The 288,358-nt window shown below is 39.5% G+C and overlaps 2 protein-coding genes across 5 annotated transcripts; one reads left to right on the top strand and one right to left on the bottom strand.

Moving 5' to 3' along the window:
• The first annotated feature begins 10,771 nt into the window (after positions 1–10,771).
• PRDM1 (PR/SET domain 1) lies at positions 10,772–33,941 on the top strand. Of its 4 annotated transcripts, none has more exons than XM_042986894.1 (7): positions 10,772–11,152; positions 12,789–13,028; positions 19,473–19,592; positions 23,195–23,447; positions 28,883–29,982; positions 30,451–30,579; positions 30,955–33,941. In XM_042986894.1, exons 1-7 carry the CDS (start codon positions 11,111–11,113, stop codon positions 31,525–31,527), a joined length of 2,457 nt encoding a protein of 818 aa, XP_042842828.1. In that variant the 5' UTR covers positions 10,772–11,110; the 3' UTR covers positions 31,528–33,941. The 4 variants fall into 4 exon arrangements, with proteins under 4 accessions (XP_042842828.1, XP_042842829.1, XP_042842832.1 ...); XM_042986895.1 differs by lacking the exon at positions 10,772–11,152 and adding an exon at positions 12,490–12,503; XM_042986898.1 differs by lacking the exons at positions 10,772–11,152; positions 12,789–13,028; positions 19,473–19,592 and adding an exon at positions 20,933–22,088.
• Positions 33,942–104,003: 70,062 nt separating this feature from the next.
• Positions 104,004–232,602, bottom strand: ATG5 (autophagy related 5). The gene is made up of 8 exons (XM_007085492.3): positions 232,323–232,602; positions 223,621–223,786; positions 211,719–211,846; positions 202,656–202,734; positions 181,013–181,175; positions 157,623–157,717; positions 123,220–123,337; positions 104,004–104,780 (listed from the first exon to the last, which is right to left on the bottom strand). Exons 2-8 carry the CDS (start codon positions 223,726–223,728, stop codon positions 104,644–104,646), a joined length of 828 nt encoding a protein of 275 aa, XP_007085554.1. The 5' UTR covers positions 223,729–223,786; positions 232,323–232,602; the 3' UTR covers positions 104,004–104,643.
• Between the last annotated feature and the right edge of the window lie 55,756 nt (positions 232,603–288,358).

The following is a 288,358-nucleotide window of genomic DNA, read 5'->3' on the forward strand; positions in this document are numbered from 1 at the left end:
AGTATTTACCATTTTCATGAGTCTTATTTAACCGTATAATTTTTATTTTTTATTTATTTATTTTTATTTTGGAGAGTGAGCAAGCAGGGGAAAGGGGCAGAAGGAGAGAGAGAGAAAGAGACTCTCAAGCAGTCTCCATGCTCCAGTGTAGAGCCCAACCAGGGGCTTGATCCTGGATCATGACCTGAACTGAAATCAAGAGTTGGGACGCTCAACTGACTGAGCCACCCAGGTGCCCTCTGTTTGTATAATTTTAAAAATTTGGTTTCAATTGCATTGAATAAGAGAGCATCATCTGTATTGATTATTGACCAAATTGGGGGGGGGGGGTAATTTTGACCTTAACAAGCTAATTTTGATCATAACAGAACTTGGTTTGTATCATTAAAATTTCTTAATGTATCAACATAGAAATTTTCTCCAAAACCAAATTTTTATAAATTGAGCTATTTAAAAAAAATTTTTAAAGCAAAGACAGTTTGTTATTTAAAGGAATCCTTCAGTGGCTTCATTTTTAAAGCAAACAATTTTCAATACCACTCATTTCCTATACTAGATTAGATTTCTAGAAATTAAAGTAATACTCTAGCCATGGTTTTCACTCTGGTTTTTCACCAGCTTTCTATATTTTGAGACAATTGGATTTTTATTTCCAGTGAACTCTGTCATTGAGAATAAAGACATAATACTAAGCAACAGTGACAAGCTTAATACAGCCTTATTCTATTAACCATTACCTGTCCCTGGATCTGATGAGCCTTTTCTCTGACCCTCAGGAACTATTGTGTTTGTTTTCCTGTGGATTATCCCAGTTTTAAGAACACTGAGAATCTTATTACTGTCAGATGCAGATTAGAATTTATAGAAGTGGAAAGGAGATCGTACATTTTAGATTGAATGTAGGCTTTCCCTTTTCAGGTGTAGTCGGAGGAAACTTGTTTTTCCTTCATTACCATGTTCTTATTCCACAAGTCAAGGGAGTTGGTATAAGACCATCATAAAAATCACTACAGGTAAACCAAAGTATATAAAAAGCCAAATATATGCTAGAAATTTTATGTGGCAGTAGTTTTAAATAATTAGCAAAACATTGGAATTGTGCTACATTTTTGGGGTGTACCGAAAATATAATTTACAGTGATAGTGACTATGTACAAATTAGACTTGAAATCACAATATTTTTCTAGAAGGCATTCAGGAAATCAGGTGGTATTGATTATGTTTTACAACAATCTTCCATTTAAAAAACACTGAAGAGATATTTACTTATTAGTAGAAAAATGAAGCACTTCTCTCTGAATCATTTAAAAGTCTTAACACTGGAAAAACAATCCAAATTTGATTCATTAGATCTAAATTAATAGTATATGAAGGGTGCTGGGTGGCCCAGTCAGTTAAGCATCTGACTCTTGATTTCAGCTCAGGTCATGATCTCATGGTTCATGAGATCGAACCTTGTGTCTGCCTCCACACTGACAGTGCAGAGCCTGCTTGGGATTCTCTCTTTCTCTCTCTCTCTCTCTCTCTCTCTCTCTCTCTCTCCCCCCCAACCCCTGCTCTCTCTCTCACTCTCAAAATAAATAACTTTTTTAAAAAAATAGTATATGAAGAAGGCATTATGCTTAGCGAAATGTAGCTGAAATGGTAATTTTAGACTGCATTATTTAAGACATGAAACTGTGTTTCCCAGACACAAATGGATTATATGCAAATGGTTGCATAACGTATTTATCTTTGTTTTCAACTGCTTTGCACATCCTAAAACAATTTTGCAATCAGAATTATCAGCCCACGAAGCAGCATGGCGTTTGTTTTGTTAATTGCTCTTGTTAAATTTAATTACTATGGGGTGGAGTGTCTGTGTAGGGGAGGAAGGCCCAAAGATTGGCCCAAAGATGGGCAGGGAAAATTTTAGGAAGACGTCCAGTACTGGGACGTGCATATGTATGAGAGTGGGCGCAGGCGGACCCCACAAGAACAATGTCAATCACTTATGCTTGGAAAACTGTTATGTTTCTTTTCAGTGGGCGAACTTCTTTTCAAGTGCTACTGTCAGAGGTAGGTTCCTCCTTTCCCACAAAAATATGTACATTTTTATGACTGTGACTTCTACCTGGGAACAGTTTTCTGTTTTTTTCTTTTTTTTTTTTAATTCCTTGAGCAAGTGTTGAGCAGCAGTATACACTTTCTCTAGAAGAAAAGAAAGTTATCTCCAGAGCCTATGTGATGCCTCATTCACAGGTGGGACCTAAGAACCATTTCTAATCTGTTCATTCACCGCACATTAATCAACCATCCAATACAAGCCAGGCACTGCACTGAGTGCTGGGTTTTCAAAGTTGCCTGGAATTGTTCACAGGCCACTAGCAGACCACAGAGACAGGTCCTCATTGGGTGCATGGGTTCATTAGTAGAGCTTGAGGAAAAAGGGATACACACCAGCAAATAGAGCCCAGAGATACATCCCGGACTGCAAGCCAGGTGTCTGTGGCCATGCCTACCACAGTGACCGTCTTCCAGCATCTAGCAAAGCATGTACTTTAATAACCCGATGTTGTATATTGACCATCATGCTGGTCTTTGCTGGTCGGACTTCTGAAATTAAGAATGTCTCAAAGAAGGCTCCAAATCGTGTGAATGAATGTGTACACTTAATATGTATGACCCTCTGAGGCATAATTTCTCACACTGTGGTTTCGTTCACAATAGGATTTTGGAAAACATTCTCTCTTAAGAAATAGAAGAACAGTATCTTTTGAGAAAAACTTTCCTTCAATCGCACAGAATCTTTTCATGTTAATGTAAACTAGTTGTTAATGAAATAGAAGTCTGTAGGGAAATAAAACTTTGATTTGTTTAAATATATTCTGGGTAGAGCATCAAGATGAATTGATGTCACTTGTCTGATGAGTGAAGAGCATTGGGTTTTGAACATCGAGTTAAGCAGTGAGGTACCTGTGATTAGTCCTTTCTTGCTGGGTAAATGTGTTTACTTTTTTCCACTGGTATTTATACCGGTTAATGTGTTGCACCAGATCAATCTCCTTCCTGAGTCCAGCTTTCAGCTTGTTCTCCTCTCTTTGGAGCTGACAAATGGTTGGAGTTTGACACAGTTTATCAGTTAAGCAGCCCTGCTGGGTGCCGCCAGCTGCTTGCTTGGACTACTGCAGAGGAAAAGGGAGTTATCTGCAATATTTTGATCATACTCCCTCCATCTAGAGGAGGATGTTTTGCTCAGGGACCAGTTCAGATGTCTGTAAGGAGTTTTACCTCCTGCAACACATATGTTTTCCACCCAAGACGGACTCCTAGTCATTTCCTGGTATAGTCACTGTAAAATTTTATCAAATGAGACACAATTTTCAATTTTATGAAACTGGCAAAATTAAACCTATTTGGTGCCCATTGTCATGCCACTTATGCTACTGAAAAAACATGTCCCCTAAAATGAGTGTGATCCCAGAGATTGCTTCTTTTGACGAGGCAGGACCGGAGGCAGGTGCCATCTTCATTATATACCAATGCTTCTCAATTTAACATTTATTCACACTAATGAAAAGTGGTAAGTTTGAGTTTCGCAGCATGAGAAGCTTGAGTGGGTCAGGCAGAACTTAATGTTGTATTTTTTAACCTTTTTATTAGAAAATGTTTTTAATACTAAGGGCAATGGTATAATGCACCTTTATGACCCACTTCAACAATTATCAACTAAAGAACTGGGTTTTCATCTCTACCCCAACTTCCCTCCGCATGATTTTGAAGTAAATCCCAGAAAGTGTATAATTTCACCCGTAAATATTTCAGTATGTATATTTGAAATGTAGGGATTTCTTTTAAAAGCTACCAACAACACATTATTGTTGATTGTTGAAATTACCGTTAATTCCAAAGCTGTACTGCTTTTAAGGATAGTTTACTATATACCCTTTAGGCTACTGAGTGGGGAAGGGTTTGGAGAGGTGGCTTTATAAAGATTTTTCAACATTAAAAAGTATACCCTAGGGGCGCCTGGGTGGCTCAGTCTGTTAAGCTTCAGACTTCGGCTGAGGTCATGATTTCATGGTTCTTGAGTTCGAGCCCCGCGTTGGGCTCTGTGCTGACAGCTCAGACCCTGGAGCCTGCTTCGGATTCTGTGTCTCCCTCTCTCTGCCCCTACCCTGTTCGCGTGCTCTCTCTCTCTCTTTCTCTCAAAAATAAATAAACACTAAAAAAAAAATTTTTTTTTAAAGTATTCTCTAGAGGCCAAAATTGACTTGCAAAGATAATTTTGCTCCTTTTGTAGATTCTGGAAAGAGATTCTGCAAGGAGAGCACACACATGCAGGCAGGCACCAAACTGTCATTTAGAGCTCTGTTGTTTAGATAGAATTATATGCTTTGGGAGAATGAATGCTTTGCTCTGAGTAGCTGGTGGTGGCAGCATAATTAGTGAGACAGCTTCAAATAGAATCACTGAGGCATATACTCCGCGCGCGCATAAGCACATGCAGATTTGGCAGCTAGCACTGATATGACAGTTGGATCCACGTGTGCCCCTTGCCACTTGTGGAGCCTAATGCAAGGTGCAGGTGAGTCACGGGCGTGCCAGTGAGCACGATTAGCTGTTCCCAATTAGTAAACTGTCTGAGGCCCCAGAGTTAATACCTCAGATGCAGCCTTCTGTTCCAAACCCACCTCCCCCTCCACACCAACACCCTTCCTGCTCCTCCCCTCGTGCTGTAAGGAAGAAGGGAAAAGTAGAAGAGGAAAGGGGGTCCAGATGGGAAGAAAAGAGTGCTGAAAAGATCCTGTAGGAAGTAGGTCAGGTATTTTGGAGATTAGAGTAGCGTGCTTCATCCCTGAATGCAGGAGCCAGGGACAAGTAGCATACAATTAGGAGGAATTAGAACAGCAACAAGTAGCTTGCATTTATCAGCTTTAATTGTCTATTGTCAGGACAGAGCTCTCCCCAGAGGATCATGGTGGCAGTCTACATCCTAATACTTTTAATGGACCTCCATTGTAGGATTATCTCTCCTAAAGACAGTGCCTGTTCTTTTAAAAGGAACTGTAGGAAAGCCAGCCCGAACAACCCCTGAGCCGGTGCTTTCTCTGTGATTGGTCCTATTCTAGGGTAATGCAGTGTTGCCCTTCTGTCCCCAGGGGCACACCTTCGGGGGAAGATACCTATTGAACATTAAACCTTTCTGCTCCAGCTTCCTGTGGGCCTGCAGGAAACAATAGGCCGTAGATGGAGCCCAGATAAGCCAGGGCTGGTGGCTTCAGAATCTCCAGACTATCTTCTGGTTATAAGACGTTTCCTGGCTTCTTCCAAGTCAACATTAGAGAGGTTTTGAAAAGATAAAGTGCCTATTAAATGAGGTCTGTCATTGTATTACCAGTGCCTTCTCTTTCTTCCATTGCCTCTCAGCTCCTCAGATGGAGAAAAAGAGCATTTATGAGACCGAGTCACCATCCTCCGAACCCATGCACTGAGTTAGGTTGGTTTAATTTTATTAACGCCCCACCAGTTTAGCATTTAAAAGATTCTACAACAGGTGCATCCCTTCCTCCCACGCCCACCCCCACTTTCTTGGCCGACTGTACCTTTACGCCCAGTAGGTCCTTACTAATATTTGAGGAGTCACGATAGACCTCTGGCCTCCTGGCTGGAAGCCCCGAGAGCCAAGTCTGGTTTTGCCCTCTGCCTGAGCAGAGCGTGTCTATGGGCTGGCATCTACCAGGTTCCCAGTTGAACGTAAAATCCAAGTAGCAAAAGGAGGGCTAAGAGAGGTGACCTTTCTGCTTCCTGACCTCTGGCCCTCAGTTTCCTCAGCAGGAAATGAGGTGTTGGCTGGATCTGTGGTCCTCAAGTCCAGCCACCTACTAAATTCCCTTTGGAACTGAACTAGAGCGTGGGGGGCATCTTTCTATCTTTTTTTTTTTTTTTAATTTTTTTTTTAACGTTTATTTATTTTTGAGACAGAGAGAGACAGAGCATGAATGGGGGAGGGACAGAGAGAGGGAGACACAGAATCCGAAACAGGCTCCAGGCTCTGAGCTGCCAGCACAGAGCCCGATGCGGGACTCGAACTCACAGACCGCGAGATCATGACCTGAGCCGAAGCCGGCCGCTCAACCGACTGAGCCACCCAGGCGCCCCGCATCTTTCTATCTTTAAACAAATTACAAAGGTCCTACCTTTCTTTTTCTTTATTCTTTTTTCTCTTTGGTTGGGAGTTCAAATGATTTCACTACTAACCTTTATAAGTTTCTCTCTTCTCTTATAACTCACCCTGGAACATAAAAATCAAGCCTCTCCAGTCTTGAATCTTTCCTTAGAAAGGATGAGAAGAAATTGTCAGTCCCATTTTTAATAAGAAGTCCTTCTTCCTCGACCCTTTGCTTAACTTTGCGTGGCTTTGGAGAAGCACACAGTGGCAGACCCAGCCATGGGGGCACTTTTCCTGTTCCGTGGGGACTGCCCTGCCTGGCTGGCATTGCAGTTCCTTCACCTCACTCCCTCCTCCTCCCTCCTCCTCTAGAAAACCATTCCTATCTACAACCTTTCCTTTTATTTTCACCAGGGGCCCTCCCTTTTCCAGCCACTATGAGGGCAGAGAAGCAAACTTTTGCCCGTGGTCTTCCTTCTCTTGTGTGAAAACTACTCTTCCTTTAACCTAAGCGAAGAGAAGGGTCAGAGAAACCCGAGTTTCAGACTGTACACCTTCCCTGTTGTTCTCTCCCTAATTTTACAGTTATATTTTGCCTTCTGTTAGTTTCATTCTATTCCTTTTCCCCACCAAAATGCAAGATTCCGAAACGTTTTCTGGGTTCAGAGAGGATCTTTTCAGTTTCCTTCCTCCTAGCCTTTTCAGAAATTTAAGTCCCTTTCTTGTCTGAATATTCACTAAAATAAAAACATAATTAGGAATAAAAACTAATATTGGAAAGCTACATTGGATTCCATGCATCATATGGAAAAGATAACTGCTTATTTATTAAGTTGGTGGATGTCGAACTCAATGGGTAACTTAAAAATAGATGAATGTTTCGATAAGAACACAACTGTCTGCCTGAAAGGAGTGCTGAAGAGACGCTTAGGTGGAATGATCCATAGGTGGTTTTGTGAATACTGAGACCTCAGACACCGTGCAGGTTTTATAAGGTCCTCTGGGTAGCGCTTACCAGATTTTTATTCCTAGTGAGGGCAGGGAGCTCGACTCTGGTTTTTCAGTTTACTTAATTTTTGTTTCCTTTATTTAGGAAGTCAAAACACTGACCTCATTTCAAAACATCCACGGCCTCCTAGGATCACCATCCCAAGGTTTAGGCCCTGAGTATGTTTGTCCAAAGTGCTGGGGCAGTGAGCCGTGTCATAAGAAGGAAGGCTTGTGCTATTTTTAAACTGATGCAACACATCATTGAAACATATCATACACATATCATACCAATGACACACAGGCCGCATTGTAACATAGCATGTGTCATACATACATTCTCTCTCACTCATACACATACTTGCTCTTCTTGTCCGGCTTTAAAAAAGGAAGGCAGCCAGAAAGCTGAGCCCAGTGAGTTGAGTTTGAAAAGGCTGTTAAAGTTTAAAAGCCAAGTGTCCCTCTAGTTCTTAGCCTGGCTTCGAGACATGTGGGAGGGCTTCAAAGCCGTGGCGCCCCTCTTTTAGAGCTCAGGCTTGCAGTTGGTCCCCAAATGTTTACCAGCATGAAGATGCCTAACTTACAGGAAGCGGGAAATGGGTGTGGGGGGTGAGGGTGGGTGGGTGGGTAGGGAGTGGGGAGAAGAGGGTGGGGGGTGTTCTCTTGATGTGGTTAGTCTGTCATTGACCTTGTTTGGGTATAGCAGGAGTTGAATTAGAAAATGAAAACATGTTTCATCTTGGGCACATTTCATCCCGTTTTTTACTTTCTTTAGGAAAAAAATCTTTTTTTTTCCCCCAAGTGGAGTCAGGTCTCCAGATTTGGTACTCAGTTTCCCTTCATTCTATCACACCTTCCTCCCCAGACAGTCATCTGGCCACCTACATTGCAATTCCTAACTCCTCAGGGACTAGGCCTGGCCCAGTAGCTCAGACTGAAAGACGCGGGCTTGTTGAGCGGTTGTGATGAGACCATCAAAGGGAATAGAGGGGGGTTTCCGAGAGCAGAGCTATCTGGATCATTTATAATTGGCCGCCATTGTGAGCACTCTTAACGAGGGAATTCTGCCTGGCAAATGCTGACAAATAAAGGTAACTGAGGTTTGTTTGTTTGTTTTTGTTTTTGGCGTTCTAACAGAGAGAGAAATAATACAGTGACTAAAAATGCATCAAGTTGCTATTTAGAAACAAACATTCGAGACTTAAAATTCTAGACAGTGGCAGCCTTAGATATAGCTGTCTGTGCTCAGCTCTCTACCATCTCCCTGTTTTAGTCAGTATTCCAAATGTGATACTTGGGCCTTCTACAAGGGGTGAGTGGAGCTCAGAAATTCACCCCTCTTCCTCCCCACCCCCCACTGTAACATCTTTGTGCTGGACCATACCTAAATATGACTATATGAAATGCTTGTTCTTATGGGGCATGCTTCCTTTATTCCTTCTTTCTTTTTTGCATCTTTGATTTTAAATTATATTTTTGTCTCTCCCTGACGGCTATCATCGCAATAAAAATGGTTTGATGGGGGTGGAGGGTGGGGTACTATTTGAGACCAGACACAAACAGTTGAAGGATTTTCTAGCCCAACACTGTGTTTCAGAATGTACTTTCCTTCAAGTTCCACTCGTGGTCTTCTCCAGTCCGGCTGGAGCACCTGGAACCAATTTTAGGGTTGCCTGGCTAAGCAGCACACTGGTATTTGAAGTTTGAGTCCTCCCCTAGACTCAAGCCCATTTCACCACCTCTGAAGGTGAGTGCAGGCTGATATTAATTAACAGTGAGTTGATTCACTGGCATCTTCCAGTCATTAAAGTAAATATTTGGCTTCAAATCGCCTCTTCCCACCTCAAACATCCAACTTTTTGCCTGTTCCCTTACTCCACCGTGGTTGACTCACCAGCACTTGCATGGTGTATGTGGCCCAAGAACAGAGTTGGACTCTAAAAGGGAAGTGAAATACTCTTTAACATCTGCAGGCGAGACTGCTTGAACAGCAGGCCAGCCTTCAGTATGACTACATTGTTTTTCTGTCCATTGTGGCGCTGACTCAGCATCAGTTAATAAACCCTCTCGAGAAGGCTGGATTTCTCTTGTTTAATTATCATCTTAGAGCTTTCTGAGAACTCTTAGGAATTGTTCATTCAGTTTTATACCCTTAGCACATCTGCCGATTAAAAGCCCTGTTTCCTCTTGGTGCTAGCGTCCCCTCTGGCGTAACATGCAATAACAGTCCCCGGGCAGTCAAGCAGGGAGTGTGTGTTACTTATGTCCCCTAGTGGGAATGTAATTGTTCTGTACTACAGAGATTGTACAAGGACTTTAGACACAAAAAGCATTTCCTGGCAAATAATCTTTGCCTCCCACCTACCCACCACCCCCCCCAAAAGAAATTCTAGAAAAGTTTCCTGAAGAGAGAAAAGAAATGTTAAAGATAAAGACATATTTTGATGATTGAGTTGGGCTTTTGTTTTGCTTTGTTTCTTCCCGTAAACAAATACTCAAATGTCCACTTCATTGTGTGACTAAGTTGGTATCATTAAGTTGGGACTGGGTGTGTATATGTGGGTGTGTGTGTGTTGGGACGTGGGTGTGTATGCACACGTGTATTTAAAATGTTAGAAAAGACATTGCAGCCTAAGGTTGAAGGAGAGATGATTTCAGAAACAACCACCTATATGAGGCAAGCAGGAAAAGTGGGAGACTTGTGTTTCAGTGATCTAAACAGTAATTGTAATGGGGTGCTTGCTATAAATGGACCCTTTGCATCATTGTTTCTCTGAATTAGAGGATTCCTTGCTGAAGGCACAAGACCATTGAAGGAAGTAAAGCATCTGGTTTGTTTTGTAATGAGAAGCAGGAATGCAAGGTCCACGCTCTTAATAATAAACAAACAGGACATTGTATGCCATCATCACAGGATGTCCTTCCTTCAACAGAGGACTGACTGGGGCTGGAGGAAAAGCCGGACAGGGAGTAGAACGAGCCCCACTAATTACTGCCTCCGTCTGCCCTCCACTTGCAGTGATCAGTTCAACATTCTCTTGAACTGTGAAAAGATTAATGCTCTACACTTTGCTTACACGCGCCCCTCAGAGTTTGGTTGTGGGTTTGGGGAGGAGTGCAAAGGCAAAGAAATTTTCATCTGTAGGATTATAAATTTTCCCTATTTCCCTATTTACTAAAGAGTTGAAAGAGGGAAGTTAGTTCTGCCTAATGTGGATGTATTTCAGTTAGCAGGAGAAATGGAAGCTGACGAGTTTTGGAGGGGAAATGTGCATTTCACGGGCCAGAGCCGGAGGACTAGTCAGCTTCATTTTATTACATCACATGGAAAAATAGTTTCGCATGCTCTTTTCAGGTAAATGGTGTACGTTCGTTAAAGTGTGGATTCGAGCCGAGGAACTACAAAAATTTTAGGTAATTTTTAGGTTTCCCTAATTTAAGGAATGTGCGCCCCCTTAGAAAGTCTCGGCAGGAAGGAGGGCGGGCTGAGTATTTAGAATACAATACAGCCCGAGCGAACGTTGAGGTTAAGTGCTTTCAAAGGGAAGTGAGAAGATTCCAAGTAAATGTTGAAATTCACATGCGAAGAGAGGAAGCTCGGGGCTGCTGGCGATCCGGGGGGAAAGCCCTGGGCCGAGCTCTGCGCGGCTCCGGCGAGTTCAGGTATGGCCACGCCCCCCTTCAGCAGCTGGTGGGAGTGAATCAGACGAATGGGAAATCTGCTGCAGGGAGGGGAAAGGAGCCTCCGGTCTGGTTAACACAGACTGAAAGTGCTGCAGTGACACTCAGCCCTCCAGTGCTGCGGAGAGGCAGAGCAGCGCGCGGCACCTGTCCGCGGCCGAGAGAGCCGGGACGCGGGCGCCGGGGCGGCCGTACAAAAGGAGGGATCGCCGAGGTGCGCGTCAGTCCTCAGCCCGCCAGGGGACGCGGAGGAAATGTGGACTGTGTAGAGATGAGCGACACTTATCTCCGATGTTGGATATTTGCTTGGAAAAACGTGTGGGTACGACCTTGGTAAGGAACTTGATCTTGTTTTTCATCCTGAAATTGATTAGAAATTGTTGTTGTTGTTGTTGTTGTTGTTGTTGTTGCTGTTGCTGTTGGCGTAGTCGCAGTAGAAACCAGAACTGCTTCTGCTTTAGGGCGCTTAGAACTGTCAAACATTTATAAGACTTTTTCCTTATGAATCATTAACCCCTTCAGTTCTAGGCATAATTGTCAATTCATTGAAACTTCGGTAGTGGCTCCTGCCCACCCCCGTCAAAATAACTCCTTCGGGTTGGCTTTATTTTTAAACTTCGCTAGATTTTAACATTTATTTACCATCATGACTGTCCATGTGGGAACTAAATGAAAACAAGCAAGTTTGCTTAAGTCGTAACAGGGGAAAGACAACTTTGCATCTGACTTCTTTTTAAAAGAGCATCATGTTTAGGGAAGAAATAGAAGAATGTAAAAGAAAGCCACCTTGAAGGACTTCCGCCGAGCGCTGTGTTTACATTCTAAGGAGGACACGTTCTTACATGGAAATGATACCCGCGTTCCTACTTTTTTTTTTTTTTTTTAATCAAGCCTTGTCTATATGGGAAAACATTCCAGAAGTTGTTTACCTTTTTTCCTCTCTCTCTCTCTGGAAAGCACTTTTCCTGAGTGCAAGGGGGGATTTGCGGGAATATCCTTATCAGTTTACAAATGGAAGCAGTGCCTGTCCTCGGAGCCTTCTATATTTGTTATAACTTTAGTTACAGTAAACTGAAGCACATCAGTGACTTCTGGGAATTCGTACACTTTCAGATTTAAATGGAAAGTGCTATTTGTAGCTGAGGGCTCCTGAAGGAATTCTCTCCAGGGAATGCTATTGAAGAGTTTTTATGCTTTGTTGTTTTGCTTTTTCAAAATTTGGCGTGAGATGCCCACCAGTCAGAGGAAACTGCCAGGAGTTTTCCCCTTTCGCCCATTTCTCCTCCTCTTTTTCCTGTGCTCCAAATCATTTCTGAAAAGCTGCAGCTCAGGGATGCTGGCAGGATGCAACCCTTCCAGTCTCCCGTGTGAGAGGATGAAAGGGAGCGCTGCAGCAGAGGAGGGGGGGCGGCGAGTTGTTTTGAAAGTTGTTTTGCGTTGGGAGCTGGTGGGAAAGTTCAGTCTTCCCCATTTGGAAAAGGCCGGCTGGGTTCCGCTCCTGCCCCACACGCGCTTTCCATTTTTAGCTTCATTCAGAGGCAGACAGAGCTCCTTCCTCTTCCTCTCCTTGTTTGTGACACTTTTCTGAGGCAGCTTTTCCACAGCGCGGAGGGTCTGGCGGCCATGACCCCAGGCGTTCTGGGACATAGGACCCAGCGCCCACAGCATTTTTCTGCTGTGAGAGGTAAAGCAGGGATTGTTTGGAGGTGTTTCTTTTCTTTTTTCCACCCCCCTCCCCAATGAGGTTGCCACAGTCTGTCTTTCTTTTTTTAAAAAACTAAGTAAGAGTGGCATTTTAAAACCTCGCTTCTTCAAGGCAGTCTTCTTTATACGGCTTTTTGGCTCTTACTCAACTGTACCAAGCACTCTTGCATCTGCTTTTAAAGTCTTCAGACTACTGTATTAGTCATAGCCTCTCACAGGGAGCCACAGGACAATGGGGATTAAAGGCCTTTCCCTTCTCTTCCAGGCTGCCCCGAAGTGTAGCTCCAGTGCTGTGAGGTTTCGAGGGGTGACCGCCGGGACCATGAAAATGGACATGGAGGACGCAGACATGACTCTGTGGACAGAGGCTGACTTTGAAGAGAAGTGTACATACATTGTGAACGACCACCCCTGGGACTGTGGGGCCGACGGAGGGACCTCAGTTCAGGCAGAGGCGTCTCTACCAAGGAATCTGCTTTTCAAATATGCCACGAACAGCAAAGAGGTAAGCCTCTGGTTTGTTGCTGGAGAAGATTGGCACCTGACGCCAAATCTCCCTACTTGCCCTTGTGGCCTCGTATATCCGTGAGAATCTGTAAGTATCAATACTTAATCGATCCCTTAATTCCCTTCTTTCATTGCTTTCTCTTTCCCCAAGTCTGTCCTCCTCATTTCCTGCAGCTCTCAGCTGCTCCCTACTAATTAGTAAACAGTTCAGTCTTTTGGTGAGTTGACACATCTTGGGAAAGCTGCATTGCAGAAGGAGGTGGGCGAAATTGACAGTGACCTTGGAGAAAGCCACTGTCCACCCCCGGACTCCCTGACCCCTGGTCCTCCAATTGTACGGTAGCTTCTGAGGGAGAAAACTTTTTCTTAGGGGAAAAAAAAAAAAAGTTTTTCATGTTTCTTTTGTCTCCTTTTGGTCATGAGATGGCTTTATTCTTTTTAATGAGCCAGCTTTATTAGCTGGGTTTCTAAAATTATTCTCAAAACCTTGACGTGTTTATGAACTGAAGTGATGGTGTAGACCAAGAAGAGGTTCGTGTAAAAGTGTCCTCTGTCCGGATGACTTCAGAGCTAACCACTGTGTTTATCTGCGGCAACTCCTTTGCTCTGGCTGGGCTGGCAGGCCGATTCCTTACTGGCCTCTGAAGTGGGTACACCCTTTGTTGTTTCAAAGGGGCTGGAAACCCAAACTTGGAATGAGCAAAGGATTTGTGTTTACCCTTTTATATAACGATTATAGTGAGGCGTGATGTTTAGCTGTGAAATAACTTGCAGAACCACCTCTGGTTTTGAGAATTCAGCTACTGCAGTTAGTTGTTCTTACTAGTCCATAAGCTGAGCTGGCTTGAGGGAATCAGCCCCCCAACAGACTTCCCACCACCACTACTCCCATAGGTTACTGTCACTTCCGTCACTGTCTTCAGAAAGAAGTGATTCCTTGCTGTAGGAATCCATAATTTGATACTGGGACAATTCATTAGAGCCATGTCAGATCACTTTCCTCCTTCCCCAAGGAACAGTATTTGAAGGAGTCGGGGAGCCTGTTTGGGAAATACTTTGTCTCTTTCCTGTTTGTGTCTGAGTTCAGTGTTTTCGGTGAGGGGGAGACACAGCTGTCTAAAATTAAATAGAGCAACTCTGCTTTGAGTTTCATTAAAGCTTAACCTTTTTTTTTCCCCCTGCTGGAAGAATGGAGGCAGATTTTTTTTTAAAGCAAAATTTAAATTGTAGTTGTACATGAATGTTACCAAAAATTTAACCCCCAGAGGTCAGCCTTAATTATACCTCTTTCTGAAAGCAACCCTCTTCTCATTGAAAGTCTCATAAGATGTGGCCCATGGAATCAATGTAGGATTTGTTTGGCTACCTAAGGTTTGACTGTGGTTTTAAAAGGTGTAGTGTGTTTTTTCCCATATCACATTTGACCAAATATTGGTCCGTTCTCAGGGTTCATTTTTGTGCTGTGTTGCCCTGTCCTGCCCATTGTTTTGAAATAAAGACCTCTATTCTGTGGTTCATCTTTGGCTTTTAATTCTATAATGTTCTTATCGTCAGTTCAGCTCTTAGCTTGTTTTTCAATTTCCATCATTCTGCTTAAAATCATAGCTCAATAAAGGAATGCCCTCAGATTATTAGTCCAAGGTTCAGAACGATAGTCACTTACCTAAGATGTATTGTGAGAAGCGTGAGCCAGGACTAGGAGCAAAGTTCTCTTGACTTCCCCAGCCACTGCTTCTTGATTATGCTACACTGGCCCCTCTTGGTGTCACTGTGGTTTTATTTATCGTCTTTACATCTTTCAGCCCAATCCTTTATTAAGCTTCTTTGGTGTTCTTTTTTTTTTTTTTTTTTTTTTTTTGGTCTGAACGTATAACTTCCCATTTCAGTATGTTCATGCAGTATCTGTATCCCTAAAGAGGGTCTTTTCAAAACTAACCTAATGAGAGATCAGGGCCTTCTATTCTATTTTCCCACATCCGTTCCTAATCATAAAAGCAACCAGGAAGCCAACTTAAATGTAATACTGTCTTACACTCACTCTGGAATTTGTACCTGTTTTTCTGTTTCTTTCTTCCTTTTTGCCCTTTTGGGAGAGGACAGTTTCCTTAAGGTGGTGAAAGAAGCCTGGGGAATTGAGCCATTGAGGGTGTGATACCTGCAGACAGTTCTAGAACAGAAACCTTCAGGATTGATGAAATGTTTACATTATCATTATTCAGTTAGTTCTTTCAGTCCCACTAGCCATGGAAAGAGGAAAAAAAAAAAGCTTTCTACGTGGGGTTTTTATCTCACTGATTTATCTTGCCCTTCTTTACATGTTTTCATTTAAATAGCAGAAGATGTTACATTATGTACTGTTGTGCTGACATACTGGGGGATTTTTTTTTAACAAGACCATTTTTCATTATGAATTTGTGCTATGTGTCAGCACCTTTTTTTTCTTTGGGTTTAAAAACAAAACATACAAACCATATTTCTGATCTTGACCCTCATTTTTAGATTTGGTTTAGAATCATTCTGCACCTTTAATGAGGCTGTTCTTACTTCCTATTTCCAGAACTGAAGCCAAATATAGACCTACTATTCAAAACTTTTAGAACTTTTTTTAACTGATGGGTTATTCTTTTAGTGGGATTTTCCCCTTGTCCTCCTGAAATAATCTTTTGTGAATACTTGAATACAGCAAGATCAATTTAAGCATTTATATTTTAGAAGCGGTAGCCTGTGTTGAGTTTGCTTGTATTCAAGAGGCACAGTGGCTCTGAGTCTGACCTCCCAGAGTCATGCGGTGATAAACATCAGGCCATGATGGGGACTCGCTGAATGTCTGTTTTGATTGAAGTCCATTATTAACTCAAGCCATCTGTAAAAAGTATCTCTCCATAACATGCAATTCCCTCTTCTTCATAGTGCCTTTTATTTGTGAGACAATGTACCATGTTTCCTTTAATACAAAGATAATTATGGAGGAAACCTTCCAAAAACATCTCCCATCCATTCCACCCCCTTTTTAAAAAAATGAAGTGAATTGCAAGCTGAAGTCCTAGTCCACTACAGAGTTCTAGTTATCTCAATGCGAATATCCTTGTCTTCAAAATAGAATTTTAATCGAAGAAATCATTTTTATAGGGGCAAATCTGGGGAGGGGGAGAGATAGCTAGTAATTTAAATCATCTTAATGTAATTTGGGGTGATGATGCTCATACCACATTTAAACTTGAATAAGGTTTCTGCTTAAAGCCCGCTGCTATGAGTGTGTATCTGTATATTCCTTAAAGGAGGAATTGCTTAAAAAAAAAAAAAAAAAAAAAACACCAAGTTTATATTCTCCTTGATATCAGACTTTGATTTAGCAACCCCCATCTTAAGTTGTGAAATCTTCATTTTGTATGATGAAAAACAAGCCCTTTTTTTTTTTGTCTGGAAGCCTCAGACATCAGGGTGTGTCCTGTAACCGAGGCCACTGACAGAGACAGATCTGCCCAAATGGTGGAAGGATTGGACCCCAACATAATGCATGGTATGGAAGAGCTTGGCCGGAGGCAAGAGAGGGGCAAGGACATGTAGAGGCCAGGGTCTTGTCCCTGATAGGTTAATGGGAGGCACACAGCAGCCTGCCCCTAGTAGTAATTCTTTAGGACCCTGGTCAGTTCCTGTGAAGTTTCCTTCTTGAGATAGGTGAACACATTCTTAATTAGTCTTTTTAGCACTGTGAAATCCAAGGCACACACCAGGTTCCTCTGTATCATGTGCTTGCTCCAAGGATAGAATGTTGTTGGCTCAGGTTCACAGCTGGATCTTTCTAGGGCCAGAGGGAGAATATGACTAGGTCTTCCACTTCCCATTAAAAATGACCTTGGTTTCTGTTGCCCCTCCACAGTTACCTAGCCGAGTACTGTAATCTTAAAATTGCAGCTTGTATGTCCTCTTTGAATAATGTCTCAGACACAGATTTCAGATGAAGGTATTTATCCCGTATGAAAATGCTGGACTGGGAATGGATATAGATGGCATATAAGCCATACAATTCTTTCCAACCTTTGAAATTCTATGATTTTGTGTCTCTGTTTATCCACTTTTGTGTTTATATATTTCCTATAGCTCTTGTATAATAGGAACTTAAAATAATACGGTTCTGTCTCACTTGTAAAGATAATCCAATATTGAAGGCTCTTTGGCTCTTTTTTAAATCAGAAAACTTTCATAGACCTCTCTTCTTCCACAGACCCTCCTCTTTTTAATTGTTCTCCTCTCTCCTCTCCTGCTTAATTGCATTTGTAAAGTTATAAATGGCAAATACTGTCTTATAGTGTCCTCTTGACTTTCTTATACTTGTACTCAAGTAAGTGCTGGGTGGCTATGTCTTCTGAAAATTCTTTTGTGGGAACATGATTCTGTCGAGTTTTTTGGCCATAAGAAAACTGTGTGTGTTTTCTTAGTATAAGATTGATAGATGAGAAGCAAGAGACCTCATTGCTTAAAAAAAGAGCAATTCAGAAGAAAAAACCTGACCTCAATATAATGCTACTTGTTGGTAATCAAGCTCTGACTCCCAAGACACTGTCTTCAAGAGACTATAATTTAAAACAAAGTTGATGAACCAGTTGAGTACCTTTCTTTAAATGACTGCTTTAAAGTGGATATGTTGAAAATATCAACTACTAATTATTGGCTCACCAACAAATGACATTATTTGTTTTTCCTGTTTGTCATTTTAATATTATGGAATAATCACTCAAATGTGAATGCCAAATGATTTGCGTGTCATAGAAGTCAATTCCATGAATTTTTCAAATTAATTAGGTGCAATAATGTAAATAATGAGCCTCTGAATAAGTAAGTCTTCTTCAGCTTTAGTACAAATTTTTATCTCAAGACTGTTCTGAGGCACTCCTGTCCCCAGTCATTTTACTGCCAACAAATACCAATAACGATGAACTGTATTGAAAGGGCACATAGATGTAAATGAAGGCAGAGGAGGAGGATGAAATGAACATCTGCTTTTTTCAGCTCTCTGCCAGAAATTCATAAAGTACCAAAAATAACACTTTAGCTCACAACCTTGTTTCAACTTGTGTTAGGTGTAGGAAATTTTCTTTCTATCTTTCTTTTTCCTGTCTTTTCAGTCTGGGTACGCTCCATTGAGGCTTGTATATTGAATACCAAATTGTTAAAAAAAAAAAATCATTGACTGATGAGAAATGTACATGAGAAAGATTGGACTTTACAACCATGTAGATGTGCTTATTCCATATCCATTTAAACAGATTTAAATTCTTGATGGAGATTTATTGAGGTATCCACGTACATCACAACCAAAATCTGAGAATCCCCTGTGAACATTCACTGATACATATATATTGGGACCTACCATTGCGGGTACACAATTACACAGGAGCCACCGGGCTTCATAAAACCTGGAAATAAATATTCTCTTTTACCTCCCCTCTTGGTCCATGTCAGTAAGGTATTCAGTAAGTAAAAAGTATTCAGTTTTGGACAAGAAAAAAATAAAAATGGGAAAGTGACTGAATAAAAACCAAAACAAAACTGTAACTGCAAAATGTTGCAGAGGACCACTTACAGAATTCTTTTGAATAGTGATGAATTGCTTCCTGATTCGTGGTTGGTGATTTTTTTTTCACTCCCTTAAAGAAATTTACGATCAAGGAGGAACTGGCATAGTTAACATGTTTCTTTAGCAAGGCTCTGGTGTGATACATCCAGTCTGAGAAGGTCATTTCCTCAGATCTTAGAACCCACAGCTTTCCTCGGTATAAATTCCATTTCAAAGGATGACTTTTGACCACTGTTGAGTAGAAGATGCTAGAGGAGAACAAAGTTACTTGACGATCTTTCTTCTATTAAGGAGAACTTACAAGCTATGAAAAAAAAGAAAAACCTCATCTGGAATGAAAAAACATATAATGTGTTTTGCTTCTGGTTCCTTAGGTCTTTGTGGAACAACCAAAGGGCATTATTTTGGTTTCTGAGGTTAAAACTATTTTATTCCCCTCAAGCATGCTATGTTTATAGTTTGAGGGAGAAGGAGAAATAAGAAACTAGGAGCAGGCTGAAGTAGTTTACTCTTGACAGTCTAATTCTGCAATATCTGATTCTAAAATCAGGTAAAACAATGGTTATCTTCTCTGTTTTTCTAGCATGAAAAGTAATAATAAAAATAAAGGACCTTCAGTCACCAGAGAATAATCCTTTACATGATTTTCACACTTCGTTGGGTATTTGCTTACGATCTGGGAGTTTGAAGGATGGCCTCCCCCTAAGATGAAGCTTGTTATTAAAATTATGTAGGCACCATTAATATCTGCTCTCCATATCATAATTTTGTCATTGTTCATTGTACTACCACTTGACAATTCAATGAAAAAGTTAGTTAATATTTTACAGTTGAAGTAATTATCTCATATTTTACCCCCTATAGGTTATTGGAGTAGTGAGTAAAGAATACATACCAAAGGGAACACGTTTTGGACCTCTAATAGGCGAAATCTACACCAATGATACTGTTCCTAAGAACGCCAACAGGAAATATTTTTGGCGGGTAAGTAGAGAAAATTGTTTCAGACTCTTTAAGAATTAAGGGAAAAAAATGGAGCTAGAATTGCTGGGTCACTTCCTTTTTCAACCTATACTAGGGCTCACCACAACATTGGGGCCCCTGTGGACGCAGGGCATTGTAAGCAAATGCGATTGAAACTGGTTAAATATGTGGCTCTAGAAAAAGCAGCCTGTAGGTGATTAGGGATAGAGATATGGACTGTATGTGAATCTTAATTTTTGCAATTCATTAGAGCTTTGTGATGAAAGGAAACAGTTTGCTGCTTGCTTCAAGGGTAGGTTCATTTGCATTTCTCTGCAAGGAAGTAGTAATGAGTCACCAAGCCTTAGATTTCACCCCTTCTTGATTTCTTGCTGAGTTAACTTTAATTGAATGGAAGAGTAATCGTAAATGAATTAGCTTGAAAATACACGTAGTTAAGGAAGGATGCGTGGAAGATGCCACTAGGGGAATGGAGATGACTAGGACTAGTCATGCATCTACACGTAAAACTGTTGGATGTGACTGGATGCGCATTGCTCCCATAACATAAGGGAAATGCTTACAATCATGGGAGAGCATAAAGGTCTGGCCCATACAATTTCCTTTGGAATATCAAGATTAGAAAGGACTTCAAAGATAAACTAATTAGATGGATTTTTGAGTAAAAGGCTCTGAATTAGAAGGGAACAGAGAAAAAAATTGGACTGCTTTCCATCTTCCCGTAGATTTCTAGGATATTCAGTTTTCTCAATTAGAAAATGAGAATATGCTTATTAAATTTAAAAGTAATTTTTTTTATACATACTTGCATAAAATGATCCTGACTACTGGGGAACCATGGTTTGAATTCTTTTATGAAACAGCTGCATGATAACAACAAAAACTGGATTATACTTATTTTGGCCAGTATTTACCGAGGATGCCTATATCTTTTGGACAAGTGTCTTTATAAAAGGCTTCCATTTGGGGATCAGTCAGAAGCTGTTCCATAGAAACAGGATTTTTTTTTTTTTAATTCAGGAAGTTTTGTGTTTTTAGAAATTTATTTTGCTATTTTCCAAACGTGAGAAAATGCTAAGAATTGTGTGCTCACAATTTTTATTTAATATTTACACATGCTTGGGGCACCTGGGTGGCTCAGTCATTAGAGGGACTGACTTTTGATTTCAGCTTAGGTCATGATCTCACAGTTCGAGAGATTGAACCCCACATTGGGCTCTGCACTGACAGTGCAGAGCCTGCTTGGGATTCTCGCTCTCCTTCTCTTTCTGCCCCTCCCCCACTCATTCACAAGCGTGAGCTCTCATTGTGTCTGTCTGTCTGTCTGTCTCTCAAATAAACTTAAAAAAAATCTTTAAAAAAATAATTACACATGCTTCAAATATATTTACTTCATCTTCTAATGGGCAAAATGTCAGTGAGTGCATTTTTGCCTTTCTTGCCGATAAAATTTTCTCAGAAATGAGCCACAGAAGTGTGTAATTCTTGGAGTCAAAGGTCTGAATTAACACATGCCAGCATAAGACTTAATGATGTGTGGTCATTTTTTTAAAAAGGCAAGAAATACCTAAGAACCTCCTGTCTCTGTCCCAATTCTCTGGTTCATTAAAGGCTCACTATAAGTAACTGAAATGCTTTCTTTGGGAGGATTTATTTGAATCAGTCTTTCACATACAAAGGATATTGTAGGAGAAAACTCCCCACATGTTGTTAAAAGCATCCTGATTTTGCTGGCAGGAATATGAACATCTGTTGTAAGGAAAGAAAAACTTCCATCCAGATTACACAGGCAAAGAAGAGTAGGGATGTTCAAGTTGAGAAACCAGTGAGTGACATTTCTTGTAACTGTACTATGAGTCAGCACATTTTTAATCTTCCTGATAATATATGGCAATGTAGTGAGGTAAGAGAGAGCAGTGTTCATTTGACGTATGCATTATTTTATTTTCGAGTGTGTGTGTGCATGACTTCATGGCATTGACATTTCTGTCTTTTAAATGAGGATAACAGTAAATTGTAGTCCATGGATGGCTGACTGGAATCTCATACCCGTAGCTTTAGAAAGCAGTCTCCGCCCAGCGAAGAGTGCAGAGCGATGGAACCCCATGTTCCTGGAAGTTTGCACATCAGAGTAAACAAACTTGAAAACCCCTCTTGATAGCAGAATTCACCCAGCCTTGTTCCATTTTCTCTTAACAAAACACACCGCAAAAGCTCTCACAAGCTGCTTTGATGAAGCCACATGTATTTCCCCCTTCACAATTTACAGGAAGTTACTCTTAAAAGAAAGTGATTCTGGTGTTTACTGCCTGTGTTAAAGGGACAGAGTTCCTTTTTGTTTCTGATAACGTTTGAGTGAAATACAGAAACGATTTATAGACTATCATAGTCAGTATGTGACTAGGAACAAAGCAATAACCTGCTGTCCGGTTAGAGCAAAATTTCTGCTATGAACAGTGCCCTACTACGCGAGGACTACAAGTTGCAGATAACCAGGTATTGATTATAGATGTATAAGGAAATTTCTTAAGACTGAAGAAAAAATGGTCCATCTTGAAAAGAGGGAGAGAAAAGCTTTCTGTGGAAGGGGAAGGAGTTTGTTTATAAAGTAGTTTCAGCAAGACTGTAGGTTTTAATTTTTCCTCTTACCTCTGCCTTTTCACTGAGGAGCCTGAGTGCGTGTGTTAACCAGAAAGGAGTGGTACTATGGGGCAAACTTTGAATTCTTCGTTATGCGTTGCCTTTCAAGAACAACATAGCTTATTCCTGTTCTTTTTTGAAAAACGTGTGCCTGTGGCCCTGTGGGTGGTGTTTTAGCCAACCACCCTTCAGATAAGAGGGTTCCCTCTCCTCTCCTTTGGCTTGAGAGACAAGCGCAAGGCCGAACATGTTTATCAAGAGGAAAAGTGACTTCTCAGTAGACTGTCAAATTCTGGCTTCTGTCCCGGTGCTCACTTTGTTATGGCAGGTGAAGTTCACCTTTGCCCCACCCAGTGTTTCCACAAAAAGGCAAGGTTCCAAGTATTCATATGAACAAGTGTTACTTCTGGACTTGGAGGCTTGGGGGTGGAGGATGTTTGCATAGTTTAAGCCTTGGGCGGGGGTGTAGGAAACGGCAAGTACAGAGGCCATAGAAAAAGCTGAGAGACTCAGTTTGACGTATTCAGTTGACTTGGTCTTCTACCCAGTGACTCAAAGCATTAAAAGTCAGCATAATCGGAACTAAAGTTAGTAGCATCGCCCATTTGCCATTCACGGCTGTAGCAAAAGTAATACTCTCTGGCGGTTTGGTCCGCCTGAGGCGGCTCCTTAAATGAAATGTTGTGTTTCATTCTTCTGTTGTTTTTCCCCAAACATGAAAAGACGATAAAACTGAAATGGAAAAGGTAACTGACAAAGTGTGCCTTACCGGTTTCTGCCCTTACTTATGCTGATTCAAGACTACTCTGGCTAAACCGATTTCGTTCTTTTTTCTAACTGGGCCACAGGGAACGAGAAAGCACACTCCGTACTTGCTGTGTTTGTTCTTCAGGGTGCCGGGGAAGCTTTCCATTGCTTTGGGGCTGACTTTCTTTCACACGTCTGTCTTTTCATTTGGACAGATCTATTCCAGAGGGGAGCTTCACCACTTCATCGATGGCTTCAATGAGGAGAAAAGCAACTGGATGCGCTATGTGAATCCGGCGCACTCTGCCCGGGAGCAAAATCTGGCTGCGTGTCAGAACGGGATGAACATCTACTTCTACACCATTAAGCCCATCCCTGCCAACCAGGAGCTTCTTGTGTGGTATTGTCGGGACTTTGCAGAAAGGCTTCACTACCCTTATCCCGGAGAGCTGACAATGATGAATCTCAGTAAGTGGATTATAGAACAAAAAAATAAAGTAAAATAAAAAATGCCGGTAATGTCAGTTCTGCCCCTATGAGCTAATAACATGTTGTTTAATTATATGGCTTCATTTGTTGGGCCAAGTAGGTGGCTTAAACAAGGGACTAGGAAAAGGGAAAACAATTTTTTTTGAGTCCCTATTCTCCATTATGAAACTCGACCATGTAAACTATTAAAAGCTATTTTGAGTGTTTAATTCAGAAAATTGGAGGAAGAAATATATATCCAATTCTAATCCTTCCAAAAGGGGGCAGGTAGTAGTATAAAAGGGATTGGTCCTGACATGCCTAGTCTTTAAGGGATAGCCCTTGTTTGTGGTGATTTGTTGGTGCCTAAAATGTGTGTTGAAATATTATAGAGATGCACATTTGGTTATCAACTCACGGTCTGATGTAGAACATCCAGGATTGTCTCTGGAAAAACTCACAGCTACAATTTTAAAAATATTCTTCTAAATGGATAACTCTAAATATTTTATATCATACCTTCCTTCCTTATGGCAGAAACCTAATCCTAATTATCTAATCTCCTGATCCGTATTACAGTAGCCACCTATCACTTTATTTTTAATTTTTTTTAAACCTTTTAAATTTATTTTAAAGTTTACTTATTTATTTTGAAAGAGAGAGAAAAGGCACAAATGGGGGAGGGGCAGGGAGAGAACCCCAAGCAGGCTCCACACTGTCAGTACAGAGCCTGACTCGGGGCTCAAACCCACAAATTATGAGATCATGACCTGAGCCGGACATTCAGCTGACTACGCCACCCAGGCACCCCTATCACTTTATTTTAACAAATTCTCAGTTCCTTAGGTTTATAAGCTTTTACTTTTTTATTTGACTATAGTTAATGTCCTAACCTCTCTGGAAAGGGCTACCTCATTTTAGTCATTCTCAAGTGATCTCTAGGAACAATTTAAGAATTGCCATAAAACTCCAATCTGTTGTAATTATGGTTGTATGTTCTCAGTCAGACTGCTAAGTTTTAAGGAAGTTTTTAACATTAAATCCTTCTGGATTAAAGTTTTGGCATCTAAATTCTGAAATTTTTGTAACTATTTGATTTGATATTATTTCAAACTTACAGAAGAGTTACAAGAATAGTACAAAGCATTCCCCAGATATACCAACTATTGATAATGAGGTCTCAGTTGCTTTATCTGAAGGCTGAATTACTTTAGTTCACGTTTTCACCTTTGAAACATTTGGAATTAATGTTAATTTTAACATAAATTAGAATTTTGAATTTTGACTTTAATTTTGGGACCTGTTAACAAACCAATTACCTATCCTAGTCAGGTGCAAGACAATTCTATAGCTATTTGGTGCTCATCCCACACTGCCTAGTTTACTTGATCTCCCTAGGATCTCAATACTGTGTTTGTCACTTTCTGAAAAGGTGGGGCTGTAAAAACTGACCAACCTCCCTCATAGGATCACCTTTTAGGTTTGCATTCGTGGTCCCAAACCGCCCCCCCCTCCCCCATACACACACACACACACACACACACACACACACACACAATCATTGCACCCTTGAGCTTCAGGAAAAGGTCTTGGACTCATTGGAAACAAGATGGCTTCCAACCTGAGCATGAGGGGGGAATCAGGTCCTGATGAAAGGTGTCCGTTCTTTTCCCTCATGTCTCTTCAGAGCTCCCAAGAGTCTGTCACATGTGCTGAGCACCCCAGGAGCCATTCAGCTGTTTGGGCCACTCCCCACGGCCTGGTGGTAAAAGACAACTTCTATTCTAGCAGCTTCTCTTCACTAGAGAAGATGTGAGGAAGGTGTGCTGCTTACTCTTGACTTTCTCAGCATGGCAAGTCACTTCTTGATGGTCTCCTTATACTCCTTGATCTTAATCATTCATGGATTCAGAGAAAGACCTTGGTGGTTGTTTTTTTTTTTCTTCTTCTTCTTTTTCTTAAACAGTAACTCTGTTTGAAGTGACCCACCCCAGTGACTTTGCCCCCACCATGAAGAAGCTTTCTCACATACATCCTTCACCCTGTGTGGTTGCAAAGGCCCTGCATTTTTATTCCCTGATGAAAGGCTTTTCACAGTATCTAAAATTCAAGTGCTTAACTCTTTGTGTACAGAGCAACTTGTGTGTATACCGCGAAATGACACTTTCATTCCCACAAATGTCCCTTTTCATCTGTGCAGAAATTTTTCTAAATGGAGGTTTAACATTTTCAGATACCCTTTCCTTGTCCAGGATTCCTAGTCAAGAATGAGAGTGAACAATAACCAGTCACATTAAGCCAAGACTCCTGCTGCAGATTGTGAAACCAGTTGTCCTAGGTGTGGTGTAGCTGATGATTGAGCCTCTGATCAGGAAAATTTCCACTATTTCATCAGGCCTAATAGGTAGATTGTGTCTTCAAGTGAGTTGTGTTGGGTTTCCATGCTTCAAGCACAATAAGAGGTCTGTGCCAAAATCTCCGTGAGGACTTTAAATGGCAGTGATGGTTCCAATGGGAGAATTTTGAGAAGAGATTCTAATTAAACGGAGGTAAAAAAAAATAATAAGTAGCCAGAAATCACAAATTGGCATTTTTTAAAACTAAAAGAGTAGAAACTATTAAATTTAACTCTTAACCCCTCCCAAGTTTTTTGGTATTTTTTTCCTATGTATCTAACCAACCCATCTAGAAAACAGTTGACCAAATTATAGACTTCTAAATGTTAATCTGCTTTCTCAGTTTCAGTTGAAAACAGACTTTGTTTTGCCTACTGCAGAACTTCTAGGTTCTTTCTTGTAGTCTTGGGGGTTCTTATTATAGATCGAAAATGTGAGTCGGCATAATTAAGCCATTCAGAGCCTTCAGAAGCAGTTCACTCTTGAAATGACTCCGTCCGCCTACAGCCATTTAAGATTTAAGAACAAAAACAGATCTTGATTTTCTTCTTCATGTTAACTCAAGCTGCTGCTGAGTGGGAGAGTCAGAAATGACACCAGCTCTACTGATTACTCAGCTGCTGAAGGATGATTTTTTAAAATGTACCTTCACAGAGATATGCTCCATGACTTCCACCTTAGAACATCTTAGGGGACTAACATTTCCCTCTGGATATTGTTTTGGAAGAAGATACAAATTGATTTCTATAAAGGCAGACATCTACTGTGATTTTACTCTAGGCCAGGCCCTGTGCTAATAAGTATTTTGCATAGAAAATGATAAATTCTGATTTTCCTATCATTTGGCCTAATCATTAGCTCTGTTTTCAGTTTATTTATTTATTTATTAAAAAAAAATTTTTTTAATGTTTATTTATTTTTGAGACAGAGAGAGACAGAGCATGAACGGGGGAGGGTCAGAGAGAGAGGGAGACACAGAATCTGAAACAGGCGCCAGGCTCTGAGCTGTCAGCACAGAGCCCGACACGGGGCTCGAACTCACGGACTGTGAGATAATGACCCGAGCTGAAGTCGGACGCTCAACCGACTGAGCCACCCAGGCGCCCCTCTGTTTTCAGTTTAATAACTGAATTATCGGGGTGGCTAGTGAGAACACCTGACTAAATATACGAGGACAGTGCTACTGATGGACTCCCGCTTCTTGCTTATGGTTTTAATTTGTTGAATTTTAGAACCAAGAGAGTATTGAAGCCACCGGAAACATTATGAGACTCAGGTGTAATGTGCCACATAAAAATGGCAGAAACAGGACGGTGACGTTTCTGTATGTTCATTTTAGTAGGGTGACATCTTTTTTTAAATGTGGTCCTACGTGGGTGCCTTCAAATTGTTCTTTTTCACCTCCATAAAATTCCTTCCTGTGGCTGTGAGATGCCTCGCCTATCAGTTTTCCAACTTCGTTGTCTCTCTTCCTTTACCATTTCAGCTTTAAAAAACAAAAGTGACAATTTGAACTTCCTGCCTGCTGGGCCTCACTGAAAGACTGATATTGGCCCGATAAGGGGTTATTTATTTTGGTTTAGTGGCTTCAGAAATCCCTCTCCCTCAACAAGCTCTCCATCACTGCCCCCATCAGCATCTTCCCTGATAGTGTCCTGGCTGTGTTTATTCTGGGGCTGCTGGCTCACCCTGGAGTAACTGATAACAGCTAGCAGGAGATAACATTCTCCGAGGGCCTCTCACACTGGAATCGAATCCCTCAAGTCTGTCAGCCCAGAGAATGGATTTGAAAAGTTCAGAGTCTGGACTTCCACAGAGTTCATTTCTAGACCTATCAGATATCAGGCCTGGAGTGCTTTCTCAGTGAAATCAAACGGAAACTTTTTTTTTTTTTAAGGCGATGACGAATGATACTTTTACAGAGGCTTCCGCATGGTCCCCCAAACCTGTCCTCTTAGGATGCAGAGGCCAAGAGCTCTCCTGCCTCCCAGAGCATCCTCACACATGGGAGGGTTCATGCCTTCAACCTACTCCTACTCATGGGGCAGCTATTCGGTTGGAATGATCGCCCCTCTGATAACCAGAGCTCCAGCGAAGGAGCGTTAAGTTTTACTTTTGATTTCCAGGGAAGGCTGAACGGGTTGTTTTTGGTGTTCCCTGCTCTCACTGGTGTTTTCCCAAAGGCATCGTTTGTTCAGTGTATTCGGAGGGGCAGGGCTGGCGATGGCCCGAAGAGTCTGGAACTGTCCTCATTGCTGCTGTTCCTAAGTAGTGTATTTACCGAGTAATAATATAGAATAAATGCTTTCATCTTAGCTGCCTGTTTTCTTTGGTGCTCTAAGTAATTGAACTGGCTCGGGAAGTGCCTGTTGTGGTTTGGCAGAGAAGAGTAGGTCACGCCTTGTGATTCCAGGGGACAGCACTGCTGGGAGCCTGGTTAGACCAGACAGAACCTTGGTGCAGTTCCTGTGCGGTCAGCAAATCGGAGGGGAAAGGGTGGCATCCACATTGCTAATCTATTTGGCACAGGCAGTTTGAACAGGGTTTTATCAAATTCGTATTAAACAAGAATCGAGGCGAAAACTGATGACTGCTTGTTACTTGAAATGAGTCTTAATCTTTCACATCTAGTTCGCAGGGTGTGCTGATTTCCTTTCCGTATACTGTGAACATCAGAATGACTTTTATTAGCCTCTGACACCCCCACCCCAGGATTTTTCCACCCCCATTTTAATGGAAGCTCTCCTATTCTAGCTTGAACAGCACTTTGCCATCATACGGTTTTTACTAGTAGAAACAGAAAAATCCAGACGGTGCTCTTCATTTGAGATGCTGCCACTGTCCCCACTCTGCCGAGAAGGAAACCGAGTGGTGTGTGTAAGCAAGTGGCCCCGGGCCCTCTAGAATGAAAGGGCGTTGAGAAGCCAGGTGTCTCTCGCTTGTGGCCAGCTGGCACTCAGGTTTTCTCCAGGGAGAGCGCAGCTTTGGAAATTCACTTCAGTTCTAACCTTGTGAGTAACCGTCGGTTCTTTATTTCAGCACAAACACAGAGCCATCCAAAGCAGCCGAGCACCGAGAAAAGTGAACTGTGCCCCAAGAATGTCCCAAAGAGAGAGTACAGCGTGAAGGAGATCCTGAAACTGGACTCGAACCCCTCCAAAGGAAAGGACTGCTACCGCTCCAACATTTCCCCCCTCGCCCCAGAAAAGGACGCGGACGACTTCCGAAAAAACGGGAGCCCCGAAATGCCCTTCTACCCTCGGGTCGTTTACCCGCTCCGGGCCCCTCTGCCGGAGAACTTTTTGAAAGCCTATGGGATGGAGAGGCCGACCTACATCACTCACTCCCCCATCCCGTCCTCCACGACCCCGAGCCCCTCGGCGAGAAGCAGCCCCGACCAAAGCCTCAAAAGCTGCAGCCCGCACAGCAGCCCGGGGAACACGGTGTCGCCCCTGGCGCCCTGCCCTCCGGAACACCGGGACTCGTACGCCTACTTGAACGCCCCCTACGGCCCGGAAGGCTTGGGCTCCTACCCGGGGTACGCGCCGGCCCCGCACCTGCCCCCGGCCTTCATCCCCTCCTACAACGCCCACTACTCCAAGTACCTTCTGCCCCCCTACGGCGTGAATTGCAACGGCCTGGGCGCCATGGGCAACATGGGCGGCGTGGGCAACCTGGGCCTCTTCCCCCGGCTCTACCCCGTCTACAGCAGCCTCCTGGGCGGCGGCAGCCTGCCGCACCCCCTGCTCAGCCCGGCCTCCCTGCCCAGCTCGCTGCCCTCGGACGGAGCCCGCAGGCCGCTGCAGCCCGACCACGCGCGCGAGGTGCTCGTCCCGGCGCCGCACAGTGCCTTCTCCCTCCCCGGGGCGGCCGCCAGCATGAAGGACAGGGCGAGCAGCCCCACCAGCGGGTCGCCCACGGCGGGCACGGCCGCCTCGGCGGAGCACGTGGTGCAGCCCAAAGCTACCTCAGCGGCGCTGGCGGCCCCCGGCAGTGACGAAGCCATGAATCTCATTAAAAACAAAAGAAATATGACGGGCTACAAGACGCTGCCCTACCCCCTTAAAAAGCAGAACGGCAAGATTAAATATGAATGCAACGTTTGCGCCAAGACGTTCGGCCAGCTCTCCAACCTGAAGGTAGGCCTTGCGGCGTCGGGCTGCCCGCTAGTGCGCCTGCGCCGTCCCGGTGCGCCCGCCTGCGCCCCCGCGCCCCTGTCCTTTGCTCGCTTTGCGTTTTCAACAGTTGGAGACCCGGGCCGGGAATAGCCCGTGGGGCGGGGGATGGTTTAGTTTGCTTTTGCCATCGCTGGCTGTGTGGCTTTGACCTGGTTACATCTCTTCGGCTGACTTTCCTCAGAATAATGAGACCGTGGGGTTTGGGCTGGAAGATCAGTTTATAGAGCCCTGCTGGCCCGTGACTTTTGTTCCTTTCGTTCAAACAAAACAGAGCGTTCAGAAAACCTCGGGGCTCTGCTTGTTGGGCTTAAGCTTTATCCTGATGGTTTTCTTAAGATGTTTGCATCATAAATGCCCGAGTCCTTGAGCAGACATGTGAGGTCTTCTGGCCAATGCAGAGCACGGCTAACCCACGTGGCTTCTTTCCAGGTCCACCTCAGAGTGCACAGCGGAGAACGGCCTTTCAAATGCCAGACTTGCAACAAGGGCTTTACTCAGCTGGCCCACCTGCAGAAACACTACCTGGTACACACGGGAGAGAAGCCACACGAATGCCAGGTGGGCAGTGTCTCTTGGTAGAAGCATTAAGCTCTGTAGGAGGTGTCTGAGGCGTGCCCACCCTTTGTCATATAGCCCGCAGTTTAAAGCAACACGAGAATTCTGCCTTGCCACCGGCCTACAGCCTTGCATCTGCTGATGAGCCGAGATGGTGACACAGCCAGCTTCCAGTGGGTGGAAAATGGCAGGGGAGTCAACGCCTCCTGGTGTGCAGTGTGCCCACATCTCCCTGTTTGCTTAATGCCACACCGTAGGTGCCACAGGGAGGCTTCTCGCCTCACAGGTTGCTGGGCGTTGGTATGTGAGCTTGCCCTTCCCATTGGCAGCTCTTAATCTTCTGGTCTTCCCGTCTCTGCCCTCTTCCCCACACTGTAGGTTTGCCACAAGCGATTTAGCAGCACCAGCAATCTCAAGACCCACCTGCGACTCCACTCTGGAGAGAAGCCGTACCAGTGCAAGGTGTGCCCTGCCAAGTTCACCCAGTTTGTGCACCTGAAACTCCACAAGCGCCTACACACCCGGGAGCGGCCCCACAAGTGTGCCCACTGCCACAAGAGCTACATCCATCTCTGCAGCCTCAAGGTCCACCTGAAGGGGAACTGTCCTGTGGCCCCGGCCACGGGGATTCCTTTGGAGGACCTGACCCGGATCAACGAAGAAATCGAGAAGTTTGACATCAGTGACAATGCCGACCGGCTCGAGGACGTGGAGGACAACATCGATGTGACCTCTGTGGTGGAGAAAGAAATTCTGGCCATGGTCAGGAAAGAGAAAGAAGAGACTGGCCTGAAAGTGTCTTTGCAAAGAAACATGGGGAATGGACTCCTCTCAGGGTGTAGCCTTTATGAGTCATCAGACCCGTCCCTCATGAAGTTGGCTCACAGCAACCCACTACCTCTGGGGCCTGTAAAGGTCAAACAGGAAACAGTAGAACCAATGGATCCTTAAGATTTTCAGAAAACAACAAGTGTTTTGTTTTGTTTCGTAACTTATGACTTGGCAAGTCAGGGTGCCTGTAGCAGATGCTTGTACATAATTCCAGTGCTGCAAAGCTCTCCTGACAGCAGATGGTTTCCCCTCACCTCTCTGGAATAAAAGAAGGAACTCCAAAGTTATGGAAATCTCAGGGCATAAATGAGGCAAAGACAATATATATATACATATTATATATACTTATTTACACCCCATCTATATATTTGAACCTGTGTATTTTGACTGTGTGGATATGTTTGCATAGCCTTCCCATTGCTAAGACTATTGCCTAGCCATAATTATTTTTTCAATGATAATCCTTCATAATTTATTATACAGTTTATCGTTCAAAAAGCAATAATTAAAAAAGTTTACAATGACTGGAAAAATTCCTTGTAATTTGAGTTATAAATGTTAGAGTTTTGTCTTGTGGCCATTCTTTGTAGATAATTTCTGCACATCCGTCTAAGTACTTAAGATTTGGTAAAGAAATACATTACTTCAGTTGACCTCCCTTTGTGATAACAGTTTGAAAACGAGGTTTGGTATTGCCAAAGTTAGACAGTTGATGTGTTAATTCATAAGATCTGTCATTTGAACAGCATTGTATACCTTGGGGGGAACGTGTGCAGAATTACCCAACAATAACTTAGAAGAAACAAGAAAGGGAATCTTGTGTGCTTCCGTAGGTAGTTCAGATTTTTTTTTTCTTCCCTAGCCAGGGATTTACCAGAAAGGAGACAAGGCTTTGCCAACCCGTCTCCCTCTCCAAAATGCAGGGACACCCCACCCCAAAGTCATGTGACCATTCAGAGTGGTCACATGACTTCTGCATCCCAGTGTATTATCTGAAAATGTGAAGAAGACAAAATGCCATGTTTCAAACCACTGCAAAATGTTCCCAAAGCACAGGTGGTTTCGTATGTTTGAGGTTTGGGGGCTTGAGTCTGGGTGTTGTTACTGGGTTTTTTGTTGTTATGTCAAAATTGCACAAACATGGTGCTCTACCAGGAAGGATTTGAGGTAGATAGGCTCAGGCCACACTTAAAAAACAAAAACCGAAAAACGGGTATTCTTGTTGTCTTAGGGTAAAAGCAGGCAATGCATGTTCCTAGTCCCAACACATCAATTGTATTTTTTTTTCTGTAAAACTCAGATTTTCCTCAGTATTTGTCTTTTTACATTTTATGGTTAATTTAAGATGAAAGGGCATTGCAAAGTTGTTCACAACAATTACCTCATTGAGTGTGTCCAGTAGTGCAGGAAAGGATGTCTTATCTAATGATTTGCTACTCTAGAGGAGAAACTAAGTGTGCTCCAGAAAGATAGAATGTGTGCCATTCTGTCTTTTACTCTGCTAAGCCCAAAGATTACATGTCAGCATTCAAGGTGTAGCAAAGAATGATGTATATTTATAAATCTATTTATACCACTATACCATGTGTATATATAATATATTTATAACCACTTAAATTGTGAGCCAAACCATGTAAAAGAACCTACGCTTCCTAAGGGCAAAAAAGAAAAAAAAAAAAAAACACAAAACAATCCTTTCTAAGATTTTGCTTCACACATGACCTCACAATCACATTGGTGAGCTTGGGCACCCCCTCGCCATTGGAAGAGACCTGAAAACCTTGGTGCAAAGGCGGGGGACTGCATAACAACCGAGGAGAGAGAGTCCTCATTTTTCACCAATAAGGACAATCTAAGATGGCTTTATTTTTGTTTGGCCACGTTATGAGTCCGGTCACACCCAAGTCACAGAAATAGTCCCATTACTCCCTTTACCACTGTTAACTTTTCTTTCATTTCCTTCCTTCCTAAATAACTGATGCATCACTAATCAACCTGGTTTATATATTCAGCCTTTTATTGATGGCAACTAATGACAACCTGCAGAAAAGAACAACAAATTTAGGATAATCCAGGGAAACCTAAGAGCCTTACTGATCTGTTCCTGTAAGTAGCAAAACTGACAATTTCTTTATGGATCAGGGTTTGACAAACACAGTCCTTAACTGTAGGTAAACCAAAGCATCACACTCTGACATTGACACCAAATACTTCCTATTCTGCTCCTTTGTTCTTTTCCCTTTTGTGCTTTCTTATTTGTGGGAATTTTTACCAAGACCTGTGTGGCTTGCGACTTCTTGATTCTCTTTACCATTTGACTTTCCCTCGTAGGCCTCTTACATGTGAATGTTGAGCCCACAATCAACAGTGGTTTTATTTTTTTTCCTCTAATCAAAGTTAAAACTGACCAAAGTTATTGGCTTTTTACTTTGCTAGAACAACCAACTATCTTATGTTTACGTACTGGTTTACATTGTTATTTATGTGCAAATTGTCAAAATGTAAATTAAATATAAATGTTCATGCTTTACCGATATTTGTGTAGTGTCTTCAGTGAAGGGCCAGTGAAGCGACATCTTGACCGTACTGTAAGGGAACACATTTGAACATGACACGGTTTGCCTCTCTCCTGCCCTGTCCACCCTCCCTGCTAGCAAATGATTCCTTCATCTCCCACCTCCATCTGAGACCACACTTGTGAGTGATTGCAGTGTTGATCTGTCTTCTCTCATAAGTGTAAGATTTTTCAATTATGAGCTATGAAAGTGTTCTCCAAGGAAAGCATTTCAAACATTAGCCAGTAAATGGGGGAAGATTTATTTGCTTTTGTTGGGTTTTGTCTGTTTTACTTTCTTGATGGGGATGGGGTGGTGGGGAGGTAAGGAAGGCTTAGATCAATTCCGGAAATGCCTTCCTAGCCTCATGCCAATGTGTGTGTGTGTGTGTGTGCGCGCGTGTGTGTGTGTGAACCCAACCCACTCACGGGTAAGGGGCCCTTAGGGAAGCCCTGGAAACCAGGTTGAGGAATAACACTTTGCCCAGTCACGTTTTTGCTTCAGTAGCGAGCACTGAGCATGCCACAGGGAATAAGTTCTTTTGTGCTTCTGCATAGTCTTCCTGCCCTACATCCTGTGGTATTTTTTTGTCCTTTCACATTTAGCCCAGAAAGTAGATCTGCCACTTGTTCATTGAAAACAAATTTCAAGAAAGCTGTTTTACCAGAATCTGGCCATTGTTCGGATGAAACCCAGGGACATGGTGATTTGGCCATGCAGTCCCAGTGGTCATGTGGTGGGAATGGGTCTATTTGCTTGTCCATCGATGTTCTAAAAACTAACTTGTCTCCAGGCACAAATAAATTTGAGTTTTATTTGGCAGATATGAATAGGAGGTGCTTTGAGACAACTGTTAGTGTCCTCAGTGAAAAAAACCTAAAAGTCTTTTGCAAATAGTGCTCATGCTTGCCATGTCATCTATTACCAAGTTCATGGTCCCATGTCCATGCTAACCGCATGTTAGGAATAATGCTCCTTACATTTGGATACTCAAAACTGCCCAATGTTCTTTTTTATGTTTCTTCTTTATATTCACTTAAACATCTGTGCCAAGAATTTGAAATGCTGCCAACATGTAACTGTGGAGTTAAGAAAACCAGAACCCTATTGTCATAAACGTGCCAAATGGTGCTGGTTGCACTACTAAATTCTACAGAACCATTGTGTTAATAATTTTTCAAAACAAAGCCCAATAAGATTCAGAGTGTAACAGTTACTGCCATAAATCATAGTTCTTTACTTGGCAAAGCATACCTTTTTTTTTTTTTTTCTTGAGAGTTATATGTCTTGGGAACTCTTGTGGACTTAGCTGTTTAATGAAACATTACATGAAAAGATAATATTCACTAGGAGCTCAAGTCCACCCAGCTGACATCCACACAGTTGGATCAAGGCTTCATGCAGCTGTTTTCAGGGCAAGACAAGAGTGAAGAAGTCATCTTTTTCTGAGTCTTTCCTTAAAATAAAAGCTCTGTTCAGAAATGATAGATTCAATTCCCCACCATGAGGGAATATACAGAATGTATGGTTCCATGGGAGTTTATGGGCACATTTCTAGATTATTTTTTCCCTCGAGGGACAGGCAATCTATTTAGGACCCATAAACTTGTATAAGTGAGCTCATTCCTCCGTGTGTGTGTGTGTGTGTGTGTGTGTGTGTGAAGTCTTCTTTCAAAGGAGATAATGAGAAAAGCCCAGAGTAGAGAAATGAAAGTAATCAGAGGCACATGGTGGAAGACTTCTAATGTAAAACCAGGCCTCAACGATAATCTGGTCTAGAAAGGAAGGGTGTACCACAGAGAGCAGTAGCTTACAAAATTAATGAATAGGAGAGAGGTTACATAGAATGTGATCCTTGCACCAAACCGGAAGACACTTCATTTCCTTTAGGAGATCATGAGGACTTTGTCCATAACATGTCCATTTCATTGTCAACTTCTGGCCAGAAGAAATCAGATCGTTCTGAGCACTGGCTACCTCTCTGGAGTCCACTTCTGGGTGTACGGCAGCTGCAAGAAATGTTTCAGGACTCACAGATAATTCTCCCATCACTTTCTTTTCCAAACTTCAAGTCCTCAGAACCCCCCAGTCCATTTGCTCAAAACGCTGCTGACAGCTGCTGCTTAAATGAGAAGTGATTTTAATCTCAATACAGCCTTAATTATGTAATTTAGGCATTTAGGCAGAAAAAGAAAAAAAACACAGCAAGATTCCAAAAAGTTATTTTTAACCTGATTTATGCAAATACTCTCCATGCCCAGTTTCACAAAATACTGTAAACTAACAAACCCTCTCCTAGTTTGCTCCTCTTTCCAGGTTTGACAAGTAGTGAACCAGTTGGCCACATGTAGATTTCCCTCTCTCTGGATTTAAGATAAAAGCTTTTATTTAGTATAAACATAGTCACCTGATCATCTTCTGCCTCCATTAAGAAACAGGAAGCGACAGGTAAGTGCCAATGGGTAATTTTGATAAGAAATTCTTCAGTGTATTAAAAAAAGGTGGTTGTTTCCATGGAATTGTGGCAAAACTCCCCATCTTTAGGGATCTGAAGAACTCACCTGTACATGAAAGCAATCAGCTCTTCTCCACTGCAAGCGAGGAGCAGAGCAAAGGCGATGAAATTAAACCATAGCAGAGGAGGACTTGGGTTTAAATCACAGGGACTAACACTTATCTTTAGGGCTGGTATCACAAAGGTTCCTTTCCAATGGGGGGAAGAGGGAGTAAGATCTCCTTCCTGGGAGGACTTAGAAATCAACTTGTTTGAAAGTGCAAGATGTATGAGATACTCTGGCAAACCCTTCCTACGTCTATAATTCAAAGATTTCTATTGACCTTCCGAACGATCGAAGGGCTGGGGACAAGATAGATAGAAGGCTTTAGTAGAGAACTTAAGTTTCTATATATATAAATGGAAGGCAGATCTGGAGAGCTTGCCCAATTCTGAGGAAGAATCCATGATACCATGAAACGAAGTCTTCTGAATATTTTGTAACTACTTGAAAATACATTCCACCCTTGAGTTCTTCTCAGGGATTCTGAAAGGGGAGGGAAGACAAAACATAGTGCCACTCTCACCTGGCACTCTGCAAAGCAACTGCAGTGCAGTTATTCCTTCCCCACTCCTCTGGTCAGTTGGCTTCCCTTGATTACCGTTTTTCACCCAGGTGCGGCAAAGGAGGTGGGGCACACCCTTCCATTTAACTCTTTCTTGACCCCCAAGTTAGTACAAGTAACCTGGTAGTGACTTGCTGTGAGACCAACCAAGGATGATTAATGGGGTGATTTGACTCCTCCTTCCGTGGTTCCCTAGGCCAGAATTTAAAAATATACCCAAACTGAGATTATGAGTGCCTACTCTGGTGGACAGAGCAGTGAACCAGGGCCCAGAGACGCTGTATTTTACCCCAGGTTCAGCCCCTAATTAACCATGTGCTCTCAACAGAGTCCTGGAGCTTCTCTGGGCCTCAGTTTCCTGACCCACACAATGAAGGGGTGAGTCCTAGGTTGTCTCTGCCCTCTTTCAGAAATATTGTATCTCTTTGTATGCTAAAACTCCATCGTTTTCTCCTATTTCCTTTTGGTTTGTTTTCCTTGGAACTCTGATTGTTGCTATAGGCAGATATTTGTAATTTAGAGAGCAGATGTCAGAGAAAATGGAAATGAGGTGAAGGCTTGTATGGAAACAACTGTTGTGGCTTCTTTTGGCAAAAAGATTGGGCTCGCAAAGGTCCTGCTAATTTGTGAGAACCATGAACTTTCCCCAGGAATTAATATGCTCATCTGAAAGGAATCAAGATTCTTTTAATGGAAATAATGGTCTGTGCTTAAATCAAACCTCTACTAAAGCACCAGGAATTCTAGGATGTTTAGTTTCGTGGGTTTTTGTTTGTTTTCATCCTTTTTTTTTTTTTTAAACCAAAGGCATACGTGTAAGAAGACTGGGAAAGATTTAAGTTCATTGCCGCTAGAAGGAAAGAAGGACAAAAATACTGGTGGCTAAAAAAGAAGATGAGAACCTAATAAAGAGAACCCAGGAAGACGTTGAAAAGGAAACATTTTGGTTAGCAGGGCGATCGAGGCCTCAATACTGTTTTAACGGTTCAAGGTTTAAAAAAGGGAATAAAGCAAAATGAAGCAGAAAGAAGGAGGAGGAGAGAGGGAAAGGTTAAACCAAGACAGAAACTGTGAGTAGATAGATGTGAAAGGGGCTGAAAATAAGTGAAAAGTGAAAAATTGCTTTATGAATAAACCGTTAAAAAATAGTGAGTGAAAAAGCAATTGTGCTTCCAGTTATTACTGAATCACGAGCTCGTGGAAGCCAGAGGCTGACCTGAGCAGTGACTGGGAGGCTAGCCTACACACAGCAGTTGGTGCAGGGCAGTTCCTGTGGGCGGACACCGTTTTCTACTTGAGTGTCAGTTTCGTTGTGATTACCCTCCCGCATAGACACATGTGGGCCATTTTACCGCCCTGAACACAGAAAACTCAACTTGGTCATCTCTCCAACCTGCTGATGCTACGAGGCAGGTGATATCCTCCAGAGGACATATAGGACACAGGCAAGCCATGGAGGGGGGGCCTGTGGAAGGTGAGCAAATCTGAGGGAAGGAGAAGCCAGGATGTTCCTGGAGGCCTGCAGCTTCCGCCTGCCTCTGCCCTTTGCTGACAATCAGAACGTGATTTCCTACTCTGTGCTTCTTGCCATTCCTGGTGGTATGTTCCCACAGGGACACGGTGGTCCTCCCACAAATGTCTTCTGGGGCAAGAGCCAACAGAATACCCTTCTCAGGAGCACATCTGGGCTCAAGGCTAACATATGAAATGCCAATCATGACAGGACTGCCCCCTCCCCCTGGACCCCTGAGGAAGCGCCAGGAGCCTCAGGAAGTGAACCAGTTCTCCCAGTGTGACCGTGTCCTCAGATCCTCCAGGAAGAGGGGAAGAAGGGAAGTGATGGGGCACCACCAGAAGGTAGATCAGGCATCATGAGGAACAGCTGGTATAAATGGAACGAGCCATTTCCAAAGCTGCAGGGCCGCCCCTCCTGCTCATTCCAAGTGTAGAACACGTTTCTATTTCAGAGCCACCTGCATGCAGCCAACTTTTGATTATCTGTTCCATCAGAAAGGAAGTGGAAAATGGGGGGGTGGGTCACAAATTCCAAGAAAATCTGTGTGGCAGTGCTACATCGGGCGACACTCACCCCGTCTGAGCACACCCTCATCTCTGGCAGACTCCGGGGAGGCAGGTCGCTTGGCAGTGTTCGGGGGGCTGAGGTAAGGCAGTCCAGAAGGACATTTGACCCAAGAGACCCATGGAGCAGTTAGCCCATGCGCACAGCCGCCTGCACAATCAAAGAATGAGGTCCAATTTTAATGAATCTGTTTCATTCTTAATAACCAGGGTAAGACTGTAGTTCTGTACATCTGGCCAATGGGACTGAGGTTTTCCTCAAAGCCCCACACAGATCTTGGTATTCACTCTTGCTGTTACTGCAAAAGGGACCTGGTCTTGTGCCAGTGGAAAGTTTAAGGCAACCTTCTTTCCTCTTTGAGTGTGTTCATGAAGGAGGTAGGTAGGGTTGGCCTTTGAGTATCTCCATCCTAGAAATGAGAATATCAAAGCATGGGAGGTCGACACCCAAGCTGCCTGACAAGTTCCTGCTGGCTCTGGAAACCAAATCCCAGCTTCCTGACTCTGCTTCCTACGTTAGCAGATTAGTCAGTGCTGCTACTGCCGAGTTGGGCAGGGCCCACAGGAGTCACTGATGTCGCTTAAACTTAGGGCAGGCCTGCCAAAACAACAGAGCTTTATAGCATTAAATTACTGTCTTCTGCCTTGTCAGGAGCTTGACTCTTAACGAGTTCTGCAGACATTTCAGGAAAGAAAGGAGGGGATAGGGAGTTTGGGAGAACCATGCCTACAAATGGCCCGATGTTATTCTGCACCCATCCCACTTCAAACTCCACAAGACCATTCAGTCTCCGAAGGCAAGCTTCTTCTAGATGCCCCCTTACTGAATGGTTCCCATCACTCTGGGGGTGGCCATTTTCCCTGCAAAGGGCCAGATTGAGTTGACATTTCCTTGTGTGTTATCAAAACGGTGGGTGTCAGACTTCAGCAGTTCTGTGTCAGCCTCAGGCTAACAGTGTTCCAAAGAGGAAACTGAGGGACAGAGCTGATCCCACTCATCACAGCATGCCTCAGAGAGACCTGGCAACTGCAGCTGAAGGGCACAGTGATCCTCAGATGGAAGGTATTGGGCAGTTGCAAAAATTCAGATGTTGTTTGGGATAAAGTGGCTTTAAGTTCATCCCACTTCAAAATACAGAGAATGTGTTTTCTACAAGAAAGGAAACCTACAAATGAACATATTTTCTGCTTCAAGTGCACATGAGAAGTGTGTTGCTTCTGAGTTTACAGAGGTATGTTCTCTGTTTTAAATATCACCAGTACATTGTTAACCAACGTTCCTGAAGGCGGAGATGAAAGTTGAGAGAGAGCAGCCTGCACCACCTCTCTGTTCCCAGGCAATGTAATCCCCAAAGGCCCGATTCCTCTAGGAACTCTCTGAAGAGTTACAGTATGCCCACCTGTTGGACAGCTTTTGCAACCAACAGAAACCCTACAAGATTTATAGTCACACTGCTCCAAATTGGTAGTTTTTGTCTTCTCTCGTTTTGACCTACACGTGGATTCCAGACTGAAAACCGCATTATCTGAAGCAAACCATTCAGCCCATTTTAGATAGATTACAGCTGTTTCAACCCTCCCTCCAACTTCAGTGTAAGAACATAATATATTATGGTTCATCTATAGCCTGAAGAATTATATGCTCTTAAGAGGATTGGCTGAGAAAAAAAAATAAGAGAGAAAAGGAAGGAAGGAATCTTTTAAAACTAGCTATATAACTTACAAATGAGAGAAGCATCTCTCGAGTCCAGGTCCAAATCTTTTTCACGTCAGAGAAATGAGGGTTTGAAGTGGAGAGAGTGGAGATGGGCATTTTCTGGGAGAGACCTCCAGCCCTAGCTCTCTGGGAGTCCTGCTGAGGGTCATTGGGCATGTGGTAGGCTGCTCCAAAAGAGAGGCATATATTTCTGAACGACAGAAGAAGAGGAAGAAGAAGAAAAAAGAAGGAGAAGGAGAAGGAGGAGGAGAAGAAGGAGGAGGAGGAGGATAGGGAGGGGAAGAAAAAGGAGAGGAAGAAGAAGAAGGAGGAGGAGGAGGAGAGGAAGAGGGAAGAGGAGAGGGAGGGAGAGGGAGAAGAAGGAGAAGAAGAAGAAGAGGAAGGAGAAGAGGAAGGAGGAGGGGAAGAAGGGTAAAGCCTGTGTTGAAGGTGCACAGACTTCCTTCCGTACTTGGGTTTTTCTCCCTTCAGAGGGGTGTTTGAAAGTTTTTCCTGTGCTTCTAACTGAGTAGAAACCACATCACGTCTTTTGTCATCTTCTTTGCTCACCACTGGAGACCCTGGTGGTTAGAGAGGGAAAGTCCCTTTCATTGGTGCATGTGGGGGTAGAAGGTGTTGGGGGCCAGGCAGGGGGGGGGGTGGTGGGGAGAGGGGAGAAGAGGAGAGATCATTAATGTTTCCTTTCTGGCCTAGACAGGGTACCCACCCTGGCTGGGCTCTCCAATCCTCAGAGCAGCAAAGCATGTCTTTAATGCCACTGATCATCTTGGGTGATGAGGGAAGAGATCATTAGACTCAGGAAAGAGTATTCACTTTAAGAGCTCCGTGGTTTAGGATGCCCGAAGAGTGGCCACAGTGACCTCTGTGTAGTCTGAGACTAGCTTGTACCTGTCTCCTTAGTACTTGTCCCGATGGACTGGAAGGGTAAGAGGAGAGGTGAGGTGAGAGGTGAGCTCTATATTTGGTTTGAGCTGTTTTAGGGCAGTCTCTGTGGTGACATTTCTTTTCCTTTTTAATTGTGGTAAAAAAAAATAACATAAAATTTATCATCTTAGCCATTTTTAAGTTGCAGTTCAGTAGTATTAACTATATACACTTTGTTGTACAGCCAATACCTAGAGCTTTTTCATCTTACAAAATTGAAACAATACCCGCTGAACAACTCCCCTTTCCGTGTTCCCCCTCAGCCCCTGAGTAGTGACATTTCTTGATCATGTTACAATCACGAGTGCTTTTCTTTGGTTAAATCTGTAACCTTGATTTCCATACCAAGACCTGTCTCGAGTCCACACACCAGCCAACTTGTTTGGGGAGCAGTTCAGATTCACTCTGCCATGAATATTCATCACTGGCCATGGATCACATTCACAAATGCATGTCCTCAGCACTCCTGCGGGGCTTCAGCAGTTTATGGAGCTGTTATTTGCATCACCAAACCAGTCGGGAATGAAAATAACAATCAACTCCTTAAATGTTTACAAGCCTCCTGGGCTATTGCACATGTAATTTAGAGCCGCCATCTTGTCTCCTTCTCTCTCTCTCTCAGTGGAATGGAATGTCCTCTCTAGCAACGTGATGGCTGTAGGAACATGAGGAGAAGGCCTCTCACCTCCCATCTTCTAATGGAGCCTGGGTTGCAGTCATCTTTGGTAGCAGGGTGTTTGGGTTCTCATTGCTGAGACACTTCCTCATACAAGTTACTTCTAAACAAATCCTCCCTATGAGCTGTCCTTGGAGCTGGAGCAGGAGGCTGGTAAGAACTCTCACCCAATCGGCACAATCGATTTGTCATTCCCTGAAAATAGAGTTGTCCCTCCAGTCTGTCCAGTTCCTGCCCCCAGAGCCTGGTGGTGGGGATGGGGAGCAAGGCCACATTCCAGGGGGAGTGGTTCCTCTGCATTCACTGCACTGGGAGGGCCCTGCTTGCTGTGCCTCTTTGCCTGCAGCCACCCTTGAAGTGTTGTGTTACACAACAGTCATGAACTCTGGAATGTCTCTGGTCATTTACAGCGTGACTGTGTCACTCCATAAATGACACTGTCAAGCTTCAAGGCCCAGAATGAGGTTGGCTTGTTTTTCAATAGACCATTTTCTCCCGCCCAGAACAAAGCTTCCAGGCTTTTACGATGTACTTCTTACTCTGAGACTCCTGAGAGCATAGAAATTCAGGGGAAGACAATACAGGGGAGGATTACAAATCATACCCTGATACGCAGATGCTTTAAAACGCACTGAACAATTTGACCACGCCATTTGCTGATCAGAAGCTTTCTAGAAATTAGCTGGTCACTTCTTAGAGTACCTTTTTGTCTCCTCTCACTCTTACCTTGACTTTTTCCTTCTTTGGTTCATTTCCTTCATGAGATAAATGAAGAAAGCAACAGATTAAGGTTCCAAAGAACATATGATTCATGAGTCATGTCTATTTTTTTCTACAGTACTCATTTTAATGGCATTGTTCCAGCAGAAGAAACAGAAAGTAAAAATACACCCTAAATACTAACTTAGGTGCTTCTGTAACACAACCATAATTATGAAAATAATGCCTTGCATTTGATCTATACTGTATAGGTTATGATGCTCTGCTGGGGTCATTTACTCATTTTGTCCTCACAAATACCCTTTGAGGTAGGTCCACTATCTCTGTTTTACATACAAGGAAGAAGAGACCCAGGGAGATCAAATAAACTAGATGATGCAGGAAAATACTTTCACCCACTGCACACAGAAATTCTTCCCAAATAGCTACTATTCGTAACTAACTTGCTTAATGTCACTCAACTAGTAACTATGACCTGAACCTTCTTAAACCACTGCTGATAACTTCTCTCTGCACCTCAGCATAAGTAGCCTTAGTCCACAAGATACAAGAGATACAGTTTTCAACATGATCTGGAAACTGCACTTTGTCATCTACTAGCTACAGAATTAGGGGCTCGCCAAAGACTCACTAGATGTAATTCATACAGTCTCGTGTATTTGCGACCCATTTTCCTCCAAGAAACAATGCTTAGAAAATCCTCCCTACTGTTCCTCTTGTTTTTAAATCCATTCATCAGGTGATCCCATAGACAAATCCTGAGCTTGTCTCAAATTGTGGGGTTTTTATCCTAACGATAAGAGATAAATCCAGCCTTTTTACTCATGCATTCACTCATTTATTCATTCTTAGAACATGTATTGCCTACCTTCTGTATCTCAAATATTGGGCCAAGCTGAGGGTGATGTTCAGGTATAAATAAGACCAAGAAGCTGTGTTAAAAAGTTACTTGCCTCCAGAGAGAGAGCGAGAGCCATGTACAATTTGATTGCTGTTACTGACCTCTTTTAAATAAATTACTTCTATTATTATCTACTAAGAGGGATCAAATTGAATTAGAAACAATCATTCCTAGTTTTCATTTTGTAGCATTTAATTTTATAGGTATTTTAGGTATCTTCTGCATTTAATGCACCTTTGGCTCAAAAAGATTATTTTAAGTAAGAACAGTGTACAATTCTGACTATCTTTGGGTTTAGATGTCCAATAGAAAATTCTAAAATTGGAATTGCCAATTCCATGGAATTGCCCCCCAGGGGGCAATGATAAAATGCAATATCAACAAAACGCATTGCTAAGTTTGGCTATGCCTGCAAGGAAATTTAAAAAATAATAATAATATTCTTTTTTTAAGTTTATTTATTTGGGGAGAGCGAGCTTAAGCAGGGAGGGGCAGCAAGAGAGAGAGAGGGAGAGAGAGAATTCTAAGCTGTCAGCACAGAGTCCAATGTGGGGCTCGATTTCACAAACTGTGAGATCATGACCTGAACCGAAATCAAGAGTCAGAGGCTCAACCAACTGAGCCAGCCAGGTGCCCCTAAATTTTTATTGTAAATTGGTAATAATTTATTACTTGGTGGTCAGATCCTTGAAATAAGACTACAGTATCATTTCAATATGGGTCTTCAGAAATGTGAGTTTCTGGATAAAATCATAAACAAGAAGAACTCTAAGTCATGGGTTAAAAAAGAAATTATATAAAGCACTCTATGCTGACATGCCCTGGGTATTTTCTTCAACCATCCAAGCATCTTAAAAGGATTCACAAAATCATATCAGAACATTATTTCAGAAGAATTTACTCCTAGAACAATAACAATAATGGGGGTGGGGAGGGTTGTTGGTGTCATGAAATGGCAAGAGTACTCTACCAGAAGCAGGTAGACAGGGGACAGGTCATTGAGAGACCTGGGTTTATTCCTGGTTTGGCCAGCTGGGTGACTTTAGCAAGAGGTGCAACCTCTCTAGGTCTGTTTCCACATCTGTAAAACACAGTGGTTAAGCCAGATGCCCTCTAAATCCATTTCTACAAATCAACGAATATAAAAGTGTGTTGCTTATTTTAATAAAGCTGTATTAACATTAAGGGTTTTCTTGAAACCTTCTAGCCACTCTGCCCAGCACAGTGTTTTGGTCAGGGTGGCCAAGGAAAACAGGGTGGTGTTGCCCTGCAGCTCTTGGCCCAGAGCTTTGGGAAATATTTATTGATGACTCGGCACGTGGCTGTCTGCCTGTGGGTCAGGGCTCCAGGTGCCCAAGTGGGCCTTGTTATGAGCGAGCTGCCAGCACTTTGGGGTGAGGCAGGAACTTGAAATGTAGACCATTCATAACCACTCAGATTCCAGGACACTTTACTCAAGCTTAGGAGTGTCAACTTCCATGCCTTCACCAAAGTGCCACCTTGGATAATTGATGCTCCTCAAATGATTCTGGCATCTCAGTGCCATGTGACATCCATCCTTCTTATCCCCTGGTGTTGTGTAGTTTGCTTGTTGTCATCCAACCCATAAACCCGATGACAAGGCTTTTATCGGTTGGGGGTGGGAATGAGGGCGAATTTGGATATTCTTCCTAGACCCAACGAGTTTGTTCTTTCAGGTCACTAAAGATAGAAAGAGAGAAAGGGCAAAGAAAATAAGCACTCCAGCACTCTTCCCATTTTGATGGCAAAGAAAACTTCCTACCTCAAAGCACTGATGTCAACACTAGAGTTGCTCTAGGTAGTTGGGGGTCTTAGAAATCCTGGGAAAGTTTCATAAAGAGTAATATAACGCTCACCTGCATGGAAAACTTTTTGTTTTTAGGGGGTAATAAGTTGTGAAACTACAAAGCTGTATAATCTTTAAGTTATGAGATGTCGACATAATTGTTTTGAGATAACCAATCAGACCACACATTTTGTACTACCAGCTTATAATGAGTGTTCATTAAACATCATGATAAACACGCCCTCCTTGTTTGCTAACAAAGGGGCATTCTCTTCATGTATCACTGATGACAGCTGGTGCTGCACAATTAAAGTCATCTACTCATTCTCTCCTTTTTCCTGATTTTTTTCCAGAGCTGTCATATGGTCAGAGAACAATTTTCCTCCCCCTGATTTTTTTTCCCCTTCTTTTCTTCCTTCTCCTTTTTTTTTTTTTTTTTTTTTAAATCTTCCTCCGGGCTGAGCTAGATTTCCTCATGTAAGGAAATGTCTCCCTACTGGCCAGTCAGGCACTTTGGGTGATGCTGAACTTTTCCAGGTCACTGGGACACCATTTGATGAACTGGAGTCAACATTTACCAAGCAGAATTCTACTAGTTGGAGATGCCTGCCTCTCAAGATGACCAGGTTTTCCAGAGGAGTTATTTATTCACCTTGCAGAGGTAGCCAATGGAGTTATCTCTTCCAGGTGTGCATCTAAATTTAGAACAATATTGAATTTTGGAATATATTGTAAATATCTAAAATATTATTTCCATCTATTTTATTTTATTTTGTTTTATTTTATTTTATTTTATTTTACTGGTGTTTCCTCTGATGGTCTCTGTGATTTTAGGCAAGTCATTTAAGCTCTGAATTATTACCATTTACTTCTTTCCTGAAGTATCATTGGCACAACTGAGGAGCTTTAATTCATTCATCCAATATTCATGAAACCAAACTATGTGCAATGATGCTGCACTTGGTGTTTTTGGAGTTGCAGGATAGCCCAATGCCTGCTCCTCTTCTGTAGGAACTTACCATCTAATCGAAATGTGCTCACATTTACACGTGAAAAGAAAAGTAACAGCACAAGGCAATATGTGATAATGCCCAACGAGACCGTGTGTGTACAAGAATATTCACCGCATCATTGTTTGTTATAACAATATTTTGGAAAATGTCTAAATATCCAGGAATAGAAACCTAGTTAAACAAATTATGATCATCCATACAACGGAATACTATGCAGCTACTAAAAAAGAATGAGGTGGCTCTACAGGTACTGAAATGGAAGAGCTCTAAACTACAGCTTTAAGGGAAAAAAGAAAGTGTGTGAATGTGTTCTGTATCCTTAGTGAAAAGAAAACACAGGAATATGTCTGCAAAGTCCAACACATGTGTTGAATACCTTTGAGCATATACATAAGAATCTGGAAAAAGTAATTGCCTCTAGAGAAGATATGGAAGGCCAAGGAATGGGGTAGGAGGAAGACTTGGTGGAATATCTTCTTGTCTCTTTTGAATTTTGCACCAGATACACATATTACCAAATTTTTAAATAAAAAATAATAATATTTAAGATGTGCCTTTACTGGGGCACCGGGGTGGCTCCGTCGGTTAAGCATCCGACTTCAGGTCAGGTCATGATCTCAGGGTTCATGGGTTTGAGCTCAGTGTCGGACTTTGTGCTGACAGCTCAGAGCCTGGAGCCTGCTTCGGATTCTGTGTCTCCCTCTCTCTCTGCCCATCCCCCACTCATACTCTGTCTCTCTGTCTCTCTCAAAAAGGAATAAACATTAAAAAAATTTTTTTTAATGTGCCTTTATCTCTACAGTGAGGGCTGGTAAACATTAAATGAGGGACAAATAGAGATCTTTTTTCATAGAGGTCTGAAAATGAAGTAAATTCTCTGCAAGGAGTATTGAAAGAGTTCTACTGGAAGTTCTACAGCGCCATCCCTTTCAAATCAGTTCCAATCTGTTGTTTCTGACACATGGAATAGAACAGAAGAATAGGGTTTGTACATCCTAACAGTACATGAAACTTGGAGTTATAGGTCATCGTTTCAACATGATTATTCAGAAAGACGTGGAAGGGAGGACATTTGGGGAACACAGGAGAGCAAGCTGCAAGTGCTGTGAGCAGTTCCTTCCCTGAAAACTTCTGCTGGCTCTGTCACACTCGTGGGTGTCCTCCGTCACCTGGACACATGTGCTCACAAAAGGGACTGGCAGCCCTAGCTCCTGTTGTGTGGGGGGCGGGGTTCATTTTTTTTTTTTTTTTTGGTTCTAAGCTCTTCCTAGCACATTCCCAGAGGGTACGGCAGCTTGTCAGACCCTTGCCACCATCGATGATGGCACCGCATAGACTAGGAGCACCTGAGAGAGGGGAAGGACTGTGGAAATTATCCCCAACTCCCTCATCTTACAGTCAGTCCATGAAGAAGAGTGACCCACCCATGCACACATCAGGCATCGGGTGCAAAGCTGGAACGATACCCTCGGTCTTCTCACTCTGAGTCCAGTGCTCTTTTTATGAGCCTTCATATGGTCTCAGTCCTCTTGGGTTTTCAGCTGGGGCAATGCTAAGGCCATGACAGCTATTCCGCCCAAACTGATCAAAAACTGAAGGCAAACTCAATAAGTCAGGCTCAGGGATTCCCTAAGTCCAGGCTGCTGAGACAACTTTTGGGGGTAGGAGTGGGGAGACCAGGAGGTTCCCTCTTCTTGCCAGAGAGAAGGCGAGTAATCACACAGACCTCCCAGCACACAGCCAGGACATGTACGCTTCGGGATACCCAAATCCTCCCACAGTGAATCAAGTCCAACCTAGAAGTTTCCAGCATCAAAAATCTCCACCCCAAAATGGATACTATTTTGATTTTTATCAGTGATGGGTTATATAAAATCTCCTACAGTCTCAGACCTGGAAATCATATACTGCAGGACCAAAGCTCTAAGGAAAATAGACAACTTGTGTTCCCTTTTTCTGCAGAAAAATAAAGAAAGAAATAAAACCTCAATAATTGAACTAACTTTAAACAATGTAATAAGGGCCAAATGTCCTCCTCAGTTTGATACCATTTCTCTGTTTGCTATTCCTGTGCCCATAATCTGTGGGATCGGGAATCCGGGCATCAGAGTTCACTGGGTGGGGTGTGAATGCATATCACGCCGGGGCTCATCACCTCAAACCCTACTGACAGTCTCACCCATGGGGCTCTGACGCTTTTTACTTTCTATTGGCTAAAATAAATATCCTCTTTTATAATGACTTCAGAAAATGGACTCTGGACTTGGAGTTTATAAGGAAAAGAAGCAGCTTATCTTCATCCTGGCCATGAGTCACTGCCTCTTCCCACCCATTTCCACAGACACCTGAGTTAGTTTAGTCTCATCTAATTCCTCTGCTGTTTGCCGTGGGACTTCTGCCACCGAGGCAGCATGAGTCAAAATGGGTCATCCTCCTCATCGGACTGCTTAACTAACTGAGGTGTTTGTTTGGAACTGAATGTTTACAATGAAAAACACCAACCATCTTGTTTTTGCATGTTATGACAGCCTGGAAACTGAGAAGCAGGGAGAGGGCCTCCATTTGTGTCTAGAAGGCAGCGGTCTTCTTATTTCTTGACTTTCCTTGACTATTATTATTTTATTTCATTGAAAGCTTTGAAAGTTCTACCCTATGTCTAGTGTCCCAGGTTTTGCTGAATAAAAAAGCATCCGTACCTAAGCTAATCATTCTTCATTTCCAGCCACAGCTCAAGGGTTTTGCTGTCTATCTTTGGAAATGACTCAACTACCAGATGGGGGGAAAAGTGCACCACTAAATTAATTATGCCACATCTTTAGGCTTTGTGCTTTTCTAAAGGAAACTGAATCGGTGTTTAATTAACAACTCAAGACGGCACTTCCTTGCAGATGAGTTTGCATTTCATGAGATCATAAAATTAAAGAAAAAGTCTGCCAAGCTCACGGCTCCCCAGCCCCTGTCCCTGGCCTGACCCTGATTACTTTCATGTCTGACTCCTTTTCTCTCTGACTTCCCTCCAGACACTAGGAAAGGATCCCAGAAGTCAGGAGCTCTCACTGCTACACGGGTCCTGTGGGGTATTTGCCCCCTTGCTTCTGTTGCTCTATTTTCACGGTCTTCTCACTCTACCTTTGTCATTTCTACAGGTTATTTGCCAGATATTGGTGGACCAGTGAGTCAGCATTTCCATTATATTTCTGTTCAGGCAACGGTCACTTCACAGACACGAAGAGTCACAAAGTGCCTCCATGGTTTCTTACCTTCGTCTCCATTTTCACTATCCTCTTTTTTTCTCTTTTCTCTCTTTTCTCCTTCCCTGTAGCAGGATGAAGCGGGCAAATTTACTCTTGTTCTGATCTAGAATCAGTCTTCAGTCTTGGTTCATTCTGTTCCCTGCCTGAAAAGAAGAGTTAATGTTCACCAAATGCTTTACAAATACCAACTCACATGGCACCCAACTACCTAGGTGCTGCCTCATCACCTCTTGGGCAATTAAAACACACACACACACACACACACACACACCCTTAAATTTAAAAAATAATTTATTTGATGTGATTTGGATCCATGGTTATTAATTCCCTTCAGTAAGTTGACATCTTTGAGTCTGGGCATTGTCTACTGTGGTGAAGTCTGGTGTGGATAACACTACATTGTTGATAAATGAGAAAAGGCAACATAGAGCCTAAAATTTGACACAGAAATGTTATGCTTACTAAAACCATAGAAGTGATTTTGATGGTAGGACCCTATTCATTCAGTAAACTAGCCTCTGATCCACCACAAAGTGTTTCATAGAAGTTCACTGCTAAAACCGAGTACTTGGCTTATTAGTCAAGCCCCTCGCTCAGGGTCATTGAGATATTATTTACTCCTAGTTTTTCCACAATTCTAAAAGGGCTGGGGATCTTCTTTCTGGTCAATAGAAGGCCAGAAACAACAAATGAAAAGGCAGAGCCCAGAGAGAAAGATCCTAGAATGGGTAGAAGAGGGAGCTGATGCCTGAATAGACAGAAGAGCTCTACAAAGGCGTAAATGTAAGATCATTTAGTGCAGGTAGGACACGATAGCCCATCCACAGCCTCCTTGACATTGAGAAATGCAGTAACGGTGTTCATCACCACATCCCTAAGTTACCAGCACAAGGACAGACCATGATCAACCATAACATGATGAAGAGGTTCACAACTTTCCCAAGGAATTCCTATACATAATGGTTAAACTTTTCTCTTTACCGGAAGGATATCAGCCTCACCAAAATAGCAAAAATGACTCATTCCCCAAGATTTCAGGATAATCAAGTTTTACTTTGTATATCTATAATGCAAGTTATCCCAGAGATAAGCCGCACTGTCACTATTAAACTAGTTTCTGATGACCATAATTTTATATCATCCAGTGACAAGTTCTCAGATTATGAAACAATAATTAGCCTTAACTTCATGAGTCTCTAAAGGATAAATGATTATTTCAGAAGATCCTGCATTTCTGCTAGTCCAGGTTTCATAAATGACTGTGACAAGAGTTGGAGTCAGCCTGGAACTGTGGTGATTTTTCATACGTGAAAAGTCTGGTAATCTTTTTGGAGGGCCTGTACTGCGTGTATAGATCCCTCCCTCTTTGCATAATGGTACTTTACTTCCTGGACTGTATACATATTATTTTACTAAAGAGACAGGAACTGGATTGGTGGCATACCTGTGTGCAATGATTTAACTTAATTCCTCAGGTTCAAAGTGAGTTTGTCAGTTATGAACTAACTAAATGAAATGATATATTTCACTCTTTTTTCAAATCTTTCTGTTCACTCTTCCAAACTGCACACAGTCAAAAGCCCAACATAACCACCAAGCTAGTTTTGGGTTAAAGAACATTTTAAAAACTTTCTATTATGGAAATTTTCAAGCATCCACAAAAGTAGAGACAACAGTGTAATGAACCTCCATGTACTCATCATCCAGCTTCGACTGTTATCAATACTTTGTCAGTCTTGAACAGTCTGCATCAGCATGCCTACATACAACTCCCTCTGTTTCAATTTTCCAGTAGGCAGAAATATCTGGGGCCTAGCCTCCAGCAAAGCAGAGCAACCAGGCGTCCAAACAACCACAAAGTGTGATTGAAAGGATGTCAAAGGCTCTTCACCCCACAGATGATGAATGCCATCATTAGTGATTCATTCTTGATGCTAACCATTATACTCTCTCTGTCTCTCTGTCTCTCTCCAACCCTGTGTCTTGGTCTCTGTCTCTGTCTCTCCCTCTCATTCTCTAAAAATGCCCTTCTGCCGGGAAAGTCCCAAAATCTTTTAGTGGTTGGTTTTGTTAGAGTAAGCTGGTTTTTATGAAATTGTATTTTCTAGAACAGAAGACTTGGCAGAGACAGTCTACCATCCCTATAGTCTAGGGGATAGACAGGCCCTAAAACAGAGAAGGGAAATAAAATAATGTCAGGTAAGATAACCAGATTTACAGATTAGCCCTGGTAGTATTTCCTTTAAGAGGCTGCCTTGGAAAAAGAAAAATTATAATGCAAACTTTTTTATTATCAACAGTCAGTATTTGGGAATGGTAAAAAGGATAAAGTTGAAAGTCCTTTTATCACTAAAAAAAATGTTTAAATCCACATCATTTTAATTTTTTTTTTTTAACGTTTATTTATTTTTGAGACAGAGAGAGACAGAGCATGAACAGGGGAGGGGCAGAGAGAGAGAGGGAGACACAGAATCTGAAACAGGCTCCAGGCTCTGAGCTGTCAGCACAGAGCCCGACACGGGGCTCGAACTCACGGACCGCGAGATCGTGACCTGAGCCGAAGTCGGCCGCTTAACCGACTGAGCCACCCAGGCGCCCCATAAATCCACATCATTTTAAATACATTCCAAGGTAATATGACATTCAAAAGTGTCCAGCCCTCTATCTTGACCAGCTGTCAACGGGTCGGTCACCTTAGGAAGAATCATTTCAAGGGTCCTTTCCACTTATGTTCCATAAGAAGGGGTTAGTAGGGCATTTGAATGGAGGGGGCCCCTCTCCATACGTTTTAGGACATTCCTGTAGCAGGGAGTGGAAGCATCATCAGAACTGCCAAAGAAGAAAGAGATTCAGTTATTGGATGTTATTCTTTCAGGTCCAATATTGTAAGAACATCTCTGATGGACTAATGTAGGTCTGACTGGCTTCCTAGGGGTGTTACAGAATCCTCCAGCCTCAGAGTGCATGTCTCAGCTCCAGTTCCAGCAGGGAAATAGAGGCCACCTTTTAAAACCGAGGGGACACGGGGTGCCTGGGTGGCTCAGTCGGTCGAGCGTCTGGCTTCGGCTCAGGTCATGATCTCATGGTTTGCGAGTTCAAGCCCCGCGTGGGGCTCTGCGCTGACAGCTCAGAGCCTGGAGCCTGCTTCAGATTCTGTGTCTCCTTCTCTCTCTGCTCCTCCCACGCTGGTGCTCTGTCTCTCTCTCAAAAATAAATAAACATTAGGGGCGCCTGGGTGGCTCAGTCGGTTGAGCGTCCGACTTCGGCTCAGGTCACGATCTCACAGTCCGTGAGTTCGAGCCCCGCATCAGGCTCTGGGCTGATGGCTCAGAGCCTGGAGCCTGCTTCCAATTCTGTGTCTCCCTCTCTCTCTGCCCCTCCCCCATTCATGCTCTGTCTCTCTCTGTCTCAAAAATAAATAAATGTTAAAAAATAAAAAAATAAAAAAAAATAAATAAACATTAAAAAAATTTTTTTTTAAACCAAGGGGACTGCAGGCAGCAACAATACCTCCCAACAGCTTGGCATGAAGGAAAAAGACCAGAACAATAGCACTGAGTAAGTGTCTTGGTTCTTAAAATGATCATAGGAAGCAACAGACGTGTAGGCAGGATGGGGCCCAAATCTGGTTAATTTTAATGTTAAAAGAGCTGTGATTATTTTGTAGTTTGAACTGGTAAGACAGAACATAACGGTCACAAATACATGAAAAAGAAAAAAAAAGATTCTGGGTGTTTCTCCATATGTTAATTATTACATCTATAGCGTGAGTTTGTGGGAGGTTTTTGTTTTCTTCCTTATTCTTTTTTGGGCCTTTTAAATTCACCTTTTCTACAATACAAATGCATTGTTTTCTATTCAGGAAATACAAGGACAACAGGATTTTTGTGTTTTTAACCGAAGCATTCTATTACAGTGGAACCCACCTCTCCCATCATGGCACCTGTACCCTCCCTCTCCAAGGCCATAGCAGAGCCCAGCCCCCACTAGAGTGGGCACTCCCCACCAACAAGCAACTCTAACGACTCTTGAAAGTTCCGGGTGACAACAGGGTGGGCAGTTTTGTTAGCAGACCATAAGCTCTGGCTAACAAGCAAAGCAAAACCCCATCTCCAGGGCAGATCAGGAGGCAGGGCTGACAGCACCGGAAGGAGAGGGAGGAATCCCAGGCAAGTCGGGGCTGCGCATGCTCAGCAGCGGTTCTGAACCCTGGCTGAGTTTGCGTGAGTGCCCTGGGGCGCGTAGGCAGCGTGCAGGTTTTGGGTTTCACCCCAGACCTAGTTTGGAAGATTTGGGGTGAGGCACAGGAATCCCCAGATGATTCTGGCCTGAAAGTAGCCTGAGGGCCTCTCTTTAAAACCTGCTGCACAGCCCGGTGAGTACAGTAGGAAGAAGAAAACGCAAGTTATGATTTCATAAGCTCGTGTTCACTTTAACCCATGAAACGCCTCACAGCAGCTAGCAGGAAACTCACCCCTTCTTCTGGTTACACAGAAACTCCTCGTGGATTTGCATGACGTAATGCTGTGTCTCGACGGGCGATGGTGTCACGTTGGTTCCTGCTCCACATGCTCCAGGGTTGACAACCCAGGGCGGGACACCGTGACTTTGACAGGTATCACCCGCCATACTCCCCTGGTGATATGCTCACCGTCAGGACACCTTCTGGGTGGTGTCTGAGTCCCTCAAAGGAGAGGAGCCATCATTTCCCTTTCAGGGCCCTCCCTCTGGAAGGAGGGTCTTGCTAGAAGATCTAACACAGGTTTGTAGGGGCGCTTCGGTGACCCAGTGGGCTAAGCATCCGACTTCAGCTCAGGTCATGATCTCACAGTTTGCCAGTTCGAGACCCGCATCAGGCTCTGCCCTGACAGAAGGAAGCCTGGAGCCTGCTTGGGATTCTATGTCTCTGTCTCTCTCTGCCCCTCCCCTGCCCCCCACGTGTTCTCTCTCTCTCTCTCTCTCTCTCTCTCTCAAATAATAAATAAACACACAAAAAAATTAAAACATGTTTTTAAATATGTTGCTCTCAAAGAACTCTACTGAGTATACTCGTCTCTCCAGTACTGGGTGGAATTCTTAGGAAAGCTACTGCCATGGAATGCCTTGCACAAAGCCTGCCTGGGTGTGCCACATCCCGCACCCTGACTCTGTGCTGCTGCTCTGAGGGTCACTTCTGAGTCCTGAACTACTGAGTATAGACATGCAAAACCAGTGACTAGGTGACTTGGAAGAGCCCACCCGCTTCCAATGTTTAGTCACCAATAATCTCTGCCTGCAATTCACCGAGCACCTACCACATGCTGAGCAACGTGATAGGTCCTCTTGGGGAGGTAAAGACGTGACTCTCATCAAGGAGTGTCCACCCGAGGTGGAGGACAAGGGTTTAAGGAGAGCAAAGTTATGCTTCTCTAGCCCCTGTTCTTCTTCCTCACAGCAGCTTCCAAGAAAACAATTATTTGTATAATTATGTCCTCACTAGACAGTAGACTCCAGTGGGTAGGAATGGGATCTGTTTGTGTCTCCAAAGTCTGGTAAGGTGCAAGACACCTCCTCAGCCTTCAAGCCATGTCTGTGGAATTGAATGAATGACCAGCCCTCCAACTGGGTTCGACTGTGTGTGGAGCGGTTGGAAAAAAAAAAAGTGAGAGAAGGATCTGGGGATCAGAGTCATGAGGTCCTTGAGTCCTATGGAGTTTGGGATTTATCCTTTGGACAGCAAAAACTCATTGAAAGTTTCTTAGCAAGGGAGCCACGCGGGGCCTTCTGCTGTTCAGGAAGGTGAACGTGCAATGAGGCTGAGAGATGGAAGAAAGGAGGGTCTGCAGACTTGCAACAGTGGGTGTGTGTGTGTGGGGTGGGGGGGCTACTCCAGGAGGAAAGCCTCAAGAGGAACTCCTGCCCAACCTCCCCAGGACCTGTGGTAGAGTTGTGAGCCACAGAGGCAGGTTTTCAGCCACTTCTGCATTAGAAGGGATGTTACTACTGGAGCTACTTAAAAAAAAAATTTTTTTTTAATGTTTATTTTTTGAGAGAGAGATGGTGAGTGAGCACAAGTCAGGGAAGGGCAGAGAGAGAGGGAGACAGAATCCAAAGCAGGCTCCAGGCTCTGAGGTGTCAGGGTAGAGCCCCACGTGGGGCTCGAACTCATGAACCATGAGATCATGACCTGAGCCGAAGTCGGATGCTCAACCGACTGAGCCACCCAGGTGCCCGTACTGGAGCTACTTTTGATACAACAAATAAATGGGTTGCGTAGACACATTTATAGCAATTTTAACATCCACGCATGTGTGCCTATGCACATCCACCTGGAGTTAAGGATAACATTGCTGGCGGTACACTCCTTCCACATGGACTCTTTCCAACTTCAAGGTATCATTTGGTTCCTAGAAGCCCTAATGTTCCACACACACACTCCAGTGCCCTGAGTTAATGGGTGCACATCTCACTCTCATGGAATATTTTACTCACTCCGGATCAACAGATGATTATTATCACTATTATTAATATTGGGTCTAATAATATCCACGGTAATTAACATGTTTCTTGGGGGCCACCACACTGATAGAATTAAAGCTTAAGAAAACATAGTCCCCAGGGACCCATAACATAAGCTAATCAGGCAGTTAGGAAGGATTTTTTTTTTTAAAAACTTTCCCCCTTAATCCAATCTTCACTGTGTGGGTGGAAATCACCACTTGAAGACTTAACCTTAAGGCCCTGTTCTGGAACTATTTCAAAAGGGCTAGGGTGTGGCATTGTGGTCCTAGGAGCCCTGCGAAGTCTCACCCTAGATCAGTACTGTCCAAAAGAAATATAATACAAACCACACATGTAATTGTCAATTTTCTAGTAGCCACATTTAAATAAGTAAAAAGAAACAGGTGAAGTGATCCTAATATTGTATTTAACCTGATATGTCCAAAATATCATCTCAACATATAAGCAACATAAAATTGATCGATGAGACATTTGGGATTCTTCGGCTGTGGTGGTTCTAAGTCATGGAAATCTGCTACATATTTTATACTTATAGCACCTTTCTCCTTGAACTGGCCACTTTGCAAGTGTGGCTACAGCTGCTGGAGTGGACGGTGCCGTCCGAGCCCCTCCGGGAAGATGCTGCTGTGTCACTCAGCCGGGAACATCGCGGACCAGCTACTTGAGGAGGCCCCTTTCCGGTACCAACCACAGGAGTTTAGTACTGGGAAGCAAAGTAGGGAAAAAAGGTCCAGTGCTTGTCCGTGCTGGTGCCAGCTGAGCAGAATGAATGCTCTTCCAGTACAGAAGGGTCACCAATGGAAGAAGTGTTGGGGCAGAGAGAGGACAGAAAAGGAGTGAGCGCCCTTTACCGGTTCAGAGATCCTGAGATTTTGCAAATCTAAGTCACGCTGTTAGGACTCTGGGCAGTCAGGGAGGAGGATGACAGGCCCAGGCAGAACCAAGAGAGGAAGAGGAAATGAGGCAGGCGACAGGGGATTTGCTACACCCGAAAGCGGTAGGGAGGCATTACTGACTTCAGGGCGTCCTTAGAGATGAGCCTGCCCCCTGGGGCTCACAAAGCATGACAAGGAAGGAAGAAGCCACCAACTGCACCGGAGAGACACTCATCTGAGGGCTGAGAAGAATGCCAGAATGCCACTGAACAACCCGAGGGAAAGGGCTGACTCGGGGGAGCAGGTGAAGCCAGCTGACCAGTGGCCAAAGCTCCCAGTGCCCTGTCTGTCAGGTCGAGGCCGTGGCGTCAGGTCTGGTCTCCCCTGCAGCTTTCATAAATAACATTTGAAAATAATGCATTGTAAAACAATCCAAATTATGTCAGATGATTGTAAGTGATTAAATGTGACAAAGAGGTGTGTAACAGAGAGTGGCTGCCTGATTCTCCCATTCTCTGTGTCACCGGAGTGAATCAGCTCTGAGACTCTGAGTAACGCAGGGCAGGGCCCCCACACGTGGGCCGCCGTTTCCCTCAGTGAACAGGGATCCTTCCCAAATTTCACGGGCTCACCCCGAGGACCTCCGCACAGGTAAGAGAGCCACACCGTGCCCTGCAACCACAAGATTTGCCTTCTGCTGCTTGGGTGGAACTTCCCTGTCAAAGGCCACAAATGTGGAGCAGTGCTTTAGAAGTGTGCCTGTTAAAATGAAAGTAGAGTTCCAGGGTCACAAAGCTTTGACCATGGGGACAGAGAGACTTCAGGTCAAATGTTAGCCCATAAACTGGGGAGCGGACACATGGTGCGAGCCTGGCAGGGAGGACGTGACTCATTTGGCTCCCCCAGTGCCAGCGGGGGCACCGGTACTTTCGGACGGGAGGGACATTCACGTAGCTGTTTTCAGGTCATTTTCTGAAGAAATGTCACATTTCTGGGCCCTGGGGGTTGGCAAATGTCCACGTGACCGACTTCCTGAGAGCCCAAAGGAGACTCTCCCGTCTCGCAGTGCTGGGGGTCTCACACAGAGGCCCACCCGGGCCATGTTAGCGATGCATCCATTCCAGGCCAGATTTCTCGGAAGCCACACATATGGTAAACAAACAGGAGGGAAATGTGTTCATCCTGGCTCTGCCCCTCGTTCCTCTCCCACAGAGGAAATGGCCCACTCCTGGAGTTCAAAGCTACCAGACTGCTCGGAAGCTGGGACAATATGTATCAGCTTAATGGGCTCTCTCTGCTCTGAATCTGAACGCCTGCGCGCTGAGGGCCGGTCACTCCTAAGGGAGCTGGCAACCAAGAAGCAGGGCAGAAGAAGGCTTGCTCCAGGGAGCCTGGCTGACCCGACAATTATTTTTTATGACACGGCATGCATTATGTTGATGGTTTCATTTCTGGTTATTACCTTCTATTAAAAGGCATCTTGAGTAAGATGATTATGGGGGCACCTTATTCCCGCCTCAGGAATCTACTCTCAAATTTTCAGTGCACTATTGTTTTTCCTGGACATATTATTATTATTGTTCTTGTTATGGTTGTGATTATGTAAACTGCTAGTTGTCAGATAGCGCTTTTTATTAGCTATTGCTCACAACCCCATCGCTTTGAGGTAAACAGATACGGGGTGATGCCCAGACAGGGCACAGAGAGGTCAAGCACCCCAGAAAGTTCTCTCCTGGCAAGAGCTCATCTAGACTAGAGCACGATGATTTCGCCAGGGGCCACCGATGCCACAGGCATTCTCCTCTTCCCCATACCCACCTTGCTGGGACCAGTCTTGGGAACATGAGCAAACGAAGCAGCACAGTATGCCCAGAGCTGTGTGGGTGCCCTCGTTCCAGCTGCAGCCCTGGGCCCGTGCACTCAGTCTCCCGTGCTCTTGGTTTGAGGGACCTGCCTGGTGGGGACCATCTAGTGGCACACGAGATGGCCTGGATGGGCTCCCTCCCAAAATGAAGAGGCAGAGCCCAGAACCACGAATGTGGTTGGAACTCAGTTGCAACTAAAACACTATAGGCCTCTGTGGTATGGCTCTCCTGGAGCGCCTCACTCGGCCTGCCCAAGTCGAATGGATTTTTGCTTCTGAACCAAAACAGCATCTACTACTGAATTTTGTCAGGAGAAAGGAGAAAAACACTTAGAATTATTTTAAAATAATTTAAAATTTTTAATTAAAAAATTATTTGCTCATTATAAAAAAGAAATGTACAGAAGCTTGTAAAGTAATAAGTAAAAATGTGCCTTCCCCAATTCTCCATCCCACCCCTCAGAAGTAACACTGTTAATAGTTTAGTATCATTCTAGACTTTTCTCTGTGCAACCAAGACCTAGTTTCTTTTGTTGTGGTTATCTTTGACCCTAACTTTGCCTTCCTTCTAATATCTATAAGTCATGAACTCTGACTAATTTTTCCTTTATGTTTCTCACATCTGTCCATCTTTCCACCCAAATTTCTATTGTCTTACACTTAGAATATCAGCGTTACATAGTGAAATGAGCAAGGGCTTTGTATCTGAATCACTTAGGTTCAAATCTTGGTTTCTTCACTTGGGCCAATGACTTCCCTTCTTTGCACCTCAGTTTCTTTATTTGCTTAAAGGAGATAATATAACATATAATATATATAATAATATATAATATTATGTAATAATATAATACCTTTGATGTTGATGAAAATGTATAAGGTTGTAAAGTACTAGAACATAGTAGGTGCTCAATAAATGTCCACAATTAATAGATTAGGTTAATCTTTCTTAAAACACTTATCTTAATCGTTTCTTGCTCAAAACCTTAAAACGGCTTCTCATTTTTTATTGTATGAGTGGCAAATAGTATGAATGGCATATCAACTCCAACTGATCAGTATCGGTTTGAGAGGTTGCCCCTGGGCCTGGTAGAGGAGTGCTGGGTTCGATTAGCAATGTCTGTTATGGGAGCATAAGTAGAGTAGCAGCATCTCTGACCTACAGAATAAAGTCCAGCATTACTTCATGCCTCCTACCTCCATAGGTCTCCCTCCTCACAGGTGTCTTTCTCTTCCTCTGGAATGGTCTCCTGATCTGCCACACATACCATAGATGGTTTGCCCCTAAATATGCTGCAGCTGGCTTACCTGCCATCATCCAGTGCTCAAGTGCTAGGTCCCCAAAGAGACCACACACTCTTTATCACATTGCTGTCTGTTTTCTTCATAGCACTTCATCTCTGTCTAGAGTGGTCCCATTTATGTATTTGTTTTCATGTTTGTTGGCATCTCTCCCCCAAGAAGATGATCACCTGAAGACAGGGGGACTGTCTCTTATTCACCAGTGTGTCTCCAGAGCCTAGACTATGGTCTGGCACCAGAAGGGGCTCAGCGTTGTGCACCCATTGAGAACAAGGCTTCTCTGATGACTGAATCCTATCTTCCCAAGGGGACTTGGGCACCAGGCCAAGGATGGGGTCTGATTTTTCAGGTACCCGCCACATATAGTCCAGCCTGGCATATAAAGTGGGCTCATTAAAACCTGGATTGGCTGATTGCTATGACCTTCAAGAGGAATCGTACTAAGGCATTTGGGCGCATGGAATGCATCAGATTTGGTGCTCAAAGGCTTTGGGGTCACCTCCAGCCAATCTGCCTCATTATAGGCCACTTTGTGCCCCTGTTGGCCTTCTCCTTGAGAGTTTTCACCAAATCACACATTGCTGAGTTTCCTGTTTCCCGGAGACACTGATGATGAGCTGGTTACTTGTGCTGTTTACTACTCTCTGTTAGGGTTATAGGGTTTTCCACTCTCTGTCTTAACACTATGCGTCTGCAGGAATGAAAGCATATAAAGGGCTTAGAATGTTACAATCCATCTTGTAGAGGAATAGCATAGCCCTCAGAGAATCCTGAAGAACAGAAATGATGGGTAAGATGGAGTCTTTTCTTGCTAATGTGGGCAAACTTCCAAGAGAGAAATGATGAAAGATTATTAAGTCCCTTGTGTTTAAATATATTTTCATTGGTCATTTTCTACTCACAGACATATTGTCTTAATTGAAGGTTTTTCTTAAGTTTATTTATGTCTGAGACCACATAACATCAACATTGAAGAGCACATTATGAAGGAAAAAATGTTTTTATACTCTGCCACCCCAACAACTGTTTTCATTTTTTCATGTTTCTTTCCAATCTTCCTGCCTATGCATATTTTTTCACATAGTTATAATCAGACTTGTTTGAGAAAGATAAACATTTTACTGCTAAGGCCAATAACAATGGATGTAAGAAAACATCAAATATATATTCTTAGTTTTTACAATAATATGCTCATTTTCCCCAAATGCCTAGGTTTTAAATTGCTGGGCCTTGAACAAAGTCCAGTGGTATACAATATCAAGGAAGATAAGAATGGAAGTACCTGGGTAAAGGATACCCATACATTATAGAAAGATATTTTACTTGTTCCTATTGTAGACAAGTTCCTGTGGGTTGCAAAAGATAAAACACTCCATTCTGCCCCAATTCCCATTGGATTGGGTTCCATGGGCTTTAAATGCCCAGAAACTATATACAGTCAATCCTCACTTTTTGCAGATTCTGTATTTACAAATTTGTCTACTTGCTAAAATGTATTTGTAACCCCCAAGTCAATATTCACGGCACTTTTGCAGTCATTTGCGGGCATGGACTCTTGCAGAACAACGAAAACTTTGAGTCACCTGATATGTGCATTCCCAGCTGAGGTTGAATGAAGCAACGCTCTGCGTTCTTGGTCCAGCCCTCATACTATAAACAACCGACTTTCCACAATCTGCTTAATGCCATGTTATTTGCCTCTTTGTGTTTTTTGTTTGTGATTTCTTTGTTTAAAATGGAGCCAAGAGTAGTGCTGAAGTGCTTACTGTCTAGTATTCCTGAGAAGGCTGTGATGCCTTAGAGAGAAAATATGTGTGTTAGATAAGCTTCCATCAGGCATGAATTAGAGTTGCTTTTGGCTGTGAGTTCCATGTTAATGAATTAACAATATATATTAAATAAGGTGTCTCTAAATAGAAACACACATAAAACCGTTGCATATTGACCAGATGATGAAAATGTTGTAACCAGAGGCTTGCAGGAACATAACTCTGTATTTTCTGTAGGCGCAATGGCTCACTATTCTCACATTCAGTGCCCTTGGCAACTTTATAAAACATAACCACCACCAAAAAAATGAGAATTGACTGTATAAACTTTGTGTACATGTGATAGGGAGGGAACTATGACTTATCAAATTCTTAAGGGAGCAGTGAAAAAGGGCCAGTCTTGCTTCAGACCCTCTATTAAAAGACAAATAATGCTGATCCTCTTGAAAATCCAAGGGATAGAATCAGAGACTAGATGGCTCAGCCCTAAGACCACACTGGCTGGCATCTCAATCTGTGCTTATCCTACAAAAAAATTTTAAAAAGGGAGGGGGGAGGGGACCTTCTAGACCAAGCCAAATCAGTCATGTGTAATAAACTTGGAGGGCATGCTAAACCAGATTGCAGGAATGGTGTGTTTTAGAACTCTAAGGAAAGAAACACATTGTTCCAGTCATCACTCCATTCATTTAGAAGAGTATCCTTTTAGTAAGGAAAAACCAATATGCAAGATTTAGCCACATGATAATAGATGCTGTTCATTGAATGCTTATTAGGAACTAGTGTTATCACACATAACTCTTACTTGTTTTTAAAGATTTTATTTTTAGGGGTGCCTGTGGGACTCAGCTGGTTGAGCACCAACTTTGGCTCAGGTCATGATCTCACAGTTCATGGGTTCAAGGCCCGCACTGGGCTCTGTGCTGACAGCTCAGAGCTTGGAGCCTGCTTCGGATTCTGGGTCTCTCTCTCTCTGCCCCTCTCCCGCTTGTGCTCTGTCTCTCTGTCTCTCAAAAATAAATAAACATTAAAAACCAAAAGATTTTATTTTTAAGTAATCTCTACACCCAACATGGGGCTTGAACTCACAACCCTGTGATCAAGAGTCACATGCTCTACTGACCGAGCCAGCCAGACACCCCAGAAAGAAGGAAGGGAGCAACTAGCTCTAATTAACAAATGAGGATACTGAGGCTCAAGGAGGTCAAGCCCAGGTGACACAGGTGAGAAGTGGGGCCAGACTGGAGCTCGGCCCTGCAGGACTTCAAAGCCTACACTCCTGACCACTAGGCCAAGTGTGAGCTTCATAGGTGGGGTGATGGCTGTTTGCCTTGATTTTCTATGCAAGTCCTTAACCGTTACAAGTTCCAGTGTGTTCAAGGTGCGATTCCCTTTACTAACATCTGTTCTACATACACTTCTCAGAAGCCCATCAGCCCAGGTGGAGAGAAGTGTGACAGTGCACTCCGGGGTGATGAACTGTAATTCTTTGGTGCTTCTCATGTCCTCATATCTTGTTGAGGTGGCAAATTCTAGGAGCTTCTAAAAATAGGTGGCAAATTCTAGGAGTTTCTAAAAATAGCATTGGGACTTCTGCTTTGCTAGAGAAGGGATTATTCTGACCTTTTGCCTACAAGGCCCACCTCCTGAGGGTGACAATTTCACTGCTTTACATGACATTTGGTTTCCCTCACATGTGGCCGGTAGGATCGTACTTACAGGAAGTCAGAGAGAACCTCTAACCTCCTTCTGTGCTATTTATTGCTTGTCATTCTCTTTCTCTTCTGCTCCTCGCCACACACACACCTCCTTTGGTTTCTTGAGTCTTTGAGACTCTTCTTAAAACCCCCCCTCCCAGCTAGTAGCCACATTTAGTATGCACAGGGGAACATGTGTAACCAACCAGGAGGGAAAGGTAGCCAGGTGACAAGGGCCTGACTGCCACTCACTGGGCCTGGCATTACTCTGTTACCACCCCACTTCAGAGGCAGAACTGCCCCATGATCTAGTCCCGGCTCTTCGGGGAGGTGCCCCCCGAAAAAAAAAGTCATTTATCAGCACCGTGCGCCTCCACACCCCAATCTATAAAAACGAGATAATCACACTTACCCTCCGAGTGCAGGTGTTGTGAGGAGTAATTACTGCCCATGAGGGCTTTGAGATGGTCAGATGAAAGGCCTCAGAAGGTAAGCCTTGTAATGAGCATGGTTCTTCTTTTGGGCTCTCAGCTTCCCAGCTAGTGACATCCACCAAAGTCACTCTCCAGGGGAAAGGAGGTGTTATCGTGTTGATAAGGTAGATGTGAAATAAGACCAATATTCAGGGCAGGGTCCAAAATTCTTAATGCACTTGTGCAGCCTTTTCCACTGATAGAATGTGCATGGTAACTGAGTCGTTGGGTGGGAGTCAGCTGGTGGAGGCACAGCCAGGTAAAGTCAAACAGGAGCACCACAGCCTGCATAAAACCTTTCAAATGTGGGGGTATCGTTGCAGAAATCCCTTTTTCCCAGGATCTTTCTATGCCTTTCTTCTTGTACAGTTAGGCTGATTAAAGCTGTGTCCATAAGTGGATTTTGATGGGAATGGAAATCATACCGAGGTTTTCAAATCACGGGCAGCTGAAGCTGTTCTCAACTAGTCTTTCGACTTGCTGGAAAAGCCTGGCTTTCTCTGTCCCACATGTGGGGGTTCCACACAGATACACAGACACCCACCTGGATCCTGCTCTTCTAGCAGCAGAGTCCCTGGATGTACTTCCTTCTTTCACCAAGAGCACGGTCCCTGGCAAGAAAGCCCCTATCAGGTGACCCAACAACCAGCCTGTTTGCTAACCTCTCTGGGGCCATTCTTGCAGGATTATGAGAGATCTTGGAATATTTTCGCATTCAATCAACCCTTAGACTGAGAGGGCTTCTGTAATTACAGAGCTTCTGACGGGATTACGGTGTCTAAATACCAAAAAGATGAAGAGTGTGGGCTTTGGAGATAAGAGGACGCAACTCGAAAGCACAGCTTTCCACACTGGCTTGTGTCCCTGGACAAGCCCTGACCTCTGTGCCTTACTCTTCCCCCTCTGTGAAACTGAGCTACAAGGGTTATGAGACACTCTGCGTAATGGTGCCTGGCCCGTTGTAAGTGCTCAATCCCTGTTAGCCCTGCAGAGAAAGAAAGTGTGGAATGGCTATGATTCTAGCTTTGAGAAGCTAATTTTCTTCTTTTTTTTTTTAATGTTTATTTTTGAGAGAGAGAGCACGCACTTGTGCATGTGAGTGGGGGAGGGGCAGAGAGAAAAGGAGACAGGATCCGATCGGAAGCAGGCCCTGAGCTGTCAGCACAGAGCCCGATGAGGGGCTTGAACTCACAAACCACGAGATCGTGACCTGAGCAGAAGTCGGCTGCTTAACCGACTGAACCCCCCAGCCGCCCAAGCTAATTTCCTTTTTTATCACTTGCCATGTGAGTTGTGCTAGGCTTATGCCAGAAAATGCCAAAGGGGGTGTTGGTTTGTCTGGGACACGCTTGCCTTACTTCCACGTGACCAGTGCGTCTGCTGCCTCGTACGGACTGGGTCAGCCTCGCTGGTCAGTGGTGTTTCTCCCCTTTCAGACAGACACTTCAGAACTCTTCAGGGTAAAGGACCTGCTCAAAAGCCAGTGAAGAGAATCAACTCTGCTGGCAGCACCCACCTCACTCACCCATCCCTGTGAACAAGGCCGTGGCCCCAGTGGCAGCAGCTGTAAACTGAGGAGGGGGCAAGGGCGGCTTGGCACAGGGCTGCTCTGCTTTCGAGCTCCAATCCAGGCCAGTGCTGCGCTCTTGATGCACATTTGAACTTTGGTGTGTTTTGAAGCTGCAGTTTTTTAAAACTTAGCTACATACTAAGCTCAGTACTTAAAAAAAGAAATCCCACAGCACCTTCGGCCACAGCGCTAGGCCACAGGTCTTGGTCGGAAGCCTGTACCGCGTACGGGGTTAGCTGGATCCCATGGTCATGGAGGAGCCTTTGAAATGATTTCTGAGGCAGCTGTGATCACAGCAGAAGGGTTCCTGCCAGGAGAGGCTGCTCGCCCAGGTTGTAGCTCACATTAGCCACCCCTGCCACCCCCAGACCCCACAGCCGTGTCTTTGATGGCTTAGAGCTAGAGCCAAGCTGGACATCTGTTGAAATGCCTGCTTTTGAGGAACTAAAATGAGAGAAGATAACCAGTGTGATGGTTTGAATGCCTGTGTGCCCAGATATTCATTTGTGGAAATCCTAATGCCCAACGTGTTCCCATTAGGATGGTCCTGGGAGATGCTTAGGTCACGAGCGGAGCCCTACTTGGATGGGATTAATGCTCTTATAAAAGGGACCCCACAGGTCTCCCTTGCCCCTCCCCTTGCCACAATAGGAAATGACAAGTCTGCAGATTGCAAGAGGGCCCGCCCTTGACCATGCTGGCACCCTGCCCTTGGACTTCCAGACCCCAGCACTGTGTTATTTCTGTTGGTTAGAAGCCACCCACACCAGGCTGTTTTGTTACAGCTGCTGGAACTGTTAAGACAACCAGCAACGTAGGGACTCTCACATGAGCCTCTGTGGAGAGAATATCTGTCAATACAAGGAAGAAGTATGTGTTTGGGGAAGAAGAATGCAGTACTCCACACTTGCATCCATACTCACATTTGTACACGTATGACACATCTTTTGTTTTCTGATTACTTTTATCATTTGTTTCAAAATGAAATTTTGGAAAAGTACAAAGAGCATGAAGCCACCTGAAGCTTCACCGCCCAGCCTTAGAGGATGAGTGCTGGATGATTGTGGTATGTGGGAAAGTATGCCTCAGTCCTCTCTCCTGAACTGGCTACGCCATCTTGGACGAGTAATTGGACTTCTCTGGACCATAGTTGCATCATGTGTGAAGGGAGGGAGGGATGCTGAGGTCTTTCTGGTCTTCACATTTTACAAGATGTCAGATTCTAGGATCGCAGACCTCAGGTAGGGAATGGAGAACTCCTCCATGTTAGCCAGTGGCTGTTTAGGTCAGACAACTGTGCAGAAACCAGGTGCTTCTGAGAGTGTTTGCTTCACTTGAACATAGTGGCCTCGTTAACATTTCCTTGCACATCCTGTCAGGTGTCTGAAGTCTGGCACAATCACCTCATGTGTCGGAGGGCATCACTCAGCCTGGGGCTCTGGAGAGCTGGGGTGAACTTTGGCCCTGTCCCCAGATTCCAGATGCCCGGGGGCCTTTATGCAAGGCCTTTAACATCCCTGAGCCTCAGATTTCTCATCTGTAAAATGGGGATGATAACGTCTTCCTTCCCTAGCCAAGAGAGTTACTCTACCAAATCAGCAGTTGTGCACAAAAGCATTTAGGAGAAAAAAAAAAATACAGCCCTAAAAAACATGTGAAAGAGATACGATCAGGTGTGTGAGTGAGTCCGTCCGCTAAATGGAAAGTGGGGCTCCACTCTGGGTTCCATCCTGTGCTCAGATAGGGACAGCCTAATCACCACAATCAAGAACTCAAACATCAGCGAACTTACTAAACAGGTGAATGGGAAATAGAGAGGCAGTTTCAGACCCTGGCTTTCGGTAAATGCTAGCATTACAGCCGCAAAGCAGGCAGTGCTTCGAGAGCAGGTGGGAGATGAGGAGAGGTTTCCTGGCCCCTGCCCTTCACCTTGGTCACTGACTCAGTGTGAAACAGCGCCTGCAGGGAGGAGGAGACTTCTCATCCTAGTTCACAGATCAGCCTGCGGCCACAGTGGGGGCAGTGAGCTGAGTTCACGGCAAAGGATGACTAAACAGCCTCCTCATCATTAATAACAATAATACTTGGCATTTATCTAGTTCTTTATGTTTTCAAAGTGCTTTACAATCATTAATTAGTTAACTAGCACTCACTACCACTCCACTGTCTGCCGCTGTGCTGAGCAGACAAAAGAGGCTGGCAGGACCTGCCAGTTTACCAGGGGACGGCAGAGCTGGGGAAAGTGAGGGCCGGGGCATGCGAGGTGAAGAGTGGGGGTGGAGGGGTATGAACATCAAAGACTAAATCTGGAAGGAGATGGGAAACATCAGTGCAAGTAGATGTGGGTATACTCCTTGATAAGTATGCCAGGCACAAAGGCAGGGACAGGATCAGCCCTCGAACAACTGGCTTCGGTCCTGGGTGGGTACGGATGGGGCCTCACAGGGGGCTGAGGATCTCCCTAAAAGCAGATCACTCCTGCCCCTGTCGAGTGAGCCGGTACAGGAAATAGGTGGCACCCGGGCCCTGGACAGTCAGTGTCAATCCTTCCACAGAACACAGATTCCCTCGCTCCTCAGAACGTTAGTGAATTGGGGAGTTGTCGTTCTCAGGTCCGGGGTTCTGTGTGCAGCCGAGATCCAAACCCACTGGAACTGTTCATCCAACTTGCCCTGGATACATAGAGATGAAGGTAAGCTTTCTCCCCGTCATCTGTCTCCCGGGCTTCAAATGAAGCTGGGGCAAAAATGCAGAACCGTGGATGGGAGGGAAGTGGCAGAAGCCACAAGTGTATTCAGTAGAGCTGGAGGGCCAATTGTCAGCCACCTGCTTACATGGAAATCTGATAACTATTGTACTTAGAGAGTAGAAACCAAAGTCATAAGCCAAACGAGTGACCAGAAGAAAGCGGTTAGTCATCTTTCTTCATGAGTGATCGCAATACTCCCGAAGCTTCTCCACCTGTAACTTGCAATTTGGGGCCTTGTCTAATGACAGGGTGAGCTCCCCTTATTGATCTTCAGACTTCTTAGTAAATTAAATGGCAGGTACACAAAGAGGCAAGGGACAGGAGTGTGGCAGCAGCTTCACGCTCTTGCTCTGTTAAAGGAGGTTCTTAAAGCCTGTGGATCTCCGGGTTGCCCCAGAACCCCAGGACCAAAGGCCTGTGGCTGACAGAGCCTTCTGTGGCCAGTCCCTTGCAGTGAGATAGGCCTAATCTACTGATTAGCCTTGATTTATGGCCCTCCTCGGGGCCTTGGGCTGTACCTTGTCAGATCTCAGAAACTAAAAGGAAGGCAAGGGCTTGGCTTCAACTGGGCTGGAGGACCCAGAAATGATAATAATAATTAACACAGCTCAATTTCCACTTGCACCATAAACAATAATTAATGCACACAGCAGTCCAGCGAGACATCTAAGTTTGGATTATGAGCCTTATTTTGCAGACAGGGAAACTGAGGCCAGGAGGTTAAGTGGCTTTTTCAAGGCCACACAGAGACTCAGTATCATACCTGAAATTAAAATTTGGGCTCTGTTGTCTCCTGCTCTGAGGCTTGGATCACACCTCTGTGTCAACAAAGACTTGAGAACAACATCAAACTTACACTACTAGAAAGGCTCCTGGAGGGGAGTTTAGGGGGAATAAATGATAGGTGAGTGTAGCACTGGCCTTCTAGTCTAGATCAAGCCAATCACCTGCCGTTAGTGGACAGCCTCTAAACCAGAGACAAAAACTGGCAGCACTATGTCCACCCTGTAAGGAAAGGCTGTATTCCTGACAACTGCGATTTTTTTAAATGTTTATTTATTTTTAAGAGAGAGAGAGGGGTGCCTGGGTGGCTCAGTTGGTTAAGCATCCGACTTTGGCTCAGGTCATGATCTCACCGTTCGTGGGTTTGAGCCCTGCATCAGGCTCTGTGCTGACAGCTCGGAGCCTGGAGCCTGCTTCAGATTCTGTGTCTCCCTCTCTCTCTGCCCCTCCCCAGCTCACACTCTGTCTCTTTGTCTCTCTCAAAAATAAATAAACATTAAAAAGAGACAGAGAGAGAGACAGAGTGCAAGCAGGGGAGGGACAGAGAGAGAGGGAGACACAGAATCTGAAGCAGGCTCCAGGCTCTGAGCTGTCAGCCCAGAGCCCGAAATGGGGCTGGAACCCCAGACACCGTGAGATCATGACCTGAGCTGAAGTTGGATGCTCAACTGACTGAGCCACCCAGGTGCTCCTGACAACTGCAATTTCATGTAAATATCACCAGTATGTTATACTTGCCTTCTTTGCCTCCTTCGTTGTGTAGTTGGTCTAAGGAGTTGATAGAGCTGTTAGTTGCCTTTACTTACTATACACTAAGCAACTGGAGATGTTTTCCTGATGATCTAGACACCACATGGAAATCACCTTTCCTTGTGCTTACTTTGCCCAATTGTTGCTTGAGCATTACAAACCTTGCTTCAACTTAAAAACCTCAAATACGGCTTGTACAATAATTCAGAAAAGACTCCTTTGAACTATGTCACTCACATGTTCATATATCTACTAATTGATCAAGTCGACACAGAATACATAAAATAAAGATACCAACCAGTTATGTTTTCCAAGGAAGATAATTTTTAGTGCACTTGTTAAAAGGATAACCTTATTCTGGCCTTAGTTGTCAGTGACAGGAACACCATTCAAAATGGCTTAAAGAATTCCAGGGACAGCTTCAGGTATTTCTTATAAGAAAACTACATCTCTCCCTCTCTCGGCCTGACATCGATTGTCCTGCTTGGAGGCAAAGGCAGCCACTTGCGTTGGGCTGACTTCCTCCAGTGGGGCATTCCTATCGACAGAGAGCCTTCTTTACTGATAGCACAGGGAGAAAGTCCTGCGATTGACCACGGCTGGCCCACTGGACTCCAGGCCCTCTCTGAGGTCACTGTGACAGGTGGATATGTCACTCTGGTTATCTAGGCCTAGACAGGCCACATGATTGCTCACGGAGCCAGGACATGGGGGTAGCCCCTCATAAAACATTGGGGTCAAGTATGGGGGAGTGGTTCCCCAAAAGAAAACTGGGGCACTGCTTACAGAAGAAGAGGAAAAGGAAGTAAGGCAGGTGAAAGAAACAGATCTCTACTGCCTTACATGTAGAAATTTCAAAGCCAACATTTTACCATGTATACTAATAACATATTCTTCTAAATGGTATTTCCATCTCCCTCATGAAATACTAGCTTGGCCCTCAAATACTATTGCTAAGTGACAACTGTCTTGAGGAACTTAAAAGCAAATGTATCCCCAGCTACTCTGGATGCTCATGGTCATGGACCTCAGGACCACACTCTAAAGCTTGGAGAGGCAGACAAGAGGGCAGACAAGAAGAGGGCACACAGCATGTAAAGCCAAAAAGTGTCTCAGTGTCTAAGAGATCTGGCAAATGCCACAGGCTAGGTGCATCTTGATTTTAACATAACATTTGGCAAAGTGTTTTCCAATATACATCTGCATCATTTAGGGTTTCATGAGGAGCACGGAGTATTTCTGCAATTCAAAAGAAACCAAAAAAATCCAAAGAAAATAAAGGTGTCGTGGGGTAGGATGATAACGATGTAGCTAGAGGAACGCCGGGCTGAAAAACGCAGGTGCGAATCCACACCCAAAGCATGTTACTCAAATGCTCCTGTTAAACGTTAGATGTTACCTTGATAGCATCTGAAAGCTGTCCTCTTGTGGCAAGCTCCTCAGCCCCCACCTGCTCACTGTCAGGGATGTCTCGTGTATCCTGGGTGTCCCATGTTTTTCCAGCCTTTGCAGGGCACCTTTCCCGAGTAACCTGTCTGAAAGTCCATCGCTGCCCTGAGCCACTGGTCTTCCTCATTGCCACCGTCTTTTCTTAGCTACTTCTCACTGAAGCACTGGTCCACCACCAAGTGGCCAGGAAAGATGGTTGTCCAGTAACATGTGGCTGTATATCTGAAGACTTTTTTTTTTAGAAAGAAAACCCTTTAAGAGAGTCCTTTCCAGGGGCGCCTGGATGGCTCAGTCGGTTAAGGGTCTGACTCTTGATTTCGGCTCAGGTCACGATCTCCCAGTTTATGAGCTTAAGCCCTGTGGCGGGCTCCACGCTGACAGTGCAGAGCCTGCTTGGGATTCTCTCTCTCTCTCTCTCTCTCTCTCTCTCTCTCTCTCTCTCTCTCTCCCCTTCCCCCTCCTCTGCTTCCCCCCACACTTGCTCTCTCTAAATAAATAAACTTTAAAAAGAGAGAGAGAGAGAGAGTTCCTTCCAGACAAAAGGACAAATTAAGTGCGAGGACTAATTCCCTTCTCCCCTAGAATATAAAAATCACTCACAAATCCAAAATGGAAATTTTTTGGTTTCAACCATGTCTGAGGCCAGACTCAACTTTCAGTAATGGGGAAGACTACTGGGAAATTTGAAAATAGAATTTTTGGTCCCCGTCACATCAAGGTGAAGACAAAAAAAGTGTGCCTGCCAAATCTGTAGATAGCCAAGCATGGAAAGGACAACCTCTGTCCTGAATGACAGAATAAAAATCTTGACCTAATCATCATGAACTAAGCCAGAGAGGACACACTATGTCTCCATGCTGACAAGATCATCAGTGGCTCAGGTAGAGATTGGGAGAGACGGGCTTAACTTCATTTTGGCAGGGGAACAAAGAACTATTGGGTTTAACTGATCAAGATTAGTGCATGCCAGCTGTGGGATCTATCTCCTAATAAGTGATCTTGGTAGGACGATGTTGTTGCAGCAGAGGGAGTAAGTGTAGTCAGATCAGACCCCATCCACTGGCCATTGGCCCTTGTCCAGAGGAGGGCATTTGGTAAACAGGGGAAGTATAAATCCTATCACACAAGATCGTGGGTGCTTAATCTCGGGCAGAGAACTTGAGCTGAGGTGAGGCAGTGACGCATAGGAGTTGTCTTTGAATATTTAAAAAAAAAATTTTTTTTTAATGTTTATTTATTTTTGAGACAGAGACAGAGCATGAACAGGGGAGGGGCAGAGAGAGAGGGAGACACAGAATCTGAAACAGGCTCCAGGCTCTGAGCTGTCAGCACAGAGCCCGACGCGGGGCTCGAACTCACGGACCGTGAGATCATGACCTGAGCCGAAGTCGGACGGCTAACTGAGCCACCCAGGCGCCCCTGTCTTCGAATATTTAAAATTAGACTTGGAGTGCCTGGGTGACTCAGTCGGTTAAGTGTCTGATTTTGGCTCAGGTCATGATCTCACAGTCATGAGATCAAACCCCAACTCGGACCTCTGTGCTGATAGCACGGAGCCTTCTTGGGATTCTCTCTCTCTCCCTCTCTCTCTCTCTCCCTCTCTCTCTCTCTGCCCCTCCCCTGCTCGCATGTGTGCACGAACACGCACTCTCTCTCAAAACATATAAATAAACATTTTTTAAAAATTGGACTTAAAACTTTTTCTGTGTTGGTCCCGTTGGGCAGAAATTGGAGCAGTTGGTGAAAAAGTTGCAAGGATGCAGGTTTTTGCTCGAGTTCAGTATCAGGAACTTGTGTGTTCATAGAGGGGCTGCTTGGATCCCATGCCTAGAGGCAGAGACTTCATGATCCCACCTCAAGGCTGCCTTAGTGGGATTTCTACCTGCATGGGAGGTGGCACAAGATGGCCAGAAAATCCCTTCCTACTCCAGGAGAATGAGCCGCAGAGGAAGAAATATAAGACGGTGTGTCCCAGTCCATCTCAGGTTATGCACAATAGGCCCAGCGCATACTTGTAGAGGCCTATGAAACTGTTTTAATTTTGTTCTCATATCAGAAAAAAAAGAAAATTTTAGGACTCACAAAAATCCATAAAATTTTGGTAACTGATCTACTTCAAATGAAATTCCCAGCTTCACATTAGGAGTGCAGAGCAGAACACCACTGTCTCCAGAAAGATGGCCTGCTGGGCTGGGGCATTCGTTCACATAGGCCTGGAGGTCCTGGATGCTGGGGGCAGGAGTCGTGGGGAGAGGAAGTGAACCCAGCATGTGCATGCCATGTGACTCAGCATCCCGGCATCCATTGGTGCCCGGTCCGGGCAGTGTGGGGATAGAATAGGACTGGGTCACAAGATTGGACATCTGGGTGGACACACACACAAAAAAATCAATTAAATTTTGTCTAAAAGAGATAGAAATGTTGAAGTATTTAAAGTTATATTAAAAATAATTTTTATATACATATTATTATGGTGGGAGGGGACCACAAAGGCAACAGTGCCCAAGGCCCTCAAAGGTCATAACGTGGCCCTGGCCTGTGGTAAGGCCCAGCTGCATCCACGCCCTGGCTCTCTCCGGGGATCCCTTTCTGCCTGAGGCCTGGCCACAGCTGTGCACTGTTACTTATAACCCAACTCCTAACCTACCTATCATCATTCTGTGGATCTGGAGATGATCTTGGCATTTTTTTTTTTTTTTTTAGTGTTTATTTATTTTTGAGAGAGAGAGACAGAGCATGAGCAGGGGAGGGGCAAAGAGAGAAAGAGACATAGTATCTGAAGCAGGCTCCAGGCTCTGAGCTGTCAGCACAGAGCCTGACAGGAGGCTCAAACCCACAAACTACGAGATCATGACCTGAGCTGAAGTCAGATGCTTAACCAACTGAGCCACCCAGGCGCCGTGCCCTGTTTTTTTAAAAAAAAATTTTAATGTTTATTTGATCTTGGCCTTTTTTTTTGAAAAAGCAGGACATTCTCCATGTCAGAGGCAACCACTCATTCTCAGCAAACTAAAAGAAAATATAAGATGGACTTGACCACACACATTTTTCCTTCTTCTCATCCTCTGAAACACTGAACATCAACCAGCCACCAAATGTGACATTCGGTAGGTGGGAATATGGGACCACAGGTGCTTGCCATACTTCCGAAGTGGGCTCTACTGTCCTAACACCTTCTGGGCCTCTCACCTCACCTCCCCGGCCTACCTCCAACACCCAGGCAGGTGGAAGGTTAGGGGCTTGCTTAGCTCTGTCCCCATGGGCTTGTTTCCACCACAGACAAGACCCCATGATACCATGCTCCATGAGGCACACATATGTTCTTATTTTGTTGCATTGAAAACATTGCTGGAAATGATGGTCCCAGACTACAGGACCAAATTGGAAATAAACTGACGATTAGATGCTCTGCAGGGAATTAGCAAAGATAATTTAGAAAGAAACCTCAAAAAGGAAGCAGGATGCCATGCACTTTTCTACATTTCCCCACTATAATTTTCCTCGAGGTATATGTCCTCCCTAGTGCTCTGTAATTGTGTTTCTTTCTAATTGTGGTAAGATAGGCAAATGTAATAACATAACATAATATTTAATATATAATACATACTGTATTTATATAATATTTAATAACATAATATTTATAATTTTAACCATTTGTAAGTATACAACTCAATGGTATTAAATACGTTTGCAGTATTTACAGTTGTGTAACCACATGTTATCTATACCCAAAGCTTCTTCATCATCCCCAACAAAAACTCTGTACCTGTTAAACAATAACTTCCTCTTCCCCCTTCTCCCAGCCTTTGGAAACCGCCGTTCTATGTTCTATCTCTATGAACTTGCCTATTCTAGGTATTTTCTATAAGTGGGATCGTACAGTATTTACCCTTCTGTGTCTGGCTTTTTTCACTAAATGTAATGTCTTTTTTTTTTTTTTTTTTTAATTTTTTTTTTCAACATTTTTTATTTTATTTTTGGGACAGAGAGAGACAGAGCATGAACTGGGGAGGGGCAGAGAGAGAGGGAGACACAGAATCGGAAACAGGCTCCAGGCTCTGAGCCATCAGCCCAGAGCCTGACGCGGGGCTCGAACTCACGGACCGCGAGATCGTGACCTGGCTGAAGTCGGACGTTTAACCGACTGCGCCACCCAGGCGCCCCATCACTAAGTGTAATGTCTTAAGGGTTCATCCATGTGTAGCATGGGCGGGAACATCATTCCTTTTTATGGCAGAATAATATTCCTTTATGTGGATATACAATTTCTTGCTTATTCATCCATGTTTTGAGGGACACTTGGGTTGTTTCCACTTTCGACTATTGTGAATAATACTGCTATGAGCATTGGTGTGCAATTATCTGTTCAAGTCCCTGCTTTAGTTCTGGATACATACCAGGAGTAGAATTGCTGGGCCATACACTAGCTTACGTCTAGCCTTTTGAGAAACCATCAGTTTGTATTGTGTTTTGATGGCAATGCTCAGCAGTTGGGTAGCTCTCTTGGACAGAGATAGTTAGGAGGTCTGGGCTGGGAGGAGACATGAATAATCGCTGCAGCTTGACATCAGGCCAAAGGACCTGCGAAAAGCATGGCTGTACCTCAAGCATTCTCAGCCTGCAGTGCTGACAGGCCACCCCAGGCACTTCCCTTGCCAGGGTGGTTGTCACATGGACAGAAACCAGAAAATCATTTGACAAACAGAATTACTCACTATCCTTCCCTGATCACGCAAGCACAATACTGTTGGCCATCACCCAAGACAGGGAAATGTCTTCCTTAGAAATGGCGTTCGCTTATATTTTAGTAAATTCCAAAATATATCATAGAAATAAGAAAGGGAAATAAGCGTAGATTGAATAATAATAAAATTAATGCCATCAAATCCTCCCCCCGGGCATAAGAAATCAAATGTTACCAACCCATCTGAAGCTCTCTGTTGCCCTCTTCCTGAGCAACATTCTCATTCTCCAGCTCACAGGTAACCACTGTGCTCAGTCTCTCACTCTCTTGCTTTTCTTTAGAGTGCACCATATACATCTGCAACTCTACAGAATATATTGTCCAATTTTGCATGTTTTTGAACCTCACATAAGTAAAATCATCTGGTATGTATTTTTCTGTGACTTGCTTTTTTCATGCACCATTATACTTTTGCGATTCATCCATACGGAAATATGTAGCTGTAGCTCGTTAATTTTCACTGCTGTGTTGTGGGTCCCATTCTATGCACATTCTTAATGTATTTATTCTACTGAAGATGGGCCATTCAATTCTAATCAGGCTTTTTATCCTCACAGTAATGAGCACTAAATGATTTTAATTGTCTGTCTTCTACATGTGCAGGTTTTGTCTCCAGATTGTGAGCATGAGGAGGCCAGGTACCAAGTTCCTTTTCTTTGGCTAGAGTAATAAATACTGAGTGGTCCTACTATATCAGCCACATAATTTTTCCGAACACTAGCTCTCTCTGGCCCAGCAGTCATATTTATACTCATGACCCCAGCCTCCCATCAAAGCTGATTGGGCCAGATGAGGACACTTAGCTGAAGCCAGGCCAATCAGATGCTCTCCCTAGAGAATTTTAAGCTAGTATTAAAAGAGAGTGATTTCTGTTTCTTTGTGGTTGGCACAGTGAAAGTTGAAATTTGGAAGTCTTACCCTGTGTATGGAGGGGAAGAGGAGGAGAGGAGTAAGGGCTAGAGTATCAATGACAGGACTGAAAAGGATGGATAGGATTTTTTTTTAAGGTGGAGGGGTGGACCAAGAGTCCCAAAGCCTGTCTAAGCTAAGCCAGGCCTTAGCCCCAGCCCTTTGAGGAGGTCTGGCCATTGGGTCCCACGAGATGCCCCTGCTGAAGTTCTATAATAAATTGACCTTTCTGGCTTAACTTAGTTTTAGTCGTTTTCTATTCCTTGTAATCAAAAACCCTAACTTATCTATTCAATTTGCTTCTTCCCAGCCATAAAAAAGAACTGCAGAGCTGTCCAGGGACCCCTATTAACCAAAGAATGGGTTAAATTCTTTCCCTGCCTAACTAGGGATAGGAAATTCTCCACTTCCATGGGCAGCTGACTTCAGAGAGTTAAACAAATGGACTGGATATTTAGCTGCTAGTTTTATGTCATCGAGGTATAAAGTTGTTATACTAGTTTTACCTCATCCGGTTATTTTGACCAGCTCTTAGAAATGACTGAAGGATTTTGCTCTTACGTTCCCAAAAAATGGATGATAGAGATTCCTCCCCTCCCCATTATCCTCAGGTGATTGGAAGGTAACCAGGAATAAATGAATTTTACAGATAATCCCCAAGTCTTATCTAAACTCTTATCTTGACCAATAGCTTCCTCTTCAGCCTTTTACCAGAGCTGTGGACAAGAAGCAAATGGACTGTGACAAGCTGAGTTTTTATCTCCTTTTATTTCCCTCACACGCCTCCAGTGGAGATGCTAATGAACAATGACAAGGAAAACAAGACAGGTGGCAGGAGGGCAAAGAGAAGAAACAAAAGCCCGGATGGTTTGAGCACTAGCCGGACAGCTCTCAGGACTTGTCTTAAGGAAGCTGGGGGGGCTTTGGGAACATCCATCACTGAAGGTGGGGAAGAGAAGTGACAGGAACCCAGAGTATGATCTTGCCTTGGGAGCCTTGCTCCACGTTTCACAAAATACTTTCTCCAAGTTTGGAACACTGCACTTACAAGACAACACACTCCTTCCAGGTATTTGAGATTCTTCAGGTGAGGCTCTCACTAAATGGAAGAGAAGCTCGCTTTCCTCCTAAATTTGGTTCTGCCTGGAATCTTTTATCAGTCTGTGCAGCCCCTAAAGGCACTGGAGTTTTTATTCTAGCCTCTACCATGAGGTAAAGCCAGCGCCGTACCCCCATCTCACTTTAGAGGTAGCCATTCGGCTTTGATGTGTAATTTGAGGCAAGCGATCTCCTGCCCCCCCTTTCTTTTTTCACTGAAAACCACGGTATAGCCACAAAGCTGAGGTACAAAGGGGAGGATGGCTGCCCAGCAGCGCCATCTTAGAACGAGGGAAAACCTCAGCCAACTGCATCAGATAATCCTTTGTTGTGATATTTCAAATGTGATGTTTCAAACTTGCTCTGAGAAGCGGTTAGGTACTCATTGCTGAGACCTTGAATTTGGCGGGCGATGCCAGAACATAAGATCGTAAGCAGAGGAAGACAATGGTGTTTCATTATTCATGGAAACATGCTGCTGGTGTGCTTCAGTCTGAGCTTTGGATGAACAGAAAATGTGCTCCCAACTTCTTTTCCTCTTGGTGAAATCCTGACACAGCATTTCTGGTTTCAAAGGGAGCCGTGTAAAAAGACCAACAGAAACCCCACAAAATGAGACCACCTTAAAATCAAGTTTACTGGCTAAATGGGATTAAGCTAGAGTTGTGTTTTAAAAAGAATAAACCAGAAAAAACAAGTCTTTGCTGCATGGTGCCCACTTCTATCTAAACAGCTCTGAAGTCCAGATGCAAGCTGTCACTGGAGCATCTCTGGAGAGAGCGTGGGAAGTTAAAAGTCAGTGTTTTTGATTAATTAATAATCATCCTCAGCTGTGTTGGCAAATGATAAAAACAAATTGTCTGCCTTTAAAGTAAGGGTGGAAGATGTGTGCTTACCCAGAACCGAGGGGGAAGGAGGAAGAGCCCTGTTGGCCTAGTCTGCCCTTGACTGGTCTGGTGGTGGTTGAACAAAAACCATGTTGTATGTCTCTTACCCTATAAAATCACGATAACAACCATAGCTTGGGCAGTCAGGGAGGGAGACGAAGGAAACCAGTGTCTAAGGAATGGCTCAAAGGACTATTTTATGGCTACCAATTTGTCTTCTAGAACAACTCAACTAAGCATCTGCAGGAATAACTGTTGCTCTGTTTGTCATTGTGAAAGTCATACAGGCATGAGTCAGCAGGCTCCCTCTGAGTGTGTGTGTGTGTGTGTGTGTGTGTGTGTATTGGGATGAGATGAGGTTCTGTTGGTAGTTTAGAGGAGAAATGCACAGACCCTTCTCCTTTTGAATTTTCCACCTACAAGCAAAATAATGACTCCATGTCATTCTTTTCTGAAGACTGTGGCCATGGCTGCAACTGGGTGCCATCTTTCTCCCTCCTGAGCCTGTGGTTCATCAGCCATACTTCTCTTATAGGACTTACCCTTTATCCCTGGTACTGCAGTCATTCTTATCTCCTCAGATGTACTGATGTTTTTCCTTTTTGCCAGCACCTCATACAGACTTTTGGCTAGCGCAGACATATGACACATCTTAAATATTGGTATGGATAGAGGCAGGAAGAAGGGGTGGATGGACCTGTGTTGGGTGCTGTATTCATTCTGTGGCTTGGCCAGTGGAAGTTCTACCTTCCCCAGTGACTGTTAGCTCTTCCTTCCTTCTGTCCCTACTGCCAGAGCCGTGAGGCAGGCTCTTGGTTAATTTTGGCCTCTTCTACTTGCATGGTCTACAAATAATCCCCATCTCTTACCTGCCTCTACTTTCATCCAGCTTATACACTCAGTCTACCTTGTTTCTATCTCTATCCTACTCTAGCCTCCAAGCTTTCCATGACCCTCATTTATCATCAAATAACTCCCACACACTACTCCCAATGATTCAAGAGCCTTCACATTGTGGACCCAGAATACTATTTCCATTCTAACAAACTACCCCCCACCCCGATGAGTCAAATGTCCAACACGGTTTCTATAAAAATTCATTTTTGATTTCCTAGTTCCATCCCTAAGGTAAAACTCCACTCAACCTTCAAGGCTCAGGACAAATGCCACTTCCTTCATGAAGTTTTCTATTTCACCTGTTGGATACGATTTCCATTCTCTTGATCTTTATTCTGCTCTCCGTCTTCTCCCTTTGTATTAGACTATGTACTTATTTCATTACTAGATTAGAAGCCCCTGCAGGCAGGAAGGACAAGTTCATCTTTGCCTCAGAGTTGCCAACAGAGTGCTGGGAACCAAGCAATCCCACTTGCAGCTGAATTATATTCAGAAGGAAACCAAGTGGCCAGGCTCTCTTCCCACTGGCAGCCTATAATCTATGGCTGACAGTCAACACAAGTGTGGCTGCAGCCCCTCAGCTAAGACTCTGGTGTCCGGATGAACACGGAAAATCCACAACTCTGACACAACTGAATGAATATTCACCTACATTAGTTTTCTACTGTTGCATAACAAATTACCAACAACTTATTGACTTAAAACAATGCATATTTATTAGTTCACAATTCTATAAATCAGAAGTCTGGCACAGCATGCCTGGGTTCTCTGCCCAGGATAACACAGTGTTGAAATCCAGGTGTTGTTAGCCCTACTGAGTTCTTGCCTGGAGCCTATGGGAAAATAGTCCACTTTTAGTGGTTTCTTATTTGTCGGTAGAATCTAGTTTCCTGCGGTCATAGGACTGAGGTTTCTGCTATGATGAGGTTAGGGCCACTGTGATAGATTTCCCTTTCTTTTTTCATTTTTTAAATTTTTTATTAAAATGTTTTATTTTATTTTTTGAGAGAAAGAGAAAGAGACGCAGAGCATGAGCGGGGGAAGGGCAGAGGGAGAGGGAGACACAGAATTCAAAGCAAGCTCCAGTCTCCCAGCTGTTAGCACAGAGCCCAATGCAGGGCTCGAACTCGCGAACTGTAAGATCATGACCTGAGCCAAAGTCGGATGCTAAACTGACTGAGCCACCCAGGAGCCCCTAAATCTCCCTTTCTTAAGGTCAACTGTGCCATAAAACATAATCTAATCATGGGAGTAAAATCCTTCATATTCAGTGGATGTCCACACAAGCGGACCCAGGAAAACTAGGGTCCACTTTAGAATTCTGCCTACCATATCACCTTAAATATCAATTTGAGGCCTTGGTAAGAGTTGAGGCCAAAGCAACTTTGTGGGCAGATGGTGGCTGGAGAGACCACCACGTTTCTTTAATGAGTATACAAAAACATTACAGAGACGGGAAAACAGGAATTCTGGAAAAGTTGAGGGAGGCCTAGAATTCCTGAAGAGCTTTGGTTGTCTGAGAAGCAGAGAGCTTTCCAGACAGAAAGGACGTGAGAAAGGGGGCAGGAGTGAACGACGTAGCTGCCGAACCAGAGAGACCAGTGAAGATAGCAGAAGCAATAAGGAAGGAAACCTGCCTGGAGCCCCAGTCAGAGCTGTAATTCTGAGCTATTGTGTTTGGGGAAGTTACTGGCATGGCCGAGGTTAAGGGCAAAGGGGACTACTTTGGTGGACATGCTGGAGTACGTGGGGAGTCCAAATGGGATGAGTCTACAAGAGGTCAGTTGGAGCCGCACAGCCCATGAGATGGCCAAGGGGTGGTGTGAAGGGGCACTGAAGAAGGCAAGACCTTTCGCTGTTGAGCAAACCTGCATAGAACAGGTAGTATTAAGGTAAGATTGACAAAACTAGTGTCACAAAGGACTCTTACTATGGATAAAGCAGGAATTATTTTCTGAGACCACAGAGTCTAAGGCAGAGCCGAATGTTGGCCCAGGAGGCACAAAGTTTACATTCTTGGGCCCAGTTTACGGCTGACTCACCCTGTGACAGTGGGCGCCTTACTGGATTTTTTCAATGCTTTTGTTTCCTGATCTATAAACTGAAAATGAAAAACAACCCTGCTGGCTGCTCAGTGTAATTAGTGCATAGGAAACACCTCGCCATCCCTGGCTGTTGGGAACATGCCTTTTCCCATCCCAGGACTCTGCACTGTGGCTTCTGCCAGGGAGTTAATGATTTAAGGCTGAGGAGGGACACAGCATAGGTGCAGCTTAGCCTGTTATGGCCCACCTATGGGTCAGAGACCTCACAAAAGGGGCCCTGGGCCCAAGGAGAGTCACATCCAAATCTGGTGTAAATCAGATAGTAATTCTTGTTCAGGATCCTCCCTTTATGCCATATCATAATCTCCTGTTAGACTCCTTTCTAGAGGAACTCTTCTGGGGTTTCCAGGGTGAAGAAGTCTCCATAAGTCACATTTACATCACTATTCTCTTTCAGACCCTGCCGTTCATTTTGTCAAGTGAAGCCCAAAGGTCACTGTTGAAAACGGTGTCAAACTGTGAGGCTACTGTAGAGTCTTTGACATGAGAGCCAAGCACCAGCTTCCATCCTGTATGTCCCATAGACGTACTCTGGACATCAGTACAGTATTGGTAGGAATCTATAGGCAGTCAGAAGCCCATTTTTACATGAGGCCCAGATCAAATCCTAAAACTCTCAAGACAATATCAAAAAGTTATTGCCACATCCTAGCATTTTCTGGCCCCCAACTAAGTGCTTAGAAAGAGCTGGGCTGCCTTTTCAAGGACTTTGAAGAGCAGACAGTGATTGGAACTGAGGAGAAACCCAAAGTGAAAGGGTGCAGTGAGAGCTGCCACTTTCCAGAAGAACCCAGGGCAAGCCCTGGCAGAGAAGGGATGTAGCTGAGATTGCCTGACACTGCACCAAACCTCAGAGAGCAGTCAAAACCAACCCATGGGATTCTGCTCCTACCTGAAGGCTACATCTGTCAGGGGCTCCTTCAGTCCTAAGCAGAAAGATCCTTCTGTGACAGTACACATCTTGTGGCCTGAAGGTGCCCCACTGACTGACAAGTATCTCCTCAGGTCTGGTCTTCTCCATGTGAGGTCCCAGAGCACAGTCAGGCCAAGTAATGAGGTACTGGGGTCCCAAAATGTGACTGCTCTTTGTGGGCCCACCTTCCCCCCACTCCCAGAATAGACCCACGGCCTACAGGACCATTTGAGGAAGTACTGATTGGTTTGGATCCTGTCCAGAATCTCCTGTGGTTTCCAGGTAGACAGGCCTGTCCTGATCCAATGTTGCCCAAGGCCTCCCGTGGGTTCTCAAGGAATCTCTGATGACAGCCAGAGCATATGTCAGAAATGATCCCCCTATGGCCTCTCTGCCCAACCTTGGAGTTTCTTTCAGTATTGTTCTAGAATTGAGCAGTGTCTGGCCATATCTTCCATTCCAAGTGGTTTTGCCTGCAATAATTCTTGGTGCCTGTTTTTGTTTCTGAACACATTGCCTTTGACATCTAGAACTCTATTAAGCCCCAGCTCTGTGTGTAGCAGGAATTCATCTTTTAACAAAAGGCCCTTCTGCAGCTTGAGGCTCTGGTTTTCAAGCTTAATTCAAGGGTTTGTTTATAGGAAAGGATATTTGTATTAACTCCACTACTAAGGGGCTGCATGACTTTGGAAAAGTCACTGAATTGCTTTGGACCTCAGTTTCCTCATCAAGATAGTGAAGAAACCAGACTAGATCAGCTCTAAGATGCATTTGGGCCCTAACATCCCATCATCTATGATCTAACCATTCTGGGGTTTCCCTGGAGACCTTCAGTTATTCAACACATGTTCATTCAGCAATCATTATGTGACAATTTCTGTGCTACGTCCAGTGAACAAGATATGTGCCCTGTCCTCAAGGAGTTTATAGTCTAGTAAAAAAGTCACCAAACTTTATTTTTTTAACATGTACAACTATTTATTAAAAATGTGAACTCAGTGTTGTAGGCCGAGACAACTGGAGGGCTCACCTCATTAGTTCTCTGAATCTTGGGGATCTCTCCATTGCCTGACACACAGCATCTTAGAAACTGTTGTTTCCTATATTCTGTGTTTTTTTCTGCTTTTTTTTTTCCAGACCAGAGAGTAAATTTGGTCTGTAGTATTCCATATGGGTCAGAAGGAGAAGTCCCACCCAACATTTTTGATAACCCAATCCAGTTAAAAAAAATAGAAACTGCATCCCAATATTTATATTTATTTGCAAATTTTATATACATATATACTTGTGGATAAGTATAATAAATATTAGTCATATTTATTACTAACGGTAAAGCTTAATTTCTTTCTTTGCTTTTACCTTAAAGCACAGATATAAATAGAAATTAAAATATTTTCTTCTTGCACCTCATTGGATTTTCCATGTATACTGCAGGCCCAGGGCAAAGGGCTTCAGGGGTCCAGCTCTGTGAACTATCAAAATCAGTTGAAAAAGATATCCAAGATACTTGGTATGGGTAACATTTTACATTTAGTTCTAAAACAAGATGGTCAGAAATAGGGCCTGACCACACTTTGGCTGAGACCAACTAAAGCCATTGTTCTATAGGGATAGTTCTTTAAAAACAGAGTTCCTGGGGCACCTGGGTGGTTCAGTCGGTTAAAAGTCTGCCTCTTGGTTTCGGCTCACATCATGATCTCGTGATTCATGGGTTCAAGCCCCATGTCAGGCTCTGTGCTGACGGTGTGGAGCCTGCTTGGGATGCTCTCTCCCTGTCCCTCTCTCTCTGCCCCTCCCCTGCTCTCTTCTCCCTCTCCCTCTCTCTCTCTCTCTCAAAATAAATAAATAATTTAAAAAATAGAGTTCCTAAAAATGGAATTCCTTGATCCTGTTTGGCAAGTTTTCCTTTATCTTTTCCCTTTACCTTGGTCAGCCCATACTTAAATGTTGCATTGAATGCATTCTCTGCACCATGCTAGGTAATGTAGGCGGATCTCTGACTACATACAAATGACCTTCTTCAGTTTAGGGTATTTGCTTCCCCACCTGTGTTACGGCTGAGCTGCACCCGTGGGTGGGCTTTAACCACTTGCACCTGAAGAAAAAGAAAGAGAGCACCGGGATTGCGTCTGCATTTCCCTTCTGGGACTCGAGAAGGTTGCCAGGAGACCTGGCTTACTCCTTTCCCCCACCAGCCTGTTCCGCCTGGTTCACAGAGCAGCAGCAGCAAGCTGGCTAGGGGGAGTCGTGCTGTGCTGGAGAAGTGCGCCTGCAGAGCTCAGGGTGTTAATCACTTTCACCCTGCTGCTGCTGCTGCTGCTTGCTCTGGCGGCTCAGGCTCCCCCAGTGCTGCCGGCAGAGGGTCAGTGCAGCAAACCAGCAGGAAATAGAATGGTCGGCAGGAAGGGTAAGAAAGAAACCTATCCTTTCTCAGACAGGAGCTTTACTTCCACCCTGGTCCACAGCTTCAAAGGGCAGCTGCTTCACAGGGAGAGTATTTTGACCAAATCCGGTTTGCATGTTTGAAATAAGACCATTTCTCGATCTCTGAAACAGAGTCCTAGAAGGCCCCATTCCCAGCAGCCTTGACACCCTTTCCCCCTCCATCCCCCTCCCCAGCTCTGGCAGTCCTGGCTATTCCAGCTGTCACGGCTGGCCGCTGACCCTCCAGGAGGGACCGTGGGGCCAAGAAGCCCCAGACCTGTCCTCCGCTTGGACAATTTTGCAAACCTTTGCATAAGAACAGATTGCACAAGCCTGCATGTGTGAGGTTAAGGGAAGAAAAAGGGAAGAGTGTTTTCTGCTTATGACTGGGACCCTGTTATTCATTGGCTTGGGTGTTTCAGCTGAGTTTTGTGGATTAGGAGGCCAAGTCATGTCAGCACTAGAAACCTCCCAGGTCTCAGTCATTTGCGCTACCCCACCTCTTCCCCGCAGCCCATACCATTCCTTTAAGAGAACCCTCCTGTTTCACGCTTTCACAGGGTGAAGCTGTTCTAAGTGGTGTCTTGGGTGACACCCAGCTCATGCTGCCCAACGGAAGGTGAGAAGAGGTCTGGGGGACCTCTCTGTGGCCTCCTTCTTCTGCCCTGCTCCTCCTTCCTGAGCTGGGCAGGAAGCAGGACTCCACTGTGAGAGCTCCGCTCTGGCATCTGGCGGCGGCTAAGCTTCCATCCTGCCTGATGGTTCAGGGAAGGAGCATTGGTCACATGAAGGCCAGGGCGGTTGTGTGATGTGGGAGACGGTGAGTGCCATGTTCCCACACTGAAAGTCATGATGACACTGTTAAAAACGACCGGTGGGTGGGGGAAAGTGAAAGAAAAAGAAGAGGGGGAACAGAAACCAAAGTGAGCCAGAGAAGGATTAAGCACGAGTAACGGCCAACGCATGAACGGAGGCCAGGTCCGGGACGGGCCTGGAAGATAATCAGGGAGGAAAGAAATCAGAGCAAGGAAAGCACAATGAGACCCGAAGAGAGAATATGTTCATTTGTCTGAAGAAAGGGCAGGTAATCTGACAACACCTGCACCAATAGAGTGTCTGGGAGGTCAGGTCCAAGGACACTCCTGGGTGCAACAGCTTCAAAGCCTCAAATACAGGACAGATGAGCCCCTGACAATGAAATCTGGGCCTCAGCTTGTTCAAGGCATTACTACATTCAGGCAAAAAAGGCCCATGAGACACCTAGAAGAAAAGAAAGATGTAAGCAAGGGAAAAAGGTCAGGGAGAGCCGCATATGCAGTCACAGCCCTTCCCTGAGCTAATCCCCACGCGTCCTGTCATCTTGTGGGTGATGAGAAGAAATAGAAGCCCGGCTTTTGGCCTCAAGAAATTCGCAGCCCAGGAGAAGGGACAAGATGCACATACACAAAGCAATAGATAGCAGCAATATTATTGGCACTGCTCAGATGAACACAGTAAGAGAATACTGGTTGAAAGAAAGAACAAACGTATAAGATGAAATACAGAAAGGCTTTCCTGACAATGTCCCCTTGTGGAAATTAAAAAAAAAAAAAAAGCAGGAATTAAGTTAAACAATGTTGACTAAATTGCATGAAAAATGTTAAACTGGGCCAAGAAGCTTACCCGGGCTCGTGGACAGCCTATCACAGGCTCCAGATCCAAGCAGAGAACAGGCAGCCTGATTGTCAAGTCCCATCCTCCAGGTGAGCTGGATCTACATAGACATGCTGGTCAATTCAATATTCAACATCTTCTTTCTTTTTTTTTAAGTTGGCACCCCTAGGAGTCATATTTGGCATTAAAAGGCAACAGGGAAACGTTGTTGAGCAGGACCCTGCAGGGGGACAGCCTGCTGGCATGGATGTAAGACTTGCCTTAGTCTGAGACAGATGTTGGAAGACAACCTGAGATTAAAGATCAGATGAGTAACTGAGGTTGGAGGGGGGCCAGGTAGGGAGGAGGTGGGTTGTATGCGTGTGACTCAAAGAGGCAAGGGCATTCAACTTGCAATTGAGAAAAATGGATAGTGAAGGTGACGATAATTACAACAACATTTATTGAGTGCAGACTGTGTGCCAGGTGCTGTTCTAAGCACTTTACATGCATTAGTTTACACAACCCTCACTACCACCCCATGAGGTATTTATTATATTGTTATTTGCATTTTATACGTGAGGAAACTCAGACACAGAGAGATCAAGCAATTACCTAATGGAAGTTAGCCCAGGACTCCAATTAAATGCTACAACACTCTCTCTGAAGCCATGGAAAATTCACTGTCTCTGTTTCTTCATCTGTAAACCTTTGTTATCTAACCCGTTCACAGACACCCCGCAGATGATGAAGCCTTTGTGAAGAGCCTGGCTGTGTTGGCATTTTGAGCGTATTAGCATTATTATTAAGGCAATGCTTTTTCCAGCAATAATGAATACATGCTCACTTTCTCATGCAATACCACAAGGCCTTTAAGAAATTTAGAGGCTCATCAAATAAAGAACCCTCCGTGTTCACAACAGACAATAATGCCAAGGGAATCTTCCGTCAGGAGGAGAAAGGTCTCTTTCTGACACCCCTTTACAATTCTTATAAGGTTTAGGGGATGGCATGCTTATAAAAAGTTTCCCCACTGAGAAGAATAGCCGGGTTCTTTTTCTCCCCGAAGCCTCTCCCACAAAGGCCAAACCAGGGGACCAAGCCAACTCAGAAATCGGGTTTTGAGTCTAAGAGGTAGCAGATAGAGAAATAGATAGCAAATACATCTGTTTTCACAGGAGCCTGTTGTTCTCTGTACTAACTGCTATAAAAACGACATGAAACTAGCCACACATTAGTTTTGGTTCTCGTGACTAAATCAAGGAATGGCATGATGGTGCTGTGTCATTAGAAATGAAACCAGTTCTTAAACAAGAGAATACAGCCGACATTTTAATAACCTGAACGATTTCATAGAAAAATCAAAGCTGAAACTTCAACACCCCAGCCCTGAACACCTGCTGCTTGAGTTTGGTTCTGAACCAGTGAAACTTCTTTCTTGCATTGAAGATATGAGATGGGCCCTGACTTGCCCAGCACTCATGGTGGCCAGGGAAGTCTCCCTTCCATCTGCTGTTCTGCTAGGCAAAACGTCAGTTCAGTCTTGGCCTTGACAGGGCTGACTAGATTTGGCACTTTAAGGAAATAAGAAAAGTACCTCATATTTTATTTTTATTTTTTCAAATATGTAACCTTATATATTTTGATATGTATACGTATATATGTATATGTGTGTGTAAATATATATATATGAATATATATGTCATATTCAGATATGAATTTGACCTTCCCTGAGGTGTTGTCATCCACATCTTTTCCGATAAAGAAATTGAGATTTGAAGAGGTTAAGTGACTTACCTAGAAGCAGGCAAACTGGGGTTCTGCACAAAAGTTTTCTAATCTATATCTGCATTGTCTCCAATTTGGCCTTTATCACAATAATAATGATGTTGATGTGGTAAAAATACATAGGTTGCCTCCCCGGCGTCCATCTCCCCCTTCTTCTGACACAGTACCCACATTTTGCCTTAAGGGAACCCCCCTTCCTCAATTCCTCCCCTTTCCCCAACAAGTGCATATATCCAGCTCCCAGGTGTGCACCCTCACGTGCTTAAGCCAATCAGTGCACCCATCACCTGGCCACAGGGGTGAACATATGCCCAAATTTGGGCCAATGGGCTTTGAGGAAATGTTTGCTAGCACTTCTGGGGAAAAGCTTCCTCAGTCTTCCATTGGACAACCAGAGGGAAAAAACCCCTCTTTTCCTGGATGGCGTATTAGAGAATACAAAGTCCCAAATTCCCTCAGTTGTTTGTGCTGGCCTGGGGATGAAGCCAGCACACAGATGGGGCATTGCCATGAACAAAACAGTACGGAGCTGGTAGCATGAGGAGGGTGTAAATCATAGATTGCACTTTGGAGTTTTCACGCTACGAGCCAATGCGATCCTTTGTTTGCTTAAGCCAGTTTGAGTTTGCTATCCTGTTATACCAACGCAAATACCACTGGCATCACTCCCAGTAACATCTGATTATTGCTTTGGCATCTCAGTCAATAGCATAAAACCCATTCAACCAAATGGGTTCAAATTAATCAGCATTTCTGGAGCATGCCCAGCTCTGGGGCCACACTCTCCAGAGGGGATTCACATTTTTATGTTCCCAGGATGTGGCTCTTTCAGTTTCCTGCTCCATATTGTCTCCATCTATGCCTATCCTTTCCAATACCCTCCAAAGTGACAAGAGATGCCTGCGCTCTGCTGAGGAAACCAGCAAGGGAGTAGGCAGCCAGCTGCGGATCTTAGGTACGAGCACCATAAAGAAAAGTAGTGTCAAGACTGGATTTTGCCACAGCATATTTTTAATAGAATGTAGAATCAAGTGGAAGGTTCTTTGGAACACAGTTATATACATGATCATCTCACCAGCTCCATGTCAAAATGCTGAATGAATCCCAAGGAATTTGGGCACCCCTCTGAGGATCTTTATTTGCTAGTGGTTGACTCTCACAGAAGTTCAGAGATTGGGCATCGAAGATTATAAAGTCCCATGGGTCTGAAAATCTGTGATAGGAACTGGTTTTGCAATGCTACTCAATCTTGGTTTCTCTTGAAAAATTCTGTTATTTCCAGTTTTGGCCAATATGACTAAGCACAGAGACAGAAATACAGTCTAAACAGTTAAAAAGAATCCTGTAGCGGGACGCCTGGGTGGCTCAGTCGGTTGAGCGTCTGACTCTTGATTTTGGCTCATGTCGTGATCCTGGGGTCGTGGGGAATAGATGAGTGACTAGATACATGGACAAGGATGGTCCTGCTAGAACTCCACGTGCACCCTCTAGAACCGCTGTTGTCAAGTGAGGTCTCCCAGGTGCCTAGTAGATTTGCATTTTTGTACGTGGTGATGATTGTGTTTGCATCAGCAGAGGGCCTCTGTCAAACATGCGGATGTTAGCACTGGTTTTGAATGGTTCTAATGTTCATCCACAGACATTTAAGTGCTAGGGTGTAAGCTTAGTTCCTTGAAGCCTGTCTTGATGGTATTAACTGGTAGGTTTGTGGACAAGCAGGAGTGAATGCCATCTTCTCCTTGCTCTGTCTAGCATCTTGTTGCAGCCGGCAGGGGCTCATAGCACTGTGGGGAATGGCTGGAGTTAGCAGGGGTTTCAAACTTTCAATATGGACTCGGGGAATGGGAGGAGATAGTGTAGAGGGATATTGGATGTCCGCATAGGCATCTTTGGACACTCCTCCTTAGTGGTCCTAAATGCTCAATATATTAACTTGCATATAACCTTGTTTATGAAAAGACTCAAATTTGGGGAACATTATGGAAACGCATACCCAATTATGCACCTATTAATAATAGAGCAGACTGTGTATAGTTGTATAAAACAGTCTCCAAATACATAAAAAAGGAATTACAGAACAGTGACTGTAGTATGTCACTCTACTGTATGTGGGAGATGTGTATCACACACAGATGTTATAAATGCCTCACAAGAAAATGGTGAACAGAGGGGAGTTCTGTGAAGGACACACAAGAGGGAGGAGAGACTTTCACTGGACATTCTTGGAACCTTCTGAATTTTGTACATGTTCAATGTATTCAAAACTAAAAAATAACTTTAAAGAAAATGATTCCAGAGGAAGAAATTTTGAGTTTTGGCTATAGGTTACAATAATCTCTTTTTCTGATATATGCTTGAATTATCTCTGAGCCTTTTGCTTTCTGCAGGATCTATCATATCACATGTCAGGTGATAGGCAGGCTGTTCTGCCTGACAAGGTCTCACTTTTAACATCCTCTTCCACTGAAGCTTTACATGACGTGGTAGTACATGAATGGATTGAAAAAGGGCAGCGTTCCTCATAGTTAATTTATTTTAAACTAGGAATTAATTTTAAAAATAAATCCTACAGGGCACCGGGGTGGCTCAATCAGTTAAGTGTCCGACTCGGTTTTGGCTCAGGGCATGATCTCATGGTTCATGAATTCAAGCCCCTCATTGGGCTCTGCGCTGGCAGAGGAATTCTTTCTCTCTCTCTCTCTCTCTCTCTCTCTCTCCTCTGCCCCACCTCTGCTCACACACTCTCTCTCAAAAAATAAATAAAAGTAAAAAATCCTATAGTTACTTTGTGAATAGCACACTTGTATTATATTGTGGTTTTCTGTTAAAAAGCATTACTCTGTTAAGCATAAGCATTTAAATCATCTCAACCACTGATCAAACTAATACCCTAAAAACATCTGAAGAACACTTCCCTTTGAATCAACACATAATAGATCCCTCAAATAAATAATTGATCGATAATTTACCATAGATAGGTATTTCACCAACATCACTTTGTACTTTTAAGCAAATTTCTGTTTTCTCACATTCCAAAGCAATATGGTTTCAAATTCCAAAGATAAGTCCTTTCTTAGTTTTGAGGGAATTCATGTTTGAGATACACATAAGCACAGCGAATCATTTAAAACTAGAAAACATTCGTGAGAAGAAGTATTTCAATCACATTTCAGCCAACTTCAGGAGAAAGGATGTTCAATTTCTCTGGGATAGATATCAGGAATAGCCAGATATAAAACACTTACATTCACCTACCATTAAAAAAAAAAAAAAAAAGCTTTCACAGAAACAAGGAAACAAAGATGGAAGGTCTGAGGACAGCAGCAATAGCATCCCCTGGGTGTTTGCTGGAAATGCAGAGTCTCACATGCATTACAATCTGCATTTAAACAAGAGTCCCAGCTGGTGATCATGATCCTGTTAAAGTTTGAGAAGCTCTGGGTGAAGAAACCTTAATGATGTCCAAATTCAGGTTATATTCTGTAGTGAACACTCTATATAATCTTCAACAGTGAAGACAAATTACTCTTTTGAGACCAGAGAGTCAGACTTATCAGAAAAGACTGTAATAGTCATTGTTCCCTCCTTCCTCCTACTTGTGAGAACATCCTTCCTCTTTTCTGAATCCATGTCCTTCACGTCTTCCTAGACCATCTATTACCCCTTCCGCCAGGATGACCACTTTTTCCACTGCTTCCTTCCCCTTCACCGATGACACAGAGGTCTCCCTTATGCATAAAACATACACACACGTTTTCACCATGCTAACAGCTCAGCTACAATCTTTTCTTCCCCATCACTAAATTTGTCAAGAGCAGTCTGCAACCAGAGGGCAGTCAGACCTGAATCAGTTCTCCCGAAGGCCCCGAATATTTAACTGCCAAATCCATAGGCCTGGCCTTGGTTACCTCCCTGGATCCCTCTGTAGTGTATGAATTCTTTCTTTAGTACCGTTGTCTCCAGCATCTGTCCTCCATCCTCCTTTTGCCACTCAAGCAGGTGCATTTCTCTCAGCTTAGCCCAAGGGCATCTCTTCTCTTTCTAACCCTATACCTTTGCTGTGTGTTCTTTCCCCCAACTCCCTCCTGCTTCAAAGGTCATCTCCATGCAGCAAACTTCCCAGACAGTGTCTTCAGCACTGACCTCTTTAGCACTCCAATAGTCTTGTTTTCATTCATTTAACATTTATTGAGAGCCTATAACATGCCATTGCACTGTGCAGTAAAGCAGATACATTCCTGACCTCATGGCACTTACAGTCCACCAGGTAACATCGATATGGAGCAAGTAATACAAGTGAGAGAAATACCAAGTACCAAGTACCAGGAAAGGGTACAGTAATCAATCCCTTATCCACAGTTTCCCTTTCCATGATTTCAGTTACCTGTGGTCAACTGTGGTCCAGAAGCAGATAACCCTATTATTATAAATAATAATAAATTATTTATTTATTTATTTATTTATTTATTTTGTTGTTCTTGTTGTTGAGAGAGAGAGGTCACAAGTGAGCAAGAGGCAGGGAGAGAGAGAGAGAGAGAGAGAGAGAGAGAGAGAGAGAGAGAAAGGGAGAGAAAGGAGCAGGGTTCACCTGAAGCAGGGCTTGTGTTCACCTGAAGCATGACTCAAGCTCACTCTATATGGGACTCGAACCCATGAACCATGAGATCATGACCTGAGCCAAAGTCAGATGCTTAACGACTGAGCCACCCAGGCACCCAATCCTCCTTTTGATCTATCTTCAGAAGGACAATAGTAGCCTAACACTACATCACAATGCCTGTAACATTGTCCTCACTTCATCTCACCATGTAGACATTTTATCATCTTCCTGTCATCACAAGAAGGGTAAGTACAGTATATTAAGATATTTTGAGAGATGGAGAAAGACCATATTCACATAACTTTTTATTACAGAATATTATTAAAATTGTTCTATTTGACTGTAATTATTGCTAATCTCTTATTGTGCCTACTTTATAAATTAAGCTTTATCATAGGTATGTATGTATAGGAAAAACAGTATATATAGGGTTTGGTACTATCTACAGTTTCAGGCATCCACTGGGGCTCTTGGAACGTATACCCCACGGATAAGGGGGAATACTACATAATCAAATCTAGTTTATTTATTTTTTAAACATTTATTTGTTTTTGAGAGACAGAGACAGAGGGTTAGTGGGGGAGGGGCAGAGGGAGACATAGAATCCAAAGCAGGCTTCAGGCTCTGAGCTGTCAGCACAGAGCCTGATGCAGGGCTTGAACTCACGAACCGTGAGATCATGAGTCGGATGCCCAAAACCAACTGAGCCACCCAGGCGCCCCTAACTATATCTAGTTTAGAGAATAGGGTTACCACATAAAATACAGGACATTGAGTTAAAGTTGAATTTCAGATAAACAACAAATTCTTTTTTTATTATAACTATGCCCCAAATATTGCATGGTATATACTTATGCTAAAAATAATTTGTTTATCTGAAATTCAATTTTAACTAGGCATCTTGTATTTTTATCTGCTACGTCTGGCAACCCTACTAGGAAAATTCTGGTCAGTTGGAAAGAAAAGTCCTTAGAAGTTGAGTAGGAATTAGTAAGCAAATGGTGATAGGACAGGGGAGACATTCGAGGAAGGGGAAATAGTTGAGGCAAGAGTGTGTAATAAGAGTTTCATGCTTTTCAGGATTTGAAAGAGGTATAGTATGGTTGGATCATGAAGAAGAAGATTATTGGGAATTAATCTAGTGGGGAGAAGTCAGATCTTGCAAAGCCTGCCTCATGGTAAGGCTTTTGGAGTACCCTAAAGACAATAGGAAACCGTTTAAGAATTTCAAACAGAGGAGAAAATGAATCTGAAATGGTTCTGGCACCAATTCCAATGTGGTGGTGTTGGGTGAAGGTTTTTTATCCACATCACCAAGAAGCAACTCTCTGGACACCAACAGGATGTCCTGTAAGTCAACTTAATTCTGAGACTATCCGCACTGCGTCAGATAGCATCATATTCCACAGGTTAAGGGTTTACTCCCACAAGACTGCCCCCATATCCTGACTTCAGATGCCAATCATAAGGCCAGGTTGTCACCTGTTTTTCTGACCAACCAGCTATAGATGGGAAGTTCCCATGACCCCCTCCTCATTGGGTTCAATAAATTTGCTAAAGCAGCTCACAGAACTCAGGGAAACATTTTACTAACTACATTACCAGTTATTATGAAATAATATAACTCAGGAATAGGCAAATATGAGAGATGCATGGGACAAGGTGTGTGGGAAGGGGCGTCTCTCTCCCCCAATCTCCATTAATTTACCAATGTGGAAGCTCTCCGAACCTCATCATTTTGGGTTTTTATGGAGGCTTTACTACATAGCCATGACTGACTAAGCCACTGGCAATTGATTCAATCTCCAGCCCCTCTTCCCACCCTGGAAGTTAAGGGAGGTGGGGCTGAAAGTTCCAATCCTCTAATCACATGGTTGGTTCTCTTGGCAACCAGCCCCCATCCTTAGGTGTGGTCACCTCATATAACAAAAGACACCTTTATGGCTCTCATCACTTGAGAAATTCCAAGGGTTTTAGGAGCTCTGTGCCAGGAATGAGGAGGAAGGCCAAACATATTTCTTATTATAAATCACAATATCACAGGGCCAGAGCTAATGTTTTGAATGATCTCTCTGGCTGCCAGATGAAGAAAGGAATTGAAGGGGCAAGAGTAGATGTAGGAACTCCATTTCTGAGGCTACTGTGATAGTCAAGACATGTTAGTGACTTGATCATAGCAGCTTTCTCTCACTGGTCCCCAGACCCAGCCTGTTCTAAACCTCCCTACACACTTCCACCAGCACCAAAACTTCAAAATGTTGCTCTGAATGTATGATCTAACTCCTAAAAATATTCAGTGGCTCTTACTGCACGCCAAAACAAAATAAAACAAACAAACGCAACAAAAAGACCCTGCCTCATCTCCTTTGCATGGTATGCAAGGCTTTCTTTAATTTTGTCACAGCAGGGGGGCGCCTGGGTGGCTCAGTCGGTTAAGCACCTGACTTTGGCTCAGGTCATGATCTTGCGGTCTGTGAATTTGAGCCCTGCGTTGGGCTCTATGCTGACAGCTTGGAGCCTGTTTCAGATTCTGTGTCTCCCTCTCTCTCTGACCCTCCCCTGTTCATGCTCTGTCTCAAAAATAAATAAACGTTAAAGAAATTAATTTTGTCAGAGCAGAACATATCTTTCCTGTTTTATCTTTCCCTTTTTCCTGCAAGTGACAGGTTCCTGCCCAATTAGCCATTTTCTCTGAGCTTTTATTCCACCTGGCTCACTGTCACTCATTTTCCTTCCCTCTCTTCCCAATTTTTATATATTTCTTGTGTGTGTGTGTGTGTGTGTGTGTGTGTGTGTGTGTGTGAGAGAGAGAGAGAGAGAGAGAGAGAGAGAGAGAGAGAGAGAAAGAGAGACAGCACAAGTGGGGGAGGGGCAGAGAGAATGGGGGAGAGAGAGACTCCCAAGCAGGCTCCATCCTGTCAGCACGGAGCCTGGCTTGGGGCTCAAACACCATCTGGGAGATTCATGACCTGAGCCAAAATCGAGTTGGACACTTAACCGAGCCACCCAGGTGCCCCTTAATTTATTCAAGCTCCAGCTAAAAAGTCTTCTTCAGTGAAGCTTTTCATAAACCACTCAGATGGTTACTATAGAAACTTAGGCATTCAACTCATATTTAATAAGATCCTGTGATGTCAGGCACTGTTAAGAGTTACGAAGATCAACATTCTGTTGTGAGACCAAAAGTAAGCCAAAGATTCTGCAGGAAGTGGACCCTGAGCCCATTCTGCTGGGTTTAAATCCTGGCTCTGTCACTCAGCTCATAATGTTAGTGAAGTTACTTAACTGTCCCATGCCTCAGTTTCCCCATGGGGATACTATCAGTAAGTATCTCATATAGCTTTGAAATTAAATGAGCTAATGCTTGAAAAACAGTCCCTGAGACATTGTAAACATTCAAAAACTGTTAACTACATAGCCATGTATAGTGTGGACTGCCTAGAGGAATGATCTTGGCATATTCAAAGGACAAGATGGGCACGGAGGCTGGTGTGGACATAATAAAGTAGCAAAGGCAGAGTGATGAGGTCAGAAGCAGGGACCAGGTCAAGCAGAATTTGGTAAGGATTTTACATCTATTTTGTGCGGCACAGAAAGACACTGAAACATTCTGATCAAGGAATAGCCATGATGTCACTCATGTTTTCGGAAGGTCACTGTATTTTGAAGAGAGCAAGAACGGAAGCAGAGAGACCACACGGAAGGCTACTGCAGTAGTCCAAGTGAAAAAAATGCTTACTTAGACTTAGCTGGTAATGATGGAAGCGATAAGAAGTAATATTCAGTATATATTTTAAGGTAGATGCATCAGGACTTGCTGATAGCTAGCTGTGTGTGAGGAGCAGGGAGGAAGTAAAAATATAGGCTTTTGGGTTGTGTTTATTGAGATGGGAAAGAGTGGGAGAGGTGCAGGTTTGAGGGGAAAGTCAGAAGTTCTGCTTTGACCGAATAAGATTTGAATTGTATATTAGACATGCAAGATGGGTGTCAAGCAGGTGGTTTGGTGTTATGGGTATGGAGCTCATGGGAGAAGTTAATATTGCAGATAACATCTGGATGGTGTCAAAAGCCATGGGATGAGCTCATGTATTGAATGTGGCTACAGAAGAGGACCAAAGCCCAAGATATTTCAATATTTAGGGGTCAAGAAGAATCATCAAAGAAAACCGAGAAAGGGACTGAGGAAGGAGGAAAACCAGGAGGGTGTGGTGTCCAATGAAGAAAGTGTTTCAAGAATGAAGGTGTGATCAATAACTGCCAAATGTTTCTGAGAGGTCATGTGAGATACCATCTAGTTAGCTCAAAGTAAATCGTTTTCTCAGCTCTATTTTCTCAGTGCTTGTACTTTTCTTCCTGCAATTTCCAACTATTATGCTCTGTAATGATCTTTCTCTTCTCTCGTCTCACAGAGCTTCCTTAGGGTCAGAGACCGTGTCTTGTTCCTCCCAGAATATCCACAGCTCTAACTGCTCGAAAAATGTTTGAATAGATGAATGAATCATGCGGAGTTCTATAAAATCTGGGAGACTACAACACTTAATACAGAATTAGCAATTAAGAGCTGGTTGTACCGAGATGTCCTAAACATTCTTCTTAAAGATTTAATAATGTATGGGCTCTGTTCTCCCTAGAAAGAAGTAGGACTACCATACATCTGAGTTGGACTACTGCTAATCACAATTTATCTGGCATTTCCATTGTTTTACTCTATTGTTTCAAGCATGGTGTTCAAAAGTAACTTAGCCTTTATCTGATTTACTCGCCCATGATCTTTATGCATGTACATGTACATTCATGCGCACGGCACATGTGTGTCCATGTGCGCACGCACACACACACACACACACACACACCCAACATGGTTATCCCTCATCTAAAGTTGGCTCCAGTTGATACCCTCAGAAGTCACCATTAACTTTCCCTGTCATATGTGAATACTAGCATCATCATAGGAGATCAGGTATCAGGATAAATTGGTATTTTATATTACATGGTAATTCATTTCAAAACCATGACAAAAGGAGCTACAGAAATATAGGCACTAGGAATGACCAAATTCTTAAGGGAGGTGTGGTTGAGTTGGCATACCCAGAAAAAGGCCAGCAGTCAGGGGATGAAATTTTTCCCTAGGCCGGTACAAAGTGGATCAGATAGAGTTAATAGGTCACTGAGTTGCTTTCTCTGGAAAAGAAAGCTAAAAACCAACAGTTCTGAGTAACAAAAATATCAATGTCTAAGTTAATGGATGTAAACTTTCAGCAACATAACTTGTTATCTGGGAAATGTCCACTAGACAGCCCAAAAAGATGGCTATCCCATCCCAAACAAGCACAGTACCCCCACAGAAATCAGAAGTGCCTGCCACACACACTCACCAGTATCACCTACCCGTGAAGCGGGCCTTCTCTGTGTGGCCTTCGGCACTCCCACTGGGGCCGTTGGTGATTATTTTCCTAGAATGCCACATTTCAGCTCCATGGCTCTTTTGGCTAGCTTTATTGTGGTGCCCTGAGAGCAATTATTCACATCTGATTCCTCTTTATCTCATACCTAAGAACCGAGAAGTGAGCCTTCTCCACTCCATTAATCATTTGCCTCAGTTTCAATATTTAAACATTTTGTATAAAGGACTTGTGGTTCCCAGCCCTTTTACTGAATCTAGCTTTGTGTGCCCTGTTAAACTACAGCACTGATGAGTATGTGCACTACCCACTCGAGACTGGCATTATGAATTCTAAACTACTGCATCCTCTGCACATCCCTTAGCATGTTTTAGATTCTCACTATACACTTGCTGAGTTCTTAAGAGCAAGACTGACAAAGTGGGGCATATCTGGAGCAAGGAATGAACAGGATGGCGATATTTTGTTTGGAGTCAGAAGCTTGAGAACTTTCAAATAGAGTTGTCAGAAGAGCAGGAATAAGGGTTCTGCTATAAACTCTGGGTCATTATGACCTAATGATTCAACGTAGCATTTTCAAGCTACTTTTCAATATGATGTGGTACTGGGGAAAAAAATCCTATACTGAAAATAGTTTGGGAGATGCTGGGATCAAATAGCTCTCATGACCTTACAACTTCTCAGTGCCTTTAATATGTCAATGTGCTTTGGACTCTAAAAGGGAGATATGTCATACAGCTTTTTCCTTTTATTCAACAAGTATTTAGTGCAGTCCATTGCAGTCCATTCAGTGCTGGGTCTTGGGAATACAATACTGAACCAAACAGACTGGATCTCTGCTCTTGTGGAGTTTATATGCTTAGTGTGAGAAACAGATTCCACACAAGTATTTATCAAAAACCACAGCAAATATTATATATATATATAAAAAGACATCACCATTTTTTAACACTCTATAAAGTAGGTAGACATCTTCTTTCACTCAGTATAAAAGATTGAAACTCATATATTTCTCTTAAAGCTTTTCATGAACAGTGTTCTGTTTACCTTGCTCACAGGTCTAACACATTCTCCTTGCTAAAAATGTATTACATTTTCAGAAGTAAGGACTGGAGGCAAAAGCAAGACGCAAACCACTCATTTATGAAAAGGTCAAAATTAATAAATACCCCCAGATGCTTGATGAGAATAGCTCCAGCTTTAGGGGCTGCTTCCATTACAGTGATGTTGAAACAGAAGCTATGTACTGCGGTCTACTCTGCAGCTAAAATGAATGTGGACTGACGCAAGGATCTGATCCACAGTGGTTCCTACTGAAAGTAGCTGATTTGAGTAAGCAAGTCTTCACAGTAATGCAAACCCGAACTAACTGTACTTTGTTGATTTCTAAACGACTCGGTTCTTCCTATTTTTATAGTGGGTATTTTTAACAGAAAAATACAACACTGATTTTAAAGTGTCATTAAATAATCCTGAGTTCATTTTGTTCTTCTTTTCATACACATCTGCAAAACACCAACTATGTGCTAGACACTGCTAAGAACCAAGGAAAACAAAGAGGAAATAGCCTGGTTGTGTTTTATTTATCTCTGTGAAGTGAGGGGGTGGGGAGGGGGTGGGAGGATGCTACAGAGGGAAAGCCAAACTTAACATTTTCAAAACAATCAACTGGTATGTCAAAGCATACTGATACTCCTGTATCTTCAGATTTGTCTGTATCTCACTGTGGATCATTCTAACATACTCTCAGTTAACAAAAATAGTCACGTTATTAAAAAACCTAAACACTTAATGAACACACTTAAAGGATCTAAAATTGAGCCCCTTTTCACTCCATGGTTATACTATATTGTGCTTCCTAGATTCCATAGTAGTATTACTTTTGCTAATAAAGAATCAAACTTGTAATTCACAAGAGAGACTTTAAAGGCTTCTTGTATCAAATAAAGCTATATGGTAAATGAACTTTTATCATTACAAACTATCATTTAACCTCAATGATGTGAAAAAAGAGCCATGCTTCTCTCCTCTCCAAGACCCCCATGGGTAATTTTTAATACTTTCAGACCAGGAAAGGGATATATTTAGAAAACACTTGGGAGGATATAACTCAAAGGAGACAGAGAAGTATTTTGACTGATTCTATCTCAATGACTATGAATGGGATTGACTACAAATATCATCACACTTGATTTTTTCCTATCATACCTCAAGGTTCTACACTTCTATTTCAATAATCTAACAGGAAACCCGACTCACCTCAGACCTAAATATCAATAGTATGATAAATAAAAAGTGACACTGTCATTCTTTGGCATGACCCACATAAACCAAGTTTTTGAAAATTGAAAGAAAAAGTTATCTCATATAGCCTATCAAAAATAAACACACTCTGGGGAAGATAACCATTAAAAGTTAAAAGTTACTATCACTCAATGGGGCACCTGGGTGGCTCAGTTGGTTAAGCGTCCAACTTCGGCTCAGGTCATCATCTCATGGTTCATGGGTTCGAGCCCCGCGTCAGCTTTGTGCTGACAGCTCAGAGCCTGGAGCCTGCTTCAGATTCTGTCTCCCTCTCTCTCTGCCCTGCCCCTGCTCATGCTCTGTCTGTCTCCAATAAAATAAACATTAAAAAAAATTTTTTTTAAAGTTACTATCACTCAATATCAAATCTTGTATATTGTTTTCTTAGCAAAATGATCAATTCCTACCTGGTTTCCAGTTGAATGGGGGGGGGTCAATATAACAGGACTTAATGCATTTATGGGTTCACCTTCAACTGAATGGAATATGGTCTATACATCACCACGCTCTAGACTGGGAGGTCAACTCTGTTTAATTATGAGCAGGCTACTTTGGGTTTCTAGATATAGAAGGTGCTTGTCAATTCAACTCTATCCGTGGTCAGAACTTAGGTCATCCAAATGAAAAACAACATTATGACGGACAAGCAATGATTTACTTTATTTAGGCTGAATTTATACCTTCCTAGTTAATAATGCCAATAATTTAAAAACATGTTGTCATTTTCTTGGTGGTGGGTCACTACCAAGAGTGAGTGAAACAAGCACGTAGAGATCTATGGCCCTTTCGTACGTTCTCCTTTATCCCTCATATTTTTTACTGCTTTGAGAGACTTTCAGGCAAGCATAAGACTAAGGAAATTTTAATAATTTCCCCAATAGGTAACTTGCTTTATAGAAATTTCATTTCCAACTTCTGGAAATAATGACAGACACAAAATTGTATTTAATTTTTTAATAAACCATAAAATTTAAATATTCAAATAAAAAGAAACAAAAATAGATATTTAAGCCAGCACTAATTTCTGTTTGTATTCTTCTTCTGGGGACCGGGGCTTGACTTACCTGGGACTAGAGTAGAGTAATATGTTATGATGCTGGTGTACTAATGAACAAGTAACAACGGGCAATGGCTTGATAACATTTACTTTCAAATCTGGAAGTCAAGATCAGTAGCTCACTTGAGCCCACTGCAGAAACCTCAAACTGGTCTTGTCTGTGGAAAACTACTACAGCTTACCGTTCTTACCACACTTTCTTCTTCATAGCTTAGCACTCCCTGGCATTTTGATCCTTTTGTTCACTGAAGCTCACTTCAGTCTGTCAAAACATCAAGGGGGAAAACCCCCAAACTGAATAGATGAATAAACACTTTTAATGTGAACAATCATATTCAGATCAACCTCTTTTGAAAAAATACAAGTCAGTGGGTTTTTTGTCCTTAAGTAACTCAAATATTATTTTTTTCTGCCTTTACTAAAATGGCACTTTTCATTTTATTGATAATTATGTCAAATTTTCTCACGTTGGTACCCTATGTTTTTCTTTTTGATTGAACCTTATACATTTCATTCCAGAATATCTGCTCTTTGACTAACTTCATCTCTGTGAATAAATATGCTATTATTAATCAGTGAAAATCACAAAAGGAAAAAGGAAACAGTGAGCACTAGCAGGATCTCACTTTGACATTCGCACAATTTTTTATAAGAAGAACATTCATTTTTATTATGGAATCTAAAATCATTATTGTATGATACTATGTCTCTTAGCATATTCAAATGGGTCGACATTCAATATGGGTAGCAAGCTAGCTCACAAGAAACACTGTAATGCACAAGTACGTTCAGCTGGTAGAATCCCAGCAGCATGGTAATAAAGTGCAGCAAAACCTTCCTTATGCTGAAAAAGAACCCCAGGAACCTCTGAATATTTTTGGTAAAGTTAAGTCAAGAGATTGGTAATCTTTAGACTTCAAAGACTGGCTGCCAGGGGCCACAGTGAAATATCAGACTTGAAGCCAGTGAAAAACCCTTGCTTGGAAAGGACTGGGTTTTTTCCAAATAATGAAAAATTATCTTATACAGATACTTAGCATACTATGATTTGACAGTGTTTACAGTGATAAAACAGCAAAGATAACTGGTAACATTTATACCTTTAGCATGTAAAGCACATAGATTTAAAAATCGGCAGCAAGAAATTCTATAACAGCTCCTGAGACAAGTTATCTATTCTATGCCCTCCATCCACTCCTTGCCAATGACGACCCGCCTGAATGGTAACACAGAGTAAAAACAGTGATCTACTGTGTGTGAGTCAGAAAGTACTGGAAAAGCGACAAAATCGTATGTTATTAAATGACAAAACATATTTAGAGGCTTTATTTAAAAATCTCTCACTGTTCATTATCAAAGTTACAAGATTGTTTGCATACCAATAGACACTGTAAACATAGGAAATTTTCATTAAGGAAAGATGGGTTTACTGTAATTGGATCTTTTACAAAAAATTACTGCAAGTTATTGATAACAGAATTTCTCTTTTACTTTCTTAAGTCGAATTCTCTAGAAAATTAAACCAATGTTTCCACTCCCTCGAGCTAAAGTTCAATCATGGTCACCTTAGGAAATACCCCTGTTTATTTGTTAATCAGAAATACAAATCGAGTGGCACATATTTCCATTTTCTTCTTAGGCCAAAGGTTTCGGCTTCATTATATTTTACAAGAAAACAGAAGACTCGCAGTGGTCCTGTGAAGTCTTTCATGCCGCAGCTGAGGTTTAATGACGGCAGTGGAGGAAAGCAGTGGTGATGCAAAGTAAGACCAGCCCGAGTGCCCTTATCTGACATGGAATCATCTTCCTGTTTGGCTTGCAGCAGTGTTTCTGGTCAGGTTGCCTCCACTAAACCTGACTGAAGCAGAAGGGTGGCATGCTCTGGTAAATCCTGTTTAAGGGCAATTCCATTCAGGCATAGACTTGATCCTTCAATCAGTTGGTTGCGGGATGATACTAATATGAAGAAAATTATCTGGGTAGCTCAGGTGTTCACTCAGCCACTGCAGAGGTGTTTCCAACATTGGCTCAATTCCATGAATCATCACTTGATTCTTTTTTTCCCCATCTATTCCAAGAAAGAAATCCAACAGTAATCAGGAAGGGCCAAAACAGAAGAAAAAAAATATTCTGCTGCCTTTTGAAAGTCCTGGGTGAGTTAAATGGATTTTACAGCTTGAACAGTTAAACCTGGTCTGTCTCCTGAGCAGGAAATGTGGACATGGAGAAAGTTGAAATGTTGCAATATGTATCACCCAAAACAGAAACCTGAGGGTTGCAATGAATTCTGATAAAAATTCTGTTGCTATATGTGAAAGTATTCATTCTTTCTTAATTACTGTGCTTACCTAAGATTGACGTTAACGAAACCATTGTGGAGAAAACAGCCCAATGTACCCACTGACCAAAATTTATTTTAGTTACACATTAAAAACTGTACTAAATGGTTATTAAATATGACAGATATATGAAATAGGTCAATATATATATCTGAAACATGTAAGACAGAAATATGACTAGAAATCATCAAGAATAAGATTGGTGTTTGGGAAGATGTTTAATGAAACAGATGGGAGCTGTAGGTTCATTTTCAATCAAGTTTTTCAAATATGTATCAGAAAGTTTTAGAGACACGGAGTTACAGTTTTCAAGACAAGGAACGAAGAGTCTGACTCAGGAGTCCTGTTTTAGAGTCATGAAAACTGATTGATTTCTGTTAACACCCATTGGCTAATTGAAAGAGAGCTGCAATTCACACTTTTCTTTCAAATTCAAATTTTATTACAAATTTAGGGTTAATTTTATATCTTTTATGCTTCTGATATGCTGTATTGACAACCTGTAAAGAAAATAGCAGTTTCCTTGAAACTGTTAGTTAGTTTATGATTCCCTCAGAACCATTTCCTTGGTAGTAATAGGAAGACAAAGAAAGCAAAACCCTTTTTTGAGATTTTTTTTGAGATTCCTTTTTTGAGAGTGAAACAAAACCACCTTCAAGAAACTTTGTGCCACTCCTTCAGCACAATTCTTGGTTTGTCTCTTTTAATCTCTCCAAAATACAATGTCTAAAGCTCTCAGCTTCCTCGACACAGAAGACAACAAGGAAAACAGGGAACTCAGGGAACTATATGAGAGGGAAATACCCTCCCTCCTTTTCCTTCTGTGCTCTGTTCATCCCTAGTTCTCTAATGTCCAGGCAAAACGGGCTGATGATGTATGGTGATAATGGCTTGGCTGGCACCTCAAACAAGAGACCTTTTTAAAGTAGTATTTAAACTTCCTGTTAGAGGCAGCACTAGTCCTGGGAGGTGACAGCCAACAGACTGACAATAGGAGCAGACACAAACACACTACACAGAATTGATAAAATGATGCCAAAGAGAAAAAACTAACAAATGCACTATCAATCCCAAATATAACCATGTAGAAGTTCCAAAACACACCCTTGAATCACTGCCATACTTTAAAATAATTTTGGAAAAAGGTATCCCCTCATAATACTTCTCACCTAAAAAATGCTTTGTTTTGATTTTTCTGACAATCTTTGTTGCATTGTGTTTTTACACAGCTGTGATCTCTACTGTTAATACAATGACTAATTTTCAAAATGATGGGAATCATCTATAAATAAAGGATTAAACAATGTACAGAATACCATAGAAAGTATCGTATTAGTACTAAGATTTTAAACTCTTGGTATTCAAATGGACAAACCCTCAGGTATCTGGAATGATTCATTCTTTGTAAGTTCTAGATTGCCAAATTTTTACTGCATTAAATCTTTCTTAGAATATTTGAAAACATTTCCGGTATCATTCTTTTCATATTCTTATGTATATTTCTTTGAAATACTTTAATATTCTCAGAATCTTCCTCCTACTTAGCACTGAGTCAAAAAATGAAAGAACAGTGGTGTAAGAGTTCCTTATCTGTAAAGTTTTTCCTTAAGCCGGAGCTACCTTTGGATACACTGAAACAGAATATAAGAAACAAGTCTCAACTCAATAATCCAAAACATTGTACCTAAAGCGGTATTTAAATGTGAGAACAAATACAATATGGCACACTTATATGCATAAGTGTGTCTGAAAGGCTAAAGACCAACCCTGTTACACAAAAAGGATGGAGGGAGTCTGAGTTGTACAATATAAGGTGGAGAACATAAGCACTATTCAAATACTTTGTATAACAAACCTAATAAATCACATTATGGAAGATCTGAACAGGCAGGACCGGTTCTCTGGTTTAAATTGGGGCCACTTTTATTTATTAAAAAAATTTTTTTTAATGTGTATTTATTTTTGAGAGAGCGAGAGAGAGACAGAGTGTGAGTGGGGGACGGCAGAAAGAGAGGGAGACACAGAATCTGAAGCAGGTGCCAGGCTCTGAGCTGTCAGCACAGAGCCTGATGCAGGGCTCAAACTTGTGAACCACAAGATCACGATCTGAGCGGAAGTCAGACACTTAACCAACTGAGCCACCCAGCCCTAAATTGGGGCCACTTTTAATATGTATCATAAAAGTGTCACTAAGACAACTGTAAAAATGCATCTGGAATTGTCATATTCCCCAACACAACAGTTTAAGCTTTTAAATATATATTTTGTCCCTACCTACATTTTTTATCTTTCTTGTTTTCTGACTTACCCCAATGACACAACTGCCACCAGAGGAATTCTTAGAATGGAATAGCAGTTCCCTCAGAATTATTAAAGTTTCTCTTATTCATCACTGTATCCCCAGTGCCAGTTTGGTGCCTGACACTTAGTAATTGGTCAATAAATGTTTTCAGAACTTGGATAATTTTGTTGCTGGTAGAAAACACCACCAGAAGACACCGCCAAAATTAAAGTTGAGAGAATAATTTCTGATGGCTGGCACTACTATGCAGAAGAGAGAAGAGCTCCAGCTATAAAAACTGTTTTGGTTATTAAAACACTAAAAAGTCTAAATGTTTCCAGATAAGCCAAGCAGCACATATGCTATCACCTGAACTCATGCCACCACAAATAACTACAGAGCATGACTGGACATTTTGGTAATATCAGAACAAAATGGAGCAGGGAAAACTTAGCAGATGTTTCTTGTTTTCCTAACAGTAGAAAGGAAACACTTGATAATATTGTTAAATTAAATGTTTTTGGTAAATATGTCTTTGTGTTTCAAAATGGGAATCTAGAATTTAATACTTGGAAATAAGAAATATATCACTACAAAGCAAATGACTCAGGAGAAAAATGTTATACCATACTTCACCCACTCAGATGTTTTTTAAGGTGGTTCGATGCTTTAAAGTAGGCAAACATTTGAGACAGTAATCAAGTGGACTAGTTCTATATGAAAAGGGCTCTTTGGTGGGGGGGCAACTTTGATATTTTTAAATGTTTATTTATTTTGAGAGAGAAAGAAAGAAAGAAAGTGCAAGTGTGGGAGGGGCAGAGAAAGAGGGAGAGAGAGAATCCCAAGCAGGCTCCATGCTATCTGTGAGGAGTCTGATGCAGGGCTCAATCTCACAAACCTTGGGATCATGACCCGAGCCAAAATCAAGAGTCGAAAGCTTAAATGACAGAGCCACCCAGGCGCCCCTTGATTTTGATGGAATTTCAAACTTCTGGAAAAGTTTCTAGAGTAGTACAAGGATTCCCCTTCACCAAGATTCATCAACTGCTTACATCTTGCCCCATTTGCTTTATCATTCTGTGTGTATACAATTATTTTCTGAAGAATTAGATAGTAAATTAGAAATACTATGCCCTTTCCCCCTAAATGTTAGTGTATACTCGCTAAGAAAGATATTCTTTTACATAACCATAATACAGCTATCAAAATTGAAAAATTAACACTGATATAATACTATTCTGTAATCATTTCAAACTTTATCAACTATCCCAATTACTGCTTTCCCCTGTCTAGAATCTAGTCCAGGAATCACACATTGTATTGAATTTTCCTGTTCTATACTCTTCTTTAATTTGTTTAGTTTTTGCCTTTCTTTCAATTTCTTAACCTTGACAATTTTGAACAGTGTGCATCATTATTTTGTAAAATGTCTGCATAGCAATTTTAAACCTAATTATTTTAATCCATCTTGTAAGTATAAGGACAGTCATTCATAAATACTTTGGGTTTGTAAATTAAGGAAAAAGACAGAAAGTTATGTCATAGATATGTATACTCATTAGATAAAGGTGGAATTCAATTCACTTTAAGAGTCAGATAGTAAATCCGAAGAGATCTTATATCCACACAAAGAATATCACAATAAAATTTCATTTCTTATATTTATCTTACTTATAAATACTATAAAAGATAAAAATGTAAATGTATCATATAATTTTGTATTATCACCAATAGGCTAATAAAAATAAACTCAATTCTTAACTAGCATCTACTTTAAAGTGAGCATTTTTAGAGCTGTGTGACATTTTAAGAAAAATACAGGGGTGCCTGGGTGGCTCAGTCAGTTGAGCATTCGACTTTGGCTCAGGTCATGATCTCACAGCTCGTGAGTTCGAGCCCCACATCAGGCTCTGTGCTGACAGCTCAGAGCCTGGGGCCTGCTTTGGATTCTGTGCCTCCTTCTCTCTCTGCCCCACCCACTCACATTCTATCTCTGTCTCTCTCAAAAATAAATAAACATTAAAAAAAAAATTAAAAAGAAAAGAAAAATACATTCAGACAGATGTTGGTTGTATGATTAGAATGGTAAGAATTAGATATGGAAGCAAAAAAAATTTGCATTAGCCACACAAGTCATTAATGAAAACTATAAATTTTCAATATTAACTTCTTGTGTATATATAAAAATGCCTATATAACGGTGTGTACATATATATAAATTATGTATATAGTAATATATGTATTATATATGTGTGTATATATAAAATACACACCATGAATATAATGACAGACATAATAATATAAACAAGACATGGAGGAACAAGTATGGTTAATCGTTGGTTAACAAGGTGCTACTGAAAGATGAATTGGGAGGCAGGCAAGTTGAATTCCAATTCTGGTAATGAAGGACTCAGCAGGCCTCAGATCTCTTTCAGGGTGTCTCCTTATAAATAAAATGAAGGTGTCTGTGTAGATCCATGGTTTGCAAATCTGGCTGGTGATTAGAATCATTTGGGAGATTTAAAAATATGTATAAACTGGCCTCTTCTCCAGACCTTCTAAATCAATCTCTGGGATAAAGTCTGTTTTTCAATGTTCCCTTGAATAAATCTTACGACAATAAGGGTATAGAATTATACAGGTGAAGGAGGGGCAGCTCTGGTTGATTTGGGACTGAGCATCTGCCAAGTCCTGCTGCTTTGCTGACTTACGACCCATGGGAATTCCTGATAGGACTCCATGGGTCAGTCTGTAAACCATGTTCTAGAACAGAGGATCCCTAACATATCTTCCAATTTTAGTATGAGTTGTTTATGCTTAAACAGCAAAATATTTCTTTCAGAGTTCAAATTAGCATAATTCGCTAGTTTTAAATTATTAGGGAATTCACTTAATCTTCCGAGTCTCAATTTCCTCCTCTCATAGTGTGGATAAAGAATTCTAATTTCCCGGGTTGCATGGAGAGTAAGTGGCATATCCAAGCAGAGCACTCAGCACACAGTCCTACACAGGGCTTAGACCCAGTAGGTACTCAGTAAAATTAGTGACTCTCTTCCCCACTCCTCTCTCCTGCTCACTCCCTAAAAACACAAGAATGCTGAAAATATTACAGAGTAGGTGAAGACAGAAGACTAGTTTTTAAAAGATCATAGTATAGTAACAAAAAGTAAACACTCATTGTAGTTCTCTTCCTGTACTTCCTGTACACAAAGTTACGGGAATGCGGTAATTCTTTCAGTACCAGATATATCAAAAGATATATAAAAACCATGGATTTGACTATGTAATTAGCATGCAAAGGGCTGTGAGAATTTGGCTTAATGTTAATACAGACTCTGAATTACTCGGTCTCATTATTATGCGGTGTCAGTGTGGCACACAAATTTCATGTACGTGCTAAAAAAAAAAAAAAAAAAAAAAAAGAAAAGAAGAAAGAAAGAAAGATGACAACAACGAAAACCCAAAGACTTGATTATTATGCAAACAAGAGGAATGACAGTTTAAACAATTCCTTCCGGACTATAAACCCTCTGAATTAAGTTAGTTGTACTCTCAACAAATATACTTAGTAAAGCATATCACTGACAAGTACAATGAACTAGACTGTACTATTGTTATGTTATTTAGTAGACTTTAGGTAATGTTTTGTTTTGTTTTTTTTTTGTTTTTTTTTTTTTTAAGATGAGAACATTCAGGTAGAGAAAAAAGCCTTCCAGTATCTCTGTTATACATTTAAAAATAGGTCATTATTTGAGAACTGACAGTATGTGACAGATCTGCCTTTTAGAGATTTCTATTAGCAATGGCTCAAATCTTCCCCATCTCAATCTGCATTTAGTCCTTACTTTTTAGCCAATTTTCAATAAGGAATATGACCTAAATGTTTTTAAAAATAGGCTAGCTGAGATTCTAGAGATGCATGAATTTCATCTTTACCATTAGTAAGCATACTAAATATGTGAATCTCCTTGAATTTAAAGGAAGCTAGAGAAATGAATGGTATTCCTTCAAAGGAAAATGCTTTAATCCGAAAATTTCAGTTTAACTTTTATTTTTAGTTCATACTTGTGAACATGGAATAGCAGAAATCTAAGACCAAATGCTGTAACCATTGTGTTTAGCTTTGTGGTTTCACATTTATATTTTATAATTCAGCAGAAAATGACTTGATTTGTTATCTTGGAATGCGTGATGCTGAAAGTAAAACTTCTGAAAAATACTTAATACTTCTGAAAAAGTTTTAAACAAATAAAAGAGATGAGCTTTTGGATTACCACTAGTCTGAACAATTTGGTTCTGTCTGATAAATTCTTTAACCTCTGATATGTTCATTAGTAAAACGCCAACTAATTGAATCCATCAACATGAAAAACCACAGGCAGAAATCTGAAGTGCATACATCATGCTGAAGGATTTTGACTCAGCCTCAGCGGTAATAGTCAGTGAGGTCAGGTCAAAGAGGGTTAAACCAAGCCAGGATATAGCCAAAGGAATACATCAAACGCTGATTTTAAAAGGGCAATTAATCTTAGACAGAAATGCTTCCTGGGGAATGAGATCTCAATCTTAAGAGCACACTACATGATGTAGCAGTAAAAATGAACATATACAAGCTTACAGAGCTTTTATCCTGTGATCACAAACAGAAGGAGAGTGCTGTTTATCAGAGAAATACAAACCCATTTAAAAATACTTATATTAACTTCTTCCTGATATATACTCACTTAGTAGTACCGGTCTTAATGAACATATAATATCACAATTAATACATACTACATATCTCTTTCCATGCATAATTTTTATATTTTATGTATTTTAAAGATTGTATCTGTCACAAATATTCCCAGAGCCTAGACCCTTAACATTTTAAACAAGATTTTCAAAACATGTCCATGTTAATTCTTTCATTGACTTTCGCTTATAATCTTTATATTTCTTAATGAGAACATAAACCAAAGTTTAAACCAAAAAAACCCCCACAATTAGCTATAAAAAGATATTGTATTAAATTAAGAGACTGAAAGACCATTTTAATAAACTGATTAAAAGCTTCCTGGTAATTAGATTAAAATGTGATAAAAGTTAGACATTAGAACTTGTTCATTTAAAAAAAAAAAAACCCAAAAACAAAATAAAACTTTGGAAATATAGGTTCAAATGTTTTTGATCTGCTTTCATAAAATGACCCAGTAATTCTAGTTGGGTGTAATAGGGAACATTAATATTTGTCAAGTATGAATTACAGGATAGTTCACTGTTTTATTTAAAATGTAAGCAATAATTACACTTGTTTATATATGGCCAGAGTGAGGTCTCACAGGAGTTTTTAATGAAGAGATGACTAGTTTTTAATCACCTGCATGTGTTATTTTGTTAAGGGAATTTTTTTTTCTAGTGTTAAAGATGATGGGTCTACACCCACTTTTTAAGGAGTCTGGTTAATTCATTTAACTTCTTGAGATTTAGGTAAAGAACAAGAATTGAGAGGAAATCAGAAGCATCTTCTGACAGGCACAGTAATGTCATCATCCTCACTCATGGAGAATGAGGAAAATTATCACTTTATTATTTCAGTGACCTTAGGAAAGGCATATGCCAGTGGATTAAGTCATGAACAGATTCTGTATGACCAAGATTAGTCCATACTGTCCATGTGTTGGGACAAAGCACAAAGATGGAGGGAAAATGAAACAATCAAGGCAAAGAATTTCACTCATTTTCACTTAGAATTGGATGGCAAAATGATAAATTTAAGAAAAGAAACTCTATTATAATTACCAAGTTTAAACTGAGCCTAACAAATTGCTTGTGTCCAAACTGGAGTGAAGATCTTTGCTCATGAGGACTATATTTAAATAACTTTTTGAATTCCCATTGTGAATGACACTACATCATCTTTTAATATAAAATATGCACATGCATCCAGTGAGGGAGAGAGAACAACGAAGACCAGGGAGTGTCAGGATGAGGCTGAAAGGCCAAGCGACCAGTGACCCAGTCCCACATGTCAGACCCACAGTATCTCAGCAAAGTTATGAATGGGCCTTCCACGGTTACTTGTGAATAGCTGAGACTTCAAATAAATGTGTGAACCACTGCTTAGAGTCTTCAGTGAAAAGCTTTCACTAACAGCAACACTGTCAGATCCCTTGCCTCAAGATTTTTACATTAAATATATTTTAACAAGTGTATGATAATTGAGCTGGCCGCAATGATTAAATAGATGCCCTAGTGAAGTAAGCTTATTTCTTTCTTGCCAGAGCCAGAGTTCTGGTATATTCTAATCATGTCCAGAAGTTAATTTCTTACCAAAAAAAAGGACAGCTCAGAGCCTAGAGCCTGCTTCAGACTCTGTGTCTCCCTGTCTCTCTGCCCCTTGCCTGCTCATACTCTGTCTCTGTCTCTCAAAAATAAATAAACATTAAAAAAATTTTTTTAAAAAAAGGAAAAAATCAGTGGCATAGAACTCTTGCCATAATCTGATATATAAGAAGTTACAGGGGCACCTGAGTAGCTCAGTCAGTTAAGTCTCCTACTTTGGCTCAAGTCATGATCTCACAGCTCCTCTGTTTGAGCCCCACTTTGGACTCTGTGCTGACAGCTCAGGGCCTGGAGCCCGCTTCAGATTCTGTATTTCCCTCTCTCTCTGCACCTCCCCAGCACATACTCTGTCTCTCTCTCAAAAGTAAATAAGCATTAAAAAAAAAAGTTACAATATTGGTTTACATTTATTATATGAGAGAGAGAGACAGAGACAGAGACAGAGAGACAGAGAGAGACAGAGAGAGACAGAGACAGAGAGAGGGAGGGAGGGAGGGCGGGAGGGGAAGGGCAAAGAGAGGGAGACACAACTCAAAGCAGGCTCCGGGCCCCGTGCTCTCAGCACAAAGCCTGATGCGGTACTCAAACTCATGAACTGCGTGAACACGATCTGAGCTGGTCAGACGCTTAACCGACTGAGCCACCCAGGTGCCCTTTGATTTACATTTAAAGTTCATCATAAATTTATACTTTCTGTACATATGTCGAATATCAACAAGTACCTGTCTCTGCAGAGTGGGATTATCAACAAACAACAAGAAAAAAACTGCTTCCTTTTAACTCTATTTTGTAAATTTCTTATAAACACAGTAATTTGTAAAAAAAAAAAAATATTAACAAAACTGCAGGAAAAAAATGTTAATTGCAAAACCCTGGAAAAACACGATTATAAAATCTCACCTTTATTTATTATTTAAAAAAATGTTTTTAATGTTAATTTATTCTTGAGAAAGAGAGAGAGTGCAAGCAGGAGAGGGATAGAGAGAGAGGGAGACATAATCCGAAGCAGGCTCCAGGCTCTAAGCTCTCAGCACAGAGCCTGATGCGGGGCTTGAACTCATGAACCATGAGTTCATGACCCGAGCCAAAGTTGGATGCTTAACCGACTGAGCCACCCAGGCGCCCCATCACTTTTATTTATTTTTTAAATTTAATATTCTGTGGACATCTTCCCATGTCTTTACAAATTCTTAGTGTTCCTTCTTAAACACTTTTTTTCAAATATTTATTGGCAGTTTTAAAAAATGTTTACTTTAGCGTGCACGGGAGGGGCAGAGTGGGAGGGAGGGAGGAAGGGAGAGAGAGAAGATCACAAGCAGGCTCTGCCCTGTGAGCACAGAGCCTGACATGGGGCTTAAACTGACGAACTGTGAGATCATGACCTGAGCTGAAACCAAGAGTCAGACACTTAACTGACCTAGTCACCCAGGTAGGTACGCCCGAGGTTTTGTTTTTTTTTTTTTTTTTTTGAGAGCGAGCACGTGCAGATGTGCATACATGTGATGGGGGAAGGGGGGCGCAGAGGGAGAGGGAGAGAGAATCTTAAGCAGGCTCCAGGCTTGGTGCAGAGCCTGACAAGAGGCTCCATTCCCTGACTGTGAGATGAAAGCAAGAGTTGGACACCTGACTGAGCCATTCAGGCACCTCATGAAATGTCACTTTTAAACAAATACTTTGTTTCCTTAAACCCTACAACCATTCTATGAGGCTGATAGCAGGAGTCATCCTTATTTCAGAGTAAGAAACCTGGATGCATTAAAAGAAAAAGAAAGAAAAAGAGAAAGAAAAGAAAGAAGAAAGAAAAGAAAGAAAGAAAGAAAGAAAGAAAGAAAGAAAGAAAGAAAGAAAGAAAGAAAGAAAGAAAGAGAAAGAAAATAAAGAAAGAAGAAAACAACCAACCAAATGATCTTCCAACCCAGTGTGAAGGTACAAAGGGATACTACAATGAAAATGAATTCTAAATGAATGAAAAAAAGCTACCAAAATTGTAAAACCCATTATTCTTACTCCTAAACCTTTGTTCTGATGAAGTCTGGGGGTTTGTAGGTTTTATGTTTCTGTGGCATGAATATGTGTTGGTGTCATCATGCTGACAAAAGTGACTGTTGTTGGTTCAAACCTCAAATCACAAGACATCAATCAACCAGCTTCAATTCTAGCACTCAAAGGATCTGACTCATATGAATAACATGAAATTTAAATGTTTCTTTTCTCTAATTGCTTTATGTCTAAAAAAATTATTATAACATCCAACAGTTAATTCACCATATAAACACAATCTAACGTTTACAGAGCAAAGGAGGAAAAAGGTGAATGCACCATCTCTTTTTACTTTTTGTAAAAACCATTGTTTTTTGTAAAGCATATATCAATAGCAATATAATTTTTTTGAGTGAGCGAGCATGTGCGAGAGGTGGAGAGGGAGAGAGAGAATCTTAAGCAGGGTCCAAGCTCAGCACAAAGCCCAACCTGGGCTCGATTCCACAACCTGAGATCATGACCTGAACCAAAATCAACTGACTGAGCCACCCAGGCACCCCTAGGGCACTGTAACTTTAACTTAGACCACCTAAATGGGGTCTATAATTACCTCTAGTCTCAGTTGTTATCTTCCAACATGCTAATGAAACAAATAGACCACTTAGCTCCTCAATGCTTTTCCCACATTTCTGTCATCACTGAAAATCTTCTGCACATTTGTGAGAGAGAAGTAGAAAAAAATTGGCTAGTCCCTCAGCAAACAGAGTACGGAAATTTTAGAAGAGTGTTTTAGACCAAATATTACACTTAGTAACCAGCCCCTGGGTAGCTGGTGAAGGAGTCTACTTCTTTGGTGGCCACGTGGTATGTATGACCTGGTCACTCCTTTCCATCTAATTTCTACTCATCTTTTAAGACTCAGCTCAGAATACGGAAGAGCAATTCCAGGCGCTTCCTAATATTCTTTGCATGTCTCCATTCCTGCACACACCACATGTGGGCATCTTTCTGCCCACTCCAACTGTAGTCAAGTCTCCTGAAAGCACGAACTATGTCTCATACGTCTTACTATATCCAGTGCCAGCAGACAGTATGATGCAAAGGAACTGATTGATAACGAATGAAATACATAACATCAAATGGAAACCAAAAGTTAAATGGTAGTTGGGAAGGGTCTCAAAGAGTTAAAAAAAAAACCCGGGAAACAGCAGAAATGGAAATGGAAAAAGGTAAGTGGCTACGGGATCGTCCTTGTTGGTAAGAGAGATGTGGGGAAACTACTGATTTGCCACAGAATGTAAATAAGCCTTTACCTACACATACATTCCACTTGTACAATACCACATATGAATTCAGGATTAAACCAGCCCAAGTGTGACAGAGTACTGATCAACTGGAACCCTGAACTAAATTTATAAAAGTGAAAATAGACATTTTCATTCTCATAAGCCTAACTGACTAGGTTCTTATATTTCACCTTAGAAAACTGGGAAATAAACTATGATTGGACAAAGCTTATAGGTGTTTTGTATTCCCCAAAGTAAAAGAATAAAAGCTATATTTTTAAATTTTTGTTATTTTTTTGTAAGTTGTCTTTAATGAATGAAGAAAGAAATATTTCACCTCAGGTCTGGTACCATAGCTTAGCCCTGAGTCATTTTGACTACCGCTGACACCACAAAAAATTTTTTACCTGAGCTCACCTTTGGTTATTTCCTGTTACCTCTAATTTGGCTAACTCTTGTAGCCACGTACAAAACAAAACAAAAAAAGAAACACACAAAGCAGCTCATCATTAGTTACTCCACGAGAACAATGACCTAAAGCACATCCTCACAAATATTAGTACACTCTACTTTCATATGATGAAATAAGGCAAAATTCCTTCATGCATGAATCACTTGCTGTAAGGAGCAGTAGACAATGGTGCCACATAACATTTATGAAGCACTTTCTCTTTTCGTCATGTGATGACAGCCAGTTCTTATCCACACACACCCAGTCTTAGAGTCTTTCGCTTTCAACTTAAGTCGAGGGCAGGTGTTTCAAAATGCTTCCCATCTGACAGACAACACCACAGGTGGACTGAACCAGACAGTAAACAGTTCTTTACTGAAACAGTGACTTGGTGTTTTGGATACTCCCCACAGATCCTGAAATGACAGTTATTTTCCAATATGAGCTTACCAAAGGAAGAGGCAAATAAAAGTTTTTCCAAAGCTAAGATACTGGTGTTAGAAACGTGGCCTCCCCTGGTGTGAAAGGTACTATCAAAAGTACCTCAAAAGTACAGATGCTGTTTATATCATTTCAATGAAGTGTGTGTATAGTGTGTGTGTGTGCACTCCAATCGGTGTAAGCACGTGACAGCTGGGAAGAAACCTGTCACAAAGATATCCACCTGTAACATCTGAAATTGCCTAAGAGGCAGTCTGTGGATTAGAGTTGTGAGTGTGGCTACCTCACTGGCCCCTTCAAAAAATGTAAGGGGAATCACACCGTGTACTCTCTAGGGATGGATGTGCAGGTTGGGCAGGCACAAATTTAGGAGAGAATAAAGAGCCTTTAAAAGAATAAAACGACCTCACAAATTTGTGCTGGGTCATGCTAATCTTGTACGTGTTGTTGTGATCCAGATGTAGGAATGGCAAAAGAGCACGGAGGTGCATTTCGACAGAGTGCACCAGCTCAAAGCACGTGACTGCTGTTCATTTTCTTGCCTGAATGTCAGGGCCACCATTTTAAGAAGTTTAAGAGGAAAAGTGGCTGGAATTATACACAGGAGCACTAAAATAACAACTTGGACAAAATAACAACAGAAGCTCAGGTTCCTAAGATCCTACCAGTAAATATGCTGTAAGCAAGCAAGATGAGATATTAAAACATAAATCATAGGATAAAGAGGGAAAAAGCAAACATTTCAGAATGCTATTTTAAACTAAATAAAAAAGTTAAAAGGTTGGAAAAGTGAAAATGAAAACAAATGGAAGCAGAGTAAAGCAGAAAAACTAGTAAACCAGGAGAAGGAGACTTCGAGTTCTAAACCTAGTTCTGCCACTAAGTAGCCAAGAGACCCTCAGCTACTCATCTAAGAAATCAAGAGCCTGGGGGCACCTGGGTGGCTCAGTCGGTTAAATGTCCAGCTCTCGATTTTGGCACAGGTCATGGTCTCACAGTTCTTGAGATTTAACCCCACATTGGGCTCAGCGCTGAGTGTGGAGCCTGCTTGGGATTCTCCCTCTCCCTCTGTCTGTCCCTCCCTGGCTCGCAAGCTCTCTCTCAAAATAAATAATCATTAAAAAATGAAAAGAAGTCAAGAGCCTGAACTACATTAACTTTAAGGTTTGATAATTGAAGATTCTTTAAAGATGTCAAATACAAAATTAACACCCAACCAATCTTCTTCCTGCTTTTCTCTAGAAAAAGCTTTCATCACTCTGTGTCTCTGTTAATTGTGCTGCTGGCTAGGGCACATACTGCAGTAGAACAGCCTTATAACAAGGTTTTGAGTTTCTTTGTGATGTTCTCACTCAGAAGTCAAGGATCTTATAAAGAAGTAAATTCTAAATGACATAATGTTTTTCAAAGTGGACTGCCAAAAAGTATCTAAGAAAAGAACAGCAAGGTAGACATTTCAATATTAAATTTTAAATTTCAACTGCTCTTTTTTTTAAAACTGAAGAAGAGTTGACATACAATATTATATGGGTTTCAGGTGTACAACACAGTGATTCAACATTTACATACATCATGAAATGATCACTACGTAAGTCTAGGTACCATCTGCCACCATATAAAGTAATTTCAATTGCTCTTAGTTGATACAAGCATTTTTCACTGTTCTTTAAAACACTACAAAGTACTAAAAAAGAATGAAAAATACAGTACAGAGAAATGAATAACTGAAAGCCAATGTTTGCAGTGGGGGCAGGTATGAGGTATATGAATTCCATTTCTGTCAGCAATAAAAATGATTAGTATTTTAATTGTACTTCAAATAGAAAAACTAATCTATATTCCCAAATCTTCAAGAATGTGGAAAAACAGACAGTAAACAGATTAAAAAAAAAAACACAAAAAACAATCCTTATAGCATGGAGAAAATGAAACAGAATGGTAAAGTTATTCCTGAATCAATAAAAGTTACTGGGAATTTCTCAGTGAAAATTTCTGTAACCTGAGTTCAAAAGAATAAGTTTAATAAACAAAATTATTTAACGGAAGGTAATACATAAAAACTTTAATAGGGATCCATCAAAATTAAATCCTTTTCTTTTACTTTTTTTTTTTTTTTAGGTAAGTATACTCTTTTAAAATGTCTTCCTTCCTTCCTTCCTTCCTTCCTTCCTTCCTTCCTTCCTTCCTTCCTTCCTTCCTTCCTTCCTTTTGAGAGAGAGTGCATGAGTAGGAAAGGGGCAGAGACATAGGGAGACAGAGAACGAATCCCAAGCAGGTTCCACACTGCTAGTGCAGAGCCCCATGCAGGGCTTGAACTCACCAACCATGAGAATATGACCTGAGCTGAAATCAAGAGTTGGGACACTTAATTGACTGAGCCACTTAGGTGCCCCTACTTTTATTTTTCAAAAGAAAATTAAGCCATGTCACAGACTAGGAGAAAATAATTGCAAATCATATGTGTGATAAAGATTTGTATCCAGGGGCTCTCTCTCTCTCAAAATAAATAAACTTAAAAAATTAAAAAAAAAAATAAAGCTTTGTATCCAAAATATATAAATAACTCTCAAAACTCAGTAATAAGATGAAAAATCCAGGAAAAAAATGAGAAAGGAATCTGAATAAACATTTCACCAAATACATCCACAAATAATAATAAGCACATGAAAACACACTCAACATCATTAGTCATTACGGAAATAAAAAATAAAACCAAGAGATACCTCTACACAACCACTAGGATGGCTATAAGACAAAAAAATATATGCTGGCGAGGATGTGAAGCAGGTAATACTGTAGAATGATGTAGCCACTTTGCCAATGTTTAGCAGTTTCTTAAAAAATTAAACACAGACCTACCGCATGACCTAGCAATTCCACTCCTAGGAATCCAACCCAAGAAAAATAAAGACGTATGTCCACACAAAGACACGTACGCAAATGTTCACAGCAGCGTTATTCAGAAGAGTGAAAAGCTGGAAACAATCCAGATGCCCATCAATCAGTGAATGAATAAACAAAATATATATATACCCAATCAAATATTATTCAGCAATATAAAAAGGAAAAACTACTGATATATGCTACAATATGGATGAAACCACAAAACACTACACTAAATGAAAAAAACAAGTTGCAATTTTGTATGATTGCATTTATGCAAATATCCAGAAGAGGTAAATTACAGAGACAGGAAAACAGACCAGGAGTTGTCTAGAACTGGCAGTGGGAAAAGAGATCAGCTGCAAAGAAGCATAAAGGAATTTTTGGAAGTGATAGAAATATTTTAAAACTAGATTATGGTGATGGCTGTTCAACTTACAAATTTATTAAAACTAAAAATTGAAGCGCCAAAAAACTATTTAACTGAAACTCTTAGTGAAGACTAAAATTATACATCAATAAAGATAGTTATGATTCTGCAACAGCATTATAATAAACTTAATGTTAATTATGCCATGATTTAAATGATCCTAAATAGTGTTTCAGGTAACGACACAAAGAAACAATTCAGTACATGAAATACCGAGTAAACTTTGTTACCTTGGCACTAGAGATACGAGGATGTGTAAGACACCATCAAACGTTCTGGACTGCATAGTCTAGTAGAGCACAGTGATGACAGATGATATAGTATGACCTTATACAATAATATTTATAACCTCTTACACCAATGAAACTTTTTTAACTTCGACAATTTTGAGTACCAGTCAATGACCTTTCTCATCAATCCCTTCTGGTACTGGTTCTGATGATATTTTAGATGCCCCTCTTCCCCCTTGCTGTTGACCACTCGTGCATTTTAATTTTTAAGTTTATTTATTTTGAGAGACAGAGCGTGTGCATGGGGGAGGGGCAGAAAAAGAGGGAGAGAGAACCCCAAGCAGACTTTGGCTCCCAGCAGGGAGCCTGAGGTGGGGCTCAATCCTACCAAGTGTGAGATCATGATCTGAGCTGAAATAAGAGTCCAACGTTGATTGAGCCACCCAGGTGCTCCAGCATTCGTGCATTTTAGAAGAACTGATAACACACAGGAACGCCAGGGATGGCAAACACATTCGGTTAAGGAAAATAGTTGCATTCACACACCAAATGACTTATTCTGAGTTCCATATTCGTTGTTTAGTCATTTCGGTTGAAATATCAACATTTCCCTAGTCCCACTCTGTTTCCAATTCTAGTTGTTAGGCAAACTATTTCCTTAGACACTACCTGCTTCTTGAACTGTGTGGTAAGAGTTATTAGTCATGTAAGTAATACTATAATCATCCCAACTTTGAATAAATATGTTAATAAGAAACATACCATTATCCACTGAAGTTATACTGTTATAATAATAGTAATATACTTATAAAGGCCTTACCTCTTTCCATAAGGGATACAAAGTAGCAAGCTTTAAATTTTTTTTACATGATAAATATAAGTCTGTGTAACATATTAACAAATGTAATAATAGTCCACTGAAATTTCCCCTTTAGCTTGGTAACCAATTGCTTGGTTGCAAGTCATTATTCATTAACAGGGTGATGATCAAATTATGGTACACTGATATGAAGGACCACAGTGCCATTAAAAAAAATAGCTTTAGAGAATTTTTAATGACTGAAACTATGCTCATGTTCTGTTAGGTGAAAGATACAGCAGGACATACAATTTTACGCACACACACGCACACCCCTCTCAAATACTCTAGTGTCCATACACATGTGTGTGTCAACTGTGGTCTCCAGGGGTAGGGGGATGATAGCATTTATTATTTTTTTTACTTCTGCACTTTCTTTGCATTCCTTATACTGCAATTAAGAAAACAGAATTCAGCAATTTTGCTATTTTTCCTTTGCCTACAGGAAAATAATTTTAACCTAAGTTACAAAATGAGGACTATGAAATAGGACAAGTTCTCAATCGCACATGTGAAATGTCAACGTCAAAGAGAACAATGCTGAGTGAAACTTTAGGAAGTGGCAGAAAATTCAAATAAAATGCTTATCCATTATTCAGTATTTTGAACTTTAAAATTCTCAACCAAAGGTAAGAACATTTTTTTACCATCTCTTGTTCCTAGAGAATGAAGAAACACAATGTAAAATTTAAAACAGTATTTACCAGAACTGAAGCTAGAAATGAAAGACCCAGGGCACCAGAGATGCGGTAAGAGAGTGTGTGATGTCAGAGAGTAATTTAAAAGCAGAGATAGTCAATTCCTTACTTTGTTAGTGTCAAAAATACATAAAGTAATAAATTAAACATTAAGTGATTCTGTTTCAAAAGACTGTTCCCTTACAAGATAATGAAAACATTTTCCTGAAGGAACCAGGAAACGTGGTTTATAAATGCAGAATGCTTATGTTACACCTCAGTCATAAAGAGACATGAAAGAAATGTGTTGGTGCTGCTGACTGTGTTACCTTCAGGAGCCACTGCAGAAGGACAAACGTCTTTGAGGAGATCACCTAGTGTGTGCAATTGTCCATCTGCAGCCACAGGACGAAAAAGCTTCTGAATGAAAGGTCGTTCAGTCGTTGTCTATTTGAAAAATGAAAACAGAATTCAAACATTTACATCTTTGTTGCTGTGAATTACAAATTTATAGATCAGAAATTGCAAGCTGCCATCAGATGCCTTCTGATATAGTGTAATCAGAAGCATATGACATCACCAATGTGGTAATATCACCAGAAATGTTTAACACAACCTCAAGTAAATCTAACCGTGAGGAAGCAATCGGACAAATCCAAAATGTTTGACATTCTAAAGATACTGGGCCAAAGGGGCGCCTGGGTGGCTCAGTCTGCTGAGCGTTCAACTTCAGCTCAGGTCATGATCTCGCGGTTTGTGAGTTCCAGACCCATGTAGGGCTCCATGCTGACAGCTCAGAGCCTGGAGCCTGCTTCAGATTCTGTGTTTCCTCCTCTCTCTGCCCCTCCCATGCTCATGCTCTGTCTCTCTCTGTCTCTCAATAATAAATAAACGTTTAAAAAAAAATTTTAAAAAAAGGACAACTGGCTTCAACTCTTCAAATAAGTCAAAGGCAAAACACATCAATACGAAAAGATTAAAAAGGATTGGCAAGATATAACAACTAAGTACAAAAAATAAATCTTGAGTGAATACTGTATCGGAGGGGAAAAATCAGCTATAAAAGACATTTTTGGAATAACTGGGGAAATACAGAATGAACATCAGATAATATTACTGAATTAATGTCAAATTCTTAGATGTGATCATGGTTATAAGGACAATATCCTTTAAGAAATTCATGCTCACATATTCAGGGATAAGGTGCCAAGCTGTCTGAAACATATATTCAAATGGTTGAGAGAGAACGAGACAGAAAGAGAGAGAGAGAGAGACAGAGCATGCACAAATGTAGGAAAATGTTAACTACTGGTGAATCTAGGTGGAGGGTATATGGGCTTAGTTGTTATAGTATTTTAATTTTTATGTATGTTTGAAAATTCTCAAGAAACACACTCATAAAGAGAGAACTGATGGTAGCCAGAGGGATGGGGGGAAAAATGGGTGAAGGGGAGCAGGAGACACAGGCTTCCAGTTATGGAATGAATAAGTCACCAGGATGAAAGGTACGGCATAGGGAATATAGTCAGTGGAACTGAAACAGCATTGGGTAGTGACAGACGGTAGCTATGGCTGTGGTGAGCACAGCATAAAGTATAGACTTGTCTAATCGCTATGCTGTATGCCTGAAATTAATGTAACACTGTGTATCAACTATATATACTTCTATTAAAAAAATTAAAAACAGGGGTGCTAGTGTGGCTTAGTCGGTTGAGCGTCTGACTTCAGCTCCAGTTGTGATCTCATGGTTTGTGGGTCTGAGCCCTGCATCAGGCTCTCTGCTGTCAGCACAGAGCCCGCTTGGCTCTGTCCCCCCTCCACTTACGCTCTCTCTCAAAAATAAAATAAAATCACTTAGTAAAAAAAAAAAAAAAAATTAATAAATCAGAACCCAAAAAAATTTCAAAATAGCAGATAAAGAATATCCTCTGACAACTGTTATTACCACTATGTTATAATTTACTGCTAATAATTTCAATGTATTGCCCACTTTTAAAACTAAGTTTCATTTCTCTTTTTTTTTTTTTTAATGTTTTATTTATTTCTGAGAGACAGCCTGTGCGAGCGGGGGAGGGGCAGAAAGAGAGAGGGAAGACAGCATCTGAAGTAGGCTCTAGGCTTTGAGCTGTCAGCACAGAGCCCGACGCGGGGTTTGAACCCACAAATGCGAGATCATGACCTGAGCGAAGTCAGATGCTTAACCGACTGGGCCACCAAGGTGCCTGGGTGGTTTCATTTTTCTACACTGCCTCTATAAGGAGCACAACAAGGATGAGGAAAGCCTCATCATGACACAGAGTGCAGAGGCCCTGGAATCACCCCATCTGAATAGCACTATCATTTATGTGCTAAGTGATTCTACCCCTGGGTTTCTTTGGAACATTGGGACATTTGATATCTCTTAAGTTTGTTATAGAAATGAGTTAAGAATTAGCCAAGCACACAGAGAGACTGAGACACACACAGAATGAATGAATGAATGAATGAATGAATGAATGTTAAAGAGAATAAATACCTCTCCCCTTAACTGTTATTTCATTTTAAGATGGTAAGTTTTTACTTTAAGTTTCCAGGGGTGAAAAATCATAAAAACATACAAGAGAATAACTTTGTAAGTAAATATACTCATATTTACATACAGTGCTTTCTAAAAAAATTACTTCAAATACCTAACCATTAAAGACATTAAACCATTAAAAACCAAGTTTGCTTTTTTATTTTATTTTTATTTTATTTTATTTTTTTAACGTTTATTTATTTTTGAGACAGAGAGAGACAGAGCATGAACGGGGGAGGGGCAGAGAGAGAGGGAGACACAGAATTGGAAGCAGGCTCCAGGCTCTGAGCCATCAGCCCAGAGCCCGACACGGGGCTCGAACTCACGGACCGCGAGATCATGACCTGAGCTGAAGTCAGACGCTTAACCAACTGAGCCACCCAGGTGCCCCTGCTTGTTTTTTAATCACAGAGGTATATCTCAATTTCTTCAACATAACTATTATAAATTTGGTTAAAAAAACATCTGTTTTTAAGTGTGGATATTAAATGAAAATGTATGAAAAAACAGACATGGTATATAGCATGTGAGCTACCTTTCCCAGCTTTATACTGTGTATTTAGTGGATACATAATAAATGCTAAAAATTATATTCCAATAACAGTTAAGTATCTGTGGCAATGAAAAAAAACCTCGATAATTGGTAAGAATCTTGATAATTAATATGCACTGACTATAATGCAATTCACTTCACTAATTGAACTCTTTCTGGATTTTTCTAAAAGTATGACTGGTATCCTTCAATTTAGGAAGCACATACATTTCACACAAGATGAAACTGAGAACAATATCATGTAAAATCAAGGATTAACTATGTGAAAATAATAAGGGTTAGGGGAGTTCAAAGAATAAATAGATGAATAGAGGGCTGTAGTAATAATTTAAAATAGCCACTACCCACTTAGGGCTTTCTATCTTCCAGGCGATGGAGAGGCTTTTAAGACTTTTTAGCAAAGGAAGTGACGTGACGAAAGAGGCTTTTTCTCAAGACTAATGGAAAGCAGCACTGTGTACGGTGACTTGGAAGAGGGGTGAGAGGCTGTCTGAATAACGCGAGCCTATGTGATGACAACTGGGGCTGGGTCAGGACGATACCCTCAATTAATAAAAATAAAGTTAAAATGTATCATCCACAGTCTGATCTGAAAATACTAAGATTTTCAGCAAAGTCAAAAAACATTTTCAGGATTCATTCACCCCCTACTTGGTGACCTAATTGTGAAGTGGTTAGCTATAATAATACATATTATAACAACCTGAAAACAATATACTTTTTAAAAGGCCCCAAGGGGGCTTAGCGAGATATTAAAAAACAGGAAGTGTTCTCCACTCCTATTCCTAGGGAAATGGGCTTCTCTTACCTCTTCTCTTACCTCTCCTCTTCCTACTCTCCCAAATCTGAGCAGTTATAATAAAGATATGACTTCAACAACCTTTATAATGGTGTTTTTTGCTTGGTGGAGGGGTGGGGGATGGGGAAGGCCGTGTACTCTTACCATACTCTAAGTAAATTCTGTAGAACAGCAACTAAGAAAACTCTCATCAAAGTAAAGTGATATTTCTCACGTAACAAAAACCTTACTTTAAAAGAACAATTCCCCAAAATACCTCAATCAAAAAATCTAATAAATATCTTCTGTTTAATATTCATTAGACTGCCTTTATATTGTTATTCTTTAAAATCTAGTATTCTAAAAAAGAACAGTTAAGTGAGTAAGCTACAACAAAGATCATGAAAACGACTTGATTTCAGGAGTTACTGTCCCTTAAAACAAAAGCTCCTCACAGAAAGCTCATGCATTCAAGTACAATACAAAGGTTCTGAAGGACAATCAGCATGCAGGGCAGATTCATGCAAATTTCTTAGCAGATCTCATTAAACCTAAGTTGAAGTTCAGCAGAGAAGACTAAATTATGCTAGAGTATTTAAAAGCTATCTTCCTTCTGAATACAGACAGAATTTTAAAAATACAAAAAACTCCACAAACATGAATTCTGCAAACTTTGATTTAGTATACATAAAACTGGATGATGCTAACGATATCCACATTACCTGAATCTTAGCCTCACAAGAAAGCCACTACAACAGGAATATAATACAATGCTTACTTAATCTAGCCATTTATTTATAAATATGCAAACTACTTCAGTGACTTCCAAGAAGCAGTATTGTTTGTTCTCTTGTAAGAAATAATATGACTTTATAAAGTCACCTTTGAAACTTCCCTTATTCCTTCAAAAAATGTGTATGTTACTCATTTCTTAAATACACCAAAGAGAATATAAAATTGGGCTGCTACTGGCTGGCTGCTCCCCATCTTTCCCCTACTCATAAATGAAATAATAACTTTTCCTGTACAGGAAAAGTTTTCCTGTACAGGAAAAGTTATGCGGCTGATTTACCGTGGAGATATACTGAAGAGAAGCACAGGAATCAAATTTACATCCAAGAAATAAGATATAGAGAAAAGCTTTATTTCCAACACAGCCAAACAGGTTAACCAGACAGGTTAACGTTAAAGTTGATAAAACAAGAAATGGTGACTTATTATGTGAGGCTGAATGACCAGACAATGTACAGACTTAAGAGTAAGAGGCACAACAGATAATATCACTAAGACCAAGTTATTTTGAGTGTTATGGCTTACATAAAGTACATACTGCAGCAAACATGCAAGGCAGTTGTTGAAGAGCACAGGCTTTGCAGCCAGAAAGAACTGGTTCTAAGTCCAGGTTCTGTCATTTATTATAGGTCCATGGGCACGGTTACCTGACTTTCTTGACCCTCAGTTTCCTCAACCGTAAAACAGGAATAATTACACACACACACACACACACACACACACACACACACACATGTATAAACAGAGATAATATCTACACTGAAGAGTTTTTGAAATAATAAAATATAAGCACAGCACAGTCACAGTACATAGGACCACCTAAACACGCATCCTAAGACATACACTGCCACCATGATCAACACTTTAAGCTTAATCCCAATTTAGCAGACTTAAAGTTTATTCAATCTTATATTCTCTTAAATTCACCTGTCTGGATGCTAAGTCATGAAATTCATAATCATGAAATTCAGTTTAAAGGAAATATTGATACAGGAGACCTCATAAAAAATTTTTGCTCAGTAAAAGATAGTATGAAGAATATGAAAATGTTGACAAACCACAGACTGGGAGAGATTATCTGTAACCACATATCCAATAAAGGTCTTAATCTAGGTATATGAAGAACTCTAAAATATTTTATTTAAAAATTTTTAAATGTTTATTTGTTTTTTGAGAGAGAGAGAGAGAGACAGAGCACGAGTGGGGGAGGGGCAGAGAGAGAGGGAGACATAGAATCCCATGCAGGCTCTGAACTGTTGTGAGATCATGACCTGATCCAAAGTCAGAGGCTCAACCGACTGAGCCACACAGGTGCCCCGAGAACGCTAAAATATTTTAAAAGGACATTTAACCAAGGAGGATATACAGATGGAAAAAAACAAAAAAACAAACAAACAACAACAAAAAAAAACCACTCACACACGGAAAAACTTTTTTAAGTTTTTCTTACTTTTTTTTTTTTTAAATGTTTATTCATTCTGAGAGAGAGTAGGAGAAGCAGAGAGAAAGGGATAGAGAGAGAATCCCAAGCAGGCTCGGCACTGTCAGCACAGAGCCCAATGTGGGCTTGAACTCACAAACTGCGAGATCATAACCTGAGCTGAAACCAAGAGTCAGACGCTTAACTGACTTGAGCCACCCAAGCACGCCACAAATGGAAATGTCTGACACGTCATTAGCCATTAAGGAAATGCAAATTGCAATCCGCAGTGCAGTATTACCACACACCTACCAGAATGTCTAAAATAAAATGTTGGCAAGCATGTGAAGAAACTAGATCACTCATACACTGTTGGTGAAAATGTAAAATGGCAAAGGCCCTTCTGAACAACAGTATGGTAGTTTCTTACAAAACTAAACATGTATCTACCATATGACCCAGCAGCTCTACACCTGAATATCCCCAGAGAAATGCAAACTTACATTCTCCAAAAGTTTGTACATAAATCTTCACAGCAGCTTTACTTGTAATACCCAAACTAGAAACAATCACAGTGTCATTCAACAGGTGAATGGTTAAACTATCTGTGGTATATCTATACCATAGAATTCTACTCAGCAATCATCATCATCATCATCATCATCCCTATTAATATATGCAACGACTCGTATGGAACTCAAGGGAGTTATGTTACACAGAAAAAGCCAATCTCAATCATATATACTGTATGATTCCATTTACATAACATTAATAAAATGATAAAATTGTAGAAATGGAGAACAGATCAGTGGTTGTCAGAGGTTAGGGAGAGGAAGAAGCGAGGTAGGTGGCTGTGGCTATAAGAGGGTAGGTAACCCAAGAAATGCTTATGTTGGAACAAAACTAAGAAATGTGAATAAGGCCTGGGGGTTGTATTGATGTCCATTTCCTGGATATGATATCATACCATGGTTATACAAGATGTCAAGAATGGAGGAAACTGAGTGAGGGGTATAAAGATCTTTCAGTATTATTTCTTAAACCTGCACATGAAAATTATACATGTGAAATTGATGTAAAGCATTTAGAACAATGCCTAACACATAGTAAATGGTCAGTAAGTGCCATTAATGTTCTCATTAAATGTGACTTGACACTCCATAGAAATTTGTTGAATACGAATATGTATTTTGTATTGAGTCATAATACAAAACATGCAGGATTATAAGAAGATACACTAATCTTATAGTTACCCTGTCACTACATAGCATTAGTGATGATTTTATTGTTTTGGTCATATATATTGTATCAACATATAATATGAATTAGAAGCGTTGGTTTTGTCAAAAATGGCAATTTACAGCTAGAAGGGCAAGTCAAACCATGGAGCCAACCAATGACCATAAAGAGGAGGGAAAATCCCATCAGATAGTAAAAGAAGATTCTATTCACTCAAAGTGAGATTAAAAATCATGAAAGAGAAAAACAAAAATTCAGCAAGGATACAACCTCAACAATGCCCAGCAGATGCATGATTCACTAGGTTGTGAACCTTACAAATGGCCTTAATTAAAAGGCAGAAAGGAGGGGAGGAGTGTAGGATTGGGGGTCTCCTACTGAAACAGCCAGCAGAAGAACTTGATGAGGATAAGGGCCCTGGTTGTTAAAAAAGCTTGGACAGAATCATCCAAGTAGTAGTATCCATGTTCAGGGTCTCCAACCACTGATTTGAATCACTGTCAACTGATCATTTGCTATATTGAGTCTTAGATGGGCATTCTATTCCCCTTGGCTGGTTGGGTTAAAGAAACAAATATTTTCTTGATACTATATATATGTTGCATATTCCTAGGTGTAGCAACAATTTCTGATATCATCAGCAACTTTGTGTGTATACTTTGCTTATAAATCATCTGAAATAGGATGACTCACTACATGTATAAGTACAATTTATTTGATTTACAAGAGTTCTATAAGTATAGCAAAGGATTTCTTTTGTTAGATTTGTAGGTATTTTTTTTAAATCGGCTATACTGAACTATAACTGAAATTAGCAATTTGTTGATTAATAAAGAATGTAATTTGATTTGTTTCATTAACTGTATAAGTAGCACTGTCTTTTAGAAGAACTGAATCTAGAAAAGGGATGAATTAAACAAATATCAAGAAGTAAAAAAGATTGCTCTAATTTATATACAAAAATTACTTATGTAATATACTTTCATTTGTATATATGTACTAACCAGCATAAATTATACTGAAAAGCATTACAAAAACTAGATTTTACTATTTACAACTCTAATATAACACAAATTAACTGTAAATATGCCATGCATGCACAAAGTGCCTCCAATATCAAAAACCTCACCAACAAAATCAGTGAACTTTCATTTGACAGTTTTAAAATATGAACTAAATTTAATATTTTGAAGAGCTTTACATAACAAGTAGCAAAAGTTTCATTGTACCAAAATGGTGACAATGATGAAGACCAATACAACTTTTTTTTTTACAGATCCTTAGGTAAAAAAGCAAAACAAAACAAATCCACAATATAATTAATTTTATAGAATCATGTAGTCACTGATACTCCATTAACAGCAGTGACAGGCATTACAAAGATACAAAGATGAATACATTGCAACAAAGAATACTGTACTTAATTCCTGCCACGTTTATTTTTCTTTTAGTTTTCTTAATGTTTATTTACTTTTGAGAGAGAGAGACAGACAGACAGAACATGAGTGGGGGAGGGACAGAGAGAGAGGGAGACATAGAACTGAAGGAGGCTCCAGGCTCAAACTCACAAACCGTGGGATCATGACCTGAGCTGAAGTTGGACGCCCAACCAACTAGGCACTCCGTGCCTATGTTCAAAAAATAAATAAATAAATAAATAAAATAAAGAATGCTTATAACAAAAGCATGTGTATGGTGACAACAAAAACTACTTAACAAATGTGCAGCTTGAACAGAATTATTCCAATAGCAGTACCCACATATAGGACCTCTGACTAACAACCAGAGGGTCAGGGTAATTTACCCCAGAAATCTTCGCTCATTAAACATTTACTGAGCATTTACTATAGCATCGCTGTTGGTAGAAACAAAATGTTTAAAGTACACATAAATAATAGTAACATGGTGTTAAGTAAGCGATAACAGAAATATGTACAAAGTGTTGTGGAGAGAAAATTTAAAAGCATGAACACAAAATTTAACTCTGCACTTTTTGGGCAGCTAGAGCAAAAACAAAAATAAAACCAAAAAAGCTGTAAGTGGTTACATGATTTCATCTCCTAAGATTGGAAGATACATCAGTAGGTACAAAGTAAAATATGCTAAATGTGGTAGAATGTAATATATGAAAACAGGAGAGTTTCAAAAGAGGATGAAAACAACAGAGGGAATAGAGAAGATCTTGAAGCTTCCAACTTGAAATACGTAGCTTTTTAAATAGAGAAAGAGATAAAGCCATTTCAGGCAGAGTCCAGGACCAATCTTTTCTTTCCTATGTCCCCTGCTCACTAACGGGTGCAGAGTGCAGCTGCAGCATGATGATACCTGTGAGAAATGAGTGAATGGGGGGAGACAAAAGTGGGGTAAGAGCTTAGCATACAGAGCCTGGAAATGTCAAATGTAGTGGAATTAACAAAGGCTTGGTGGAATCCCAGCTCACAACATGACTGACTGTGTGCCTAGAGCAAATTACATCAATCTTCAGGAGCCTGTTTCTGAATTTGAAAAATGGTAACAAATATATAGCTTTGAATTACTGCTGTGATAATGAAATAAGATGAGATACATAAAACATCTACTGCAGCAGGTGCTTAACAAGGGTTGGTTTTCATTCCTCTCTTTTAAACCACTGTTAACTGTGGAACCAAAAAAAAAAAAAAAAAAAAAGGGTAACATTAGTCTTCACAGAATCAATAAGAGAGAGAATGAAAAATAATTGGTATTCAAGCATCAGTTCCCTTTGAAGTCTTATTAGAATAAATATGTGGCAGAAAGAAAAAGCAAACAGGGGTTTGCACAGGATATGCTGCCAGATATTACCAACAATGACACATTATGATATGTGCTTCAAACTGTGACATGCATATTTGGCCCAAGATATATTCATGCATGTCAAATTTTGTATCACAAGCTTTACAAAAGAAGCCTCATATTAAAATTAGCTTAAGAATATACACATTTATAATACCTCATTAAGTGAAAGAACGGACTATTTTCAAATGAATGCTTTCGGACCTTTACAGTAAACAGTCCTTTTGGTGGTGGGAACAGGGAGGGCGGCTACTGGGGGTTGGGGAGGAAGGGAGTCTGTGCCACTGAATCAGACTACTTTTATCCTTTATGTGGGGAAATAGAAGACTTGAAAATAAGCACTTTCTGTAGTTATGCTACCAGAGTCTGAAGTCCACTTTTAATATTCCCAACAACACTAAAAAATAATAATTAGCATTTGAAAAGCTGTCATTATTATAGTCAGGGACACTTCATCCTCAAAGCAGTAGTATCTTAATTGAGACTATGATTAAATGAAAGCACTCATCAGAAGTACATCCACACATCTGGTTTGAAGTCTGTGTTTTGTGTTATTTAAATTGTTATATTTATTATAATTCTGTCTACACAATGCCAAATACACTTTGTCACATAAATGGTTAAGGCGAAATTTCTTCAAATACAAGCAACAGTTTGTGTCTTCCTCGTATGCGTTCACTGAATAAAATGTGTTAAAGGGAAGCACTATCTCCCTTACTCAAGACTGAGATCAATTTAATGCTACTTATGAGCCGATCTATAAAACAAGTTATGGCTTTTAATTTTTTTATATGAAATTATCAGTAGAGTGACCGAATGAGAAGCTGCCTACAAAAGTGCTAGGATTGATGTTTTTAGTAATAATTATCTTACTTCTTCTAAGATTTCTTCCAAAAGATTTCAAAACCATACCAAGGGAATCATGGTTTAAATTTCATTATCTATAAGAGCTTTAAAATATCTTTGTGAATTTTACCCAAAGCCACACTAAAAAGGTGCGTACAAGAGTGACACAATTAATAGACTTTTCTACTGAAGAAAAAAAGAGCACTTTTGTATGCAGACTATTTCTTCTTTATGAGATACTTCAGTAAAATAATTAAGTGCAGCTTTTAATTTGTATAAAGAAATCAAAGTAGCAAGAAAAAAATCTGAGTCAAAGAGGTTGTACTGACCACAGAACTGAAATTCTGTTCTCTTGATGCTCAGTCAAGTGTCTCATCCACTAGAAAAGTGCTTCTCACTCTGGGCCGGGAGCTAGTGAAGCTCTACAAAGACCCTCAGCCCTGTGAGCATGGTCTGTGGGTTTACAGTGACTGCTAAATAAAGTGGATAATGTAGGAATGTGGGTAATGTTAGGTTTCTGACACAATTTAAAAAATTCATCTCACTGAAGTATCATCAAAAGTAGATTTCGTAGGGGTGCCTGGCTGGCTTAGTCTGTAGAGCATGTGACTCCTGATGGGGGGGGGGGGGAGGGGGCTGTGAGTTTGAGCTCCATGCTGGTTTTCTGTAAAAAAAAAAAAAAAAAAAAAAAAAGAGGGGCGCCTGGGTGGCTCAGTCGCTTAAGCGTCTGACTTCAGCTCAGGTCATGATCTCGCGGTCTGTGAGTTTGAGCCCCGCGTCAGGCTCTGTGCTGATAGCTCAGAGCCTGCAGTCTACTTCAGATTCTGTGTCTCCCTCTCTCTCTGATCCTCCCCCGTTCATGCTCTGTCTCTCCTGTCTCAAAAATAAATAAACGTTAAAAAAAAATTAAAAAAAAAAGAAAGAAAGAAAAAGCAGATTCCATAATTCTGGTGATTTTTCTTTTTGGAAGCAGCAAATGAAAACAAGTGACAAATATTTCACTGATCTCACTGCTGAAGTAATCTGGTGATTAAGAAATTTAAAAAACCCACCACTTGAGTACTCTGAAGAATAAATGAAAGAAAAAAAGGCAATGTAGTAAAACTATAAAACTCGTAGAAGAAAACACAGGAGGAAGTCTTTATGGCCTTGAATTAGGTAATGGCTTCTCAGATGTACAACCCGATAGCACAAACAACCAAAGAAAAAATAAGCTGGACTTCATCAAAATTCAAAACCGCTGTACTTCAAAGATACCATCAAGAAAATGAAAAGAAAACCCACAGTGCGGTAGAAAATATTTGCAAATCATGTATCTGATAAAGGATTCATAACCAGAATATATAAAGGAACTCTTATAATCAACAACAAAAAGACAACCAAATTTAAAAATGAGCAAAGAAATTGAAGATGTTTCTCCTAAAATGCTATATACATGGCCACTAAGCACATGAAAAGATGTTTAACATCATTAGTAATTACGGAAGTGTGAATCAAAACCAAAAATATATACCCCCTTTATACCCATTAAGGCAGCTATAATTCAAATGTTAGAAAATAACAAATATTGGCAAGGATGTGGCCAAATGGGAACCGTCAAACGTTGCTGATGAGAATGTAAAATGGTACAGATGCGTTGGAAAGCAGTCCAGCAGTTCCTCAAAAGATTAAACACAGAATTACCACATAACCCAGCAATTCTATTCCTAAGCATCTACCCAAGAAAAATGAAAATATATGTCCACGCTAAAATTTGTATGTTAATGTGCATAGCAGCAGTTATTCATAATAGCTAAAAGGTAGAAACAATCTAAATGTCCATCAATTGGTGAATAAACAAAATATAGTATTTCCATGGAATGGAACATTAGTTGGCCATAAACAAATGAACTGAAGTATTCTACAACACTGATGAAACATGGAAACATAATGCAAGTAAAAGAAGCCTGACACAAAAAGCCATGTTATAAGATTCTATTCTGAAAATGTTCAGAACAGACAGAAAGTAGATTAGTGGTTACTATGGGCTGGAGAAAAGGGAAAATGAGGAGTGATGCTTTTTGGAGTGAAAATGATCTGGAATTATATAGAAGTGACAGTTGCACCAACTCTCTGAATAGTCTAAAAATAATTTTTTTTATTTTTTAGAATATTCTAATAAAAATTTTTAAAATTTTTTAACTTTTTAAATTTATTTTTGAGAGACAGAGAAACAGAGCATGAGCAGGGGAGGGGCAGAGAGAGAGGGAGACACAGAATCTGAAGCAGGCTCCAGGCTCTGAGCTGTCAGCACAGAGCCCGATGTGGGGCTTGAACTCATGAACCTGAGATCATGACTTGAGCTGAAGTTGGATGCTTAACCGACTGAGCCACCCAGGCACTCTCAAAAGGATTTTTTATACTAACAGCCATTCAATTTCTGTTGATGGCCATTAGAAGAACAAAGTTACATAAACTATAAAGATCTTTGTACCAGCAAACTTGGATGACCCAATAGATACTGCCATTTTTATTTAAAAAAAAATTTTTTTTTAACGTTTATTTATTTTTGAGACAGAGAGAGACAGAGCATGAACAGGGGAGGGGCAAAGAGAGAGGGAGACACAGAATCCAAAGTAGGCTCCAGGCTCTGAGCTGTCAGCACAGAGCCTGATGCAGGGCTCGAACCCACAAATGTGAGAGCATGACCTGAGCTGAAATTGACTCAACCAACTGAGCCACCCAGACACCCCTAAACTTTTTTTAAAGGAGGTCAAAAGCCCCCAAAGAGTAAGTATTAGATTCCTGCTCTAATTAAAAAAAAAAAAAAAAAAAATCACTGGGGCTCCTGGGTGGCTCAGTCAGTTAAGCATCCAACTCTTGATTTTGGCTTAGGTCATGATCTCACAGGTTCGTGGGTTCAAGTACCACACTGGGCTCCGCACTGTTAGGATTCTCTCTCTCCCTCTCTCTCTCTCTCTCTGCCCCTCCCCTGCTCATTCTCCACAACCCCCCTCAATAAATAAACTTTAAAAAATTACAGGTTTTTCTTTAGAAAGTTGTATAGCATAATGGCAATTTTAAAGCTGTCTGTAGAAAATTCAATAACTTTACCTTAAATGTTCACCAAAACTCATTTCAAATTCATGCTCTGATACTTAAAGCCAAACGGCTCTGAAATTTAAAAATGCTGTTAAAAGGGGTAGGCTTACTAAAATAGACAAAGAATTTAATAATAAGGGGTTATATAAAATAGAAGTTGTCACCAAATACAGTGTCTAGATCATAAAAAATGTCATTATTGATAAGCGGCTACCGAGACTGTGGACTCATTATGTCTACCGTTTCTGAGCTTTCTCACAAACCTCTCTACCAGTCAGGGTAGCAAAGGAGCTGCTCACCTTCTTACTCCCTTACTAGCTTGGAACCTCTGGTTCCCACCCACATTACTGTCACCTGACTGGGGAGGAGGGACTCCGTAGCAAGGAGGGATTCTTCCTGTTGCAGATTCTTGGCTTTGAATCCAGAATGGTAAAGGAACACCACCATAAACACAAGTTAGGGTCTAGAGTACTGGTGTCTTAGTTCAGTCTCATGATTTACACGGCCTTTCCTAAGAATTTTATTATTTATAATACAAGCCCCTATCTTCCCAAAAATATGAAATTTGGGGAATACAATACCTGAATAGAGAATGGTCTATAGAATCCAAAGAAGGCTGTATGTATCCCAACAGTATTTTATTTCAAGCTAGCAATAATCCAATACCACCAATTCAGCAAGTCAAATTACAGGGTTTTTTTTCCACAATGGAAGTTTTAAAACAGAATAAACATTTTGTTATTGAGTACACTGAAATGGTGATTTTTAAATAGGGGACTAAGAGGATCATATACATCAAAGATTAATTCCTGCATAATTCAGGTGAGTTTATCTAACTGAGAAATGGAGGTAAGGAGAGGCAAGAAGCAGTCAGCTTCAAAGAATTCACTAGCAAAAGCATCAGGATGCACTGTGGCTAACAGCAACAATCACTGTACTTACTCTGAAGCCCTCTTAGGAACCAGGCCTTAAAAAATGATAAACTTGGTTGGCCTCATGAATAGGTATCAGCCAAACTACAAAATGAGTCAGAGTGTGGATCCCAACTTAAAATACAGTGCTTAATTTAAGTAATATTTTTACTCTTCCAAAAGCAGCATCATTGGTCCCCAGAATTAATTCTAATTAAAGGAAACCTTCCTTATTGCACAGTATAGGATTTCAATAATATTTAATGTGGGCATTGTTAAAATACTCCAAAGTAATAAAACTATTCACTTATGTATAATACGGCTTAAGAAGTCACAGAAGTCTAAATTTATTTAAATTTTATAATGATAACGTGTTAAGGGGAAAGGCAAATTTGTTAGTTCTACTTCATTAAGGATTCCTCAAGCAACGTAAAAACCAAGTTCAAGTTACACTTTGATGTGAATATCCTTTTGAAAGCTACTCTACCCTGTTTTATATGAAGCATCTGTAGCTAAAATGAACACCTAGTGAAGAGTATGGATGCTGCATTACATAAGCAGACGTCAGAAATGTCCCAAGCTGATTCTAAGTTGCTTTAAACATGTATACAGAGTCAGAAATTAGCTATGGCTTACTTCTAAGAAGTAACAGATAATTACCCTCATCATGATGAAAAGGATTTTCAATGTAAGCTAATAGAGGTATTTTTCCTATAGCAAAGCTCTGCTTTTAAAAATAAACTTCAAAACTTTAATTAAAATAGGAAATGCTTTACTACATAGTAAAAACACTTCTCAGTTTAGTGAGGCAGAGAAAGGAAGGACTCTGAAAGGAGGAAAAGTAAGGACAGGACATAGAGATGAAGTAAAAGAAAAAGGAGGAAAAGAAAAGAGACAGGAAGAGTGAAAGGACAGAAAGACCTATATATGTTATGTTATGTTATGTTATGTTATGTTATGTTATGTTATGTTATGTTATGTTATATTATATGAAATATATTATTTCTCACTTGAAACTAGCAGGAGAAATTCTTTCCTTTTATATACATGAAATAACTCATGTTCCTCTTACCTATGCTTTGAAAAATCTAGACAAATAAAATGTTAAGAATCTTAATACACTGGATTGCTGAGTCCAGTTTTGAAAGCATGCTATTTCTTAAAATACATTAATTGTCTACAGTGCAAATGTAATTTCCATTTACAACGATGTTTTAAAGACAAGTTTAATATGGTGTAAAACATGGTTAAATTAAACTCAATAGTAAGTAACACACATCAGTTTGACTCTTCAACATTTTGTTCATATTAACTTAGCCACGTATCTCATACACAAATCACTCATTAGTGAATTCAATAATCAAGTGAAATCCTCAGAGTACTAATTCATTATCATTTCACAGCTAGTACAATTTTTATAAATTTACATTAGGTATAAAATTGTGTCACAATGTATGTATGTGGACAGATGACTTTAAATGAAAAGATCACATCCAAGGTAGATCTATGGTCTATTCAAATACGGTTTCCAAATGTACCCCAATTCTGTTGAACTCATGATCAGATACATTGTTCCACTGATAGAGACCCCCGCCTCCCACCTACCCGTCTCAAGCAATACACAAACAGTGGCACATTGAACCAGCATTGACTTCCCTTTAAATTTTTAGCCTTTTTAGAAGCAGACCTTTGAATGATACATCCTGTTTAAGACAAGATATATTGTGTAAAATGCTCTTAAAGCATCAAATTGAGATAATACATACAACTGAATGTTTACACTAGATCATATTTCTTAACTGAGAATTAACATTCTAATTTATCACAATGAATTCTGTTAAAGGAGTAACTTGCCTAAAGATCTGAGGAGTTTCAAATACGTATACATCAATATCTCTATCTATCTAATCATATACACATCAGTATATCTACACAGGTTTTTCTAAATTTATATTATCTCCCTAGAACTTATTACTATAAACAATCTGCATGGATCACAAAGACTATATAATCTCCCACAAAGCCTTGAAAATTAAAAACAAAAATAAGTATGACCCAACAACTAAGATATACACCTCATCAGACTATGATACAAGGAAATGAAATGTCAAACAAAATTTGCCAGGCCCAGGGCAGACAAAAAGAACAGGATATTAGTCTTGCACTTTTTCCCCCTGGTTTTTTCTTCTAGTATTCCTAAATAATCATCCTATTTGTTACCTACTTGAAATTATTAGTCGTTATTTTAAAAGTATGAGTAAACCAAAAGCAACTATCATATTTACCCAAAAGAAGGAACCACTACTAAGAATCAAAGCCTAGTAATTCTGTTCTTAACAGACAGGTGTTGTGTGTTCTGGCATGTTATATGAAAATCATTTATGAGAAGAACAGAAAAAAAAAATCAGAAGGTAGTTTTCACTATTGGAATAGATACATGATTAAGCAAATTTTCTTACACTGTGAAATTATCAACAGATTAAATGGCCACCATACAGGGCATCATTTCTGGATGTTGGCACTCTCTGAGATGGAAAGAAAAGGGACAGAATGAAAAATGTGGTAGTCACACAAAGAAACTAATTTGGGTCTCAGAGATCTTTTCAAATAATAGGTTAAAGGAACATTATTTGGGACTAAGCTTAGGCTTGCAACTGCCAACACTCTTAGGCCAGCAGTAAACTGGGGAAAGATGGGAAGACAAGTGAGTCCCTAAAGCAGCAGGAAGACTCTGGCTGACCATCATAAAGTATAGGTTGTTTCTGGTATCTATTACCAGGATTGACAATTCCTTCAAGAAACTCAAACATTAACTATCATCTGAGGTGCCTTAATAAATGCATACTAATAATCAAGGAGTAAAGCTGACATAAAAATATTTTCTTAAAAGGGTTATATACAAAGACCATATTTTATGATATAAACACTACTGAACTTAGGTATGAAACAGCTCTATTTTTATCTTAGCCAATAGTTATAACTTTTTAAGCCATCTCACATTTAACCTAAGCTTTTGCCAAATTTCAAACTCACCACACAAACTTATTTTTACTGTATCTATTCACATTCTCAAAGAGGTATTAAAGAGAGATGAAATGATCAAAAGCAGAGAATGGGTTATATACCAATTAGATGATAATAAGGTTAATTTTTACATATGTTAGAATATTACAATAAAAACACTATGTATCTTATGACAATCAAGAATTTCTTTGTGGAGGAAGCTAAAAAATCATTTTTGGGGAAATAATTAAGACCACCTTACACAATCCATTTCTCTTTTAAAATGAGGTATTGAATACGTTGGCTTTTAAAATTATCCCATACTACTCATGCTTAAGCATGGGGAGTGAAGTTCATTCTATTCCTAAATTTGAGAGTTCAGGTTTTAATGTAATCACTAAAAATTGCCTAATTGATAATTAGAAAAAGAACATTCTATAAATAAAAGAGAAAGAAGACCATACAATTTTAGCTGTTTCAATCTCTTCACACTAAAGGATGTCATGTTTTTACTTTCTGTCCATGCATTTTCTCTAGTAGAAGAAAAAAAGGACTGTAGGCAGGAAACAACCAAAAGGGTGGGGTAATAAGAAGCCTGATATGTGTAAAAACTGGAAAACAGTCTCAAATGGAAAGTTACACTAGAACAGAGTAAGGAAATAAAAGAAATAAACTTAACATATATCAAAAGGAACAGTGATTAAAGGTACAGGCTCTGGAGCCGGGCTACCAGCTCTTCCATTCACTAAGGTGATTGACGTTAGGCAAGTTTCAATGATCCATCTTTACCTCAGTTACCTCATCTACACAACGAGGACAGTGCATATATCCTAGAGGACTGTAGAGAGAATTAAGTAAATTTAAAAATGTAAAATATTTAAAATAGTATCTGGTATACAGTACTTAATAAATGTCAGCTATTAATTGTTATATTGTCTACAGTTTAATTACCAGCAGTATTTTTAATCTTGAAAATATTAAATGAAACAATGACCTAGCTTAGTGCAACAAAATAATATTGAGAAAATGTTGACTTTAATTTAATTATTAATTTAAAAATAACTTTAGGAGTTTGGGATAACAACAACTTCGCATATTTTAGTTTCTCTATGAAAAAATAAGACATATTTGCCATCAGATTATCTGTTAGAAATTAATAAAGCAAAATTTAAAAAAACTCTAATAAATATCATTTGCTCTCTCATCCAATGCTTTAAAAATAAAACAGCAAATCACCTGCATCAGTTACTATTCCTATAAATGACAATTGTTTTAAAATACACCTACCACATAAGCTTATAATTTATAGTTGCTTTCATTTTTCAAAAATCCACAGATGAAGCAATTTAAGTCTAAAACGAGCTCAGAGTAGTAGCTAGCTGATTTAGCAAAGGCAATCAAAACTTGCTGTGTTGGGCTGCCCCCTACAGGCCTCAATTCATCAATTTCTTTTAAAAGGTGTGTAAGTAAAGAATATCATCTGAGTTTTAACATTAAGAATATTAATACCAGGGGCGCCTGGGTGGCTCAGTCGGTTAAGTGTCGTTTGGGCTCAGGTCGTGATCTCGTGGTTCGTGGGTTCGAGCCCCATGTTGGGCTCTGTGCTGACAGCTCAGAGCCTGGATCCTGTTTCAGATTCTGTGTGTGTGTGTGTGTGTGTGTGTGTGTGTGTGTCTCTTTCTTTCCCCAACCCCCCCAATAAACAAACATAAAAGAAAGAATATTAATACTAACCAAAGTATTATGTCCTCATTCATTCATTCTAGCAGGAAATAGTCTCTGAGAAACATCTATAAAGATACGGTGAAAAACCAAACAATTCCTTGTCCTTCAAGAATTCGTAGGTTACTGCTTGCAGTTAAACTACACAGACTTCAACAGAACCACAGTGAAATACTACAAAATGGCTTAAGAAGTATCTATGCTAGGGGCGCCTGGGTGGCTCAGTTGGTTAAGCATCCGACTTCGGCTCAGGTCATGATTCGCGGTTTGTGACTTCGAGCCCCGCGTCGGGCGCTGTGCTAACAGTTCGGAGTCTGGAATGTGCTTCGAATTCTGTGTGTCCTCCTTTCTCTGCCCCTCCCATGCTCATGCTCTGTCCCTGTCTCTCAATAATAAATAAACGTTAAAAAAATTAAAAAAAAAAAAGAAGTATCTATGCTATATCACAATGCTGTGTATAGAAAAAGAACTAGGTTGGAAATCAAATACTCAAGTTCTACTCCTGTCTCTGCCATCAAATATCCAGTTGAACTTTGGGGAAGAGTTTTGTGCAAGTTGTTTCTAAAATTAGAGGTTTTAATTAAGGCTCCCTTCAGCTCTAATATTCTATAATTGTATCTGTCATAATAAGAGGTAGAAGGAAAACATTTTTAGAAGGAAATGTTTTAAAATAAAACTCAGAGAAAGAAGAAATAATTTTTATATGGTACGAAGGGTTGAAGCCTATATGGAGAAATAAAGAAAGATTTCTTGGGGGAGATGACATTTGAATTGAGTTTAGAAGCATTCTGGGAGTAAGGGCTATTCCCAGGACAAGTGAACAGTGTAAGAAAATAAAACATCAAGCATGTTTTGAGGAACATGTGATACTATTTGATTAGAGTCTAGCTGTGTTTTACGAAAATCAAAGTAACAGGAACTAGAAGTTAGTGAAAATGGTCAGAAGGGGATAAACGCAAATGCTTCTAGTACATTACAATGTACAGTTCTAAGAAATGGATCAAAAGTGATTCCAAGGTATTGGTCTAGGAACTTGAATGAAAGTGGTAAAGAAATAGGGAACTGAAACAAAAAAAGAGGGTATATGAGTGTTTGGTAGTGATGAGAAATAGATTTTGGGAGCCAGATAAAGCCTCACAGAGAAGACTATGCTAAGACCAGAAATACATTAATAAATGGAATGAGCTATTTTTCCAATATGTCCTACCAATCACAAAAATAAGAGAACATAGGAGGCATAGCAAACCATCATTGTTGCTGATAAAATAACTCAGAACAGAACTAATGACCTATATCAATAACATCTACTACTAATAACAGCAAATAATCTGTAAATTATTTATTATGTATCAAGCACAATACTGTATTTAAAATATTACATTTAATATTCACATCGGCTTATAAGAGATTATTATCCTTATTTTACAGATGATAAAATTGAGGTCCAGAGATGTGAGATGAATGCCCCAAATCACACACACATACAAACTTAGTAAAGTTGCCTAAATGAAAACTTTTCCATCTTAACCACTTGCTATATCAATGAATGCTACAGATTTGATTCTTTCAAATTTTTCAAAGTTATGTATCAGAGAACTATGTGGGAAAAACTTTCCAAAAAAATCAAGAATGTACAACTTTACAAAAAGTAATCTTCCATAATAATTTACAGCAATATTCATGCTCTCAAACCATATACTGGGTTAAAATCTTTGTATTTAGAGGGGCACCTGGGTGGCTCAGTCAGTTAGGCATCCGACTTCGGCTCAGGTCATGATCTCACGGTCTGTGAGTTCGAGCCCCGCGTCAGGCTCTGTGCTGACAGCTCAGAACCTGGAGCCTGTTTCAGATTCTGTGTCTCCCTCTCTCTCTGACCCTCCCCCGTTCATGCTGTCTCTCCCTGTCTCAAAAATAAACAAACATTAAAAAATTAAAAAAAAAAATCTTTGTATTTAGAAATAATTACAAAGAACAGATCTCCTTTAAAAAAAAAAAAAAAAAAACACCTCAGAAAACTCTTCAGCCTTTTCTTTCTCCAAATTTCTACAAAATCCACCTATCTAAATTTGAAGGTTAAGAATCATTATGAAATGGTGATGTCCTCAATGGTGGAATAAGAATTTCAAATACTGTTTTCTCCATAAAAGTAATAAGAACACTGGCAAAATCTGTAAAAAAAAAAAAATCTATAGAACAGATCTATAACAAATAAGAGAAGGAATTAGTAATTTTAAAATATGCCCACAAAGAACACCCAGGACCATATGGCTTCACAGGAGAATTTCACCAATTATTTAAAGATTCAACACCAATCCTTCATTTTTGTCATTTCTATTTTGACACTGTATTGGGAATTCTAGCCAGGGAAATTAGGCAAGAAAAATAAATAAAAGCATTCAAATAGGAAAGGAAGAAGTAAAACTATCTTTTTTTTGTAGTGACATGATTTTCTATGAAGAAAATTCTAAGGAACCAGAAAAAAACTAATACAGGTAATAAACAAGTTCAATGAGGCTGCAGAAAATAAAGTCAATAAACAAAAATCAATATTCTTTATATATATTAACAATGAATAATCTAAAAATGATAAAAACAACTGAATCAAAAAAATACACAGGAATAAACAAATTGAACAAAAGAAGTAGGAGACTTGTATACCGTCAACTACAAACCTTGTTGAGACAAGCTGAAGACCTAAATAAACGGAAGGAGATCCTGTGTTTAAGGACTGAAAGACTTAAGATTGTTTGTTAAGATAGCAATACTACACAATTTGATCTACATATCCAATACAATTCCTATCAAAATCCTAGATGCCTTTTTTTTTGCAGAAAATGATGAGCTGATCCTAGAATTCATATGGAAATGTAAAAGATCCAGGATAGCCAAAATAATCTTGAAAAAATGAACAAAGATAGAGGACTCCTATTTCTCAATTTCAAAACTTACTACAAAACTACAGAGTTCAAGACAGTGTGGTAGTGGTAGAGGTTGGACATATAACCAGGGCAACAGAACAGAATCTAGATATAAAAACCATACATTTGTGGACAATTCATTTCCAACAAGAGTGCCAAGACAATCCAGTGAGAGGAAGATAATTCTTTTCAACAAATCACACTGAAGACCTGGAACATCCACGTACAAAAGAATGCAGGTGAGCCTCCCACCCTGTACTACGCACCCAAATTAATTCAAAATGGATCAAAGACCTAGCTGAAGGAACCAAAACTGTAACAGTTTAGAAGAAAACAGAGAAAGAAATCTTCATCACCCTATATTTAGGCAATGGTTTCTTAGATACGACAACATAAAAGCATAAGTAACCAAAGAAAAAATGAACTGGACTTCATCAAAATGAAAACTTTCTGTGTTTCAGGGATACTGCCAAGAAAGTAAAAAGACATCCACAGAATAAAAGAAAAAATCTATAAAGCATGCATCTAGTTAAGGTCTAGTATCGAGAATATAAAAAGGACTCTTATAAATCAACAATGAAAAGACAATCTAATTTAAAAATGAGGCAAGGATTTAAAGAAACATTTCTCCGAAGAAGATATACAAACGGCCAGTAAGCACAAGAAAAGATGCTCAATAAGACACTACTCGTTAGGGAAACGCAAATAAAAATCATAAGGAAATAGCCCTTCATATCTACTTGGGATGACTGTGATCAAAGAGATGAACAATAACAAGAGGTGCAGTGACATGAAGAAGTTGAAAACCTCACACAATGTTGACAGAAATGTAAAATGGTACAGCCAATTTGGAAAACAGTTTGGCAATCCTCAAAGGGTTAAACAGAGTTACCACTTATTCCTCTCCTAAGTATATACTCAGGAACTAACTGCAAATATGTCCACCCAAAAACCTATGCACAAATGTTCATGGGAACATTATTCATAATAGTCCAAAAGTAGGGACTACCCAAATGTTCATCACCTGATTGAATGGACAAACAAAATATGGTATACCACTACAGTGAAATGTTATTCAGTCACAAAAAAGAATAAGGTACATACTATAAGATGGCTGGACCCTGAAAGTATTAAGCCTGTGAAAAAAGGACACATTAAGTGATTCTACTTATATGTCCATAATAGCATTGCTAATGGGTATAGGGTTTCTTTTTGAGGTGATGAAAACAGACAGTGGTGATGGTTGTGAAAATGAATGATAGGTCTTCAACTTCCAAGTTATTTATTATTTTATGACTGTTATCTTCACTTGGATCAGAAGTTATTTTAATGTTTATTTTGAGAGTGAGGGAGTGATCACAAGCAGGGGAGGGGCAAGAGAGAGGGGGGAAGACACACACACACACACACACACACACACACACACACACACACAGAGACAGACAGAGACAGAGAGAGAGAGAGGGAAAGAGAAAGAGAATACCATGTAGGCCCCATGCTGTGAGCATGGAACCCAATGCTGGGCTTGATCTCATAACCCTGGGAGATCATGACCTGAGCCAAAATCAAGAGTCAACAGACTGAGCCACTCAGGTGCTCCCAAAAGTTATTTTTAAGAACTGAGCATCCATTCTGTACTTTGTCTTTCTATACCTACAACATACAGATCCTATTTTTTAAGCACAGATATTTCAACATATATCTTAGCATGCTACTGCCACAGCTAGGATATGAATTAAGTATTAGACACTTTCCCCAAGGAATACTGTTATATAATTCTTTATATGAAAAATAACATATTAGCAACTATACATGAAGGGTATTCTGGGAGTGAGGAAGCTTAGTGTACTTCCCCTTTTCGCCTCTACTCCCAGCTCTGACTCCCACCCAATACCACAGCTCTCCTGGGCTAAAGCAGCTACTGGGGTGAGTAGCCAGGCAGGGACTACATGGAGGGAACTATAAACCTCTGCAGTGTTCTCTCTGGGTGGACAAGAGACTATGGAGCAGTAAGCATAAAGACTCCAAAAGCTAAGGAAAAGCTGATTAAAAGGTTGGATCCTTTTTACTCTTGAGGCAGGGAAAGAAAGAGATGACCAGGCAGAGATTTCTACCAAAAGCTCTATCAGAAACTGATACCTTGAATATTGACAGAATATCTGGGATATGAAATATAAATGTTAAACAGTATCCTTGAAAAGGCAGGCAGAACCTGCAATGGAAAATCTAGTAACAGCCTAAAAGTGAAGATACTAAACTCTTCTGGCAAAAGCCAGGCATTAAGAAACCCAGAAGTTAAAGTGGTATAAAGGTCTCTGTATAGTAGAAGACTGGAGGAATACAGGGAAGAGAAATTCTAAAGGTTTCATCTTATGGAAAGGAAAAGCAGTGAGAGTGTCACAGTGAGGAAAATGGGTAGGATCTTATAATAATATGATTATGATCTTCAGGAAAGAGAAGGTCAACATTAACAGAAGTACCAAATTAAAAAGGACAAAAAGGGAAAAAAGCAGTAACTTAATTAGTCAATAATTTAGCATCCATTTCTAATTTTAAAATCCAGAAGGAAATTAGTTTCATTTGATAAAGGCTATGTATCATTCTAAATGATGAAATATTAAAACCATACCAATGAATACCAGAAACCAAACAGAAATGTCTGCTAGGATCATTACTGTTCAATAGTATCTTGGCAATGTAATAATAGCAATGCAATAAAGCAAGAAAAAGAAATGGTCAATAAAAAAATTGGTGGGAAGGTGTTTTTGTTTTTGCTTTTTTTTAGCCAGTGTAAAAAATATGTAGAAATGGAAATGAAATAAAGAAAAACAATACCTACAAAACACCTGTAAAAATATGTAGAAATGGAATAAAAATAATACCTATAAAACACCTAAAATAAAAGAAGAAGAAAGGTACAGGGAGGGCTTATTTGAAGAAAATTTTAAAATCTACAGAGAACATAAAATCTGAATAATAAGAGAGATGTATTATGTTCCTATCTGGGAAGACCTAATAACATGAAGAGGTGAATCCTACCAAAATTAAAAATACAAATTTAATGTATTTCCACTTTCAACCATACAAGATGCTATGGGAAGTTGATAAAATTATTATAAAAGGCATGTAAACAAGTTAATGACAGGGCGCCTAAGTGGCTCAGTGGGTTAAGCATCCGACTCTTGGTTTCAGCTCAGGTCATGATCTCATGGCTTTGTGGGTGGATCTCACGGCTTTAATGGATGCAGGCTGGCAGCACAGGGCCTGCTTGGGATTCTTTTTCTCTCCCTCTCTCTCTGCCCCTCCCCGACTTGTGCTATCTCTGTCTCAAAATAAATAAATAAACTTTAAAAAAAAAAAAAAAAAGAGGTAATGACAGAGAATAAACATGGAAAGTATTTAAAAAAAAAAAAAAAGGTAAGGGATGAATTTCCCCAGTAGGTATCAGAAAACTAAATAAAATCAAATAAAAATAATACCAGCTTAAGAAGAGACAAATATACCAATGGAACAAAACAGGGAACCCAAAAATAGATCCCAGTAGTCAAAATACTTTAATATAAAGCAGAGGTGGCATTTTTATCCAGTAGAAAAGGATAGTTTATATCACTATTGCCTGTAAGTCAAATTGTGCCCTTCACCTGTTTCTGTAAATAAAGTTTTACTGGAACACAGTCATGTTCATCATCTGTAAATTGTGGCTACTTTCTAGCTACAGAGTTATACAGGTGCAACAGAGACCATCTGGCCTGCAAAGCCAAAAATATTTACTATCTGGCTCTTCAAGAAAGAAGTTTACCAAACATTATTTAATAAATGATCTTATCAATAAGTCAGCAGCTAGAAGTGGGGTGGTGGGAAAGCTGTACTTCTCTAAATCTATCTTATAAGAAAAGCTAGGTCAGAAAACAATGTATAACCTGCAGGTGTATACATACATACATATATATGTACACACACACATATATGTGTGTACATACATGTATACATACATATATGTATGTATATGTGTGTATATATGTATACATATGTGTGTGTGTGTGTGTGTGTACACACACACACACACACACATATTCTGGCTATATTTCATCTAAACATAATATCAAACACAAACAAAAACCAAAAAACAAAGTAGTAAGTGCTGGTGAAGATGTAGAGAAATTGGAACCTTTGTGCACTACTGGTAGGAATGTAAAATGGTGCAGCTACTATGGAAGACAGTATGGCAGCTCCTTAAAAATTTAAAAATAGAATTAACAATATGATTCAGCAATTCTACTTCTGGGTATATACCCAAAAGAAAAGAAAGTAGAGTCTCAAAAAGATATCCGTACACCTACTGTGATGGTAAATTTTCTGTGTCAACTTGGTTGGGCTGTGATGCCCAGATATTTGGTCAAATATTATTCTGGATATTTCTGTGGAGGTGTTTTTTAGAGGAGATTAACATTTAAATTGGTGGACTCTGAGTAAAACAGAGTATCCCCCAAAATGTGGGTCAGTGTCACCCAATCAGTTGAAGGCCTTAATAAAACAAAGACTGACCTCCTTTGAGCAAGAAGGAATTCTGCCAGAAGATTGCCACTGGACTCAAACTGTACTTTTCCCTAAGTCTCGAGCTTGCCTTGCCACCCTATTCCATCAAATTTTGGGTTCACCAACCTCGCCAGTCATATGAAGCAATTCTTTAAAATAAATTTCTTTCTCTCTCCCCCCATCCAGTTGGTTCTGTTTCTCTGGGAAACCCTAACATACCCGTATTCATAGCAGTATTATTCACAACAGCCAAAAGGTGGAGGCAACTCTAGTGTCCATGAATGGATACATAAAACATGGTGTATACATGCAGGCTACAGCATGAACGAACATTGAGGACAATATGCTAAGTAATATAAGCAAGTCACACACACACAAAATACTTTATGACTTCACTTATATGAGGTACCTAGAGTAATCAAATTCATAGTTGGTGTTTAATGGGTACGGAGTTTCAGTTTTGCAACATGAAAGTGTTTTAGAGACCATATTTAACACTACTGAAGTATATACTTAAAAATAGTTAAGACAGTAAATTTTGCATGTATTTTGCTACAATCAAAAGGTTTGTTTGTTTGTTTTTAATTTTAAGGAAAGGTACTGAAAATAACTCAAAAAAAAACTAAGTAACATATGTTCAACTGCAGAACAGAGAATACATTCTATCCTGTTAAAGATATTAAATATCTTTACACAGTTCAAAATGTATTACAAATTACTCAGTGTTTCTTTTTGAAATGAAAAACAAAATTACTATTCACTTTACCACATAGCAAGTCCCTGTTCTTTTTCTCTGGCCTTTTCTGCTGCATGTTATTGCAAGGTATCAACTAAAATGGGAAACAACAAAAGAACAGAATTGCAATTTCTCACTCAAACTGCCATAACCCCAGAGAAGGAATCTTAATAAACACCACCATAATTTGCCACACATTTCTGCTGTTCTGACTTTTCAAAATTCATAAATCAGCATTTCCGAAAGCAAACAGAATGTAAAATTTTGACTCCTTCTTCAGTCCAGGAATTGCCAAGTTAAACTCTGACATCATTTAACTGATGAACAACTGCCAAAAAACAACTAAGAATCATTAATTAACCTCATTAGAAAATAAGCATCGTTTATCAGCTTCATGTTTTTGTTTAAAACTAAAAATAACAGTTATGTTGCTCCTAAGAGGATTCTCTGAATTTATTTATAACTTCTATAAATAAGTTTATTTATAACTTCTATAAAGAACAAAGTAGGTGATTAGGTAAGCTTTATTGAATAAATTTGGATATTCAGATAATATGGATATTACTAAAATTCTTCAGAAAATAAAAAGAAAATTCCATAATATAGTCTAACCCTTACATTTGCAGCCTTATTTTCCAACTCTGTGTTCAACACCTAAAAGGTCCTCTCTGCCTACAAAGCTCTTATCATCACTCTTTGCCTTCCTTAATTCCACCCACCTGTTGATTCTCCAAGAGCTACAACACTGCATCAACAAAGCCTTCTCTGCCCTCCCAAACTAGATCAAACTCTCCCTAGAGGATTGAGGCTTTTGTTGTATACCTACCTCTGCTTCCCAGCACCAATGATAGTGGTGATTTTACATTTGTTTGTATACTTACCTGATTACCTTCCACCTTTAAACTACAAGCTCTGTGAAGGGTGATGCAGGATATTAACCAACATTTGTATCCCCCATGCGTAGCACAGGGCATGACATGCAAATATCTGTGAGTCCATGAACTTGAATGAATGAACGAATAACTGAATAAAATAAACTTTTCTTATGCAAAGTATTTTGGCAGGATAACATTTATGAATCCATTGCTTCTTGAAAAACACAACAAAACATGTCTAATTTCACTCTACAACCGAAATACCAACGCCTAAGGACTTCACCGTCACTTTACAAGTCTTTTTAACAGATATCCCCATTAATCACCATCTGTTTACGTGTGCTATTCTAAATGACATTTAGGTTACATTTCTGAAACACTTTCTGCCTTCAACCTCATCTCTAGAATACCAGCTAATACAAAGCACCTGGATTTCAGGAACACAGACCTGAAACTCACACACCAAACTAAACTGTTATGTAAATGACAGAAATGACACATGTTGGTCTATAATGGCTCTCTAGACTACTTTTGTACCTATTTTACTTGTACCGCTAAAAGTCTGTCGCTAGATTGTAGTCATTTTGAGCCCATGACAATCAAACTGCAGATGAAAAACAACGGAGTTTTCCTAACAGTCTGGACAAAAGCCAGCCTTTACAGAGTATCACCAGTTAGAAGACTTCTAGGTTTCTATCAATTTATTTAGTTGAGATGGACTTTATGTGATAATTCTATCCTGAAAATTCTGTAAACCTCATTTTATACGTAAAATTATACTTTTTAAGTCTCACCTAGGTCTGATTTTGGCTCTTCCGTGTTTCATTTGTGTACCCCTGAGCAAGCGACTGAAAACCCCTGGGCTTCAGCTTCCTCATGTAAAATCAGATGATGATACCTACATCATATGGTGGTTCTGAGGCTTCAAAAGATGAAGTGAGTATGATTTAAGCATGCTCAGTGCCCCTTCCTTTTCACACCCCTTGCTACAGAGGAATTTTATTATTTTCTGCAAAGGAAAATATTTTAGTAAAAATGAGGTCTTTCATTTATCTTAATAAACCTAGAGTTTCAGATACTGCTTAAACTTATTACTAATTTAAGTTCTCAGTACAGAGATTTATATCTACTATGAAAGAAATGAAAGACTCAGACTAATCAAAACATGCATAAGTAAAAGCTACACTTAATGGAATATCCTACCCATATGAACTAATATCAGCTGTAAAGGAGTCCGCAACAGATACCTGTATTCCCCTTGAGACTGTTCAATTAGGAAAACAGGAAGCAGAACCCATCTTCCTTTGGTCAAGGCATGAATGAGGATTCAAACATATAAAGAAATGGGAAAAGTGAGGAATTGCAAAACTAAGAATGGGCAAAAACTAAGACTCCTAAATTTTTATATTCACTTATATACCTTACTCCTAAAATTTTACTCAAATTCAAATAAGAACCCAGCTGGAAAGGGGTAAGACCAACAGGAAAGTCAGCTCCTCCTATCTGAGGAGAAACTGCCAACTTGTTGGCACAGGAAAGATCAGGCAGCAAGCTCTTTCCTAACAAAGTCCCCACCTGGCAACCACGTTTCGTCAAGCAAATTTCAAGAATTCTCGAGCTTCCCACTTTCAATCTAATTATAGAACTTTATAAAACCATTTTCTCTTTCACACACACATTCTCTCTTTCTCTTCCCTCCTCCTTGCATTCTCTCTAAATCCTTCTCTAAATCCTTCTGTGTTGTGACACCACAACAAAAGGTATGAATACATCTGACAATTTTTCCCAGAACATAACATACACACGGAAAGGCACACCTCCCGCTCTGTACATCTGCACCATTATTCTAACAGTAATAACCCCACAATAAATGATGATTATATAACATACTTTCCCTATCAGAGCGTCAAGTACTCACAGCATAGAAACTACAGTAAAGTATACAAGCCAGAACCTACCTATCCAAGTAACTGCTAAAAGGTATAAATCTCAAAATAGTTTTGAAACTCCTCTTTTGAGAATGCCTTTAGAGTTTGTGGTATATTTTATTTAACTAAATGCCACAAGTAAGATAATTTGCTAGGGTCTGGGAATGCATTATGGTACGTTACTATGGAGCTCGTGGTACAACAGAATAACCCGAAATCAACTACTAACGACAGATGGAATGATTTAATGAATGAACAAATATTCACAAATGCCTACTACATGCCAGGCACTTTTCTAAGACCCTGGGCACACAGCATGAACAAAACAACTGCCCTGCCTTCATGAAAAAGATAAACCACTTAGAGAGTATAAATTTCATTTTTAGAAGTGATTAAAAGTCATACAGTACCATAAAGGACTTCAGTCAAAGCAATCCCATAAAGGAAAGGACTATGTTTGCTGTAAAAATGATAAATTTGCTCTGAAGTGAGGAGTTTAAAATGTTTTAAAAAATAAGAGTGTCACTGACAGAATTATATAAACCTGTAATATGGCTTCTTTGGAGAAAAACTTTAACCAGATATATAAATTCATTCAGTTATGCCCCTTTCATTTTATGGATGAGGAAACAAAGGCCCACCAAGGTCAGTGTCAGACCTCCCAGAATCCTGGAGGCCCTGCCTTCTAGTTCAGTGCTCTTTCTGGAAACACAACTTTATTTTTTAAAGAAAAGTACTTAGTTTAGCCTTTATGTCTCAAATCTTTTTGAACCTTCTGAGCTCAGTGAGGTTTACATGTAAGTCAAATTGTCAGACTATGAAACCGAAGCAGAAAGAGGCCAAAATAATTCTCTACTAAGTGAATAAAGCAAAACTGTGATCTTGATCTATCGTACACAGCTGTTTTAACCCTTCCAAAGCTTCTAGCTCTTTTCCACTGTTATACATTTAAATCCAAAGAAAACAGCTAGCTATTTCAGTTTGGGATTATTTAACTTTTTAAAAAGTCTATTTTTCAGCTTTAAAATTATATGACCTTTGGTGCTTTTTAACACCCTATTAACACCTTAAATTAAGTAATTATAAAGCACTCACAGTATCTGAAAGACTGTGCTAAATCCTACTACACAGATTTTTTTTATCCAATCTTGCCTTCAAAGATAACACTAACATTTTGAGGGTAGTAGTGTATCCAGAATGCTAGCTAGATCAAGAACTATCTAACTTGGGCAAAGCACCTGAATCTGTCTTGGCATAGATAGAAAGGCAAGTTTCAGACTGTCAAGTCCCAGGAGGAAAGGAGTCAAGCCACCTGACCCAGTCCCATTTGTCCTCTCCCAAGCTTGGCCCTGGGCTGCTGCTTAAAAACCACTTTTGAGGGTGGCCTGGCTGTCTCAGTCAGCAGAGCATATGACTCCTGATCTCAAGGTCGTGAGTTCAAACCCCACATTGGGTGTAGGGCTTACTTAAACTTTTTTTTTTAAGTTTTGAAATCCACTCAGAAAACTTAAGGATTACTCTGTTACTGTTTTTAAAATGTACGTTAACCACCAATATCCATGAAGAAGTAAAGCAGACTCCTTCTATGAGATTATGGACTACATGAATCCTACTCACTAAAAGTATTATACTTAGAGTCCATAAAATCTGGCTCCATTTTGGCTTTTCTCTATGGAAGAGCTAAAGCATATCACTCCTAAATCTAGCTCTGCAGAAGTTTCTCTTATAGAATGCCTAGGTGGTCAGTACAGAGTCATCTAACGTGAGACATTTCTTCTTTCAACATAGCTAGGCTTCCTGCCATCTTTCTTTCTCACATCATTTTATGCAACTATAGGACCTCTTCTACTTGCCCACTGTCAAACAGAACAGTGTCCAAAACTGCTACCAGCCCTCTTTTCAGCAGGTGGCTTTATTCCTTGCAACACAGAAAAGACTGAGGCTTTCCCATGTGAGCAGCAATAATTTTTCTCGTTCTTTTCCTTTGCAGTTCTCTGTAAACCTCTCCTCTGCCAGGTTAACCTTTACTGTGAATACCAATCCCCAAATGCTTTGCTCCACACTTACTTTCCTTCTTATTTGATAAAAACATTCTTCAGCCTAAAGACCTAAAAATCTTTTCAGTCCTAGCCTTCCCATTACTTTATCCAAGTCTTTATTATACTGTGGATGATCTGTGACTTATAATTCATTGTCTTTAGCTACTGCTGAATAACACTTTAGGAAGCAGCTTTATGAAAACTACTATATTTTTACTGTGGGGAAGTTATAAAAAAACATTGCCCTACTCCTTATAAATGAAGCCACATGAGAAATTTCTTTCCTATATAATGCCCAAGAAAGTTTAGCTTTCCCTAATGACCTAGTAAGTTTTCATTTTATGTATGATGGAGAAAAAAATGTTACCACATTTCTTTCCCCTTGTTTTGGATACAAGGACACTCAGGGTCAAATCTGCAGGTCAATTTTAATAAACTTGAGTATCTCACTCAGTCAAAGCTTATATAATCTCACGCTGAGTTTCTATTTTTTATTTTCAGTGATTTTGATTTTAAATTCTTTTCTATTCTGTGATTATAAATTCTTGTACATTCCCTCAGATTTTTTTTTTTTATGATGCATGGCTCTGACTTCAAATTCTTTTTTGTTTTGATTATATATTTGTATAAATTGCTTCGGATTCTTCACAATTCTGGATTATGCATAAATAAATAAACTATGGTATTTCCAAACCCACTGTATAATATCTGTGCTTGACAAAGACTTGTGGAATTTAAAAAAAGAAAGCAGAGATGTGTGGCTAACTAGATCATCTGGTCTTATTCCAACAGGAATTTTTCCCATTTTATTTCTATTGTACATATTACGAATCCATGATCTAAAAATAGCCTATCTGCCATTATGTTAATGAAATCAATGAAAAGAAACCTTATTTAAATTATTTCATTCTTTGAGTGTAGTGGGCTTTTACTTGCTTTCAATTAGATAATTTGTTTTCCTCTTTAATACAGTTATGTGATTGATGGCTCTTTAAATATTTAAAAAATACTACAGAAGTAACTATGAGTAAAGACTGTGGGATACTGAAAATGGCTACCAAGGGGAAGTTATGACATAATCTCTCTGAGTCTGAATGGAAATCTTGCTAGATTAGAGTTCATGTCTATGATATTATGTTCCAATTCCTATCCCCAACGACTTCTTTGTGATAGTAGGTAACTCACTTTCTGGAATACCATTCACTCAACAAATATTCACAAAGTATTTGCTATATGTAAAGCACTTACAAGTTTTAAAGTACTCTACAGAAAAGGAGTTTCTTTACCTAAGAAATTGTGCTACAAGGAAAGCCTACTATCTATTTTGTTGTACAACACTAAATAAAGCCTCACTGTTAAAACAAATAGGTCGATTCTCTTTATTTGTGGTAGCTACATTTTATAAAAATTACTGCAAACGCTAAATCAGCAAATATTTGAACCACTGTCCCTGGGGGAAATACAGGGTTGGGATACTGTGAGCCTCTGGTCACAACACGTTCTTCAACTGATCAACACATAACCTTGTTTTATGTGTGTTTCTGTTTAAAGATGACACTTTAGCACTGCTCTTGGGAGCAATTTTAAACAAACCACCAAAAAAAGCACAAAAGCATGAAAAACATAAACTGGGAAAAGAACAGAAATAAGAAGGTATGGCATTGCTGAAAATGTGCATGCTGGGCAAACCAAATTTTTTGAAGTTCCACACATGTCCATGAGCGCACTGCTGAGTACTGACTCTGGTCACAGATAAATTTTAGAAAGCAAGCAAATATTGCAAATAATGAGGATCAACTGTATATGAACCAAATATCAGCATGGTTTCTGTTGTGATTGTCACCAAAAGATAAAGATCTGGGAAGATCAACTAATCAATACACTTCAGTTACTATGCCAATTTAAAGAGTTTTGGATTACACCACTTCAAGAAGTAAGATGTCTGAGGCATTCACAAGCTGGTATCATTAAAAACACTACTTCCTACCTGATATATTCTAAAAGGGATATAACGAAATCCATTTTCTTCTGCAGGATATTCCATGAGTTTCCGGTTGATGGCCCAAAATTGATCAAATCTGTCTGTAATGATAAATTATTTATTATTAAAAATGAACATTATAACTTTAAAGCCTCACATAAAGAAATGAGTTATTAAAAATCCTTAGACGTTTCTGAAAAAGTTTCATTTACATATTATTTCTTAAACTTATCTTTCCATAACTAAACATAAGGCAAAATATAAAATTAATTTTGTCTACATTATTGCTTCCTCCTCCTAGATTTTTGCATAGACATTTTATCTCATAAAAGAAACCCTGAACAGGTTATGACTACTTGTGTTATCAAGGCAAAATAACATCACATAGGGATGAATGTCTAGATTCCCTTGGTCCTATTCCTACTGTCTAAACTGTTAAAGGACAACTTCAAGTGATCTAAATTTTAACCAGAACTTAAAGAAACAAAGCCAAAACACCAAACACAATAAACATTAAACAGCAAAAAGACAAAAATACAGGAAAGGGTTTGAAAGAAATGTGGAACCGGTAGTTAAGAAATAACTGTCAACTGTAGCTTAATCTCAGAGTGATTAAATAATTCCTTTTTAAAATTTTCAGGCTCAATTAAAAAAAAAACCACTTTACTGAGATATAATTCACATACCATAAAATTCGCCATTTTAAAGTGTACAACTCAGTGGCTTTTAGTATATTCAGAGTTGAACAACCACTGTCAGTATCTAATTTCAGAACATTTTCATCCTACCAAAAAAAACCCCATACCCATTAATAGTTACCCCCTTTCCCTCTCTTCCTATCGCCTAGATATCATTAATCTTTATTCCAGACATTTCATATAAATGGAATCATACAATATGTTGACTTTTGTATCTGTTTTTTTTCTTAGCTTGTTTCCGAGGTTCAGTTATGCTATAGCATAAATGAAATTTCATTCATTTTTATGGCCAAATAGTACTTCATTGTATGGAGATCTATTTTTTGTTTTGTTTTGTTACCCATTCATCAGTTCATGGACATTTGAGTTGTTTCCCTTTTTTTGGTTACTATGAATAATGCTACTATGCTATGAACATTCACGTACAAGCTTTTGTGTTGGATGCGGATCTTCACTTTGCTTGGAAAACTGAGTTCTATGACAGGCTGAGTTCTATGATAACTGTTTAACTGCTGTATGACAACAATATTTTCAGAAACTGCCTAACTGTTTTCCAAAGACGATGCATTTTACATTCTCACCAGCAATATATGAGGGTTCCAATTTGTCCATATCCATGTCTACACCTGTTATTGCCTGGCTTTTTTATTAGAGTCACACTGGTGGGTCTGAAGTGGTATCCCCGTCTAGTTTTGACTTGTATTCTCTAATGACTATGTTGAGCATCTTTTGTTTACTGGCCATTTACATATTTATTTTGGAGAAATGTCTACCAAATCCTTTGTCCCCTAAGTGGGTTGTCTTTTTATTGTTGAGTTGTAAGATTTTTTTTTTTTAAGGTATTCTGGATACAAGTCCCTTGCTGATAAATCTACACAAATATTTTTTCCCCATTCTATGTGTTGTTTTTTAAGTAACTCCTATTGACTTACCCAGAATCCTACCTTAAAATTATTTTTTATACTCAGAAATTTATCTCAGAATCAGATCTCTGTAAAGCACATGAACAGTACAAGAATTTGGGATCAGCTTGGTATTAAAGCACATTCTCTACTACTAGACTCATCTCAATCCAATTTACTGCCAATCTGTCAATACTGTTTAGGCCATCATACTTCCGTAAGAGAATAAAGCTTAGATGCTTCTCGTATCCCTGTCCTAGAGGACTGTGACAGTCTCTAGGCCTTCTCTACTCTCATCCTCAACTCCGACCTGGGAGTTCACACCTTATCAGAACAGGTATGATAGGTAACTCGGAACCCAGTTAGTCCAGCATAATTTCACAGATGACAACGGAAGCCCAGGTTATGAGTTTCATGAAGAACCAAGACCAGATGCTCAGTCTTCTGATTCAAAGCCCACAACCATTTCAACAGTTGCAACCACAAAACTGCATTAATGCTAAGAGTAGCTCCTTTAACCACAGTCCTTTCATATATGAATGAATTATTCTTTCAATGCTTTTTTAAAAACACCTTTCTATCATCAAGTATCCAGAAAGAATGTGATAGTTAAATGAAATGATTCTTCACGCAAACCTGAAATTTTATGCACAACCTCATCATCAAGTCTCTAGCACCTGGGAAAGTGCAGGCATAACATATGCTCTTGGGTCAAAGAATGAACAAGAGAATACTATATGCATAGCCTTTTATTGAAAACATTTTGGGTTCCAATCCCAGGTATACAACCAAATAGCTAGGCGAGTAGAGACAATCAATTGAAAATTGACTAATTCATTTATAGATGAAATAAAGAGGTTCACTTAGTTTCTGATACCTCTTCCAAAAACAAAATTTTATAATTATTTGAGATGCCTTCTTTTATTGAAACAGAATTTGCTAAAAATCACAAGCAAAACTTTATGAGACAGAACTGGACTGTTTCTAACAGTGTTTTTTAAAGCAGTGGTTCTTAACTAGGAGAGATTTTTGCTGGAGAAATTTCTGGTCGTCACAACTGTTTACGTGTGATACTAGCATTTACTGAGTAGAGGCCAGGGATGCCGCTAAACACACCACAATGCACAGGACAGCGCCCCCCCAACCGAGAATTATCTGACCCAAAATGTCAATAGGGCTAAAGGAAGGAAAGCAAACACAAACAGTAAAAAGTACAGACAGGTAATTTAGTAAAAAAGTTTTTACATACCTATATGGCAAAAAAAAGAAACTGGAAAAAATGAACATCATTGTGCCCATTATCAACTTAATGACTCTCCGCTTCAAACTCACCCTTTCGTGGATGTCCTGCCATAATGGACACAATTGAAGTATTTCCACTCTGACAGCTACATTAAGCTTTCTCAGTAGAGTCCTAAAAGGTCACTGCCAGAGAAAGAGGTTCCTGTTTGCAGAGGCACACTGAAGACCTCCAGACCCTGTGAGCCCCTGGTTTCCTCTGGAGGCCCACATGGGTGGCCTACTTGCAGCTTCCCATAGAGCTGCCACTCTGTCTGCATGCCCAGTCCACTTGCTGCTAGTGGACTGTGCTCCAGGTTGTCCTGACTGCCCAGTGACTGCAGACTAGCTCCAGTCTGGGCAAAAGAGTGAACTTCTCTACTAGTCCAGTGGACTGATCTACACCCTTTCCAACAAGTTCTAAATCCAGCCTTGGGGAAGAGGCTCTATGTAAGTGTGACTTTCCTCCCTTAGCCCTAGAGTACCATATGCAGTTCTCTTATATCTTACAGTCACTCTTTTATCAGAGTTTAATAATTCTTCATATGAAACTTACCCTGCTTAACCCTCTGTGTGGTTTCTATCTCCTGACTGGACTCAGTCTGATACAACTATGTTTAAAAGGAATAAAGACATAATGAAAGATCTGTATTAATAGTAGCTTTTAATCTTCTTATAAAACTGTTATGTTCTTACGTAAAACAGGTATTTCCTCAACAATACTAAAAATATTCCAACCGAGAATAATCTTTTATAAGCCAAAGTTATTAACAAGAAAGATACAAATAGAAGGAATTAAAAGAAAATCAGTCCTGAGACTGAGTATATAACCAATCATCATTCACACTGAATTTTGTAATATCAGTATCTCTTCCAACCCCTAGTCAATAACTACAATAAAGCTGGAGTTAGGATGCATTGCTAACTTTCTACATAATAATGAATCAAGAACATACTGACCTGTTACCAAGCAACACTTTGAATATAACTATGCCATTAGTTATTATAATTAAGTCATAAAAGTTATTTATCAGTCATGAAAACAGTACCTACAAGTTAAAGAAGCATAATGGTCTTTATTTGTTTTTTAAATGGCCCTTATAGATAAACATACATCAATTTCAAGAACTTTCAAATTAACTCAGTTCTAATTGTAAAAGAAAACCAACAACTGCATAGTTGAAAATTAAAACTAGCAGTCACTTAGCCTATTCGAAGAATGGGAGAAGGGAAGATAACATCCTTCTTGCCAGAGCTATTATCAATATGGTAAGTCAGTTTCTGTTTTTTAAACTTAGCTTACTCATTTAGGAGGGCTACAAAATTAAGAGTCACAGGGGCGCCTGGGTGGCTCAGTCGGTTAAGCGTCCGACTTCGGCTCAGGTCACGATCTCGCGGTCTGTGAGTTCGAGCCCCGCGTCGGGCTCTGTGCTGACAGCTCAGAGCCTGGAGCCTGTTTCAGATTCTGTGTCTCCCTCTCTCTGACCCTCCCCCATTCATGCTCTGTCTCTCTCTGTCTCAAAAATAAATAGACGTTAAAAAAAAAAAAAAAAAAAAAAAAAAGAATCACATAACTGAAGGACTGTCTTACAGAAAGTGAATCTATTTTCTAAATAAAGACATTAAAAATAGAATTCCTCAAGATCCTGGTGGCCACCAACTTTTCTTTCTTTTTACTGAATTAAGCTTCTACACTGGTCTTAGGAATTTTTAAAAGTTCAGGAAAAACATTTTTTATTTTATTATTTTTTTAATGTTTACTTATTTTTGAGAAACAGACCGCAAATGGGGAAGGGGCAGAGAGAGAGGGAGACACAGAATCCGAAACAGGCTCCAGGCTCTGAGCTGTCAGCACAGAGCCTGACACGGGGCTCAAACCCACAAACCATGAGATCATGACCTGAGCCGAACTCAGGCTTAACCGACTGGGCAACCTACGTGTCCAAGAAAAAAAAACATTTTTTAAATCAAGTATCTCCTTAAGAACCTTAAAAAATAAAGTTTCGTATTCTTTGTTCCTCACATGGGAAAAACTATAAGAAAAAGTGGCAGTTTTAAAGGTTGTATCTGTTCTTCCACTTGAGCTTTATGAGAGTTAAGAACTCAAGGCAAAATAAGTTTTAACATTCTAATGTCACAAATAATGTGTGTGTCTTAAAGCCCCCCCAGAGACGTGGAGGGCATCTAAGGGATTGCTATTCAGCCTCGATTCAGCAATATGGTATGGCTGGCTGGGACCCTCACACTATCGGCAACGAGTGAAATGGCCTCCACCTGCATACACTATCCACTTCCTAGTCTTTTAACATCTGTGATGTCAAAAAGGACAGACTTACAGCATCCCAAATAAGTGTCAGATCATCACAGCACATAAAACACAGACTTTAAGCTTTTCCTTGAAGAGAAAATCAAACAGTGGAAAATCACAGCTTCACAAAATTATGCACTTATCGACAGTATAATTCAAATCAGTACTACAAATGGCCTTGTAATACATGTAGTGTTTTGACCAGAGGCTTTCAAAATATGTAACAGACAGTATATCCAAGTATAAACCTATTTGAATTAATTTCTTCATATGGAATATGGAAACACATTTGTAAAGCAAAACAAGAGTGGAAAAAATTAATAATTACCTGGTAGGTTGCCAAATACATGTGCATTAAATAGGTGACCAGTATCTTGAAACTCATTTGTCTTCCAAGTCAAGTCAAATTAAAAGAATCCTGGGTTAACAGGTGTTTGGCTGAGCCATGGCAGGGAGCATCTCTCCACAGTAACACATCCACTGGTGCTTGGATGCTACTCAACACAATTTCTGTGAACCTTTCTCTTTGAGGTTTAAAGGTCCTGAGCTAGATCTGGTGAGGAGGCCCTAACCAAAGCAAAGAAGCCTTGGAAGGCCTTCACGGTCCCTGAGAATCCATCATGAAGACAGACAACAGGACCAGATGGCTGGCGCTGCATTAAGGCTGAGAGGAGTGCTGGTCCTGGAGAAGGCTAATCCCTAATCCCACACTGAAACACCCATCTTGGCAGGAAGACTGTACCCTAGGGAATTTGTTGTTTGAGTGAATCAAAAGAGTAATAAAACCTGGATCTCAGGAAAATTTCAACCAGGACTATCAACTGTCTTAGAATAAACTGTGAGGAGACATGTTCTCTGCTCTACAACAGAAGTGCTACTGTCTAGGCAACTGACAACAAGGAGGGTAATCAATACATATATATTGACAGCATGATTTCTTTTCTCTGTATTCACTGCCACAACTTTTCATAAGCACTGTCATCTCTCACTGAACCACTGTGACTGCCTAATTGGACTCTGTCCTTCCACTTGTATCCCTGCTACATAGCATTCACAGTGGTTTTTTAAAACATAAAGCAAATCACACGAATAATTTTCCAACCATGTTTCTAAAGGGCCACAAGGAACAATGCTTTATGACATACTTTAACAATACGGTTTGTGAAGTACTAGAATCATTACTTAAAACTCCACTGAACCTCCTTATTGCCTGCAACAGGGGCAGACTGCTCCCTGCCCAAACTGAATGTGAGCAACGGTAACATCTTTCCCTCTCACCCCCTGGCAACACAGCCACTCCTGAAGTCTTCTGAGATCTCACTGCCCACCAATCTGTTTACTTACTCAGCTTCAAGTCATGAGATTTTTCTTTTCTGTCCCTAGAAAACACCAAGCATGTACCATCTCATAGCCTGGAATCCTTACCTTTCTAACCTTCACATATGAGCTGCTGCTTTCTCATCATTCAAGTCACAACAGAAGTACCACCGCCTAAGATCCCCTCAATTAGAACTAAAGCAATGTTCTATTTTCTCTCTAAACACTTTTCACTATTTAAAACCACCCAATTCACATGTCTATTACTTCTTGTCTCTCTCCCCCAAATAAAATATAGGTTCCATGAGGGCAAGGCCTTTTGTCTTCAGCTCCAGAAAGTTCCTGGCACAAAGTAAATGCTCAATGTTTAAGAGACTAAATAACTATCTGACTGACTGATTTAGGGGAATGGGGAACAATAAAAAGAAGGAATCTTTAATGTAACATAGCATGGTGGGAAAAGCAGACACTTGAGCCACACTGCATGGGTTTGCCCCCTAGCTTGGTCATTTAATAGCTGCAGAAGTTTGAGCAAGATACGTTCAAACTTTGTTTTCTCATTTCCTATGAATGGAACTGCCTGTAAAATGAAGGCATTAACCGTACATATTCATAAAGGCATTCCAAGACATAAATTAGTTAATACATGCAAAATACAACAGTATCCTGCACAAAGTAAGTACTACATTTAAGTGATCTCTTAGGCTGCTTCAGAGTCAACAAGAGAAGACACTGAGCTTCCAGATTCAGCAGCAAGGTGTGTGAAGTGTCAAACCCAGTATGGGAAAATGGTTCTGCCAAAACCCCATCATCACAAGACTGCCGGAGCACTCAGTCTGTCTCAGGACCAGGAAGTTCACACCACTCACATCCAACTCTGTGTGAGTGCTGCCTCCTGGAGTTACGCAACTGAGTGGCCTTTGCTACCCAGGTGGGGGATTAAAAGCCATAATACAATCCAGCTGTAACACTTTATAATACCAAATTCTCCTCATGACCCCTTTTGCTTCCTCCAACCATTTCTGCTACCATGTAAGACCTATCTTCTCACTCTACGGAACAATTTAGTCATCATTCACCTTCCATCAATTTCAAGTGCATTAATCTCCAGCCATATCATAAAATGGTGGTGGGGACAGGAACAGTGGTCCAAGAACATCTAGGTAAACATCTAAGTCCTCAAGTCTTAGCAGGTCAGTCAGAGTTCTACCTCTACTATCTGTAAGATCTAATAACAATTCCTCCTCATCCCTCCTTCTCCTAACATGTCTTAAAATATTATGAGAGAGGGGATAAGCATGGTGGGGGGAAAATGAGGTTTCTCGTTAATCTGGGAGGATGAGAGACTCAGATTTGTTATACTTTACAGCACAGGTCTATAAACAGAGACAGAAAAAACTAGTTACTTTAAAAATGGCTTAAAATATGCTGGAAATTAAAGAAAACTAATCTTACTAGGAACTGGAAAAAGCAGACTGTAAATTTTAATTTCAACATCACAATAAACTATAACTGCAGGTTATAACATCTCTAATGTATTCCAACAGTTAATCCCAGTAATTGACTTTATTCTTAAGTAGACAGAATTCAATAACTGTATTCTGGCCAATTAAGAAAGTTTATTTCACATTTATTTTGAAATTGGGCCAATGATTACATAAAAGGGACTGAAAACTCAAAAATTTCATGATGCTAAAAAAAACTTATTCTATGTGCTCATGTTAAATATAAAAAAAAGAATGATCTTCAATTATAATTAAGTCTTCATTTAATCTAAAAGACAATCTTTAAAGTAGCTTGTTTGCCAGAGATTTACAGAGCTGTAGCACAGTGGTAAGCCAAGAGTAATTAACTAAATGCATCCCTGTGTAAATCACCTGTAGATTTATAACCAATAATCTGATTTATTAGCTTTCAAAGCTACTGTAAATTGAGAAAATGTTCTTCCTCTTAGGCTAAATTAAAACTTAGCACTTTCCTAAAGTCAGAAGGCCAGAAACAAAAACAGCAAGCTCATTTTCACTTCAGAGAACACACTAAAATCCTAAGACAAAATCAAAAATCTATTTTAATTTTTGAAAGACTGGCAGAGAAAAACATACATCCATTATGTTCACCATATCTGTGCAATGTTTACTACACAGGATATTCTGTCTTTATTCTAATGCAAATCCTTTGTGCTTTTGATGAGAAAAATTCCATTAATACTCACTGACAACGAAAGCTTTAAAAAGGTGGGGGGGGTAGTGGGGGACACCATGTTCAATGCAACATTCCTCAGCTTCAGCTGCTCACTTCGATCACCTGGGTTTACAAAACTACAAATGTCAGGGACTCACTCCAGACCACTTATTTCAGATGCCCTGGCAACTGTAATTTTTGGAAGCTTTCAGATGATTCTAATATGAAGCCAGAGTTAATAACCCCCAGATGTAATGGAAAATACAATCATTTTAGAATCAGAGGTCTAGGTTCAAATCCTTGTCCCATCTCTTACTAGTTCCGTGAGCTCATTTCCTTCTTTTCAAAGTTGATAATGTTTACCTAATTCATGTGAAGAATTACTGAGATACTACATGTAAAAGTATCCAGACCTAGGACATCACAAGAGTTTGGTAAATGTAATATAATTCCAGGTAAATTCTGTTCTATTTGAAAGCCATCTAACCTCTCAACGTGAAAAATATCCCTTTACAAGAAGTTCCTAACTTGCAAATGGTTCATTCTACGAGTCTCCAGTTTAATTCTAGGCATGGAAGAGAAAAGAAAAGGTGACACAGTGCTCAAACAAGTTTTTACTCTGTAGCATCTGCACAGAGTTAAATCTATCAAACTATCTGCTCCTATCTATGTACTTCATTAAGTACTGAAAGCTGTAAAGAATTTTAAAAAAATAAAATAAGTACACAATAGGTTCTGTCCTTCACTTAATATGTAGTTGGAGAAGCCAAACTGACACATGTAAAATTATCACAACTTCTAACAGGTCTGATGTGTCCTTTATCTTGCACTGGCAGTGCTTAAGGGCCCAAGTCCTCTCCACCCCAACCCCATGTCTTTAAAAGGCAGATGACCACGTGACAGACACGTAAGTAAAAAGCATGCTAAAGGCAGGCTGGTAAAGAAGCGGTATTAGGGGCGCCTGGGTGGCTCAGTCGGTTGAGTGTCCGACTTCAGCTCAGGATCTCACGGTCCGTGAGTTCGAGCCCCGCGTCGGGTTCTGGGCTGATGGCCCAGAGCCTGGAGCCTGCTTCCGATTCTGTGTCTCCCTCTCTCTCTGCTCCTCCCCTGTTCATGCTCTGTCTCTCTCTGTCTCAAAAATAAATAAACGTTAAAAAAAATTAAAAAAAAAAAAAAAAAAAAAGAAGCGGTATTAAACAACACAACACACTGAAGTAAAGCTAGAGTGAAAAGTTGTGGGTTCTAATTATAGTAAGACCTCAGAGATGGGTTTATTAGTAAAAACATACTTGCACAGAATTTAGCTAGGGTTTTAAAAACATTAAGAAAATATTAAAACCCTATATGGGTTTCATGTTGTCTGGTGTTCATAGCAACTTACTGAATAGTTAACCTCATTTTACACAGGAGGAAACTGAGGTTCAAAGCAAGTAAATTATTTACCTGACATCATCCAGCCAGTAGACTCTCAGGGATACAATACCATATCACAGAAAACTTTGAGTTACATTTCTATAAATAAGAACACTGCTTGCTCGGTACTCCAAGTTGAGTATATTCAATGACCTATAATTAACAGGAATCCAGGAAATTATTAACAAATGAAATGTTTATGTTATCAAAAACTCCAGAGTTTTTGATAGACTTCAAAGTTTCAGAGTTTTGAAAGACTTCAAAACTCATAGAAGTGTCAGGTATAATAGTTTAACAAATCTTGTCTCCTTTCACAGTTACAGATGACAATACTGAACACTTAGCAGCAGCCAGTGCAGAAATAAATACTATTTGCTTCAACATGTTCATGAAGGCACAATTTTTTCAAAGAATAAGGAGATATGCACTGTGATAACCAATGGAAAATGTCACTCAATTAGGAACCACCTCCTAAAAGAAGACAAGGACAATGATGTCTGAAACTGGAAAATTCAATCATAGTTCAATTATTAGCTACTAGGATTATTCAGGTGGCATTTAATACAAAATTAATTATAACTCATTCATTGCCAAAACAAAGTTGATTCCTAACATTATATACATACCTTACAAAATAGGGTGCACCTAGTATTTTATACATTTTATTATGTCCTATAATGAGTTTAGTTTGGACTAAATACTATTATTTTAAATGTATTCAGTAGCTTTTAGTGACAAGTCATATATATAATGTACCCTACAAGGCAAACAAATTAATCAGGATTTCTAAGAATCCTAAGGGTAAAAATGAGAATAGTTACTAAATGTGAAATTATTCTAGCAGTGTTTCTAAACTTACTGATTTATAAATCAAATATTTAAAAAAAAAATTTTTTTTTAACATTTATTTATTTTTGAGACAGAGAAAGAGCATGAACAGGGGAGGGTCAGAGAAAGAGGGAGACACAGAATCTGAAACAGGCTCCAGGCTCTGAGCTGTCAGCACAGAGCCCAACGCGGGGCTTGAACCCACGGACCACGAGATCATGACCTGAGCCGAAGTCGGACGCTTAACCGACTGAGCCACCCAGGCGCCCCTATAAATCAAATATTTAAACGCCATATGGTATTCTTTTGAGTGTAGTAACACCTGAAAATAAATTATTATAAAAATATGGGTGAGAAAACTTCTAAGTTTAAAGTTTTTCCCCTTAACTCAATAAGGTTATGGAATTGTCTTCTTTCTCCTCCTACTTCCTAGAGATTAGAGAGCACTGACTGCTCTCTCATCCAACCTCTCCTTACATTTTGAGTGGACAAATATCAATACTTTTTATCTTGTAAAAAAATATGTAAAAGATGTTTTCTCAGAGTTTTTAAATCCTACATACAAATAATTTCACCTTGGGGTGCTTGGGTGGCCCAGTCGGTTAAGGGTCCAACTCTTGATTTCAGCTCAAGTCATGATTTCATGGTTCGTGAGTTCAAGCCCCACATCAGGCTTGGCGCTGACAGTGTGGAGCCTGCTTGGGATTCTCTTTCTCATTCTCTCTCTCTCTTTGCCCCTCCTCTGCTTGCTCTCTCTTTCACAAAAATAAATGAACATTAAAAAAAATTTTTCACCTTAAAATAAATGAAAAAAAAATGCTGGCTGACAGCACGATACTGTAGGGAAAAATCTGAGGTGTATATTAACAAAACCAATAAGCTAGTTTAAGAAAAAGAGCCATGTTTTTGTGGCTCTTTTTCTTGTTTAGCTTTCACTATGGCTTAAAGCTATTCAAAATGAAGTATTTTTGGTTAAATATTTTATGAAATCAACTCCAATTAAAAATACGGTTTGGGGTATTTTATTGATATCCGTCTAGTGAGAAAGAAATAAACTATATGTCAAAAAAGCCCAGGTATCAAGGATAGCCTTAATTCTAAAGGGACCCTGTGGCAAGAAATGCTTATTATACAGAAAGATACTCTGAAGATAATAATCAGGACTTGAGGGAACACACTGTATCTTAGATGAAAAAATTTGTTTATTTTGCACTCACTTTTTAAATTAACTATTTCTATTCTAGTTTTGGGGTTAAAATCTTGCAACTCTCTGCATACGAATTAAAATACTGGCATGGTTTAATAATTGTAAATGTGATTTTCACATAAAAGAATTTCTGAATCTTTGACAGTTTCTACAGCAATCAAAGAGAAGAGACATGAATAATAAGAAATTAGCACTGCTGTACAGCTATAGTCACTTCTCTGGTTCAGACAAGAACATCTCTAATATACAGAATTCTGACATCCAGAAGTCATTACCACAGTCACTAACCAAAACTGGTCTGCATTGGCAGACACAGAGTAAACAGAAGGTCAGGGGAGTGGGGAGTGGAAGAGTGGGGGAGAAGGGGCTTGAAATTCTGAAATTTTCAATAAAGTTAATGTCTAGGTCTTTGTTAAAAAGTTTGGGGCGCCTGGGTGGCTCAGTCAGTTGAGTGTCCGACTTCGGCTCTAGTCATGATCTCGCGGTTCGTGAGTTCGAGCCCCACGTCGAGTCTGAGCTGACAGCTCAGAGACTGGAGTGTGCTTCAGATTCTGTGTCCCCCTCTCTCTCCGCCCCAACCCTGCTTATACTCTGTCTCTATCTTTCAAAAATGAATAAACATAAAATTTTTTTTTTTTTAAAGTGCATGAAAGAGGTATCTGGAAACAGGTAACACACTGGCCAGTAGCAATTACAAGTTGTTAAACTAAAATGTAAATCTGGCCATCCAGACCCTACAAAGATAATGAAGGAATGGATCAGAGACTAGGTCGATTTAAATGAGAGGGAAGAGAGAGGAAAAAAGGGCTAAGATATGCAGAACTAGATCAAGTGCTACACAGTGGAGAGGGGGATGAAAGGAGGCAAAAGAGGGAAAAGGAAAAATATAGAAGACACATTATTTAAAAAAAGTCAGCACTTCAGTCTTACTGAAATGAAAGCATACTATTGATTCATTTGTCACTTAACAGTCACTACAGCAAAAATACAATGAGAGCCATCCAAAAACACGTAGGGCTAAGCTTACAATAAGAAGTTCACATGGTTAAATTTATAGATAAGAAGAGTTAACTGGTTAAAATATCTTTAATTCACTTATATGCCAAATTCCTTTTGTTCCAAATATACCCTAAATGAGTCCCTGTAACAACTGAGCATAATAGTTCTCAAGGGTTGGGCTGGTGAAACAGATGAGAAACTTCATCAACGGGTTGGCCCAGGCTATGAACCTTCAAACATATCCTGCAAGGCTGCTCTGATGACAATGATAATTCATGTAAAGTACCCAGCACAGAAACTGGGTATTCCACAAGTGGTCACTGCTACTCTGAAGGAAAAGCAGTGGTATCCATCACTTCTCTCTAGAGCAGTAGTTCTCAAATGGGTCAACTTTGCCCCCAAGGGAATATTTTGCAATGTCTGGAGGTATTTTTTAATGTCATGATAGAGAGTGGGGAGTACTGTGTTACTGGCATCTAGCGAGTGGGGAGAAAGACCAGGAATGCTGCCAAATGCTCACAAATGCATAAGACAGCTCCCTCCCTGCCGCTGCCCCAACACCAAGAATTATCCACTCCAAAATATCTATAGTGCTAAGGCTGAGGAGTCCCACTCCAGTGCAGTGGTTCTCAAACTTCAGTGCATCACCATCACCTAGAGGGCTTGTGGATCCATAGACTGCTGGGACCTTTTGTTGGATCTTAGAGTTTCTGATTCAGTTGGTCTAGGGTACGTTTCTAATTAGTTCCTAGGTAATGCTGATGCTTCGGACCCAAGTGTCTACACTTTGAGAAACAGTACTCTTAAGAAAAGTGATAAGGACAAAACAAAAAAATGTTAGGAAAGTAAGTACCTCTGGGTTTTCTGTTCTCTTAAGTCATGAAATATCTTAAGTTTCAAAATAAAACATTCACTTAAAAACAAAATAAGTTGAACTATATATGCACATATTGTGTGTGTATAAATTTTTTCCAAGAGAAACCATGCTGTAAATTCAAATAGTAATGACAGGTCATGGCTCCAACAGTGAAAATCATTTATGAGACAGATGTTTGTTTGCATTTCCTCTACATGGTGGAGGAAAAGCTTCTTAAACCTTTCCACACTTACATTATAGGAAAAAAATGATAGTGTGTTAGCAGGTATAAATTTTTAGAAAGTTTTTTAACTGGACGAAATATAAACAAAAGAGATGATAGAGCAATCATTTCATTGTAGATGATTTGAAATTATACTTAAAAGCGCATTAAAAACTAAATTTTTGTGTTCCTATAATGCTAGGAATTCACTAAAACATTTTCAATTATTATTCAGAGTTTAGATAATTAACCTAGTCATATTGATTTATCATATATCAACTGCATCTCATGTATTCTCTACCACCAACGAACGCTGGGACAGATGACCATTCACTGTTATTAATGGACTGTTGCCAAAAACTTTTGTTAGGATTATCTGTAGGATATTATGAAGTAACTGTCTAAATGTTTTCACCAAGTTTTATTATTCATGATGTTCACTGCCAACACTACCCAAAGAACTGTAAGAGGCTATGATCCAAATTATTACCAAATGTATTTATTCATTGGAATCATGCAATTCCTTGAGTAATCTTTCTCCAAAAGCCTAACAAAGTATCTGTATAGCTTTATATTAAAACGCAAATACAAAACCTTCTTAGATTTCCATCATTATTTTTAATTGCAGAAAGTAGAACACTGAGAGACTGATTTAAAAGATGTAACATAATAGAGTAAAAAATGCCTGACTTAATTGAACGCTCAAGCAGGTTACAAATTTGCTTTAAGCAACTTTCTCACAAAGTTGTAGATTCTGGAATGCCACACACACAGCTTTAGGCTGAACTTACCCACCTTACTGTATGGCGGGCAAAATACTGGAAATGACAAAGTCAGCTGTATGCCAAAAGGAAAGCACACAATGGTTAGTGGGTATAAAGAACTGCCAAACATCAGGAATACATGCAATTGCTCCATAGTTCGCGGCCATGTATCACTGGGGACACTGACTTAAAGGACAAATAATAAAGATGGCACCTGTAAAAGTAAACGAGTAGGAAATGACAACCTGCGGCATTCAATGCAAACTTATTAAGCCGTCTCCATCCACTGCCACACACGCACAGTAGCAATAACTAACTCTAGCAATAGCTAATGCAACACAGCTCCACATGAATGTCTCAGAGACATCTCAGATTTTCAGCCTCAAAGCTGACCTCCTCAGTTAGGGTTGGTTCCCTGCCCCAAACCTGTTCCCCATCTAGTTATTTCATATCACAGTATAAAGCAGCACTATCCATCTAGCTGTCCCAGTCAGAATCCAGAAATGATTCTCTCCCTTTTTTTCACCCCAACATTACAGCCAATCTAACAGATTCTGTCCATTCTACCTCCAGGATAAACGCCAAATTTACCGGCTTTTCTCCATTTCATCTTATACCTGGACCTACTACTACAGCCTCTCCACTTCCAATCTTGGCTCCTTCTTTTCCATCCTCCATTCAGCAGCCAGAATGTTCTTACATCCTCTTTGTATCTCATCACTCTCCCGCTTAAAAATTCTCCAGTGACTTCCCATCGCAGGTAACATCTAAATTATTTTCCTTGGCCTATACAAGGCCCTGCATCATCTAGCTCTTTCCCATCTCTCCAACCCCACCTCATGTCACCCTTCCCTCATGGTCACTATTATCCATGACACAGTGGCCTTCCTCCAGTTCCTTAAAACATACCAAACTCTTTGTTGCCTCTTGTCCTTGAAGCACGCTATTCCTGAAGTGGCAGTTCATTTGTCCTCATCCTTAAGACTTCAGGTTAAATATCATCTCCTAAAAGTGGTCTTCCCTAACCACCTTAATATAAATAGGTCCAATCCCTCCCGGTATCCATTCTTACACTTTGTTTATTGCTTTCAAATAGTGTAAAATCAACTGCCAAAAGGATGTTTTGTATCCCAAGAGACTTATGAAAACAAGTAGATACAAAAGAGGGTCATTTTTGCTACACAGAAAAAAACAAAAGTGAGACTATAAAGGTAGAGGGAAAATAGACAAGAAGGCTAGAGAAAATGAGGTATGCCAGAAAAAAACCCTTACATTATCTGTAATTTCAAAAAGCTACAAACAGGATTATATTCTTTGAAACTGTCCAGCATTCTCTCACCTCAGGGCCTTTGCCCTCGATGTTCCCTCTGCCTAGGGAGGTATTAACCCCAAGATAAAGCATAATGCTGCTTTGGATCTTTATTTAATGTCACCCAATCAGTGACACCTTCCACAACCATTGTATTTAAAATAGCAACGCCCTATCCCCACACAGTTCTCTCTCACCTTTCCCTGTTTTATTTTTCTCCCACAGCGCTTATCATCATATGACACATGAAGCATTTTACTTATGTATATATGCTTCTTGTCGGTCTCTCCCACTAGAATTGTGGCTGCATAAGGGTAGGAATTTCAGTCTGTTTTATCACCAACATAGATTCACTAACTACTTGTTCAATGAATTAGTGTGAAAATGATACCCATAAAATACGGACCAAGTTATATAGCAGGAATTAATTCGTTAACCACACTGCATTCAAAGACATGCCTCTGAAAAGAAAATCTGTTATAGTCTTACTTAAAATCTTTCAGTGGTCCCCTATCTACCCCACCTCACTCTCTAGGGATTAAGTTCCGTATCATTAAAATAGACTATAAGGTCCTGAATAGACAGGGTCTCGGCTAACTTGCACTGTCAGGTCTCTGCCTAATTTGGACTGTTACCTACTAGCCACTCTCGGTCTTGATCACCATGCTCTCATCAGAATGGCCTCCCTGAGCTCTCAGAACTTATTAAGCTCTTTATTGCTTCTCTGCCCAACCCGGTCATTCCCTGTGCCTGGAACACTTTCATCAAAACCACCCTGCTTTCTATCCCTTCCTCTTTCCTCCACAACTCAAGTTATAAATGTGATAATTATTTAAAGGCTATCTGCTTAATGTCTGGCTCATCTAACAGACTGTAAGCTCTGAAGAAAGGACTCTGCCTGTCACATCCACACCAGGGGCCCCTATGCCTAGTGCAGTGCCAGGCACATGACAGGTTCCTGTAATTGGCTGAACCAAACTACCAGGATCTGGGCATGACTCTCCTATAATGAATGTTGTTTGCATGCCTTCATTAAATATCAGAGTATAAAATCTATGAAGAATATAAATCTATAAACAATATTTGTGGCACTGCATGAAAGGATAAAAATTCCTATAAACTGAACGTGGGGGAGGGACGAGAAGTAATAGAGGAAACAGATTGGCCACATATTAATAACTGCTGAGGCTGGGTGACAGGTATGTGGGGGCTCATTATACTATTTACTCTGCTCTTATTTACACAATGTAAACTCAGTGTTCTCACAAGTGGTAAAAATCTGAATTTTGCTAAAGACAAACAGAAAGCTTACCAAATATCGACCTCTCGTTCAGACAAAAGGTGCAAGAGAAGTACTTATGCCTCCTATTAGGAACCTCCTTCCATATCACCTACACCTAGAACAGCATCTGACACTGTAACAACATAGAAATTGAAGCTTCAAGATACAGAGCTCAATCTTAAAATCTCTTCTCTCTCTGCTTTAGTACTCTTTCTATGACACCACACTTATTTCTGGAAAGTTACCTTCCACTCAAGTCTTGCTTCAAAGGGACAGGGAGGGAGAGGGAAGAAGGGAAAAGGGAAAGAGGGGAAGAAAGAGAGGGGGAGGGGAGGGGAAGAAAGAGAGGGGGAGGGGAGGGGAAGAAAGAGAGGGGGAGGGGAGGGGAAGAAAGAGAGGGGGAGGGGAGGGGAAGAAAGAGGGGGGGAGGGGAAGGGAAGAAAGAGAGGGGGAGGGAAGGGGAAGAAAGAAAGAGGGAGAGGTAAGAGAGAGAGATCATCAATAGTAAATCTTCTTCCAAGAAATCCTTTGGAATCAATTGAAAATATCTAATCATTAAAATTCAGGTATATATGATTACGACTTTATAGTCCTTGAATGTGAGTTTCGTGAACTCTTACTGCATTCACATTTATAAGGAACTCCAGCCTAGAGAGGAAAGTGATCTGCCAGACCACACAGCTGATAAGACATAAAGATCAGGTCCTTCTCAGACCAACAGATCTTCAGTCCAATACTTATTCTACTACATGCAACTGATAAAAACAAAGCAATGCAATTACAATCCAACTGCCTCTATCATACAAGTCTCCAAAGAGTTAAAACCATTGCATTTATCTTTTACATCACCTAACAAACAAAAGTATTTTCTTTTTTTTAAATATTTTTTTAATGTTTATTTATTTTTGAGAGAGAGACAGACAGAGCATGAGCTAGGAAGGGGCAGAGAGAGGGAGACACAGTCTGAAGCAGGCTTCAGGCTCTGAGCTATCAGTACAGAGCCCGACGCAGGGCTCAAACCCACAGACCATGAGATCGTGACCTGAGGCGAAGTCAGACGCCTAACTGACTGAGCCACCCAGGCGCCCCCAAACAAAAGTATTTCCAAAATGTTATGACTTGTTTTAAAAATCACCTTTCAGGATTCATTATTTCCTCTTAAAAACCAGTTTTAGGTTAAAATGGCTCACTACCAAATAATGGATTACTCTAAAAAATTACTTAGCTCAAAAGGATTAACCACACTTCAGAAACAATGCATATTTTCAACAGATTTAGCAGTCAAAACTTAGATTTATTTGAAGGACTATGGAATTTACCTAATGCTATCTTTCTTTTTTAGTGTATTCAAAAAACCAATGCTGAAAACTAAGTCATATGTTAAAAATATATTTTGGAGATTTCTTCAAATCTCTAGCTTATAAGAAAAATAGCTTGACATTTAATAGAAAATAGCCTGCACATGTAGTGACAACAGCCTCCTATATAATAAAAATGTTACTTTCTTTTCTTTTTTGTGGTCATTAACGTGGTTTCACAGGGAGGTTAAATACTCTTATATCTAAAATGAAAACCCATAAAAAACACTGAAAGGCACAGTATGTCTTAAATGAGTTTTCTTGGTTTCAAAAGTTTTTCTTATTTCTCTTTCACACAGATCTGAAAAATTAAAATTAGCATTTGAAAGTATTCAAAAACTGTTTAAATCGTTGTTTAGTTGTTAGGATCTACAGGTGCAGTTCTGAATGAAATAAACTTACCATCTGCTATGTCTCAATTCTGACCAATTTACAATTATACAAATCAAAAGGTGAAATATCTTTGTTTTCACAAATTAATAGGACCTTCTTTTGGACGGAAAAGTTCTTAAACATAAAATCCATTTCCATAAATAAATTCAAACAAAATACTTCCTCCATTTTACACTAGTATTAAACTATTTATAAAAGGCTGTTGATATTATTTCCTTACAGTATTAAAAACGAATAAATAGTCATTCAGTCAATATTAACTCTGTCTGCTCCATGCCTAAGACTGGACTAGATGGCAGGGATTACAAAATGTATAATACACTCCAACCAGGAGAAATTTATATTCTAGCAGAATTACATAAATCATAACTATATGAGAGCATGATAAAATAGGAGAGCAAAAATGCATATGGACAGACAAGAAGCCCTGACAACATGAAAACATGGGTAGTTCTGCCTCCATGTGGCTATAAGCTTCATGCAGACAGGGTCCATGTTTGTTTTATCACTGCTGGATGGTCACTAACTCCTAGTAGTGTCAGGAACATGTTAGATCTTCTTTAAATATCTGTTGGCTAAAAAAATAAAGAAGGCTTCACATAGCAGGTGATGAGAGAAATAAGCACGAAAGCACAAGTAGGAATTAGACAAAAGAGAAGGAAAGGGCATTCTAGGCAGAAGGAACTACTAAACCCATCTTTCATCAATTTACTTTAATGTAGCATTCATTCAAAAGGCTTTACATTCAGCCTTTTATCCCCAGATAGATTTCCTACAAACAGCCTTTACTTAGCTAAAAATTTCCTAAATGAATAGTTTAGATTTTAAAAAGTAGAATAAATAAACTGCCAAGGTCTCCAGTACCCACAGGATACCACACGAACGATTTTGAGTGTAAGTTCAATCATTACCAGTACAAGCAAGACAGACCAAACACAATTGCTACAAAAAATAATTTAGAACTAAAAATAAAAATGGAAGAAAGTACATTTTAACCACATACCATTTCCAGTCAGATTTAATGAAATTCAATTTGAAAAGTAATTTAATAAAATTTAACTTAATAAAGCTAACTTTAAAACAGTCATATGTCCAAGAAAGAATATGAGCTAAGACAAAAATAGGAAAAGAGGTATTTTACGCCAAAAAATAGCAATGAAGGCAGTTATTAGACTAAGTCTGATACATTAAGTTATACCAAACTCTGAATGTGACATTCTGAGTCATGCTTTAGGTCAATGATAAATACGAGCTGTTGGTTTAGTCAACCTTCTGTGAGCTGGCAAATGCTTTCTAAAGCGGGCAGAGCGAGTAAATATTTTAGGCTGTGGGCCACATGGTCTCTGTCACAACTATTAACTCAGCCATTGTAGCATGAAAGCTGTCACAGACAATACACAAATAACGGGTGTGGCAGGGTTCTAATAAGTCTTTATTATAAAGACTGTTTTTATAAAAACTGGTGGCTGACCCATGACCATAGTCTGCCAACCCCCTGTTCTAGGGTCTCAAAGTGACTTCTCAGTAATTCTTTTCAAGACAGCTTTACTTCCTTTCACACACTTTCCCATAAACTGTGTAAGTGTTTCTTTAAACCCTCTAAAGACACCTATAAGAGAACATAGCAGATATGCTCATGTTTTACATATAAAGAAACTGAAGCTCAAAGGGATTGAATGAGTTGCCCTACGGAGCTGCTAGGAGAGTTGAAACTAAACAACTCCTAACCAGCCCCTCACACTCAAGCCTCCAATGCCCCAAGTGAAACATTTTAATCATCTTTAGAATCCGCTGCTGAATCCTTGAGCTCTCTCTACAGCAGGCTCACCCAGTTTCACAACAGATTTCAAGAACACCTACTTGAATGCCCATTTAAATTATTTACTTCAATTCTGAAGCCAAACTATTCTCAGATCCCTGCTCTCTTGACAAGATTCCAGGCTTCTTCTACTTAGGTTATCTTCTTATTCACAAGTCTCCTACAATTTCATCTTCAAATAGCCAGCAAGAAAAAGGAAGAAATATATCTTAAGGGATTGTAAACTCTCTTAAATATTTAATAGGAATTTGTATACTCAGTAAGATAAAGGAGGGGAAAGGCTGCCTTTGCAAAACTTACAATCTAATTAAGAAATACCAAACATACAAATATAAAACTAAGGAGCAACTCATTGTAACTCAAATCTAAGAAATTAAGAGAAATGACAAAATTTAATTTACAATACACACTGTCATCAAGTATGTACCTTTTGCACTACTGAAGTCTCAGATAATGTCCTGTTTGTATAATGAAAATTCAATAAATACTACATGACAACAAATACCTCTTTGCCATGGTAATAGTATAGTCTCAAAGATAAAAATGGATCACAGTTTTTAAAAATTACTAAAATTATGTTTTCAAGGGTGGAGTTGGGGGAGAAAGTGGGTCTTCTATTTTATTCTCATTATTGCCATTAAATTCCAGCTTATTTTGGACTAATTTCCTATCTAAAAACAACTATATGGACAAATACAGGCAAGCCTTGCTTTGCATAGTAGTGCAGGACTGGAAAAGTCACCATGAAACCGTGCAAAGTGATCTTAATAATCAATGGTGTGGTCTTTAAAAATTGTCAAAACATTAAAAACTCTCTTTCTTAGTTATAAATGCATAAGAAAATGAAGTAAACAAAATTAATTTATTTAGTATACTGGAATTTAAAACATGAGAAACGCTGAGAATTCCAGCATCTTATTTATTATTCTGTAAAAAACTAAAGCACAGTTTGAATAGTGCTTGCTTTCTTGACATAGAGCTTACAAGCGAGCATCTTTCCTAAACCTTGGCAAACTGTCACATGCCTTTCTGGGTCCGGATCAACTTCATCATTTGCATTTCATCATTTGCACTTCCAATGTCATGAAACATTACAGGAACGTGAGCGTTCCTGTAATGCTAAGTTTTTTGCCAGCATCATTTTGACAGGGATAAATTCACCCTTTTTGTCACAATCACTTTCCCCATTTACGCGGAAACGTTCACCTTCGCCAAGTTCCTGTGGCTGCATATCTAGCATCTCAAAAGATGGTAGTGTCTACACGCTCACAGCCCGCTGTTTCTTTTACGGTTCCATTATTCCTGTAAAATCCCACGGCCAACATTACCACTTTTTGTGGATTTGCTGCACTTTCACCTTTCTTGGCCAATTCCCTCTTTCAATTATCCACTTTTACAAAATGTTATATGGGCTTATCACTGGAGACAAGGAGGGAACACAACTACATGCTTTGCTGTCTGTGGGTAAACTAAGTAACAGGTGAGTAACGATGATTCACTGACAGACACTGAAGGAAGTGATGTGACTGGTCTCTGATCATGATGCATCTATGCTGGTAAATGATTCATGGACTAAAGAGCTAGCAATAAAGTTTGTACTTTATGTAATTTCAGTAACTTTATGAAAGTAAGTGAAATTTGAACCAGATTGTTAAGGACCTAGTACTATTTAACTAAAGCATATGAACTACTGGACCCATGCAAAACAATGGCTGCCTGTAAATAAGACAACTGGGGGGCAATCAATGCAGGCAAGATTAAGAAGATGGGAGAATACAGAGGTGAGCTGCAGATTCCTCTCAGCTTTTTCCTTGAGTGTATTTTCTAAATCCCAGCCAGGGGAGAGAGAATACAAGCACGAAGCAAGTCATACTGCTCTGAGAAAGCAAGGGCTGGAGTTTGTGCCCTAGCAGGGGGAGGCACTTTGGTATGCACACAGGGTGTCCAGTTGCAATTCCAGGAAGATGACTAGCAACGAGGGCACTTTCTCCAGAAGCTAAACACAAGAGGTTTGTAATACCAGCTGGTGTTAAGGGCAAAGCAACCATCCCAATACTAGCGAATCCAGGAAGAGAAGGATGTTGGAAGAATACGATGTTACGGACGGGTAAAGGCAGCTACTTTTGTAGCTAAATTTTGTGTGTAGAGGCTGGAATTTAAACTTGTACCACCAATCCTAAAACGTACCAGCTACTCACAGGGTTACAGTTATTTCATACTTTAAAAAGTGGTATTCTGAAATTAAACGGTGTTATATTTACCATTTTGTAATCCCATCCAGAGCTGCTTATGATCTTTTTTCTGCATTTCATTGATTACTTGACTTTTATGCTTTAATGCATCAGCTTCTTTCACACAAGACATAAAATGAGCTTCAATTGCATCCTTAGATGGACAGTGCAGAAGGTCCTTTTCTGGAAAACTCTATCGAAGGAAAAAAATACACATATAAAACAGGTACACATATTACAAAATTAGCTTCGTAAAGAAATGTATCTCCCTCAACTATCCAATATTTTTAGCAAACCATCTGTTAACTTCCCAATAATGAGATTTCAGTACAATTCCAAATACTCTTTAAATTAAGTTAAAAATATTTAGCTAGCTGGTGTATTTTGTACTTTTTCTAATAATTCTTATGTAACATTATGTTTAAAACAACATAAAAGAAGGCTCTGACTTTGGAAAACAGTTTGGTCATTTTTTAGAAAAGGTAAACATACACCTTCCATCTGATCCAGTCATTCTACAACTAGGCAATTACCTAAGAGAAACAAAAACATTTTTCCATACAAAGACTTGCATGTGAATATTCACAGTTGTCTCATTTCTAACAGCCAAAATCCAGGAAACATCCTAAATGTCAACAGGTAAATGAACACATAAATTGTAGTATAAACTTATCAAAGTGTACATTTTTAATATGTACAGTTTGCTGCATGTCAATTAGACCTTAATGAAGCGGTTAAAATGCAGCTTTTAAGGTCAACACCAAAATTTATATCCTACATGTCACTGAATCTTTTAGGCAGGTGAGGTAAAGATCACTAGACAGATAAGCAGTTATGTGAATTAGATGACTACAGTTCTTTTCACTGAAAAAAGAACGAGAATAAGAGCCAACACTAATTGAACACTTACTATGTGACAAACATTGTACAAGACTTTTCATATGGACTATGTAATTTAATCTTCATAACCACCCTTACAGTAAAAACTGTCATTGCTACTTCACAGATTAAAAAATTTTTAATTAACTAATTAATTAAAAAGACCAGGGAGTAGAGAGAGTCGCACAGCTTGCAAGTGGTCAAGCGAGGAGTAGTCTGACTCAAGAGTCCCAGTTTTTAACCACTATGCAATACCACTTCCTCCATAAGACCTGAATACTTAAGGTAATGATTATATTCAAAGATTATTTTACCAAAAGTCGTTGATAAGTCCTTTGGTAAAAACTGAGACAAGTAATAATGGCAGAAAAAAAGCACTTAGCGATAGCCTACTTGGATACTATTAACAGCAACATTCAACTACCCCAATCATGGAAAGCTCCTGAATGACAAGGAAATTTACAATACATGCCCTCCTACCAAAAGAAAAGGCACCTTACTACCCACTGATATTTCCTAAAATATTTTTTTTTTAATGCAAATAGTCATTCATACCTCCTGTTCTAATAAGAATTGGACTGCACGGATCTGCTGAGTAAAAAGGTCAGGCATTATTTAACTCCCCACTGGTCACAGCTGCCTGGAGAAGAGACCAGCTGAGACAATCAAATTGTCTCTCTAGGTACAAAGGGATTTTTAGATTCATGGTGCTATTGAACCAGAGATCCATGAAGAACAAAGACAGGGATTTTCAGACACAGGCACACAAAGGCAAAGATGATGAGAAAATATAAAATTCTGTAAAAATGAAAAGGCAAAAGGAGAATAGGAGAGAGAGAAAGGCAACACTACAAGATGGGAGAGGGTATGGATGGCAGAGGGAGGGTCCCTGCCTTAATCAGCTTTACAATCCACTGTATTTGTTCTGCTTAGGCTAGATTGAAGGGAGTTGTCCTGGTTTCCTGACCAGGATAAACAATAAATGTACATCATATCAATGCTATGATATTCAAATGGATTAACATTGTAATAATTATTTCTATTTATGAAAACTTTAACTTTGTTATATTTGGTCTCTAAATTTAGAATGGCTTTTTCAGATACTGTACAGTTCTCTGTGCCACTAACTGTCCATTTTGGTGATGTATGAGTGGCAGCAAATAAGAAAGTTCATACTCCAAATAAGAAAGTTCATACTCCAAAGTAAATATTACTTTCCTGTAGCTTGAATTTATGACCTATTTAAGCTTACATACTGTTAGAATTTCTTAAAATTGTGTACAATCTGATTATGAAAAAAGGAGTTAGGATCTCTCAAAAACAATGGTTTGAGAAATCAAAGGGAAAAATCCCCCATTTTCTAGTGTTGCTTCAGCATAGGCGGCTAATCCCCTCAACAGCTCCTGCAATCAGAAAAGATACTGAAGCTTTGCTTTTCCCAGATTTCTATTGTTCTGCATGTTTCTAAACTTAACCAATTTGCAGACACCCATAACTGATAGCTGACCGTCATAAATGACTAGTCTTTATTGTAAATGAGGGGTCTATCAAGACTGTAGGTTTTTATATATGTACGCTTCGAGAGAATATTCTATATCTCTAGGAGGAAAGTGAACTATTTAATAAAATGAACTCAAAGAAAACATGAAAGCAGTAACAGAAAGAGGAAATATCTACACAGGCAGTCACAGCAACTGAATCAATCATTGCAATGAATAAAGTGACAGATGTTTCAGTCAAAGCCCCCTCAGCTCCTGCTCATGAGATGTTCTTCCTTCCATGATTAGGTTGTGGTGGGGTGGGAAATCTTTTTTTAAAAGCTTCACAATAAAATTCCAGACAGATTCTTGATTCATTACATTTCTAATATCTTCTTACATACATTAGCAGTTGTGTATAAGTGCATTATCTTCTCAGTCCAAACAAATTCTTGCAAATACAGGTAGAGTCTGACACCATGTTTACTTGCTTTCATTAATCTTTCAAGTCAAAATGGCTGATAAACTTATCTAATTTCACTTAAAAAAATTTTTTTAATGTTCATTTATTTTTGAAAGAGACAGAGACAGACAGACAGAGACAGAGAGCAAGTGGAGGAGGGACAGAGAGAGAGGGAGACACAGAATCTGAAGCAGGCTCCAGGCTCCGAGCCGTCAGCACAGAGCCCAACACTGGACTCGAACCCACAAACCGTGAGATTATGACCTGAGCTGAAGTCGGATGCTTAACCAACTGAGCCACCCAGGCATCCCAGTCTAATCTGGAAAATACCACTTACTTAGATATTATCGTCAGTGTCCTTTAATTAAAATATGAATCCAATTTAGACGGTCTAAAATAGATACATAAACATTAGATAACCAAACAACACTAAACTGAAACTACTCACAAGTGAAAAAAAAAAAAAGGCTTTTCAACTTATTAATATTTCTTTTTTTTTAATATATGAAATGTATTGTCAAATTGGTTCAACTTATTAATATTTCAAGCTTGACACCAAAAGCTAAGGCAACAAAAGCAAAAACAAACAAGTATGACTAGAACAAACTAAAAAGCTTGTGCACAGCAAAAACCATCAACAAAATGAAAAGGCAATCTATGGAAGAGGAGAAAATAACTGCAAATCATATATCTAGTAAAGGAATAATATCCAAAATATATTTTAAAAAATCATACAACTCATCAACAAAAAAAAAACCATCCAATTAAAAAATAGACATTTTTCCAAAGAAGACCTACATACGACAAACAGACACAGATGCTCAACATCACTCATCATCAGAGAAATGCAAATCAAAACCACAGTGATATCACCGCACTCCTAATAGATGGCTATTAACAAAAAGACAAGAAATAACAAATGTTGATGAGGATGTTGAGAAAAAGAACCCTTTTGTATTGACAGCAGGAATATAAATTGGTACAGACACTATGGAAAATACTATGTGGAGGTTTCTCCAAAACTTAAAAACGAAATCACTATCTCAGAAAGATATCTGCACTCCCATGTTCACTGCAGCATTATTTATGGTAGCCAGGACATAGAAACAACATAACTGTCCTTGGACAGATGAATGGATAAAGAAGATGTGGTATGTGTATATGTATATATACACATACATATACACACATAATAGAATACCATTCAGCCATTAAAAAGAACAAGGTCTCTGCATCTGTGACACGGATGGACCTTGAGGCATTATCTAAGTGAAGTAAGTCAGAAAGAGAAACACACATACCATAATGATCTCACTTATATGTGGAATCTAAAAGGGGCGGGGGGCGGTGAAGCTCACAGATACAGAGCATAAACTAGTAATTGCCAGAGGCAGTGGTTGAGGATTACACAAAAAGAGTGAAGGGGATCAAAAGATAAAAACTTCCAGTTATGAAATAAGTAATAATTACATGGGGGTGTAATGTACAGCTCGATAACTACAGTCACTAATAGTGTATTGTAGGGGTGCCTGTGTGGCTCAGTCGGTTAAGCACCTGACTTTGGCTCAGGTCATGATCTCACAGTTTGTGAGTTCAAGCCCCGCTTCAAGCCTCACTTCGGGCTCTGCTCTGACAGTGTGGAGCCTGCGTGGGATTCACGCTCTCTCCCTCTCTCTCTCCGCCCCTCATGGGATTCTCTTTCTCTGCCTCTCATGGGATTCTGTCTCTCTCTCCCTCTCTGCCCCTTGCTCACTCTCGCCCTCTCTCTCTCAAAACAAATACTGTATTGTATATTTGAAAGCTGCTGAGAGTAAATTTTAAAAATTCTCATCACAAGAAAAAATTTGTAACTACGTATGGTGACAGATGTTAACTAGTGATCTTCTTGCAACTTATACAAATACTGAATCATGTTGCACACTCAAGAGTAATATAATACTATATGTCAATTATACCTCAATTTTTAAAAAATACTGTAAGCTCTATTAAGACAAGAGAGGAAAACAAAAAGTCTCCATGTGATCCAAAAGAATCAAACACCCCCTTAAAAATGCAGCAGTTGCTAATAGAGTGTTACAGACTCAATGTTTGTGTCCCCCTAATATTCTCATGCTGAAGCCCTAATCCTCAATGTGGTTGTATTTGGAGACGGGCCCCTAAGGAATCAATTAAGGTTAAATGAAATCATATGGGTGGGACCCTGATCCAACAGGACTAGTGTCCTTATAAGAAAGACAGCACAGAGCTCACTCACTCTCCACACACAAGGAGGAAAGGCCATATAAAGACACAGAGAGAAAGCAACCATCTGCACACCAGGAAAACAGCCCTCACCAGAAACTGAATCCTGCTGGACTTTGATCTTGGATTTTCCAGCCTCCTGAACCGTGTGTGAGAAAATAAATTTCTCTTTTTAAGCCATTCAGTCTGTGGTATTTTGTTATGGCAAAATAACATACATAGCAATGTTGTTTTATTTGACTGTTGAGTCACCTCTAATAGCACGCTCCGCGTTCTTACAGGGAAAATATAAGGCCAGAGTTTAAAACACTTCCTTTTATAAAATCTTCAAATTTCCTTCTAAGATCACTTTGGTGTGTGTGCATGTGGGGATCGAAAGGGAGGGGATTTTTCAAATATATCTTTTAAAATATAATTTTCAGGATGACAGAAGAATATGCCATGAAAGTTAATGGAATCAATGTTAAAATCAGCACTAAAATTGGTTAAACTTTCTTGATTTTCTTAAACCTTTTTAAAGACCTTATTTTTAAGTAATCTCTATACCCAACATGGGGCTTGAACTCACAACCCCAAGATCAGGAGTTGCACACTCTACCAAATGAGACAGCCAGGCACCCCAATTTTCTTAAAGCTTCTAATTTTACCAGATCCAATCTGCAAACTTACCTTCAACCAATCACCTCCTTCCCTCCTGGTACAATCTAAGGAGTATCTACCATCGTATTTGCTATATCCCATCTTTTTGAATCTATGAAACTCAATGCAATTAATTATTTCCCTCTTCCTATAAATCATTTTTAACGATTTTCTCTCTAATCACTGTTTCCCATTATTTGTTCCTAAAAATAAAACATGCACCCAAAGCAAAATTAAAAAAAAAAAAAAAAGAAAACAGATGAACATAAGGGAAGGGAAGCAAAAATAGTATAAAAACATGGAGGGGGACAAAACAGACTCTTAAATATAGAGAACAAACAGAGGGTTACTGGAGGGGTTGTGGGAGGAGGGATGGGCTCAATGGGTAGGAATCATTAAGGAATCTACTCCTGAAATCATTGTTACACTATATGCTTATTTACATGTAAATTAAAAAATAAAATTAAAATAATAAAATAAAACTTAAAAAAAAAAAAACAACCCAACTTCCCTCTGGTTACAGTCCTCTTTCTTCTTCCCTTCAGAGCCAACCTTTAAGGTGACCAAGCTGGCAGTCAGCTCTTATTACCCATGTAATCTGTCTGCTACCCTCACCACTCTTGCAAACTGCTCTCTTGAAGGTCAGCAATGGTACCTTTCAGCCCTTGTTTTAAGCTCTCACCAAACATCTAGCATCTTTGAATATACTCCTTGAAGCAGTCATCCTCAAGTCTGTGATACCACACTTCTCATTTTTCTCTGATCTTCTCTCATTCTCATTTGCAAAAAGCCTATTCCAGCGCCATTCCTTAAATGCCGGTATTCTTCAAGTTTCTAGCCTAGGACCTCATTGCTTTTTTCATTCCATACTCACCCTCATAAGCTTTCCTACTTCCACATCATTTATGGACTAATAAGTCTTGATATCTGTCCCAGCCAAGATCCTTCTCATGACAAGGATGCATATGCTCATTGATCTAGTAGATATATCAGTAGGCATATGAGACTTCAGCAAATCCAAAAGAAATGTCCTCTTGACTCCTCCTCCCCACCTCCCACATTCAGTCAAGTTCTACTGAGTCCACATCCCAAACAGATCTGAATCCATTCACTTTCAACATCCCCAGAGCCGCTTTCCTAGTACAAACTGTCAACTATCTGATATTTCTGAGAAGCCTTGAAGCTGGGTCTCATGCCCGAAGTCCTAAGCCCTTTAATTCGATTTTCACATTGGGAGTCACGGTGCTTTTCCTAAAATACAAATCAGATCTTCTCACACTCAGCTGCTCTGCTCTCCTTTCAGGAAAAAAATCAAACTTCTCCCAAAGCCTTCGAGGTTCTGAAAGACTTACATCTCTGCTAACCTCTTCATCATAATCTCTTGCTCCCACTTCACATACTCCATTCTCTTTCCCTTCTCCCACACACATACTCTCTGCTCCGATGATCTTGATTATCCATCACCTACTCATTCTCTCAGCCTTACTCCCTCATTTCTGTGCCTCTACACAAAACATCTCCTCTGCCTAGAACCCTCTTTCTCCTTGCCTATCACTTGACCACTTACACAACTACAAAAATATCCTCCTCCTTCTTCAGGTTCAGATTTACATCACCTCCTCCAGGAAATTTTTTACATCCCAAGTCTGGGTTAAGTTCACAAAGTTCATATGCTTAACTCTATGTCACTTACGTTCTTATGTCACACCACTTTTAACCTCCACAAGGCAGAGACCATGACTGTTCTCACCTGTCCTTTCTCAGTAAACTTTTTAAATCAAGTCAGTGTTACTGATTCACACAGAGTGAAACGCAAAAACTTTAAGTATACAGATAAACAGTTAAATCTGCCCAAATAAGATATACAATATTACCGTCACTACACCCAAAAAGTTCTTTGGGGCCCTTTGCAATCAGTTCCCCCTCATTTTGACCCAGCTTGTCTGATTTGTAACACAAGATTAGTTTTGCCTAGAATACAATCACATACAAATAGAATCATAAAATGTAGTATTGTATAATCCAGCATCTTTTACTTAGCACAATGCTTTTGAAATTCATCTGTTACTGCATGTATAAATAGTTCCTTTTTGCTGCAGAGTAGTATACCACTGAATTGTTAAACCAGTCTGTTCATCCAAAAATCTTACATTAAGATCGTATCCAGATTGTAGCTATTATTAAGAAAGCTGCTGTGAACTTTAGTGTACAAATATTTTGTGAACATGTTTTCATTTTTCTTGGGTATTTACCTTAAAACAGAAATGCTGGATCACAGAATAAGTTTATGGTTAACATTATTTAGAAACTGCCAAATTGTTTTCCAAGGTGATACCACAATTTTACACAACCACCACCAAGTTATAAGAGTCTTGGTTATTCCATGTCCTCAAACTTGGTGCTGTCAGTCTTTTTAATTTTAGTCATTTTTTTTTGTTTTAAATATGGAATGTTTCACAACTGTGTGTGTCATCCTTATCTCCTCTCCTTCCAATTCCAATTTATACACTGCCAAAGTAAGCATTCATTGTGGTTTTAATATGCACTTCCCTGATGACTAAAGGTGTTGAGTGCCTTTTCATGTGCTAATTGGTTATTCATATATACACATATTATGTGAATACATATGAATAATTTATATGTACATATATACACATTTGTGTATATACACCATTCAAGTTTTTTGGATTGGTTCCAAAGCAAGTGATGTATTAGAGAACAATTTGAGGAATGTGAACTTCATATTTACTTTTGTAAATACTGTCCACCAGAAATACTAGGTGAATAAAGAAACTGCACCCAGCTAAACTGAGCCACAAAATACACAAAACACACACACTTCGGCAATGCACCTGCCTCCTCGATTCCCGTTACAAGCTACACTCATCCACATCTGGTGTTACGGTTTTGTCTGATTTGAGACAACTTTCCTTCCACCACTTCACAATAAGTGACAGGCTGCAAACTCTTCCAATGCTCATTTCTACAAACCAAACTTCCAGTCTTTTTCAATATAAAGTGCCATATTTATTGTAGTATTTATGTACTTAACCATTTAATATATGTAAAACTGTGCTTTTATTAGGTTCCTATATTTTTTTGTCACTAATAAAGTTTTCAGTTTTGTGCCCTTAATGAATTTTCCCCCAAGTCCTGTGATTTTTAACAGCATATTGTTTTTTAGGAATACATATTTTGCAGTAGAGTAAAACTGCCCGTAGAAGTGGTGGGAATAGACATCCTTGCCTTTTTCCTGATCTTAGGGTGAAACATTCAGTAAACCACCATTTAGCATGATTTTAGCTATAGGCTTTTATACTTACTCTGTGTCAAATCAAAGAAATTCCCTTCTATTCCTAAATTTGCTAAGTGTTTTGAGGACAAATGGATACTGAATTTTGTCAAAAGCCTTTTTCAGCAAGGATCTATGTGACTGTATGATTTTTCTACCTTTGTCTGTAAATGTGCTGAATTATATGTATTCATTGATATTTGAAAGCTGAATCACCCTTGTATTTCTGGGACAACCTCAACACAGTTGTGGTGTATTGTCCTTTTCCTATATTGCTAGATTCAGTTTGTTAGTATTTTCTTGAGAGTTTTTGCATTTATGTTCATGAGGGATATTGGTCTGTGTGTGTGTGTGGTTTTTTTTTTTTTTGTTTTGTTTTTTTTCTTTTAATACCCATTACACATTCTGGCATCAGTTACTCTGGCCTGTTGAGCAAACTGGGAAATATTCCCTCCCTTTCTATTTTCTGAAAAAAAAGTCTGTAAAGATTGGTACTATTTATTCCTTAAATATTCGATAGAATTCACCAATGAAACTTTACAAATTTCACTTTACAAGAAAGTTTTTTTAATGACAAATCCAACTTCTATATACATTTAGGGGTTATTCATATCTGCTATTTATTGTGTCAGTTTCAGTAAATTGTATTTTCACTGAGTATGTCAATTTGTCAAATTTGCTGGCATAAAGTTGTTCATTTTATTTCTCACTATCCTCTTAATAGCTATAGGATCTGTAGTAATATTCCATTTTTCATTCCTGATATCAGTATAAATTATGTTTTCTACTACAGAAAGTTTGTAAGTTCCTCTAAGCTTGGTTTTATATGAAGCTCACAAACTTTAATTATGTTGTGTTTCCATTATCATTTAGTTTGAAGTATTTTTAAATTTCCCTTGTGATTTCTTCTTTGACCCAGAGTTAACTGAGGATTCAGTGACCCTATCCTTTAGACAACTGTGGTCATATATTTTATTTCAATGGTAGTATTAACCCTTCTGTAAAATTCTATCATTCTTATTTTAAACAGTCATATCCCTTTTAAAGCAGTTAAAGGAGGTAATCTTTTGTATTTACCATTTTGTTAACCATTTCTGGTATTCTTCACTCCTGTCTGTAGCTTCTTTGAGTGTCTTAAGATGTCACTGTATTGTATTTTGATTTCTCATAAGACATCATCCATCATTCGTCATCATTTACCGTTCTCTTTTAGGTCATGTTTCTTTTTTTGTAGCAGCTTTCAAGATTTTCTATATATTACTGGGTTTCAGAATTTTGATTATGATATGCCTAGGTATGCTACATATTTACTTGCTTAGAATTTCCTGAGCTTCTTCCAATACACAGATTGTTTTCTCCCCCAAATACAAAAAAATCATTAACCATTATTTCTTTTTTAGAAACTGAGATATAATTCAGATGATATTTGCTTAAAATTCACCATTTAAAAAAGCACATTTCAGTAGTTTTAAGTATATTCACAAGGTTGTACAACAATCACTACTATCAAATTATGCAACTCCAGAAAAACCTCATATTTATAAGCAGTCACACTAATTTACTTTCTGTCTCTAGATTTTGCACATTCTGGACATTTCATATAAATGCATCCCAATTTGCATACAATATGCAGTCTTTTGTGTCTTCCTTCTTTCACTTAGCATGACATTTCAAACTTCATCTATGCCATAGCATGGATCAATACTTCATTCCTTTCCATGACTAAATTATAGAGTTGACCCTTGAACAAGTGGTTAGAAGTGCCAACTCACATCCCTCCCTATGCAGCTGAAAATCTACATGTAACTTTTGACTGCCCAGAAATTTAATTATGAATAACCTGATTGGAAGCCTTACAATAACATAAACAGTCAATCACCTATTTTATGTATGTTTTATATACTGTATTTTACTATAAAGTGAGCTAGAGAATAGAAAATAATAAGGAAAAGAAAATACATTTATAATACTGTAGTATGTTTATATAAAAAAAAAAAAAACCTGTATGTAAGTGGACCCACACAGTTTAAATCCATGTTATTTCAAATTGTTATTTGAACATGTTATTTGAACATGTTGATCCATGTTATTCTATTGTATGGCTATGCATTTTGTTTATTCATTCATCAGTTGATAAGCACTGGGGTTGCTTCCATTTTTTGGCTATTATGACTAATGCTGCTATGAACATCCATGTGCAAGTTCTTACGTGGACATATGTTTTCAATTCCCTGGGGTAAATAACTATGACTGGAATTGGTGGGTCATATGGCAAGTCTATGCTTAATCATTTGAGGAACTGTCAGACTGGTCTCCAAAGCAGCCACATCATTTTACATTTCTAATAGTAACATGTAACATATGAGAGTACCAATTAATCTACACTCTAACACCTGTTATTATCCAGCTTTTTGATTATAGTTATCTTAGTGGGTCGAAGAGAAAACTCAATGGTGTCTTTCTTTGCCCTTCTTTAATAACTATTCTGAACATCATTTCACATGCTTGTTGGCCATTTATATATCTTCTTTGGAGAAATGTCTACTCAAATACTTTGCCCATTTTTTTGTTTGTTTGTTCATTTTTACTTTGCTCATTTTTAATTGGGCTCTTTACCTTTTTAGTATTGAATTCTAGGAGTTCTTTATATATTCTGGACACTAGACCCTTCTTAGATAATATGATTTTGCAAATATTTTCTCTTATGGATTATCTTTTTATGTCCTTTGAAGCACAAAGGTTTTCATTTTGATCAAGTCCAATTTACCTGTCCCCCCTCCCCCCGCTTTGGTTTCAGTGTTATACCCAATAATTCACTGCCTAATCCAATGTCACAAATTTATTTATTTTTCTAAAAGTTTAATAATTTTAGTTCTTACATTTAGGTCTCTGATCCATTCCAACGTATTATTTTTTTTTTAATATACAGTCACTTTTATTCTCTTACATGTGGGTATCCAGTTTGCCAGCACAATCTGTTGAAAAACTATTCTTTCCCTCACTGAACTGCCTTGGCACCCATATAGAAAATCAACTGCCCACAAATTTATGTTTTAGTCTTGACTCTCACTTCTACTCCACTGATTTATGTCTGTCCTTAGGCCAATACTATGGAGTTTAGGTTACTGTAGCTTTGAAATAAAGAAATGAGAGTCTAATCGGGGCACCTGGGTAGCTAAGTCAGTCAAGCATCCGACTCTGGATCTGGGCTCAGGTCATGATCTCATGGTTCGAGAAGTCGAGCCACATGCCAGGCTCTGTGCTCACAGTGCAGAGACTGCTTTGGGATTCTCTCTCTCCCCCTCTCTCTGCCTTTCACCCACTTGCACAAACGCGTGTACACATGCTCTCTCTCTCTCAAAATAAATAAACATTAAAAAAACAGTTCAGGGGAGCCTGGATGTCTCAGTTGGTTAAGCATCAGACTTCACCTCAGGTTATGATCTCACAGTTCATGAGTTCAAGCCCTGCACTGGGCTCTCTGCCATCAGTACACCGCCCGATTCAGATGTTCCGTCTCCCTTTCTCTCTGCCCCTCCTCTGTTCACATTCTCTCTCTCTCAAAAATAAAGGAAAAAATTAAAAAAAAAAACTAAAAATGGGAGTCTAATCATTATTTCTTAAAAACATTTTTCTGAATCCTTCCCTCTTTCCTCTCCTCCTAGGACTCTAAGTACACATATGTAAGAGTGCTTGATATTATCCAAGAGGTCATCGGGACTCTGTCTCCCCCACTACCAGCACTGATTTTCTTCTTTTGATTCTTCATATTGGATAATTTCTATGGATCTGACTATAAGTTCACAGAACCCATCTTGTGTCATCTCCAATTCACCGTTAAGCCCATCCAGTGAATTTTTCATTTCAGATATTATGCTTTTCAGTTCTATAATTGTGTAATCTTATTTTAAGTCATTAAGTTAATAGTTGCTTTAATTCATTTTTCCGAATTTCAAATGTGGGTTATCTCAGGACCAGTTTCTATCGATAGCATTTTTCCCCTTGATATGGTTCAAATTTTCCTGTTTATTTGCATGTATAGTAATAATTAGTTGTATGCTGAACCCTGTAAATATGGTGTGGGTTTTCTAGATTGTATTGTCTTTCTTGGTGAGTTTTGTTCTGCCTGGTGCCTCTCTGTATGATCCCAAGAAGGCCTAATTTTAGGCTTTATTAGAGCAGATCCAAAGCAATCCTTGCTCTTTAATGGGAGTTGGCCACCCTTTTTCTGTAAAAGGCTAGACAGTAAAAGTATTAGACTCGTGGGCCATACAGTGTCTATAGCAAGTGCTCGACTTTGCCCATGTAGCCCAAAAGTAATATGTAAATGAATTAGCATTGATGGCTGCATTTTAAAACAAATTTATTTACAGTCACTAGAATGTATATTCCACATAATTTTCAAGCTTCACAAAATACTATTCTTGTGTAATCATTTTTTCAGCCACTAAAAAATATAAAAACCATCCTTAGATCACAAACCACACAAAACAATCAGTAGGCCAGATTTAGCACAGATCATAATCTGCTAATCTTGCTCTGAGATATAACTCTTACTCCTATAGCATGGTCTTTCTGGTCTCAGATAAATGTTTAGTTATGTTAACTAGGTCTCTCTCCAGATGAGCTGGAATCCAACCTCTCCAGGTATAATGGGACCTATCCCAATCTAACATGCATTCTCTAGTTGGCCTTGAGGAATATTGCCTATGCATGTTTAGCCCAACTCTCAGTAAAGGACTCTTGGGAAAGTCACACTGATACTTTCTTCTTTGATACCCTGCTTAGCAAATTCCAGCTGCTTCAGTGACTCAGAACTCCAATTTCTGCATCCTTAACTCAGCAGGACTTGCCTGCTCTATTTGAGTTTCATTCCCCATGACACAGTCAGGAAACTGCCCTGAAGCACAGAGATGGGCTAAATGTGGTGCTCACCTTGTTTGTTCTTTCTCTCTAATGTCCAGTGCCTGAAAAGAGCTCTACTTCATATATTTTGTCCAGTTTTATAGCTGTTTATGGCTGGAGGAAAAATCCAATCCAATTACTCTGTCATAGCTGAAAAGCAGATGTTAACCTCAATAAATATTCAATGAATAAATTAATGGCTAAACAAACCATATTTTATAAAGTTTTAAGTATACATGACCCTCCATGATCTCCACCTCCTTCACACCATTCTGCAATCCCTTCCCCTAGACTATAGACAAGACTTTTATTTGCATTTAACCAAAAGAATATGGCAAAGGCTATGGGATCTTACTCCTACGATTAAGTCATGCTATATAAAACTCCAATCATAGGGTGCCTGGATGGCTCAGTCAGTTGAGCATCCGACTTCAGCTTAGGTCATGACCTCATGGTTCATGGGTTTGAGCCCTGCATCAGGCTCTGTGCTGACAGTTCAGAGCCTAGAGCCTGCTTCAGATTCTGTGTCTCCCTCTCTCTCTGCCCCTTCCCCACACGCTCTGTCTCTATGTCTGTTTCTCTCTCTCTTTCAAAAATAAATAAACATTAAAAAAATTTTAATGTCTCTAGCTCTAGAGACTTCTTGTTGATTCAGTGAAGTAAGCTGCCATACCAGGAAAGTCCACATGGCAAGGAACTTCAAGCAGCCTTTAGATACTCAGTGCAGCCTCTAACGTAAGAAAGAGCCCTCAGTCCTACAAACACAAATAAATGAAATCTGCCAGCAACATGAATGAGCCTGGAAGAAGATTCTCAGTCTCCAGGCAAGAATGTAGCTCAGCCAACACCATGGTTACAGTGAGACCCTAAGAAGAAGAAAGATCCCCAGAAACTGTGAGATAATAAATTTGTGTTGTTTTAAACTGCTACATTTGTGGTGATCTATTACACAGCAACAAATAAATAATATAATACAGTACTGACAGATACTACGAAACAACCACCAATATTTAGAGCTGGCAAGTACCTGCAGCAGAAGCTGACTGTGATGTGCACTCAAGAACAGGGAGAGCTACCTCAGACCTATGTCTTCAACACATAGTGAAGAAGCAGAGGTATAGTAAATTTCCCCAGGGAGACACAGGGGCTCTTGGCCTAGCAAGAAAGGATCTGTTCGTCAGAAAAAGGGTGTGGGGCAGTCATACAAATTATTTAAAGAACAGTCAAAACCCATAGTAGTGCCTTTTAAGCATTGTAGGAAAGATAGAGAATACTTTGATCCAAAAACCTAATTTTGGCTAGTCACAATTATTCTGTAGTGTTTGCACAGAAGCACTTACCTTAATGCTGACCCTCTTTTACCTAGCAAATTTGAACCATTACGCCTAATAATCACGGTCAAAATTCAGAATTAAAATTTGTGCTCTTATCAGAACCAAGTTATACCAATTTAGTACCACGTTATCAGGACAGAAAGAAAAACACCAAGTTACTGTTGACTTTGTTTACTCATGAAACTCTTACTTAGGATATGCAATAGAACTGGGCATTTTAAAGAGCCCACTATCTTCACCTGATGTTACTATATTTTTGAATCACACTACAAATTTCTCTTTTTAAAAATTTCACACACTGTAAGCAACTTTTTAATTATAATGCAGCTTTGCAAACAGTATGCCTATAGGAATAATGAAAATTTCAGATGAAAAAAACCATAGAGAAAGAAAAATAAAGGTAGCAAAATGTTAGCAACTGGCAAATCCAGGTAAAAAAATATGTAGATGTTCACCTGACAACTCTCAACTTTTCCAATACACATTTAAATTTTTTAAATAAAAAAGTGAAGAAGAGAAATAATTTTCTCAATAACCTAATGAAGTTTAGGAATCAAAAATGTCCTTGATGCTAATTAGAAAAGTCTGAAGAAGTTACCATTTTCATTCTTGTTTTGATAAACAGAGAAAGAAAACAAAGTAAATATCCAGATCTACGTTTTAAAGCAGTTAACGCTTTACAATTATGTAATATTTCTCTCTGAGAATTCCAAAAATAATGTAAAAATTTCTAAAAACATTTTAATTTTCTGAATCATCCTTACAACCTTTTGGTTCTTTACACAATATCATTAACTTTTAGATCTGCACTGTTCTCCAAACTCATGTTATTCCACATGTGGTCTGCTGGACCAACAGTATTGCATTACCTGTGAATTTGTTCAAAATACAGAACCTCAACAGCCATACTATGGAAGCAGCCCAAGTGTCCATATCAATAGATGAAAGGATAAAGAAGAAGTGGTGCATGCATGCATACACATGCACACACACACACACACACACACACACACACACAAATATACAATGGGATTATTATTCAGCCGTAAAAAAGAATGATTATCTTGCCCTTGTCAACAACATGGATAGAGCTAGAGTATAATGCTAAATGAAATAAGTCAGTCAGAGAAAGAGACAAATCATTTGATTTCACTCACATGTGGAATTTAAGAAACAAAACAAACAAGTAAAAAGAGAGAGAGGGAGAGAGAGAAACCAAAAAGCAGATTTAACTATAGAGAACAAACTGACGGTTACCAGAGGGGAGGTGGGTAAGGGGATGGGGGAAATAGGGGATGGGGATTCAAGAGTACATTTATCATGAGAAAAATAAATAAAAATGTATATATTCATAGCTTCAATATCATTGATGACCCACAGTCTTTACAGTAAGGCAAGAATTATTAACTTCATCTATTCATAGTGATGGCAGGACAACTAAGATTAGGATAATGGCTGGTAGAATAGTTCAAGCTGTTTCTACTTCTTGCATGTCTATTGTACTTATGTGAGTTAGGTTAGCTGTTAACATCAATGAAATAAGGTAAATCACTAAGGAGCTAGTCAGGAGAACAATTATAATGTATGATCATGAAGTGTAAAAGTTGTACAATAGGTGATGCTGCATCTTAGAAACCAAGCCAGAATGGATATGTCATCAAGATATGAGGTGTTTGAGGGGCACCTGGGTGGCTCAGTCCATTAAGTGTCTGACTCTTGATTTCGGCTCAGGTCATGATCTCACAGAGATCAAGCCCCAGATCGGGCTCACACTGACAGAGGGCTCACATTGATAGCATAGGGCCTGCTTGGGAGTCCCTCTCTCTCTTCCTCTCTCTATGCCCCTCCCCCATGCACACTTTATCTCAAAATAAACTTAAAATAAAAACAAGATATAAAGTGTTTGAACCTATAATTTCACTTTGACAAAGTTATATAATTTTTACTAATACCTCACTCATTTAGAAAGACATAGGAGTTATGATACTGACTTGACACCAGTTTGAGCAGGTTTGATTCCTTCCTTTCTTATTTTACATTTATGTAAGAAGATTCTTCAAATGTATGATATGGGGGAGGGGGGCATCCATGTAGTCATTTGAGATAAGTAGCTATTAATTCTACTATTGGTATTTGTTTATATGCAAATTCCTCTAAAATTAAGAAAATTATTAATATCACTGCTGTTAATGAAATGAATGAACCTATGGATGAGGTAGTATTTCATATTGTATATGCATCTGGATAATCAAAGTGAGCTGGTGGCATTCTTGAAAAGTCAAGAAAGTGTAGTGGGAAGAAAGTTATGTTAACACCTACAAATACAGTTGTGAAACAAATTTTTGCTCAGGTTGAGTTAAATGTATAGCCTGAAAATAATGGGAGTCAGTGAACAAATCCTCCTATAATGACAAATAATGCTTCTATTGATAAGATGTAATGAAATTATGCTACTACATAATATGTATCATGAAGAACAGGGCCCAAGGATCAATTAGCTAGAGTTAAGTCCTGCTAGACCTCCTATTGTAAATAAGAAAATAAAACATAAGGCTCATTGTACAGCTGGTGATCATTTACTATTTCCTCCATGGAGGGTGGTTTGTCAACTAAATACGTTTTCTTGTAGGAATGGCAATCATTATGGTAGCTGATATAAAATATGTTCATGTGTCAACATCTATGCTGACTGTGAAGTTATGATGAACTCATGCATAGTTCCATTGGAACTAAAAATCCAATGGAAAAAAAAGAAAAATAAATTAAAAAATAAAAAAGCAGAACCTCTGCCTTCAGCCCAAACCTACAGAATCAGAATCAAAATCCTCACCTTAACAAGACACACAGGTAATTTCTATGCGCAAGTTTGAAGAGCACTGCTCTAGACATTAAAACTCATTTACTATGAACATTATATATCTATTCAAATGACAAGCATCAAAGTCAGTTAAAAAGAAAATACCTGAAAGCTTTTTAAAAGATTTCCCCCACCAAGAATTCAGTCTGAACTACAAAATGATCCAGTGTGTGTGTGTGTGTGTGTGTGTGTGTGTGTGTGTGTGTGTGTGTTTATGCAGACAGAGTCTCTTGGAGAGCTTATTATTGCATAAAACCTAATCAAAATCAAGTAATATCTTTGAAAGCAACTGTAAAAGAAATAAATTGTAAGCTGTATGGTTAAAATACAGATACCATTTGGCATACTCGATGCAGTATCATAAGAGATAAAATACATTCATATCAACTGACAAAGTTATTATTTGATAAATTCAATCTGTTGATAAACTATTATCTAGAAACTAAAAACAAAACAAAACTCTGCTCCCTCATTCTAAAAGCACTGCTTTGCTATCTGCAAATGTAATGCTTACTCAATTTTATTGTAATCAATCAAAAGCCATAAAGTAATGCAACAGAAATGGACACATCAATTAAACACTCAGGGACAACTTTTGAGGAAAGCTAAGTTTTATAACCCTAAATAAAGGGAATTTAATTTACAGAAAGAAATCTGGGCAATAATTTTCTTCCAACACAGGCCAGGGGCAGAAAGTGTACAAAGGGCAGCTATGAGAAACACGCTGGTAGTTTGAGCAAATTTAAAACATCCTCCATAATTTCCTTATTAGCTCTAAGATTCCGCTTTTTTTTGTATTTCTCTAATAAATTTCCCATCTGGGAAGAAAATGTGTGACCTACTAAAGACCTCAAAAAGCAATTCATTTAAAAATACCAAGAGGGGCGCCTGGGTGGCTCAGTCGGTTAAGCGTCCGACTTCAGCTCAGGTCACGATCTCGCGGTCCGTGAGTTCGAGCCCCGCGTCGGGCTCTGGGCTGATGGCCAAATTCTGTGTCTCCCTCTCTCTCTGCCCCTCCCCCGTTCATGCTCTGTCTCTCTGTCTCAAAAATAAATAAACGTTAAAATAAATAAATAAATAAATAAATAAATAAATAATAAAAAAAATACCAAGAATATACCATTAGATGTAACACAAAAATCATTTTTTTTGTGAAAAATAACTATTTTCCAGAACAACAACAATAAAAACTTAGGGAGAATACTGGCACTGTTTTATGGTTTTACAAATATTTTTAATGTGTGGCTTAGTAGAAAACAGATAAATTATCTTATTAGTTTCAGATTATAACATTAATATGGAATCTGAAAACATATCAATAAACATTTTGATCTGTGACATTAAAATCCCTGATTCTGACCTTGTACTTTGAACAGATCTTTTTCACAATCATTATTTTGTAACATCATGCATTGACCATTTGGGAATTATTTGTTTACTGAATTAATGTCGATCTCCAAATGCTGACACATTTCTTACATAAGATTTCTTAAAAAGCAGATGTTAAAATGACCACCAATCTCATCAGAAAATTGTTTTAAGAATAATAAAGCTGTCGAGCTCATGGTAGCAGATATGTTTTCCAAAATTCCAATTTTCACTTAAAAGTTCACGTTATCACTGGCAACAAATATTGTCAGTTGCTGTCCTTGCAATGAGAGATTCACTTCATTTATTTTAAAAAACTGTCTTACAAATGCCCAAATATGAATAACCACGCTCTGTCAGTCACTCTTTCAAATAAAAAAATGGTGTTTCACGAACAAAGTGACTTGTTTGGCCTGCCCTCAAACAAGGGCACAAGTGCTTTTCCTTAAGACAGCCATCATTTTTGACATACAGCAGAAGTGCTTTATATACACTCTCCATTTCATCACAAAGCAGATTGAAAAGGCATGTAGTTAATAATAATCAATAACCTGTACTGCTTCATCCAGAATAGTCTTAAGTGAACGACTGTGGCAGTGAGGAATACAATAACCACTTGCACAGTGTGGTGCGTGCACTGCCCGGCTTTGTGCTATGGCACCAACAGTTTTACCCACCATCTCTTTTGCAGGTGAGTACAAATGGAAACACAGAGGAAAGGGAAACTAACATCTTATTATTATTACAGAAATAGATTTACCCTCATGGATCTTTTCAAAGAGCTTCGGGTACCCCTATGGGTCCACAGACTGCTTTGAGAACCATTACACTAAAACAATCATAACAATTTGAAGCTTTTCCTATCATTATTACAATCCACTGATTCATTCAATGGGTAATTACAGAGGGCTTGGTATGTAGTGCCAGCTGGGCACCATACAGTGTGTGAGTGTTTTGAGCGTCTCTGGGTCATTCACTCATGTACCTCAAGTTTGTAGAATAGTGCTTGGCTGGCACACAGCAGGTTTCTGGTATTTGCTGAATAAATAAATAAAAGTGTAGCTGTGATATATTTTAACCTAGATTTCAAAGTCTTAAAGTGCATCCTTCTCACCCATGCAAATAATCTAATTATGGGAATTATTTTTCAACGTAATGGGAAAGACTAACGTGTTAGGCAATATGGAACCTTTACCCTCATTATTCTTGGAGTAGTTTTATCTTCAGACCATCCTAAACTTAAAATATTATATATACAGGCAGCCTTTGATTTGCATGGTACCATAGTAACTGAAAGTCACATGTATCAGAACCATATCCTCACTCTGTATGGTCCTGTGGTAATAAAACCTGTGGTAACATGGTACTGTGCAAAGCACATTAGTGCAAATGACAAGGAAATAAACGCCAATGACCCACACACTCACTTTTAGTAAAATGGAAAGGAAAGCATCTTAGGAAGAATGGGTGAGCAGCCTTTAGGCAGTGACTCTGAATGAGTGCCGCTTACAGGAAAGCAAATTAGACACTTAAAACGACTTTTCAATCTTTTAACATACCTCCCTCCCACAATCCATAACCCTCTGAGAATCACTGCCTAGTGATCAACTAATAGAGGTTTTTCAATCCTTCGATAGTATTCGTGAATTGCTTGGGGAGCAGGGGCTGAAAAATCAAGGTGGTTAAGGGGAAAGACTGACCATGTTATAAAATACTGGGACGAAATTAAGTTAAAATAAATCTGGACTGGTCTTAAAAAGTACAGGAATTAAAATTTCTCAAAACACACTCAGATCTTGTCTTTGGACTTCTGTCTCCTAACCCTTCTCACAATTCAATCAAAATAGCCTTAGAGTTACTCAACAGTGTTAAGCTGTACCCCTCCCTACTCCTATGCCTACATCTAAACTCAGGACTTTGTCCTTCCTATTTGAGATTTTTTTTAATGAATATAAATATTCCAAAATATTTCAGATTTTAAATGTAGTACATTCAGTTCCAACAAATAGGCATTTATACATACAATGTTTAAATGGATCTGCCAAGAGTTAGGAATAAATCGAAACCTATATGGATGAACACTAGTGGCAGCTTAGGCATTAAAAAGTATCATGGGAGAGGCAATAAACAACTTCGCTTAAAACAAAAATTCTACTCATAAGTCTACTTACTAAATACCACAAGTGGGATAAATGGGAAATGCTACTTCAACTATACCTTAAAATGCACTGTGATGTTCCAAGGAAGAGCTGAACTTGATGCAAGAAGATCAAATAACAAACCAATTGGATAATGCCTAAAAACAAAAGAGTACGTTTTAAGAAAGAGTATTTTAAAGTTATAACTACAACTACAAAATAAACTTCAGCACATATTGTAACATCAAATATCAGGGGGCTTTAACCACAAATCACAGGAAGACAACATTTTACACAGTTACTTGCCTAAGCTAATATGGTATTGTTGCCAGGTACTAGTCCTTCTTCTAACCATTTCATTCCCCAATGAAGCCTCAATATACATAATGGGATTGTGCTAAAACATCGTTTATCAGTCATGACCACTATTATATCACAGTACTGCAATACCTGATTATCAATCCCAGTGTTCATATTGGACAACCAGTTTTTTAAAGCTTTTTAAATTTTTTTTTATTTTTAAAACAACTTAAAATTTTAGAAAATTTTAAGAAGAAGAGCACCTAAGAAAGCATACAATCATCCATTTTTGGTTATTACTACAGCATATAAATTTCCAGCCTTCTATTTATGCATACATATCTAAATATAGATTAAGCTTATCCTTTATGTAATACTATACCCTGCTTTTTTCATATAACATCATGTCAACATTTTCCAAAGTCACTGAATATTTTTCTGCACCCTCAAACTAAAGTGGTTTTTTTTGTTTGTTTGTTTATTTTTGAGACAGAAACAGAGCGTGAGCACGGGAGGGGCAGAGAGACACACACACACACACACACACACACACACACACACACAGAGAGAGAGAGAGAGAGAGAGAGAGAGAGAGAGAGAGAGAGAGAGAGAATCTGAAACAGGCTCCAGGCTCTGAGCTGTCAGCACAGAGCTCAACGCAGGGCTCAAACCCACGAACTGTGAGATCATGACCTCAGCCGAAGTCAGACGCTCAACCGATTGAGCTACCCAGGTTCCCCTTTTTAAAATAAATTCTATGGGGCACCTGGGTGTCTCAGTCGGTTAAGCGGCTGACTTCAGTTCAGGTCATGATCTCTCAGCTCTAAGGCTCATGAGTTTGAGCCCCGCCATCAGGCTCTGTGCTGACAGCTTAGAGCCTGGAGCCTGCTTCTGATTCTGTGTCTCCCTCTCACTCTGCCCGGCTCACGTTCTGTCTCTTTCTCTCTCTCAAAAATAAACATTAAAAAAAAATTTTTTAATAAGAAAAAATACATTCTGGACTTCTAAATAAGAGAACATTTCCTAATATAACTTTATTCACAGTGAAGCAAATTATTTAGCAATAAATACAAGGTTAATAATACAAACCTTGCAGATTTCAACAAACCTTATTTTTAAAATCATCCTTTCAAAGAATCTAAAGTGGCTTAAATAATGAAATAGAATTAAATAATACTCCCCAAAAAAGCAAAAACACGACTAGCTGGTATCCTATATGGTTCTGTCCTTTGAATGTCAGTGAGTTATGCCTAGATTTAAAAGCTGAAAAATTTGGAAATATATCTAATTCCTCTCAAAATGGTGACCCAATACATTGCCTAACCAAGATTCAAATATTAACTAATACTAGTTATGTTTGCTTACATCTACACAACATAATTGTGAAAAAGTCATCAATTACTAGAGATCATGTATTTATTTAGAAATAATTTAGAATGCCCTGCTAGTAAAATAAAACAGTAGGTAGTTTTAGTCACATATGTGTTATATCTCTTAATAACACCCTCGAACGTCTCTATTTGAAAGTTAGCATCTAACACAAATCTTTCATAACCAAATATGAGTACTGAAGGAAATTCTGGATTACCTAAATAATAGAACGTTTCCTTCAGAAACATTTCAGAAGCCATGGAAGGGGAAAAAAGAAAAAAAGGAAAAAAAAAGCCCTAGCCTGCCAAAAACTAAAATAAAAATAATAATTAAAAAAACAAAATAAAAATGCTGCTTTATAGAAAAGTTATAGATTCTATCCAATTCTCATCCTTCTCTCTGAACTTTTTTTTTTTTTTTTTAACTTTTTTATTTATTTTTGAGACAGAGAGAGACAGAGCATGAACGGAGGAGGGGCAGAGAGAGAGGGAGACACAGAATCGGAAGCAGGCTCCAGGCTCTGAGCCATCAGCCCAGAGCCTGACACGGGGCTCGAACTCACAGACCGCGAGATCGTGACCTGAGCTGAAGTCGGCCGCTTAACTGACTGAGCCACCCAGGCGCCCCCTCTCTGAACTTCTTAAATTATATGAGCTCTATATAATGCCTTGTATTTTTACAAAAGAGACCTCTGTTAGTTCTATTCTAGGAATCCTATTTCATCATTTTAGGAATTATTTCATTATTCATCAATTATTCCCATCTATGCTTTAAAGATAAAAAAGACTAAAATAGTAGCAATTTGGAAGAATAATGGCATGCCTAGAAGGATGATACAATAATGCATCCTTCCATTTTCTCACTGTTTCACCTAGAATATCATATTTCAAGAAAGCATAAAGTAAGGATCCAGACCCCATCTGCTTTTAGGTATCATTAACACAGCTGAAAGCAAAAAAATGTCTTGTTTTCCATGCATAGTGGGAAAGAGAGGAAACACTGACAAGGGAAGATGTTATGCAATTATCCGATAAATCAGATGATTTTTACAAAAAGACAGCAGTACTTTAGACTTTAGACCGTAAAACTGATCATTTACGTGAAATCTCAGATTATGAGTCATTAGATGATATTCTAGGCGAATTTTACAGAATTCAAAACTAATTAATGAACAATGTATTTTTTTTTGGTTATATATATATGTATGTATATACTTATATAGATAGATACATATTTTTAAAATTCAAGTTAGTTAACATATGGTGTAGTGTTGGTTTTAGGAGAATTTAGTGATTCAGCAACTTACATATAACACTCATCCCAACAAGTGCCCCCTTAATACCCATCACTCATTTAGCCCATCCCTCCACCTACCTCCCCTCCAGCAACCCTCAGTTTGCTCTTTGTATTTTAGAGTCTCTTCTGGTTTGCCTCCTTCTCTGTTTTTATATTATTTTATTTTTCCTTCCCTTCCCCTATGTTCATCTGTTTTTGAACAATATATTTCTAAAGAGATGGCATTCTTATCCACTTAGTCGTTCAACATCAATAATTCCATTATACAATATTTTATGACAAGAATCTGGATCATTTTGCTAAAAAGATGTGTGATAGTATTTTTACATCTTGTATGCTATTTGTGCACTGCAATTTACCTGATAGGAAGCAGGTAAGTGCTAAAGGCAGATTTGTACCAAAGATGACAGGAAGGAATCATATGACGTAGAAATGAAAAAGTATTGATCATTCGAATTGGTATTTACTAATGTAAACACAAGTTTTACAACAAAATCATGATCTGTCAAAGGTTTTAAAAACTTCTTTAAGCATTGCTGTAAAGTACCAATAAGCCAGAACCTCTTAGAGGTCTATTTACATGACAACAAATGAGTAGTTAGTTGCATTCAGAAGACACTGCCCATTTCAGGTATCTGTACCTTCAAAACCAGGAAAATACAGAGTGAAAATCTGAATTTGCTGTATTTAAATACTTCTTAAAATCTCTAATAAAGTTGTCATTCACTATTCCTTTATTCGTCTCTAAGTTATTTATAAAATGACTTAAACATATGTCTGTCTGTGTATCTAAGTTCACTTCCTCAGATGGTAAATGAAGACTCTTTATCCTGATAAATATTAGGATGAAATTTAAATATTATGGTTCCTAACACTTATATTTAAATATAAATGTATGTAAAGTATTAATATAAAAGCATTCTAAATGTATAGCTAATAACTACCCTGTAACACTCCTTAAAAATAAAACTGCACCAAAAAAACTATTTACTTCCTTATACTGTCCGGTCAATATCTACAGCTTATATACGGCTCAAAGCAGGTGTTTATGTCAGAATGATTTTGATGCAAGGATACCAACTCCAAACAAATATACTATCTGAATTAACTGGTTCCAAGACTGCTTATTTCTGATGAGTTTACTAATATGCAAGAAAATCTATAACCAAAAACAGAACTGGCAAAAATTAAAGGTACTGAATTTCTCTTACACTATAATCTGATTTACATCAAGGGTTTCAAAAGCACTAATTTGTACAACTCCTCTAAATAGATATTCTACATAGTTTTGTCAGGAGGCTGCTAACCCACAACACAGAAACCACATAAGCCATAACTATAAGTAAATCATAATGTAGCCATTTATCTGTTATGTTGCTACTCCTGCCAATCTAACCTAAATTTAACAGAAAAGGAAGCGGTGAGGATATGAACCTGGAATATATCCCAGAAGAGAGCCAACAGTAAAGGTTCCATCTACCGCCCCATAACAACTGACTATGCCAGAAGTTACTGTGAGGTCTATTTTTCACATTTTATTCATTTTCTTTCTCTTCCTTAAACTGATCTAGTCTTTTCTAAATTCAATTTCTCAAAATGAGTAATATTTTCATTATTCTTTGCATAAGCTGTTTCTTCTTCACCCTTTCATTACTGCTAAAATACATACACACATACTGGCCACATGTATAGCAATAACGGATATGTTCCTAAGTCAGCCAAGGGTGCTCACAGTAGTCTAAACATCTGCAGTGGGATAATAAAGCAGTCTTCTAACATCAGCAGCAAAAGAAAGCTTCCCCATATACTAGAGAACTGTCATCCTACTCCATGTCACTGAAATAAATGCAGCCTATTCATAAGTCTGTTACAGTGATTCACTAGAAACAGGATTACATTTCATTGAATAAAAAAGGGCACAACTCAAATGTACACCAAAGTAATTTAATGATTACAATAAATTTTGCCCTGCTTCATCTATGGAACAAACAACTGTAGACTAGCACTGTGTTTCACAGCTTTCTAAACCTATTCTTATGCATGAAAAATTACAAAAATAACCAAGGGGATACTAAATGTCTAAAATGCTAAAGTAAGCCACATTTCAAAATTCAAGTTTACAAAATAATGTATAAAATTTTAGAAGTTCAAAACCTTAGAAAAATGACTATCCATAAGAGAGAAAAGCCTGCACAGTGTTTATGATTAAGATGTCATTTTGTTAAAATTTACTTCTGAAACCACACAGATATAGTATTAAATTCTGGGTCATTCCGTTTATGTTTAAGATCAAAATCAGTGCCGCTTTTTTTTTTATTCAAAAGGTAGTTTCAACTTCTTTCAACAATCAGTCCTGAAAATAAGTCAGTTTACCTAAGATAATAAGAAAGGAAAACTTTTTCTAAAACTTATACTGAAGGCCTAAGATCTAACCAATATTAGGGTATACAAACAAAGTATCCTTTTGAAGAACCAGAAACTGTTCTCTTAAAATAAGTCTAATACAAAAGCAACAAATACAAACTTTGGACACTTGATTTATGGTAAAAAGAAACTTCACCTTTTAAAATGCAATGTTAGAGCACCCTCTGCTGACTAATCAACTCAAATCACTCTTTAAAAAAAAAAAAAAAAAAAAAAAAGATCCTTACATTTGAGTTAGATCAGCACTTTCCACCTGCCATGTAATTTTTAAAACAAAGGACTGTAGAGGATAAAACACTAATCAAATAAAGACCCCTCGGATTCTCTCTATAAATCAACAATATCCTAAGTATTCATTATGTGTATACCACTGCTCTTAAATATCTTTCTATTCTAAGACGGACAATTAACATAAGCAATGCAGAGAGAACATACAGAATTAAAAAAAAAAAAAAAAAACTAGCAAACAGAATATCAGCAGGTGTGGTAGAAAGAGCCCTGAACTGAGAACTCAAAATCTGATTCTACTCACTCATTTGAGCACGTTATTTTATTGATTGGAGCCTCATTTTCTCAATAAAAAGAAGAGACTAATTTAATTTAGATTCATTCATGCAGTGAACATTTACTTAGCACCTCTTACGTACTGCTACTTAAGGTACAAAGCCCATACTGAAGTATCTCGTGCAGATATTTAAACAATCATAACAATAAATATGAATAGGACTTCTAGAGTAAGAAAGAGTATCAATTTATGCTCTTTCTTCCTTCTTTTATGAATTATCTTGTGTTTGATTTTTTTCTCACTTGACTTTATTTAAAACTCCAAAGAATCAGGTATAAGAAAGATGTTATCATCCTACTCAAATACATGTTCTTCTACTCTTTAAGACACTTGCATGGTCTCAAAAGTCCAAGTCCTACAAAACTTCAGTGGTAGCTGCTTCCCTACATGATTATCCTATATGAAGCCCACTGCTTAAATGCCAGACATTGATAGCCTATGACTCCTTTAACACAGGGAAGATAACTCCTTTAATGTGGAAGAAAACTGCAATAGTTAGGAGGAAAAAGAGAAAAAGGTCAAGACTTAGCCCAGAGGTCCTAGGTTACATTCACACCTCTGGAAGCTATTGCTTCCTCAAATACATGGAGTACCTAACAATATGGTAGTTAGTCCCCCAATATCTGTAGGGGATATATTCCGAGACTGCCCCAGCAGGTGCCTGAAACCACAGATAGTACCAAACTCAACACATTTTACATTTTTTCCTATATGTACCTATGATAAAGTTTCATTTATAAATTAGGCACAGTAAGGGACTAACAACAATAACATAATAGAACAATTACAATAAGTTATAATAAAAGTTACATGAAGTGGTCCATCAAAATATCTTCAATGTACTCACCACTCTTCTTGTGATGATGTGAGATGATAAAATGCCTACGTGATGAGATGAAGTGAGGTGAATGACATATGCATTATGGCACAGCGTAAGGCTACTACTGACCACCTTCCGACAATACGTCAGAGGAGATCACCTGCTTCCAGACCACGGCTGACTGAGGGTAAGTGAAACTACGGAAGCAAAACCGCAGGATAAAGGGGGACTACTTCACTAAAGGCAGAGTTTTAACAAAAGCCATTAAACACAATGAGCTTACAACAAGACATATAACTATGAGAGTGACATCACGCATAATAAAAAGTTATCACCCCAAAACCTACAATGAAGATATGTGACCACAGTTACTTTCATATAAGCTCTCTAAAAGTAAAACTAATTTTAATTTTACTCTTTAATAAAAGACTTTCAGAAGGGATAAATCCTGACAAAGTAAGGACATGATATATTTAAGCCAAGATCATTACTCCATAGTAACAGGGAGAAATGGGTCTAAACATTGTTTACTGATACAGAATACAAATGTGTAGAATACAAATCCTATCAAATACAAAAACCACCACCATACAGGATGGATTAAAAAGCAGCTGAAGGATGATGACTAAGCACTCATTTACTTATAAAAGTTAAATTGAGGTTTCCCATCATTTTCAGAGTTTCTCATTTAGGGGTGGTTTTGTACCCCTCCACCCCGGGACATCTGGCAACATTTTTTATAATCATGACTGAGGGAATATTACTAGCACTGGTAGGCAGAGGTCAAGGCTGCTGCTAAAAATCCCACAATGTATAGGATAGCCCTTCCACAACAAAAAATTATCTGGGTCAAAATGCCAACAGGGCTGTTGTTGAGAAGCCCTACTTTACAATGATAAAATTGAAAAGCCTAGTGTCAGTCACATGGATTCTTACAATAATGTGTATGCAACTAATACACATAAAGCAATGTAACTTCAATACCCAACTATAATACAGATAGAACTGCCAAGAATATAGATATATCCTATTGCTACTCAGCCACAATCTTTCCCCCTCCTTCCTTTCCCTCTACTCTCCTGATCCTTGCTCCTCTTACACTTCTTTTAAGCCACCTTCCCATTCCAAAACCTCCAATTCTGAGAAATAAAAAGAAACAGAAAACATGGACTTATCTGTGCTGTCTGAGATCTAGAACTAGTCAAGAGTCATAATGAGTCTGATATATGACTATGAAGCTCATCAGTACGGTTTTTACTAAAAAATGAATGCTATAAAGAACTGTGTCATCCTTTCCCAGAATTGCCTCAAAAAGTTGGAGACGTGACCCATAACCCAATACAAAGTCACCTTGTAGGTTTCTAAACCATCATGAGAAATCTATTCACTCGTGGGAATTCATCAACACAAGGTAAGTTCCAAAAGTTCACTCCTTATTTCTAAGTAATGCTTGTATTTAAGTCAACTGCACTTATTAAACATCTACTAGCTTCCTCTTTTATAAGACTCTTTTTAAACTCTTCATTTTAATACTCTGAGATTCAGAATCCAAGTCTACTTTTAACCTATTTATACGTTTCATATTTCCTTCGAGTCTTGACTCAGTCTATTATCTTTTCATTCAACTACATTCATATGGCAGCATTTCAACACCTATATCCCAGCATACCTTGAACCTTTTTTTTTATATGCCTCTCTCTATAATTTCTCCAGTTTCATTAAATATTTTTGGAAGCACAATTTACAAAACTCCCTACAGTAACAGAGGAAGCACAAAATACATCATCTGTACATGGATAAGCCCAGATTTAGGATTTTCAATATGTTTCTTCAGAATGATATAATATCAAAATTATTTTTCACATAAAAAGAAAATCAATATATTTTAAATACTAAACCAAGGCTAGATAAAATGTGCATATTGGCACAGTGATCAACTAAATGTGGCAATCGGTTGGAAAGATGCCATTTTAGGTAATCATGTGCATATAAAGATCTATTATAAAAACTTTGGAAATAGAACCAAAATTGAATACTGTCACAGAGTGACATTCTTAGGGGAGTCTTAAATGTATCTGAAGAAAGGAAAAAAAAAAAAAACCAACAACCGCATAACCAAATACACTACTATTATGCTATAGAAAAATCTACTGTTGAAAATATATACAAATGTGTCCAGTCTCCCATGCATCCAACAGAAGGAAGAAATATTTTCAGTAAAATATTTGAATAAAATGCACTGTATTATATGAGCTAGGCTAGTGATTTATTTCTTTATATAACTTTTTTAAAATTGCTAGAGGGCACTATACCTTCTTAAAGCTAGCATATACTCAATGCTTAAAAATGCAGAAAAATTCACTCACCATTTCAGTGGTGTGCCTTCATATTCAAACCATATCTCACTAATGTCTTCTTGTCTCATAACCTTCTGAAAGTGCTTTTTCACTTTGTCAGTTACCAACGTCAAATAACTTACTCTTGGCAAAAGCAACTGAAATGAAAATTTGTAAAACCGTATTTATTTACTATTTTTTTTTAAATGTATATACTAAATAGGTTTTTGAATCTTAAGGAAAAACAGCCACGTTCTTTGCATTATTTTGAATATTCCACACAAAGTCAACTGCTTTTTATAGCAAACCCTTTATAGGCTAACGGTTAATAACTTTTAAAATTTCTTGTCATTACTTAAAGTACAGCTTATAGTATAAGTACCTAGAATAAACAACACAAATCAATCTACATACAATCTTTCTGTAATACTTTTCTCCAAATAAAAATACAATGTAATCAGATGTCATGCTATTTAGGATGCTTCTTACTTCTATTAAATTTAACTTAAAAATTAATATGATTCACCTGAGTTAATTAAACTGTTCTGAGAAGATAATCAACTCAGTCCTAATGTATATCTTGACTTATCAATCAGGACTTCTCAATTTGTCCATCATGTTTTGACAATCTACTGTGTATTAGGTTACTCGCAATGAAGAACACCAAGACAAAGATATAATCTGTCCTCTTCTATATGAGGCTAAAATAAAGGCAAAAAAAAAAAAATTCATAAGAAGTACTTACAAAAATACTTCGTTGCAGCAACAGACAGGCCTTTAAAGGTCAAATAGAAGGTCATTTAATGAACAAGAGGGGCCCACTATGATAGCATGAATAAAAGGATGGCACAATGAGAAACAGTATTTGAGGAATATTCTAGCAGTTTGTACATAAAAGACTTAAAGAAGGTAAGATTATAGACTGGAAATCTGTTAAGGAAACATCACATGAGGAGATGGGCATGAAGGAATGGAAAAGTGAGAAAGGTCTGGAAATCAGTCAGACAGATTTTGGTTACTACTAATCAAAAAACTGAAGGAGAAAAATAAGTTAAAGATGATTATTGAGCTACACATTTAAATCTTTAATTTTTTTTAATGTTTATTTTTGAGAGACAGAGAGAGAGAGAGAGAGAGAGAGAGAGAGAGAGAAAGAGAGAGAGAGAGCATGCAATCAGGGGAGGGGCAGAGAGAGAGGGGGAGACAGAATCTGAAGCAGGCTCCAAGTTCTGAGCTGTCAGCACAGAGCACGATGCAGGGCACGAACCCAGGAACCCATGGGATCATGACCTGAGCCAAAGTCCAATGCTTAACCAACTGAGCCACCCAGGCACCCCTAAAGCTTTGAAGTGCAATAAGACACAAGCTTAAGATGTAATGCTGGTAGACTGGTGATCCTGCCACTGTCCATCAACTCCTTCAATCCTGTCTTCACAGAGCCTGGGGCTACTTGGACTTTGGAGAAAGAAAAGTCTGGGAGGGAATATTGGGCTAGGTAAACCTTCAACCAGCATAGTTATAATGGCCATGATTGTTTTTCCCCCACCAAAGATACTCAGAAAGAAAACATGAGAGTATGTAAGAAAATTGGTTAGAATTTTTATAAAGAAGAACACACAAGTGGATAAAAGGAGGAAAGTGGCTGGGGCGCCTGGGTGGCTCAGTCATTAAGCATCCAACTTCAGCTCAGGTCATGATCTCATGGTTTGTGAGTTTGAGCCCTGCATCCTACTCTATGCTGACAGCTTGGAGCCTGGAGCCTGCTTTGGATTTTGTGTCTCCCTCTCTCTCTGTCCTTCCCCCACTCACACTCTGTCTCTCAAAAAAGGAATAAATGTTAAAAAAAAAAAATTTATTAAAGGAGTAAAGTGGCAAAAATTTATGTTTTTCCCTCCTTTGTAGTAGATACTCTACCCATTTCTTACTTTCTAAGCTTCTGTCTTTTGCTGGTAAAATTGTATTGTTATTCTCTTTCAGCTGCTTTTGACAGGCTAATTCTGCAGCATTTTTCATGCTGTTTATTCAGTTATGTCTTTTGGGGGTGCCCAGGTGGCTCAGTCAGTTAAGCATCTGACTCTCGATTTTGGCTAAGGTCATGATCTCAACCTCAGGAGATGTGGAGCCTGCTTAAGATTCTCTCTCTTCCTCTTCCTCTGCCTCTCCCCTGCTTGTGAGCACATGTACACACTCTCTCTCAAGAAAACAAATTAATTAATTAATTAATTAATTAATTAAGTGAAAAAGTTGTCTTTTGGTTAGTAAATCAAGTAGAACTACTGGGCTGGGGAATACATACAAAGAGAAATACTCTGGTTAAGGGAACTAATATATAATCACAGAAGATAACAAGCCCCAACTGGGTAAGAGAATATGACAGTGGTCCTAGGGACAACAGGGTACAGGGGGTAGGAGGTAGCTGGCATGCTCCAGGACGGAACGGAAGGTACTTGTTGATACTAGAACTAAGCTTTTGGATAGCAATGTGGATTCAACAAAATGTTAAGTTCCTCTTTTATAAAGAAACAACTGGAATGTGGATTAGGGAAGAAAAGAAAAAGGAAATGAATACAGTATGTAAGAAAAAACACTAGTTGTTTTACAGGAAATTATCAAGTCTATTTTATATGCAGTTTAAACAACTTGCAGAATCATATTCTATTAAAGAAATGGCAAAGAAAAGATTCATTAAAATCAGAAATCACAGAATCAAATACAAATGTAATGTGGGCATCTCTAAGAAATTAAAATAGCATAATAAATTAGCCATTTTTTTAAATAAATAAGTACAGAATTGACCCTTGAACAACGTGGGAGTTAGGGGTGTCAACCCCCACATGGTTCAAAATCCATGTATAACTTTTGTCTCCTCAAAAACTTAAACTACTAATGGTCTCTTGACTGGAAGCCTTACCAATAACAGATATTTTGTATGTTATATGTATTATATAGTCTTATAATAAATAAGGAAAGCTAAGAAAATGTTATTAAAATCATAAGGAAAAGAAAATACATTTACAACACTGAACTGTAAAACAGATCAGCATATAAGTGGACCCACACAGTTCAAACCTGTGTAAGAATCAACTGTAATCTATTAGTCTAATAAGCTTTATACTAGTAAATCCGAAACTTTTAATTTAAAATGTCTGTTGTAATTAAATAATAATCTATTCTGTAGAGAATATTAGCCTATGGATATCATAAGAAAAGAAAACACATCAGGACTAATGAGCACGGATATCATCTCCTGATTTTGGGGTGTCGTACCACATGCCTAGGGTTCAAAGTTACTGAAAAATTCACAAATGATTTTTATGAAATGAAAACTTCTTTACATAAGGAATGAGGAGTATTAGAATGTAAGCTCCAATAATACAGGGATTTTTGTTCTGTCCACTGCTACATTCCAAATGCCCAAAATAGTGCCTGCTTTATACAATAGGCACACTATATATATTTGCTGAATGAAACACAGATCCCAAAGGTTAAGTAACAAAAAGCCAAAATGATAATTAATAAAGAATTCCCATTCTTAAGACAGAATCTATACCGAAATGTACTTGGAATCTTCTTTTCTAAATTGGTCTGTGGGAGTAATCTGTAACTAGTATAAATATCTACAGCAGCACTAAAAAATGACACTAAGATTTGAGAATGGCTATATTAGAGTAAGTACAGATATAACTTATCTGGTAAATATTTAAGTAAGTAAAAATAAAGGGGCGCCTGGGTGACTAGTTGGTTAAGCGTCCAACTTCGGCCCGGGTCGTGATCTCACGGTTCACGGGTTCGAGCCCCGTGTTGGGCTCTGTGCTGACAGCTCAAAACCTGAAGCCTGCTTCAGGTTCTCTGTCTCCCTCTCTCTTTCCCCCTCCTGTACTCGTACTCTGTGTGTGTCTCTCTCTCTCTCTTTTTCAAAAATAAACATTTAAAAAAATGAAGAAAAAAAAAACCACAGTAAAATAACATAATCCTGTCTTCTATATCCAGACTGTACCATTCACTGATTTTCTTAGGTGTATTTCATTGGTTTACTTTTATTTTAATTGTGGTAAAATATATCCTGCATAAAATTTGCCATTTTAGCCATTTTTCAGTGTATAGTTCATTGGCATTAAATACATTCACACTGTTGTGCAACCATCACCACTCTCCATCTTAAGAATTTTTCATCAGCCCAAACTCAAATTCTGTACCAATGAAACAGTAACTCCCCTATTCTTCTCTTCCCCGGGCCCTTGGGAATCACTTTCCTAACTTGTTTCTTTGAATTGGACTATTCTAGGTACCTTGCCTAAGTGGAACCATAAAATATTTGTCCTTTTACGTCTGGCTTATTTCACTTTAATTAATGTCTTTGAGGTTCACTTCTTTTAATATGAAAAGGATTATCCCTCTCTAGGGAAACTGTCAGCTACATGGCATCAATCCATTCTCTTATTCCTCAAGTAGCACTATCAAGTACTCAGTGAGTATTACACAAGTGATTCATTTTTTTTCTATACAGCTTGCAAGGAGTACAGGAATAGCTGTACAGATTACTTATGTTTTTGAAAAAGGTAGTTGCAATATTATTTATTTGTGCCAAATCCTATTTTGTCCAACAATTTTCAATTATAAAATTAGAGGCTTATTTACCTAGAACAAAAGTAGAATTAAAATATACTAGAATTCTGTTCCATTTCAATGCATGAGGCATCACACCAGACAATGAAGAGAGAGCACTGAATGAGACAAGAGTTCCTCCCACAGCACTAACAGGCTAGATAGATGGTCAGCAAAAACAAAATTACTAATGTGATGAATGCAAGGAGGAAGGAAAGAGTGCTACAAGACAAAGTAGCAAAGGAATTTAACCTCATCTAGGGGCTTATGGGAAACCATGACAGGAAACTATGTTTAGGCAACAGCCAGAAGGTAAACAGGAGTGAACCAAACATGAGTGCTGTGAATGTTTGGCTGTGAGTAGGAGTAGGAGATACTGCTGCTTATTCCAGACAGAGGAAATACAAGAAGCCATAAAGTGTATATGAGAAGACAAAGATTGGCACGCTGGAGGAACCATAAGAAGTTGAATATGACAGGAATAGAGAGGGTTGAGACAGCAGAGTACTGAATAAGGAAGGGACCAGATAAACTACAGGAAGGATCTTAAGATGAGGAAAGGCTACTAAAGGTTTTATTCCAACTAAAAACTGAAAAATGGAAAGAGGGCAAGAATGAAACAGGGAAATTAGTATTATCAAATCCCATCAGTTTTTAAATGGTGGTCTGTTCTCAACAAATCGAATCCAACAGTACATTAAAAGAATCACTCACCATAATCGAATGGGATTTATTCCTGGGCTGCAAGGGTGGTTCGATATTCACAAATCAATCGTGATACACCACATTAATAAAAGAAAGGGTAAGAACCACACGATCTTCTCCTTAGATGCAGAAAAAGCATCTGACAAAGGACAGCAACCATTCTTAATAAAAATCCTCAACAAAGTAGAGATATAGGGAACATATCTCAACATCATAAAGGCCATATATGAAAAACCCACAGCTAATATCATCCTCAATGGAGAAAAACTGAGAGCTTTTCCTCTACGGTCAGGAACTAGACAGGGATGTCCACTCTCACAATTGTTATTTAACACAGTCCTTGAAGTCTTAGCCTCAGCAATCAGAAAACAAAAAGAAATAAAAGGCATCCAAACCATTAAGGAAGAAATCAAACTTTCACTATTTGCAGACAACATGACACTCTATGTAAAAACCTGAAAGACTCCACCAAAAAATTGCTAGAACTGATACACGAATTCAGTGAAGTCGCAGTATATAAAGTCAACGTACAGAAATCTGTGGCTTTTCTATACACCAATAATGAAGCAGCAGAAAGAGAAATCAAGGAATCGATCCCATTTGCAACTGCATCAAAAACCACAAGACACCTAGGAATAAATCTAACCAGAGGTAAAAGATCTGTACTGTGAAAACTATAGAACACTTGTGAAAGAAATTGAAGACACAAAGAAATGGAAAAGCATCCCAAGCTCATGGAATGGAAGAACACTGTTAAAATGTCTATACTACCCAAAGCAATCTACACATTTAATGCAATCCCTATCAAAATACCACCACATTTTTCACAGAGCTAGAACAATCCTAAAATTTAAATGGAACCACAAAAGACCCAGAATAGCCAAAGCAATCTTGAAAAAGAAAATAAAAGCCAGAGGCATCATGATTCCAGACTTCAACTTGTATTACAAAGCAATAGTGATCAAGACGGTACAGCATTGGCACCAAAACAGACTCACAGATCAGTGGAACAGAATAGAAAACCCAGAAACGGACCCACAACTATAGGGTCAACTAATCTTTTAGAAGCAGGAAAGAATATACAATGGGAAAAAAAGACTGTCTCTTCACCAAATGGTGCGGAGAAAACTGGGTAGTGACATGCAGAAGGATGAAACTGGACCACTTTCTTACACCACACATGAAAATAAATTCAAAATGAATGAAAGGGGCACCCGGGTGGCTCAGTCTAAGGTTAAGCGTCCAACTTCAGCTTGACTCATGAATTCATGGTTCTTGAGTTCGAGCCCCGCGTTGGGCTCTGCACTGACAGCTCAGAGCCTGGAGCCTTGCTTCGGATTCTGTGTCTCCCTCTCTCTCTGCCCCTCCCCTGCTTGTGCACTCTCTCTCTCAAAAATAAATAAATAACCATTTTTTAAAAACTCATTATCAAAATGAATGAAAGACCTAAACGTGAAACAAGAAACCATCAAAATCCTAGAGAACACAGGCAGCAACCTCTCTGATGTCAGCCATAGCAAATTCTTAATAGATACATCTCCTGAGGTAAGGGAAACAAAAGCAAAAATAAACTTTTGGGACTTCATTCATCAAAATAAAAAGCTTCTGTACAGTGAAGGAAACAACAAGACTAAGAGGCAACCTTTGGAATGAGAAAAGATATTTGCAAATGACGTAACTGATAAAGGGTTAGTATCCAAAAACTATAACGAACTCATCAAACTCAATACCCAAAATACAAATAACCTACTTAAAAAATGTACAGAAGACATGAACAGACATTTTTTCAAAGAAGACATCCAGATGGCCAACAGACACATGAAAAGATGCTCAACATCACATCATCAGGGAAATACAAATCAAAACTACAATAAGAGATCACCTCACATCTGTCAGAATAGGTAAAATTAACAACACAGGAAACAACAAGTGTTGGCAAGAATGCAGAAAAAGGAGAATACACTTACACTGTTGGTGGAAATGCAAACTGGTACAGCCACTCTGGAAAACAGTATGGAGGGTCCTCAAAAAGTTAAAAATAGAACTACCCTGCAACCCAGCAATTGCACTACCAGGTATTTACCCAAAAGTTACAAAAATACTGATTCGAAGGGACACATGTACCCTGATATCTACAGCAGCGCTATCAACAATAGCAAGGTATGTAAAGAACCCAAATGTCCATCAACTGATGACTAGATAAAAAAGATGTGGTATACATACACAATGGACTATTACTCGGCCACAAAAAAGAATGAAACTAGCCGTCTGCAACAACGTGGATTGAGCTTGAATGTATTATGCTAAGCGAAATAAGTCCATCAGAAAAAGACAAATAGCATATGATTTCACTCATTATGTGGAATTTAAGAAATGAAACAGATGAACATGAGGGGAAAAAAGAGAGAGGCAAATCATAAAACAGACTCTTAACTGTAGAGAACAAACTGAGGGTTGCTGGAGGGAGAGTGGACAGGGGGGATGGGTTAACTGGGTGATGGGGATTAAGCAGGGCACTTGTGATGAGTACTGGGTGTAGTATGTTAAGTGATGCATCACAAAATTCTACTACTGAAGCTAATATTATACTATATGTTAACTAACTGGAATTTAAATAAACTTAAAAAAGAAAAAAAATAAATTGTAGTCCTAACTAGGCTGTAGCAATGGGTATGGAAGAAACTGGCTAAATTTCAGAGATATTTGAGATGTAAAATCAGAGGATTACGTTACTAACTGAATGTCAGGGATATGAGAGAATGAAGCAACAAAGGATGAGTCCTTTCTTAATTACTGGTGAGAATAATTAATTAGCTGGGTGACAGATCTACTTGCACAAATAGGAAGGGAGTACGGCAGATGACCAGGCTATCTGGAAGAAATGATGATGAGTCCAGTTTCAAACACTCGAAGTTTGAGTGTCTTCAAAACATCTCAGTGAGGATATACAGCAGACAGACATATAGGAACAGAACTCAGGAGAAAAATCTTGGGAGTTGTCAAGATGAAAATGCTCAACAAGAGATTAAAATGGTGGCTCCAGGGGGGAAAGAGTGAAGTGGAGGGGGGGAAAAAAAGCAAAGTTCCAAGGTATGCCAACATTAAGGAAGAAGCAAAGGAGAAAGATCTGGCAAAGGAGACCAAAAAAAAAAACAAACAAACAAACAAACCAGAATAGTAGAAGCAAAACCAGGATTATGAGGCACTGCACAGCAAGAGAGAACAATGTCACAAAGTGGAGAAAACATCCAAATCAATAGCAAACACCACTGAGAGATCAAGCAAATGAAAATTCAAAAACAGACTCTAGGTTTGACAAAAAAGATGGCATCAGTGACTTTATCAAGAACAATTCTGTTGGAGTAGTGCGAAAATGTGATTACAGTAAGATAAGTGGAAGGTGGGAAGGAGACAATGAGTACAGACCACCTTTTTCCTAAGTCTAGCTGTGAAGGGAAAGCAAAAGGTTGAAAGAGAGATGGGGTCAACAGAAGGTGGTTTCAGGATAGGAAGGATTTAACATAATATAAATGCTGCAAAAAAAGGAGCTAGTAGGTAGAAGTTGAAAGTAAAATAAAGAGAGAAGGCAGGGGTAGAGGTAGGAGAATATCAGAAACCACCAGCTTCCTGAGAAGACTACAGATGGGATCCAGAGCAGATAGAAGGCTAGGGCTTGCCTAGGAGGAAGAACACCTCTTCCATTAAAACAAGAAGGAGAAGTCAGTATGTGTGAATGCAGATATGTTTAGGAGAGTTGGTGACAGAAGGTTAAGAAATCAAGAAGTGAGGTCACCTCTTAAGAGTGAAAAATAAGGTCAGGCCTCAGAGAAATAGAGGAGAAGAATAGAGAAAGCTTACTAAGGAAACATAAAAGGACTGCTCTGTAATGTTTACAGTCCACTCAGATTTATGACCATATGCCTAATTGCATGATTTTTGTAACAAGTCACAAAATATGAATGCAAATTAGTATTATGTTTTCATATTAATCTAAACGAAAAGCAACAGTTTAAATGAATACAACAGCAACAACAGAATGAAAGACTGCCTAGTTTCCAACAAATTTCCTTCCTTATATTCCCTGCAAAATATATAATTCTCTGACATAGATATGGGATGTAGGCTGAAAGGAGATTTATGCAGAGGTAATAAATCAAAATGCAGAAATAAACAGGAATATATTTAACATTAATATTCTTTTCCAATGGCAAAGACTCTTTGAATAATAATTTAGTTTATAAATGTGGTAGAAATAGATAATTTAAAATCTAGTTTCTAAGAAATAAGGAATGAATGTTATAAAAAGAAAAGTGTAGGGATGCCTGGCTGGCTCAGTCCATGGAGCATGCGACTCTTGATCTCAGGGTTGTAGTTCAAGACCTACACTGGGTATAGGGATTACTTAAAAATAAAATCTTTAAAAAAATAATAAAACAAAACAAAACAAAACAAAACAAAACAAAGTATATTCCCATTCACCTATCCTTATCACACATCCACTTCAACATGAGTGGACTTTTCAGGCCATGCTAACAATCCTGTTATATCACTCACCTGAGTTTTGAGAATGTCTAGGAAAGAGGTATACTGGCCCTCAGGCTATGTATTTTTACCTCATTTTATCCAGGATCTTTAAAATGTTATCATTATTATAAACCAAAGCAATTAAAAATATTCAAGCTTAATTTACAACCACAACACGTGAACTAAAACCATACTGTCACTGCCATTCTCACCTATAATTCTAAGACTAACCATGTTTTTGTATATTTTCTTCCCATATGTATTAACTTATGCTTAAGTATGTATGTATTTAAAGAGCAAAATCTAGATTATGCTACATGATTTTCAACTGTAGTTTTTGTTTAAAATGTATATATGCCTGTCAACCAACACTTTTCAAAAACATAATCATAATTACTACATGAGTTTCTTTTGGGTGAAAAATTAGGGCAAAATACATTAAAAAAGAACAATTATCAATTAGACAAAACAATTTTCTTCCTCCTACAGATATCCCCAATACTTGCTGCCATTTTCAATTCAATTAGAAACTGTTGGAAAACAACTTACACTCTACTCTCACAACAATCTTTTCATCTTTAACAGATTCATATACAAAGAAGGAGAAATACTGTAGTCTTTAGATTTTTTTAACTGCAGAATGCTGTCAACCATCATATTCTGATTTCAAAGTAAACAGACTGAAATTACATTTCTCATTTTTGCCACTTTGACCAATGAGACACACACTCCTTTGTTTAGATACTATTAGAAAGCTGCCTAAGGTGAAGAGCTTGAATTAAAATAACAGAAACTAATTTGGAAATAAAACATAAGTGATATCCTAACCCATATCACAGAAGAAGCAAAAAAAAAAAAAAAAAATACATCTAACAAGTGAAATTCTTCCAAAAATAAACTGTGACCACATTTTGTTTTTTTACTATGGAAGTTCTTCTAAAGGCAGAAAAGAAAACTGTTAAGATTTCCAAAGTTAAAATGACTTAAATGCATATATTCAGTTATGATAAGCTGAGTACTAGTAACAAAAAGCTGCCTGATTTCTCTGAAATTATATTCAGTGAGAAAACCCACAGAGAAATATAAAACAAAATCCCAACATAAATGCATGAGGTTTTCACGCACTGAGTGACCACTACTTGCATGACCTATGCCAGATGCTGAGGAGACACAAAGGCAAATGACACCACTCCTGTACCCAAATAGTGAATGAGCTGGCTCCTTAAGTGGCTTCCTCCACCAGCCTGACTTCCCATGGCTAGAGCAGGCTATGGAGCAGTGCTACCTCTCACACAGACAAGAAACAAAGCAAAGGGCAAGCTTTACTCATGTGAAACAAGAAAGTCCAACACCACAAATACATTTCCACTTTTCCAGATCCCCCTAGGTACACAATATTCTGTCTATCTGCGACAAAACGAAAATAATGACAACTGAGAACGTCTTTGCTGTTTAGGGCCTGAATACTCTGTAAAAAGGCAAAGTATTATTATCTCTGACTGACAGATGCATATGTTTGGATTATACATGCGCTTAGAGAAGGAAAAAAAGCAGGCCAAAATCAGAAGACACTTGATACTGTTTTTTTAGAACAGATAATGACACTAATTCAAACCTACAAGTCTACATACAGTAATCTGTTATTAAATAATATGTTTTATATAATACATATTAGCTTATCAACAGATAAAAACACACATGTTATATATTCACTGAGCTATAAAAAAGAATTTGATAGTTGCTTGGAGCCACTTAAATACAGAAGAATCAAATGTGAACCTATTATTTTCAAAATAACTCCTACAGCACATAACTTACGATTCCATTATCACAAATTATATACATATATATTCATGAAAAAAGAATGTCAGGAAGGTCCCACAGCAACATATCAACAGCGATTTTTCCTCCCTCTGGATAGTAGGATTAGAGGTAATTTTTTATTTCCTTCCCTTTGTTGATCTGTGTTTTCTCATTTTTTTCCATAATAAGTACTAATTGTATATAAAATGTTGGATAACAGCCGTTAGGTTCTTAGAGTTTATTTACAAAAATGGACAAAGTTAGATATCCCATTTTCTACCATCAACATACTTACATAATATGGTTCTGCCTCCCGTTCAGTTATCTCATCCTGATACAGGGTGAAGCAAGTTGGAATTCGCCCAAACCATACATCTCGAAGCACATCTTTGTCATCTGTCATTCTTCCAGTGGGTAAAGCAGTGCATATAGGCTAAATTCTTTTTTCACCCAAAGCCACACTGAAAATAAAATGAAGAGCATTAGTCAGATCCTTGCAAAGATAAATGAACCTGCTCTAAAACAAAGATTCTAGGAAAAAACTGAATGCCATAAAGATTTTTCATTTCAAAAAACTTGTGCGATCAGCATTCTTAAGAATGAATGCAAAATCAGTACACCAAATTCTAAATGCAGAGCTATTATTTATTTAAAAGGATCACAGAAGTGAGCAGTTCACAATTATGTATGCTAACTTATGCAACTAATGAACCACAGCCAAAGTGAAGCTATACTTGTATCATTCTCTCAAGTCCCAGGAGAGTCTATTGCTCATCTAAAGTGAAGTCTTCCCCTATCTTATGGTCTCTTATAGTCCAACTCTAAACTATTACCCCCACAATTATCCTTGCCCCACCTAATATATTCAACTTCTCCTACTCTGTCCAGATAGTTCACTCTTCCTGGGGAAAAAAAAGTTTCTCTCACCCTGAAAAAAAAAAAAAAAAAAAAGTTTGTACAGACCTATTTCTATTCTAAATTTCATCGTGTCCATGGTTTGATTCCACCAATATTTCCAGTCTTACTCATTACATTTCTTTTTACAAACCCTCTAGCAAGACTGGCAACTTAAATACCTTGTTCTCTACTATTCCCCCTGACAAATATGTTCATCTCTCACCTGTTCAAATCCTACCCACTCTGCAAACCCAGCTCACAATCCTCTGCCCCAATCAGTAGTAAATGCTTCTACTCTGAACTTAAAATATTCCCTATACCACACATATAGCACTAAAACCACACACTGAAATAGTCTGGGTATGACAGAGGAACATGGCTTTTGACCTATGTAATATCCAAGTGTCTTCCAGCACTAATATTCCACAACTAGGTAACAATACAATATACCATATGAGTAAATGCAGAATCGATCCTGTTGGTACCTGAGTAATGAGACTCAATATCCTTGTATTCATATATTTATTTATATATATCCTATCTTTCGTAGGTTGGCATATCCTTTGGAGACATTTAAAATAACCATATTAATTTAGCCAAATACCAATTACTAACACTGAACTATTATTCAAGGAGCTTTTTCTCTCTTTTCTCATCCACTGACCAACACCAAGTACATCAAGACTGCCATAATTTATTAGTCAAAGACAGAAAACCTCAAGTAGAGTTCTGAATCTTGTATCACTATACTTAGATGTGCCTTGGAGGTCAAATGGATGCAATGTTATCTACAGGTAAATAAACTGAAAGAGGTGAAAAACTCTGTCCAACATTACAAGAGCACTAAATAACAGTCAAACCAGCATAAACATTACAAGACCACTAAGTAACAGTGAAACCAGGAGAACAACTCTGGTCACAGTTATTGAACGAGTCTAGTGCTCTTTCCAACATATAACAATGTTTTAATTTTTACTGACATATATCCATAAAAGTCACCATTTTAAGCAAATGATACAAGCATTCACACTTCATATAATTCTACCCTGATAGGCTTCAAATTCAAACAATACACTGAGTTTCTCTGCAGAAAATTCCCAAGTTTACAAATCACGTACAATTAGCTCACTGAAAACAGAAAACATCTCACTACTGCCTGACTATATTAATACTTCATTCTTTGTGAATAAATTTACTGGTGACAGGAAATAACGAGATCTAAGTGATGGCAAATAAGTAAATCTAAAGTTGAATCTAATACAAGGTGATAAGCAGTGGTTTCTGTAACCATGATACACCCAATTAACCATTAGCTACAACTTCAATTCCTCTCTTGCCTACAAAAAAAATGAGGCAAAGAGCTACTTTCCTAAAAGATTTTAAAACCATTTAAATACAATGTCAAAGTTGAAAGTCACTACCAATATTGTCACACTGGATAATTTTTCTGCCTCAGAAAAAACAGGTGGACAGTATAATTCAAAAGAAAATGAAAAATTAAAATGGGTACAGCCACCTAAGGAAAGGCTATTTCTACAAGTACTTCCCTTCTCTCCAGCCACTGTCCTCTCAAGAACGAGTAATAATCTGATTTGTCAGATTCCAAGACACCATTTGAACCTTGTTTATTAACAGGCAGGGGTCACCATAAGCACAAATATCATGCATTTAGGTATGGCTTCCTCCTCTCCCCTCTACTCTGCCATTGACCATGCTGCTATTTCTTCCCATGTCATGTTCTTCTGCTTCTTCATGTGTCAGGAACAACAGAAAGAAATGGCAAATGTCTCTCTTTTCTCTTTGTTTCTGGGAGACTCTGCGCAACAGTGATAGAAGCATGGGCTTATCTTTTACTGGTTCTGTACCTAAAATTCAACTGCAGAATTTTGGTAAACTGGGCTGAAACAGAAGACTTTACCAAAGTTCTGAGGTAAGATTTTAGGTACAAAACTGGTCAAAGATCAATCAGCATCTTATTTCCCATATACCATTGTTTCTTATGTATATATTCCTTGCAGGACCTCAAGGGAAGAACTAACTGAGCCAAAGCAGCTGAAGTATAATGTGGTAGTCAATACAAATTTTCCAAACCATAGAAACTTCTAAACAGATTTACTGAAAACTTCAAATAAGGCAACTAACAGCCTCAGAATAGGTCTAAATTTATAGAATCATAAAATGTTAGTCTTTCAATATTAATAAATATTCATCTACGATGAATTATATAAGCATGCAAATACACTTAACTAAAAAATATGCCAAAAAACTAGCTGATAACATGGATAAAACTAAAGGATGCGAATATTCAATCATCTTTTTATTCAAACAAAATTTTTTTAATGTTTATTTACTTTTGGAGAGAGAGAGTGAGAGAGAGACTTGGGGAGGGTCAGAGAGAGAGAGGGAGACACAGAATCCGAAGCAGGCTCCAGGCTCTAAGCTGTCAGCACAGAGCCCAATGCGGGACTCGAACTCATGAACCACAAGTTCATGATTTGAGCTGAAGTCGGAATCTTAACCAACTGAGCCACCTAGGTTTCCCTCAATCATCCTTTTTAAAATAGAGGCAGAAAAATCAAAATTTAACTCTTGAGAGGCACTACAATGTGGTAGTAGTACATTCAAAATGTAGAATATGGAGTCAGATTGCCTGGATTCACTTTATCACTTACTCTGTGACCTCAAGTTAGTCCAACTTCTCTGTGTCTCCATCTTCTCATCCGTAAAATGTGAATAACAGCACTTACCCCATAAAACACATATGATAATTAAATTGATACACGTAAAGCACTTAGAATAATGCCTCTAATATAGTACTATGAAGTGTCTATCATAATTTACAGAACAAGAGCATGTCTCAGAATTGAACACTGCTATTAACACTCAATACAGACTCAATAAATATTTGATCATTTGATATGCCCAGCTCTGTGGCAGGTGCTGAGAGCATATAAGATGATGATGGTAGTGATAATAACAATTACAACAACTTTTTAAAACCTCAGGCATTGTCCAGAAGATACTGTCTCCTAATTTACTAAACATACCATGCACTTTCATATCTTTTCCATGGCTTTCCTCACGCTGGTGGTTCCTGACCCTAAAGTAGCCTTCCCTACCTTATCTTCTGACTTAAATATCCTTTAGGACCCAACTCAAAATAACCCTTTATGAATAACTCAGGTAAAACCTCTCTTTCCTCACTGCACTTTTACTTTTCCTCTACTACAATACTTACAGGCTTAGAGTAAAGATTTTTGGGGCGCCCGGGTGGCTCAGTTGGCTGAGCATCCAACTTCAGCTCAGGTCACGATCTTGTGGTTCACGGGTTCAAGCCTCACATAGGGAAGAAGCACAGAGCCTTATCTGGATCTTCTGTCCCCCTCTCTCTGCCCGCCCCCCACCACTTTTGCTCTCTCAAAATAATTAAAACATTAAAAAAATTTTTTATCTCTGATTTCCAATCTCATATTCTTTATGTCATACCAGTTGCCAACATGCCTTCCAATTCCAAATGTCCATAGTTATAATTAAGTGCTATTTTATGAAAGCTTTCATAATGGAGGAAGGTAGAAAGGGAGAAGAAAAATATTAATATATCTTATAGTGTTCAGAGAACTGAAAAGATATGGAACTTGAAGAATGGACAGAATATAGAAGAATGAATATATACAGAACGGGTAGAATATTCCATAGACAGAATACAGAATAAAGACAAATATTACAAGTAGGGCAAAAGAACATCAACAGAGGCAGAAAATGTGCAAAAGCGATATGTGTACCAATTTTTTAGGAAACTTTGAGTAGTAGATAATGAAAGAGCTGACACTGAGACATGTTTTAGTATCACCTGTGATCCTAGGCAAGTCACATTTCCTTATCTATAAAATTCACCAGGTTGTTCTAGGGGGGAAAACATCTACAAAGTGTTTGACATGGTACTGGACACATAGTAAGTGCTGGGAAATAAAAGCAATTATTATACCTTTAATGTCAAATCTGTAAATGTAAAATAAGACTAGATCATGAAGCATACCAAACAGAAGACTGTGGGTTCTCAATTTCATCCAACCTACAAAGCCTGTAAGGTTTGATAATAGTGAAATAAAAACAATTACCTAGTAGTACACAAAAGGAGATCCCATGTCCGAGAGAGGGTAGGCAGAAAGGAATTTCAGCACTAAGGCATATAATAATGAGTGCCTGGCCTAGACTCGTAGTAGTAGACGGATAAGAGACAGATAAGAAGTCTTTCCAAGGAAGAATGAATAGAAGGTGATGAAAAACTGGCTGAGGGATAAAGAACAAAGACAGGGAAGATTTAAATGCTGACAGCAGGCGATACAGATAAATAGTTAAGGGGTTTGAAATCAGACTGACATGGGTTTACACCCAGACTTCCAGCTATAAGCTGTGTGTCCTAGCATAACAAACCTGACATCTTTGAACCTATTTGTAAATTGAAGATAATTTTAATTTCACAGGGCTGTTGGGTGTTTAGTACCTGGTAACCACTCAATAAATGGCATATGCATTTAATACATGGTTTCTTCATGCGTCCTTGTCCAGACAGTTTAAACTCCTTTGCTCCTCTTTGGTCAATTCTCAACCCTCTTTTTTTTTTAATTTTTTTTAATGTTTATTTTTGAGAGAGAGAGAGAGAAAGACAGAGTTTGAGTGGGCAAAGGGTAGAGAGAGAGGGAGACACAGAATCCAAAGCAGGGTCCAAGCTCCGAGCTGTCAGCACAGAGCCCGATTCGGGGCTCAAACTCACTAACTGTGAGATCATGACGAAGTCCGACGCTTAACCAGCTGAGCCACCCAGGTGCCCCCTCAATCCTCTTTTAAGAGTCAGCTTAACGTCAGCTTTTCGAGAAGCTTTCCACTAAGCAATCTCCCGTCTAATTACTTCTATAATAGCATGTTACAACCATGCATTGCAGTTATGTTTATCTTATCCACCTCTTGCCCCTCCCCACATTGAACTGTGAGTTCACCAACAGCAGAAATGGAGTCATATTTACTTTGAATCCTCAATACTGGCATAACTAGCACATAGCAGAATCTGGAATTTTTATTAAACGATTGGAAAATATAGAAAATTCATAAACTGGAAAGTTATACTAGCTACTTAAGAAACTTTTCCAGCTAAACTCTTCTCCAAATCAGTATAATCACACTTTAAATTCGGAAAATTGCAGGGGTGCCTGGGTGGCTCGGTTGGTTGGGCGTCTGACTCTGGATTTCTGCTTAGGTCATGATCTCGAGGTTCATGGGACTGAGCCCTGCATCAGCGCGGAACCTGCTTAGGATTCTCTCCCTCTTGCTCTCTCTCTTTCTGCCCCTTCCCCGCTCGCACACCGCATGCGTGCCCATTCTGTGTGTGTCTCTCTCTCAAAATAAATAAACTTTAAATTCAGCAAACTTCCTTATTTTACAAGAATATTTTCCCCTCTCAAACATACACTACACTATCATCACCATGCATCCAATTGGAAGGCAATGTTTTGGAAGCACACAAATCACAACCCATCACACAGTCTACTAGAAGTAAGCTCTGGAGGACAGGGGCTACTTCCTGACTGCTGCATTCTCTGCAACTAATTCAAAGCCTGGAACAAAGCAGGTGCCCAGCCAACAACATTTAGCAAACAGCACAATATGATAAAGGTATAATGTACAATTATTAGTCTCTTTCACACCACAAACCAAGAAAGGCTAACCTATTACCTGGAGCTATTCTGCTGAAAAAATCCCCAACTACCTAGAAATTACTTAAAATATCAAATAACTATTAGTAGTAAATTTGAAAACATCTAAAAATAATCTATGCTGGCTGGTCTCCTTTTAAATTCATGAACACTAACCTCAAAAGTAGGCCCTGAGTACTGGCCAGTGTTCCTACATTTCTCTCGTCCATTTATTCTCCCACATCCTAGAGCACCATTTCATATCCCCTCTCTCCTCTAATTTTCATATCTCCTTCCTCACTCTCTTGCAACTAATGAACTGGCTTTCTATTTCCTTCTATCCTGTTACTAAGGATCAGTGGTTATCAAGGGTTTGAATGAATGGCCCAATTCCATGGGGGAATAGTTCCTAAATCTCTCCAACTTCTTCCAAATGTTGAAGTGCACCTGGACTCAGTCCTTGAACTACATCTTTGGAGATCTCCCATGGCTTTAAATATCATTTCTACAATAACAACTCCCCCATTTATGTCTTCAACCCAGACTTCTCTTCTGAACTCTAGTTTTATATATACCACACAATATTGACATTTCATTTGAAAATTTAGCATGTCCAAACAGAAAATGATTTCAGACCTTCCTTCCTCAGCTCCCTTGTTACTCTGTGGTCTTCCCCAAATCACTAAGTGGTAACTATTCTTTAGTTGCTAAGGCCATAAATCTTGGAGTCATCCTTGACCCTTCTTCATACCTGACTGCCCTAGCTGGGACACAAATCCAGAATCTGGCCATTTCTCACCATCTGCACTATTACCACACTGATTCATGGTACCTTAACCTTTCACCTGGATAAATGGCCTACTTTTGCCCTTGCTGCAGACAACATAGCAATCAGAAAGATCCCTCGAAACATGAGTCAGATCAATTTACTCCTTTACTCAAACCCTACCATCTCATCCAAAGTAAAAACTAAAGTTCTTACAAAGGCCTACAAGGTGGTATATGACCTGGACCCATTCTGACCTGATTATCTACTCCTCTCCCTTTTTGCTCACTCAGTTCCAGCCAGACTAGCTGGTATGTTCGTTTGGGACTTTGCAGTAGGTCTGATGCCTCATTTCACTACATCCACATGAAACCCTTATCACTTTTAGGTCTCTGTTCAAATATCATGTTTTCTAAAGCCACCACTGCAATTTCCTACGCAGGCCATCAACAGTCCTTGTTCTCCTTCATGACTTTATTTTTTCTCTCTAGCACTTTCACCACCTGACATATTTTTAAATTAATTTTTATATTAATGTCTTTCCCCTCACATGCTCAAAGTGAACTTCATGATGGCAAGAGTTTTTATTATTTTATTCAGTTTATTGTTTTATTTACTTTTTGTTCAGTGCCTGGCACATAAGAGGCACTCAGTAGTTGTTAAATTAATAAAACAAACCTACACTTGAGGTATGGACATTATTCTAAACAGTCGGAGCCAGATAGTAGCATTCTGCTCATTTTCCCCCAATTTTAACCAGCATACCTTTGAAGATCATGGCACATGCTCAAATCTAGCATAAAACTCTAAAAATAAAATAAAATTCCCCTCAATTACTACCTTCAGCCCACTATCTTTATTTTCAAATTCTAAATTCAGCCAACAAATCCATCTATGCAAATCACAAACAATTAAGTTCAAATCCAAGGACCCAGTCCAAAAGACTCTTTGAGATTTATCAAGTGGATTCTGGAAGGCCTTGGAAGTTCAGTGATGTCTGACAGTCTTTGAGTTCTGACTGTCGCTTAAGACATGCTGTGTCTCACCAGAAAAAACTAGAACCAATCCAGTTTCCTTACGTTCCTCAAGTTTCAGGTAGGATTTCAAAATAATCCAAAGTATAAAGGATGTGAAAGTTCTTTGCCAACAGAAAACGACTTCGTTAGCACTAAATATTATTATTAAAATGAGATTTAACGAATGCCATCGAGAAGATAAACTGGAGAAAATACCCACCAAATTAGGACAGAATCAAAGTGCCTGTGAAATAATTATGATTTAAAAAACTATTCCACGAAAAATGCACGTCTTGAACTAAATAAACTCTAGAGCCTGCGACAAGACCCTAGGCTTCCTACTTTAGTAAGAAACTGACAGATTCCCGGAGAGAGATCACACAGGCTACACCCTCCGGCCTGCCCAAGGTCCCCGGGGGGGCGGCATCTGGCCAACCCCACCTACCCCGGAGGAACCACCTTCACCAGCCACCGCCGCCCGGGGGAGCGCTCCTCTCGCCTACCACTCGCCCCTCCTTCTTACCACACCTACCTGGCACCTCCCCAACTCTTCTCCTCCGGGCATTTCCCCACCCTAGGGAGACGGAGACAGACAGACACACACACGCACACGCACACTCACACTCACCAGAAATGCCAGCTCCTTCTCCCGCTTCCTGCACCGATGAAGACGCTCGGATCCCGGGCTCTGGCAGGGCGGCGGCGCTGGCTGCTTGATACACTGTCCCGCAGAGGCGCGGGAGCCTGGAGTCCCAAGAGCCCGCGCAGCCGCAGAAGGCAGCGGCGTGGAGGTCGGTGCCGATCTCTGCTGCACTTCCGCCCACCGGTATCCTGCCAATACAACCCGCAGCGCCGCGGGGCCTTGGAAGCCCACAGCAAGTCCAGTCACCCTCGGCGCCCAGAGATGACGTCACCGAACCCACGTGGCCTGTGCCCCACCTTCCGCGTTCCGCCCAACCCCGGGAGGAGGCGGGAGCTGCACTAGAGCATGCGCAGACGGAGCGGGGCGTGTGGCTTGGGGGTCGAACCTCTGGCAACTTTACAGCTAACTCCCTTTTTGGGGAGGCTCACGCCTTTTGCATGGTTAGGTATTTCGAGAGGCTAATGTAACAGTACTGTAAAAACAGAGAGTTTCAAAAATACTGAGACCCTGCCTCATAGCGGTTGACCGCAGCATTCCCCTTTCCTGGCTTCGCAGAATAATAGTAATAAAATGTTGGTTATCAACGTGTTTTCTTATCTATTTTCTCACTTGATCTTCTTGATCTTCTCAATTTCGGCGGAATCACAACAGGGATTAATAGCCGTAGTTAACAGAGGAAGACTAAAACGCATGAGTACTGAAGTCCTCTATCCAAATCTATACTTTTTCTGTTTGTGAAAATAAAAACAATTTAAAAACTCCTAAAGAGCGTTTGAATCTGATCTATCCATAAGATTTAATTGGGCATTTAACATCTTTCTCGTAATTATGCATGCCATACCTGCTAGGTAAATACTGTGCTGGGACTCAAAATAGGTTCCTGATCATTAGAAAGATTAGGGAAATCCTAGTAGTAGCCACAGGATTCTTTCTGTGTCAATCTTGGAGATTGACTAGTCCAGTGATTTCGAATGATGAGTCACAACCCATTGGTGGGTCATCTAATTTAGTGTGTCATGACTGGCATTTTTAAATGAAATATAGTAGAAAATACTGGCATGCTTGTTTCCTGAATTTTTTTTACTTCAGTATGCATACACTGGGTAGGAATATGAAATACATTTCTTGGTATGGATAACAATCCAAAAATTTAGAAGCCATAGTCTGGCCCACTCCACCTCCTTAATGCAGAAATCTCCTGTACAGTATCCCCAGTAGTCAGCCATTAGTTTTTGTGAAAAAGCTCTTGGAATTGAGATGTCCCACCATGTGAACTAGACTTACTTCATCTTGGACAAATCAACCATGATGACCACTCTGTGACCTGAAGCCCTCTTGAGCATATTCTCCACACATACATTCTTTCTTTTTGTTTAATCATGCTATACTCTCCGGAATCCAGGTTTATAAAAGCAGGTCTTACAGGAGGTGGGGTCTTGTAGCCACACAAGACATACTTCTGTCAGTAAATCCGTTAATAAACCATTTCTCATCAAGCTGGGCTTGTGGCCTTTTTCTTCAGTCTTAATGCTCCTTCAGACTTTAGAGGTTATTTGCCTATGCCTCCCTTTCACAGAACACCCACCTTCCCAATGGTAGCCAAAATTGTATGGAATTTACTCTGAAATGTATCCAAAATATTAGATGAATTTATGGATGGGTAGAGGAATGGGTAGATGGATAAATATGTGATAATACAAGTAAGTACAGCAAAATGTTAATAATAGAATCTAGGTGGTAAGTGTATAGGCATTCACTGTAAGATTCTTTCAATTTTGCTATATGTTTGAAAATTTTTCTAATAAAATGTGGGGAAGAACCCACATAGGAAGAAAGAAGAGAACCAAATAGGAAGAAAGTTATTACATTGAGCTGAAATTCAGCTTCTGGTAACTTTTAAGTATTGACCCTGTTTTCTTCTTTTCTCCCCTTGTCCTTTCCCAACCTTGTGCCTACAAACTGCAATAGAAATATCTAACCCCTGCTCTAATAGCACTTCAGATATTAAAAGATAGCTCTCATGCTCCATAACTCACTTGAGCTAACAACTGTCGATTCTTTCAGCCATTATTCACATGACATACCACTCTTCTGGATCTGGTCCAGTTGTCACTGTCCCTATTAAATAGTTGTACTCTTTCCCATCTCATGGTTATTCTCCTTGAGCAAAAATTTGGAAATAAGAGGAATTCTATATTTGCTCCCTGTCATTTCCATTGGTTAACATTAAGTCTTGTCTCTCAGTCAATGGCACTGTATCTTTCAAAATTTTGTTCTATGAAGATAACTTTTAAAGAGCTCTTTTTGACTGACCTTACCATTTCCCCCAAACCTCAACTCATTCTGGATGATTCTCAAGCAGCTGTTTCGAATTGTGTCAACTTGTTTATAAAGTCCTCCAAAATTATTGATTGAAAGGAGAGATTCCAGTGAAGTCTCTGTTAATAACATGTTTTCTTTTCTTCTCACTATAATAGTCTGCACATGTAAAGTCTGGTTTTTATTTTTGTATGCCTCATAACTTGTAAGATTCAAAGCCATGGGATCACAAATTTCTTTGCTCTAAATTTACTTAAATTTGCTTTCCTAAACTCTAAGTTGTCTCTACTATCCCCATGAACTCTAACATGCCATTTCTGGCTCAAAGGTCTCATTTACTCTCTTTTGTCTTCAACCTGCTAGTTTCAGAGGATGAATTAGTTAAGCCAAATTTAGTTCTTCTACTTCAGCTCTAGCTCCTCTGACTGTGCCCCAACCAATTGACCTGCTTCCCCAATTTCCCTCACTTCTGGTTTCTTTCTTCAGTCTATAGCCATGTTCAAATGTGCTCTCCTCCTATTAAAATCCTTCATCGCTTTTTACTTAAACAATTAAGACAGCCTCCCTAACTGGTCTCCCTGATTCCAGCCTTGCTCCATCTGTATTTGCCTTTGATTTCAACCAGAGTAGATTATAGTCATCCCCACTTATCCACAGGGAATACGTTCCAAGACCCACCCCTCCCACGGATACCTGAAACCACAGATAGTACTAAGTATATATATTATGTTTTTTCCTATACATACATACCTATGATAAAGTCTCATAAATTAGGCACAGTAAGAGATTAATAACAATAACTAATAATAAAATTGAACAATTATAACATACTGTAATAAAAGTTACGTGAATGTGGTCTCTCTCAACATACAGTAGTGCACTCACCCTTCTCATAATGATGACAAATGCAATGACAAAATGCCTACGTGACAAGACGAGGTGAGGTGAATGACACAGGCATTGTGATGTAATATTAGGCCTATGCTGACCTTCTTCTGACAATATGTCAGAAGGAGAATCATCTGCTTCCCGACCTCAACTGACCGCTGGTAACCAAAACTGAAAATTGAAACTGCGGATAAAGGAGCACTACCATATACTATTATGCACTCTAACCACGTCACTCTAATACTTAAACATTTTAACGATTCCTTCTGGGCGAATTCCTGGTTTCTTAGTGTGATCAGTTGGTTCCTTCCTTCCTTTCCCAGTACTCCCTGTCTTGCACTTCAAACTTTAATAGTATCAAACATTTTGCAGTTCTGTGCACTCAGGCTATGTCATGCTTCTGTGTCATTGATCCCTTTGTCCTGCTGCCTGAAATGATATCCTCCACCAGACCCTTCTTCCCTAAAATTCTATCCCCCAGATCCCTTCTCCCCCATTTACCATACACTACTCATTCCCCAACATTCTGTTCAGGTGTTAGAAAGTTTCCTGATCGGTGGGGGAGTTGGAGGCGCACCTGGGTGGCTCAGTCAATTAAGTATCTGACTTGATTTGATCTCACGTTTCTTGAGCTCGAGCCTTGTATTGGGCTCTGTGCTGGCAGTGCACTACTTGGGATTCTCTCTCTCTCTCCCTCTCTCTCCTCTCTCCCTTTCTGCCCCTCCTCCCACCCCGGTCTCAAAAATAACTAAATAAACATTAAAAGAAGAGAAAGTTTTCCTGGGTCCACCCAATCTGGGTTAGATGCTCTTCATACTTTCCTCAATGTTTTCGTGCATCCTTAATGACAGCATGATGTCTGGCATTCAATAAATGTTTGTTGAAATAAACTAAGCTGAACATGGGTTTTCTTCCATGATTCCCATCACTGTCACCTGAGGAACTAAATTCTTCCTCACAGCTTAGAGTTTAAGTAGAGAGAAGTGGTTTCCTTTATTACTTTACCAATTTCAAAATTACTAGCAAGGAAAGTTGAAAGTGATGAAGGCACCCTGCTGTCAGCAGATTGGGTGTCCCCCAGTCACCAGGCAGTAAGGGTCTCCACCACTGCCATATCCTGTCTCTGTGCCAGTTTTCTGATCTGTGTGGGGAATGTGTCATTGCTTCCTCCATCTGACTACGCACTCTCTAGTGTATTCCCAGAACACAACCATATTTCTGTTCTTCTGTTTTTATCCTTACTCAAATAACTCCTCTCAAATGATTCTAGAATGGAAACTCCTAGAAAGCAGGGATGAGCTCCTATATGTGAAGGACTACAAACCAGAGTTCCAGAGGCTGGAACTGGATCACTGGTTTGATGCTAGAATGTACTCTCACCTTAGCATACATACTGTGACGAGATGCATGTGCTAGGTTAAGTTTCAATTCTAATTGCCCAAACTGAGAATTCCATGCTCCGGAGGTGGTCAGGTACCAACATCGGAAAGACCACACTCCAGAAGCAAGTATCACAAGGATGTCTGTTGTCACTATGTTGATCAACATCTCATGGTTTGCTAGCATAGTGAATGTCAGAATTGGGTTTTTATTTCTGGCTCGCTCAAAGGTATGATAAATGTTAGAAATGGGATCTTTATGAAATTAGCAGTACTTAAGATATGTAGATGGACTAAAATATTTTAGAGATTCTTACCACTCTTGGATGAACAGACTGTAGAAATCCATGAAGCCTAAAGCTTTATCCATAAATTTTCTTATGTCTTCTATAAAAGTTATAGAATTCAACCTCAGGAATGGTGTTATACCTGCCTTAAGAGAACCTTTCTTGCAAGGAGATATGAGAGCATCTTTAAAGGGCAGAGAGTTGGGATCTCATCAACCTTATAGAGCAGGTTATAGGTACTATTTTGTTTAATAAATGTCTGCATGAACAAAGGAACTTGGTCTAAGACTGGCTTACATTATAATATCACATCCAGATTCTGGGAAAGTAATTAATCCTTATCCGCCTCAGCTCCTCTGGTGGCTACGGTTATCTAGGGAAAAGAACCTAAGAGTTATACATGATCAAATTAGTCGTTGTCAGTTAGCCATAGTGGCAGATACATTCTCTTTGTCCCTTAAAATGTTTTTAAAACCCTAAAAAAATTTAATGATAACAGTTTTTACCAAACAATTTGGCCTTCTGGCTTATGCTGGCACCTGACAATTGTGGGCCCACATTGACACACGGCAACCATGAGCTGGAGTGGAGCAGTAGCTGGCCCCTTTTGGGCTGGGCATGCCCTCCCCACGTCGCCATTGTCTCCACACTCTCACTTGTGTGGACATTAGATTACCTACCCGGACACTGGAAGCACTGGAGCTTATCCTCCTATATAGCTCGTCATATTTCTAAGGCACTGCCTACCTCAAGTTTTGCATATAGATATTAATGTTGCTGAATAAAAAATTAAATAACCAGTACAAAATATGTTACACTGAAGAATTTAACATACATTTAATTGTGATTATGATCATATTTATGGCTTTAAGATTTTACTTTTAATCAATTCTAAAGATACGTTTGAAAGTTGGGAGATATACATATGTCTTATCTTATGAAGTGAGAAAGCATTTGGAGGATCCAAATATTTCAAGACCTGCAGTGTTCAACAATCCTGGGAATTCCATTTGTATCTATTTCACTGGCATTCTAAAATCTATCCAGGAGCTGGATACATAGACTCATTTTGCTCCAACAATAGCCTTTCATGCACTGTGTCAAGTCTTCATTCATTCAACTATTTCATGAGGCTACATTGTCATGTGCATGGTAAAATAATTTAAAAAAAACTCTTGAACAACATTACAGGGACCCCCAAATTTAAATACATTCATGAAAATCTATTTTAAAATCACAGTTTGGGACAGTTTTCTTATGACTACCATGTGAACTATAACTACTGTGTGTAATTCTATCACCGCTATGGATAAAATGAAGATTTCTATTGAAAATATTGTGTTATAAGACTGTATGATTCCAGTTACTCAGAACTCTCTATCTACTTGTCTACACAGATGAGTTCTGCAGGAGTGAATTAAAGCAATATGCCAAATATTCTTTGTAGAATATATACATATTTATACTCATAATTCATACATATCTGTGTTCTAATTTTTCATCCTGTAAACTAATATTATTCTAAAACAATCTTTAAATTAGATTATTTGGCTGTTCCCATATGAATATTTTTCCATAAAAAGCTCTTATTAATAACTCAGACAAGTAAATCAGTTTTTTAAATACGATTTTTCAATGAGTACAGAAGGAAAAGTAGTCTGGGAAGTGTATAACTTATGAGGAAGTAAAAAAACAAAACACAAAACACAAAAAACAAAAAAACCCACACACAGCCTGATTCTTGAAACAGCAAAATAAATCCTTGCAATAACATGTTGCTGTCACCAGGTGTCACAATCAACCTGACATGAAGCTCAGAGCTCCTTAGCCAGTGGGGCCAGTCAAGGGCACCCTCAATGATGTTACAGTGTTTCCCAATAGGAAACCTCTGGTTAGCTCAAGAGATCTTGTGAAAACTTGCGAATCTTTTTAGATTCTCACAACAAAATTATTTTCATTAGGAAAAAAACCCACTGTCTAAACCTTGTCAGTACTAAACAAAATCTCTTTCAAGTCTATTTCCTCTCCTTCACATTCTATTTGTTCTTAGATCATAAACTAGTGTAGAAGAGCAGTCAGAGACATGAGCTCTTAAATCCCACATCGTACAGCTATTGCCCGTGTGGTCAGAGACAAAATGATTTAACCAGGATTAGTTACATAATTTGCAATGTCCAGTGCAAGATCAAAATGAGGCCCCCTTGTTTAAAAAAAGAATTACAAGATGGCGACAGCAGATGGTTAAACCAAGAGATGGGCAGTTGAAGAGGTCACATGCCCAAGAACCTGGCTCTTATGTAACTTCTCCCAGCTTCCACTTCTCCATTTTCCTTGCGGTGAAATGAGGAAAATGATAGCACCTGCCTCAGAGATTCATTGTGAAGATTAAGTAGGAAGATGCACATAAAACATTTACTACAGTGCTTGGCACATAGTGAGCTCTCAACATATGGGAGCTGTTGTTTTTATGTCCTTCGTCGGACATACCATTCCTCCTTGCCAACCCATTTTACAATCTGCTTCCAGAGCTGTCTTCTTTAGCACAGTTCTAATTATGCCTCTGTCCTGTTTTTACAAAAACCAAATCCTTGCTGCCAACAGATTTAAATCCAAATTTCTCGGTCTAACCCTAATCCAGCTTTCCAGCTTCATTACCCATCACCTGTCTGGCTGGTCTCTCTCTGACCTTCCTGTGCCTTTGGTTACCCAACTTTAAAGAGCAGGTAATATATCTTTTTTAATTACTTAACTTTATTTTTTAGAGGAGTTTTAGGTTCACAGCAAAATTGAACAGGAAGTCCAGAGAATATATATATATACATATATATACATCCATCCCTTGTCTACACACACACACACACACAGTCTCTTCCTTATTGGCAGATAGCCTATACTGCAATGATACATTTGTTATAATTGATGAACATATATTAACACTCCATTGTCACCTAAAGTCCATAGTTTACATTATGGTTCACTTTTGGCATTGTATATCCCATAGTTTTGGCCAAATTTATGACATGTATCCACCATTACAGTATCATACAGAGTAGTTTTACTGCCCTAAAAATCCTCTGTGCTCCACCTTTTCTTCCCTGTTTCCTCCCAACCCCTGGCAACCACTGATCCTTTTGTCTCAATATTTTTTTCTTTTCCAGGATGTTATATAGTTGAAATCATAAAGCATGTAGGCTTTTCAGATTGGCTTCTTTCACTTAGTAATAGGCAGTTAAGTTTCCTTCAAGTCTTTTCAGGTGCAATGTTTTAAAATAAAAATTTTAAATGTTAAGCATAAGTGCGATTTAACTACACAGAGCAGAATATTAAGATGATTTCGCTTTTTTGCTTTAAAATGTAAGTAGAATTTAATACAGATGTATCAACAACTATTGTGCGGGGACCTTTCTGTGGGATAATTTGCCCACATACATTAATTGTCAGAATTGCCATCCCAGAAATAGTATGTTTCTAAAGGCCCTCTGAATTTTAGGGACAAGCAGTATGGTTTAAACCACCTAATTTTTTTTTAATTAAAGTATTCAGGTTTACCTCAAAAAAAAAAAGTTTGTTGTGGCTTAAGTGCTGAATTTTTTACAAGTCCACTTTATAATCATTACCTTTTGGCATTCACCTCCAGATATGATGGCACAGCCAGCCCACACCTTCCTCCTTTATCTTTCTCCATTATCTTTCTCCTCTGGCCTTCTCACTACCAGACACAAGCCATGATTTACTTTTCATGTTTCTCTAAACGCTACAACGGAAACATTCTCTACCCATCACTGTGTTTCTAAGATCCATCTATTACCTTGGGCTTTAAAAAACTGGCATGGCTTAAGAGCCTGAAAGAGAAGGAAAAGGCATAAATATTTCAGGAAAGGAATAAAAGAATGATCAAAAGCAGGGACAAACTAATCATGTCATGCTGGGGTGTCGTGAGTGTGTTTTATTCTGCAAATGTAAGATATTATATGTCAGAAAGCTGGAAACATCATCATGTATCCATTATTTGTCTGGTTAGTTAGTTGACAGGACTGAGCATACTATGAGCTGGGCACAATTCTGTAACATTTTTCCACTATTCTAACCAGGGTCTCAAGGCTCATACAGTTTGGGAAGTCCTCTTTAGAAAGCACACATGCTCATAAATAATTTACAAAAACAAAATTGAATGGCCTCAGAAAGGGCTCATGCAAGTGTAGGGCTCTGAAAGTTTAGCTTCCCTGTAAATCCTTTCTTTAACCATTCAGAGACTGAAGTTAAGAAGTAGCCTTCAGGAAGTTTGATACTTCACCTGTCTCAGGTATCCAAGACTGCTTCTGGCCCATGATCTAAACTTCTCCTTAGAAAAACTGTTCATCTTTGTTGGATTGCCATTAGAGCAAAGAGCAAAGTTAAACAGCAATCTTTCACTTGCCTGCCCCACATTTCCATGCACTTTTTTATGCATCTTTATTCTATTCACTGCCTTCTTCTAGGCAGATTTTCTAACATTCTTTTCATCCACTAACCGTAACATGAAATTTTTGTATTCCTGAAAGATAGATTCAAATAAAGTATCATTTTCTCTCCCCCCCGCCCAACGCTTTCCCAGCAATTTATAAAATGATGAGTGTTTCTCATAGAACAATGTGTTCATTCATTTAGGGTAGGCTTTCCTGTGCGCAGCTATGCAAGGTACTCAGGATACTAAGACGCACCAGAAATAATTTCTTCCCTCAAAGAACTCTCATTCCAGTGTGGCAGAGAACTGATAAGTAAACAAATCACTGCAACAGTCCCTAACAGGCTGTAATAGAACTATTTACACCCATCATGGGAACCTAGCTTCAAGAACAAACCAGTAGCAACGTATAAAAGAAGTCTTGCAGGATAGATAGGATACAACAGGTAGACAAGGAAGCAAAGGACTTTTAAGCCAGGGGCTCTTAACCAAGAAGTCTGTGGTTCAAATTCAGGGGGTTGAAGAATTTGTATAGGAAGATCATTACATCTTTATTTTCACTAACCTCCTCCCTTTGAAATTTAGAATTTCCTTCAATCATAAATACAGGCCACAAACTGAAGTAATATTAGGGATACTTGTAACTTGCCACTGATTGAAACATAGATGCAGTCAACTTGACATTGCAGTTGACTCATAGTCTCGAAATATTATTTACATGTATTATTACTTTGAAATTAGAGTAGGTTTTAGACCCCACTGTGAGACCTTCTTATTTCTTGCCTTAATAAACGTACTTAATAACACAAACTTGTTTTTTTGTATATTTGGATAATTTTACATGAATATAATTGGGTCTCTTTATAATAATATGTATGTTTCTGCATTTAAATATATTTTTCTGAGAAAGGCCCCATAGACTTCACTGGACTAAGGGATCCACCGCCAAAATAAGAATAAATAAATAAGGTTAAGAACCCACGTTCTCGGCAAAGGAAACAAGATACTGCAAGTGTAAATGATGAGGCTTGTTCAAGAATTCTGTCACAAGTGCACTCTAGTTCTCTTCTCAACTCTAAATTCTTTCCACTTCCGTCCTCTTCCTCTCTTACTGACACTGCCCTGGCTTGGGGCCCCTGTCCACCTGGCCCTTTTCCAATCCATTCCCCATACTTCCTCCAGAATGTTCTATATCAAATGCTATATGAAGGAAAAATTCTTCTTCTACCCTTCCAGGTCTACTAGCTGGACTAAAATTTACTTGAGGAAGATTGACAGGAAAAAAAAAAAAAAAAAAACAGCCTTATTATGTGTGCATGGAAGCTCAGTAATGAAATTGAGGCCTAAGGAAATGACCAAACAGGTGGTATTTATGCTTTTTAGACAAAGAGACAATATATTCACGAGGAAGTGACAGAAAAAAGAAAACAGGGGTTTAGGAGTTTCAATTAGTAAGACCTCTAACTAGAGTTTGGGCTGAGGTTGTAGAGTAGCAAAAAAGTAACAAATTTTTTTTTTTTTTTTGTAGTTTTCTTGGCTTCAAAGCTCCTATCTGGTGCTTTTACTTCTTAGTACAGGGAGGGTGTGCTTTATATGGAAGATTTCTGCTTTGCGGGGGGGGGAGGGGGCGGGGAGGGAGTTCCATAGAAGAGGGGCTGAAGGTCCTTGCCCTGGTTGACTCCTAAGTAACTTCAATCAAAATCATCAATGGGCTCTTGTGGTACGTCTTGGCTGGCCTGCCATTGGCCCCTACAATATTAATATTGTGCCACTGCTATTCAAGTTGAAGGGGGTAAGGAGAGCCCAACCTGCTTGGCCTTTATCTTGTGTCTTCCTGCAGTCCCCAAGGCATCTCTGAGACATCTGGAAAACCCTGACCTGAAAGAGTGGCTTTCAACAGCGTCTGTGGGTCATTTGCTGCCTTTCCATCTTCATCTCCTACCATGGGCTCTGCCCGGCAGCCTCACTGAGGCACTTTTCACTCTTCAAAAACGTCCTACCCTCTTTCATCTCTGGGGCTACAGGCAAGCTATTTCCTCTGCCTGGGACACTACTTCTCACTGCTCCCTTTTCCTGGCTAATTCTGACTTAATTTGTTAGGTGTCTTTTCTTCTGGGAAGTGCTCTCTACACCCCCAAGAATGGCCTAAGAACACTTCCTATGTGCTGCCCGAACATTCATTTTATCATTGAATGTTAATAGGCTTTTCACTGCTCTGTGTTTCACAAAATACTCTCTTCTCTGGTTGGCACTGAGCCTTTATTCACTGTTTAATTCCCCATATAGTGCCTGACAGGTAGTGGGCATTCGGAGGCTATTTACTGGTGAGATGAATAAATGAACGAAGCCAAAATTGTTGTTGCGGGGCCACCTGGGTGGCTCAGTCGGTTGAGCTTCTGACTTCGGCTCAGGTCATGATCTTGTGGTTCATGAGTTCGAGCCCCACATCTGGCTCCCTGCTGTCAGCCTGTCAGCACTGAGCCTGTCCACTTCAGATCCTCTGTCCCCCTCTGTCTGTCCCTCCCTCCTGCTTGCGCTCTCCCAAAAATGAGTAAATATTTTTTAAAAATTGTTGTGGGGGGTTTTATCAGGACAAGGCTTGAAACCAAGATAAGGAATTTGGATTTTATCCTCTGGACCAGGATTTTTCAAATTGTAAGTTATGATCTATTAGTAGATAATGAGGTCAATTTAGTGGTTTGCAATGCTTGTTTTTGTGTGAAATACATTTTTATAAAGAATACAGTAGCATAAAATAGAAGATATCACAGTGCATCACAAGTAGCAAGGGTAAATTTTTCTCATAAAACTTCTACTTCAGGTATATTATGCACATACATGCATATCCTATATAAGTATGTGTGCATTGTGCTGTGATGTAGAATTTCTTTCTTCCAGTGGGTCACCTCCGGAAGGTTCTAAAGCTGCCGCTGTAACCACAGAGATGTATTGAGGGGTCTCAATTAAGGGCGTGATATGATCAGAGTTGTGGTTTTAGAAGCTTCCTCAGACCACAACACCAAGGGTGTTTTGACAGAGATGCCTCTGGGGGCAATGGGAACACCTGAAAAGCTACTACAGTCAACTGAAAAATGACAAGAAAGGTAGTGGGGGTGGGATGGGAAGGAGAAATAGTTACTGATTAGATGGAGAGTGTGTATGAGGGGGGCTGGGGTTTCAGTTATGGTTCATGCCAAGACAGCATACAAAATGGAGCTTGCCTGTGAAGAATCCTTGTGTAAATTTTTGGTAACATCTAAAGACATCTAGATTTTGAGAGCTAAGTCCAGACTGAAGACATTTTCTTAGGAAATCATTTATCACTTGTGTTAGTCTGGTCCTCCCAGAGGCAGATACCAAAAGAGTATGAAAGGATATCAAATTTGCAAAGGTTTTATTAGGAGAAATCCTTGTGATAGAAAATCGGGGAGGGGGCACAGGAAGGGGCCTGGAAAGCCATCAGTCAGCTATTGCAGCCTAAGGAAGGAATAGCTAGCAAGGAATGTTGAAGAATCCTCAAGCCAAAGTCATCAATCAAGGGAGAGGGTGTCTCCTAGGATTAGGACTGCCTTAGAGTCTGGGCCACATTCATTCATTGGCCTTGGCCATGAGCAGCATGTGGGAAACGTGGATTTCAGAGTTCACCTTGGGCCCCTGGTCAACCACTTTCACTCACACCTAGAGGTCTGTGAGGGGTATTCTCTTGGTCACAACTACACTTTAGTGAGCACATACTATCGTTTAGTGCATACACATCAGTGTAAGTACAAGTCCAATTCTGTAAACTACCCTTCTCAATCAAGAAGCTCTGCAGGGCAGTCTATAACTTTGCCTCTCCTAGTGACGATTTCAAACCATTCCTCCTCCTTTTCAGATTTCTCTTGTTCCTGGCACTCATTTACTCATATTTAGGAATTAACAGTTAATTCTGTTCATCACGAATTGCTCCTGCCTTACTTTTTGTTGCCTACATATCATAATCTGAGACTCATTTAGAAAGCAGGATGTTGTTTTGTGAGCTAATGCTTTCTCCTGTACTTCTTTTTGGGCAACTCTCTTCTGCTACTAATCTTTGCCCACTTATTCCTGGACTGAGTCAAATTCCCATCCTGTCCCTTTATATTTGGGCATAATCTTCCTATCTGGCTATGGAGTTGTGGAAAGAAGGGAAGATTAAGGAGAGACACAGCATGATGTTAAGAATCCCAGGCCAGGCGAAGCCCTAACCCCCAGCACCTGAGGATGTGACACACTATTTGGGGATTAAGTTAACATGAGTTCTTTAGGGTGGGCCTTAATCCACTACGACTGGTATCCTCATTAGTAGAGAATATTAGGACACAAACACACAGATGACATGTGAGGACACAATGAGAAGGAAGCCATGAGAGGTCTCAGATGGAACCAACCTCCTGACAAACAAACAAACAAACAAACAAAACAAAAAACCAGAATCTCAGCCCTACCACCAATTAGCTGTGTAACTGAAGGCAAATTATTTAAATTTTCCAAGCTTCATTCCTCTTACCTGTAAAATAGGGATAACTCTAGTGCTACCCCATAGGACTGCTGAAAGTAATAAGTGAGGTATAGATACCATACATGTAACACGTAACACAGTGCCTGGCATATGGTAACCACTCAATAAAGATTAACTATAATAATAATTATTAATAATATCATTGCATTTACCTCCCTGCTATTAGATTCTCTCACCTGTTTTTCCTTTTTAATTTTTTAAGTAATCTCTGCACTCATCATGGGGCTCAAACTCACAACCTTGAGATCAAGAGTCACATGCTCTACCGGCTGAGCCAGCCAGCCTCCCCTCTCTCATGTGTTTTCATATCAATTTATTAATTAATTAAAGCTTTCCTAAAATGTTTCCTATTCACCAAATCTCACAGAGAACAGCTACCATTTTTTGGTCAACCAGTTAGGGCACTTTTATAGCCTGTGTAATTTGTTGTTGTTTTTTTTTCAATATATGAAATTTATCGTCAAATTGGTTTCCATACAGCACCCAGTGCTCATCCCAAAAGGTGCCCTCCTCAGTACGCATCACCCACCCTCCCCTCCCTCCCACCCCCCCATCCACCCTCAGTTTGTTCTCAATTTTTAAGAGTCTCTTATGCTTTTAGCCTGTGTAATTTGAAGATGGCAGAAAACTCAACCAAAATAGAAATGTATTATTTCTCACATTAGAAACCTAGAGGTAAATAACTAGGGCTGGGGAAATGGCTCCATGATGGCATCATTGTCGCAGGATACTTCTGTCTTCCCGCCCCACCATCTCTTGGGTCATAAGATGGATTTATAAGATGCTTCTTTGGCATAACATTCATATCCCAGGAGGGAAGAAGACAAGAAAATGAAAAGGATGCAGGCCAGAGACTTTTTCCTCTTAAAGGTTTACTACTTTATTTAGGAAGGCAAACCCAGCCCAGGGGCATCCATCTGTATCTCTTACCCCAAATGGTGTCAAATGGACACTCCCATCTGGAAGAGAGACTGGAATATCAAGTATTTTTAGTTGGGTACATTTCTCATCTCAGATATAATCAAATGTTTTAAAGAAGGAGACATGGATATTGGGCTACATGACCATGTCTACTACATGACCTCACTTAATTCTACTTTTTTTAAAATGTTTATTTATTTTTGAAAGAGAGAGACAGAGCACCAGTGGGGGAAGGACAGAGAGAGAGGGAGACCCAGAATCTGAAGCAGGTCCCAGGCTTTGAGCTGTCAACACAGAGACTGACACGGAGCTAGAACCCACGAACCGTGAGATCATGACCCGAGCCAAAGTTGGACACTTAACTGACTCAGCCACCCAGGTGCCCTTTAATTCTACTTTTTAAAATGACAATCTGGGGCACCTGGCTAGCTCAGTCAGAGGAGCATGTGACTCTTGATCTCAGAATAGTGAGTTTGAGCCCAACATTGGGGGCAGCGATTACTTAAAAATAAAATCTTAGGGTGTCTAGGTGTCTCAGGTCATGATCTCCTTGTTCGTGAGTTCGAGCACCATGTCAGGCTCTGTGCTGACAGCTCAGAGCCTGGAGCCTGTTTCTGATTCTGTATCTTCCTCTCTCTCTGCCCCTCCCCAGCTCAAACTGTATCTCTCTCTCTCTCTCTCTCTCTCTCTCTCTCTCTCTCTCTCAAAAATCAATAAACATTTAAAAAAATTAAAAACCTTTAAAAAATAATACAACAAAATGACAACCTGTTTCAGATCTGATATAATGGGCATGAATCCAGAGTCCGATAATTTAGGTAATTGGTACATCATAGCCAATGTCAATTCAGTAGGAGGAAAATCAATTACACTAACTTTTGCTTTGAATTACCTGGTCCTTTTAGTCAGAACAATCAGCCCACATTGATATGGATTGTTCTGGACATGAAATTATAGAAACTCCTGGATTAACTTCACTCATGTATATTACCCACAACTATCAAGGTAAGCAGTGTTTGAAGGTGGTTGCTTAAACATTTAAACCACTTTTATTATGTTATTACTACAGGGTATAAAATTATATTCTAAGTTCTGAGTACAGAAACCAACCTACACAGCCCATTGCTTATGTATTATCTACACTTCACTCACCTGTCTCAAATCCTTTTTCAGAAAATGGCAAATATGAATTAAAAAATCCAGGAATATGTAGTTCATACAAGTTAGTAAACAATACAAATGAGAAGTATTAATTTCATTTCATTTCTTCATATAATAATTATGTCCTCTCTTGCAAAATCCTCACTCACATGGAATAATTACATAATGTTCTCAGTTTACTATGGAAGGGCAATGCTTAACCTATGTGGTATGTAAATCTATCATGTGTTAGTTAGTTGCAGGATAGGCCTCGTCCAAACAATTTGAATGTTTCAGTAAATAAGGTATGGGTGTTGTCCTGACTAGCTATTTAGGCCATGAAAGGAAGAGAGAAGGAGTAATAGTAGATTAAGGTCCACCCAAGGAATAGAAAAAAAATGAAATTTATTAGTTTTATTCATTCAATTAGTAAGCTAATGATAAAATAATAATTAAAAACTCACATCAAAGCAACAACTTCTTTATTTTGTCATCAAATCATTTCATATTTACTAGTCCTATGTTAAACTAGATGTTAAATTCCTAAAAGATACTTTGGGTCCCACATAGCACTTAATGGTGCCCTGAACCATGCTTATTGATTGACTAAGGATGCATATATTAAAAATTCCAGGGTTAACTCCCAGGTTCCCAATTCTCTTTACAGACAAAATTAGTTTCTTGAATTAAGGCCATTAGCTTAAAGGTATAACTATAGGGGCACTTGGGTGGCTCAGTCAGTTAAGAGTCCAACCCTTAATTTCAACTCAAGTCATGATCTCATGGTTCGTGAGATCAAGCCCCGCATTGGGCTCTATGCTGACAGCATGGAGCCTGCTTGGGATTATCTCTTTCCCTCTCTCTCTGCTCCCCCCCCACTCAAAATAAATAAACTTAAAAAAAAGGTATAATTATAAAGTTGGGTGACCTTTTCAAGCAAACATAACAATACAAAATATGTTGTCCTTTCGCAAAGTTGAAACTCCAGAAGACAACTTACTTGTTGAACAATAATGAAATTTCTAAGAGCATCAACAAAACTCTTTTGCAATTGCCTTTAAACCTAGTTAAAGAAATGCACAAGGAAAACAATTCACATTACTTTATAAACATAGCTAATTTTTATACTCTCCCCCCGGAAAAAAAAAAACAAGTAACTTATTTGGATCATCTACTTTATTAACTATTTTTGGCTTTAGATACCTCTACTCTATGTTAAAAAAAATTATCCTTGAAACATAAATTTGCTGTCATTAAATGTACTGAAATAAACATGATGTATGATCATTCTATTACATTAAATCTCCATATCTAAATCATGTACTCAGGCTTTATTCATGTAGTGAGGATTGTCTATAATTAACTAATGAACCACTCTCTCTAGGCATTCTTAAATTTATTCTAGCATTAATATTCATAATATACCAATGAAGGGGATAATCTTCAGCAGGTGTCTCCTAGGACTCAAAGTCGGTTAATGGCAATGATGTTTGTAATAACAGCATCACCAGACACCGCAGAGGTTTGATTGAATGTAGAATAGATTGGAGCATAACAAAATTTTGTGACTATAAGCAAACATCTAGGTACAAACATATGTGCTGAATATGGACACATAATTAGCTCAAGGCAACATATTTGACATTAGATCGTGCAATGGAAATATTGGTCTACTTCTAGCGTTAAAAGCTTTCTTGATAAAATATAAAAGGCTTAAAGGCAATTGCAAAAGAGTTTTGTTGATGCTCTGAGTGATTACATTGTTGCTCAACAAGTGTGTGGCCTTCTGGAGTTTCAACTTTGAGGAGGGACAACATATTTTATATTCCATGTTTTAAGGATTATTAGCTTATGTATTTCTAAAACAGACCAGGTTTTAGCCGTGAACTACTTAGTTGTTTCCTACAGCTTGAGGCTGACTTCATGCAAGGGTGTGATAAAGGTGGCTCTGACCTTCTGGTTGACCTCTGGCTTCCGCTGCTTTTTCACTTTTGCCACTGTTGGTAGAGAGGGTTTTGGAAATCAGGGAGGCCAGAGCAGAGCCAGGATCTAGCTATAACTACCATCATGTCAGAATGCTGAATAAAGTCATAAGGCAGATAATCATTTTATCTGTGAAACTTGACGGTAAGCTGCATGAGGACAGGAACTATCTGGGTCCGACATGTCAGGCAGTCACCAAACCCCAAATTTTATCCTAGCGCATTTCTAGATGCAAGGGACTCATGGAGTCCTCAATTGTGAAGTGAAGTTAAAATTCAAACTAAACAAGTGTTTACTACCATATTAATGAGCTAAAAATTTACTTGCTTTAATCTTGTGTAAAGAGAAAGTATACAGGGGCGCTTGGAGGGCTTAGTCAGTTGAGCATCCTCCTTCAGCTGAGGTCTTGATCTCAGGATTTGTGGATTCGAGCCCTGCTTCTGGCTTTGTGCTGACAGCACGGAACCTTTCCTGAATTCTGTCTCCCTTTCTCTCTGCCCCTCCCCCGGTTGTATGTGTGCTCTCCCTCTCTCTAAAAATAAACATTAAAAAAAATTGTTTTTAAAAAGATAGTGTGTATCTCTAATTTGACATAATATTCATCTTGTAATTCATTTACTGTATCCTTTGCATGTTTTAAAGGATCACTTTAATTTCCTCTTGTTGCCACAGGCCTATGGTCATTCCATTGTATAACAAAATGGGAAATTCAACGCTGGACAAATGGAATACCACAGGTTAATAATGGGACCCCAACTACTTGAATCCTGAGATTCAGAGTCAAACAGACTTTGTGTGGTGTCCAAGCCCTGCCACCTACTATGTATCCTACATAAGTTACTCAGTTGCATTTAGCCTTAGTTTTTCTTCCTCCCAGAATAAGAATGGTGAATATAAATACCTGAAAAAAGTAGTTAGGAGGATTAAATAACATGTGTAAAAGGAACATAAGAGGTGATGATTATGATGATAGTTACACAACTTTGTGAGGTTGTTAAAATTCACACAAGTATACACAAAAAAACTATGAATTTTACTGAATGTCAAGTATACTTCAATAAATCTGACTTTAAAAAATAAAACAATAAAATTTGAAAATGCATGTAAAGTATTTAGCACAGTGTTTGACACTTAGGAAATGCATAGTAAATAATTTTTCTAGAGGGCTGTATCAAAATTATGAAAAAAATTTTCTTCCTTTGCCACAGAAATAAGTTCTCTCCATAGTTAACTAGATTCTTACATATGGGTGTACTGATTTGGAGATCAAATCCAATATTCCCTATATTCCTTTTCTGCTCTCTAAATGTTGAAGGAAAGTACAAAAGGAACAGTGAAATTGAACAGTTGAGTATTTTCTGTTAACAAGGACCTTTTACATTCCCACAGAGGGCCCCTTCTATGGCATGCAGAGAAACATAAAAGAAATAGAGGTATTTCCACAAATTAAACACTTCATTCATTCATTCATTCCCAAAATATTTATTGAACACCTATTATGTGGCAAACACTTGCTAAATTCTGGGAATACATTTGAGGTTAGAGGGAAACAATCTCTACCCTGTGAAACATTCTCATGGGAGAAGTGGACTGTAACCCAAGAAATACCCAAATAAATATTAAGTCACAGAAATAAGTGCAAATGGACACCTGACTTGGAAACATTCACACAAAAGAATAGCTGAAATTCGGTAGAGATGAGAGTAAACCAAGTTTTGTTTTTGTGGTGCCAGAGAGGTGACAGGAACATGAAAGATATAATCCTAGTGCTGGGGAACTTCCTTCTGGGAGGGATTCTCAATTTTGGATTCAAAACATGTGGTCTATGGACAGTTGGGAATATGTAATATGAACTTATATTAGATGACAGTATTATAATGATGTTATATTTTCTGAGTGTGGAAATTGTATCATGGTTATGTAGACGATTATCTGTGTACTTAAGAGACACACGTTGAAGTATTTATGGGTGAAGTATCTTCATGTCAGCATACTATCTTCAAATAATTCAACGAAAATTTGCTGAATTAACACATGAGAGAGAGAAAAAAAATAAAAGTGGCAAATTTTGAACAATTGATGAGCCAGAGTGAAAAGTATATGGGGGTTCATTGTACTTTTCTCTCTCTCTCTTCCTTCCTCCTCCCCCCATGCCTCCATTTCCCACCTCTGCTCCTTTGTGCTATTTTTGTCCTAACTTTACTTTTAAGTATGTCATAAACTTCTCAGTACATTGCTATTATTTTTACTCTAGTCAGCTCTCTTGTACAAATTTTTAAATGAGAAAAAAATGTCTTTTGTAGTTACCCATATAGTTATCATTTCTAATATGCTTTCATTCTTTCATATAGATCTATGTTCTCTCTGATAATAACAGATCTACGTTCTGTCTGATAATCATTTTCCTTCAGCTGAAGAACTTCCTTTAATATTTTATTTATTTATTATTTTTAATATTTTTATTTTTTTATAGTGCAGGTCTACTGGTGATACATTCTCTCAGATTTTGTTTCTCTAAGTGTATCTTAATTTTTGTCTTCATTTTCAAAGAATATTTTCACTGGATAAAAAATCCTAGGTGAATCATTTTTTTTCTGCACTTAAATTTTATTTTAATATTTATTTATTTTTGAGAGAGAGAGAGAGACAGAAACAGAGTGCAAGCAGGGGAAGGGCAGAGAGAGAGGGAGACACAGAATCCGAAGCAGGCTCCAGGCTCTGAGCTGTCAGCACAGAGCCCAATGCCGGGCTCGAACTCGCCAACTGAGATCATGACCTGAGCCGAAGTTGGACACTCAACCAACTGAGCTATCCAGGCACCCCTGTTTTTTCATTTTAGATATGACATTTTTTTTTCACCTTTAGACGTTTCATTTGATTCTTTTCTCTATTTTTCCTTTCTTTCGTTATGTTCATGTTTTCCTTTAAATGCTTGGGAATATTTACAATAATGGTTTTAAGCTTTGTATATTATTTCCATCGTCTTTGTCATTTCTGGATGAGTTTCTACTGACTGAATTTTCCCCTGCTTATGAACCTTATTTACCTACCTCTTTATCTGTCTAGTAATTTTTACTGGATATAGACATTGTAAACTGTATTTTGTTGAGTGCTAAGTTTTTTTTGTTTTACTGAAGTATAGTTGACATAAAATATTATTTATGTTTCAGGTGTACAACATAGTGAGATGACAATTATATTACAAAATGCTCATCACGGTAAGTGTAGTTACTATCTCACTATGCACAATTATTACAATATTATTGTATTCCCTATGCTTTCCTTTCATCCCCATAACTTATTTATTTTATGACTGGAAGTTTGTGCCTGTTAATCCCTTTACCTACTTTGTCTATCTTCCTCACCCCTTTCCCTCTGGCAACCATCAGTTTGCTCTCTGTATTTATGAATTTGTTTCTGTTTTGGTTTTTTGTTTACTTGCTCATTTGTTCTGTTTTTTAAATTCCACATATAAGTGAAATCATCTTGTAGTTGTTTCTCTGAATTATTTCACTCAGCATAATACCTTCTAGGTCCAGCCAGGTTGTCATGAACGGCAAGATCTCATTCCTTTTTATGGCTAAGTAATATTCCAGTGTGTATACATACCACATATTCTTTATCCATTCAACTATTTATGGACACTTACCTGGTGTGAACTTGATCTCACCACCATGAGATCATGACCTGAGTCAAAATCAAGAATCAGATGCTTAACCAATTAACCCACCCAGGCGCCCCAAGTCAACACTACTACTAAGAGAATTATGTTCTATGGCTTTGCATTAAAATAAGGTATTTGGGCTCCATCATATGTTAAATTGACTCCTGTGGGCTAGGGTATGAAGTGGACCTCTAAATAAATCTGTTTCCATGAGGCAATGTATTCCAAATTTCAAATAACTGACTTACAAAGTACAGCTAATTTGTACGTTGGAGACTTCAAGAATATGACCTCACCTAAATAGTAGTTGAAGGGAACAGATTTTAATCTGCTAGTATCTGATTAGTTTTCTAATACCTATTGCTGCATAACAAACTACCTCAAAATTTAGTGACTTAATTGAACACTATCTTTCTAATATAGTACAAGTGTACTGTAAAAATGGTGGTGATATTAAGGCCAGTTTGAGGATTCCCAGTTCCACCTCTTTAAATGATTTTTAAGTAGATTTTAATCGGTCCAATTCAAGTAAACACTTTGTGACTGCTTTGGGCTGAGATGCATTTTCTTATTAAGTAGTTTGAATATAATTGAATCTTTATGTGAGAGCTCAGGATTTTCCACAGCTTCCATTCATTTTATATCTCTGACATTAAAATACAAATGGTGTTTGCAACTGAGTTGGCTCTTTATTGACCTTATGCCAGGTCACTATTTTTTTTTTTTTCTGCAACAAATATTTTTAGACAAACAACAACAACACCTAGTGGCTTAAAACAACCATTTGGTTAGCTCATGATTCTGCTGGGCAGTACTGGTCTGGGACAGCTTCCACTAATCTCTAATAGTCTCTTCCATGTGTCAATGACCAGTTGGTGATTTAAATGGGACTGGCTGATCCCAAATGGTCTCACTCACATTTGTGACAGGTGGCTCTCTGTTAGAAGGGAGTGATGGGGGTGACTTGGCCACGCATCTCTTATCATCTAGCAGGCTAATCTAGGCATGTTCATATAGCAGTAAGATTCCAAGAGAAGCAAGGAGGTAAGCCCAGTGTGCAAGATCTTTTCAAGTACTCCTTGCATTACTTGTGCTAACGTTTCATTTACCAAAATAAGGCACAGCCAACCCAGATTTAGGGAGTGAGAAAAGAGACCCTGCTTCTTTATGGAAAGAGTGGAGAATTGTGGGCATTTTTACAATCTACCATAATGTCAACTTAAATTCAGATAGAAAGTGTAACAGAAGTCTAGAGAAAGAAAAAAATAATCGCTGTAGGTTAGAGGGAGTTGGCCTCTTGGAGGATGAGAGGAGATTAGAGATGGACCTCCAATTGCTGGATAGAGGGAGAGGAGTGTGAAGGGCATTATAAGATAGATAAGAGGACCCCACCTCTACCTATTCAGTAAAATCCTAAAGACAGAAACAACATGACTTTGCCAAAGGGAAAGTGCCAGATATCCTCCTACGTCTTAATGTTAGTGTTAGTGTTAGTTAAATGTTAGCATTATTCAGAGTTTTGACCTTGTTCCTCCTTGTTCTACACATTTGCCCTGGGTGATCTTATTCAATTTCATGGCATCAATTCCCACCTGTTCAATGACACATAGCTTCGACCTGTGACCTCCAGAACCATCTTTTTCAATGAGTTCTTAGATATCTCTGCTCATATAGCCTCCAAGCACTTCAGCCTTAATATGTTCAAAACCAAATTTATTTTCATGACCTACTCTTTCTCCTGTTTTACTGTTTTTTAGTTAATGGTTTCACCTCCGTCCGTTTACCTAACCTGGAAACCTAATTACATAGTCATCCGTGACTGCTTCTCCTTCTTTGTTCGTCACAATTCCTAGTGATTCCATCTCCTACATGTACCCTCCTCTCGATTCCCACCCGACTGCTTTGGCGTGGGCTCCTATTGCCCTCACCTGACCTCTTGTAGCAACTTCCTACCTGGTCTTCCTCAGTTAGTTTCACCCTGCTCCACTCCATTCAGGGTACACTTTATAAAACCCAAATTTGTTTATGTCACTCCTCGACTTAAAAATGTATCCTCAGTCCCTATTGCCTGAAAGCTAATTCCTTAAAAGCATATGGCTTAACCAGTGTTTAGCCATCTGGCCCCACCTAATTCCACCATCGTCATCCTCTGCCACTCTGCCCCACCCCATCCTCCTTCTCCCCAACCTCACTAAGCTTCTCACCACTCGCCACCAACAACACACACCCTTTCACAATCCTGGGACTTGGCCCATGTTGTTTACTCTTCCTGGATTGCCGGCCCTTCCTTCTCCATCTGGTAAATTCTTATTCATCAGCACAGCTCATAAACCAGTCACCTCCTTGCTAATGACTTCCCTGAGCCATACAGAGTTAGTCACTTCTGTGTTCCCATAGCCTTTTGCCCTTTCCTCTGGCAGTGACCATCTTTCATGCTTTTGGGGGCCTAGACTGTGTTATGTGCTATGGGATGTGCTACGTTTGGCAAATTTTCAGCCACATGAATTTCATCTCTCTGAAGTAAAATCCAGAAAACTTTAATTTCCCTTGCAGCTAGGAAGCTGTTAAATGACCCAGACTCCCCCACATCAGATATGCCTTCATAAAACTCTTCTTTTAGAAACTCTTACTCCTTTTACAGTACATGTGTAAGTGGGGTGAGTGGGGGAGGCTGATCGTCTATCGAGAGTGATTGGAACAGGCCTTTGATTCTTGGGGTGATAGGAACAGCACTGCCTGTGTGAAGCTCCTTGTGCTGAGAGGGGAGAGCAGTGTTGCTAGACCGGCTCTCTGTGGTGGCTGGACATAGATGGGTTTCAGGGTCTGGCTCTCTGGCTCTGTGGGATATCCCGTGAGCCACCTAAATGCTGGGATAAATTAATTCGTCGCCCAAACAAGCCTAAGTAGATCTGTTTCTCAAGGACTGAAAAACAGTGAAGCACTTTGGTTAGAACACTTAGTGCGTTTTATTGTGCAAGTTGTAATTTATTTAATCAAGTTGTATAGTATGAAGGTGCTTGCTTCCCTCATTAGATTCATCATGAGTACTGTATGTTATGCTTCTATGCATAGACCTGATTTCTTAATGATTCAACTAAAATTATACATTGAGTGCCTACTCTGTGCCATGCACTGTGCTGGTCATTGCAGAGATTACAGTGAAAAAGACACACGGGATCTTTGCTTTTTCAAAGTGTACAGTCTAGGGGCGCCTGGGTGGCTCAGTCAGTTAAGCGTCCAATTCTTGATTTCAGCTCATCTCATGGTTCATGAGTTCAAGCCTCTCATGGAGCCTGCTTGGGATTCTCTCGCTCTCCCTCTCTCTCTGCCCCTTCCCCCACTCTCTCTCCTGGAGAAAAAAAAGAAAAGAAAACAACAAAGTGTACAATCTAAAAGATCTGTGCCTGAAACTTTCTAAGTATCCAATTAAGTTAGTGTACCAATTTATTTGAGTAATTATTTCAATTAATGAGCATTTATGTCCTGAAAATATAAAAATTAATGAGAAATGTCCTTAAGTTTCTCTCAGGCTACTATGAGACACAGATATATAAATAAATAATGTGCATGCATTGTGCACAGTGTGTTAACCAAAATATGTTCCAGATTTGGTAGAACAAATCTGGAACTGGTGGCTCAAAGGGGGAGTGGCTTGAAGAATGCTGTTTGGGGGAATCAGGAATAAAAGATGGAATCTCTGAACTTGAAAATATTTGAGCAAGTGTGCATGAGATTTCCTCTTTTTCCCTCTTCCCTTCTCCCCCTTTGCTTCCCTTTCCCTTTCTTCCTTCTTCCCTTCTCTTCCCCTTTCCTTGCTGTTCCCTTTGCCCTTTAAGTATCAATTCAAGGACCATTTTTATAATAAATCTCGGCAGACCACTCCTCTTCCTCCCTCCCAGACTCCCAGGCTGTATTAGTAATGTTTCCAAACTCCCGTAACGCTTTGTACATTCCTCTGCTAATTCTCTTTCCTTTTGATGTATGTCATCTGTGTACCTGTCAGTCTCACTCACCTCATGCCAAGTCAGGGCTGGGCATTTAATCAGCATGAAATAAACTCAATAAATGTTTTTTGAGGAAACATAAATTTAAATTGCAATGAGAAACCACTACGCCCTCATCAGAATGGCCAAAATAAAAAGGATTGATAATATTAGGTGTTAATGAAAATGTGGAAAAACTGTAAATTTCAAACATTGCTGAAAGGAATATAAACTGACAACCTTTTTGGAAAATTACTTGGCGAACTTTAGTAATGTTGAGCATTAGCAAAAAAATTTACACATGTTCACATTCGCATATCCTGTAACACAGAGATTGAACTCTTAGGTATATATCCCCCCAAAAGTGCTTATGTTATATCAGCTTTATTCATAATAGTCCCAAACAACCTAAATGCCCAACCACAGATTGGATACATTAATTGTGGTCTATTCATATCACAGAGGAGTGCACAATATTTCTTATTCAAAATGAAAAACTACGTGCAACAATATGGATGATTCTTATAGACTAATACTGAGCAAAAGAAATTGGACACAAGAAAAGTACATATTGTGATGCCACTTACATGAACTTCCAGAAGAGGCAAAATTAACCTCTGGTGATGAAGCTTAGAATGATGGTTATCTTTTGCAGAAGTAAGACAGACACTAAGGCACTAGAAGGTGACAGAAGAGACTTCTGAAGTTTTGGAAATACTCTATATTTTTATAATGGCATATTTAAAAGCCACACACAGAAGGATTTTCTGAGACAAGGTTAACTGTCCTTCACTAAAACCATTTTACACCCCCAATCACATAATATGTAAACATTTGAGCTATATACTTATGATCTGTGCATTTGCTTTACTGTATGTAGGTTGTTTCTGGATAAGAATGTATTTAAAACCTAAATAAAAATAAATGTTCCTTGAATGAATGAGTGAATGAATGAGTGAAGGAGTGAGTGAATGAGTTGGGTCCGTAAAAAGAAAAGAAGGTATTGAAGTATAAGAGGGACTGACTGGAACTGTATTTAATTTTTAAGCAGCAATGCTTGGTTCTTGAGCTCTTTATACTCTAATAATGCCCCCTAATAATTGCTCATGCGCTTCCTTTGCTTAAATATCAGTTCTTTGCTATTTAATCACAATTGTGAGGTTAAGAAAAGAAAAGCCATTAACAGTAAAGCAGATAATGACAACCTCATGGGACTGGCATTTAATTCACCGTGAGGGAGCCCTTTGGGAACTGGGGAATATACCCAATTCCCTTCTGTTTTTTATCCTTTTGCGATTTATGAGATGCAAATACAAATTAATTACTTAGACTCTTGAAGGGAGAGGAGAGGAGTTGGCAAGCGTGTTTACAAAAAAAGAACGGAAGCCAGCCAACATGTGACATTGCCCAAGCCACCCAAAGGTCAGAGTGGAACAGTCCTAATTGCCGGGTGGCCGGGCCACGGGATGCGCCTCTCCCATCCTTCTTCAGGCGGGGCTCCTGGGTAAGCCACTCATCCCGCCAGCCTGACACAGGCCGCAGGTGGCCAACAATTCCGCAGGCGACGGATGGCCCATGTACCAGGGGCGCCGTCGAAATCCGACCCAGCTCTGGCTCCCAGCCCAGAGCCGGCGATGCCGTGTCAGGAGAGGTAGTTCCCAGGAGTCCAGCAGGTGTCGCTGCTCCACGGCTGCCGGGCGTCCCCAGGGTGGGAACCGGGGGCGTGTCGACTCCACCTGTGGCTCCTACCGCTCGCGCCGCACCTGGGTTCGCGCCGGGTGCCGCCCTCGCCGCGTGGGGGCGCTGTGCCGCGGCCGAGCAGTCGCCTGAGTCCGAAGGGCTCGGGCTGCCGGGCTGCTCGCGCGCTGCTCGGTCCTCGTCCTCTAACTCTCTGCCGTCCCCCGCACCGGCGACGAGGGGGCGGGGTCCGACGGCGCGCTGGGAAAGGCGGGCGAGCTGGCGCCCAGGTATGTTCTTCCACAAGGGCCGGGCGGCGGAGGAGGCGGACAAGAAGATGCCACTGTCGCCGCCACCTCAGGGCGACCACGCGGAGTCCGGTCCGTCCAGGACCCCCAAGAAGCACACCCCTTTCCATATCTGGCGCTCCAAGAAGAAGCAGCAGCCTCCGCCGTCGGACTGTGGGGTGTTCGTTCCACACCCGCCCCCGGCGCCTCTCTGCGAAGCCAGGTAAGCTCCTCTCCCGCTCCCTAGAGTCGCACGACCTTTCCCCCAAGCTACTCCGGGCTATGATGACCCATGACACGAGTCGTCTCCACCGGCAGCCGCGCTCTTCCCCACCCGGAGCGGGGGAAAGGCCCAGAGTCCGTTTCACCCGGCAGGGGTGTAACGGGGTCCAGAGGGGCACAGACGCGGCCTCTGCGGGGTCCTCGTGGCCTCCGGTTCCTCGTGGCTTCTGACTCAGACCAAGCACCAGCGAGAGGAACTTGTGCCCACCCATGTGCCTTTTGTTTTGACTGGCAAAGACTTTATGCAAGAAAAGACTTTATTAACCTGCTAAGAAGGGGTGCGGTAGTGAAAGATTATTGCCACCTGAGTGAATAGGAACCTTGATAATGGTGCCTTTATTAATAGTGAAGATCTCCACTCTTACAGACTCCATTGGCCTCATAGGATCTGAAAGGAGGAGGAAGTGGCAGTGATATTATCCCCATTTTTATGGGTGGAGAACCTGAAACCAAAAGGTGAATGGCTTGTCCCCATTGGAATCAGTGTCAGAACTAGGCAGCACTAGGCAGCACCTAGTTATTTAAAATATAACTGCCATTATGCTCTTTAAATATTTATTAACACTTTGTATGATTACTGTTACACTATTTGAATTGATACATTCGTTGAACAATAATCTGTTTGAAGTACCAATATGTTTCTGTGGTTTGGGGGTATAAAATAGTTTTAATGAAGGACAGTTGGCAATATCCAGTAAATCCTGCTGTGCGTATTTTTTAAGTACACCCTTAGGAACTATGAGGGCCAGAATAAAATAGTGCAAAATTCGCATTTTAGATATATTTTCCTTTCATTTCTAAAAGAGTCTTAACTTTGCAATGTATTTTTATTGGCTTAGTAAAACTGTGTTGGGCGCCTTAACTAAGTGCTGGGATATAAAAAGCAATGAGAGTGATCTCTGTAATCAAAGGATTCTTAGTCTCTTGTGGAGACCGACAAGTAAACAGTGGGATGAATCCTATGATAGATGTTAGCACAGAAGAGGGGACCCAGGAAGGCTTCCCGGAGGAGGAAGGCTGAATAGTTTAATCAGACAGAAAAGGGGAGGAGCCACGACTTCCAGGCTGAGGATGCACTATAAGCATCATCAACACTGGGAAGACCATGGCACTTGCTGAGAAGTCCAAGTGGTTCAGGATGTTCTGAGTATGTGTGAGGGAGGGGATGGGAGAGGAGTGCTGAGAGAGAAGGCATTTTATTTTTGCTCATATTTTTGTCATCCATGGTGACAATTCGTTGTCATAGGACATATTTTTCTTTATTCAAAGACTTCCTGTGCTCACTTACGAATTGAAATTTCTTTAGAAAAAATGTTACTTAATAACGATGTACCCATCATTGAAGTGTTTTTCCAATTACCTCCATAGATACTTCAAACATTTCCTTGATGGTTTTTTCCCTCTGACATGCTCCCATCATTTCCTGTCTATCAAAATGGAATCATACACAGCCATAGACAATATTTTCAAATGCAAATCCATTTTAGACTAAAACTTAAAATAGGAGCTTTTGCTTCTCTTCTCAAGTAGCTTGTATTTTCATTCAGTCTTGAAGCACTTTATTCTTTCCCTCAGAGCTGTGATGAACTTTGTACTAACAAATGTTCCCCTAACTAAACATACTGGTCTGTCTTTGGGATGTTTTCCTAGTTAGATCATCTCCATAAATATTGTATTTACTTCTGAGAGAGTGTACCTGTTTCTAGTCTAAGGCACACTTAGGTTTCTGGTCAGTCTTGGCCAGCGTGGCTCTCTTGAGGGGTCTGGACCACATCCATTTACTTCTGTCCAGGACTTGAGGTGGTAGAACTCAGCGAATCGTGCAGCGCTCACTGTGGCCTTTGTCTCTATATGGGGATGGGACAGTCAGGTGGCCGCGTGTTTTTGCTGCACATGTATGATTACTATTATGGGCTTTTAGAGCAAACAAGAATGAATTTGTATCCTGGCTGTGTGACTTTGTGCAAGTTGCTTCACCTTTCTGAGTCTCAGTTTCTTCATTCAGAAAATGGAAAAATAGTAATAGTGATTATGGAGAGCTGTTGTATCAGATGAGTTTATGTTTTAAATGTGAAACTCTTATCACACTTCTGGATACAAAGTAGAAACTCAGTAAATGTAAAATCATCATCGTCATCATCATCATCATTATAAATGCCAAGATCTTAGTGGAAGAAATAGAAAAAAATAAGGTTGGGTGGGGGAAAAAAATGCTTCCCTTCCCGGAAGAGCTTACCACTCCAAAGAAGGTTTAAAGTCTATTGTGGTCAGATTTCTGTATTCTGCCAATATTTTCAGCTTTTAGTGTAGATGTTCTAAAAACCAATGATGGTCATTTTCTTTCATGTCAAATAATTTGAACATTGCTGCCTCTTTTCCTAAAATTCACCCTTTTTTTTCAGCTCATTTTTGGTAAAACATGTTAATATGTTCTTTTTTTTTTTAACGTTTATTTATTTTTGAGACAGAGAGAGACAGAGCATGAACGGGGGAGGGTCAGAGAGAGGAAGACGCAGAATCTGAAACAGGCTTCAGGCTCCGAGCTGTCAGCACAGAGCCCAATGCGGGGCTCGAACTCACGGACCGCGAGATCATGACCTGAGCCGAAGTCGGCCGCTTAACGGACTGAGCCACCCAGGCGCCCCTGTTAATATGTTCTTTTTCATAGAAATAGAGCTGTTGCTCTCCTGCTCCTGGGCAGCCCATCCCCTGTCTAGTCCATTATTGTCTTGCCTTAAAAAGTCCAGTGGACAGGATATGGATAGGGTGTGGCGACCTGTGGCAGGACTTACCTTAGCAGCCATTAGTGGCACGTGTTTATCAAGCTTGGAATTATACTCCATTTTTTAAACAGTTTGTTCAGCGTGTGGATTCTCTACCTGGGTTTAAATCCCTGTTCATCTACTTAGTGTAACAGCCATGTCATCCTGGGCAAGTTGTGCCTTGGTTTTGTCATCCATAAAAGGGGCATAATGAGAGTTGTTATAAAAATGAACAAGTTGATACATGTCAAGTGCTCAGAACAGTGAGTGGCACATCTTCAGCACTCAGTAAATGGAAGGTTGTTTCTCTTTTTTCTAACTACTATCTTGCCTATACTTCCTTGTCTGTAGTAATTTTATGTGTTTATTTTCTGCTATATGATGGAAATGGTGCTTCCTTCTATAATTTCCTTTATTTAGCTCTTAGCTAAAGGTCAATGCAGTGAAGTGAAAATGATTACCCTTAAACTAAATTGAACCCCAAACCTAGAAGCAAGCATTAATGCTGTCTGCCAAAGAGCCAAACTCAAGTGGTGGGGAGCCTCGTAATCCTCTGAAAATCTGCAGACCTCATTTCCTTTGGAGGAAAAATGCAGCCAGTGCCTGAGGGCAGAGCATCCTCACTGGGTGGGCACAGACCTACCTCCAAGTCAGGGTTTGCGGGCTCAAGTTTCTGGATAGTACACAGTCCCATTTTTCTGTACTTCAACGGACCTTTCCCTTCTCTGGAGAGAAAACAACTTATTTCCTGATATATCACTAGAATGTTGTGAGGATAAAGTAATGTTTGATTCCTTCAGAAAAGCAACAATTATTTAAAACGTTATTTGAAAGCACTCTGGAACTGTAGAGTGTTAGTCTTCATGACTTAAAGTGGATTCCAGTTTTCAGTCTTTTATGGCTGGGTTGGTGTTTAGGACTCTAAACAGGTTTAATTATTTTCTAACATAAAGGACATGGCTAGTTTTGTTCGGTTTTATCCAATGTTATATCTAAACTGGTTAATACTGGGTTACTTTTCTTATTTAGCTTATGCCAAAGGCAAGAATTTGAAATTATAGGTTTTATTTCACCACTGATGAGCCGGGAATTTAAATTTGAGCTCCGTCATTTACTAGCTGTGAGCTTCTTGGGAAGTTACTTCCCTGGTCTAACTTCAGTGTCATGATCTGCAACCTACCTCTGAGCATTGTTTTTGAGACTTAATATATTTTCAGCAACTGGAATGGCGCCTGGAAGAGAACAGATGCCCAATAAATAGTAGCTCTGAGGGGCGCCTGGGTGGCTCAGTCGATTGAGTATCCCACTGTTGATTTCGGCTCAGGTCATGATCCCAGGATTGTGGGATTGAGCCCTGTGTAGGGCTCCACACTCAGCATGGAGCCTGCTTGAGATCTTCTCTCCCTCTGCTCCTTTCCCCTGCCCCACTCTCTCTAAAAAATAAAAGTAATTTTTTTTTTAATATATATCTTAAAAATAGTAGCTCTGCAGTGGAAAAGGCAGAGACTGTGGTGTTGGACAGACTCTGTTTCAAGTCTGCCTCTGCCATTTGGATCCAAGTTTCCTGAAGCCTCAGCTTCCTCACCTGTGAAATGGAGATGCCAGCACTTCCCTTATGGGGCTTTCAGAGGATTAGATATCATACATGTAAAACAGGGCACAGGGCCTAGCCCAAGGCAGGTGCTGGACAAATGAAAGGTGGTAGAAGCTAGAGCGACAGGGGCCGTGACGGCTGTGATTCTTGTCTTCAGAGCAATGGAGGCAGCATTAACAGATCTGTTTTCACACTGTAAGTAGAGTCAAGCAACTTAAGAGGCCCGGGAGTTGTAACTAGGTCTGTCAAGCCCTGAAGTGCCTTTGGATATCTGGATGTGCCTGTTAGTCTATAAAAGAGTGGCCCTTTATGCATTCGGTGACTTAAAAGTCTTAATGCCTCTGAGTGAGGAAGGAAAAGGTAAACTTTATACTTGAAGTTAGAGGAGTTTCTCCTGAAGTGATTTTGGATTCAGAGTTCAGTATAGACTAACTCTTTCCCCCTTCTCTTTGTTGTTGTAGTACTTTATCCATTTCTATACTTTCAGTCATGATCTTCTTAGTCCATATGTAAGTGATGTACATGCTCTTGGAGACCTTTAGAACTGCTGGGCTTGGGTTCACTTCCTTTTTCTTTTTTAGCTTTTAGTTATAAATCTTATTTGGAAGGACAAGACAGTAAATCACTGCTTTACTATTCGTCCATGATTAAAGCAATGCAGCAAACATACTAGATATTGAAATTCGTTTTCTAACTCCAAATATTCATTCAAAATGCCCATCTTACTATGAATATGAAAAACACATGTCTGTCTTAAAGTTGAGTTCACCTAAGGGGTCAGTGTGTTTCAGGGATGTCCATGAAGAAAAAATTGATCTATTTATTTAAAACAATGATTTCTGGTAAGACAATTTGAATCTTGAATTGCACGTATTTCTGTTTACCTTGAAATTTTTATCAAATAATGCTTAATCTCCATTTCATGTTGTACTTACTGTACAAAAGATTTACAGATTCTGTTCATGAAATCATTTTTCTAGGATTAATGACAGATTATTCTATGGCACAAATTCCCTTCTGTATCTTTTTTTTTTTTTAAATCAAATGATAAGTTTTAAAATTTTTATTTATTTAGAGAGAGAGTGCAAGAGTGTGTGTGCACATGCTGGGAAGGGGCAGAGAGAGAGAGGTAGAGAGAGAATCCCCAGCAGGCTCCATGCTGTCAGCACAGAGCCTGACATGGGCTCAATCCCATGAACCGTGAGACCATGGCCTGAGCCGCGATCAAGAGTCCACCGCTTAACCAACTGAGCCACCCAGGTGCCCCTTTTTGTATCTTCTTATTGAAATGTTTACCAATCAAATTCTAGAGAAGTTTCTTATGACCAACAAACACTTACAGAGCACTTATTCTATATCAGGTACTGCAAAATAGAACAATGAAATCAGAAGTGGTCATAGTTCCTAACAAACTTGCACACTAGTGGAGAATGGAGCATACAGATGAAAATGAATAAAGTAGCATATGGTGATGCATGAAGGGCAGAAATAGAAGATTTAGGGGCAAGTGGGTGGCTCAGTCGGTTGAGTGTCCAACTCGATTTCAGCTCAGGTCATGATCTCATAGTTTTGAGATTGAGCCCCATGTTGGGCTCTTTGCTGACAGCGCAGAGCCTGCTTAGGATTCTCTCCCCCTCTCTCTCTGCCCCTTCCCAGCTTTCTGTCTCTGTCAAAAATAACTTTTAAAATAAGATTTAATCAAATGTCCTGAGGTCAGAAGAAGGACCAGAAATTTGAAGAAGCAGAAATTTTTTTCTCTGATGAAGATGTTTTACTCATATTGAATAATTAATGACAATTTTTTCCCTCTGATATGAAGATCATCATAGGCTCCAAATCTTCTTGAGGTTATAATCATCTTAAACTATACCCAGTGCTCATGGAAACTTTTATCTTCATAGTAGCATTTAAGACAAAGAGAATCATGTATTCCGGATTATGCTTAAATAATTTTCTCCAGTTCCTTAAAATATCTAGAGCCTGAGACTGTATTATTCAGCTCTTCTGTCATATTTTGACATCTAGGAAGAAAGATTGGGCTTGAAATGTGACATACTCATTTGAAACCTTGGCTGAAATTATAAGTAAACATGATGTTGACATTCTAAAATTATAGACTGAAAATAAGTGGTTCTTAACATTCTTTAGATAGATTTACAGATCCAAAGAGCTAACCTGGTGTCTACTCAATCTTTGTCAAGAGATTCTGGAGTCTCTTTCAAGGAGAGTCCAGCATTGCCTATTTTCTCAAAGCAGGTGTTCTTCCTTAAAACACACACACACACACACACACACACACACACACACACACACACACACAATATCTTTATTTTCATACTAAATTGCCTGGCACATCCAACAGCTGTCTTTCCACATATTCACTTCAGAAAAATGAATTCTCAGCTTTTTCCGAAGATGGAATTGAAGTGTGAATTCAATATCTTATCCCAAAGTAAGTTTTCAAGATAAAGTGTATATGAATGTCTGACACGTGTGGGGGGTGGTAAGAAAAGCCATTTGTAGCTCCCTTAGAATACAGCTGCATTGGGCTGACTCAAATGCCTCATCATAATACCTCCAAGGATTCAGATTTATGAAAAGTCTTATTCTAGAGAATGAGTACTTGCTTAGTGCTGTCTTTATGGCACTGCACATCTCCTGGATGGGCCTGTTCAGTGGAAATGAAGCAATACCAGAGACGCTTCATAACAAGGGAACATTTTGACAAAGTGCCAGGAGACCCCAAGGATATACAAGTGACTCAGAGAATCCAAAGTCCATTGTGGTGTCCCCAGCTCCTCTCACCAACAAGTTATAGACAAGACGAGTACAGGCTGAACCTGTAGCTAACTCAGAAAAATGAAACACAGAATTAACAAGTGCCTTTTGTTTTTTGCCTTCCCATAGATGGCAACTAAACAAGTAGAAGTAAGTTGCTGTTAAGCTTGGCAAAATATTCTGTGGTGAAGAAAGTGGGTGTTGGCTGTATTTAGTATTGTTGTGTGCCATTTCAAACCAGCAACCCTAACTGAATCTCATTTATTAGAAATTAGGGTTATGGCATTCTGAAGTTAGTATCAACAGCTTGTACAAGAGATTTGGCTAATAGTTATATAAAGACACCATACATAATACACCTTCTCATCTTTTTCAAATTAGTGAATGAGTGGCATAAGCTCCTGATAGTTCTTTGGATTCTCTAGTTGGATGTTCTTTAATCTTGTGACTGGAGTCAAGAGACAAAATAACATATGCCAAATAAAATAAGAAATGAGAGGGAGCATTGGGTTTATAATAACAACTTCAGACCATGTCTGTGAAAACATTGTCTTCCATCAAGATTTGGCTAAAAGATGCAGTTTATTTAACATACATGGTATATATTAGACCCTGTTCTAAGCGCTTTACAAATATTAACTCACTGCAATTAATTAATAACATCCCTGGGAGGTAGGTACTATTACTGTCCCCATTTTGAGGAAAAATGAGGCACACAAGGGTATGGTAATTTAGTCAGCATCACAGAGCTCATAAGATCTGGGGCTGGGATTCTTCACCTGGTGGTCTTGAGTCCTGAGGTTAATCACTGCAAATTGAAATCACTGTGGTTGATGCTGCCTCCTTTATATTCCCACAATGAGTATATTTAGGCCTTTGGTTTCACAAGAAGAAATCATAATATATATTGGAAATCAAGTTAATTTTGGTACTAGACAATTTTTATGTTAAGTAGTAGAGAGAGAAGTATGTAAATTCATAGAAATATAAGTACATTAAAATCTTGGAAGAAAAAACAATTTTTAAGCTTATTTATTTATTTTGAGAGAGACAGAGATAGCACGAGCAGGGCAGGGGCAGAGAGAGAGAGGGAGAGAGAGAATCACAAGCAGACTCTGCACTGTCAGCACTGAGCCTGATGCAGGGCTTGAACTCATGAACTGTGAGATCATGACCTGAGCCGAAACCAAGAGTTGGATGCTTAACTGACTGAGCCACCCAGGTGCCCCAGAAAAAAACAATTTTAAAGCAGAAATTTTAAAGTGTATGTAATACAAAAGTAATGTGTCTAGATCCTGCGTTTGGGGCTTCTGCCCAGCCTTTGTCAGGAAACAACATAACCAAGATGTAGGCCTAGTTTGTATACCCTCCTTCATCTCCCAAAGTCTTGGCACAAGCAGTACAAGGCAAGGCAGGCGACCCTCAAAATTTACAGTTGCTGCCCAGGCCAAGGGGGTATATCAGAATTCCTCAAGCTGAGCTGCAAGGAGCACTTCTAACTTTTGGTCTCCAGAAGTCCTGCTGCTTGAATCCTTTGGTTTTACTTCCTGATTTATCACTGAGGGGTCCCTGACAACAAATTCAAGTTTTACCTTATCTTGGCTCTACACTTGAAGGGTTATAAACCATTAGGGGTATTTTATCCCACCTGAAGCTCATAATGGCTCTGTGCAGTAGGCCCATGCCCACATTTTAAACATGAGGAGACTGAAGTTCAAAACATGCAATGCTGGTGAAGGAGGTGGGCCTGAAACAGGTTTTCTGATTTCTGGGCAGCTGTTGTTTTTGGTTCTCTTGGATTGTAGACTGTGCCTCCCTGTTCCTGGCCTGTAACCACCTTTGATAGGAGCCCAGCTGATTCATCTAACTTCGTGATGACTATTCCCCTGGAAATCTTCCCCTTGTTTCATAAGCCAACAACCATGAGATGGATTGCAAGATTGAGTTACGAGTTATTCAGCTGGTGTATATACACTATAGTGTGGTTATTGACATATCAATTACTTTCAGAGTTTCTGCTAGAATTAGTATTTCACCGACTACCAAAACACCCCACTAAAAAGAACTGAATTCCTGTTCTCACAAAAATATTTTTAACTTGCACAGCCATATTTTATAACAACAAAATGTCAATTTGAAATTATAGGGTCTATTCGTATTATACCCAAGCAAGGACTCCCTTAATGGGGCTTGAAGTAATGCTGGTACTATGACATGTAATATACTTTATTCATCATTTGTCATTTAAATGTTTTGATAATACCGGTAGATTTATAAATATCTTATGAAAGCATAGTTTGATTGTATTTGCATCTGCTATTTGAAAAAGACATAACAGTTGAAGCAAACTGTTGACATTCGTGTTGAAATACAGTGCCTCCTTTATCTTGAATGCCATGTGCAAACCTAAGAACTGGTCCTTTTCAAGCCTGTGCAGTGGAGGCTCCCCAGGCATTGCCAGCCTTTCTTGGCTCTACAGCCTTGCAAATGTTGGCTTTCTTCCCCACTGTTTAGCTCCCAGGAACTAAGAGGTTGTTGTTGTCTGCACAACAAGAAAATGTAGTTGTTCCTAGGTGGGATTGCAGAACTAGTCTCTCCTAGTACTAACTACCCAAAACAATTTTGTCTGAAAGAGATTAACTCATTGGTCCTGAGTCCTTCACTGGAGCATACTTTAGATTGAAACAACAGCATTTGTATTCCTGTATGTGTCAGTAAACATGTTTAAACAAGCTAGCCTAAAACTAGATTTTGGATTTTTTTCAAGATAAAAATAAAGTATGACTGAATTTCTGGCACTTGCTCAAGTTTTGACTTTTACCAATTTGATTTTGTGATTGTCCTAATATCATCCTATAAGAAGTTTTAAGAACTTTGACCCAGAAATCTTAGTAGCCAGTACATTGCTGGCAGTGAATTGTACCCTTACTTGTTATTTCACTTCTATTAAAAGCTTTTTTTTATACCCATAAGGGGACAACCAGCCCTAGATCTAGGTGATAACTGCTGAAGATGCATTGAGGCTTTGGGTCCTTCATCATCAAGCAGTTTCTTCCTACAGAGAAGCCCCTCAGGAATTTATGCATCAACTTCGTTGCTCACAAGGTTGCTTTCCTCAGTGTGTAATTATACCCTGTTTACACATCCATAAATGTACACAGCCAGCAGATGTTAAACAAGGAGGAACACCAATTTTTATCTTAATGTCACTCAATAATTGATCAACAGACAACAAAAGTAACAGCCAGTTGGGTTTGGGCATGTTTCATTTTTTTGTGTGGGGGCGAGAAGGGGGTATGTTTTCTGAGGAAAATGGGTGTGGCATGGGGATATGGGCGAGGGGAATTCTTTTTAGTCACCTAATTTCTAACCTCTCCTATGGGTTAAGTAAACACGAGAAAACCTTTTTCAAGAATAACTAAGACAAAGGAACAAATGAATTGAGTACCTATTACGTGACAGTTGCTTTCATATTCAGTGTATCTCATTTAACCTTCATAAAAGCTCTCCTAAGTAAGTCATTTTACCCCCCATATTTACAGTCGAGAAAATAGAATCTGACAGTGTCAGTAAGTGATAGAGAAGTATTTGAATCCAGGTCTTTCTAACTCCAAAGCTCATAATATTTTCACCAAACCATGAGAAAACTAAAGCTTTGAATGAGTAGTTGATAGAATGTGTGTATCTGTGTGTGGTAGGTAGTCAGTTGCAGAATGGAAGTATCCAACACAAATGTAATTATCCACTTGCTTTCAGAGCTATCATCCTTTCAAAAACCAAAATAGAATCATGCTCCTTAAAATGTCTCATTGTGAGAAGGGGAATATCTAAGAATGAAGAGTTCATATGTGTTGGGAAGTCAGTGGGGCACTCTTGTTTTCCTGGGAACCCTTGACTTGAGATAATTCTGCCAAAAATCAGTGACTCAGTCCTTGAAGTGTTAACTAAACTTGTTGCTCCTGATTTCCAAACTACTCTAAAAGCTGGAGTCTTACCGCCTGTTGCTGGCATGATTCACAGAGTATGTAAAAGAATCTAAGGTGAAAATGTTGAGGCTTCACTCTTCATAAAAGTTAATCACAGCTCTAAAAGAGGAAAGAAATTGCTGGTGACCCAAACTCCAAATTTATAGGAGATACTGTTGGCTTGAAAGACACAGCTCCAGAGAGTTTGATGTAAAAAGATTATGAAAATCCTTTAAATTATCTTTATAGGAAATAGTAAGTTTGTCTTTAGTGCCCATTTCTCTGAAAATAGAATTTTATTTTAACTTTTATATATTTGAGGAATTAAAAAAAAATTATATTTAAGGGGTGCCTGGATGGCTCACTTGGTTAAGCGTCTGACTCTTGGTTTTGGCTCAGGTCAAGATCTCACCATTTGTGGGATTGAGCCCCGAGTTGGGGACTGATAGCACAGAATCTGCTTGAGATTCTCTCTCCCTCCTCTTTGCCCCTCCCCTCCAAATACACTTAAAAAATTATATTTAAGAAAGCTCATTAATTTCTATGAGTTTTATTAAATGCACAGAACTAATTCACAGTAGGTCATAGAAGAGAGTACATTTCTTTTTCCATTATGCTAGACTAAAAACATGCTCTGGCATAAATTACTTATAGTCATTAGTACTGCTCAATTTCTAGAGTACAATTGAAAATTTGCCACTTTATCTTAAACCACAGTTCTGCTTGTTGTAGACTTTCTCTAATATTAAAAACAATTATTCAGTGAGCATGTAATTGAAGCCTCAGGTTTGCTTCTTCCATTTGTGGTTCAGCCAACTGAGCAGATGTTACCTCTCTCAAAAGCAGTCTTGATGAATGGTTGTTAGTGACTGTGTCACACTCAGGAAGGTAAGTAAATGTGAGTGTCACCACATTTACAATAAACTGCACCGGTGTAACTCATTTATTTAAAAAAACACTCATGGACACCTGCTGTGTGGGAGGCTGGTGGTGCGTGGGCTGGCAAACCAGTTCAGGCTCTATCTCTGGGAACTGAGTTTCACTTTCCTGTCTTTTGGTGAAGCTGAAATATTCATCATTAAAATAATAGAAAAGTTTCCACACTTGCTGTTATTAATAAGGAAGAAAATATTCAAACAGGTACAAGAAAGAGGCTGAGAGATACAGTGGGTTAAACCTCCAAGGAGATGGAGAATTTATAATCCCTGAGAGCTCTCCACCCCATCACTGATCATGGAATTCCAAAGAACACCTGCTAACATTTGTGGTATGTGTGTATACTCACGATCCAGTTAAGGTATATAAAATCTCCAAATTGATGGTTATATTTATATTTGTATGCACACATGCATTCCAACACTGAAGTATTTTACTTATATAGGTGGTCCTCAGTTTACAACGAATGGTTCAGTTTATGATTTTTCTGACTTATGATTTCTCAGTTTTACGATGGTGTGAAAGTGATCTGCGTTTAGTAGAAACTGTATATCAGATTTTGAATTTGGATCTTTTCTGGACTAGCAGTACAGGGTGTGATACTCTCTTGTGACCCCAGGCAGCTACAGCCTCCGGTCAGCCATGTGATCACAAGGGTAAACAGCCCATGCGCCTACAACCACTCTGCACCCATAGTCATTCTGGTTTTCACTCTCAGTACAGTATTCTATAAATTACATGACACATTCAATACTTTATTATGAAACGGGCTTTATGTTATTAGATGATTTTGCCTGTCAGTTAACGTAAGTGTTCTGAGCATGTTTAAGGTAGGCTAGGCTAAGCTATGATGTTTGGTAGATTAGGTTTATTAAATGCATTTCTGAGACACCTGAATGGCTCGGTCTGTTGAGTGTCAGACTCTTGATTTCAGCTCAGGTCATGATCCCAGGGTCATGAGAGAGAGCCCCGTGTTGGACTCCCTGCTGAGCATGAAGGGTGCTTAAGATTCTCTCTTTCTCCCTCTTCCCCTCTCCCCCGCTCACATGCTCTCTCTCTCTCTCTAACAATGACAACAAAAATGCAATTCTGACATATTTTCAACTTCAGATAGGCTTATTGAGATGTGACCCCATCATAAGGTGAGGAAGATCCGAATATGTATTCTGTGCTAGATTACCCACTTGTTAAATTAAGCATGTTTTTACAACATTAGCAAAGCAGGGATGAGAGAGAGAGGGAAAAAAATCAGAATATGCCTGGAGATTAATGCTATTTCAAGGTATTTAAATTTTGTTTTAAGATTTAGAATTTATTTATTTTATTTAAGTTTATTTATTTATTTTGAGAGAGACAGAAAGAGCATGAGCTGGGGAGGTGGGGGGGATCCCAAGCAGGCTCTGCAGAGTCGGCACAGAGCCAGATGTGGGACTTGAACCCATGAAGTTGTGAGGCCATGACCTGAGCTGAAATCAAGAGTTGGACGCTTAACCAACTGAGCCACTCAAGTGCCCCAGGTTGATGCCACTTTTATAGAGGTGGTCAGACCAGTGAACATTCTGAGGGATTGTTCTTTTATAATTGAGATTCTCATTTTATTGATAGATGTAGTTTACCGTTGTCTTAGCTATTTCGGCAGTTTTACCATATAGTTGTAATAATCCATAATCTCACTATCTGTGAATAACACTATTAACATTCTGTTCTTTTTCTGTGTGTATTTTCATATAAGTTAGCACTAAAGATGACATCACACAGGCAGCAATTTAGATGCCTTTTGTATCCTGCTTTCTTTTTCTTTTTTAGATTTTTTTAATGTTTATTTATGTTTGAGAGAGAGACAGAGAGAGAGACAGAGAGAGACTGTGCAAGTGGAGGAGGAACAGAGAGAGAGAGGGAGACATAGAATCTGAAGCAGGCTCCAGGCTCTGAGCTGTCAGCACAGAGCCCGATGCGGGGCTCGAACCCACGAAGCATAGGAAAATGACCTGGGCCAAAGTCAGCCGCCCAACTGACTCAGTCACCCAGGTACCCCCTGCTTTATTTTTCATTTAGTATTATATCATTAGCATTTTCTCACCTCATTAAAATATGTAAAATATTTTTTTTACTCATGCCCTGCTTGATGGACATTTGGGTTCTTCCTAATTTTTCACCATCATAAATAATACTTCAGTGAACAGCGCTGTGGGCAACCTCAGTCTCTGGATATTTTCTATCTGCCCTTCCAGGTCCACTCTTCACCCTTCTCTCTGCTCCCGAGAACAGTATTTAGAGACTGCATGGGCGAAGCTCGCTTGCCCTCTGATTTCTAGTTTGGTTTAGGCAATGGGAGGCTCTAAAGGAAAGGACAGGAGCAGGAGTTTATGTGGAGCATGGTGGAGGTTTCAGTCTGACACTCAAGGCTACAGCCTCTGATGGGTGGACCTCTTCTACAGCTGCGATCTCACTAGTTTGCAGCACCTTCTCCCCGCCTAGCCTCCTCATTCAGGGGTGGTAGGCTTCCTGCTGTGGAGGGCCCTGGCTGCTCCACTATTCCTACTGATATCCCCTCACCTGCCCACATCTCGTAAACTGTCAGTTCTTTAAACATTTCTCAATCATCTCTGTTGTACGTGCCATCTGTTCCCTGCTGGGATTCTGGCTGACAGACATCATCTAAATCTAAGTGGTATGCTCTTTTTATTTCATTTTGTGCTTGAGTCTTTGTACTGCAGAAGGGTAAAAGACCACTCAGAGTTGGGCAGGGGCATTAAGTTATGTCAGGCCTGAGCTGGTCTTAGCAAAGAATGGCCATAGGTTGAATTAAAGTACTCTCATGGAGGTATCAACAAGTTGCCGTTGGAACAGAAAGAAGGGAGCAATAAACTCTTCCCTGCACCTTGCTGGACTCCTGTGCTTCATAGATAAGGATACCTCAGCTGCCACATGTTCCCAGTTTTGTTTCATTTAGATATTCTTGGTTCGATTGTTTCATTTCTTTTCATTGTGGCTAACCCCTAATGTTTTTCCTTCTGTTCTTGGCAGTTTGCATATTCATATATACATATATTCCTTCTTATATATTCCTTCTTTATCTATACGTTTGCTTACAACCTCTTCCTCATAGAATGCACACTCGGGATTTTGTGAGCTGAATGGATACTACCATGTTTTTGGCACTCCTCCATATGTGAATGATAACTTTCTCTTAATCTTTAAATGAAGAGTAAAAAGCATGTAGCAGTTAACTTCATTTGCGTTTGCTTCAATTCTAGATATCAAAGTCTATAATTTTCCAGAATAAATGCCAAAGCGGTCAAAGCAATCAGGGGTTGGTTGTTAATATTTCACAGATTACCTAAATCGAATGATACTGTTTTTTACACTTACTGGGTCATCACTGACAGGATCCCTGACTGATAGAATATTGAGGCTTATCCAAGGACTCACTGGGCTGCTCAAAAGGCCCAGTCCTTGTTTTGTGTCATTTTAAAATAAATTTTATCTATTTTAGGAAATGTTCTTGTTGATCTGATAGGTTATATTTCAAGCTCTTAAAAATGTGAATTACTATGAGTATATTCTACTGCAAGTATAAGATAAGGATAATTCACTTAAAATTCAATATATAACATTCTCACCATTTGCCAATGACCATTGAGAGCAGAAAAGAAAAAAAAATGAAAACAAAAATCCACTGGTAAATAGAAATGAGAGGGCCTGGGTTTTAATCCTGGATTTGTCAGTTACAAATTAGGTGACTTGGGGCAAATTATCTAAGCTCTTTGTGCCTCATGGTACTTATGAACAAGATGGGGATGCTGCCAACCTGCCTGCCCCTCCCTCTAACCAAACTGTTGAGAGGCTCCTTTGAAACAATCTGAGTGACCAGTGAGAACTGTGAAGCCATGAGGTCGAGGGAGCTCCATCACCCCTTGACTCATCTCTGGCTCTCACCACTACTTTTCTGGAAGCCTTGTACATTCTTTTCTTTCTTCCTGTGGTCTTTTCAGAAGTGAGTGGATACCTGGCAACATTTGCTTTTCCCAGTCTTTTCTCCACCTTCATCTCCTCTCTGTGCATTCCTCCTTATCTCTGGAATTCTGGTTGGCAGCTGGTCTGGGGCCCTCCCATCATGTCCCTGCACAAAGCAATGGGTTGAAAGAGGGGGGCTCTGTGGACCCTGTTGCTGCTGCTCTGCATGGCCCCCTCTTTCTCTGCTTTCTTCCCCACTTGCCTGAGTCTTCTACTACCTTTTATGTCTCTGGGAATTGTTTAGCTGGATGGACATGCCCATATTTCCTCCCCAGCCACAGCCACCAGGTTGCCTTTCTCTTACAGATGCAATTTATTGCACAGAGGAAGCTCATATGGGCTTCCCAGAGAATTCAGGGAGGTAGTCGGGTTTGATTGTCTCTGTTTTGCAGATTCAGTAATTGAGACATGAAGTTGTTTAATGAGAGTCAGGACTATATTCCAGGACTCTTGAATTTTAGCCAATCCTCTTTCCTTTATAACACCCACAAATATACCACCAGAATAGACAGAAATTGAAAAAAAAAATCTTTTGTAGCTTTACTGATTTATTGCAATGTCCTTTATTCTTCTTCCCTTTTTTAAATTTAACACTCTATTATATGTTAATGGAGTAAAATGACATTGAAGTAGAAGAGGAAATTGAAAATATTTATTTGATTAGTAGAGTAAGATACTGATCTTTACATTCTAAAGATCACACTACTGGGGCACCTGGGTGGCTTAGTCAATTAAGCATCCAACTCTTGATTTCAGCTCAGGTCATGAGCTCGTGGTTTCTGGGATAAAGTCCTGAGTCAGGTTCTGCACTGACCACACAGAGTCTGCTTGGACTTCTCTCTCTCTCTCTCTCTCTCTCTCTCTCTCTCTCTGCCTCTCCCCCATTTGCACAACACTACTATGACTATTAAAATTTTAATACATTTCTAAGAAAATTCTGTATCTAGAAAATAATGGATTTTTGTTAGTGACAAATGGCCGACTATTGAATTCTCAACTTTGACTCTTACCTATTTTATGTTCTTTTGAAAGACAGTTGTCTCTAGGGCATTTCAATATTTGGAGTTTGATAACCACAGACACTGTCCTGACTTGTGCGACTTTGGTGGAGCAAAACTCCAGCAATTGTTACCCCACGAGACACTTTTTCCATCAGAGCTATTCATGTTCAGTTCCTAACATGCACGCACCTTCCCTTTTATTTCTTTTAATTTTTTTAACATTTTATTTATTTTTGAGACAGAGAGAGACAGAGCATGAACGGGGGAGGGGCAGAGAGAGAGGGAGTCACAGCATCTGAAGCAGGCTCCAGGCTCTGAGCCATCAGCCCAGAGCCCGAGGCGGGGCTCGAACTCACGGACCGCGAGATCGTGACCTGAGCCGAAGTCGGACGCCCAACCGACTGAGCCACCCAGGCGCCCCCCCCTTTTATTTCTTAAGTGGAAATTTGAGTAACGTTGAACACAATGTATTTAAGAAATTTAAATATTGAACAATTCAAAAATATCCCTAGGGTAATTTCCTTTTGGCCCTTGTGATTTGAAAAGGTCTCTGATTAAATTATCAAGAGATTCTGGTGCCCCAAAGCCAAGGCTCGGGCTTGGGGCAGGAACCCACAGTAGCTACAATCCAAGTTCCCTGAGGCATCAAAGCTTGGTGATGGGTCAGAGGGCTTGTTGGTGGTTTATTAGCACAGAGAGGGGAGTGTGAGCAGGTGATATAGCTATTCCTATCATAGCCCCATAACCTTTGGGACTTTTGTAGATGACTTCAGAAAAAAAAAAAAAGATTGATAATAACAATTTGGGGAGAGAAGTAAACCAGAAATCTGAAGAACTGGATCTCTACTTACTAGCAATGTTAACCCAGTAAAATCACTTGACTTCCTTGGGGCTTAGATTCTTCAATTATAGTAGGAGGGGCGAGATTTGTTCTTGTCAAAGTCCACCGAATCACAAATTTGAGTTTATAACTTTTCCAGCAAAGTTGGTCAGGGTGTAAGTACAATAAATAGTGATGTCTAATGCATTTGGAAACTGAACTAGTTCTAATGTGAAGTAGTTGTTTCCACCCTTTTTACTGGGAATGTCTGTTGGTGAAACGTTAAAGCCATCAAAGTCATGAAGTAGGTTGGCAAAGTTAGGGTTTTTAAACTTCCCTCCCAGTAGAAACCTTGCACCACTTGGACAATTGCAAAAGAGAAAAGGAGAAAACTATAAAAGTTAGTTCACACATATAATGTGAAGACATGACATATAAATGCTGTTTTGAGGACTTTTTTAAGATATATACATCTATGTCTTTATGTTCAATCATCGTTTTACTAATTCAGCATAGGATCATAAAATTTAAATTAAGATATGTGCACATACTATTTTGCAGCTTAGAAGGTCTTACTAATGAGGAAAATTTAGGGGAAAGCAAAGATTTAGAGAAAGATGTCTGGCTTCTAGAGTCATGATATATCTTTGATTTAATAAAAGAGCATATTGGTTTCTTTACCGGCTTGAAGCATAGTCTCTTCAGCCCTGAGCTTGTGGCCAAAATATCTAAATTCTGCTCCTGGTTCAGCCACTTTCTGATTGTGTTACCTTAGGTAAATCACTTCACCTCTTTGGAAGTGAATCATTTCCCTAAAATATGAAAAATGAACCAGTGAAAGGATGAAGTGATATTTATCAATGTCTTTCCAGATTTTATATTCTATTTGTCTAGAGATTCTAACTGGCTCCTGGGGAGGTTGAAGGGCATTAGCAAAGACAAATGTTATGTCCAACAGTTACATACCATCCAATCCTAAATTTTAAAAACCACATTCAGTGTGGGGCACCTGGCTAGCTCAGTTGGCAGAGTATGTAACTCTCGATCTTGAAGTTTTGAGTTCAGGCCCTATGTTGCTCACAGAGATTACTTTAAAAGAAATACATGCCCAGTGAAAGATTGTTTTAATGAGGATGATGACAGCCTACAAGATGGTGTCTTAGATGGGTTCTCCCAGAAGCAGAATCTATGACAAGGATTTAAGTACAGACGGAATTCAGGAAATACTCATAGGAAGTGAGGAAGTGAGAAGAAAAGATAAGCCAGCCTATAAAGGGGGAATTATCATGCCAGTTTCCACTGTGGTTAAATGGAGGTTAGTCCCCATGGGAAATTCTGAATGTCATTGTAGAAGTTAGAGCTATGCCATCCGTTGGAGAGAGGAATAGGGGTATTGTATTAGAACTTTTAGTACTGCCAGTCATGGGTTGAGGGCTGCTCCTGTAGGCACTGTTTCCCTGGTATTTCCTGCCTCCCACAGTATGGGCCCCTGCTGGCCAGGAAGCCCGCATGTGGTTGGAAGTTCAGCAGTCCCAGGCTACTATGTCCTGAGTGGATATGGACAGTTACAGTGCTCGTATAATCTGGTTACAGCGGTATAGCCAGAGCAGTACATCCAAACTACTGCACTGTGGGGACCAACTAAAGGTAGTTAAGCATTCACACTTAGAAGGAAATACCACTAAGGGACACGGAAGCAGTACCCCAGGAAGCAATGAGCAGTCCTCAGCTGCAGCAACTTCCTGTCTATCTCTAAACACAATGGCATGTAGCAGCCAGGGAGGGGCAGGCTCCAGTGCCTATTAGCCTTAGCTCTGGGAGGCAAGCTATGACGTTGCAAAAAGTCATGTTGACAGTACACGTACAGTCAGTGGAGTCAGAATTGCAGGCTTAATTGCTGGCCACGTCTAGAGAGTAGCATCCATGAGGACTTCGTGTTTGTGAGGCAAAGGGTAACACTCCATGAGGAACATGATTATATTTTGTAGAAACTCTTCTTTTTATAAAGAAAATTCTCTGATGTGTTGTAAAAGCATGTTAGTAGATACAGAATTTTCTATCAATTCCTCTGTAGGATCAGACTAGCTGTCAGTAACATCCTTGACAGATTTTGAAATGTCTGAGATTTGAAATAGAAAGTGGAAAATATGTGTTAGAAATATAACTTTGTTTAATATTTTTAAATCATTTAGACTTTATTATTAATATTTATGCCACAATTAAAAGCTAAGTGTTTAGAAATGGTTTCTGTACTACTGATATGCAGAAGCTAGCAAAAACCTTTGATAATCTGTGCACTTGTGATTATTATTTTTTTAAAGGTATTATTAACAATAATATGGGGGTGCCTGGGTGGCTTGGGCAGTTAAGCATCCAACTTCGGCTCAGGTCATGATCTCGTGGTTGGTGAGTTTGAGCCTTGCATCAGGCTCTGTGCTGACAGCTCAGAGCCTGGAGCCTGCTTCAGATTCTGTGTCTCCCTCTCTCTCTACCTCTCCCCCATTCATGCTCTGTCTCTCTCTCAAAAATAAACATTAAAAAAAATAATAATATGACCTGGTGAATCATTGTCCTTGAATTAGCCATATTGCAAAAGAAAATTATAGTTAAGGCACAATGATTATATTGCTATTAAGTAACCCAGTTACTCTACAAAATTATTGATATCCAGGAAAGCTAATCAGAAATCCTGCAATCATTTTCTTTTGTCTCCATGTCCATGAAAGGTAGGTGGACTCTTTAGGTAGCTTTTTGGGGAAAGGATGTTGAAAATTCAACTTGACCTAATCATGGAATAAAAATTTTATGGGCCTTTAAAATAAGAGGTCTATGGTTTCTCAAAATGTGTTGCTTAAATATCCAAATCAAAATCACCTGGAGAAAAAAACAGATTCCTTTCCCCACCTCCAGAAATGGAAATTTGGTAGGTTTTGAGTAGGGCCTCGGAGTTTGCATTTTAATCAACCTCTTTTTAAAGTAATTAAAGTTTGAGAACCATGGCTCTAGCCCAGTGGAGATTAAGATACAGAAATCTCATGAGGATCTTCCCAAAAGCATCCAGATGTCTGGTGACAGATCTGGGCCAAACCCAGGTCTCCCAAGTTTTAAGTTCATTTCTTTACATTATGTTTATAATTTTTATAAATATTTGAATCTATATCCCAAACTTATATCTTGCATAAGTAATGATAAGTAATCACTTACTACAGTACCAAATATAGAAGATGTATAAAGTCTCAAACCTTTTATATATGTAAATATGTAAAATTATGCAGACTAGCATAAGAATCATTTTGCAAGGCTGGGCTTTATGTCCTAAAAACAAAAACAAAAACAAAAAAAAGCAAACAAAACCACACAACACAGCAAATGAAAAGTTCTGGTATGAATGGATTTCTAACAAGTCTCTGATATAAATGTATCATATGGTTTGTCATACATATTTTTTCTCTGATCACTTCTTCATTTCCACATCTATTGTTTCATATTTGGCAAGTTTGCCACAGATAAGTTCCTAAGTTCCTCCTGTAGTTCTTCATATTCAGTCTCCTACATGTTCCAACCAGTGAATACACTGCTTAGAGCCAAATAGTTGATGATTGTCTGAGCTGGTGAGTTTTCATGATTAGTACTTAGGACTAATGAAGCCATCCATGATTGTGGTTCTCATTTCTGTTTGTGGTCAGTCAATTTTGCACAAAGCAAAAAAGGTACTTCCTTGTTCATAAACAGCCCTTCTCACAAGGCAGGTTTTCCTGAAGACGTGCAGTATTGGCCATGAAGGAAGCAGGTGAGAGCCAGTGTGTTGCTCAGCTTAGCACACACATCACCTCTAAGAGGAGGCAACCTGCAGGGCACTCCCTGCGGATGGTGGGAGGTTAGTGTCACCTTTATTTAGGATGGGAAACCGCAGGAGTTTAAACTCTGACCCAGAACAAGTCTACAGAGATTCCTCGGTGATCCACTGGCCCTTCAGGAGCTGCCACAGGGCACCCAGGCCCTCTTTGGAAAAGGCAGTTGGGACAGGGTTGATTTTGACCTTGATTAAAGTAAAAATAGAACTTAGAAACAGTAGCTCTACTTTTGTCTCCTCTCTTCCTTTCCCTTCTCATTCTTATAACTGTGTCTTAATCCAGCAAGGATTGCAGGGGGCTTTCCAGGGGACATAAAATATGCCAAAGTAGTATAGTGCGATTTGCAAATATAGAAAACAACAAAGAAAAAATAAAGTTGGAACCCAAGTTAATAAGCGATAAGGCTAAACCTGCTGGTCGTAATGACTGTATCTCGAATCTGGCACTAACTTTTCTAATGCTCTCAGTAAAACAAGAAATGGTCTAAGTTACTCAGTTCAGTCTTTAAGATAAGCACAGACCCATCAGGAGGGTTACAACGCTTCTTTGTACTCACATCAGAATTTTCCCTCAGGCACCTTTATAAAGAGAATTCTATGATCTAAGGAATAATGTTTTGAGAATTTCTTAAAATAGACTAACAAATTTCTTGGGGGTGCTTTTTATAGCTCCTAATATTAACTTGGAATATAATTTAGTTAAGGCCGGTCTGCAGGGGGCCAATGTGATGCCATCTAGGAATTAATATGCAAGTTAATAAAATAGCAACATGAAGTTGTAGGGATTTAAAGAGTTGGTTGAACTTTCAAATTTTCCACAACAGTGAGATTAATTATCATTGGAATTGCAAAATGCCTTGAACTCTAGATGGAAAGAAACGTTTTGATGTAAATACCTAGGAGAGGTGAGGAAGGGAAAAGGCTGAGGAAGATAAACTCGTAACCTTTTTCTGGTGTACTCGAGATATGGAAGAGGTCTCACTTTCATCTTGGGGCATGGAGCAAAGGTCTGCGGTACCATCCCCTACAGTCACAGCTGACCCCTGCACCCTCCCTCCCCTCCTACCTGGCACTCATTACTAGCATCCTCTTTTACTCTGAATAGATCCTTGTTTGGACAACAAATTATAAGGTCACCCCACCATGAACCTGACCGTTCACTGTGACTGCTTTTTCTGAGTTTAAACTCAAGCCCCTGCTGCCATGTTGGTAGAGTGTTAAATTACATGCACTTCTTTCCTGCATATATTGAAAAACTTAAAAGTCTGAAAATCACTTTGTGGATATTCTTGATATCTCTGTCTTTGCACCTCCAAATATTTCTGGGTCCTGAACAATCTTGGGGCTAATGCAAGATCATTGTGTGTTTCTGCATTGCACTTAAAATGTGAAGAAAGGAGGAGAGATTTGATCCCTTTTCCCATCTGCCCCTTCCCTCCAGCCCAGCCTAGGACCTAAGTATTCTTCATGAATTGTTGGGAGATTATTTCATTGAATTCCTTCCCTCTAATTCTGTTACTAGCAATTAGAGAGCAAAGGCTCTTATGGCTTAAAAATATGTTGAATCTAGAATTTTATACGTATTAAAAAGTTTCATTTTAAGCAGTATCCTCTTAAAAAGGGGGAACAATTCTACTTCATTTCTATAGTAGAATAGTCATTTCTGGCATCAACCATCAGTGTGCAGAGAAAAGTACCATCTGATATATGGTCATGTAAATTACACTTTTCACTTTGTAGTTCAGACTGGCAAATTTATTTCTCAAGTCACTTCTTTTTATGTATTCTCCTGACAATCAGAATAAGATGCCACCACATAAGCAACAGTATTTGGGTTGTAGCCATCTTGTAAAAGTACTAGCTGTATACCACAGAGGTGGCTAGATAAGAGAAAAACCAGTGTTTTTGACAGTTCTATCCATTTTGAAACAAACACAGAATTCCTTATCATGATAATTAGGAATAGTTAGTACTTCTAAACTTAACAAAAATTTTCTCTTCTGTTTATTTATTTTTGAGAGAGAGAGAGAGAGAGAGAGACAGAGTGCGAGTGGGGGAAAGACAGAGAACAGAGAGAGAGGGAGACACAGAATCCAAAGCTGGCTCCCAGCTCTCATCTGTCAGCACAGAGCCCAACACCGGGCTCGAGCTCTCGAACCACGAGATCATGACCTGAGGTGAAGTTGGACACTTCACCAACTGAGCCACCCAGGCACTGTAGTGCATCTAAACTTTTAAAAAAGAGAATACCTAAGCAGAAAAGTAAACACTGGCATAAAACTGGTACCAATTTTATCAATTTCTAAATTGCCAGAGTTTAGTTGGAGTTTCTGCTTACCTTTTATCCCCGGCTCAGTCCTGAGGTTACACTTGGAATTGAAATTCCTTTCCCCAAGTCTCCCTTCATAGTTGCATCTGTAACTTTGATAATTTTAAAAATCTCTCCCACTTTTTTAGGTAAAAATTTGCTTTTTGCTGTATGATTTATATTTGTTTGATTACTAGGGAAGTAGATATTGCCTATTGGCTATGTATTTGTGTTTCTTCCTTTGTCGAATGCCCCTTGCTCATTTTAATATTAGAGTGTTTGTGTTTTCTTATTGATTTGTTAGCACTCTGGAATGAAATTAAAGTGGGTAGAGGGTATTAATTGGCAGTATGCTTTTTCTTAAGATAGTAAGTAGAACTACTTTTTTTTTTTTTTTACAAAATCCAATTGTATATGCCTGATAAAAAATTTATCAACCGTAGTAATGTTCCAAATTTTGTCAAAGTTAATTTATTCTTTAAAAATATACTATGAAATAAAGTGATCAGTTGTTTCAAAATTCAAAGAATTCTGGTAAAACAGAGATCTCATTTTTTTTTAGTTTGTCTTCTTAAGTCATATTTCAGAACATAATAATTATTTACCTGTTTCAGAAGTGTGAGTTTTCTTTCTTGAGCAGGAATTTGAAGTAACTTACACAACGTATGTTAGCTGGATATTTTTGTCTGTGATAGAGACGGTTGAGTCTTTTCTGACATTTCCTTTTATGAATATGTACAACATAAAAGCATATTTTATCACTTTTATGTTTTTACATAATTTTCTAGTCTAATTGAGTCCTATAATGAGAGGTAAGTTTCTGTTGGATTGTGATATTTTGGCTTTTTTCAGCTGCTATAACTTGTCATTAATGACTATTTTATAATAGCTATGAAAATAATTTAGGTGCCTATTCTTTTGGCAGAGGATACATTTTTGAGCCAAACTTTGTATGTCTGCAGTTTATTTTAATTGAAAATAATCCCTAGGTCTAGGTAAATAGTTTAATTAATTTTATCCATAAAGGCAGTTATTGTTCAAGGACAAATAGCATTAAAATGAATCACCTGTAGGATGGACCTGTAAAGAAAACTGTGTTCTGCTCAGATCTACCAAAGAAAAAATGTTCTACTGTTTGGAAATGCTGGGTGTTGGAGACTTGTTAACAAAGCTGAAAATATTATGATATTATTTTAGGTTCTTTGGTGCTTCCTTATGAAATCACAGTGTCTAAAGCAGTGACATGATATAATAGGTCTGATCTCTCCTCTCTCCTCCCTTACCTCCATTGCTCCTCTTTCACTTCCGTCTCCTCTTCCTTCCTTTCCTTTCTTTTTTTTTTTTTTTTTAATGTTTATTTACCTTTGAGAGAGAGAGAGAAGCAGAGACAGAGCTCAAGACACAGAATCCAAAGGAGGCTCCAGGCTCCAAGCTGTCAGCACAGAGCCCGACACAGGGCTTGAACCCACGTACCAGAAGATCATGACCTGAGCTGAAGTTGGATGCTTAACCGACTGAGCCACCCAAGTGCCCCCTTCCTTTCATTTCTAATTGTGGTATAGCTTACACAGAGCAAAGTGCAAAGATATTAATTGCACAACTCAATTAATTTTTATATATGTATATACCCATGTGACCACAACCCGGATAATACAGAATACCATCACTCCAGACAGCTTTCTTTTTTTTAAGGTTTTTTTTTTAAGTTTATTTATTTATTTTTGAGAGAGAGAGACAGAGACAGAGACATAATCCAAAGCAGGCTCCAGGCTCTCAGCTGTGAGCACAGAGCCCGACATGGGACTCCAGCTCACAAACCACGAGATCATGACCTGAGCCGAGGTTGGATGCTTAACACACTGAGCCACCCAGGCGCCCCCAGACAGCGTTCTTGTGCACTGTCCTTGCCCCCTCCATCATAAAAGTAACTACTCTTCTGACCTATGTTTATTATGGCTTAATTTTGCCATCTTTATCTTCAAATCATCAGAATCATATGGAATATATCTGGCTTCTTTCACACAGTATTGCATCTATGAGAGTTATCCATATTTTGCAAAATAGTTTATTGCTGTGTAATATTCTGTTATGCAACTGTGTCATAATTTATACATTCTATTGTAATTGGACCTTTGGATTGTTTCCGGTTTCATACTATTATGAATGAAGTTTTTATGAACATTCTTATATATGTCTTTGGGGAACACAAATATGTATTCATTTTTGTTGGGTATACACAGAATTTAAATTTCTGGGACATATGGCAAACATATGCTTCATTTAGTGGATACTTCCAAACTATTTTCCAGAGTGACCATACCCATTTACACTCCTATCAGCAGTGTATTAGATTCCAGTTGCTCATCAGTCCTTCTAATTTTAGCCATTCTGGTGTGCGCTGATGGTTGATGATGTATCTCATCATGGTTCATCTTTTTAAAATAAGTTTATTTATTTATTTTGAGAGAGAGAGAAAGATTGAGCAGGGAAGGGGCAGAGACAGAGTGGGACAGAGGATCCAAAGCAGGCTGTGTGCTGACAGCAGAGAGCCCGATACAGGGCTCGAACCCACAAATTGTGAGATCATGACCTGAGCCGAAGTCAGACTCTTAACCAACAGTCCCCCAGGCGCCCTGGTTTATCTTTCCCTAATGATGTTTATCTTTAACTAATGATGTTGAACACCTTTTCATAAACTTATTGACTATTTGATATCCTTTTTTGGTGAAGTGATTGTTTAAATATTTTACCTATTTTAGAAAAGAAACTTTCTTCTTTACAAATTATTGATTATACACATTAATATTTCTAAAATTATACCCTTTTGTAATATAAATGATACATATGCATAAAGAAAGCATGTGCAAAAATATGCCGTGGCTGTATATGCGCTTTCCCAGTTTATAGCTTCTCTACTCTCTGGATAGTGTCCCTTGATGGTGCTCATCATAGCAAGCACATTCCAGAATCCCCACCATCGGTTTCACTCTCCCCCTGCCTACCTCCCTGTATAACCAGCAGTTTGTTCTCAATAGTTAAGAGTCTGTTTTTTGGTTGTCTCTCTCATTTTTTCTTTTGCTCATTTGTTTTGTTTCTTAAATTCCACATATGAGTGAAATCATGTATTTGTCTTGGACTGACTTATTTCGCTTAGCATTATACTCTTTAGCTCTGTCCATGTTGTTGCACATGGCAAGATTTCATTCTTTTTTATGACTAATATCCCATTGTGTGTGTGTGTGTGTGTGTGTGTGTGTGTGTGTGTGTGTGTACTACATCTTCTTTATCTATTCATCAGTCAATGGACACTTGGGCTGTTTCCATAATTTGGCTATTATAGATAATGCTGCTATAAACATAGGAGTACATGTATCCCTTTGAATTAGTATTTTTGTGTTCTTTGGGTAAATGCCTAGTAGTACAACTGCTGGATCCTACGGTAGTTCTATTTTTAACTTTTTGAGGAAACTCCATACTGTTTTCCAGAGTGGAGGCAAGAGTCTGCATTCCTGCCAACAGTGCAAGAGGGTTCCTTCCCCTTTCTCCACATCCTTGCCAACGCATGTTGTTTCCTGTGTTGTTGATTTTAGCCATTCTGACAGGGTAATAGCCTGTTGTGTTTTTTTTTAATTTAATTTAATTTAATTTTGTTTTGAGAGAGAGAAGGTGCAAGTGAGTGAGGGTGGAGACAGAGAGGGAGAGAGAGAATCCTATGAGGGGCAGAGAGAGAGAGAGCATGAGAGAGAGAGAAGAGGGGCTCACCTGAAATGAGGCTCGTGCTCACCCAAAGTAGGGCTCGTGTTCACCCGATGCAGGACTCAAACTCGTAAATGGTGAGATCATGACCTGAACCAAAGTCAGATGCTAAACAGACTGATCCACCCAGGTGCCCAATTGCCTGTTTTTTTTTAAATCTGTTTTAAGTTGCGCCTGGGTGGCTCAGTGGGTTAAGCATCTAACTTCGTCTCAGGTCATGATCTCACAGGTTTGTGGGTTTGAGCCCCTGTGCTGACAGCTCAGAGCCTGGAGCCTGCTTTAGATTCTGTGTCTCCCTCTTCTCTGCCCCTCCCCCACTTGTGCTTGTGGTCTCTCTCTCTCTCAAAAATAAACATTAAAAAATTTTTTTAAATCTGTTTTAAAAACACCTATGCAGAATAATTCTAGCCCTGAAAACTGATTAGGTGAGGTTACTA

This window comes from Panthera tigris, chromosome B2 (genome assembly GCF_018350195.1).
Source record: "Panthera tigris isolate Pti1 chromosome B2, P.tigris_Pti1_mat1.1, whole genome shotgun sequence".
Lineage (NCBI taxonomy): Eukaryota > Metazoa > Chordata > Mammalia > Carnivora > Felidae > Panthera > Panthera tigris.

Coding starts and splice junctions, on each gene's coding strand:
- PRDM1 (XM_042986894.1), top strand. CDS start 11,111: ATGTTGGATATTTGCTTGGAAAAACGTGTGGGTACGACCTTG. Junction 13,029..19,472: donor ATGCCACGAACAGCAAAGAG/GTAAGCCTCTGG, acceptor TACCCCCTATAG/GTTATTGGAGTAGTGAGTAA. Junction 23,448..28,882: donor GCTGACAATGATGAATCTCA/GTAAGTGGATTA, acceptor TCTTTATTTCAG/CACAAACACAGAGCCATCCA.
- ATG5 (XM_007085492.3), bottom strand. CDS start 223,728: ATGACAGATGACAAAGATGTGCTTCGAGATGTATGGTTTGGGCGAATT. Junction 157,718..181,012: donor CTGGATGGGATTACAAAATG/GTAAATATAACA, acceptor TTATCATTACAG/ACAGATTTGATCAATTTTGG. Junction 104,781..123,219: donor TTCTGCAGTGGCTCCTGAAG/GTAACACAGTCA, acceptor TTCTTGGAATAG/ATGGGGAAAAAAAGAATCAA.